This window comes from Lineus longissimus, chromosome 3 (assembly GCF_910592395.1).
Source record: "Lineus longissimus chromosome 3, tnLinLong1.2, whole genome shotgun sequence".
NCBI classification, from domain to species: domain Eukaryota; kingdom Metazoa; phylum Nemertea; class Pilidiophora; order Heteronemertea; family Lineidae; genus Lineus; species Lineus longissimus.
Genome location: NC_088310.1, coordinates 4,217,829 through 4,503,609, shown reverse-complemented (window position 1 = coordinate 4,503,609; position 285,781 = coordinate 4,217,829). Strand labels below are relative to the sequence as shown.

General features: G+C 42.0%; 22 protein-coding genes, 2 long non-coding RNA genes and 1 other non-coding gene across 30 annotated transcripts in view; 11 read left to right on the top strand and 14 right to left on the bottom strand.

Annotated features, from left to right (window-relative positions):
• LOC135485455 (uncharacterized) overlaps positions 1-28,575 on the bottom strand; it is a 56,362-nt gene extending 27,787 nt beyond the window's left edge. The window contains exons 1-11 of one of the 3 annotated variants that reach the window (XM_064767471.1): positions 28,492-28,575; positions 26,809-27,032; positions 24,582-24,686; positions 24,053-24,118; positions 23,301-23,396; positions 22,940-23,008; positions 19,506-19,588; positions 18,946-19,156; positions 17,318-17,430; positions 10,526-10,704; positions 1,620-1,730 (exon numbers count right to left, since the gene is read on the bottom strand). In XM_064767471.1, coding sequence (XP_064623541.1) covers positions 1,620-1,730; positions 10,526-10,704; positions 17,318-17,430; positions 18,946-19,156; positions 19,506-19,588; positions 22,940-23,008; positions 23,301-23,396; positions 24,053-24,118; positions 24,582-24,686; positions 26,809-26,913 — 1,138 coding nt within the window. In that variant the 5' untranslated portion in view covers positions 26,914-27,032; positions 28,492-28,575. Of the gene's footprint in view, positions 1-1,619; positions 1,731-10,525; positions 10,705-17,317; positions 17,431-18,945; positions 19,157-19,505; positions 19,589-22,939; positions 23,009-23,300; positions 23,397-24,052; positions 24,119-24,581; positions 24,687-26,808; positions 27,033-27,782; positions 27,846-28,491 lie in introns of those variants that run through there. The other 2 variants (XM_064767472.1, XM_064767473.1) reach the window with 2 other exon arrangements.
• Positions 28,576-28,918: 343 nt separating this feature from the next.
• Positions 28,919-44,042, top strand: LOC135485453 (ATP-binding cassette sub-family C member 10-like). Of its 2 annotated transcripts, none has more exons than XM_064767469.1 (19): positions 28,919-28,964; positions 29,828-31,385; positions 31,597-31,755; positions 32,046-32,273; positions 32,549-32,720; positions 33,099-33,268; positions 33,486-33,737; positions 33,973-34,071; positions 34,266-34,455; positions 38,640-38,900; positions 39,108-39,225; positions 39,477-39,690; positions 39,862-40,077; positions 40,239-40,366; positions 41,319-41,488; positions 41,775-41,935; positions 42,174-42,427; positions 42,622-42,865; positions 43,115-44,042. In XM_064767469.1, the coding sequence occupies exons 2-19, from the start codon at positions 29,970-29,972 to the stop codon at positions 43,361-43,363; spliced, it is 4,701 nt and encodes a 1,566-aa protein (XP_064623539.1). In that variant the 5' UTR covers positions 28,919-28,964; positions 29,828-29,969; the 3' UTR covers positions 43,364-44,042. The 2 variants fall into 2 exon arrangements, with proteins under 2 accessions (XP_064623539.1, XP_064623538.1); XM_064767468.1 differs by having other exon boundaries at positions 28,925-29,075.
• LOC135485454 (lysocardiolipin acyltransferase 1-like) lies at positions 34,456-38,006 on the bottom strand. Its single transcript, XM_064767470.1, has 5 exons — positions 37,298-38,006; positions 36,230-36,428; positions 35,919-36,031; positions 35,504-35,654; positions 34,456-35,211 (listed from the first exon to the last, which is right to left on the bottom strand). The coding sequence occupies exons 1-5, from the start codon at positions 37,544-37,546 to the stop codon at positions 34,733-34,735; spliced, it is 1,191 nt and encodes a 396-aa protein (XP_064623540.1). The 5' UTR covers positions 37,547-38,006; the 3' UTR covers positions 34,456-34,732.
• A 3,573-nt stretch (positions 44,043-47,615) lies between the features above and the next one.
• Positions 47,616-47,688, top strand: Trnaf-gaa (transfer RNA phenylalanine (anticodon GAA)). Its single transcript has one exon. It is a non-coding gene; the product is annotated as a tRNA-Phe (tRNA).
• A 5,995-nt stretch (positions 47,689-53,683) lies between these two features.
• LOC135485452 (uncharacterized protein Mb3657-like) lies at positions 53,684-59,062 on the bottom strand. The gene is made up of 2 exons (XM_064767465.1): positions 58,805-59,062; positions 53,684-58,442 (listed from the first exon to the last, which is right to left on the bottom strand). The coding sequence occupies exon 2, from the start codon at positions 58,424-58,426 to the stop codon at positions 57,326-57,328; it is 1,101 nt and encodes a 366-aa protein (XP_064623535.1). The 5' UTR covers positions 58,427-58,442; positions 58,805-59,062; the 3' UTR covers positions 53,684-57,325.
• Positions 59,063-59,182: 120 nt separating this feature from the next.
• On the bottom strand, positions 59,183-75,497 carry LOC135485450 (cyclic nucleotide-gated channel rod photoreceptor subunit alpha-like). Of its 2 annotated transcripts, XM_064767462.1 has the most exons (20): positions 75,239-75,497; positions 74,999-75,042; positions 74,524-74,722; positions 74,323-74,397; positions 73,790-73,867; positions 69,660-69,767; positions 68,402-68,507; positions 67,916-67,960; positions 66,868-67,049; positions 66,526-66,590; positions 65,675-65,753; positions 65,314-65,432; positions 63,277-63,369; positions 62,771-63,014; positions 62,465-62,577; positions 61,852-61,921; positions 61,508-61,563; positions 60,758-61,008; positions 60,361-60,455; positions 59,183-60,013 (listed from the first exon to the last, which is right to left on the bottom strand). In XM_064767462.1, the coding sequence occupies exons 1-20, from the start codon at positions 75,443-75,445 to the stop codon at positions 59,366-59,368; spliced, it is 2,877 nt and encodes a 958-aa protein (XP_064623532.1). In that variant the 5' UTR covers positions 75,446-75,497; the 3' UTR covers positions 59,183-59,365. The 2 variants fall into 2 exon arrangements, with proteins under 2 accessions (XP_064623532.1, XP_064623533.1); XM_064767463.1 differs by lacking the exon at positions 69,660-69,767.
• Positions 63,660-66,856, top strand: LOC135485451 (arylsulfatase B-like). Its single transcript, XM_064767464.1, has one exon. The coding sequence runs from the start codon at positions 63,736-63,738 to the stop codon at positions 65,227-65,229; it is 1,494 nt and encodes a 497-aa protein (XP_064623534.1). The 5' UTR covers positions 63,660-63,735; the 3' UTR covers positions 65,230-66,856.
• A 2,120-nt stretch (positions 75,498-77,617) lies between the features above and the next one.
• On the bottom strand, positions 77,618-79,466 carry LOC135485449 (uncharacterized). Its single transcript, XR_010446569.1, has 3 exons — positions 79,241-79,466; positions 78,171-78,229; positions 77,618-77,694 (listed from the first exon to the last, which is right to left on the bottom strand). It is a non-coding gene; the product is annotated as an uncharacterized LOC135485449 (long non-coding RNA).
• A 3,124-nt stretch (positions 79,467-82,590) lies between these two features.
• On the top strand, positions 82,591-84,059 carry LOC135484607 (growth hormone secretagogue receptor type 1-like). The gene has a single exon (XM_064766241.1). It carries the CDS (start codon positions 82,650-82,652, stop codon positions 84,057-84,059), a length of 1,410 nt encoding a protein of 469 aa, XP_064622311.1. The 5' UTR covers positions 82,591-82,649.
• LOC135485448 (ATP-binding cassette sub-family G member 8-like) lies at positions 83,450-96,395 on the bottom strand. Its single transcript, XM_064767461.1, has 11 exons — positions 96,258-96,395; positions 95,887-96,036; positions 95,127-95,362; positions 88,845-88,977; positions 88,484-88,607; positions 88,007-88,152; positions 87,497-87,710; positions 86,859-87,058; positions 86,425-86,501; positions 85,894-86,161; positions 83,450-85,637 (listed from the first exon to the last, which is right to left on the bottom strand). Exons 1-11 carry the CDS (start codon positions 96,343-96,345, stop codon positions 85,366-85,368), a joined length of 1,908 nt encoding a protein of 635 aa, XP_064623531.1. The 5' UTR covers positions 96,346-96,395; the 3' UTR covers positions 83,450-85,365.
• A 1,170-nt stretch (positions 96,396-97,565) lies between these two features.
• Positions 97,566-103,307, top strand: LOC135485446 (ATP-binding cassette sub-family G member 5-like). The gene is made up of 11 exons (XM_064767458.1): positions 97,566-97,645; positions 98,492-98,835; positions 99,017-99,255; positions 99,426-99,558; positions 99,833-100,102; positions 100,449-100,683; positions 100,836-101,035; positions 101,203-101,341; positions 101,733-101,918; positions 102,382-102,509; positions 102,749-103,307. Exons 2-11 carry the CDS (start codon positions 98,505-98,507, stop codon positions 102,913-102,915), a joined length of 2,028 nt encoding a protein of 675 aa, XP_064623528.1. The 5' UTR covers positions 97,566-97,645; positions 98,492-98,504; the 3' UTR covers positions 102,916-103,307.
• Positions 103,209-113,723, bottom strand: LOC135485447 (ribokinase-like). Its single transcript, XM_064767460.1, has 8 exons — positions 113,623-113,723; positions 113,062-113,194; positions 112,830-112,893; positions 105,393-105,455; positions 105,032-105,196; positions 104,616-104,707; positions 104,062-104,250; positions 103,209-103,812 (listed from the first exon to the last, which is right to left on the bottom strand). Exons 1-8 carry the CDS (start codon positions 113,664-113,666, stop codon positions 103,639-103,641), a joined length of 924 nt encoding a protein of 307 aa, XP_064623530.1. The 5' UTR covers positions 113,667-113,723; the 3' UTR covers positions 103,209-103,638.
• Positions 113,724-118,925: 5,202 nt separating this feature from the next.
• LOC135485534 (uncharacterized) lies at positions 118,926-125,572 on the top strand. Its single transcript, XR_010446586.1, has 3 exons — positions 118,926-120,504; positions 122,046-122,174; positions 123,683-125,572. It is a non-coding gene; the product is annotated as an uncharacterized LOC135485534 (long non-coding RNA).
• A 3,556-nt stretch (positions 125,573-129,128) lies between these two features.
• Positions 129,129-130,844, bottom strand: LOC135484976 (uncharacterized). Its single transcript, XM_064766696.1, has 4 exons — positions 130,705-130,844; positions 130,063-130,308; positions 129,726-129,877; positions 129,129-129,475 (listed from the first exon to the last, which is right to left on the bottom strand). The coding sequence occupies exons 1-3, from the start codon at positions 130,774-130,776 to the stop codon at positions 129,731-129,733; spliced, it is 465 nt and encodes a 154-aa protein (XP_064622766.1). The 5' UTR covers positions 130,777-130,844; the 3' UTR covers positions 129,129-129,475; positions 129,726-129,730.
• A 148-nt stretch (positions 130,845-130,992) lies between these two features.
• On the top strand, positions 130,993-139,499 carry LOC135485445 (coiled-coil domain-containing protein 170-like). The gene is made up of 12 exons (XM_064767457.1): positions 130,993-131,300; positions 133,076-133,146; positions 134,130-134,172; positions 134,522-134,620; positions 134,952-135,208; positions 135,535-135,676; positions 135,971-136,156; positions 136,315-136,632; positions 137,002-137,202; positions 137,325-137,741; positions 137,917-138,153; positions 138,307-139,499. Exons 1-12 carry the CDS (start codon positions 131,136-131,138, stop codon positions 138,625-138,627), a joined length of 2,457 nt encoding a protein of 818 aa, XP_064623527.1. The 5' UTR covers positions 130,993-131,135; the 3' UTR covers positions 138,628-139,499.
• Positions 139,500-142,023: 2,524 nt separating this feature from the next.
• Positions 142,024-143,593, bottom strand: LOC135485444 (uncharacterized). The gene is made up of 3 exons (XM_064767456.1): positions 143,484-143,593; positions 142,892-143,020; positions 142,024-142,634 (listed from the first exon to the last, which is right to left on the bottom strand). The coding sequence occupies exons 1-3, from the start codon at positions 143,544-143,546 to the stop codon at positions 142,512-142,514; spliced, it is 315 nt and encodes a 104-aa protein (XP_064623526.1). The 5' UTR covers positions 143,547-143,593; the 3' UTR covers positions 142,024-142,511.
• A 5-nt stretch (positions 143,594-143,598) lies between these two features.
• LOC135485443 (programmed cell death protein 2-like) lies at positions 143,599-145,600 on the top strand. The gene is made up of 4 exons (XM_064767455.1): positions 143,599-144,139; positions 144,338-144,600; positions 144,823-144,936; positions 145,222-145,600. Exons 1-4 carry the CDS (start codon positions 143,599-143,601, stop codon positions 145,381-145,383), a joined length of 1,080 nt encoding a protein of 359 aa, XP_064623525.1. The 3' UTR covers positions 145,384-145,600.
• Positions 145,601-146,196: 596 nt separating this feature from the next.
• LOC135485441 (RNA helicase aquarius-like) lies at positions 146,197-159,665 on the bottom strand. Its single transcript, XM_064767453.1, has 25 exons — positions 159,491-159,665; positions 158,705-158,802; positions 158,455-158,514; positions 158,068-158,108; positions 157,833-157,914; positions 157,560-157,634; positions 157,337-157,474; positions 155,885-156,131; positions 155,351-155,529; positions 154,950-155,167; positions 154,493-154,809; positions 154,104-154,231; positions 153,790-153,889; positions 153,401-153,568; positions 152,870-153,146; positions 152,367-152,627; positions 150,156-150,446; positions 149,733-149,922; positions 149,218-149,511; positions 148,746-149,005; positions 148,422-148,593; positions 148,040-148,210; positions 147,658-147,855; positions 147,194-147,370; positions 146,197-146,990 (listed from the first exon to the last, which is right to left on the bottom strand). Exons 2-25 carry the CDS (start codon positions 158,780-158,782, stop codon positions 146,646-146,648), a joined length of 4,467 nt encoding a protein of 1,488 aa, XP_064623523.1. The 5' UTR covers positions 158,783-158,802; positions 159,491-159,665; the 3' UTR covers positions 146,197-146,645.
• A 25-nt stretch (positions 159,666-159,690) lies between these two features.
• On the top strand, positions 159,691-180,401 carry LOC135485442 (uncharacterized). Its single transcript, XM_064767454.1, has 12 exons — positions 159,691-159,775; positions 171,081-172,051; positions 172,306-172,517; positions 172,848-173,067; positions 173,240-173,436; positions 173,702-173,931; positions 174,107-174,290; positions 174,576-174,776; positions 174,959-175,174; positions 175,525-175,625; positions 175,917-176,039; positions 176,200-180,401. The coding sequence occupies exons 2-12, from the start codon at positions 171,087-171,089 to the stop codon at positions 177,469-177,471; spliced, it is 3,921 nt and encodes a 1,306-aa protein (XP_064623524.1). The 5' UTR covers positions 159,691-159,775; positions 171,081-171,086; the 3' UTR covers positions 177,472-180,401.
• A 1,040-nt stretch (positions 180,402-181,441) lies between these two features.
• Positions 181,442-188,785, bottom strand: LOC135484699 (uncharacterized). Its single transcript, XM_064766340.1, has 15 exons — positions 188,721-188,785; positions 188,385-188,447; positions 188,030-188,192; positions 187,495-187,687; positions 186,929-187,101; positions 186,666-186,788; positions 186,229-186,496; positions 185,646-185,898; positions 185,218-185,388; positions 184,933-185,097; positions 184,527-184,816; positions 183,947-184,021; positions 183,484-183,610; positions 183,035-183,252; positions 181,442-182,728 (listed from the first exon to the last, which is right to left on the bottom strand). Exons 1-15 carry the CDS (start codon positions 188,783-188,785, stop codon positions 182,598-182,600), a joined length of 2,478 nt encoding a protein of 825 aa, XP_064622410.1. The 3' UTR covers positions 181,442-182,597.
• Positions 188,786-188,871: 86 nt separating this feature from the next.
• On the top strand, positions 188,872-197,200 carry LOC135485440 (acyl-coenzyme A oxidase-like protein). Of its 2 annotated transcripts, none has more exons than XM_064767450.1 (15): positions 188,872-188,990; positions 189,527-189,623; positions 189,884-189,967; positions 190,274-190,360; positions 190,559-190,657; positions 190,946-191,060; positions 191,327-191,486; positions 191,750-191,882; positions 192,117-192,151; positions 192,995-193,265; positions 193,582-193,781; positions 193,998-194,197; positions 194,553-194,623; positions 194,893-194,994; positions 195,176-197,200. In XM_064767450.1, the coding sequence occupies exons 1-15, from the start codon at positions 188,872-188,874 to the stop codon at positions 195,341-195,343; spliced, it is 1,941 nt and encodes a 646-aa protein (XP_064623520.1). In that variant the 3' UTR covers positions 195,344-197,200. The 2 variants fall into 2 exon arrangements, with proteins under 2 accessions (XP_064623520.1, XP_064623522.1); XM_064767452.1 differs by lacking the exon at positions 188,872-188,990 and adding an exon at positions 189,158-189,231.
• A 6,366-nt stretch (positions 197,201-203,566) lies between these two features.
• LOC135484996 (calmodulin-lysine N-methyltransferase-like) lies at positions 203,567-207,666 on the bottom strand. Its single transcript, XM_064766722.1, has 11 exons — positions 207,575-207,666; positions 206,905-207,101; positions 206,597-206,658; positions 206,364-206,424; positions 206,099-206,153; positions 205,907-205,970; positions 205,478-205,538; positions 205,203-205,271; positions 204,904-204,967; positions 204,489-204,617; positions 203,567-204,119 (listed from the first exon to the last, which is right to left on the bottom strand). The coding sequence occupies exons 1-11, from the start codon at positions 207,659-207,661 to the stop codon at positions 204,045-204,047; spliced, it is 924 nt and encodes a 307-aa protein (XP_064622792.1). The 5' UTR covers positions 207,662-207,666; the 3' UTR covers positions 203,567-204,044.
• Positions 207,667-207,883: 217 nt separating this feature from the next.
• Positions 207,884-218,270, top strand: LOC135485439 (probable 3-hydroxybutyryl-CoA dehydrogenase). Its single transcript, XM_064767449.1, has 8 exons — positions 207,884-208,030; positions 208,515-208,651; positions 209,272-209,377; positions 209,804-209,898; positions 210,350-210,446; positions 210,683-210,781; positions 211,208-211,321; positions 214,984-218,270. The coding sequence occupies exons 1-8, from the start codon at positions 207,979-207,981 to the stop codon at positions 215,169-215,171; spliced, it is 888 nt and encodes a 295-aa protein (XP_064623519.1). The 5' UTR covers positions 207,884-207,978; the 3' UTR covers positions 215,172-218,270.
• A 4,973-nt stretch (positions 218,271-223,243) lies between these two features.
• Positions 223,244-243,658, bottom strand: LOC135485438 (fibroin heavy chain-like). Its single transcript, XM_064767448.1, has one exon. The coding sequence runs from the start codon at positions 243,299-243,301 to the stop codon at positions 228,803-228,805; it is 14,499 nt and encodes a 4,832-aa protein (XP_064623518.1). The 5' UTR covers positions 243,302-243,658; the 3' UTR covers positions 223,244-228,802.
• Positions 243,659-246,953: 3,295 nt separating this feature from the next.
• On the bottom strand, positions 246,954-285,343 carry LOC135484606 (neuroblast differentiation-associated protein AHNAK-like). The gene is made up of 6 exons (XM_064766239.1): positions 285,313-285,343; positions 283,024-283,116; positions 282,616-282,656; positions 280,436-280,510; positions 269,032-269,176; positions 246,954-268,377 (listed from the first exon to the last, which is right to left on the bottom strand). The coding sequence occupies exons 1-6, from the start codon at positions 285,341-285,343 to the stop codon at positions 249,731-249,733; spliced, it is 19,032 nt and encodes a 6,343-aa protein (XP_064622309.1). The 3' UTR covers positions 246,954-249,730.
• Positions 285,344-285,781: the final 438 nt, after the last annotated feature.

Genomic DNA, 285,781 nt, shown 5'->3' with positions numbered 1-285,781 from the left:
ATAGACCTGTTGTATTGGTAAGCCAAGTCTTTATCAGTGGATAGAGGGATTTGCATCCAAAGCCTCACAATTAGAGGCTGTAAAAAGGCCTTCCAAACACAACTTGATAACTTTCAAAATGAGCAAGTTGCAAGATGTCCCAGAGGTTTCCAAACACATCCCAATATATTGATCCTTAAACCCAATAAATTGATTGATTTTCTATAATCTTATTCGTTGAAGACGTGGAAAATGTGCAAACAGAATTGGATGAGACGTAAAATGTAATTTATTGCTTATATTGAACCAAATTCCCATTCGAATCAGTGAAAGAAAGCATGGAAGGTTTGGTAGTATGGGCTGACTTTAGTCTTGAAACGCACAAAATATGAGACCCAAATTTTATACAGTAACTTGCTAACCAAGCCTTAGATAGCAGTACTTGCACAAGTACTTCCTAGGGCACGGAGGAAAAAATCAAACAGCTTCATCGTGCATTAATTAATGAAGAGGTTGGCTTTGTAACCAGAATATACAAGTGTGTGGGGGAGTGTGGAACTCTTTCAAGTCTTATTAATAGAACAAGACAGTGGAAGAACTTCCCTGCTCAGGAAATACATGTAACATGGAAGGATGCTTATGGATGTGGGAGTAGGGAGGATCATCACAGCCAGCAAAGTACTTCTACAAAGAGCTAGGAAAATATATATTCTGAAAGAGATTGTCTAAAATTGAAATAGAAAAACAATTTGAAAATCTTTTGAAGAGTTTGAACCCTTTGAAGTCATTTGTAGAATATTGTTTGACAATATGTCAGTGTACTGTATCCATGTCAGGTTGACCATGTCTAATCAGCATTCCCAGATCCAGCATCTAACAAATTTGGCAATAGATGGCATGTACACAAACCGTGTCACAGACTTAAAAATACCCACAAAAATTTACCGATTTTCAGAACCATTGTTTTAGAGAGAAATGTAATTTAAACATACGAGATGGATTTACATGTACAACAGCAACACTTCATATCCAACACATTAAACAAACATTCATAGAGTATAGCACATATCAAACACCTACATTTACGCTGATGAATGATGCACTACATATGCACAAGGACAACAGTGACACTATCATATGAAACGTTTATAGAAAGTAAACTGTACGACAAAAATATTTGGTATATACTACTAGCTTTGAAATGGTCATTTGCCAAAAACTAGATTATGTAGGTTGTGACATTGTCTCCATGTCAGCCTTACTTATTATGGTCTATTTCGCCAAGTGTCCTTTAGTGTACAACCTGTCTGAATGGCACTTAGGCGTGAGGGCTTGATTAATTCTGGAATCTGGATGTGATGCCACAAACACTTGATACTATTGGACTTCCTGGGCAGCATTCAAGTTCACAACATACATGGAGACAACAAAGCTACATATCTTTCCCCACACTCCAAAAGCAATTGCGACATACACACTATGCGTTGTCAAACAATGTTTTGCCCCAAAAGCATTCAAGCCAACAACAGCCACAGAGACAACATTCAGACAGAGACAGTGGCCAGTTTTGGCTAAGGTTTCGCCAGAGAGGGAATAAGATTTATCAGGCAGGACATTCAGAGAGTACTAAGATCATCTACCTCCGGCTGAGTCATTCATATATCTCGCTTCATCAGAATCGCGCCCTTGGCAGCAATTCAAACACTTCCACCAATGACGAATACGAACGTCCCGACAACTATTAGCCGTGTCTGAAATTGAATATCGGTTCGACCAATGAGAAACGGAATTTGAAAGTTAGCTGCAGGGGTTTATGACGGATTATTTCCTAAAACGTGATGCAGGGAATTTATTTAGCAAAAATTAATTGGGTTTAAAAGAAATGTTGTACTTAGCCTGTGGTTGCATGAAGAAAGCAGATTTTTTAAATTGCAAGAAAAAAGAAACAAACATCTGAAAGTTTTAGAAGTATAATACAGTCAATGCACAGTTTGAAATAACCAAAAGAACTTCAATAAAACAAATGTAATCAACTCCACAAAGGTGTTATACAGTACCTAGTATTTTGTGAAACTGCATGATCATGATATCATAATTCAAGAATTGGCATGATATGATAAACAAATACTCAAAATTCTTTAAAGAGTTCCTGCCTTGGTTTAGAATTTTTTGTTGTTTAATCACTTTTAAAACTCTGAAACAATAACTCTTTGCCTGCCGAACACTTTCTGAAACTGCTACAAATTCCCATCACTTTTTCTGAGAAGGCATTTTAGAAAGAAGCAGTATTTCACAAAACCACTTGTTACAATGAATTTTATGTACATTTTTAAATCAAAGATGTAGTGACTTATAACAGGTATGTTGCATTTTTGTCTAGCAATTAGCCAAAAACTGTCAATCTCTCTAGCCATAAAACACACATCAAAAGCAGAAAATGACACATTATATAAGGACCTTTTTGCTATTTAACACAAAATCACACAAAAATCAACTGCTGCCTTTTTCAGTCAAGACACATTCTATGCTGACCTCAGACAAGCCGGACTGGGCCAACTACGCACAGGGAGACAACTCCATTGCCTACGGCAACGTGCCCATGACAAGGCCAACTGGCCAAGACTCAAGTGAAGGACTGATTGTAGCCGCAGGATGACTACTACAGCCACAGCAAACAGTTATTATTATCATTGCATTCTATAATCTGGATTCTGTAGCCATTTTAGAACTATGTCCTGAAAAGTATCAATTTTCACCTGAAAGATACCAACACTCACTCACGTGATCCAAGAAAAGTTACCTGTGAATTCTTTTGATTTTAAAACAACACTTATGAACACCAAGACCATCACAAACAGCTCACAATAGTCAATCCTAAATGTAGGTAGGGGAACTTGGGAACAGATGGAAGGAATCACAAAGAACACTTCATATATATTTGGTAAAGGACCGCTTAAACCTCTGAAGTGTCAATTTAAGACATGGTAGAGGAGAGTGATAGAAAGAACAGACGGTTCTCAAATGCATAAAACAACAGGATGCAATGTTATTGGTCACTTATAGTGTATAACATCTCTGTTAAGGACACCCTTAGGACTGACAATGCTGTCCATAAGACACGAGAGAAGGAGGTGTCCTGAAGAGGAGGGGAAAGGGAAGCAAAGATGTAGATGAGCAAAGATCACTATCTATCAAAAGACGGCATTGTATTCTCAATGAATACCATTACTTGCCATGCTTAAATAGTAATTGGTATGCTGCCCATTTTATTTTCACCCAGTTGCCAAGATTGTCACACGTCGCGTTCATCTCAGCTTATAAATTTCCGGCAATCTACGTGCTTGAAATGTTTTCTTACAAGAGTGCAAAATGTGGTAATGCAAAAATGTTTCCAGCGCAACAAGCGATTAGGTGGGTGAACTGATGGACAGAAATTCGTTTTTCCGGTTACTGAATTGTTAGAAAAACTTTTGAACATCAAGAGGTAAACTTCTCTCCGTATATTGATAATCAATTATTATTTATTATTTGGCAAGTGGTATGATAGACTGAACATACTTAAAACATTCTGTCCCATTTCAAAAAGTATCTGTTAGCGGAGTGCCAAAACTGAGGTTCAATATTGCATGTCTGATATTGTTATCAGCAGAACCATTCCAATTTTTATCTGTAACTGTCATGCAATGTTGGTGATGGCTCACCTGATTTTTCAAAACATGATATACTTTCACGCCTAACCTAATTGATCATAGCATGATACCATGACATAGCTCTTGCTTTTTTCCTTTAAGACTCTGCTAAACTTTTGGTAAATGGATGAGAGAAACAATTGCTCGTGAAATCGTCAAGTTATTTTGAGCTTCTGAACGATATCATGATTTCAGTCTAAAAAAGAAACAATCTAGGATAAACTGGTCTCAGTAATTGTGTATTTCATGTGAAATCAAAGAGACGTTAGCATGGTCTGAACCCATATTAGTATCACGGCATTTGTACGATTCAAAGAAGAAGTTACATTATCTCGTGATATCTCTTGCCACGCTAACCTTTTCATCCTCACGTATGATAATGCCAGCACTCAAATCCCAACAGTCTCCTCATGGTCTTGAAAATGTCAGGCTCACTTTTAACATCATGTGAGACAACATCGTGTCATGTCATACTTTGATGTTAAGAGCAGAAACCAAAGTTTCAGCAACATGTGTAGGAGGCAAAATATTTAATCTCAAGCTTATTTACCTTGAAACATGTTGAAGTGGTCAGGCCTTTTTTGACAAATTATTGCTAGATGATCGGGCAATACGCACTATGCATTACAAAATGCTTGCGACATTCGATGTTACATGTACATCAGTGACCTGTGGTAAAGTGTAAACAACTGAAGACACTGTAAGCTAGCGCTATGGCTAGTCTATCTGGTTCGGTCCTGATAGACCTGGAACCATTTCTCACATTTATATTCCCCTACCACCTCGTCCCACAATTATAGTACCCTGTGGTTTCACCTCAATACTAAAGACATCATCATGGCACATGATCATGGCAAAATAATGTAGCTCTAACTTCAGTAGTTGTATAATAACAGCAACCATTTCTGAGATCACATTAATTTGTCATGACACCGCGAGCAGTGTCTGGTCTTGATTTTTTTCTGCTAGGCATCTTGAATGGAAATCTTTTGAACTGACATATCAAACTGTTCCAAAACTTTCAATGATCTAACAAAAATTGATTAATGGAGAATATTGCCGATAGTGCCACAAACACCCTTTAGTGTTTCTGTGCCTGCCTACTGTTGAGCTTTTGAACACACATCATCAGATATTAAACTTCAGGGAGCGGCACAGAGAAAGTATGAGCTAAGATGAAAGCGACAATTAGCTTTAATGTTTCAATCGCACTCAATATGCATAGTGTACGTACACAGAATACTGAGATGAACGGGAGGATCCGGGATTGGTACTCAGCTGACGCACTTGAGGTTAATAGATCTTCATGAACCAACAGCGCCATGAACACCCTTTGGTGTCTTTGGCACAGCTCTGAACACACGGCATTAGATATCAAAGTTCAGAGAGCACGCACCACACAGACGTATTAGCTGAGATGAAAGCAACAAAGGGCTTTATGTGCTGATATCACATCACGAATACTGAACATAGAATTGAGTTGAGAAGCTGGTGGAGACTGGTACTCAACTGACATCTTGCGACAAGAGGCTCTCGGGACAAGTACTCAGCTGACATACTTCAGATAACGAGAGGCTCATGGGACTGGTATTCCCCTGTCATCTTAAGATAACAAGAGGCTCATGCAACTGGTACTCAGCTCACATAATTGAGTGAAACAAGAGGCCCCTTGGACTGATACTCAGCTGATATAGCGGAGAGAAGAAGAGGTTCATGGATCTGATATTCAACTGCCACCTTGAAGTAATCAGAGGCTAATGAAAGTGGCTCTCAGCTGATATCCTTGAGGTCTTAGACAGTGAAGAGGCCAGGAGGCACGTGGGGATTGGCAGTTAAGGGCTGTGGGGCAGGGGGAAGGTAACATTATGCCCGTAGGGCTGTACTCAGCTGACATATTTGAAGTCTCGAATGTTTGTTGTAGAAGAAGAGGTATTTGAGGTGCGAAATTCAAATGAAAATATTATTATAAAATATAGATTATTTCTAAAAGTGTGAGGTTCAAACAAACAAGCATAGTGTGTGAATTAATGGAGCCATCGGTGCTTCAATGCATGGAATCAAAAAGACGCTTGTTCATAAATATATTTTATTTAACACCACAGGCAAAATATCATCCACCCATGTTAAACACTCAAAAAATATAAAGCATCTGTCACAAACAAGCCAAAAATGGTTAAGTACAACTTGAAATTTTATAGAGCAACATGGTAACATAAGCCATTATATTTGCTAAGAATGTACAACATAACATGTACATTGCTCACAAGATTGTCATATCATTCTCGGTAAGTCACTGCACTGATATTGCATTAGGAAACCAATTACTTGGATGTATTTGCTTGAGGGCACTATTGTGCTTCTTAGAAGATATGCGCAAGGAATTACATCTTAGGATTACGTTTGTGTTTTGCAAGCCCAAGATTGTCTCCGTTGCCTGCCCACGTACTGGCTATATTCCTCTGAGAGATTCAAATTTCAAGTTTCATTGAGAGTTGCAATTAAACCGCTCTACAAGTACATGTGTAATATTTACAAAGGAGATGAACAATTGAAAGACAAGTAATTACTGAGACCAAAACTTAGAAACATACAAACCAATGAATTTCTCTTACAATCGCAAGAAAGCTGAAAATCCATCACACCCTTGGTGTGAAATCGCTTGAAGCCCAAAAGACATGCAATCCAAATCAACCCAGACATTTATCTACAAGGCGAAATGAAAATGGTGATATGAGAAAATATATCAAGAGGTATCGTTGTCACCACCCAACCAATGAATTTCCTTTCCAACTGAAAGACAGTTGAAAACCACTGCTTGGTGTAAATTGGTTGAGAGCCAAACAACCTCCTGTTAAAATGAAGTTAGACATTTATTTAACAATGATTTAAAGTCTAATACAGGCAAGTGGATTGGAGGCATAGGGATAGAACTGACATGAAAGTAATAGGGTCAATTTGAAAGTTAGGAGTTGCCAGCGTGTCCCGAAAAGTGGATATCGCTCTTTGGGTTAAATGATGTGGTCTAAAATAGCAAGATGCGATCACCCACCTGACATTCTTAGAAATAAATTCGACCAACACAACGCACTCCTTAAAGGTGACGTGAGGGAATGCTGATGAGCTGAAGGGTGTTTCCACAGTCTAAAGATGAAATTTTGAAATGCGGTTTATGTGAAGCTGCATTCAGACTTGAAAGACGATTAGAATCGTATCCAATATTCTCCAATAACTGCAGACAAAACAGCTCCTACGCATCACAGACCTTAACAGTTCGTCCCGTCTCATGCGACAACCTACTGTATTCAGTCACTTTTTCTTTCCCGACAGGCGCCTACAGATGCAATCTCACCCACTGAACTGCTTAGAGAGTATCCCCTTCAAGAAACAACCAGAGAAAACAGTTTCCGCAACCCACTCGACTGCCGGTTATGATGAGAAAATTTTCACAACAACCTGAGGAGGAATGACAAGATAACTCTTCCAAAATATGTGTGGGAGTGATTTTTGTTTCAGGATAATAGTTCCAGGTAAAAGGACATTATACCATGCTTTTTGAACATTCTTTTCTTGTGGTCATTCTAGGAAGGCACCCGCCAATGATGTAATGTCACGGAAATGACAGGAATTTCCTAAGTCATTAGTTTCTGGTGCTAAATAAATGACAAAACTGTTAACCAATATCAGCCTAAATGAAGACAAGTTCACTACTAGATGTACTTGTCTTACTTCTGGCATAAGTCATCCAACATTGTCTTCTTCATCACTAAAAATGCACAATAACTGCTTAGTTCAGCTTGACTTACAACCTTTCTATCTCAGACAATATTAAACCAACATTCACATCCCGGAAGCGAGATTCATGGCTATAAGACTGTAAATCGAACCACATTGTGTGTACAAATCATATAGTAAACTGAGTTCTTGTAACGTGATGTAGTTTTCACTTAGATCTTGAGCCAATAAAGAGACTGTAATACAAATATGACAAAGTCTGCAATGAATCATCATTGTAGTCTTATTTCGTTTTCTTTCATGTTAAATTGATGTTTTTATCTGACGGGGTGAGAGTATGAAGTTAGCACTATGTAGAGATTATTGGAACATCAATGACTTATTGCGTTGTTGTCAATGTACGCAAATCAATGACGATATCCAAACTGCCATTGGCTATTGTTGATTTGGCAAAGGAGGTAGGTCATGTAGCTTTGGTCATCGCCCAAGAAAAGTTGGAAATCTAGAAGCTCTGAGATGTGATAACAGACCCATATAAAAAACCCACTGGTATCCCTTACGAAAAGGAATCCCAAATCACCATGGTGAAATCATGATTGACATGGTGAATTGAGATTTACCATGGTGAAATATGAATTCACCATGGTGAAGCTGACTTCACCATGGTACACCTTTTCTTTGGTCCAAAGAATTTTGGGATTGACATTGTTTCTTGATTTTGAGAAAAAAAAAACAAGAAAAAAAAATATTTGGACAAAGAAATTTTTTCATCTTTTCATTTCTGAAAATTTTCAAACTCAAAAAATGTTTGGGACTGATGATGTTTCTTCATTTTGAGCAGAAAAAAAACAAGTGAAAAAAATATTCGGACTTAGAAATTTTTTCATCTTTTCATAAAAGTTCCTCCAAATTCTGAAAATTTTCAACGTACAACAATTATTACAATACAACAACAATGCTTAGCTCAACTGTGACAGGCTAAGTTTTCCGGGAATTTTTAAACTGACAAAGTTTAGAGAAAATGTTGCTACTGTCTTGGTAGTGCAAGAGCTCCTTTTCACTGTCAACTGATGCCAGAGACCCCATATGGATCACAGGTGTATCCGGGGGTCATGACATCAAGTTTCAGGTTGGCCTTGTGGTGTCTATCAATTATTGAAGCAGTCTTAGATTGCGGAAACTAGAATATTTTAGGAAAAACCTGGAAAACGTAGTCCTCTAAGGTAAGCAATTAAAGCCGGACTGTCTTGGATCCTTTTCTGCAGCTTTTGAATCACAGAACCGATCAATGCAAAAAAGGTTTTCCTGTCAATAATTTCAAAGTGTTGGCAAATGCTTCAAAGGATTCAGTACAGTTTGGCTTTAATCATTGGAAAGTACACTGTACATGAAGTTATACATAAGCCATGCAGTTACAGCAGTTTGTCAACAGAAACGGTGACAATAGTTAACAGGATGGGGATGGTTTATAAAGAATGTTACATCATTTCGAATCACTTGCTTGTCAATTTTAATTTCTTTGTTTTGTTGTCATTTTTAAACACAAGACAAAATACATTTCCTAATCTAACTACACTTATCCTTAAAGGGAAAAACAATACAATGACACTGTAAAGTTTAAACACAAATATTCAAACCAACTGGTGAAAGGTTTAAACATTTTGCTTTTTTTAGAACAAGTAATTTCTTTAAAAACTTGTGCTAGAAAGGGCATTATTCAAAATTAACAGCCACTCTACACACAACATTTGCATATTTCATGAATAACTGAGTTTTGCAAAAAAGAAAATGACCAAAACATTTTACAAATTTTCACAAGTCTCAATAATAAAAAGGCACAAATATTTGGCTGGTTACAGTATTGGTATTGACTTTTCGCTCAATTCCTTAAGCCAATACTATCCCTGTGCTATGTTTATTGATTCGATGATCGCATTGGCACATCCCATAATGAGGATGGTCGTTTCTTACTGTCTGAATCTCCTGTCTGATCCGATAATGTCACATCTTAGACATTTATCTTTTGTACGAGGTGATATGAATAAATTTTCTCAGACAGGACCCGGTTACATTTCACAACCAATCTCTCTATCTTCAGTCTGCACACAATGCATATGCCAGTTTATTGAGCAATTCAACAAAAGTAACAAATATGGGCCATTTTCATGAGGAAATATGGGCTCCTCAGACTAAACAAATCATGAGAAACGTCCCAGCTTAACTCTATGCGCTATTGTATTCACTGAGCAATGAGCTATTATCATTACCAATGCCTTTTAGAGACCAATACTCTTCACCCACAGTAACTTGCAATAACATATTTCAATATCAAAACATCATCAGGCAAATGTACAAACTTCTCAATTCAATGCCCTACAATTTACATAATTACTTTTTTTCTGCAAAGATACTGATATTTATTCTCTTTAAGTTAGAACTCATCCCCAAACATGTATGTATAAGGCCCAATAAACTATCACTTGCTCTTCGATATGTTATGCCAAGAATTGATAAAAGACATGTGTCTTTATCAATTCAAGATTATACAGATGAAAAGGTTGTAAATTGGCTTAGGTTGGAGAGATCTGAGAAAGGATGATCAAGGTGATGAGAGGGATGAGACAGGAGGACATTAGAACTACATGTAATAGGATATCCTATAATGCAGGTCCTCAGTAATGAGGAACCCCTCCATGAATGACTTCAGTAATGAAGTATCCTACGATGGAGGATGTCAGTAATGAAGCACCACATTGAGGAAGACCTAAGAAATGAGGCAATCCATTATTGAAATGAGGCATCCAATCATGGAGGACCTCATTATTGAAATGTGATACCCCATCACGGAGGATGACCTCAGTAATGAGGTAATTCATTATTGAAACGTGGCACCCCATCATGGAGGACCTCAGTAATGAGGTAATCCATTAATGAAATGAGGTTCCCCATCATGGAGGACCTCAGTAATGAGGTAATCTATTAATGAAATGTGGCACCCCATCATGGAGGACCTCGGTAACAAGGTAATCCATTAATGAAATGAGGTTCCCCATCATGGAGACAGCAGGAACGACAGGAGCCGGGAATAGAGGTAGGGATCAGGAGGAGACATCATGCATCCCTACCGTGAGAGTAGCCGCTATGTGTTCGAGCCTTGGCACTATGACTGGTATTTTTTGACATGTTTGTTATCTTGTAAAAGTAAGGACTCGGCACCATCGGTCTCATGCCGGGAACGGTCTTAGGCCGTCCATCGCTGGGGAAGCATGCAATAATCTCGGCCTGGTTCGGATTCCTGTAACTTCTGAAACACACAATAGAGACAAATTGATAGATATATGACGAATACAAACACAGAGCATGCCGATACATTTCCTCACTCGAGACTAGACATTAGGAAGTGATGATTTATCTGGGTTCATTTCATGAGCTGTTTCCCTGGAATTGAAATGACTTTTATACGATTAAACGACAAGCAATAAATTTATCTATTAACAGATGCGCACCACAATTTAGAGAATTGTTTTCTGAATACGGCCAAAGAAAAAGAAAACAGACAAACAATGAGAGAAAGCTTCTTTAGAAACATTGATGATAAAAATGAAGCTAACTGGGAAAAGTATCTATCCACAACTACTTGTAGGTATCGGTGAATGAATTGCAATAAGGCCATTTTACATGATTTTATTATATATCAATGTCAGCAAGTCCTTTATTACGAATTCAAACAAATATCTGACAAGGGCACAGATGAGAAACAAGGAAAATGTCTGTTTTGGCCTAAAGAGATCTAATGACTGCAATCTACGAGCCACAATTGGAGACAAAATGGTAAAAGCGAGGAAATTTAGGTTCAACAATCTAGAAACACAGAACACCGTTATCTACCAAGAAAAAACCTACATCTATCATCAGTGATAGGAGGTATCTCCCGAACTGGAAAAATCCGAATATATCTACAATATTCAGCCAACGTTCAGCTTCCATGGTTACCAGAACGTGAGATAACACTCCTGTTTCCATGGTTACTGATTTAAACAAGTCAAGGAACAGACAGAATGAGGGGTTAAGGCAGAAAAATGAGGAGTACCTGCGACGGAGATGCGAGCTATTGACATGTGAGAGATAATGACAACTAAATGGCAAGCTCTTTTCGACGTGTCTATTCTTACAATTATCTCGTGTTCCCGTGATGCGATTGGCTGTGATACCTACTACAGTGTCAGGAAGTGTAGACAATTGAATCCTGGGAATTTTATTACAGTTACGAGTTAGAACAAGATTTCGCACGGGTGATGCTGTATCATCAACTCCTGGCACACTTTACTTGAGATGTTACCAAAGGTCCGAGGGGGGAAAATCACATCCAACGTGAATGTTCAAATGACATTAATACACAGCCTCAAGCTATAACTTATCATTTATTTTAAATCTTTTATTATTGTTTTATCTATTTGTCAAACATTGTCAAATAAGGACAGAGTGAGTCAGCTTGTAGCCGAGGCAAAACGCACGGCTAATAAGACACCCACTCAAATAGCCAAGAGTGGTTAGCGATGATTATTGCATTTTGTAGGAAAATGGAAACACCCACTCAATATCCAGGGTTTTCCTCACATCAGTTGAGACAGCATCCTAAGCTTCAGGGTAATTTGCTCAGCACTTATTGAGCTTACCCATAAGCTTCCAGTGGGCTTGCAGGCTTTTCTCTATGCAGTCGCAGTATTGTGCCTGTTGATGACAACCCCCCCCCCCCCCCCCGCAGCAGATACCCAGCATCCCGAAAAAGACCATTTTCCCCTCATTTATCATCAACAGTCTCAAATTAGACTTCTGAAAACAATCTGAAACACAAGAGGTATGCCAAATGTTCAATATCGGTGACATCACGAATAAATTAGCTTTACTACTGTTATCCTGAACCGATTTTTTTCATCCAAATGAACTCAGTCTTTATTGAGTCACAATGATTCTTACGAGTGTTTGGATAATCTTAAACGATTTCTCTGTATTTGACATCATGTGGATATTTCTCAGAGCGCTACGTTGCTCCCATTTGTTCAAATCCTCTGTTTGCGATATGCCTGAAGTACCAACACATGCATGAGTCATAACTTTCAGAAGACTACGGCTTCCGCTGGTGTTCGGTACAAATTCCAGGCATTTTAAGAGGTAGTCACATGCCAAGAACATTGGGTGTGTCACAAATATTGTGTTCAACTTAAGTTCACAATATATCTAGCAATTTGATGAGTAAAGCCACAGGCCGATACTTTCAAAGGAGACTCATAATTTCTTGGGGTTCTGTTGTCATGAACGTCTTGTACTACCAAAAGAGCAAATATTTTTTCATATTCAACTACCGTGTAGGTGAAATGTACTTCTTGTTTGGATTCTGCACTCTTTGGCAGTGGGAACACTGAAAACAAAATGTTGCAAAAATTTAGCAGTTAAAGTTATCGGAGATTGAACGTCTAGGTCTAGTCTGAGCTCAGACAGCTACCAAGAAGTAACAAGAGTTAATCAAAAGTTCTTTGTTTTTTCAGCAACTTCACCAGAGGCAAATTATGGTGCGCAATCTCCCAGGAACACGAGGCTTCTCTTAAAACATGGTATACGTAATTGACACAAGTTTCAACTCTAGTTTCTGCGATGTCCCTTTCACCTGAGCCCAACCTAATCGACGCCACAATAAACCCTTACAGCAGTCAACTCGGTAACTAGGCAACAGATTTTAATACACTGCATCATCGAGTTCAGAACAGTAATATAGAAATGTTGGAATCACAGAATTGCTCTATGTCACCTCAAGGTTGTCCGTGGCTGAGAAGATGGGAATGTGGAAACATGGCTTGGAAGAAGAGAATCTGTCAAAGGTTCTATTTTTCAGAGGAATTTGGCCGGTTAGAACGTTGACACTGTTAGAGACATCATCAGAACGTCACTTTGCAGCATGACAAACTAAGTTAAAAATAAGGAACGTAAACTGACTATGATTTGAACAAAGAAGTGTTTTTTTGAGTATCTGAAGAACTTTCAGGGGAATGGACTTTTTCGAGATGCGCTGATAGTCCCAATATCACTGTTGGGTTTTGGGAACAGCCGAACAGTAGGGATTGGGCTTAAATCGCTCATGGGGAATCAGGACTGGGCCTTTTTTATAAGAGAACACCAGGACAAATATTCCCTTATCCCTCTCCTTTTGTGCAAGCACAGCCTATGACACATCTACAATTTTCATCAAATTGTCAATATTCGCCTCAGGCAAATCAATTAATGCGAGGAACATGGCTAAAAATAATCCTCAGTATTTGGTGTCAATATCTGAGAAAACAGTGCAAAGAGCTATTGTGTTATGCTGGAGGAATTGCATATCTAAACGCTCGATCCAGACTCAGGGGAACAATATTGTGAACTGAGTGCCAGCAGAGTTCTGATAAAAATTATTATTTCAGGATTTGGAATCAATAAGATGGTAAAAATTCTGTCTCTGAAGTTCAAAGTGACAGTCTGGCAGCATAAATAGTTTTAGTAATGCGGTGAGCAACCTAGGTCAGGTCCATTTATCTACTTTGCTATTAGCATTGCTAATAATATGTGGGACATTGGAAGACGGTATCAAAATGACAGACAAATTGTCAACAACGGATTTATGATTAAAGAGGATATATATAATCTTATCTACAGATCATATCAGGGCTATGATGGGTGCTCTTCATTGACATTTACACCGACGGTTGTTCCAGCCTAGCATTGGAATATTAAGCTAAGCCTTCTTTGTGAAGGCATGACCATGGCGCTCAGATGAAACAAACACATTCCGGATATTGATATCTGTCTCATCAAAGACTGCAGTACCAACAATGACAGCTTCTCCCTGAAACCAGATGTCTCCTCTACCAGGTCAAATGACTGAGCACTAAGATGAAGTATACAGAGGAAAGGATAGTGCCCAGGGGGGGGGGGCACTCTGGATCAAATGTGTAGAGCATCCTTGTTCCCGAAGTTTTTGAGTTCTTCAAAGATAGCTGCATGAACAGGGACAGCTATGTGTTGTGGTAAATATTTGTTCAGCATCTCAGAAAGACCAATAGTCTACCCACCAGGTCAATATGACTGAATGTTTAAATGAATCACGTTTACTATAAGAATATTAGGCTGAGCCTTCTTTCTAAAGGATAAGACCATGCCCCTCAGACAGAACAAACACCTCTTGCTAATGATTTCTTTCCCAACAAAGACCGCTGCACCAACAGGGACAGCTCAAAGACCTATCCTGGCAAACATTGGTTCGGCCATCCAGTAAGACCAATAATAAGATCCAAGCAGGTCAATATGACTGCGAGTTCAGACAGAATCAATGACTTAAGCAGCTAAAGAGATACAATAGCAAGGTTAAGTTCACACCACACTGGAGAAAGTTTTTCTCAATTTTATCACTATGATTTTTCCATGGTTTAAGTTGTGAAATGAGATCGACCCCCATGAATCAAAGGTCTTCCCAAAGTATGCAAACTTCCCAAAAACGAAAAGGTGTTGAAACCGGATTGCCTACGCCAGGCAATTGCAATCATACGATGATCGGCTACACCTAATCTCACTATTGTCATATGATTCTGAATCTAATATCAAACTCACTGCTGAAGGACAACTCTGGTACCGCACCATTAGATAGAAACATAAAACTAACCGATCTGCTAATTAAACCATGAAGAACCCCTGATGCTGAAAGCAGGATAGACCATGCACCTGTTCCAGAGATAGGAATCTCCAATGCGTCAATGGTCTCCCCATTGTGTCCGCAACACCACTATGCACCTTTGACCTATCACTACTGCCATGTTCTTTGAGCTTTAATAACTCCCCGAACACAATGCGAGTGGCTAACAAGAGAAAGCAGCTTTTTACCAAATGGAGGAAAGAAATATGAGATGGAATGCAATTGTTGGTCTCAGAGTAAAGAAATGAAATCAACGTAATGTGATGGGATACATCATGCAAGAGAGAGTCTTGGAGATGGAAAGATGAGATTATTGAGCATATCTTTCAATGAGAAGTGAAAGGAAGCATTGCAGACTAATTTGAGATGCAGGAACTTCCTGAATCTGAAAATGCCGCAGCTGATTCCTGGGGCGTTTTGTGTTCATCAGCAGAATCGGACGAAAAAGTGTATGGTTGAACTTGACACCGTCTTCAATAATCTGGTCTTGCTTGAAACAGGATTTAAGAATGGATAGCTTTCACCTATATTGGTCATGGACAAATGACTGGAAGTATGACTTTTGGACTGAATAAATGTGTACCTTTGACAGCAATGATGTTGCGGATGGCTTCTTATCAGCCTCTTGATGCACAGGGTTTGATCCAACCCTTATCAAATTTGCCAGCATCTCTCGCTCAAGGGCAAACAAGTCAGTGGTCGTGTGTCCTTCCTGGAGACTTCAAAGAGCTTGCCAAAGGGATGATTGTGACACACAATCAGCCGCCAGATATATTATACATTGTTGTGATACATTAATACATATAATAGAAGATCTTGAAGTGATGGAAGCAAGCATACTGGCATGTTTTGAAAGTTGAACTAGCTAACAACAAATTTAGTAATGCAAAGGAAGACACATGATCGTGATTTATGATCAGAGAATATATACTCTGCCAGACACAGCCCCAAAGCCTTGAATTGTTTATGCAAATAAGATGGAGCCAACAATATTCTTAGTAGACAAACTATTAAAGTACCGGTACTGCATGGTAAGATTGAACACAACGACACTCAAAAAACAATTCTTGGCTAATTTTCTGACTTTTATCAATAACAACAAAATGAATACAATCATCGGACATTAGGCAAATATCTATTCGTTAAAAAATTTGAAAATAGATCATGAAAATTTCCAATTTTGTAAAAATACATAGAGAATTGTTGTTGAATCCCCATGCTGTTGTGCAGACTGATATACAAAGAATAAAAGTCAAGTTTCAGTAAGTATAAACTGCAATACGGCAATGTTTATTTCTATTTACCTGTGCCACAAGTATATACAATGAACACCAATAGTGCAGGCAAATAATTATGCACTTTCTTGCAAAGCCATCAGAGACGTCAGAACCGAAACAGACCAGGGTTTGTTGTTCATGCAAACATCACCAGAGACAACACACGAAGATGATGAGCGACCCTCGATATCAACACAAAGACATTAGCATCATACATGTACGTACCCTCAGTATATATTCCTAGCGAGAGATAACTAACGCTCTAGAATATACGCACAAAAACTCCAAAACTCCAATGATATTTCGAATCTAGTGTAATTCCAAATGAAATGCTGATGAAAAATCCGTATCAGCACTGATGCTGAAACTAATAAACAATCCGTGAAACCGCCCTAGAAGTTCTATAGCGTCAAGCGACGAACATAAATGGTACCTAAGAGATTAACAAGATCTGGGCGTGCAGCATCTTCGCTGAGCTACAGCATGATTCAGGTGCTGCTATGGCGACGCTGAAACCCCCATGATGCTTTGCTAGTGGTGCTAACGATGGCTCGTTTTCAAAGCTGCTATCATATGATAGGGTTCATCACTATGTCAATAGATGTTACACAATTATTGTGTAACATCATTATTATACTCCAGTAAAGAAGGAATAACATATATATTCACACGATGGGATTCCGGGTACTACTCTAAAGCAACATTTTCTTAGGTATGCTTTTAGGGCCATAATTATGCTTGCAAAAAAATTTTGCCGTAGATTTTTGCACCAAGATATGCCTGAAGTCTAATAAAAACTGAATGACCAAGTCTTTGCCATTCGGCGGCAATGGAAGCCAATTCAAGCAGGGATAGAATGACTTCATCAATAATTAGAGTTCTGGTCAAGCATGGAGGATGGAAAACAAATGACAACTTACTTTATCGTGAGTCCTGTGCATAATTTACTGGTGCTTTTGCTGGACTGCTGTCGATTTCTTTGCCGCAGAACACTTGGTTTTGGTAATAAACTATAGAGCGTTTCAGAATTACCCTGAAAAAATAATTTTCAAAAATCAATCAATTTTGATCAATGAAGCGATATTGTTACAAAATTATTGTTGACCGTGTGTTGTGAACAGTAAGGCCTGAAGCAGTAGCAAAAAAATTTAAATCCAATAATAAAATCATTACGACTTGTGAGGATCTTTTTAGGGATAAATGAAAAACAGTTTAGATTTTCAATCAAATCAATGGCTGGAAACACCGCCTCTGGCTTCAAATATGTTAAAGTACATTTCAATGAATATTTTACCCTATTTCACACCATGTTTATTGGAGAAAACACATTTATTGGCTTGGCCAAATATACTGGTTCAGGGCATACATTTTAGTAATATTTGACAAAGCAAAGTTGGTTAGTTTAAGCCAACAGGTTGGTTGGTCATTTTAAAGGAAAAGTGAATCCATGACCAATTCCTTGTCAACATGGACCACAATGCTGCATCATTCATATCATTCATATCAAACAGTTTGGTCATTATATAGACATAGCTATTCAGTGACTTTCGAAGGGTCTAAGTATTAACTTTAATATTGGGTTCCGAATATGAAGACTTTCAGAATATTGTTGTTACGCCTTGACGGCAAAATGGCAGCCATATTTCTGCAGCAGTTCAACACACTGACGTAGTTAACACCATGCAGTGCGTGGGAAACATAGGGCTTCGAACCGTACCAATTAACTCCAATAAAAGTTCCCTGCCGGCTTCAATCAGAGTAAAGATTGCCTTCCTGCGGCCAGAAATATTCAGAGATTAAAAGTCACAAATTTCATCACGAGAAAGACGGCAATGTTCATTTGCCAAAAGCGATATGCGGCAGCGGGACTGCGGGTAATGAGGTTAACTGCATGGCGGCAAGGCTGAATGATAATACAGGAACATGGATGCATGTTCTCTGAATAGGCCAAGGTGACGTATGCTGCAATAATGTCACCCGCAGAACTTTGCACCTCTTCGATTTTTGTGATTGCTTTTTTCCAATCAAAATTTAGATAATGCAATCTGCAAAAGTATCAAGGGAAGGATGCAGCCTCTTATTGATGTTTTAAACTGGAAAAGACAGTCTTTAAGCAGGGAGGGGAATCTAATCATGCTGAATGTAGTTTTTTTGCATCTGATTTATTCTTTGCCTTCAGTGGCAGTATCACCTTGCCTGACCAACTTAGCCACCCTTCAAACCCCCTGGGATGCAATCACATCTTGCCACAATGGCAATTACCTATTATCACCAGACATCATTTCTTCAGGTTGATTTCGCGCTTACCTCTCATTAGCAGAAAAATAATTCGCCTTAGCAACAGGACCAGAGGATATAGTCTTACAATTCAATGACACTCCCTTTCCAGTTAACCCCATTCACCTCTGATCTGATGAGTGTCCGTAAACATGTTCATTCCTGAATAGAATTTCTGTTCATCAGTGTCCAAAAATCTCTTGAACCCCTAACTCCAACTGACCCCAAACTCCAGCCTACCATAGACCCCTTTAAAGCTCATAGACATCACCTTGCAAATATTTTGATAAGCTTCCTCAACACCAATTAAATCCCGCTTGCTTCGCGCTATTCGTTGAAATTCTTCTGCCGCATGTTCAGAGATGTTATAATTGAAGACTTCTTCGTGTGGCAGGCAATTATCATATTTGTGGCCATTCTGTAGATATTCATAATGGCGGATACCGTTATTCAAGATCATAGTATAATTTCGTGGATTTTGCCTGAAATAAAGATGCCATAAAAACAATTTGGTTACAAACGTCAAGCTGTTTATTTCAGATTTATTAATTTTTGATTTATTAACTTCTAATTCAGCGATTGGGAAGGGTGCTGCAAAGTAAGACGTTAGAACTGCTAGTCGGCACCAAGCTTGCACACAACATAGGGTCTGATCAAATCCTGGGATTGGGAACACTGAGGATGTCTATCTTTAGCAGTACCCACAAGAAGCTGGAAGATTTAGCAGACACCTTGGCTCTTCAAAGTCCTTTGAATGAAGCATAGACTAAGAAGAAGAAGAAAGAGAAGAAGAATTAAGGCCGAAGAGAAAAAATATGTTGGTTCCCTTACTTGATAACATCAAGGCCGTACGACTCATAATTTCTTGGTGTAGACTGCGCAGTCGGAGGTGGTGAAGAATATCGTGGCTTTCTCTGCAAAGATACAAAAGAGACATCTAGTATCATGAAAAACGTTAAAAAAAACCTTTACATGTAAGGGTAGTGAGTGCATACTAATGTGGCCCAGATCAGGTCTCCGTGAGAATGGACATTTTCCAAGGACTTCGTTCAATTATTCATTTCAACCTTGGCCTTGTTGGTTATCCAAGACAAATAAGTGCACAAGATGAACAATTTGATATTCTCACCACGCACTTTGGTCACCCACACCTTATACTTGTGACAATGGGGAGCCAGATTGGCTTGGTGGGGAGCCAGATTGGCTTGGAAGGCAGAGCCAATACAGGAATATCAATCAGGGCGAAATCGTTTTCATAACAGTAATTGCTATTAGACAATTTTTCCAAATTTACTGAATTTTTTCTGAAATTCATGACATGTTTTGAGTTTTCAATATCTGATGTTTTTGGAAGGCCAACCATTTATTACCACAGCCTCCCCAACACCTTTGCTGCAGCAACAAGAGAAATGATGCCAATCTTTTAGACCACGATCACTAAACATTTTCAGATTAATGACAGACCTGGTCACTGTAACCTTCCCCACACATTGCCTTCATCCCTCTGCTCATGATGATCAGACTGTACCAAATTTGTCAGTCCCTCATTACCAACGGTCACTGACCCCACCATCGCTTAGCAATCTTTTGACAGCCTCACACACTCTGAGTTCCTTCTTTCCTCTGATCATTTATTACCACCATATTGAACTTTATTAACACTCCATGGTCAATAACCCCTACATCGCTCAAGGTAGTCTTCCACAGACTTTCCCATACATTTCCTTCTTTCCTCCATTATGACCACCACCACACTGCTAACAGTCCCTCACTGAAAACGGTCACTAAACCCATCACTTGCAATCTTTTGACAGCCTTCCCCACACAGTTCCTTCTTTCTTACGCTCAAGACCACCACTCGATTGTACCGACAGCCGCAAGAGAGATGAAGCAACGGCCATGGGGAAATATTAATACTGTTTGATTAGACGTCTCTAAAGGCTAATTCACCGGCAATCACGGCCGGTACATTACGATCAGTGTTATCAAGTCCCAATGGCTGCGAGACGGCTGCTCTAGTCGGGCAACGACGTCAATGTGATGAAGATAAGCAGTCACTTTCTCATTTGTATTTGTTAGCACATCATCAGTGGTAGGAAGAGTAAATAATGACTAATTCTTGCTGTTAGGCAAGCAGAGAAATGGATTTCAATTACGTCTTAACGACACTAGAGTACAAACTCATTTCGCCTGATCTCAATTCGGGATAGGTCACTGGTAATTGAAAATTCATGACCCTTCTTGACTTCAAATTTCTCAAATTTCTCACATTTCAATGATTTCTTTAAATTCCTGATAATGACAAGTAAATTGTGACAGGTCTTTACATCAGACAGTTGCAAAGATTTGATTTATTTATCATTAAACTTAAAGAATGCTGTTACACTTATCACAATGCCACCACAATTCATGATTGTTTTTCATCATCAAAGACACACGAGATAACAATAACAATCACGTTATCATTACAGAATATTCACAAAGTGACGATCAAATAAAAAGATGATTTTAATCTTGTTTTAATAACGCGAGTGGCACGTCAACTTCAAACATAAAAGATGTGTCTGAGTATGCTCATCATGCGACAACAAGTACGCAGAATAATTAGAACCTCGTTTTTAACGAAGACTAGGTTAATGCGAAGTAAACAAGATGACTCCGGCAGCCATCAAAGGCGTCTGCTGCCGCTAAACAGGAAAGAAACCAAAGCTGTTTGTACCGTTGCCATGGCAATGACCCAGCCCTATTCAACACGCATCATTACGAAGAACAGCAAGTTATCAAGGCCCCGAGTGGAAAGATTGGTGATTTAAGGTCTGACGATACGGGAAATGTTCAGTATAAAAAAATGTGTTGGGAACCGCAGTAAAGTAGATATCTCAAGGTATAGAAAATATCATTTTTTCACAGAGTTTTTGTCTTCTTGTCTCTGCCCAGGCGCGGATTACAATTTTTTTACAGGGATGGTCTCCAATTTGCAAGCGCAGGCAGTTGTTTCTGACTGGAGACGTCGATTGCCAAAAGATGCAATTTCCAAGCATCTCAGCATCAAACAGAAGTGCATGCACCGTTGGTGGTGGCATTTTGTCCAAACAGGATGGCCCCCTGCTCCTCTGCTGGTTGAGGTTGTATTTTTCAATGTTGGCACCCGATCATATACATTAAATGAAACAGCCCCCTTTGAGGGCATCCCCAAAACAGATGCTGAAAAATGACATCCGCAAGGTATACCAAATAACCACACACAAACATGCACATAATTTCAATCCCGCGATTCAAAAGACGTGCCACTGTCGCAACTAAAATTGAATTCTTTCCTCATCATCGGTGCGCTTTGATCACGAGCTATGAGCCGAGATATCAGGATATTACATCCTTGTGGTAAATTGATAACGTGCCGTCAATGCTATTTTTCCAATCTTGTCATTGTTGATGCAATATGATAAACAGGGATTATACAGTACTGTAAACTCAGATATATTCGCTACCATTTTATTTTGCATTTTTTTATTATGGCAACTTTGGCATAATCTGAAATTAGAAACCTGCTCAGTATGAAACAAGCCATGAAGTTACTTTAAGGAGTAGGCAGGTAATTAAGGGTATTCCTAATGGCTAGATTGCATCACCATGCAGATTCAATAGAAAATGGAAAAAAAAAACAGCCCATGGGTAGGTTTCCCCTACCAGGAGTTGTGCTCCCGTAGAATAACAAAAACATCTTTTTCTACTAACTAAGAGTTAAGACAAAAATTGGAAAAATGATAACACTGTAAAAAATTGTTTACTGATGAAACATGAGAAGAACTTATCATACTGAAGGAATAACTTGCCCCCGCCTTTAAGTCTGAGACTTGAATTTCATGAGAAACTGACTTTCTCATCAAATTATTCTTATCAGCCTCATCAAACAACTCCTTTATGCGAAAATTACGCAGATTGAAATCAGTGTGAAGAATTAAATTAATCTTGTTAACATTTCATCCGTTCTAACCAGCACAATTAACGCCACAGCCCTCGACCGTCACAGAAGATGTACAACTGGAGCAATGTAGGTGATGTCACCTGCCAATGAGATTATGAACTGAATTTTATCTTTCTGTGGTGAAAACCACACCCTTTGAGAATACTGGAGATTGGTCAATCGCTATCTGTTGTCCAATATCATCCCGTGCCTGTGACACTTCCGGGACATCACAGCATAATGGAGGCCAGTAGTGGCAGAGAGAGAATATCCTTCAACCTGCTTGGAGAATGATACTAACCTTGAGAGGGTTACCAGTAAAGCCGCGCCTGACACTTTCTTCTTTAGAACGCAATGACTCAACTTTGGCCTGGAAGTGTATATGAAGCCGTTTTGTAAATGACTTATAATGGGATGATAGACTAAATCAAAAACCTCTTCGCAGAACCCTTCCTGTTGATGACTTTTTTAACTGAATTTGATGAGTTCAATCAATGCCACATCATGAGCATTTTCGGCACCAAGTCATACACCTTGGTGGAGAATGTCATGATTTGCAAAGAGACCGGCCAAGAGTATAATACTGACAGTGGGGATCAAACCAGAGACCTCATGACTGCTAGTCACAGACCTGAGCCACTACACCAACTTAACTAACTTACATATCGTCTCTCCTCAGTCGGTGTTTTACACCGGTAGGCACAACCTCGTCCCCTTGGGAGTAACGCTGACTGAGCTTTCTTCATAGGTAAATCAGCCTGAAATTGAATTAAAATAAATTTGAAATAAACTCATTGATGAAAATGCACCCATATGAAGAGTTTAGCTTTTGCTGCATAAAATCCAATACAGTGAAACCCCGGTAACACAACCACTCCTGGGACCAAGGTTGAATGGTCGCGTTACCGGGGGGTTGCGTTAGTGAAGTTGAAAATCTGGGGACAAAATGTATGATAAGGTTTTCCTGCCAAAATTGTTGAACTTTTTCATAAGTTCAAAATTCTGAAAAATTTTCAAAGCCAAAAATCTTTTGGAACTGATGATGTTGCTCATTTTGAGCAGAAAAAAAAATAGTTAAAAAAAAATTAGGACTTTGAAATTTTTTCATCTTTCAGAGCCAGTTCAAAATTCTGAAAAATTTTCAAAGCCAAAAAAGTTTTGGGACAGATGATGTTGCTTCATTTTGAGCAGAAAAAACAAGTGAAAAAAATATTTGGACTTCAAGTGCTCACAATGCCACCTTGAGGGAAAGTAGAGTATTTAATTAATAAGCAAACTAATTTAAAAACACACATTATAAATCAACTATTCACCAAAGCATTCTACAGCAGAGCTACAAATCAAAAGCAAAACACAGGCAAACATAGGAAAAGCAATATACAGGTCAAGGTCAAGACCTAGGAGTCAAGGTCACCTGTTCAAGGTCATCCTGCTCTGCCTCAAGATCAGCTGGATACAGCACCGTGGAGACGGTTGGTTCCTGAAAGAAATACTCCTTAGTTACAACGACATGCTTTCAATATCACACCTATTGCTGAAAAGAAATCAACCAAAAGCTTTAGATTTTTCATAAGCAAAATAATGCAGACATTCTCTGTGACCAAAATAAGAAAATATGAAAAGAAGTGTCTACTAAGGTAAAAGTAAAGCTAAGCAAATTCCTGATCCTGAGAGTCCCAACTAAGTATAAGCTACTGAATGAACGGCTTTAAGCCTGCTGAGGTTAGTTTTACCTGTAAATAGCAGCTGTTTATCAATGAACTGCTGGCAATGGGCATTTATATTCATGGTAAAGATGCCTCTCAGCTGGCTCATAACCAGTTGACACAGTAACTACACCAAATACTGTGCAAAGTAAATTTCGGAAGCATGATCATGACATCTAAATAAGTAAAAGCACTATAATTACATTGCAAACTAATGCAAACGAAAGACAGATTCACCTTCTCAGTGGTATGTGATTTCACAGTAATAAGTTCTGGACTGCTGTTCACCTCTTCCAGTTTAAAGGTAGCGCTACTTGGCCTCATAACGGCTTGCATGAGGTCCTGAAAACATCAGAATTACACATGACCCGTCCTGTCATTATATGACCCATAGACAATGACACCAAATACGTGTTCCTTCAATATTTTATGCTGGCATTTTATGGCCATCTAGGTGCCAACAGTTAAAAAAAAGATGTTGCAGCCATGATCTAGCTGCAGACCTAAGCACATTTCAATGCAACTCGCAGCTTCATCAGTCTGAAGACCAACTGGAGGTCTCTTTTGATGTTTGGGAGACAGTTCAGCTTTAAGGAAAATCAAACTGCATCATAGTCTGCTTGTACTTGAGACATCTCGACCATGTTGAAAAAAGTTTAAAAAATCACTCCACAACCTAGTTACAATTTGTATTCAACTACAAACTAATAACGCTCGTAATCAATCGCTTTATTTGCGATCAACAAACGAATGTTTGGTCACCCCATTTTCCTGGCCAGACCACAATCCCAAACAAGCCTTAAAGCCCCTATGTCTATTTGCTTAAGAAAGAAGCATAAAAGTGGGAAATTTAACTATAAGAAAATAGCCTGGTAGTCTGGTAAAGTTGGTACTTTTCATACATAGGCATATAGGTTAAGAATACTGATTTTCGATATATAATGAGGTTTCTTTCTGTTTATATCATAAGAAGTTCTCTTAACCATTTCACTACATGGGCTGGTCTTTCAATGCTGTTTTGAGGTATGCTACAATGGCCCAAAATACTCGTCATGCCACTGAATGCAGGAATGCATGATGCCGAGAATTAATAAAGACTAGTCCTTATTAATTCTTGACGATGCTACTGAACGCTGCTATGTCCATGCCGCTGATGGCTCTTTTATTCCGCACCGAACCTAATAACACAGTTGACATCCTATCCGAAGTAATTGACCCTTTAAGAAGGGACGAGGTCCATAGTCACACCACCTTTTCATTACCAGAAACAGATGCTGTCATAGGACAAGGACCCATAAAACCATGCAAATGACCAAAAATGATAAATGTTCTTCTCCTGAAATGAATGACAGCTTCAGTCTTAGCTGAGCAGAACTTCTTTGCTTACCTTATTAAGTCTCCCCTTCCTCAAACGTTTGTCCATCGAAAATACATCCATGCTGACAACAAGCTAGCAGTCCTTTTATGTAGGCCTACTCGACAATAATGTGTAGTGTCAATTTTGATGATAGTTTCCCTGATTATCTGACACTTTAATCTTTTCTGTTCATTAAAGGATTATACAGTACTAGAAATATCTATTAGAATTAACCCTTAAAGAAAGTTTATCAAAAGTTCAACTCAATGCTGAGTCCTCTTTGAACAACAAATTTTTAAAGAGTTATTTGTACCAAATCATCACCAGGAAATCAGAATTAATCCCCTCAGACTTTTCGCCCATTGGTTGATATACAGTTGTACAAGTACCTCAGCCAATGAAGGGAAATGTCTCAGTGGCTTGTGTGAGGGCTGGAGAAGCAAACATGAACCCCAGATTTCCACAGGATAGTAACCAAACATTAGGCCTACCTGATATAAATGAGAGACAATCCTGTAACTCCTGCAGAAAACTTAAAAAAACCGATATGATATAATACTGCAGCTCCAAGTCCTAGCCAACCAGACCTGAGGAAATTCAGAATACTGAATCTTGGCCAAATATTGACAAGTTTGTGTTTATCACAAAAGGTTTATTATGACCTGCAGCAATAGTTTTTTCGATAACCATGATACAATGCGTAATGATCATAATTTAGTGACTGAATGGCCCTGCTATCTGTGACCAACACCAAAAAGCTGTGACCATCAATATTTTATTGCCAAAATTTTTTTTCATCTTTTCAATTCTGAAAATTTTCAAAGTCAAAAAAGGTTTGGTACTGATGATGTTCCTTCAATTTGAGCAGAAAAAAATATTTGGACTTGGCAATTTTTTCTTCTTTTCATAAAAGTTCAAAATTCTGAAAATTTTCAAAGTCAAAAATTTTTTTGGACTGATGATGTTTCTGCATTTTGAGCAGAAAAAAAGTGAAAACATTTTTTGGAATTTTTTCATCTTTAGAGTCAGTTCAAACACAGCTTGATTTGGCAATCTTCGCGTAACCTTACACCTGAAACCCAAGAAGGAAATTCAAAAGACACTTACCCTGCCAAGGTATAACCCTGTCATATTCCGTGGTGCCATTTTATGAGAAGAGCTCGATCGCAGTAAAGGCGGACTGCCAGATACTGGAAGGGGTGTTTTAATCATTGTCTTGATTGATGGCACTATAGGTTGAGGAAGTAAGCTACAATTTGTAGAAGACCATTTGGACGGAATGTTTAGGTGGGTCTTAGGTTGTGACTACATCTTGGATTGGGTTGAAGATCCTGAAAGAATAAAACAGGTGCCTTGGTGTCTTGTATCAGCTTATGAGAAACGACTTTAAAAAGTCTGAACAGTCTTGGAGCCTAGCCTAACGTGTAAAGGCCCTTTCCACTCAAGGTTGCTCATCTGGAATAATCCTAACAAGCTAGAGTACTTTTTCTAAGAGGGCAGAAGTACAAACCAAATATGGATATCAACACAGGCCTGTTTTTCCCATTTAAAGGGAGGCTACAGACAGGAGCCAGGTAGGTCAGATTAAGTTACACAAAGTCATTGATAGGGGTCTCTCCTATCTTATATCACATTAAAACAATACAGGCGATGAATAAAATCATCATGAATCAAACACAAACCATTGCCCCTAAACTTTTGACCCTGTAGCTCAGCAGGACTTGCATAGAGGATTTTAGGAGTAAGTTGCCTGATCAGTATGAATTAATGGATTAAACAGGGTAAATTCATATTTTCGTGTAAACAAGCCTGTATTTGACAACAACTATTCTAACCCTGTGGTTGTACAATTCAAGGCCAGATGAGATACAGCTCAGTTAAATCTCAGTTATTTAGCTAGTAGATAAAGGAGGTTTACGAATAAAAAAAGGTATGAAGTTCAAGAAAATAAGACGACTTAAAATATGGATGATTAACACTATTGTTCATATACTGCAATCAAGAATTTAAAAATGTTCCTCAGATCATGAAAGATATATTAATCTAAGGTTAGTTTTCACACAATCAACAAAAATATTCACCTTGTTTCCAAGAGATCAAGAATGTTCGTCACAAAATGTATTTTGATATCGTTCCCCAATACTTATGCCAATGACTACTTTACACTGTCTGAATAAACACAATATAAAGCCCCATGATGCCAAAGGATTTCACGCTTACCATTCAAGGATGATTGTCCAGGCTTGCAGAAGCGAAAACACTAAGATGTCCTAATATGAGTGACATAGGCCTAGTCCAGCGAAGCAATAGATATCATTGTCAGTGAGACATTTAATTTATACCTCATTTATTTCTAGTGGTAAATCTTTAAGCTTAATGTGTTTTCCTCCAAGAAGAAACTAATCAAGTGAACTGAAACAGCCAGGTCACCAATTTGGTGGGCAGTGTGTCAGCAATCTGTCTCCATCTCCTAGCAGTGAATGGCTAGTCTATAGGCCTTGCTCCCCAAAGTCAGAGACCTAAAGGGATGTGTGTGCACATTCCAATTTTCTGGTAAGGGGGGTCATTTTGAGTTCCAAATTTGAGTGTAAATCCCTGAGAAAATGAAAAAGGGGTACTTTTTGGAGGGGTGAGGGAGGGGTGGGTCTAGGCCTATCTACAATCATACAGGGTAGGCTAAGCTACATTAACCAGTCCCTGCAAGCCAAATGCTAGCTGCTAGCTAAAGTCAAAACGGCTGGTGAACAATTAGTACACTAACATGACTAAAGAAAATGAAAAATCACTTACACTACTAACGGATCAGTTTTCAATATCGACTCCTAGAAGTAAGTGGAGTCAATAACAGTCCGCTATATGACATGTGACAAGTAGAAAGACTAGCTACTAGCATACACTGTGCTAGCATGTATGAACACTAAAACGCCTAATCGGATCCCGAGCACATGTTGGCGTTTTTGCATAGCAACGCTTAGGCCTATCCGTTTTGGCGGGAAATTTGACTGACACCTGTCACGAGGCCAACTGGTGGTGCTGCTGAGTGGCCTGCACCACTGGCAGTGGCACATGGTGATAATTGGAAAGGCCCCGGGCCGGGCCCAGGATATGCCCGCAGGATATGCCGCATTTAGATGGACACTTAGTAGCTGGACACTTAAATTCATATTTCCCGCGCTCGAATCTTTGCTCTCGGCTCTAGAGAGTTAAAACATGGCGGCCAAAATCAATCGCAGACGCCAATTTTTTCCCGATTTAAATCCAATGTAATCATCATTGAAGTGATATTTATCCAGCTATTAGATATCGTTTATTACATGCTTATATCTCCCGACCAAAGGGGCTGTCCATTTTACCACGATCGGTCTTCTGTATTGGTAAATAATCGATATTTTAATACAACTATTTTCACTTGGAGTATACACAAACATTGGATGATATGAATATTAAAGGCCTAGCGTAAATGTGCATGGACATTAAGATAAAAGCTTTTGCTGGTCTTTATTCATATGACCCATACGTATACTGATAGTAATAACTATTCTTTCCTAATCCTGGTCAGTAGTGAGTAAGTTGGGCCTAAATGATCACCATTTAAAAAAAACTGGCTAAGCCTACTGACAAGGACACTATAGTGCGAGGGGTTATCCTTCTTGTTTCTAGTGGATGGCAGATTATTATTGGGGTTCATATCAAAATCCTCCCCCCCTTGACTTGTCCTCCCGGACACCCACCCCCGATTCAATCAAGGGTGGGGCCATGGCCATGGTAGGGGAGGGCTAGAGAGAGGACAGGAGGGCCTCTGTATCTGCTAGGCCCCAAAATAATAAAGGCCAACCGGTCAACTGTTTAAAAAAGAACTACATGTATATTGCCCTCAAAGTGAGAAATGAGAAAATTGAGTAAAAACACCTATAAAGACTTGTGATCTTCAGAGCCGATAAGTCTAACTAAGAGTTTGTGTTACGGCCAACTGTGACCATTAAGTTGACTGCCACTGACCCAAAGTCCCTAGGATACCCATCTGGTCTAAGACCCCCACTTGAAATATCATTAATGGCCATCCATCCATCTATTTAGCTTTTACCTCATTGCATAGTCTGATCGGCTTTTGCCTTTCCCATTGCAGGTCTTCGTGCCAATACTCAGTCTCAGATGTTAGACGTTCTCTATAAAGGACCACTAAGAGCTATGTACCCAGTGCATGAGCCGGAGACCAGCATTCAAGGAAACGGGTGACATAGCAGAGATAGACTTGAATAACATAAGCCATGGATAACATGAACAGTTGGAGCTGGTCGGAGTTCTGCGGAACAAAGGCGGACAATTTTACCGTGTGGAGCAATGACGATTTCAATCATTGCTTTGAGCTGCTTGTACTGATATCAGGGACCAACTTTCTTCTGGCTGTCATTAGCATTTACCACCTGGCAAAGTACACACAGCTCGAACAGATGATCCATTCAAATGTGGTCAAACCTGGTGTGATAACCTTCCGACTGATTGTGACGACAGCACTTGTCTTGGCTCCAGTAATGGAAATTATACTGTCCTACGTTGTGTTCAAAGTTGATATGAGTCTCGTGAGTCTAATAGCTTCTGGGGTCTCGATACTTACGTGGTTGTTTCATATAGGATATCTTTGGAAGTTAAGGACGGTGTACATACACCGAATCCCTCTGAGGGGTCCTACCCCTATCCTTGTCTCATACGCGCTTGTTCTTGCTGCAGTTGTGATCGAACTACAATCTAACATTCGTAAGGTATTGTACATTGAGAACCCAACCTATACTGCTGAGAACTATGTGAGCTATGTTGAAGCGGGGCTTCATTTCTTCTATTTATTGTCACTCATTCCAATTAAGGACCCAATGCATGGACACTATGATGGTCTTCAAGTTCAGTATCCTGGTGAAAGTGGAGAGAGCCAGTCGTTACTCGGAAGAGGGAGATTGCAGACTTATGGATCAATAACTCCACATGACGATTTTGGAGACGGTTATGATGGTGCTAATATTTTCAATCGGTTAACATTCTGTTGGGTGCGCCCCCTTTTGAGGAAAGGTGCTGCAGAAATGATTCATTCTGCCGATGATTTATACCAACTGCCAAAAGATCTACAGACCCGGACTGTTCAGATAGCTTTCCGCAAAGCTTTATCTAATGTAGCTCAGAATTCTGTTCAAGACGGTGACACACCTTCCACTGGTGATGGTCCCCATGTCCGGTTCGTCGACAACAACAGTTCTGCGTCTAGTCGAGGAAAAACTACTTTACTTCGGGCTATGAATAGAGCTTTTGGCTTGGAGTATTATTCAATTGGAATCTTAAAACTGATCGCCGACTTGTCTGCATTCGCTGGGCCGATTCTACTGAACTTACTCGTCTCGTACATTGAAAATAAAAACGAGCCTTCACAGCATGGATACTTCTATGCATGTGGGTTGTTTTTATCGACTTTAATCACTGCCGTGGCAAATAACCAGTTTGGTTATTTGTGCAACTTGGTCGGCTTGAAGATTCGGGCATCGATTATAACGACGGTGTATTACAAGACCGTGTCTGTCAGTATGGTCTCGCTGGGGAAATTCACCACTGGAGAAATTGTCAACTTCATGAGTACAGACACTGATAGGATCGTCAACTTTGCTCCCAGTTTTCACCAGTTCTGGAGTTTACCTTTTCAGGTAAAGACATTTTTAAGTAAATCAATGTTGCTTTTTGAATTTTGCTTCTATGTGTTGGTGTAAAAGGTTTTAGCGATTGTGTCACATGCGTCCGTACCCTACGACTAAAGACATACGTAGTCAGGGTAGGGACTCATGTGAGAAGAAGATTTCTCTAAAGGATTATTGGGTATGGTTAATGACATAGGTTTCTCTTCATTTGCTCTTCCAGGTTGCGATATCATTGTACTTATTGTATCGACAGATTGGCTTGGCATTCTTGGCTGGGCTTGGGTTCGCGGTGCTCCTCATACCTATCAATCGCTGGATAGCAGTCAAGATTGGGTCATTAAGTAAGGCCATGATGGAACAAAAAGACGGGAGAGTCAAGGTAAGAAACTACAAAGTGCATCTACTTCGTCATTGCATTTGAAAAAATTCTTTAAAGTCTTTCCTCCATTTTGCTCTGAGTTGGAAGAGAGGTTGGGTAAATATGTTCAAATATATTAATGTGTAAAGATATGTAAGATAATCTGACTTCTTACAAGACAGTAGGTACTGGCATGAACTCCTGTGACTTATATTGACGGGGTTGTACAATGATCTCTGGCTCAACTTGGAAAGTTTGAAATGTTGGACTTTTCCCCGACTCCAACCCTTCTTCTTGTCTTTACACACCAGGTGGTTAATGAAGTCCTGAATGGTATTCGAGTCATCAAGTTCTACGCTCTAGAGGAGACGTTTATGGAGAGGATCAATAGGATACGAATTGCTGAGCTCAGCAGTTTGAGGGGCCGGAAATACTTGGATGCGCTGTGTGTTTACTTCTGGGCAACCACTCCCGTGCTCATCTCTATCTTATCCTTCACAACGTACGCCTTGATGGGGAATACTCTGACTGCAGCCAAGGTAGGTTGCAAGTAGGGAATCAGGGTGAGGTCAGTGCCAACTACAAAAACCTTGGGGAGCCCTGTCTTAAACTCTGTCACTGCCATACACGGACGTTATCTTGGAAGTTTCCCCAGATGTTTAGATACCATTCATATAATGGTGTTAGTGAATTTTTTCGTTAATTTTTTCGTTACCTTTCTTGAAGGGGATCTCCGTAGTAGTAGGTTCTCCATCTTCTCACTGAGTATTTTTCCATCCTTATCTAAAAGGGTTGAATTTGTATCTGATTTCAGGTCTTCACTAGTCTAGCGTTGTTCAACATCCTGATCATGCCCCTCAATGCCTTCCCTTGGGTTATCAATGGCCTGATGGAGGCGTGGGTATCCCTTAAGAGACTCGAGAAGTTCATGAAGTTGGATGAGCTTGACCTTGCGGCATATTATTCCAAAGCTCCGACGATAGATAGTGAGTATTTCTTCTTCATACATGTATCTGTAATGTGTTGGTCAGTAAGACCACCATATCAGGGTTAGTTTACCTGAGGTTGAGTCCAGTATCTGATGAGTGTTTGGGGCCAGCTTGAGGATAGATGGGTGCCCTGATTAAAGACTGCTTATATACCAGTGATTTTAGTAATTTGCACTGGAATTCAGAAGGAACATGAGATAATAGTGATACTACACCACAGGTTGAATATCCAGATATTACCCTATTGCCACTTCAGCTTTTGCTTGTTGTCCATTTTGGTTGCTCAGACAGATTTTAAATGATTTTGAAGTCATATTTGTTTTTTTACCCAAGATAGGGAAATCTTGGCACCTACATTCCTCGGGTTTTTTTCAGATTCTTCAATGATAAGAATCAAACATGGTGCTTTTTCCTGGCATAGACAAGATAGTGATGAAGAAGAGTCCAGTCATCATCCAAGTGACAGTGAGACTGCAGGGAACGAGACACTGTCATCTGAATTCAGAACTCAGAAATTGGAAGATATAAATATCAGTGTAAAAAAGGTGAGCATGGTGAAGTGATAAATACAGCCTTTTTCTACTGACATAAACCTACGTAAGAAGAAGTGAGTGCCATTTTCTCTTGTATACATGTAGTAGGGACATTGCTGGGTTGTAGCTACTCCTAACAAACACCATGTTTCAAACATGGACGGACATTCCTAAGCTTATCGATATTGCTGTGGACTCTCTTTTTGAATTCTTCCTGTAAATCTTCCAGGGTCAATTGGTGGGCATTGTTGGTAAAGTAGGTTCTGGTAAAAGTTCCCTACTCGCTGCCATTCTTGCTGAGATGACTCACGAAGGAGGCTCAATCGAAGTGACATGCCTGGACCAAGGATTTGGGTACACGAGTCAGGAGGCATGGATTCAACATGCCACAATCAGGGAGAATATCATTGGTGGTGCACACTTTGATGTAACAAGATACCAAGCTGTGATTGAGGGCTGTGCATTAATTGAAGATCTGAAGGTTAGTTTTTCCTTTTGGATCGCCAAAAAGGTTTAAAAGACGAATGGGTTCAAGATAATGTGTGTAAACTCATATATAGAGGCCAGCACATTCTGTGATTTATCAGGTATATGCTAGCATTCTACTAATTATTTAAGAAGAATACCTTCCCTTTAGAGAATGGAGCATTTGTTGTGAAATTCTCAAGAATCCATCATCATCTCCACCCAAACTGAAGTCTTACTTTCTGTTTCAGATTTTGCCAGCTGGCGATCAAACTGAGGTTGGTGAAAATGGTGTGACGCTTAGTGGTGGCCAGAAAGCTAGAGTGGGACTTGCCAGGGCCATTTATCAGGTAAATATACCATGCAGTTTTTAGAGCTTTGGTCATGGCTGGTGCCAAAAAGGTTCTGACGTGGTCTATCTCTAACCTGTCTAGAACTGTCTACTGACGGACAACTGTCTTCTGTCAAACTGTCTACAATGTCTTTGTCGGATGATCTGAGGTGATTTTTATCTAATCCCGTTGTACTTATCTTTCTTTTCCAGGATAAAGAAATCTATCTTCTCGATGATCCATTTGCGGCTGTCGATATTCATGTTGCACAACACATATTCTCCAATTGCATCATGGGTATTTTACGTCATAAAACCCGATTGCTCTGCACGCATCAGACGCAGCTTCTCAAACATGCTGATCTCATCATTGTTCTGGAGGAAGGAAGAATCATAGAGGCTGGTAAGTGTATTCTTTTTCTTTGTCACAAATTTGAGACGGTGTCACAATATAAGTTATAGTTTGAAAGGAGGATGAAAGCTGGGATCATGATTGTGTTGGCGGTGGGGTGATGATACGCAGAAATACAAATATATATTCTATCCGAAAAGGAGTTGGATTTGTGAGGCTTAAGAACTATTGCATACTAATTACATACATGTAAGTATACAAACATGCAGTGATATAAAGAATGAGTCCTCTGGCAGGGTTGCAGTGATATACATGTGAAGTGTGAGTCCTATTCTGTCTTGAATCGATCGTTATAAAAGCAATTATAAAAGTCTATCAACATGAAGTCCAGGCCACCATGGCATCTCCGTGCATAAATGTAGATTATTATCATCAAAACTACACATAGCGTGGTATACCAAAACACAAGTTGGCTCCAACACATAAGCCATATCCAGCTACCGTTTAGCAAGATTTCGGCCAATAGCGCAAGGAAGGAGAGATACTTCGAGTCTCGACATGCAGCTAGCGGTCCATCAAATTGTTTAGTTTTGTAGAAAGATTCTAACTGTTTTTCCTTTTCCTGCCAGCGTTTCTGGCACCAGGTTTCCAAGCCTTCTGAGTCACTTGGTAAATCCTGTGCTGCGTAACGTTTGAAGTGGTAATGGACTTCTGTAGGAAATATTCCTTTTAGAATGTGGAGTTCGTGCTCTACCGTTTTATCTGGGTAGCCAATGGAGATGTCATAAACAGCATCGAATGAGTTGTCTGAAATGGAATGAATGTCTTTCAGTATTTCAAGTTGTGGTCAAGGTATTATCGTGATATCAACACATAGGCACATATGACTTTGACTTTCTTTGAATAAACAACCAGCTTTGTGATTCAAATTTTTAATATTTCTGCAACATCTTCCACAATGAATGAAGGTTTGGGTGCATTTTCCAACTAATGAGAAGACCATTAAGTTATACATTTTCGTGTCCCTTTTGTGAAATGCTTGTAAAACGAAAGGGGTTCACTTTATGAAGATAAACAAAAAAAACTCCAGTAATCTTACTGTTCTTCATGTGTTGTACTAGATATGTAAAGCCAGTCGTCCTTGGATGGAGGACATAGTTGTATTCTGGGAGGTTGTTTTTCTTGGCAAATTTATCACTCCGAGCCTTCATATCCTTAGAAAGGGAGGTTCCTTCTGGGAAGATGAGAAGCTGAAAGAATAGAAACACCAAGAACATTTAGGCTAGTACTTACATTTGGAGATCTGATAAGAGTCCAGGACATCCTACATCAAAAAAAGGAAAACCCGTGGGCAATACGGTGCTGATTCTGCACAGCGCTATACTATGCAAAGGGTTAACTGTAGTCTGTAGGCAGCCTTCGTGTTACAGTGCCAAGGGTACGCATGACTTCCAAGAAGTGTAGTTGTGACCAGTACTGTTTATAGGTTCCTCTTCACATTGATAAGACCTTACCTGTGTGGGCTTCTGCATATTTTTGAAGTAATCTAGTGTCTTCCTCAATATTTCCTTATCCGTCTCCCATCTTCTATGGATGAAGACGAAATTGACCATTTGCATACCCCAACCTACAAACAAAGGCAAAAATTATGTCAGCACCATGCAAGCAAGCTATAATATTCGCTGCGACCTGCAACAGAGCTTACATAACATGACGATTGTGGTTGAAATTTGGCTGCCAATTGGTTAAATTGAAATCATTTGTCATGTTGTCATGGCTCCATTGGCCTTGACCTTTTTCTGAAGGTCAGCAAGGTCAACCTTACCTGTTGGTGGTATCTCTTTTAGATCTGCTCTTAAGATTACTCTTGAATGAGTTAATGCTTTCATTCTGAGTAAAGGCACCCAGAAGTACAACCAGTCTAATCTGGTGCGATGGTTCATCAGGTAGAGACAGTTGTCGTGGGTGTTAATCGAATCGCCAAATATCTTGATTTTGATGCCGGCAACATGTTCAAGGAGGCCCTGAAATAAATACAGTGGAACCTCCTTTAAACGGACACCTCTCTATACACCGCATTTGGTCCCAAGTTGGTCATTTCCATTGACTGTGACCTCTGTAATCAGGACACCTCTCAATTTAAGGATAGGATTTGTTAGTCCCAAGGGTGTCCTTGATGGAGAGGTTCTAATGTATAGACTATTTTAAAGGAGAATTATAGCGAATTATAAATATTACACTGCTAAACTTTAGACAAGAAATAAATCTGATTTTTGTTTTTTCATAGGTTATGGACAGGAATCAACATGGAATGAATTATGCTATCAATGAATGCAAACTGGTAACCATTGATCATGTTGACCACTTAAAACATTTGTTGATATCTCTTGATCCAACTGTATAGCTATCGTAACTTTTATTCATGCAGTCAGATGTTTATACATGCTAGCAGGTGTTCTTGTATGATTTCACATGATTTAGTTATTGGATGTTTGCGGGCACTTAGACAGTTGTCATCAGTTATGTATGATAATGCAAATATCGCTGCGGGTACAGTTTTACAGTTAAACAGTACTGTTTTGTCGACAGATGTACAAGTGACTGACTTTGGTGATATTGCGTTGATAAAACAGAAGTGTTAATGGGCACAGGGCTGAAATCGTAAATGGAATGGGGTTGTTAAGAAAGTACAGTGGAACCTCCCTTAGTGAACACCCCTCTATTAAGGACAACCTCCCTATTAAGGACACTTGATTTGGTCCCAAATTGAATCTTTCCATTCAATTAGACCTCTCTAATCAGGACACCACCCTATTAAGGACAGCCCTTTTCAGTCCCGAGGGTGTCCTTAATAGAGAGGTTCTACTGTAGTAAACTTAAAAATTGTACTTACCACGACAAATGTTTCCCACAGAATGAGCACATTGCTGTGCATCTGGAATTGTAGTGGTACCTTAAAGAATGGGATGGTGAGTAATAGGAAGGGAAGAGTGGTGAACATGACACTGATTGGCACCGTTACTACGGAGACGAGTAGCAGGGTGGTGAAGGTGACAGCCCTGAGACCGTGTTGCAGTTTGGCCAACATCATCTGAGCCGTTCTGTAGGTGTTGAGTCTGCTGCCGATAGGCCTATAGGACATATGGTAGTCACTGCCAGGTGGTCGACTTTCCTGAAAAAAAATTCAGTGGGTCGTAAATCCAGAATGTATTTAATGTTAACACTGGATCAAGAAGCACAGTTATTTCCAGTTCCTTATGAGAAGAGTCAGAATTCCCTGAAAATGTCTTTGTACAATGCTCTTCAGGTCCGTTAACACAAAAGTCACGATAAATTCTGACAAAACAGCTGATCCTGATATTAGAAATGCATGGCCATACACAAGATCAAGGCACACAGGTTATTGAGTCGAGTTCCTGATGTTTTCAAAAGAGTCTTTCACACTCTCAGACTACAGTCACAGCTCAAGCACTTGTTGTTTCCACAAGATGAATCAAACAATCTGCATGGTCCCCCTGAATGAATTCTAATAAAACAGGTCACCTCTGAATGCCAGCTGGTTATGTTTCAGGATATCAGGGTGATCTCTTTATCTGAGTACTTTGGACATTTGACATTATTTCATTGAGTTAAATACGGCATAACTTTGGCCTAAAACAATGTACATCACATAAAGTGTTGTATGTAGAGAAATTCAGTCAAAGTTAGCCTGGACTGGACTATTAGTCTATTGTAACAACCTACAAATCAAATGAACTGTCCCATTCTATTGCATTGTTATGTCAGAATAGGCCTTTGCTCAGTTAAATGAGAGTACGCTAATTAGGTGAAAAACATGTTACAACTGCTTTAGATTTGTCAGGTCAGAGAGAATACTATATCATCAATGATATGATTTCAATGGAATGTACCAAATACATTTTAAAGTGTCTCTTCTTATGCCAAGTGCTCTTAAATGGGACTCTGTTTCAAACTTGACATCCTATATTACTACAAAGCACCTAAATAATCTAGGTCAGGACCCGAGATGTTTTTAACCTTAAAGGCTGACGTCGTCCTTTAAACATTTGAAATTTGTAAATGCATGCTGAATATTCAGCACTCTGATTGGGTGCAATTGCTTTTGAGCTAGAACTTCAGCAAAGTTGACCAGAGAATCAAACAGCAAACTCTGATTTCCTCAGGATGTTGACATAACGACTCACCATTGTTCTCTGCATTTTCTCTCAATCCAGGACCACCAAGTGACATCCTTGGAAGTTCCATCATAAAGCGTCTTCAGTCAGTTCAGTCAGCTCAGGATTCCATCACAGAGGATGCCGAGGGCGAAGACACGCTGGAACAATCTCACAATGATGACGACGCAGTGGACACCCTGGTGGAAGAGGAAGAACAGGAGACCGGTGTGGTACGGTTCCATGTGTACCAGTCGTACTGGAAGGCTGTGGGTGCTTGCTTGGCACCAGCTGTTCTCTTGTCTTTATTTCTCATGCAAGGTAAAAACTGTTTCAAGTTCTTTCGACAGCAGTACAAACGTTACCCCTAGTGCGCAAGAATAATGATCTGCATAAAGAATAACTCCATCAATTCGAACCTCAGTACCTATTGCGTTTGATAGAGCAGCATTTTCACCCCTTGAGCTGAGTGGCTCCTATTAGTTTAGCAGCGCTATGAAATATTTGATCATCAACCGTCTATTTCAGGCTCCAGAAATATAAACGACTGGTGGTTGTCATATTGGGTCTCTCATGCTCACCATCCCAAGGGAAATGAAAGTCTTGTGGGACCACACCAAGATTATGGCTTGTTACAATTCTACAGGTGAGTTGATTTACTTTGATTGCCCGAGCATCCTTTGAATGAGGAATGAACCCAATGGCAAGGTTCCTTGTATACTTGGTTGTTCTCAACTAGTTAGGTCATTGACGTGGTGTTATCTTTGACTTGTTGTAATCTCCCAAGTCAGCAACATGAGCCTTGATAGCTTTATCTACTGGTAGCAGCACAGTGACATGTGAACTTCAGCAATGCAGTTAAGATTGGATCACTATAACCATTTTGATTCTTTTCAGTTCTCATCATTTGACGTCCGAAAGCACCTCCAATCATACTGCATGGACCAACATCACTTCTGCAGACGACAACATCAAGTTCTACCTCACTGTCTATGGCTGTCTCGCTGCAGGGAACTCTCTCTTCACGCTGTTACGAGCATTCCTCTTTGCCTATGGTGGCATATGTGCAGCAAAGATTGTGCATTCGGACTTGCTAAAGAGTATTCTACAGGTTGGTTTGAAACAAATTTGATCATTTCGATGTCTATACTATAGAATTTTGTGCCCTCCCTCCTGACAATTGTACAAAACTTTCATGCAGACCGGTGACAACTTTGACAATGACATCACTATTGAGCATCAATGACTCTCAAATGCCTTAATATTGCCTTTTTACTTTCAGGCACCAATAACGTTTTTCGACACGACACCTATTGGTAGAATCCTGAACCGTTTCTCCTCAGACGTCTACGCCATTGATGACACCTTGCCGTTCGTCCTAAACATCTTCCTTGCTCAGTTCTACGGGTTGCTTGGTACCGTGGTCATCACATGCTATGGACTGCCCTGGTTCCTCATCCTGTTGGTACCGCTAGGAGCTGTTTACATTCGCATACAGGTAAATGTATAGCTGGCAAATATCTCTCGAGTTGTTTCATGTCAAAATCTATAGCGTGTTCCAAAAAAGTGGAAACACTGAGTAAACATTCCCTGGTATAGTACAAATGAAAATAAGATTTCAATGTGCGTGCTTATGATCTTGTTGGCTTTTCCTTTCAGAGTTATTACAGAAAAACCTCCAGAGAGCTCAAACGTATAACGAGTGTGACATTGTCTCCTATCTATGCTCACTTCTCTGAGTCAGTCACTGGCCTCATGACCATCAGGGCATTGAGGCAAAAGGAAAGGTGAGTGACACATGGTTATTCGACTCATAAATAATGTTATTTTTGTCGTGATTTACATGTAGGGACAATTCATTTTCATCGGCTGTCTCACAATCCTAACCTTTCACATGTCGGTCATGTCCAGCTCAAAAAACATGCTCGCATTATCAGCTGGTTTTCCCAAAACATTATAGATGGCAATACCTGTCTATACAGCCTATCTAAGGCAGTTGGTTGTCAGGTAAAACCTTAGTGCGATGTGAGCCTGCTAACCTATGAAAAGAGCAGCAAATGTTTCATTATGGTGCCCTGGCTATATGCCAAATTAGCATTATATAGTTGTCACAAACCTCATTAACAACCAAAGCATTTTATTATTTTAATCAACTGGATGGGGGATCGATGTTTGCTAAAAATAGTAACATGGCCCTCAGGAATGCTGGAAACTATAATCTGTTTCATATACAAATGCTCCACTAAAAATGCCAGTTGGAGTACGATAGTCATGGTTAAAGTTAGGGTGGCAATTCTCGGCTGTCTGTTGGTCTGTAGTCTTAGATAACTTAGAGGTACTTGAAGATTATGAAGGTTTTATTTTACCTTACACAGGGAAAACATTTGGGGTCATTATTGATTTGGCACATAATTGATCAGCCTGAACACTGTTCCCTAGCAAATTATTGCTTTTGTATATATAAATAGGCGTCATGCAGCATTTTGACAGATGCCTCAGGCCACATTTCAGCATATTTTATGCTTGTGACCTCGCCTCGTTGCCTCACTCACCTGACAAAACAAAACATGAAGCAGCTTCTTGCGACTAAAAAGGCCTCCCAAGAGGGGGAGGTGCCAAAATTTGGACAGAAATCCCCTGATATGGAAGGTATCAGCCTGAACTCTAAAAAAGGGGTAGATTTCAAATAGCCAGTACAAGTACTCAGTCGGTTTCACTAGTTTTCTCTTGTTTCTTTAGGTTTATAGATGAGAATGAACGACGTCTCGATCTGAATCAGCGAGCCCAGTTCTCCAGTACTGCGGCTGGACAGTGGTTTGATATAAGCCTACAATCTATTGGCGTCTCAATGGTGACTGGTGTAGCATTCATTGCTGTTCTGGAACATAACTTTCAGACAGTAGATCCAGGTAAGAGTTATAACCCCCCCCCCCCCCCGGTCCATGTAAAAGGGATATCAATTGGAGTCTCATTTCCTAGTGGTTTTGAACACTGCTGGCTACTATGCAATACGGACCAGTTTGATCCTTGGGAGAACCCAATGATGATGTCTTGTTCATTCCAACAGTTTTCTGGAGAAAATGAGCAACCTTATCCCATTTTTGAACAGACTTCTTCTACCATTTATTACTGGTAGATTTGAGAGTCATATTGTTCGCTCACCCATCGTTGTCATTATTCCAATTCCTTCTTCAGGTCTGGTTGGCCTTGCTATCTCATATGCCTTGATGATAACTGGTCTCCTGAACGGCGTGGTCACCTTCTTTTCCGAGACAGAGAAACAAATGGTCAGCATGGAGAGGGCGAAGCAATATACAGAGGATGTACCATGTGAAAAGCTGGAGGGCATGCTATATGTAAGTTGTTGGTTGGCGAGTATTACACTTTTTCATATCAAGCCAGATATCATAAGCCAGCCAGCTCTGACCATGGTACTGATGTCGGACATACCTGAACAGCCCAGTATTCCTGACATCAGGCCTGGGCCCTTATTTCAATCTGTCGTCAATTAAGCTGACTACATACTTACTTGGTAGCGCAGCCTTTCCCTGCTTGAAAGTTTCAAACATCAATGATGTCATTTCTGTATTCCAGGCTGCACCCTTCTGGCCACTACAAGGTGTGATCGAGTTCAACCACGTTGTCCTACAGTACAGACGTGGGCTTCCAAACGCTCTCAACAGCGTTACATTCGAGACCAAATCTGCTGAGAAGATTGGTATCGTTGGCAGGACGGGGTCAGGAAAGTCGAGTCTGTTTTTGTCGCTGTATCGTATGGTTGAGCTGACCAGTGGCTGGATAATGATCGATGGGTTGAACGTGTCACATCTTGGGCTCCATGATCTTAGGTAATTTTTTGGAATAGGAATCGGCCTGTATAAGAGTTCAACCTCTGTCACATTACAATTGTCCAATGCAAACAAATCGTGTGATGTGGACATCTTTTATTGAGCTTAATTTTACTCTACTTCTGGTACGAATTATAATAGCATTATAATCTTTTCTGTTGCATTGAAATCGAAACCTAAATTGTTCATTTCAGATCTCGTCTTGCAATCATTCCACAAGATCCATTCCTGTTTAGCGGTACCGTGAGGGAAAACTTGGACCCCTCTGAGATGTGCCAGGACATTGAGCTCTGGGAGGTGCTAGGGAAGTGTCACATGAAGAGGCCAGTTGAGCGGTTGGGAGGTCTAGATGCTGAAGTGGCAGAGAGGGGAAAGCATTTTTCTTTGGGGCAGAGGCAGTTGATTTGTCTTGCTCGAGCCCTTTTGACGAGAGCAAAGGTATGATAACACGCCTAAGGTATTTGGGTTGGATTAGTAGCATTTGTTAAAATGTGATGCAGAGTGATGCAGGGGGATGGATGCAAATATCGGTCTTTTACTTCAAGACTGTCATTGTGTTCAAGGGCTTAGAATGCCACTGGTCACTAGGTACTAGGACACTGCAAAGGATAACGCCAGGGATATGTGGTTAACTTACTTTAAATATATAATAATGAGTATTATCAAGTGACTTTGATCTATTTGCAGGTTTTATGCATGGATGAAGCAACCGCCAGCGTTGACCATGAGACAGACCAACTCATCCAGCGAACCATTAAAACGGAATTCTCCAACATGACGGTTCTAACCATAGCTCATAGGATAAACACTGTGTTGGAGAGTGATCGAGTTCTAGTCATGGACAATGGCAAAGTGGCAGAGTTTGGTCCCCCGCAGATGCTGCTTGATAACCCTAACTCTATGTTCTCAAGTCTGGTCAGAGAAAGTGCAATATGAGTGAATTGTATTGGCAAATATAGATGAGATTCTTTAATCCATACTTGGTACGTGATGCCAAAAATTCCCCTGATTTAGTTACATGATTATGTTTCTCTTGGCCTCACATGTACGTAATTTGGCTAGTCTCTTAGTGCCTTCTCAGAGGAGTATCTTTGCACTTGTGTAATTTCTGTCAGAGGCTGTTATGAGACCATTGGCATGGGTGACTTCTCCTTTCTTGGGTTTGTTGAGAGGGGATCAGGTTGGAAAGTTGGAAAGACATTCTTTTAATAAACCCCACTCAGTTAATCTCAGTCTGAGTGGACAATGCAGTGCTACATAACTAAGCAGCATCTATTTTTATTTGGAAGCTTTGTCAGTTCCAGATGTTTGTCATGCATCATGTAATTAGGAGGTCCGTGATTCAAAACGGAGCTTGTGTTTTATTTCCACTGGTGGACATGTATCACAAGTACCTTTTTTAGCTGTTACATGTGTATGTCTCTAACTGTGTTGTAGCAATATATGCAATGGAAATAAATATGATAACTTATTAACTTATATCTTGAATATTTATGTTTAGTTTGTTTGATTTCATATGGCAGGTTCCTTGCATATTGTGAAAATGGGTGAATATAACTGTTGATGGTACGCTCTAATATCAAATGTGTTGTGTTGTTAGTCTCTTTGAAATAATCATTGGGGAGGATGGGGTGGCTTTTTTACGCATTTTGTACATTTTCTTTTGACAATGAGGGATGTTATCCCTATAAAATAGATTTCACAATTAAGGACTTTACTGCTTTGTTAAATATTTGGATGATTGCTTGTCGAGTACTGTTCTGAGAGTAATCTCAAGTTCGATCTAACGTTTATCTTAGTCAACTAACTTTGTCAAGCAAAACCCTTCTATTTGCTCAGACTTTTCACACTAAGTTGACCACCTATGTTTATTTTAGTTATTTAGTCTATGAAGAGGAACCTAATGGGCCAAACAGAGCATTGACATTGGTTTGGTGTTTGTGTTATCTTGATAAAACGAAGAGTCGACTCTCTCTTTTACACCTAAGTGTATTTTGGTTATAAAGTATAAAAGAAAGAAAAAGAAAAATCTTGTCTACTTATGAAAGCATTGACACTGGTTTAATGTTGTGAGTTATCTCAACAAATGGAAGAACCTCATAGGAAATCTTTTGTGAGCTACATGTGTACTGAGGCACTGGCAATAACTTCATGTTCCAGTGTGTACACTCTAACTGACTTGACTGGACCTAACGTAAATATTATTCAACGGTTGCTTGTTTTTATATGGCTACAGTTAATAATTAGGCTAAGCAGGCTTTTGTCGGATCAGTCCTTCTTTGTATTGCTGTGATTCAGTTCTACATTCTTGACTAATTATAAGATCTGTTCAAGGCTGGCATCCATATCTCAATCAATATTGATCAGTTTTGATCAGTAAACACTATACAGGCACTTACTGTTATCAAGAATTAATTCTTGCTGTTCATGTCAGTACTGGGGTGAGTGCTTTCACTCTGTTCTGTCCTTGAAGTAGTCTACAGAATTGCAATAGCTGCTCAGGTGAAGTGGCTCTATTTGCAAAAGGAGCCTATATTTAAGGCTGGTATGCACATGGAGTATGCATGTATATAGAGTGCCCCCCCCCCCCCCCATCGGAATACTTCTTAACGAAAAAAATATGCATATACACAATATCAAAGGCAACATGTAAAGTCCTGTGAACAATGGTCTCTGATAACAGGTACGTAAACATTGTCAGAATCAATACGTTCTGTTATCACCAATGAACCAAAGCTCTTTTTGCACAAAATGCTATTGAGGAGAAAATGGAAAGGTTAATTGTGAAATATTTGTAGATAAAGAAAAATTGCAGTATCAATAGAAATGGATGACTGTTATGCGGAGCAAATAGAATGTCTGCCTTTCACCACAATGGCTGGGGCATTACCAAGACCAGGAAAAATGTAACAAGAAAGCCTGGCAACTCCCCCCTGGGGTTGGGGTTGTTTCGGACTAGTGACTTATTGACCCTGTCAACTATTTCCATAATGTTTGAGCATAAAGTCTTATTATCGTCTGGCTAGACTAACTGTGATAAACAATGGAAACTGGTATGAAACCATGAAGCATGTGGAAAAAAGTTGCACAGATTATCGACTTGGTCGGATTCCTCATTAGGAAAACACCATGTGCAAGGTTAGGACTGTTTTATTTTTGCAAGAAAATCGATGCCTGGGTGTTACCTCTAAGGTAGCGGGTTTGATTCCTACTTGGGCAAGGCCCATTTCGTCAAGATAGAAGTCACTTCAATGGGAGTTATTTTCTGTCTAGCTACCAGCTATAGTATGATACATGTGCCCCTGACCCTCTCCAGAGATTCATGTCCTATCTCATCTCCACTTCGAAGAATTGGTCGTAATCATGGGAGATAATTGAGTCTGCAGCCACACAATAAATATTAGAGGAGCCAATTTTGTGATCAGTTGTGTCGATATGAACACGAACTGGACATTGAGTTGGCCATGAATTAATGATAACTCCAATACAAAGCATGTTTACAAACATCGACATTGATTAAGTCATTGATTTAATGGTATCTGTACATTCTGGTCGGCCCATTGATTCAGATGGTGCCATTGTTGCTGATAAAGACTGCTGAAATAGACAGTATACAAGACCGAATCTAAAAAAAGGCAACAACAGTTCTTTTGATGGTCTTGTGTAGTTGAAGTCATTTAAGCATACCATTCGCTCTCTGTCTAAAAACAACCGACATAGCTGAAGCCATTGATTTAATGGTCCTCTGAAGTAACACTTCACCACAAGAGACCGCTTCTGTTCTATCTGCCCATTCCACTAGTGGCAGATCTCATGAAATGAACAAGGACAATACTGAGTAGCTCCCAGGTACCTCCCAAGTAGCACTTCTCAACCAGGTTATCTGAGACAGCTCCAGTATTGCCCTATCTGACCATTCCACAAGTGTCACATCTCATAAAGAGAGCAAGGACAATACGGTACAAGGTACATCCCAAGTAGTGATTCACAACCAAGGTACCTGAGACAGCTATCCCTATCTGCAGATCTGGTCATTCCAAAAGACACAGCAGTGTAACATAAGGAAAACACGAAGTAGCGCCAAGGTACCTCCCAGATAGCGCTTCACAACCACAACACGACAGCTTTTGCCCTATCAGATCATTGGTCAATTGTCACATCTCATAAGGTGAACGAGGACAATCTGAAGGACCTCCAAGGTAGCTGCCGAGTAGCCTTCACAACCAGAACATCAGCTATTCATGCATGTATTGCCCGATCTGACCATTCCACAAGTGTCGCATCTCATAAAGAGAACAAGGACAATACGCAATGGCATCAAGGTACCTCCCAAGTTGCGCTTCACAGCCAGAACACATGAGACAGCTCCCGTATTGCCCGATCTGACCATTTCACAAGAGTCACATCTCATACAGAGAGCAAGGACAATACGGAGTAGTGCCAAGACACCTCCCAGGTGGCGCTTCACAACCAGAACACATGAGATAGCTCCAGTATTGCCCGATCTGACCATTTCACAAGAGTCCCATCTCATACAGAGAGCAAGGACAATACGGAGTAGTGCCAAGACACCTCCCTGGTAGCGATTCACAACCAGAACACATGAGACAGCTCCAGCATTGCCCTATCTTACCATTCCACGTGTCACCAAGGACAATACGGAGTAGCGCCCAGGTACCTCCCAAATAGCGCTTCACAACCAGAACACCTGAGACAGCTATCGGGCTATTGGCCTATCTGAGCACTCCACAAGTGTCAGATTTCATAAAGAGAACAAGGACAGTACTCTGTAGCCCCTAGCCAACGTCTTATGAAGAGAACAAGGACGATCATGTAGCTCAGTCCCAGGTATATCTTCAACGACAAATTTGAATGTCCTGGGATTGTGTCTTTCGTCTCTCAAGAATGTGCCTCTGACTGTCTGAGACGTGTTTCTTTCGACACTGAAGTGGTGAAGGGACAGGGTTGTACCTTATACCTACCCTTGGGAGGGATGCGTACAACGCAATAGGTCCATAAATGGTCTGCTCATGCCGGGGTGGCCTGGTTGTTCCGTTGTCTATTTGTCAGCGATTCCTGGAGACACTCGGTGCCCACACGAAAAAAACATTGTGCGTGAATTCCAGATGCCGTTGAAGGTCCTGCACTGGTCCTTTATAGACCAATACCGTCTTCGACTAGCATGTCAGCCGAAATAGCTCAGTTGGGAGAGCGTTAGACTGAAGATCTAAAGGTCCCTGGTTCGATCCCGGGTTTCGGCAGTATATTTTTTTGCCGAAAGAAATATTTCCAAGGATTGGAATGAGTGGTTGAAATCAATGTTCACAAAAGGTGGTGTTGGTGCATATAAATCTACACTTATGATTGCACCAATTATGTTCTCCTATGATGCGCTGGTCAAGAAGAATCTTTATACTTTAGTTGAATGCCCGGCGCCAGAACCCCCGTTAGCTGGAGAGCGTAATCACCCAGACATATTACCCCCTCCCTCAATTGGAATGCTGCGGTCGGAAACTCTATTGGAAAAACTCCCAACTTAATAACGAGTAAGGTTAAACTGTCAACCCCAAGGGGTCGGAAAGCTAAGCCTTGGTCAAACTGGGACGATCTTCTCATAGCGGACACACTGCTGGGAAGGTATTCAACCTCCGTTGACCTTGGTTTAAGAAGTCAAACATTCGGATTTGGCAGCTTTGCCTCCAATCCATGATCTTTGTCCTCAGTTGATCTTTATCACACGTTTGAAGTTTATTTGAAAGACTCGGATATGCCCTATAGTGAAAATCAGGGTATATGTACCAATTCGGATGTCGATATATCCTATAAGGCAGATGTGAGGATAAAAAATTAATGCCGATCAGAAGTGATTGGCAACCAACCGATTAAATTTTGATTGAATACTCTAAAACCACGTATGGTTTCATTTTCCTAGAGCCTGCTAAACCTAAAAGCGTTTTACTCATTATACATTATAGCATTTTAATGATTAATAAACCTTTTTGATATGGTAATTTGCACAAATGGGAGTAAGTGCAAAACTAGGCGACTGGCTGGCCGCATTGGTTTAGGCCTACGGTTTACAGTAAACACCAGAAAGGCTTATACAGTAATAACCGTTAAGACTTTATGTGTCTCACAAACCTGATATACTTATTACACAATGTTCCATGTGGTGTATTTTTTGTTTGATTTCATACTAACGAATACGAGTAAATACCAGGTAAAGCTGATTTTCGGGGATTATAGACTCTTTAAATGTGCATTGATCACAGTTAGAATTCAATATTTTGATTTGCTGAAATTGTGAGTGACTTTCGGGGCGAACTTCTGCAGTCGCTCTCATGCTAGAAATACTCAGTCCAGCTCAGAGGTTTCGGGCGAGCAGACCTAAGTCCAAGCTTGTTAACGTGGGACATTCCGAACCCGTCCCAATTCGCGGATAATTGTTAACTAACAAAAGGAGGCCTTGTCTGCTTTTCAAATCGGGTAATTGCTCATATTGTTCCTGACACGCTTGTTATCGGTTTAATATCTAGGACGCTCATCGAATTCAGCAACAGTTTGAGGACATTTCTTTGGGCCGTTTTAGTCGATGTCGTTCACGCTATAACCGTCATGAACAGGTTTGGTGCTTGCACCTTGCTATTATCCAACAAGGAAGCTATAATTGGAAGTCATACCGAATTAGCTGAATAACCAACGTTAAATAGCGGTGTAGTTCTTTTGGAGATCACAGTTGAGACAGTTAAATAGAGACAAGACTGTCCCAATTGGTTTTGGAGAAGAAAAAACGTCCCAGAAGATTCGTGATTGACAACACTGAGAGAGTGAACCAAAGGTTGGCGGTTTCGGGAGAAAAGCCTCCGGCGACAAATTCGTCGTGACTACAGCAGCAACCTGAAGGTAAATGCGAACATTTCGGGACCAAGGATTATTGCTTTAAGTACATTCATCAAACAGCGTCATTTTCTGGACTTGCAGTCAGCCAATAACTCTTGACACTTTGTTCATATATTGGTTACGTTTGTTAAGGAAACTCTCCAACAAGACATTATCTCAAGTTATAGTATCTGTTTGTACGAACTAATATACACTTTGTGGAGGTCTAACAAGAGGTGTGGTTACGTCAGGCAATTCGATTTTCTCTCACCAGTCTCCAAGCGACCAATGTTTCGATACCGGTTTATTATTCATTGCTGTATTATCAGTGCAATAACGCCGGCGACCGCGGTCGGAAGTCTATCTAAATATCTGAAGTACATGCTGTATACTTCGGAATAATTCTCCACTGGAAACATCAGGAGATTCGATCGTCGTTGGTTCATCACCACCCGGCGCTTACCAGGCCGAAACGTATCAAGTTGCGATCGTCTGGAAATCCAGTGGAAAGTGATCAGCGGGTCTCTGGCCACCCTTTGGCAGATTCGTGACATATTCGCGACATAAAGAGACTAGAAGTGAGATCACGCAGCGGTTACCAATATCCAATTGAAACAAGTGTGCTTGAGTACCTAAAAACACACATTGGAGAACATTTCGGATAAGGTCCTTTGTTGGAATCTAATATTCAGCGTTTCAAACAATCAGGAAGTTTTCGTGAGATAGTCTGTGTTCACTCGACCACTTCAAGAATGTAGACTGAATATCCCTTCATTTTCTTTGATTTCGTTCAGGTACTTGGATCAGTCTAAAATCCCCGCTCTGTTTCTCATGATCATTATCATACAACTGTGATTCAAGATGGCTGTGGACCGAGCTGATGGTTATCCCGGGAACGAATCGGACGGCGGTCTTCTTCCGCCGATATCTTTGAGTAACAGCGTGGTAAGCAGGGCGAGTGACAGTACTTCCATGTCAAATAAGCGAAAGATGCGGAAGTCCGAGAGTTCTTCGGGGACAGATTCAGACTATACGTCAATGTCTAGCGGGAGCCCGACAAAGCTCCCAAGTCTGCGCGGTAAGTCGAACAGTATTATGAGTTTGACAAGCGTGCCTCGGTTATGTCGGACTCCCAGCTGCCCCAACCTGTTTGAGGTGGAGGATTACATGCGGTCACCGCCGCCTCGGAATAGAAAGCCTATGAAGCCGAAGGCTAAAGATGACAGTACGAACGATGTGAAACTGCCGAGTATTTTTGATAAATCTCCCGGTTATGTTATGGCGCAGACAAGCCGGGGACAGAATACGCCGCGGGCACTGCCAAGTCAGCAGAGCAACCGCTTGACCCCGAGTACGATTGTCGGGGAGAGTAGACAATGGTACAACCTAAAACATGAGAGAACTTTTTATGAGAAGCAGGATTACTCTAGTCCTACTGCTTACACCCCTAATCCTGCCCCTACCCCTGCGCTTCTCTTCCCAATCTCCACTTCGAAAGAGATGGAGGCGCGGAACCGCAAGAAGACGAAGCGCGAAAAGAAGAAACGTCGGCAAACTACGGAAGTACAGTATCACGAACTAGCGGAGGTGAGACCGAAACAAGTCGCGGATGCAATGTTTGAAGTCAAGGAAAAGAAGATTCAGAAAGACACTAAGCAAATGTCGGTTGAGAATAAGGAGAATACTTCACGGACTCAGCAGGAGGCGGGGAATATACGCGGGGCGGTTCTGGTTTACGCCGAGGGCAAGAAAGACACCACTGTAGTTGCTGTTGAGAGCGAACTGTCCATATCCCAGTCGGAGCGAAAGTGTCGGGAGTGGCTGACCGGCTTAGACCCGCCAACCACGGCCGAGATACGGGAAAAAGTGGCCACCACCAGTTGATAATTTGGTCAGGATTTTTACATAAACAATTTGTATGGTTTTTTGTATATACATTTTCGATGCCCACAAGGTATCTCTAAAAATATTTACATATATTCCGTCTAGAAAGACCGTACACGTCAGACTCATTGCAAACTTTTCTTCTTCAACTTTTCCGCTTTCAAAGGTCTCCGGTATTGTTGTTGCAAGCAATAAAATCGTCTGAGCACTGATCCCGGTCAGTTTGCTTCAATTTGATGGATGCACTTCAAAATTTCCGGGAATGACTTTTGGTGCCAAGTTCACGCTTAATTTGCGGAGTTTGGAGGAAAGGTTTGCAGATTCATTCATTTTCACAGTTTGACATGTCGTGTTTGTTTATAAGACGTAGGCCTTTTGAAAGGGTATTCAAAATACCATATCACGTATATATACTGTGACTTATAGTTTGGACACTTAGACTCGCAACTGAGACTACACCGGTGAAGTTTTTTAATGTGTCAATGAAATGATCTTGTGACTGTGATATATTCTGTGATAAAGTTTAAAGAGCAGTATTTTTTGGAACTTTGCTCCAAAGAGTATATGTATAGTCCTTTGCATAAAAAACATGTCGGACCAGACAGACGACGGTCATACAAACTTTAGGTTAAAACTTTCTTGATGGAAGGGAGGTCGGCGGCAAATGACGCAGGATTTTGGAAATGCAATGAAATGGCTTGAACGGTCTTCAACCCGTCCTTTGAGGATTCTTGTCTGACTGCTGACTGCTCTGTTCAGAAGTAACATCGCTCATCGCGAACATCATTAGACCAGATTTATTATTGCTATCAGTGACAATCATATCATATTACTGTACACTATTGTTTATGAGATCTAAAAAGTGAGACTGAGTCTTTGCGCAGTGATAGAAGTGTGATGAGACGGCCGGAATATTATCGCTGCTTTGGATCGACTGACTTCCTGCCTTCTCTCGCCGACCAAAAGGAAATCAGCCTGTGACTTTATTTTGACGTGATGGGCTTTTCCCTTTGGCGTATGTATCAATGTTGTACATTTTGATACGTAATGTAATCCACGACTTATACAATTTCCTACTTGTCCAACCATCCAAATGTTTGATTTTTAAATGTTTACAGGGCAAATGGTTTTCACTCAGACTGAATGGATTTATAATGGAAACATTCGCCATATAGAATTTTATTAGTCTAAAATGGAAATTATTCTTTCTACATTGGCCTTATATCGTCCATATTGGTCTGTGTTTGTTGTGCACTCAGGCCCCCAGAATTATAGTGTTTGTTGTCCTTTCGATTTATTCAAACAGCAAGAAGGTGCAGGGTCGTGCATTCCATTCAATCATTTTAGCCAAGTTAAACGTTTTCTCATGCTCATGTTTCTTCAAGAAGAGACTCGTTCTGCGGCTAATTTTGATATACTACCATAAAGTAATAACTGTAAAGGTCTCACTCGGGCTGAAGGGGTAGTCAGTGTTGTCTGGGGTACACCTAAACTATGCCATGCCGTAATAGGTGTCACTCACGTCTGTAGCAATAATTAAGAGGTTGACGGATAACATTGGTGTCCTCACTTGCTGGGACTTTCATTCGTGGTTGAAAAGTAAGCTGGCGATTAAAATTCGCTGTTTTTGGATATCAAACTTTAACTTGATTTTGGAAGTAATGCCTTGAATATCTTATTAATTTTTTTTAATAATATTACAATTTGTTACAAAATCTGAAACCACTGATTGACATGTAACGGTCCTGCGCACATTCTGAATAGACCGGTGTGATATTTTAGAACAATTTAAGACGGGATGGTTGGGTTCGTAACAAAAGTAAGTGGGCGATTAAAGCCGGAACTTGGGTTTTCATTCTAAATCAAAGTCAATTTGGAGAAAAATTAAATTTCAAGTCGAGGTTTACACAGAGTCACAATTTTCTCGCTCATATGCCAGCCTACATGTATGTACGATTTAGGGAATGACTTAAGGAATTAGGGCATAAACAGTAAGCGGTTGTGAAAACCGGTTTCAAAATATTTTCAATGCGCTTAAGGTCGAGCAGCTTCGCGTTGTGTTTCTTCAGAAGCGTGCACTATGTGAGTTTCTCAAGACCTTGAACTGTCAAACACTTATCCTTCAGTGTTCTGGCACAGCGCGTTTGAGTCCCGTCCTAAAATAATATTCTGCATGGTAGAACGCTCCTGATTGTGTCTATCAGTTGCCAACAAAAAAAATTAAGAACGTGAATGTCTCTAAAGTTTTCACTGTTACAACTGATTTGCACACGCATGACAGGAATTGTCTGGAAGGAACGCTTTTTTCCTGTATATGTATTTAAACAGGAAATAAACGGTCTTGCGGGCAACAAAACCGCGGGCAAAGAAACGAAACTTGAGGGCAACAACTGCCAGAACTGTAAGCTATGAAACATTCCGGAGCCTCCCTCATTCGTTGGTGTGATGAAGTTCGGGGCGGCATTACGAAGCCCATAACTTGAGGGTCACGATGTATACTTTCAAACGTCCTCCATGTTGTCTCCCGTTCTATCTACAAATCATGTAAATATGTCCGACAATAAAAGTCCGTGATGGTGGTAATAACATTTTATTCTCATCAGTTATACAAAAGAAAGACATTTGCCGGTGACATGAAAGTTGTCGCGAATTACATGTAAATGCCAGACGGAAATGGTTATGAATTTTATACAAAAGATATTTTGGGTTTATCATGTTAGCAACAATAGACATCCGCTATCAGGACTATATAAAATTATAACGATATGTCTTTTTCGGATCATTGTGCATGCCGTCTGGGTCTGATTAAGATTTGAACAGGCATTCCTTATGGAGGAACTGCCAATACTGGCGAAAACAGGTAAACATCGGGGCATGGACGAACAAAACATGGACGAACTCAATACTGCATGCCAATACATGCTGTACAGGGTATGTAAGAACTATCGAATCCATATCCATACTAATATGGAATTTGAATTTTTAATAATGTGAATATATCAAAGGTATTAGTCTTTCTCTGTGTTCAGACAATAAGCCTCTTTTAAGGCCTCACAATGATTTTTTTTAATTTCGCCCATTCACGTAATGGGAGAAGACAAAAGATGGGTGATATTTGCATGTTGTGTCCTAGTCTGATGATATTAGGTATCCGGTGAATCGTCTTACTTTTGTTAGGCATGTTAAGTATAAGCTTGCATTTTTTTATTGAGAGACGCCTGTTTAGCTCTCAATTCCAATGGTTTAAGGAATTGATACCAAGTGGAGGTATTTGTTGTCTCACTAAACACTGCCGCGAGGTAGATGTATAGGAGTTAAAATGTAGGCCAAAATCGACGGGGGCAACCAGTGTTTTGGTCGAAAGGACATCTCCACCTAGCGGTGATTGGCGAGACGACCAATACCTCCAGTTCGGTGTCAACTTCTATCTTAAAACACATCAAAGTTAATGATTTTTAGGAATAATCCGCCTACAAAGAGGCAAGCCAGGTTGTCTCACCAAAGCCTCAGTGATAGTCAGAATGAGGCTTGTACATAATTCATTATAAAAATGAATCATTGTAACCAAGGTGTTTTAGAATTATTGTCAAGCTACCTGTAGGAAAGATTAATAAGTCTCTATCCGGAAAGTACGGAAAAAAATGCGTGGCGTGCATAGTTATTTATGAAGGGTCGTGTACAAAAAACCCACAATTGTACAAATTTTAGAAACTTATGCCATATAAGTTGTACATGTACATGTTTGGCGAGGAAAAAAAGGAATTTGGTTAGAATCAATCAGGTTGTTTACTCAGATTGGCGACTGTTATATAATGTTTGGTTAATATTTGGTGTTTGTATTAGAATTGAAACATTATACAACAGTTTTTGGCGATTATTTTGTTTAACCAAATATGTAATGAAAACAAAAAGCAAAGAAAAAGTACAACTTTTTTCATGGTTGGAACGATCAAGGGAGCCTTGTACTACAATAAATTGTTGGCTTGTGATTTTTTACCAGTTTGTACCGGTTTTCGTTATGATGTCAAGGAGATTGGCCTACATTTTTTTCTAACTGGCCGGTTGGAACAGGAAAAGAACATAATATGAAAATGTCACATTGGCCTTCCCCACGTGGCTTTGCTTGATTGGTGTTCCAGCCACTGTGTCGTGTTCTGTCTTATACATGAAACAGATGTGACATTGCTCAGGGCAAGTTAAGGGGTTGATTGCCACTGAATGTACATGTATATATAGTACAAACTTCTCAACTAATCTGTGATCTTATTGTACGATTGTGATGATGTATAGTATATTCTAAATGTAGCCGATTTGGAAGAAAAAGCAGTATATATTTATTCTAAGAAATGTCACAATAAATTGTACATAAATTCATGTATTTGTTGTATTCCTTCTTCCTAAAATTTCCACCATTTGAAGGAATTGGGTACTCTGCATCTGCCGCCTTCCCCGGCGACACGTTCCGGTGAAGTTCCTGAATCCTACCGTATACGCATGCATACAACAGGAATGAAGAGACAAGTGGGAACGTTTTGGGAGCAAGTCCGTGGATCACCCAATATACTTGAAGGCAAATTTTGTTAAAGGGATGCAAGTTGTTTTTCCTTAAATTTACAAAAGCTTGGTCACTGGTAAAGGCTATGTACCCCTCATGATATGGTTTTCGTTGATCACAGTCAAAGTTCATCGAGGGGCCGGACAGACCTGGTCAGGGACCTCAACCTCTTCCTTTCGAGGGATAGAAAAAACCCTGTTTATCACACGTTGCCCCTTTCCACTCTGGTTCTGTTCTGAGTTATCATAACTTCAAAATAAGGTGTGAACAATGCCATGAAAACACGCAAAACTGAACAGGTCGAGTTGTTTTGCCCTACCAATTTCTTCCTTTTTGATATTTTTCCACTTAAAGCACACTCTTGAATAAAGGTGGAGTGGAAAGGTGACTGACTGGTCAGCCGGGAGTTGGGTAATATCAGCAGCCCTTAATAACTTCGTTGGTCCTTTGAGATGATTTCCTTTTCCATACACGTTCCCTCAATTGGCAGCATATCGTTTAACAAACCTTGCTTGCTTCACATGGCCGGCGCATTACTAGCATGGGCCGATTGCCAAGCATACATTTTCTCGAGCTCGCAACACTCATGGCATCAGCATGTCGCATGCGCCGACTGCCAATCTTTCAATCAGAACTTAATCATTCGAAAAAGTGTCCGGGGTGCGCCGTCTCAGCCCTTATACCAGATTATCAAAATATGAGAAGGTTAGGCTTAATCCCCTCAATAAATGCCTAAAACGTGCGACATTGGCCCCAAGTTAATATCATATACACCCACATTGCAAAGCACGGCACGAAAAATGGGCTCTTAAGATTTTAATAAACACTTTGGGTGTGGTTACATCTGAAGTATCACAGTAGCGGATGTCTGCGACAACGCTGTACCTCGTATCAAGTATGCGTTATGACCTAGCTTATGAAAAACCTGAAAGTGGCTGAGAACACCAGAGCGTCATATTTCTCCTTTGATTCAATTCCAACGTCACAAGACCAAACGGTTTAACTTCTTGAAATTCTTTGGTAGGCTTTTCATCCCTGTTGTTTTGACAAGTTAATCCTTCACCCATTTCATGTCGTGATAATCCTACATCCGACGCAGAATGTATAAAGCTTCACTTATACAACTTCACCGGTGGACTTCTGTGGTTTAAGTCACCGATGATTGACTTTTGCATTGGCAGTTGTAAAGGGATGCATGTCAAAATTATCTTGAAGCCCAAGAAATTGTTACCGGCCCTTTTCCAAAGCAGTGACGAAACCAACCCTGGCGACCGGTGACGAGGTGGAAAGGCAAGTTGTCAAACAAGTCGACAAGTGACGCCATCTGTTCAGGGGACGTCTAGTTATCTTTGATAATGGCGAAAGCATGGTAATGTTTGTTAAAAGAGTCAAGTGAATTTAGCACCAAATTACAGTTTTTTGGTCTACTTTTACCCACGAAAATGTACATTGAGTCCAAAAAGAATTCTAAACCAATGCTACGTGTATCTGGATGATTTGGATTTAAGGAAGACGTTCTTTCTAAATGGTTGATCTTGACAGAACAGGCTATTTGCATCCGCAGCAGAAACCACGGGCTGTCAGTATTTCCAGTCAAAGTCCGATTTCGATCCTTCCGAATTGATTGCCTCGACTTCATCCAAAATGGCCGGATAGGGATAATCAAGCAGGAGGAGCTTGCGCAGGCGCGGTGAGACACGTTTCAGAACGTCTGCGTCCAAAGCTCGTTTGATGTCCTCCATTGGTCGAATATATTTTGGGAGGTATTGCAATAGAAGTCCACATCTGGAGGAATCGCTCTTGTTGGGCATGGCACAATGTTGGATGAGGCCGGGGAAGATGACGACGTCACCAGCTTTGCCTGGCGTCTGCACGCAATGTTTATAAAACGCCGCCTGGTCATGTGGGTATTCGCACTTCCGCTGGGAGTAGGGAATGACAGCGGAAGCACCATTTTCTATCGTGAAGTCATCCAGCAAAACGGTAACCTGCATGTTCATATGGAATGGGACGTTCGCCACTTTTGGGTTTGCTGGCCAATGTTTCCGTTCATAGAAATCCCAATATGGATAGTCGATGTGCGGCTCTTGGCCAGAGGCGCCTGGGAAGAGAGTATTCGAGGCTATACTCCCGAGCTGAAGATCATCTCCCAAAATGCGTTCCACGATGGCCAAGATCTTCCGATGTTGCACCATCTTCTCAAAGATCATTCCCTTATTCAGCAAATTCCATGTCCGCGCTTGAAGGTCATGTCTCGACTCGTCACTTCCCTGAAAATGTGTCGCCCGTTGGCCTTCCGTTTTGATCAAGTAGTAAATGACATCTCTAGCATGCGCGATGTCTTCTGGTGAGAAAACCTGAGGGAGCAAGAGATACCCCTGGCCTTCTGTGACTTCCTTTACAATATCCTCAACATCGTTCATGTCCGTGGCCTGGAAATCATCAGGTTTGACGGTATATTGCAAGCGCGGATCTTGCGCAAGAGTTGCCTTGCATCGTTTCGGCAGACATCGAGGGCGCTGGACGCGGAGTAATCTGACGGAGGATGTCACCCCAGCAAGGTTTACAGATGAAGAAAAACGCCTTTCTGGTTCTATTACGATGGCCTTACAGTTCTGAAAGCATTTTACTATCGACGGTTTTGAGAATAAGCGACCACGTAGTGTAAGCAGCTGTGCCATTTCGTGACCTCAGGATCTGCAAGGGAGGTTGGAAATTGGTTCAAAATCCGCAGGGCGCAAAATTAACATATCTTGTGAGGTCTATAGTACATACAATACGCGGAGATATTCCGGCCTGGCATTTGTTTCGATTTCGTGGTAGAGGTGCCTATATTGCAAATGACCAACATGCCATTATATTATGTAGCTGCCATTCCCATGTGTCTGCCAGGAGGCAGATGTAAATGTCGACATGTAGACACCATCCTACCATCTGGAGCCATTCTGAACCATCAGAGGTACTCCATCCGTAGCCTCCCCTTTCCAGGTCGGCGGAGTGGATCCAAAACCTGATGGTCAAGATGTGTGGAGCTGGTGAGCGAATAACGAAAGACTTACCTTCAAACATTTCATCTACCAAGTCCTCTCTCGTTCCTCGATGTGGTCAACTTGAGATATTTTGACCTAGATTGACATGTAGACTACTGGACGCTATGTCTCTTACGACACTGATAATAGTTTATCGATATGACTATTTATAACAACCCATATGAATACAATCGTTCTGTAACGAGATTGATTAATGGCCTACATTATCATGTACGCCGCTCCTTGAATTGTTCAAATTTGTATTCGAATTCAGAAATTTTAGATTTTGTAAATACGTATTGAATGAAAATTCTTAAAATGCCGTTGTGTACACGCAGTTTGACAACCTGTATCTTCGGGATATCGCTAAATTACTTCAAATCATGTTAATTTGATCCAGAAGGTTACACTGAATCTTAAGAAACTAGTTTGATCTTTATCAGTTGTATTGAGATCTAATTGAGTTATTCCATCGTTATATTTTACTTCTACATGGATTGACATTTACCTATTCGTGTCAGAAAGTCTAAAACCGTCAAGAGGTTTACTCCGACCTATAGCAGCGTTTTTCGTCTTTTTGAATACTGATATCTAACCGCCGTCACTATCTTCGGACGAAGAGCCACTGGAACTTTCGCTATTATTCCTAGACGTGTCGGTCAAAATACTAGCAATGTTAGCACAGTCATAACCAAACATCCCCGAACTGCCCGGGGAGATCTCACTGTTCGAGTCTGGGTCAGTGTCCTCTGCCACGCCTTGCTCCAGCGTCACGTCCGCCGGCTCCTGCTCCAAGATCCCGTTGATCGAGATCCCAGGGACGGCAACATTGCGGGTCCGGCGCCCCTGCGAAGAGTCATTTGCAACGTTGATATCATTCAATTCGGAGTCGGAAAGCTCACCATTTGTCTGATTGATACTCGGAGGACCAAGGTACGTCAAAGAGTTATCCTGGTCAGTGTAGCTATTACCATTCTCCTCCACGTTGACAGTTCCGGTGCTGCTGCGTCGAGTGGAATCCACAGCAGCAGCAATCAAAAGGTCAACATGGCCGTTTGTCTTTCTGTTGTTGTTCCTTGGGTACCGGCGCGTTCTCACGGAGGCGAGACCGTTCAACTTGTTTGTGTATCTTGGGCCGTTTTCTGGGAGGAGCAAGAAGGTCTCCAGTTCGTTGATTCTTTGTATAGCGTCCCGCAGCTCTACGTTCCTTTGCTTTAACTTCTTCTTAAGATCGTCGCACTGAGAAAATGAAAATGAGGAACATTGTACATGTAATTCATTTGTAAACAGTAAACTGCCAATTTTCGAGGTTTTTTTGTATTATTTTTGCGAATAAATAGAGCTGGATTGCAAGGGTACTTGGTCGTGTTTGGTTCAGCACGAACTATAATCCTCGTACAAGTGCGAAAAGTTTCGGTGTACTTTGAGATGAAAGAGACTTCTATTGACGGCTTCCTACAACTTAATCTGATCAACCCGGCTCCTACCTATAGCCTCTCTTTAGTGGTATCGCGAGCTTGAGGTACGACAGAAACCTGATATAACCACGATACTTAAATATTCTTATCAATACAGCAGATCCATACCTTTTCCGATAGTTGTTGTACTCTTTCCTTTGTCATCTGGCTATCAAAGGACCGCATGTCTTTGACGACCTCCTTTAGTTGTGAAAGCTCTTTACCTACAAAAGAGGAGGCATGCAGCTGACAGTCGTTGAAACACAAGTCACCAAATTATAAAGCGCTACTCAGTTGTTGAACCGTTCAAGCACTGTCCCGTCATGTTCCTTGAAGAGGGATGTTTTAAGAACCGTTTTGAATGTCGGATCGATTATGATGATAGATTATGTTCATGGCATTCCTGTACACTCTCTATCACCTTACAATGTTTTCTAACTAATAAATCAATCTGGGAGTCAACTAAGTAATCCATCATTCTCAGGCCTGAAGTAAGGACAATGAATTATTCAATTTTTTTTCTCACCAAGTTGCCTCTCTGGCCCAGCAGCGCGCTGAAAGTCATCCGATTTCAGCAGTTGCCACAAGGTGTCCTTCTTGCCCTTCATGAGCGCCGGAAGTGGCGGCGGCGGTGGCGGCGGAACTGGCTTCTCCTCCGCGGGTTTTGGCGGTGGTTTTGGGGCTTCAGTTGTTGGAGATGTAGAGCTTGATGATGGCTTGTCACCCGATGTGGAATCTGCCGTACTGGTTCGACGCACCTCCTTGTTCTTCTGCATTCTTTTGGGAGAAACAAATTGATGAGACCAAGCAACCATTTTAACGATATTTTCGACACTGTGCAGACGAATTCACCACTTTTCTCAAGCAGCGATTTGGCACTGCTTCCAGTCAGTTATAAGCCAATCAGCAGACATCTATCATCCATGTTTCGGCGTAGCACGCATGGCCATGACTATTACTGGGCTTGTGATTGGTCAACAAGTGAAATGACCTGTCACCTGACAGGAAGTCCCACATAACACTGCTCGAAGAAAGTTGCGAATGGAGCAGAATTGCTAAAACTACGATGTACATGTACGTTGGATTGTCAGAATGGGGCATTCCAGTCAAGTAGCTATCGGTTTATGTATACACTGACGGACGACAATGAATGATTGTCAGCAACAGAAGGATGAGAGTCAAATAGTAATGGACGGTACATGATTGTTACTGACAAGGTCATATTTTTCCTGTTGACTAAACTAAGGTTTTATGTACTGCACGGGTATGAATTTACCTTTCTCTGGCCTGAGCTTCCAGAATATCTTTAGCATCTGGGTATTCGACAAGAGCCTGAAATTTTAAAAGTGTTAGATATCAATAATTGCCTTTAATTAATATATTGCTCTTTTTTAAGTTTTCAATAACCATATACTTTATGGTACCATCCCCCATATGGCCGGTGTAAACATTTGAAATATCCGAGGGTAGAGTTTTCGGCAGACAAAGGATTCTTTTGTGTGCTGTCGATCTCAGAGGTATTGACGACCATGGTCTCTATAGAACCATATACCTTAATCCCTCAAGATATATTTGTCTTCATCGGTATATAACACCGATTCATTAAATACCTAAACTTACCGACATCAATTCTTTCCTGGACAAACATAGCAACTCAGAGTAACCCACTGAGCGCACATCTGCGGTTCGCCTGAAATATAAAAATTCAAATGAACTTTGCTGTAACCACAAAAGAGTTATCTTGGTGTTTGATAAAAAAATATGATATACATGATGCAGGCAATACTAAACGCAACCAGTGTCTTTCAAATAATTATTTGAAAGACTTTGATCTAGATGTGTACTCACCCAACGTAGTGCACCATGTTTCTACAGGGTGGACCTTGTCTCCACCCAGGAAAAATGTGTCTCATTTTCACGTGGTGAATACCTGATCATTTTCATAAAGGGATTGCATGAAATCAGAACACCAGACCTGATAGACAGCAGATACTGCAACAACCATACCATAACATACTGCCACAACCAGACCTGATAATACAGCATATGCTGTCACAACCAGACGTGATAATACAGCATATGCTGTCGCAACCAGACCTGATCGACAGGAGATGCTGGCACAACCAGACCTGATTTTGCTGCTAAAGTTCAGAGTTTAATTGAAGATTGTTTCTTTGTACTAAACTTTGCGATATAACATACTAATTTTGGAGGTTGAGTTCAGAGCACTTACTTGTTTTGACCAGCGTCCAATTTCAATAAGCTGATCTCGCCAAAATAGTTCCCCTCCGAGAGAGTAGCAACCACCATTTTACCAGATGGTTGACTAGGACTGTTTACCAATATCTGGAAGTGACAGGAATATGGAAGGAGATGCAATGTACACATATTTCAGAGTATAATTTAGCTATACCTGTTTAATGATAATGGTGCTGTTCTGATTTTCGAACAAAAGTAAGTTTGGCCTTCGGCCCATTATCTCAATAACATTTACTAAATGGACCATTCTGTAGCTACGCTCTTCTAAGAAACTCCTCACCTCGACTTTCCCATGGTTTATGATGTACATCTCCCTGCCAATCTCGCCGGTCCTGCAGATATGGTCCCCGGGCGAATAGATCTGTGACCGCAACTTCAGCACCAATTCATGGAGAAGCCCCTCTTCGCATTCTTCAAAGATTTTCACCTTCTTGAGCGTCTCGAGGTGAACATGGATGGCGATCTCAGAGCGGAGACGCTCTGGCAACATCTCTAACATGCTGATTTCGTCTATTGCTTGAGTGCTGAAATAGTAAATTGGCACCTCGAGAAATCTCATAAGGAATGAAAATACAAATTGTCGTAGCGTTCAAAGATTTCAAAGCGATTGGCTGGATCGCCATGGATATTCGTTGTCTCGGTGTCAAAATGTGCGTGGGTTTAGATTTACTCTGACGAACGGAATTGTTTTGTTTTATAAATAGGGACGCTCGCGGATAAACTCTTAAGAATGATACATGTAGTTTGATTAGTCTATTGTCCAATTAAATTTCAGCCTTAACGCACCGAGTCCAGCTGTAGTCAGCCCATCGTTTAACTCTGTTTTGCAGGACTTCAGGAATTCTACGATGATCCATGTAGAACTTAATCTGGTCCATCCTACAAAGGGAAAATAAATATACATTGTATACATACGAGCAATTTAATGGGTCAGCATGGGATTTTCTTCTGCTTTTCTCACCTCTTGGACAAGTAATTGAAAACCAACATATCTGTGTTTTGGCCTATTCTATCATTTGAGATAAGTACATGTATATGTACTATCGGACGTAAATAACCTACGAGATTAAGTTGAAATAGCAACGACATTGAGTTGAAATAGCAAGGTCACAGATAAGATCATTGTTTTGATCATGGTTATATTTTGTCCTACCAATAGGACATGATTGTGCAAAGCGCCAGCACTGATTTTTCTTGTTGTGACTGTGTTTGGTCCTGAGAATCTAAGCAAGTATTCAACCAAAGATGCAACTGCGGCAATTTTCAAGGGCCTTTCCAGTGTTCCTGGTCATCCTTTCTCATGTGGTCGGAGCGAAAAGACCAAATATCCTCTTTATAGTCGCAGACGATCTCGGATGGAACGACGTCGGATGGCACAACCCGGACATGCTCACTCCAAACCTGGACACACTCGCAAAACAAGGCGTCATATTGGAGAATTCGTATGTGCAGCCACTTTGTTCCCCGTCGAGGACAGCGTTCATGACTGGGATGTACCCGTTCCGTTCTGGCATGCAGCATCGAGTCATCAGGCCTCTACAGCCAAAGGGTGTCCCGACCAATTTCACATTTCTTCCCGAGAAACTGAAAGAAGTTGGCTACGCTACTCACATCGTTGGGAAATGGCACTTGGGATTCTGTAACCTTTCCTACACGCCTCTGCATCGCGGGTTCAATTCTCATTATGGTTATTATAACGGAGCGGAAGACTACTTCCTTCACGACCGGCAGTATGGGTCGTCAATCGATGGTTACGATTTCCGGGACAATTCTGAACCAGACGACGGCGCTAGGGGGACCTACTCAACATTCCTATTTGCCAAACGAGCAAGGCAGATCATCACAAATCATGATACAGGGAAGCCTCTGTTCTTGTATCTACCATTCCAAGCAGTCCATTCCCCAGTGCAAGTACCGGAAAGATTTGAATATCCATATCACAAAATAAATGACAGGACACGACGAGCATTTTCTGGTATGGTGTCCGCGTTAGATGAAGCGATTGGGAATATCACGCACGCATTGGCCTTGAAAGGGATGTTGGATGACACGGTCATTGTCTTCACAACTGATAATGGTGGCCGGACGCTTTATGGAGGTAACAACTGGCCTTTGCGGGGACAGAAATACACACTTTGGGAAGGAGGGACCAGAGGTGCTGCGTTTGTCAGCGGAGGCATCTTCAAGAAAACGATTGGAAGGATTTTCCGTGGGCTCTTCCATGCGGTAGATTGGTTCCCAACTCTCCTAGCCGTCGCGGGTCACTCGCCTGAGAACCTGACCCTGGATGGAATGAACCAGCTCGAGAGTCTGACAACGCCTTACCATCCTGGTGCGAGGAAGGAATTCGTCTACAACATCGACGACATCGACGAGAACGCCGCCATCAGGGTGGGGAACTTGAAACTGATTGTCGGCAAACCTGGTCCGGCAGACCGTGATGGTTGGACACCCGCACCAACGCTAGCAGACGACAATGAGGTAAGGTTCGCCAGGGATGAAGACGCGGGAGAAATTCACCCTGAACCGAGCAAGCGTCAGCTGTTTGACCTTGGGCGTGATCCCACTGAACACCATGACCTCTCTGAGCAGCACCCCTTCACCGTGAACGTCATGTACAAGCGTCTTCTTGAGCTGACGGCAGACTATCACTACGCCTACTACCCAGACGACGACCCTAGCGGAAATCCTCTGTACTTCAATAGAAACTGGTCGCCGGGATGGTGCGACGCGATTTGACACTTTCAAAATTTCAAAACGAAGCTTAAAGCCCAAGTCCAACAGTTGAAAAACTGAGGGTCGAATGTTTTTCATGTTTCCTACCTCGCCATGAAATCCTGCCTGGCTGCGTTCATGTTACTGATGACGTCTCCGACATTTCCCACAACGGCAGCGAACACGAACACTCCGATGAGAAAGGTGACGCCGGTGAAAACGTATTCCTGGAAGAAAGGACAAGCGGAAAAGTCAGTGACTACGAAGCGCTGTGGCCAACTGATCAAGATCGACGACGGTTAGAGGATGGAGACCTTGGTTCATAGAATTTAACATCGTCTATCTTGACAAAGAGGACAACAGTTCTTCGTGCTGATTATCGGGAGTTCATACACCGGCGTACGGGGAACATCACATTTTGTAGTACACTATTCTGATGATGCTGTAAAGAGCAGAAAAAGTTACTCACAAGTGTTGTTTCTGGATTGGCTGTGCCTCCGATTGTTGTCAATGTCATTGTCGACCAGTAAAGTGAACGGATGTATTTACTGAAAGAAAATAACCAAAATCTTAGAGGCGGCAAGCAACCTTGGAAGGGAAAAAACAAAAAGAAACGCCATTGAATTGGAGAACTCCGGCACCAAAATCACGCATTTCATTGTCAGATCCAATACTCTAGCAGATAACATTTCCTCAAATTAGGCTATACACAAGCAGAAAATAATGATAATCGGTATTTTTCTTCATGATGCCATCTCCAAAATATTGCTTGCCGCCACCATTTTGGTTGTGCCCACGTGACCATAGTAACTTACGAGATCTGATCGTGGTACTGGAGTTTCTCCAATGGTTGTCAGTGTCATCATTGACCAGTACATGCATAACACGTACCTTCTGCAAAAGGTCAAAGGAGATAATGGCAAGGTTAACACCGGGGGTTGAAATAAGTCTCAACCTCAGAAAAAAAATGGTTGAAAAATTGAAGTGAAGCTAAAGTGACTCCATTTTGCCAATCTCAGGCACACCAAAACTCTATCAAACACCAAAAATCGGACTCTAACTGTTCGGAGGCCATGCAGACCAAAGATATCAATGTCTTCCGATTAATACTTTTACAATTTTGTGTGTTTTGGATGAGTTCTGGTGTTTCTTTGATTTGCAAAATGGAGTCACTACACATGTAGTTTCACCTTAAATAGTGTATCTTGAACTTGGTCTACTGTTATCTGAATGATTGTTGGATCAAAGCAGCTTGGAAAATACATTGTAGTTCTCTCAACAGGATTTACTCATACCTTCGAAAATAGGATTTACTCATACCTTCGAAAATGTTGATCTTCTGTTTTATTCGGAAATACCCAGTCATTGATACCAAGGCCTTCATACTGAAATCGAGAATCAGCCATAAGTTATCTCTACTCTCTTACTTCTTCTTTTTCTTCTCCATCGGAGGCCTACGCCAACGTCTTGAAGATTATTAGAACTGGTCATGTACCCATTTCATGGGTACTCTAACCATCGTACGAAATAGCATTTACATCTTATAGTGAGGTCGTGCATCACTCCATGGCAATACTGACTTACGACGTATTTTGAACACAAATTCTTCGTATTTGTGCATGTGGTATGTTCGATTACAAAATATTCTTAATCAACACTTACACTTGATACCATGTAGTAGAAACAGGCGATCCAATGTATAACCACGGACAGGTAGAGAGTGAGTTTGAAAGCTCTCACGGTATTGGGGTTGCTGGTTCGACTGTCCGTCACCTCGAAACACTTGGTCATAGTGTGGAACTTAATGAGGCGTGGGAGTCGGACGATGGGCACGTAGATGTCGGCTGCAACACAGTGATTGTTATTTAGACTTTAAAACAACAATTCTCTCGTGTCTAATGCTTTGTGCAATTGCTTTGGCAGTGGCCGTTGCAGTGGTAGTTTGTGACTAATGCTTTGTACAATTGCTTTGGCAGTGGTAGTTGCAGTGGTAGTTTGTGACTAATGCTTTGTGCAATTGCTTTGGCAGTGGAAGTTGCAGTGGTAGTTTGTGACTAATGCTTTGTACAATTGCTTTTGCAGTGGTAGTTTGTGACTAATGCTTTGTGCAATTGCTTTGGCAGTGGTAGTTGCAGTGGTAGTTTGTGACCAATGCTTTGTACAATTGCTTTGGCAGTGGTAGTTGCAGTGGTAGTTTGTGACTAATGCTTTGTGCAATTGCTTTGGCAGTGGAAGTTGCAGAGGTAGTTTGTGAGATTTTCGATCGTATCGCTGAACCGGAAAGGCAAAATTCTTAATCACAAGGACCGGTCCTGCAGATTTCACGAAGGTGCACTTTTACTAGGTGAGGCAACACGTATTAAATGGTCACTGTCTACAAAGTGAAAGCCGGTGTGAGGCAGTGTAGAGTGATTGGTCTCCCTTGCGATGATGATGTTCATTGGTCTCTCCTGTGCATGTAAACCCTTTGTTTCATAAACATACACATGTAGAACGTCACTACTGTGTTTTTGCTAGCATTTTCATCACTCACTGCCGTTCTGCCTCTCCTACCACGGCCGCTATTTAGATAGGAAATTGATAGTTTGTGGTGATATTATATTTACGGCTACTTCGATTCGGATATTGCTCTCATGATAAGGCTATGGCGTTGCCGATAAGAGTTTGCGCACACTCATAAAAATGTACACGAATTCAGCTTAATACTCACATTCGTCTATTTCACCGATGTCCACAATAGCGCTGTCTGTCAGTTCTGAAACGGAAATTGATTTGAAAAGATGGAAATTCGTCTTTCTCGTCGGCTATATTTGTCATCTTGACCCGCAATGTTTTGAGATCGCTAAATCACTTTGTAGAGCTCGAACGCATGAGAGTCAGGATGATAATTTGTATGAATATTCATCAACACGCTTCTATTGTACCGGATCTCGATTTGTACCATCACTGCTCAACTAGAGTGATAGGCATTTCATCAAATATATGCCTGTTGTAGATAATTTTTAGCTCCGTCTTATGCTTAAGAATGCACTTAGCATGACTACATTTACTTCAGTGTTTTGCACTTCAACACCATTTGTGCAATAAGGTATAGATGCATTGTCTATGTACATTTACCTGTAATGACTCGGAGTGGATGAAAAATTTCATAAATGTGACAAAAGAATTGAATACCCTTAAAGAACGAAAATCTCACCAGCTATGAATGTGGCTATAGTTCCAACTGGAGCAATCGAAATCATATCTTTAACAAATTCTGGCTTTCTTCTGTAATTGCGACTTAATTTCACTGGGTCTAACACCTACAAACGAAAGGCAAATAACATGATGTATCTTGCAAAGTCAAGGGACTTTGTAATGAAATTAAAATGCGTGGATACCGTGCAGTTGCATGCGTGGTTCTTTCTTCCAGCCTTCCGTCATCTTCAAAGTGAGTAATGATACGCCATCCGCGAACTTAAAAGGTCCGTGTCGGATTCATAAAGCTCAACCTGTTTTACAATCATGAATCCATTCGTGAGCTAATCTAGCCAAGTAGCGTACAGTATGTTTATTTGCCCTCGCGGGTTTAGGCCTAACGACCACCTTGAAAGGTGTTTCGTGGGATCGTCGTTTTCAAATTTGCGCAGATAATCCTTTGACGGTAGAACAATGGGAATTTCAGCTTAGGGTGAGCGGGCTTTGTTTGAAGACAGTGAACCGTGTAATGGGCTAGGCCTGAATACTTCAACTGCGTAGTACAATTTGTAAGGAGCAAAATAACGTAATAAGCTACTTGTATGACTCAGAATATTGAATTTCAATATCTAACGAATGTAGTACATAGGCAGCTGGGACAGGTCTAAAGTACAAATGCCCTACAGAACACGAGCATAATGTATTAAATCTGTTTGAGCTGCGAATGTATTCATCAACCTGTATAGGACAGGAATTTATAAATGCGAAACTGAAATGGCCGGTCCCCGCGGATACAGGTATAGATATTATACCAAGCAACTGGAGCTCAGCTCTCAGCTTTCGTCGAACTTGATGTGCGTTTTTGGGCACGCACTTGTCCTTTTCTTCAAACTTGACCGGGATTCAACACCTTTGTTGACACCAACCCAAAATCGACCGCATTCTAGATTCATAGATCGGGTGACTGTCAGCAAGAGCTGTTGACCTAGCTGGTCATTAGCATGAAATCAAACCATTCGGACGCTGACGTTCCTCCAGCCTTGGCATGACAAGTTAGGGCAAATGTTGAATTAAAAACGTTTCTATGACACCATAGCTACAAACTATATCAAGTGGTCGGAAAAACCGGAGTGCCATTCACAGTAATTCTACCCAAGCTACATCAACGAGCTCATAGACGATGTCACGGATACACCTTTGTTCCTTTCTTTTATGTGCTTTAGGTCCGTGTTGATTTTGATTTTGGTCTGTAGGAGCAAGCCGGTAAAAGGACCTACCAGAATACCGTTCTCGAGAAAAGCTGTTCGAAGTTGGACAGCAACGTCCAGGAGATATGCTATATCACATGCGTAGTCGAGGTAGAAGAAGATCCTCTGGTTGAGAGGCTGAAAGTATAATTAAGTCGGCGATCGATGCAATAAAGTTTATGAGATCTGCCTCCCAACCTGACTAACAAATGTAACTAAAATCAACTTGCCGAACCCGTGGTTCCAAGACTGGGCGCTATTCCCCAAGAAGCAAATACATGTAACTACGTCGAATTTAAGCCCGTTAGACGCATATATTTGGTACATTTACATGCACTTGAATGTCAAACTGTTTATGTTTTAGGGTCGATGCTTCTCCCACGTTTTCCAAGATCGCAGCAAAGTGGTTGCTGTGGCGGCACCCTTTTACCAAATTTCTGGATCCTTCACGACTTATGTGACAACAAACGGTTTTGCGTTAACAGACATTGGCCGTTACTGTGAACGGAGTGTTCATTCGGCGATTCCTGTCACAGAAAAACTAAAAAACTTCCCAATTCTTTTCCCAACGATGACGAAAACGTAAAATTTTGTGGAAGTATTTATCAAGGAGAAAACTAAGGTTGTCTTAACGATACAAACTACAGTTTCGGGTTCAACATAAAGGTAAGGTTCCACTTCCTTCATGTATCGAAAATCATCATAGGCGTAGAACAAAAAGGTAGGTACCCTCGAAACAATTGAAATAATTGCAATAACCATGATGCTTTTCGTCAATTCATTGGCGGCCATATTGTTCTTTCCATTTTGTTTGTCACGTGGTGCGTGCGCATTCTTTCCAGTGGCGTCGATAAGGAAACCAATAGTTGTTATTGGAACGATGTAAGAAAAGATATACACCGCCAACTTTCCATAAGCCATCTTGTACAGCCAATCATCGTCCATCCCCAAACCCGCCGGCAGCTCTTTGAACCTGTCGCCACAAGGGTCAAAGGGATAGGCGGGTTCGTTGAGGAACAAAGGAGGGCAATGGTAAATGAAACTGCTCAGGGCTAAAGCGGCCATGGCAATCCACGCTCTGTGGGTAGAGATTGGTTTCTGCTTGCATACGGAATAGTATCTCTCTGTTGTCAGAATCACCACCATGTAGACTGAAAATGTTGTCAGCCACCAGTTGAGGAGATCAATGCCGATGTAACACGTGACATACAACTGCATGTAATCATGAAACACACCAAAAGCATTGTACACTTCCCTGACAGTGTAACGCACGACGAATGCGAGAAGGTTTAAAGAGTCCGAAATACATACAGCTTGAGTCAGCAAGCGGGCCACAGGAAAGGGTGCCGCCCACCTTCGAATAAGGATGAAACATGATCCATTTCCCACCAGTCCTATAACTGTTAGAACAAGAGTCAAGGGAACAGCGGCGACGAATGTTGCAATGTCCTCATTGGATTTGAGGTACGTTGGCCTAAAAGTATAATTGTATGCTCCGCACCGAATCTCCGATGCAGTGGGGTGTCCCATTTTGACTTAATAAAAGCAACTCGCAAGAAACTTTACAGGAAGTCTTACTAAATCAGTGACGCCTTTTGATTGGTTCCTAGTCAATGACCACAGTGATGCAGAATAAGGATATCTGATTGGACCGACGACCCTACTTGCGGAAACCTCATGTAGCGTACAGATAGTTCTTCCTCCACATCTCAAAATGTTCAAACGTTTTCGCCGATCGACACACGTCGACAAAGAAACAGTTTGCACCTACAATCAAAGTGAACAGTCAGTATACATCAGTGTAAATGGAAGGTGGAGTCATAAAGAAACAAAATACACTTCATTTCATTTCTTTATGGCACGGCTTCTGAAAGGGGATGCACAGAACTCTTATCCCACATTTTCTGTTCAGCGGCAGGCTCCTGACAACCGCGTCATTTCAGTATCTGTTGTCATACGCCGCTTGCTTCAACTACTGGCTTCGCTCGCAACTGAAAACTGCACGGAGCTTCTGCCTGAATCGTTTCCCAGTTATGATGTAGATGTAAAAGTTGACAAAGGAGTTTAGGCTTGTGAAACAATACCAGGGAATCTTCAAACCATTTAGCATCTCCTCATTGAACAATGTCCCCGTTTCGTCGCGCGTGCGTTCGTTGATGTTCTGGCACATGTCGCTGAAGAAGGCTGGCATTTGAAATATCATGAACATGATGACGATTAGGACAACACGCCGTGTTATTTCAGTGGATTCTTTGTCCTGTTTTGAGCGGGACGCTCGCTTTGCAGATTTCTTTAAAGATGAGATCAAATGGGCGTTCAGGACAATCAGTAGTAACAGGGGGACTATGGATATGAATATGTAGTACATTGATATTTCAAATATCAAACTTTGGTACGCATTTGGCCAGAAGTCGGCGAACCATGTGTCGGAATAACTGTCAAAACAGGGTCCGTAATACATGCCAAACGTATTTGCGAAGGTCGTAGGATATTGAAGTGCGAAGTTAAAACAGGCTGCAAACGCGACAGACAGACGGGCATTTCGCATTGTGCAGACTGAAGGGGCGTGTAATGGCTTACAAATTGCGATATATCGTTCGATTGTGACGATAGTCACGATATGTACTGCCAAGCCGTTCACACACCAAGCAAATGCGTAAATGTATTTTCCGTAGTATTGGAAATACTCGACATAGGGTTCGATGGCCCAGAAAGCCATATACCTGTAGAGGGCTTCAAACGTGTAGAGAAAGGGGAACGCGAGGAGAACCAATGTATCGACCACTGCTAGTGTACGGAATAGGAGTCGAATCGAGGAAGCATCCATTTCCCGACCCAGAATCACAAAGGAGATGCCGTTGGTGAAGGTTCCCGAGACCGAGACGAATAGTTGCAACGGTACCATGATCATGAAGGCGGGCATTTGAGCCTTACTTTTCGGGTTGTCGATGATATTGTACCACCAACACTCGCGGGGGCCTGCTGTTCTCAAAGTTGATGTATCCAGACCGGTCTCATTGCTCAAAGGAACAGTCGCTGCCATGTTAAGATTCGTGCACAGAATGAAAAGCAGATCAAGAACGTTTGTGTTCCCTCTGGTCACAGGTGGAGATTTATTACCAGGGGACTGTATACTCCGCCCTTGATCCTCAGCATCGACCATGCAACGACTTGTTGATTTGAATGTTCCGGCTCAATATGACTCTATGTACTGACGATCATGTTCATAATTATATTCTGCTTGTTTTTTTCTCGATGTTGTGGCTTTGACATCTGAGTACATGCTGTTGGCGTGCTCTGTGATGTTACGTGTAAGGTGACACAACGCCTATATTATGATTTATTGGCCCCAAGAGATGGCCCCGAGTGCACATTCGTATGATTTGCCAGAATTTCCACAGATTATAGTTATTCTGTCAGGATTTTCTGCTAGGAGTTTGATGGTGTTATATACAACTAGCTTATTAAATATAGGGTCCAAACTGCCTTCTCGCCAGGTGCCTGGCATGAGAGATAGGAGTTTGGAAGTAAAGAGTGTCTCATAAGCCAAAGCTGGCTGGCCCTTTCATAAGAGGTAACACAATTCTTTACTTATACATGTATCTTATACAGATTACAATATTTAAAAGTATTGCGAGATATAATAGCAATCCGCGAAGATGACGTCACTGCAGCTGCTGCCCTCTATTTCCCCATCGCTGAATTACAGGCAATGTCGGACAAACATGCGGTTTCGTAATGGATTCAGGCTTTCTAACTGGGGCAGTCAGATTCAATCTGGCACATGTCCGAGTGTTGGAAATACTACATAATTGTTCTGAATATTTCTCTCTCTGACTCTATGGTATCATTCATGCTAAAAACAATGCAGGGTCAAAGATAATTGACTTTGAAATAAGCTCAAATGCGTAGAAATAAGTGTCGATGTCCGACTGTCACGTGACTAAAACGTCATCATTATCTTATTCAAATGACCTTGTGAGCTATAAATAGTAACGTCGCGGAATGCTATTGCATCCATTTTTGTTGACCACCATGTCTTCAGTAGCTCTGTCTACCAGCCAGGCGGCTTTGGAGGAGTGGTTCATGTCTGATATACACCCGATGAAGTGTCACGATATAAATGGGATTTAAACGAAATAAGATTTTATGTCACTTACATCTTCTCGCATCTCTGTGAATCCTATCCGGAGAATGATAATCCAGCAGTTATAGATGACTGCTACTGTTATGATGCACTGCAGTGATAAGACATCGGTGAATTGATGTAGAATTAGTTTTTCAAAACACCGTCTATTCCTCAGAATCTTGCTTAAATCTTTTTGGAAATTATGAGATTACTATAATATTCAAGAATTCAGTAGGTCTTTTTTCAATTGTTGCTAAAATATACCGTATATTCATTGAAAAGATAGAGGCGCATAACGAAATCTCATTTAAAATCATCTTATAGCTCGAAACGCGGTCAGGCACAGTACCATTCAAGATTCAAGATAGCTTATAAGCAAACAGTTCACTATGACGTATTCACTGTCTTACAAAAGTGTTTAGGCTACTTGTAACTTAACCAAGGCGCCGTACCAGAGGACAGGAGAAATGTACAACTATAGTTGTGGTAGAAGAAGAAAAAGAAGAAGAAGAAGAAGAAGAAGAAGAAGAAGAAGAAGGAGAAGCAAAACCCTACGTTACTTACCAGCCAGTAATAAGCAACATCACCATCCGGGTCGAATACAAAATCGCTGGAGTGCAGAGTAGTGTCTTCTTCTTCCTTGAAAAGCGATAAATTATAATTGTTATTTTTGCGGTAGGCATAAGAACAACAAATAAGCATAATAAGACACTTCTTGGTGATACCATTACATTGTTTGATATATAGGTTGTTCATCAAACTCACCCTCTTAGCACTGAGCATGAGTTCATCGTCTTCTTCATCGTCTTCCGATTCTGCCTTGTCAATAGACGGCGCAACCGGCATCACCGATTTCGCTGAGTCATCTGTCGCTTGCGCCGGTTCTTTCTCAGCCTCCTTGCTCTTCTCTCCATCTTCTGATTCCGACTTCACTATGGCTGCTCTCTTCAATTGGCCCATCCGACTAGCAAAACAAAAATTTTGAATTTTACCTTTGAAAGTCGCCAAATGCTCGATGAGTAGTAGAAATAATATGCAAGACTCCTACGTAAAGTGAAGTCCTGATAACAACACATTGTTCAAGACTATCATGCATATCATATGCCAAGATTTCGAAAAACAAATTCAAGGTTTCATGACATCTTAAGAAATTTCTTGATCCATTTCAACAATGCCGCTTAAAGGGTATTTGTCGCCCCCCGATCCCCAGCCTACGCCCATAAAAAAATAATTTACTTACGCCACAGCACTGACCATCATTTTGCTTGTAGCAGCCCCTTTTGCCTGAAGAAGGAAAAGAAGTATTCTTGAAAGCGAGCTACGCCCTTATATAATCGGTATTCAAATGAACCATCGTTCCTATACAAGGGAAGGAATGCTTAAAGTCTTCGTCAGTGGTTGTACCTTGGGGTTTTGCTTTGGGGAAACTAAAGAATGGAATGCTCATGATACTACATGTATTGGTAGATTTGTCACTCACCGGAGTTACCACTTCTTTCTCCTTTTCCGTTTTATCCTCATCTTCCTCAAGTATGGTATCTATACTGTCGCTTCGTTCACCAACACGGGCAGATTTCATCAGTCCTCGTCTGAACCTCGAAGTACTTTGAGAAGAACCGGAGAAACTCGCAGCTGTGGTAGCGCAGTCCGGCCTTATCGCGGGCGCATCACTCGCACTATGGTACATTCCGCGCGTACTCCTTGTCGTCTTTTAATCACATCAATGTTGAGACAGAGCAGAAATCTTTGGCAATCCGTTATCATTGGTGCCTAACCCAAGCAGAGCTTTAAACTCAATATTTTGAACCCATTGATCGGCCTCTGTATTGATTTTGCGTTATCATAGGGCGCCAGCACCCTGCATCAACGATTGGCGGCATTTTATCCATCGGACTTAATCACACCAAGTAGTTCTCAATACCAATCGATTACTGGATTTATTCAAGTCAATTGCAAAAAAATTACCTGATTGTTGATAACAGCTTGAAGATTTCTGCGACATCCGCCACGTGAAAGGAAATCCATTTCGCGCGACCATCTCTTTCGATTGGCTCATTAGGGTTAGTTGTCCTCGCCGCCTAAGGCTTATCGACCGCCATGAAAGCTGTTTCACTGGGTAGATGTTATCAAGATTTGCCCTGATAACTCTTTGTTATAAGACAGTTTACTGTACTACAGCGGGAATTTATAGGGGAATTTGAGACAATAGATTTTGTAACCTGGTTTCACTTTCGTGATCGAGCCATTTAAGGCATTTATGAAAGGGGTCTAACTTCAAATATCAGTTATACTCCAGATGTATTTGCTGTACAGAAATTGCGAGTGCTCATTTCCCATAACGTTTACATGATGTTCAGAGAGGGATCGTGTTCAACTGAAAACGTGGAACGTTGAGTAACCTTGGAGCCGTAAATTCGTCCGTGGAATTCATTGTTCGTATTAAGGACTATACACAAATGAAATAAACTATATTTTGTTTTGGCTGTGCCCGTTTTATTTTTGCTTAGAAAAGTGGACTTGGTAGTATACCCTGTATAGACAAGTACATAAACATACAAACTGTGTAAAGACAAGATCAGTTCCATATCTATTTTTTTTTCTCTTGGGCAAAACGGGACATTGTCTTTCATGATTACAAAGTACATGTAGCTGGATTATTGACAAAATCCTATTATTAAATTTTTTCCGACTGCTAGATTCGAAAACGATTTCTGCAGATCCGAGTTGGCTAAAAGTGGCTATCGACCTGCATGATATTCACAAACCATGTCCAAAACTGCCTCGCAACACTGGCGACAATCGTTATTAGAGATCAGCATTAGTCAATACTGCAGGTGGTGGCGCATTGTGGTAGGCAGAGGTATCCTCCTGGTCTGGTAAATCCAATACAAAGCCCAAGTTGTCCCTTTAAGTCTTTAACACTACAGATATTTAGTCCCATTCGATACTTGGTCAACTGTGCTATATGCTTTCGATATCGAGTCAAGTGAGAAGAATACGAGGGCGAGATTCCAATTGCTGTGACGTGAGAAAATTGCAATATTCTACGCCAACGCCGGACGAAATTGCACTATTCAACCTAGTTACAGTTCTCTCAACACTGTGAATATATTCCAATGTTCACTCAGTCCTCAGCGAAGGAGGTTGGTCTCGCAGGTTTGTAAAGCTTCCTCAGTGAAAGTGGAGCGCCGTATTTAACATTCCGATCCGAAGGTCTCACTTTTTCGTTTCTCTGCTTCATGTCCTTTATCATCGTCTTCAGCGCTCTCTCTCGGGAACTGATGGTTGTCTTTATACTGGTCGCTTCCGGCTTAAGTTCCGGGGTGGGGTTCCTAACTCTGCCCTCCAAGAGCCGAGCTCGGGGCGAGAGATTTTTATCAGCGTCCAACTCTCTGAAACTGTTGTAAGTCTCGGGGATACAGCAGGGAAAATGTTTACAAGACCCTTCGAATGCTCCAAATCTACATCCGTCGATGGTTTCGGACTTTCCGAGGGCAGCCTGTAATTCTAACTCCAAGTCCACTCCGCTCATGTAGGTGTCAGGACGTGATGGCATATCCATACTGAACTCACTTAAACCGGAGCTGAATCCTGAATACGGTCTACTGTCGGCAGTAAACCCGTCTGAAGTAGGCCTCGTTGCTGGTGTAGCACTGCAATCATCTAAAGCTATGCCGTACACTTGTATCTGCATATTCTTGATATCGTTGTCAAGAATTCCTGCCCTTTTCAGCCTGTCATAATCAATGCATTCTAACTTGTGGTCAAGCAGTTTCTGTTCCTGCCTGTTCTTATGACGCACGCGCACTGTGGACTTTTTATTCTTCTCGGCCAAAACCTCGTCCCTATTAGTCATCTTACTTCACTTTTTTTGATTTGTCAACAATTTAATTTGTTTTTATTTGCGGCAAGCCTTGTTTCCCTCTCACCAAATCCCTAGAAAGAAAATATAAGATCATTCTGACATTTTTCATAACTTATTTGCTCTTCGCGATGACATATATCTGGCACATGCATATCCAAAACAAGCAGTTATCGCCGTTAACCAAACAATTTTAAATTGAATAATCCCGTGTCTATGGTTTAGACAGCTTAATAGCTTAATAGCCTCTTGGGGTCATATTTCTTTCGGCCAATATTGTAACACTAAATACAATATTCGCATTAGTATTAGTTCTTTCTTCACATGATACTATGCTGACAAGCCTTGGCTTTTTAAGTACCCCTTAAGCTAATATAGCCTTAACCTCAACAACAGCAGACAAAACATTCTCCCATGAAAAAGAATACGACCATTAATTTCAAAAGAACAAAAGCGTTCAAGGCAAATGAATATGACAGTTTCTAATTTGAATTAAAAACGTTTTCAGTTATGTGAGGTGGCTAAATTCGGGCAAAAATCTTGATCATACCTGGTGTTTGCGTGTACTACTTAGATCGAGAACATCGGCTGTCTACTCTCATATCACAACTGCAATTAGAATACAGTGTATATGAGAAAGCTTGTCACACTAGCAGGTATACTAACCAACCAACTCATTTAAAATTAATGACTATTGACTTAACTTACGTCAGTGAGATCAACAAATTGAACGTGTCAGTTCAACTGTAGAACCTTAGAAACACAGACATCATCGATATTGGTAACAGTACGTTGCTATTAGGAAAGGATATTATCAATATTGACAGAGCGTTTTGAAAAGCAGACAGACATGCCTCAAGGGCAAGACATGGACAAGTCTGCGAAATTAGAAAATGATAAATCATCAACACTGACAGAAGGTGTTGGAAAGAAGACAGATGATTCCAGCTGTCGCCCGCTGAATGATTCTCTCGATATATTCCCACTATTACCAGTCATGGAGGCCCGTTTTGCGAGTTGTCGCCAACTCGGGCGACAACCCCTGGAAAATTTCGATTCGACTTTATGCACGGCGAAAATCTGCACGTAAAAAAGTGCGATATCTCACTAAATCTTACCGCCCCGCCCCGATTGGCAAGTACATGTATACCAAAATAGTCGTCATTTAGCTGATTGTGATAAAAACTGAGGCGTGGGTAGGAAAATACAATGTATGTGAGGCAATGAACTGATGGCACCGGTCACTGAACTGATTAAACTCTTGGCTTAAAGAATAGTGTCCATTTTCTAATTGAAATCTCACCCATCATACGGGAGTGTGCCAAATTACGGTAAATGACATTACGAGTATTCGACCTACTTTTTTTAGACGATGGGCTAAATTTCTGAAATATTGGTCGGAGTTAATTAAACGCAAATGAAAAACTGACAGAATTCGTTGGAGTATTGATGCTGTTATCAGAGCACCTTAGAGCGTGGAGGAGGACGGGCATAAGGGGACTACTCCACTTTTGTCAGATGAGAAACAAAGGTCAATGGTAATATAGAGTAAAACACATTCAGCACCACAAGTTAGTCTTGGAAAAGAAAATCTTGGTGTATCATAAAAGGTTTACTTACGATGACCCGAAGTCCAACAACACGACAGACAAGACGTCCAATATACTGTTAAACAAACTTGACGGTAAAAGAAGGTATAACCTATATACTGTTTACATACTCTTAATACTATTAAGCCAAACAGTATGATAGGCCTAAGGCAATGATGGGTCTCTTCGGCAAGTATTGAATTGTCTACTGCTCGGTGAGCCGATAGGAACATAAAAAGCGCTTCCTGTCAAAAATGCCAAAACAACTGTACAAAATTGTCGAAAATGTGCTATTGCGGTGTTCCTTGTTGGATTAAAACACACCACGTTTTATTTCATGCTGAATATTTGCAGATGGTCTGCATTTTCATTACAAATGCATGGCTTACTACGTCCTAGCTATTTGGAGGACACCAACAAAACTGTTTAGATATTTCAGGTCAACCTGAATTATCTAATAAAGAAGTATATACCATGCGTAGCGGCCCCCGACGGATACAATGCCGATTGGTAGATGTGATTCTTAAAGGCCAACGCCGTTCGTAGTTATCATCGCACGCAAATTTGCCGAAACCTTGCATTTGTAGTATTTGAACTTTGTTAAACATTGTTTAACATTTTAAACATTGTTTATTTTATTGTTTATTCTATTTTACACATTGTTTGAATTCATATTCAGTACGTACTTACAAAACAAGACATCTTCAAATTCAAGTTAAATTTTCAAATTCTTAGACGTACGAAGTAGACCTTAAGCCAGGACTGCCATCATAACCATAAACGGGATGGTTTCCTATTGGTAATGGGTTGATTGCTCGAAATAATGAGCTTATAACGGGGGAGGTCTCTTCGTCTTTTCACTCGAACATGAATTGATTGTTCAGTAACGAAAGTAGTCTTATAATTGTCAACCTGTGCACGTAAAATGGACCGTTTGCGGGCCTGTTTTCTTGCCATACTGATGTATAACCGTTTTCGGCTGTTCCCAATATTTCAGTGTGGCTTAGAAATTTTTTCATCTTTCAGTTCGAAATTCTGAAAAATTTTCAAAGTCAAAAAAATTTATGAGTGATGATTGAGCAGAAAAAACAACTGAAAAAAATATTTGGACTTAGAGATTTTTTCATCTTTCAGAGTTGAATATTTTCATCAGTTCGAAATTCTTTGGACTTACAAACTTTTCATAAGTTCAAAATTCTGAAAAATTTTCAAAGTCCAAAAATGATGGGGGGGGGGAGCGGAATCCTCATGAGAGAATGGGAGAAATAGGTATTAGTAATTATTGTATTTGTTAATTCAGTCATATGGTTGATCGGAATGATCTTTGAAGCATCAAATTAACTAAAGGCTACAACCATCTCTCGGTTTCACCATCATCATTAGGAAATACGATGTCATTATGTTGACTAGATGAGTCTTACTTAAATGGCACGCCGTTCGTAACTAATCGTGGGTAGAATAAAAATGCAATAAATGCCGTAAAAGTGCAGCTGGGCCGGGCTAAGGTAAAGTGCGTTTTCGTGTCTCAATCAATCTTAGAGAGTAGTAAACATTTTCGCAATGATGCAATTAGTCCTACCCCCACAAGAAATACAACGCGGCGGAACCGATGTGAGTGTATTTGAGTTTCATTCTCCAAAGCAGCGATAATATTCAAGCATCGATATGAATAGTTCCGGTCATGCATAAGGAGGTCGTTATGAGCTACTGAGCACGGCATTTGTCCTTCGATCTTGTTGGAGACAGTTTTGTAATCCTATTGCAACAGGAAATTAGTATGCCCTGCTAATAAACATCGCAAACATCTTTTAATTGCTATGGAAACTGGACGTGACTTTTAAGGAACAGCTATACGGACGTCTGCAGCGTGGGAAACATTAGTGTCACGGGAAAATTATAATGTTCTACACTTTGGTCAATCTCCCAAGCCGACATAAGGAAATTACGAATTGACCCGCTGCGTGTAGAATCAACAGACGGACAGTGACTAAGACTAGGGATGACGGGAGGGATTATCGCTCGGATATCGCTGTAAGTACATGGATACTTCATTCAAAGTGTTGTTGATAGTTTTCATGTATAAAAGCATATTTTTAACTTCACACATTTTCATTAATTGCGACGGGAGATTCGATTGCATTACGGTCCGTGGCTAATTTTCATGAGTGGATATGGCGCATTTTTGCGTGCTGTTTTATTTTATATATCAAACAAAAACTACGAAAGCTAGATGCATGATTTTTGCATCAACACATTTCCCTGTCATAAAAAAGGTGAATAGTCGTCATTGACCTCAGAAGATTTCGATCCTTTGCACGAATCACATTTTAAGCATGTACTCTCGTTCTACATATCTAAGACGGTTTCATTAATTGCGAATATTGATGCAAAGGCTGCTGGAATATGATGTCTGACCATTGGACAACATGGTGTGGCCAACTCATTGTTTGTCCAATTTAAACAGTTCGAATGGGATCTTACGACCAAGCGAATAATTACGCCCGTTTCTTAAAACAATATACAAAAACGGTCTCAGATCGATGCAACTATAATACACATATTTACAGACGAAAATAATGAGGACATGAAATTGATTGAAGCCATTGAAACAATAAGGTAAAGATGCAGAAGTTAATGAGTACTGCAAGTGTCATAATAGTTGTCGAAAAGAAACCGTGCAATTAGTAGGGATGAGAGAGTGTGATAAGAGAAAAAGTTTTTTTAATCTGAGTCTGTGTCCATCATGCCAAACCAAATCAATAGCTTTATGGAAATCGATGTCAACATCAGTTCCATAGACCCTTCTCTTCTTTATCCTCTCCTTCATCTTCTTACAACACCATCATCTGCATTTTGATAACCCAGCGCACTTCTCTGCGATGTCCTATATGATAGTGACAGTAGCTGTAAACAGCGATTTGACAGACACTTATCAGTAAAAAAACGTTGAGGATTCAGGTCAGCCCATATGACAGATATCTGGACAGACCTGAGGCAGGTTGACCACTCATTTATCAACGTTGATTGTTTCTTATGAATGGGTGTTCGATGGATTAAGCAGTGACACGCCCGTACAAGATATTGCACCCACGTCCTTTTAGTGTCATTGTTCTCATATCAGCCTTCATCTGCTTCCAGGGTTGCCGCTTACCAATGAGGTGTTGTTGACACTGCCATTCATTCTTGACTTCCCGCTTATCTTGACTAAACATCGCGGACTGTGGACAGTGATAGATTTCGCGCGGGACATTCCCAACGGGTGTGACGAGCCCTTCCCAACTTCGACTCAGTTTCCTGGATTGAAAGAATGAGTATTCGCCGCTGTTACGTCATGCAGACGGATATCATCCATCATGCAGATTAGAAATTGCGTTTTATTTGCATTCGAGGCAATCTTTCACGTCGTCTTTACCAAAGGGATCCAAGCGTCAGCCGAAACAATGACTCAAACTGCGATTACATTCAATCAGTTCAACCCTGGTACACCAACAACTTTGGTTGATTACAAATACACTTCCGGTGATGGCGGAATGCTAAATACGACGTCATCTTTGTCTGTGCGTCCTATCCTGTCGTCTGCCAATGGTAGTGATGACACACCTGGACACGTTTGGATACCGAATTATTGGTACCAAGTAATGGAGAGTAAGATTATCTTGTTTAATCACGATTGGGGGAAATGGATTCGTCTGATAGTTTTGCCGATTTGTGTCCTTTTCGGATTGATTGGGAATATTCTATCAATATTTGTCATGAATTCTGCAAAGATGAGGCTCACGTCCTACAGTATCTTTCTGGCTGTTCTGGCCTTCTACGACAGCATGGCCTTGGTTGTCAGGTCAATATCTTACATAAATTTAGTATCCAAGTTATATGGTAAGGACACCCCAATTACGTTCACGACAGATCTGGAATGTATTTTCTGTGAATTGTTGACGACGGTTGTTCACATTTGCAGTGGTTGGCTGGTTGTCTTGGTAACCCTGGAAAGGTTCATAATCGTCTGTTTTCCACTGACGGGAAGGAACTTCTGTACAAGGAACGCAGCAAAAGTACAAATAATTCTCATCACCGTTATGGCATTTTGTGCGCAGTCTTACCACATCTGGGAGACGAAATACATCGAGGGAACAGGCTGCGCCATGACGCAGGAAGCACAACACGTACATTATTACGTGGCAACATTTTTTGTTATCGCGGTGCCTTTATTTCTTATTTTCTTATTTAACATGACCATAGTGTGTCTGCTCTTTCGCCCCAAAGTCCGGAGGGTCTCCGGAAAGGATCATCACATAAAACGCGTAACGAATATGCTCGTGACACTTTCCTTCACCGTGTTCGGCCTGTGCTTCCCTAACACACTTCTGGCCAACATTATATACTTTCGGCCGAGTTATTACCACGCATCTCAGTCTTATCTCAACATATTCGACCTTCTCTGGACAGTTAACTTCAGCGTGAACTTTGTTGTGTATGTTCTGAGTGGTTACGAGGTTCGAAGGGAGTTCTACCGAATGATCGGCTGTAGGAGAGCCATGATGTTTGGTACAAGTGACTCCGGCAGCGGTAGCCAAAGGGAAAATTCTTCTGCTAACGTTACGGCTAGCAATAATCACTCGGGACCTCATTCCCGCACGGCTGCTACTCAAAGCGTCAGGGAGAACAATTCTAGTAATCACATTCGTTGCACCACGTGTTTTCGCCATTTTAGGACCACTTCCAAATCATCACGTGTTTATGAAGTTCAGAATGCCGTTTTTAACGAATCAAGTTTCAGCTCTGGAGAAAAACTTGCTAAATTTGAAAGAGGAGCCAACACAAAATTTTCCGAGAATGACTTTAGGTACTGAAAGTGGGAAAGATGAGAAGTCAGTACCTTTGTTATGTTCTAACCAATGATCGACGGATTAAGGTGTGGCATGGAAAGATATTGAAGACACCGAGGAACAAGTTAGTCTTTTTTCTAACGTGCTCCTCAAACATTGAGGAAAAGTGCCGAGAAAGGGGACACTCGGAAGACACAAACATTGCCGTGTAATGATTTTGAGTGAATCATGTTGGAGCACTAATGACTGTCTATATTCTGGGACGCAGTATGGTCAAAAGAAATTTGACCCGTCTCTTTAAAAAGAAATCATGATATGACTATAATGAGTTTGTTTAGAAAAAAGAAGCGGAGATATATTGTCAACACGATCGTGGATGCATGTAATAATGATCGCAAGTTATTTTGGAACACGCTTGAGCAGCTTGTAATATGAGAGGATAAAATGTATCGTTCCTCCTAAGTGGTTTAATCACTGAAAGGTAACCTATAGCGAAACTTTTATAAAAATGGGGAATTTAGAACGGCCTGGTTAAAACCTAAGGCGGGAATGAGCTTCCATTGATAAATGATAGCAGTTTCGAGTTCCCCACAGGTAGTTGATTTATGTAGCCAATAAGCTGCATAAGAGGTAAACACCAATTTAGTTAGTTTTACCATGTTCAGCTGGTCTATAAAATAAAGACTTGTGCAACGACTGGATCTCTTAAAGGCAGCTTAATGGTATTTGTCAAGCTCGAGTCGTATTTTGCAATCTGCTGACCTTTAATCAATTTGACTTTCCTTTAACATTTTAGGAACTAACAAAGGCGATCAAGTTGTTTAAGCGGGACAAATAAGCGGCTGGTTGGTATTGTATCTCCTCGAAATAGGAGGATAGCCGGATAAAGAACGAAGAAGCCCCAAATAAGATATGAAAGCTTCAGCCCTCGTAAGAACTCGCGCCCTGCAGGGACAGAGCGTTCTCGTTTCGGGCGTTGACCCAAGGCATTAGGGAGTTTTCGCAAAGCTCTTGAAACGCTCACGTGAACGCCTATCCCATTGTTGAACGATGTCGAACAACATGACAGGCGTTCGCGTTGGCGTTTCGGGGCTGCGAAAACCCCATACAAGTTCTTAACATTGCCATAACATACGTTCTGTTCCAAAATCTTACCCAGTCAACTGAACGTAAATGCATACTGTACATTTTCGCATTACACTTTATACATGTACATTACGATAATGGAAGTTGACCAAACTATACTAATATTCCATACCACTCCAATATCCTGCCTGAAATAAAGGTCCCCTTATTCAGGTGAAAGTTCAAATATTTGATGAGACCTCTATCATGATTCGTGGGGCTTCTGGTTAAAACATCGCAAACAAATATAAAAGAGTGCAAGCAAGACAAAGATAAATGCTATTAGAATCAGACAGGCCTCCTCCACGGAGAAATCATTGACTGAGTAGGCTGTTAGTGCTTGTTCGCCTGTCTTGATGCAGGGGATGACCCCTGGGATGGTCTCTTCACACGTGAAGTTCAGGCCCTTGAACTGGGTCTGGGCAAGTGCGAGGTATCCCCATCGGAGGTACGACACATTTGTGGACCACTTCATCCCTGAAAAAGATCGAATGTCGATGTAAAATGGATCAAATGTCCAATTTGATGGCACGTGTGGGTTACTGTTGATTGATACGGCGGCAATCACGACAGAAAGCTATCGATTATACTCTTAAAAGATGTGTGTGCGGGGGAGGGGGTGCTTACTACTTTAGTGACGTCGATAAGCAACCAAAGGAAGTTTTGTATAGGCCTACCGGTATTTTTCAAGTGAGAATTTCTTAACAGAACTGTTTACGAAAAGTAACTTTACCTTCCCAGATACTGGTGAGGTTAATTACGTATCCTGCGGAGAGAAAACTGAATGTGAAGAAGAACTGTGCGACCAGGACAGACATGTGATAGGTTGGCAACAGGGCTGCCCCAACGTAGGCCATACTCCGGCTGCAGTAGACCAGGATGTAGGTGATCCCGTACGTTCGGAGGAAGAGGATCGGGTCGGGCTGGAGGTTGGCCAGCCAGTAGACGGGGATCACGTAGAGCATGACGAAGACGCTGTGCTCGGGAAGCTCGCTTAGGACCTGCAACAAGATATGCATTTAGATGTGGTTGCGGTCATTCCGGTCCGTCAGGCCTGGTTTTACAAATGCGCTGCACAGCGCGGTCGTGACCGCAGCAAAACTACTTTCGGCTCCGGCATTCTCATTGAAAAGATCTCGCATTGCCACCTTATAAAACAGATTGAAAGATATAAACCCTCTGGTACATATTTCACAGGGGAATTCAAGCAAAGACTCCTATCGGGTGAACTTATTTATTACAATATAAAGTATCAAGTTATAACCTTCGAGAAGAAATATGGACCAACTGTGTAGAGTCCATCATTCGTTTCTCTGAACAGGATTCGCCGTTCTTTGTGATCTGAAAGAGATGGAACCATCGGATTAGGGTAACGCTAATCGCCCAAGTAGGCGTACAGGATGATCTTTTTATGACTCCTTTCCTTTCCTTTGTTTCCAACAACATCAAGGACCAGGTAATCCTAGTCATAAACATATATGCCTCTGGCGCACGTTCAACTGCATTCAATACTTCATTAGAACGAAATGTATTGTGGGCGAACCTGAAATTCCTCGCAAACCATGTCCATATATGAACTAAAATCGTCATAAGCGATCGTCATCAGTGTGACGTTAAACGTAGCGCCGTATGATGACGAGAAAACACATTATCATCTAGCCCACCTAAATCCCATGAAATCAAGTCCCTTTAACTTACATTCTCCAACAACATCGAGCACCACATTATAAGGATAAAGCGCACCAATTAAGAACATGAGGGCAAATCTATCCCGCAGGTCAAACTGATTGTTTGTCAGCTGGAAGTAGATGAGACCGATGAGGAAGGACATAGCCAGGGCGATCACGGCCTGCACCGCGAGGAAGCCATAGTCCTCGATGTGATTGCGGAAGGCCCGTCTGAAATTTGGAACAGATGGTTGTGTCACTAAAATGAGACCTGTGAGGAAGACTTTTACTTCAGTTGAGTTTATCTAAATGTGTATGCAAAAGGTATAGTGTCAGTTCTCCCGCCATTGTCTTGAAATCGATAATTTCCGAAGCCATCGCGTTCATCAGAAAGTGGTGTCACTCTTCTTAATGCACATGTACGTTTCTTTTTTCATAGATGTTACTTAGCATCCGATATCAATGAAGTTGAGTAAAGTGGGGGAAATGATGAACTAATTGACATTTCTTTCTGTGTGACCCTACAAGCGCTGGAACATCTTGATACATACTTTTTGTAAGAGTTACAAGAAGGAAGGATGTGACTTTGTTAAAAGATTAAGTTCTAGTGCCAAGTGTAGATGTCCATGTAGATTAGCTATGCATAATCTAGTCAATGCTTGGTCATACCTGCATAGGATAGAAAACTGTTTCACTGGCCCAGCGTGAACAGTACCCGCTGACGTTTCGTTGCTTGCTTCCTCACTAACGGAAACGCTAGGCGGCGTATCATTCTTGATGACACGTGATCGATATTTCCCATAAGCATCTACCAACATATCCATCCGTCGCCGAGTCTCGCTCTCGGTTTTCGGGGATGTCATGTCAACTGTAGCCAGATCGACTGAAAGTACAAATGAGTCCAGCGCTTCATTTATGTGCTGCCATTTAATTATACACGTACATGGTTTTGCTGAAGCGAAAAAAGGGTGAAGTCCTTCGTGTCAAAACTGTCATAATCCATCAGATCATGACTGTCACTTAGACCACTGGACCATTACCAAGGGCTTACTCCAATGCAAAATCATGTTGAGTTCGTTGCGGAAAGAATCACGACCACTGAACGGATGTTCCGATGAAAGAACTCAACTGGTTAGTTATGTTGTGGATTATGTGTTTGAAATCCGTTAGACAACTTACCGAAAAAGTCACACGGATTTGTGAGCTCGGGGCAAGGGTAGCCGAGCCTATGGAAGTATCCTTCCATTTCCTTGGCCAGGCCGTGGTAGACCATATTGCCCTGAGATAGGACCATCACCTGGTCGAACAACTCAAAGATATTGGACCTGGGATAAAATAGATTCTAGACTTTTAGGGGAAAATTCTTTTCATTTTGGGCTCGGACTTACATCTACATGTATCGTCTGCATCTAACATTAATGTATTTCTTATCGGTTGACTTAATTGCTAATGGATAGATTTTGGAACATTTATGTTATCTTTGGCAGACGATTCGTATATATCGTTAATTTTAATACATATAAGCTTATACATATGAATTGATGGCATTCGTCAGTGAAGGTAAAAAATAACTTTTCAAAGCTTCATGACGTCAATGACCAGAGTTTGTCATAGAATGGGATATGCAAAGAAAAGAATAATGGTCCTTCTTCATACCTGGGCTGATGGATTGTTAGAATGACTAGTTTGCCTCTCTGCGCTAGACTGCTGAGCAAGGCGACGATGTTGTAAGCTGTGAACGAATCGAGGCCAGACGTGGGCTCATCAAGGAAGAGGATGTCTGAAAAAAGAGCTTGAGGAATTTCATCGAACTGAAAAAAGACATGGTTTTAAATGGCGACACCAAGATGATTAAGCGCCAAATTAGACTGGCATGAGATGAGATGTAAAAACCATGGTGGTCAAGATCTATCTCCCAATGAGAGTTAGTTACATTTGCTCGTAGAGTAAAAGTGCGCTAGCAATGGCGTGGCTTGGAGGTTGGGTCAAGATGCGAACAAGCCAGCCCTGAACGAACCTGGATCCAAAAGCATCTGCATGGCAATGCTGACCCTGCGCCTTTCTCCTCCCGATACACCACGGACCTTCTCCCCGCCGACCTTGACACTGGACACGTGACTTAGACCGAGCTCGGCCATCAAATGCTCAACCTGAAGATATGTCGACACTGATGATAAATAGCCTCAAGTTATGATTGATGCTATTCGATTTAAACGAAGAAAAAAACTATAAAGAACGACCCCTGAGTTGCAGAATGATGATAATTTTCAAAAAAGATATACGGTTATTGGTATTTAACCTGTCAACTTGGGGAAGGCGGTGCATTTAGGTATAAAAAGTAATCTTACGATAAATATGATTTCTGAACCTTTCAGGACAATAGTGCATATAAAGTTCAAGAAGCAAACAGTTTAAACCGTACCGCGACAATGTTGGGCGGGTTCCTTGTACAAGGATGTTTGAAAATCACATAATCACCACCCCTTTCCATGTCCAATGAGGTCATGGCAAGGGCGGGGGGGGGGGGGTGTAGTGTATTCAATTTATCAAAATTTGTTCTTCCAAATTGCCTATGACCTGCTGATATCAATTTTTTATTCCACTTTCCGAAATTTGGTAATGAATGTGAAATTCGTAGTTGTCATGAATCAAGGAAAAAATAGCCATTAGTCGAGGGCTACATGAAATTTTCTGGCCCAAGGAATGTAGTGATATCACCCTCAGCCTGCGGCCTCGGGCGTGGAAAATCAATATTGCCCTCGACATGAGGGCTATTTGATGAGTGCCAACATTTCAAATGAAAAGAAAAATGCAGCAGAAATGGATTTTATGTTTTATTCGAACCAAGTAGAGAAATTCGATGATGTGACGCTGTTTGCTCTGTGTTTAAGTGGCGTCGGTTGCTCTTTTGTCATTGTGGAGTTTTCTGGTGTCGCGATACGGGACTTGACTGTGTGGTTGGTAATGATGCTGGTCCGATTCTGTACAACAGTTGTTGACTCCCCTGGCGCAACTCTAAGACCGCGGAACGATTAGGCGTGCCGTGAAGTCGAGGCCGTTACTTGTTGCGGTGCGGACATGGCCACCATCAGACAATGTGAATTGGTGGGATCCGGAGGGAAAAGTCGGGATAAGACCGTCTGGGGTGGGTTCAGTATTCGAAAAGAGATGTGGTGGCAATTGTCATTGTTTGCTTTTCATGTACTAAAAAATGGATTTCTCTCGCAACAGGCTTATTTGCCAGCTGACTGGTGACTGAGGCTCACAAGGGTGGCTAACCAGGTGGCCCCATCACCAGCCGACCACAACGTATGGGAGAAATCAAGAGGCTGAGCTGACCCGCGAGTGCGGTTAACCAAGTGGAATCAGACAACAGCCTCTGCTTTTAAAATTAAATTTTGTTATTTGTGTTCAAATCAAATTTCATTATTTGTGTTAATCTAAAGTAAAATTCCGTTATCTGTGTTAATTTAAAATTAAAGAAATGAAATTGCAGATTCCAACTTCTCTTCTTTAATTTTACCGCTGCCACGCCTCAGTTCTCCTACGTCCACCACCCCCCGTATCTCCATCCCAGTCATTCCGACCTCATCACCACATGCACACCCACGGCTGCTCGCGGCACAGTTTAAGCTCGTAGAGGCGGTGCAGCAAGAGCAAGCCGAGGGTTAGGGTGCCGTAGATGGTGAACCAGCCCACACCTCGAAGGGGACCTCAGACTTACCACAGTCTACGAACCTGCCACAGCATCTTAGAGCCGTTAAGGAGTCGGGGGAAATCTACTCACTAGACTTCGGGCGGAGGCAGCTCGTGAATGCCCCCTTGAACCGTAACCAGGCTCGGCGAGCCTTTCCTGGCTGTTCAAGAAATTCAAAAAAGAGAATGAATTGAAATATTTAAATTCGTGAAAAATTCATCAGTCTGTTATTTTATCGGTAGTTCTAATCATCACCGATCCGGGCACTGTTCTGCCTCTCCGACAACGAATACTAGCTTGTTATCATATTTAGCCTTAAAGGGAGACTAAGACAAGAGCCAATAGGGCAATATCAAGTTTTACTAGTCAAGTTCCCTCTCACTGCATCGACAATTCGACGAGGGTTTTTTGTCGCAAAGCCAAAGTTTGTTCCCTACTAACTGTGCATGTAAAGTAATCTGGAGGCATCCAATGAATTAAATCATGCCAGCGACTTCATATAATCTTACCTTATCCTTGCTGGCTAAAGCTTCGAAATCAACCACCTGACAGTCCTCATCGAGTTCAATGTCTTCGAAAGTCTCCTCGACTGTCGAAAGTCTCCTCCGAGGCCTCCCCTGCGCCAGACTGGCGGCAATCGCGAGGGCAATATCCCGTTCCTCCTTCTCCCCGACAGTTTGGCAACTGATGTTGTGGCTCCTCTTATACAGAAGCTCTGCATCATCATCGCAACTTTGATAAGTTATATCACGTCTAGAAGCAGTGAACGTTCTCTTTATACGCCGCCAGATTCTCCGAGCCTTTCCAGGCTTTTTCTGAAAAGAAGAGAGTTGTTTTGTTGTTTCGAAGTCAAAAAGTGTTTTTAAAAAGTTCAAAAATTGTTTTTCACAATAAAATGAAGATATCTATAAGATGTTTATTGGACATCCAACAAGTTAAAGAGACATGCGAGTCTATCAAACGTCTTACAGACATCACCATGTTATAATTAGATAAATCAATTCTGCATCTTACCGGTACATATCTGGCAGCCGGTGTAGGCTTTTCGACCGTGGCATCGTCCTGAGAAATCTGATAGATTGTCTCGTCTACGAATGCTGCAGCTACGCTGTTCTTGGTAGGAGCATGTTGGAGTGCTTCGACTACGAGTACGGCTGGTTCAGCTACCACTTCTTCAGTACGAACCTGTTCGACTGCTTCATCGTCGACAGTATCAGCTACGTCAATCTGTTGGTGTCATTTCTGAGTTAATTCATGGGCATAACAGTTTTCAAGACAAATACTGATCATATTTACCTGTACCATTTCTGAATCAATCTATGCATAATGCATCATCTTAGTTGATAGACATTGTTGCAAACAGTTATAAATGTTTCTCTCCTCCATTCTTTCAAAGTCTGAGAGTTATCTTTCCACAGGGGAGTCGCTAGAGAATCTAACTGTTGATCTTGGCTGTGTCTCTAGACATACCACTGATTTGTATTCTTGCGTATGTTGCGATCGCCTTCTAGACCAACCTAGTGTGAAACTTACCTTATCCGTAACACTGTTAGCAACTTCTTCAGCTTCTTCCGCTTCTTCAGCGTCTTCAGCCTCTTCCTCTACGACCGGCAAATATCTAGCAGCCCGAGTAGGAGGTCCATACAAGGCATAAATGATGTCGGCATCATTTATTACTTCTGCTTCAACAGTTTGAGCTTCTTCCGCTTCTTCAGCGTCTTCAGCCTCTTCCTCTACGACCGGCAAATATCTAGCAGCCCGAGTAGGAGGTCCATACGAGGCATAAATGATGTCGGCATCATTTAGAACTTCTGCTTCAACAGTTGGAGCTCCGCTGTCCACCGCGATAGGTGGGTCTGCAGCATTCTCGGTCGGAGTATCATTGTGTACTTCCTCTACGACAGCTAGGTCTGCAGCATTCTCGGTCGGAGTATCATCGTGTACTTCCTCTACGACAGCTGGGTCTGCAGTGTTCTCGGTCGGAGTGTCATTGCGTACTTCCTCTTCGACAGCTAGGTCTGCAGCATTCTCGGTCGGAGTATCATCGAGTACCTCTACGACAGCTAGGTCTCCAGCATTCTCGGTCGGAGTGTCATCGAGTACTTCTTCAACGACAGCTGCGTCTGCAGCATTCTCGGTCGGAGTATCATCGAGTACTTCCTCTACGACAGCTGGGTCTGCAGCATTCTCGGTCGGAGTGTCATTTTGTACTTCCTCTACGACAGCTGGGTCTGCAGCATTCTCAGTCGGAGTGTCATTTTGTACTTCCTCTACGACAGCTGGGTCTGCAGCATTCTCGGTCGGAGGGTCATTGCGTACTTCCTCTACGACAGCTAGGTCTGCAACGTTCTCGGTCGGAGTATCATCGAGTACTTCTTGAACGACAGCTAGGTCTGCAGCATTCTCTGTCGGAGTGTCATTGCGTACTTCCTCTACGACAGTTGGGTCTGCAGCGTTCTCGGTCGGAGTATCATTGAGTACCTTCTGCAAAACTTCAGGTTGATCTGCAATGCCTTCAAACGGAGCATGTAGCAGTACTTCCAAGACGATGGGTTCGTTCACAAATTGAATTGTATCATCACTTGGAACGTTTTCGGGTTCCACCTCTAGCTGAACTGCCCAGTCGTCATTGTTGTTCACATCAGGTTTGGGGATCTCGGACTCACTTGGTTCCTTGTCATCAAGTTCAAAGGAACTGCCGAAGAATTGCCTGACAAACAGTTTCGACCTGATTTTCTTTGGAACCTTGAAATTCCTTGGCTTTTTCTGCAATGGATAATTTGGTGCAAGGGGTTTCAGAAGCAATGACCAACTTGTTAAAAATCTGTAACACCCCAATGGTTATACGAAGTACCTCCTTCAAGTACCTCCTTCAAGATACATTGAGCTGTTGGTCATTTGTTTTCCTTTTTACAATTGTTAACGTGGACTTTTCTCTTCAAAACCAGTTTCATTCCCTTTTCGGATATATCGGGCTATACGTCTTTTGAATTTGATTTCGTGTTGCTCACCTTTTTAGCCCATGGCTCCTTCAAGATGTCATCCAGACTTCGAGCAACATCGGTGCCGGCGAAGTACTCAGATGTTGGGTCAGACTCTGGAAAGGATGCATTGAAGCAATGATCAAGCAGAAAATTTTACACCGAAATGATATGGGGATACAAAAATTGTAACTGCATGCAATATAACCGTAATTTCGCAAAAGTGAATCATATGAAGTTTAAGCATAAATCAGCCTATTGGGCCATGTAATTTTAATTTTTTTTTAAGCGCCGCGAAATGATATGCATTGTATTGTATTTACCTATGTCAAACGTAGCGTCTCCACCAAGCATTCTCCTGAGTCTGCAAGGATAATAAAACAAACTTATACAGTCAAAACATCAGCAGCTATCACCTCTGAGGTCTCAGGTTCGATTCCTGGCCGGTCCCGGTACACTCATGAAATAGAGTGGGCGACACTCTTCGAGAGCGTGGGTTTCTTCGTCGTCGCCTGTTTCCCACTACATTACATTCCCCAAATAGTGTTTCTACATGACTAATAATGTTGTGGTTGACGCTCTCAATTCAACGATTTGATAGAAAAAACATTACTTACTGCAAGTTAATGATCCTTGGGTCGAGCGCGGCAGGATGGACGTGTTCATCACTGCGGGCGCGGACGCTTTTGCGACCAGTCAATCTCATTTCATTCATCTCAAGCTTCATATCACACAAAGATGTCATGATTACCCTAAAAAAGAAAACCTTGATCCATTAAAAGATAGTCTTTCACTTCGAAATATTATGCAACAGTCCTCTTTCCTCTTCGGTACCAGCAGCTGGGATGATTTTGACCAGCGCGAAATTTACCTTCTAAGGGGTCCAAAATTGTGGCAAAATCAATATATTTTGCAGCAACAACAAGAGGTAACCTTGTTATCAAAGTCAAGTCAGTCAGATCAAACTTACTCATCAATATTTGACAGATTTGTGGCAGATATTAAGAGCACGATCCGTACGGGTTGCGAGGGGCAAAGCGTTGTGGCGTTGCCATGCGTCGCGCAAAGCATGGTGGGATATTACGACGTCGGGACATTGCCATTGGTCGGCCTGCGTCTTGACGTCATAGCGGAAAGTCGTGAGATCAGGGAAAAATCGAGCTGGCTAAAATTTTTCAAACAAATCGGTCCTATTCTTGTTTTAGCTCGGTGTTAGTCTAAATATATTTTTGAGGCTATGCTCTTGAATTATATGTACCAAAATAGTATGATATTGGGATAAATTATACTGTTCTCACCTGGTAAATCCGACTTTTGCAGGAGGAAAATCGTTGGCAACTTCTCCGAAAAAAATTACGAAGACGTTATGATGTTGCTATGGGACGCGCAAGGAATTATGGGAGAATAGCGTCACGACGTCGGAGAAAAACGGGATAGCCCGGATGGGGCCAATGACAATCAGAAAAAAATCAATCGTTTGAACAGTCCGCTCCTCACTAATACATGAGACCTCGCTTTTTCCGGCGTAAAACGAACGGCAAAAATCGAGTTTCCGTGAATCAATTTTAACAAGTAAAAGTGGACAGGCTTTAAATAAAATGAAACAAAATAAATGTTATACCTGTTCTTCTATTTTGTCAGACGGGCAGTTGGCTGGAAGCTTCAGATGCGCCACGAAAGTGAGTGTCTCTCTGACCGTAAGGTGTTCAAGGAGGCAGTCATCTTGCTTGACGTAGGCAGAGCAGTCACGCATCGTGGCTTGGTCGACCGGCTGGCCGTTGAGTGCGATCTGGCCTCTGATTAGGCCACCGGTGTTCCGACAGGCAAGAACATCCAGCAGTGAAGTTTTTCCACTTCCTTTTGGGGGAGAAGAGATTTAAAACCAACTGTAGAAACAAAGCTAAGCTATTCCCTGAAAGATTTACCTGGTTATACATATACTCTCTAGCACAATCAGGCCGTACGCATGCTGTTAACGATGTGACAGATCGAAAGTATCCGAATCGACGAGCATTCGATCAAGTCTCTCCCCTTCTGGGCATTTTCGTTCCAGTAATTTGAGTTTAGTTTGACCTGTAATACTCATTATATATTTCTAAGTGCATCCTCCTTTTCCTTCTACGTTCCCCTCTTGTTACTCATCTTCCGTGAATTCAAGATGACCGCCGGTTCGAAGTGTGAAACCAATCATCTTCTTACTCACTTGAAAAACATAACACAGTGTTGTAGGAAGTGCTGGTCATCGGTGTCTAATTACGAATTATCTGTATCTGGGAAGATTTTACCTGTGGACAGTGACATTGGGCATAAAAAAGTATGATAAATGACTTTTAGTCATTGACTAGTAGGGCGGGTACAAACAGAAAGTATGCTGGACTGACCTGAACTGCCTAGGATAGCCAACATGTGACCACCAGTGGCTGTGAATGAGACATCATTGAGCACCCTGACACGTGACGTGGACCCCTGACACCACTCCCAGGGCATCTGGAAGGCAGCCAGGCGGTGGATGATCGAAACGGACGTTTCATCTGAGGAAGTATGGCAAAATATGAGAACCAAATTGAGCAAATTTAACAAACGGTTGGTTGGCTTTTGGATTTACCGCAGGCTCTCGAGGGCAAAGAAGGAGAGGAGACTCTATCGGATGAGTCTGGGTCCTTTATACTCGAGTGTCCATACGCAAGTAACAACACTCGATAACTTGGTGAAGGATGAAATGGAACAGAAATTGTTCATGAAAACTACTCACCGACTTCGTAGATTAAATTGTCCACCCTGAGAACAGTTTCATGATGCGGCTGTTCCATGTTTGTGCTTCTCAGTCCATCGGTAACCATCTCAAAGATCTCTACCGGAAATCGTCTGCCTTCTCAATCAGTTATCAATCTCGCGCAACAATGTCAACTTCCGTTAACAAATTTGAAGGTGGTCATCTATCGATGTCACGAGTGCAGTGCGCGTGGCAGCGTTGGCCATCAAACAAAAATAAACGATTTCGGTGCAACCGCACTCTAAATGGGCAAATATGCCGTTAATCAACTCCGTCAAGTGTGTTCAACTTCTAGCAAGCACGCGACCTCGTGAGAATTGTCAAGAACTGGGTCCACAAAGATCTGCAAATGTGTACTATATATAGTATTGGTGTTCAATGAATAAGTGCAATGATGATGACGAGTCTGGTTATTGCTGGTGTCCCTATCTCGTTAGCAGTCCTCAAAAATCAAAGACATCCACAACAATTGAACATGCTGAATAGCATTGATCAAACACGTGCTACATATCTCGCTTGAATTTTGAATTAGATATTATTCAGAACCGGCCTAAGCTCGGTGAAACTAGCGAATCTTCGTTATTTTTTTAATTCTGTTATCAATGTCGGCAACATACATGTACCAGTCGGTTCGAGGTGCAAAGACTGTAAAAATGAAAGTCATACAGTGTTTGATATCGAGTAATACAAGGTACTAATCTCAAGACTTCATAATCTTGATTATAATATATTTATGTTTGAGTCATTTCGAACTGTCATGAGTTTGTCAGTCCGGTCGATAAATGAATGGAGTGTCAACAAACTTGATGCAATGTTTCGAACGATTTACAACAAAATAGGCAAACTGTCTGAGAATCTTGGTAAAAAATCTTAATGCGGTTCACTAATTTCTCCAAGGATGAGGTGAAACCGCCGAGGACGAATGACTACGTTGGCTCTTCTACCGCCACGCGTTACCATAAGAAACAATAGGCCTACATCCAACAAGGGACTTGGACGCACGGTCTTTAGTACTTGGTCCAATTTTTGATAGTATGGGGACTCAAAAATGTATTACGAATCTATCCTTCTCGTCCGCGGCCTCCCTTGGGTGTATACATGATTGTTCAGTACAAGAGAACTTATTACACGCACTTCTCAGATTTAACAAAATCCTTTTAGTTTCTGTCTGTCGATAACTTGAGATTAACCGAATTTTCTAGTGCAGATGTCCTAAGAAAGCGATCTCATTTTTGACAAATTGCCATTCCTGTGACAACATAGTCATACAGGACGAGATCTCCGGCTCGATCGCCAAGTATAAAGAGCGGCCCGATTTTCAATTGGTTTGGTTCATGAACTTCAGAAAGGAGAAAGAAGCATCTTTAGTAAGTTAGTTAACCTTTCTATCTTGTACCTTAGCAGAATCTAGTTTTTTGATAGTTTGCCCGATCATACTCAGCTCTCCTATGACAGACAAAAAGGACCAGGCCGAATCAGTCCTGGCTGCTCCACCGTGTTGACAACATGATGAGAGTGATGAGACAGTCACAGCCAGGCCGCATCAATCTTCGCCGCACTGCCTAGTTGTTAATATGGCGAGAGAGAGGAGACAATCACAGCCAGGCCAAATCAGTCTCGGCTGCTCTGCCAAGTTGTCTACATGGTGAGAGAGATGAGAGACAGTCACAGCCAGGCCAAATCAGTCTTGGCTGCTCTGCCAAGTTGTCTATATGGTGAGAGAGATGAGACAGTCACAGCCAGGCCGAATCAGTTCTGGCTGCGCCACCGTGTTGACAATAATTATGGTGAGAGAGATGAGACAGTCACAGCCAGGCCAAATCAGTCTTGGCTGCTCTGCCAAGTTGTCAACATGGTGAGAGAGATGAGGAAGTCACAGCCAGGCCGAATCAGTCCTGGCTGCTCCACCGTGTTGACAACATGATGAGAGAGATGAGGAAGTCACAACTGCGAGGACAGCAGATGATTTTGCTTAGTCTCTTCCATTGCCAACAAACAGATGGACATCTCTACAAGGTATTATGTAATATCACATCATTATGCGATGATATAACACCATGATCTCAACAATTTACATCCGATGATGCACCATATTATATTAACGTCATCACGAGACTATGCATATATAGCTGTTTCGTTGCTCCCGTCACCGAACGGTGTCATTTAAACTGTGTAAAGTTTTCCTTTTAATAAAATGTCTTGTGGTCTTGTAGGAAATATACCAATATGGCGGTAGCGAGAGAGACAACTCCTCTCATCGAAGATTTTAATCGCCAAAGTTATGGCGATTTTCGAAGTCGGAGTCCCATCGTCACAACGCCTTTCGCCGGCGAAGGCCGCAACCACGCCTCGACCCAAACCTCAGACACCACCATCTCAATTCATCCAGACACCAACACCCTCAATGTGAGGAATCTTACCTGTTCCGTCAAAGAGACACCAACTGGCTGGTGGAAGCGAAAGTGTGCGTGTATGAGCAGGTCTCGACGCGTGATCTTGGATAACGTCTCGATGAGGTTGAGAAGCGGGCAGTTGACGGCAGTTTTAGGAACTTCAGGTAAAACTCGAATCCCGTTTAAAGTAGCCAAGTCCTTCATCTTGGGTATCATTGTATCATGTCCTATATGCGTTGTGTTTTGGTCGTTACCGGTGACATCGGCAAACGAATGGGTGAGACAGACAACTCAACACCAACACGGAAAATCTATCTTGACACAATATTTCCTATTCTGCTCTAGGAAGTGGCAAGACGTCCCTCCTGGATATCATATCATGTCGCACTCCCGGGAAAGCCAAAGTAACCGGGGACGTCCTCCTCCGGAATACACGGATGACTCAGACAATGGTGAAGGAGCACATTAGTTACGTCATGCAGGCAGATCGTCTGCTTCCAAACCTGACAGTCAAAGAGACGCTCACCTACATCGCTATGCTGAAATTCGCGGCTGGGATCCCTGGTTTCAATATTGAACTGCAAGTAAGAAACCAAATCTTCATTTAGTGACTTTTCCTTGCCGTAGTCAGAATCGGTTGACCATAATCGTTTCCTAATACCAACTTCAATTGTACCACATATATGGGAATGTCTCAACGTAGCAAACCCAAGTCAAGGGGTCATGAAAACTTCACATTTGGATCTTTTACCAGGTGATGCGTGTAATCAACGAGATGGGCCTCCGTCATGTCGCAGACAGTCGCATTGGGGGTGTCATCTCGAGAGGTATATCGGGAGGTGAGAAGAGAAGGGTAACCATTGCTGCACAGTTACTTCAGGATCCAAGTAAGTGGGAGAAGCTCCCATAAAAGTTTTGAAGCGTCCTGAGTAACAAGTCCGACAACCAAACACGCATGGACCTTATAATTGCCGCAAGTACTTGCTTTTGAAACCAACATGGCTTTTCTTTGTCGCTATAACCGTCCACTGGACCAGAGTACAAGATATTCCTGAACTTTCGATTAAGAACTGAATCATTTAGCTGGATGTGACAAGAAAAAGCTGTCGTATACTTGGCGTTTTAGATATAATTTTATGGCATTCTTTCATCCTCAATCAGGGATTCTCCTGCTGGATGAGCCAACATCGGGCCTGGACAGCTTCACTGCTCACCACCTCGTCCATAGGTTGTCCTCGCTAGCTAAGAAGAACAAGATTGTGCTGATGACCATCCACCAGCCGAGGTCGGACATATTCAAGCTGATCGACCAGGTGGTCATACTGTCCATGGGGAAGGTGGTCTACTGCGGCGCGGCTTCGGAGATGGTGGGGTACTTCAAGTCGTTTGGCTACCCCTGTCCAAGGAGGGCAAACCCTCTTGACCATTACGGTAAGTAACACTAGGCAAGTTGGATTGCATCGTCTCATCAAGACTTTTTCCCCCAAGTTTGAGTATCGTTTTGTTACGAATAGCAATCAGGATCCAACACCCTTTTGACTCCGATCGCGTGAGCATTACACCAAACGCGTTCACTGGTCGCGCTGACCAAGCTCTGGTAGCGAAGTTACTTTTAGTACGGCAAACGAGATTTTACCTTTTTTCCGGAAGGATGAGACAGAGGCCTTTGATTGTCCAACTACAAGTTTAACATAATCACAATGCTAATTGTTCTTCTGTCCGATTCTTCTGCTTTTGATATTTACAATTTACATTCACATATTTGCTATGTTGGCAGTTGATCTTGCGAGCATAGATCGACGGACCGGACACAGGGAGACCGAAACGATGCAGACGTTGGAAATCCTGGTGCAGACGTTCTCAAAATCTAGCATCGACAAGGAAACCACTGATCAAATTGAAGAGGAAGTGACCCAGACTTCGGATGAGGAGGGTCTGGCGACAGGTGGTTACTCATTAACTTTTAGTCGACGGACGCCCGATTGGTTCTCCACTATGCTCACTTTACTAAGGTAAGCGAATGATGGTTTGGGTGGCTTTTATGGCGAACAGTGTTAGAAATAAAAATTCATCTATGAGCCTATTGTCATTCAACAGCTTTCATGGAGTCGATAGGCCTAAATCAGCGAAAGCAAATTAACGTAATGTCACTTTTCTTTTGAAGGAGGATGACGTTAAACCTGACAAGAGACCGCACTTCATTCGCCATGAGGAATGGACAGTTGGCAATCTTCAGTCTATTCATATTCCTGTTCATTGGGCACTTGAAGGACACACAGGAGAGCATCCAAGACAGGACTGGCATCTTTTACGAGACCGTCCAAGTCCCTCCATACGCTGCATTGCTCAATGCGGTCTCATTGTGTAAGTCGATGGCAAAGTATCCTATGGCTGATGGATGACGAGAGACTTGGCCCTCTCAGACACTTTCCATAGAATTTGTTCACACCAGCAACCGGAGAGGCAAGTCATGAAATCGAAATCTTTGCTTTGATTTCCATCAACACCTCACCCATGCTTCTCTTCTTCAGTCACACAGCTTCGTGATCTTTACTACCGTGAATCTCGAGATGGTCTCTACACCAGCAGTCCATTCCTGGTCGCTTACTTCATTCACATCCTACCATTCAGCTTGATTGTCTCCGTTCTCTTCTCTACAATTACGTACTGGTAAGAGCATACCAAAAATGGTTTAAGACTTAAAAGGCGAAGACGAAGACGAAGCTACAGCTTTCAGTTTTTAGTCTTAGAGAGGGCGGGAGGATTTCAAGGAGATGCCAAACACATTCGATCATCTTCTTCGGCTTCAAGCAATTGGAAATTGGAAACCAAGAGGAACTGGTCTAATAGCCTTGTTTTTATGAAGTAGAGTAAAGGTTGTACAGCCGCATGTTAACCACTTTAAGGCAACCTTAAAGAACTACATGAACATGGCTCCTGTCTTTAGTTTCCCGCTCAGGGAGTGCGGGCAAGGGGAAGGGGGGCATTTTTCAGTGAAAGTGGGCCATGACATCACTGGCAAAACAACCTGCTGTTTGTTCTAAACAATTTCATCTTTCAGGTCGATAGGGCTCTACCCAAGCCTGAACAGATTCGGCATCTACTTGGCCGTGGTCTTTATCTTACACTATGCTTCCGAACTGCTGGCAGTGACAATACTGGCCATCTTCCACAATGAGCAGATTGTGGCTTCGATTGTGTCCCTGATCTTCGTCGCCTCTGGTCTTATTGCATCTGGATACCTCAGGTAAGCAATATCCCTCTTAGTCAACATTTCGTCAGTTCGTTCATTTGGTTGTGGCTTTGGTTAGGGATGGGGACAAATGCTGCGCCTTTTACTAGCCCTACACTCTTCAAGCTGGTTGATGGCTCCAAGGATTTTGTTCGCTCCTAAATCTCGACTCTTCTAGCTGGCTGTTCTTCACAGTATTTAGTTGGCTCTTTACTGGTTATTGATTTCCACAATAATTGGCGACTCGGCTGGTTACCAATTTCGGGAAGTATTACCTCTTCCAATTGGTCATCAATTCTCTTGGACTGTGGAGTCCTCCGTTAGTTAATATCCATGCAATGGTCTGCCATGATCCGAGTCTTTTGTTCAAGCTGTTTTCCCAGAATGTATCGACTCTTCTAGCCGGTTATAAATTCCTTGAAATCAGTTGCTCAATCACTTGCTCACAAATAGCTCTTTCTCTCATGTATCCTTCTAGGAGCACGGAGTCAATGCTGCAGATATTTCGGTGGATGAGCTGGGGAACTCTACACAAGTATTCCAGTGAGATTGTTGTAGCGAATGAATACCATGGGTTAAATCTAACATGTGACAAGTTGGACAAGGGTAGGATGCAAAATATTGTCAGCATTGTTTGCAGTCCTAGAGTAGAGTAGAACCTTCATAATATGAATAAGGATTCCTTACATAAGGGGTGAAAAATGCAAGTTGCAAGTTGCAAGCGCGAGTCAAAAACGCAAATTCGGAGTTGAAAATGCAAGCTGCATCATCCAGCCAGCAAGGTCATTGATGCTATTCCAAGCTAATAGTAGGAGAATGAATTAACTTTGGATTTTCTTTTTCAGCATTGCCCTGCATTTTCACCAATGGAGACATCTACCTGGACATGTTCTATCCAGAATCAGTGGACCACATCAATGTTGACTTCTACGCACTTGGACTCTTTACAATAGGCCTGGGATTACTAGCAATGATAGCTTTCAAGATCAGGCAAACACCAGACCTTAACTGAACAGAAGTCTTCATCTCTACCACCCAGTAGTAGACACAAATAGTTACAAAGCATGGTAGACAACACTTGGTGCTGATTCTTATCAAGAACTGTTTATTAGTTCTTGTTGTTAAAGGAATTGATATGGAACCGTCATTTCGGCCAAAACCTTGGCTGCCGCCTCATTTTGGCAACATATTAGCTCCATCAAACCAATACCTCCAGTTTGGGATCAATTCCCTAATCATACTGGTGCCCTCATGCAAACATGAAACATGTAAAAAGCACTGATTTTAATGTGTAAATAGTCCCTTTATTTATGTACAAAACATGCACCTATACAGATATAATGTGGGAATGGAAATTAGCAAATGTAATAGGCTTAATAATACTGTACGTCACATGATTGCAATTTGTTCTCACAATAAATGCATCATTTTCAAATTCTTTCACAAATTCTTCGTTGCATGGAATTCCTGAAAAGGATTCCTAGCAATTTAAGATGACCCCTCACCATAACCCTTCTGCCCCCTTTATCACTTCATGAACTCCAGAGTTAATTATTTCTTGACATATTCATATAAAATCATCCTAACTCATATCACAGCAGCACCAATCTCTAGCACATCTCAGAGGACACTTCTACGTCCTGAGCAGACGAATTTAATCCATCTCGAAATTTAATCCAACACTTTAATCTCGAAATTTAATCCAACCATACCATTACTCACAGCAAACTGCATGCTAAAACAGTTCACTTGGCAAGTCTTTCTTCCATGGATAACTGGTCTGAGTGCCCGGAGCCTGGACGCTGATCGTAGCTATTTCACATGAACGTCTTATTGTCTCCTCCATACCAAGGTCGGGATACTTGGCAAGGTAGCTGGCTAGTGCACCAACAAATGCATCTCCTGCCCCCTGGAATAAGAATTTGAACAGCTGTAGTAAGCAACAGCAGAGTGTCAGGGGGAAGAACGTGACATTTCAGTAACAAGAAGGAGAAGTTTCCGTCTTCAGTTTATTGATCTTTTCATTGCATACTTGAGACAGGTAGCAGTTGACATTGGCCTGCATGGAGCTGTAGTGCCCGGCCAATAGCTACACCAGGTGAGCAAAACACCTCTTTCGTCCTCAGTCAGCTGAGCTAAAAGTTCAATGCAAACTTACAGTTGTGTCCACTGGTGTGACAGACCTAGCCAGGATATGAACTGCTTCAGGCTTGTCCTTTGATGCAAGCACACATCCCTGGCTCCCTAGGGTGATTATAACCATCTTACAGCCTCTATCAAGTAAGGCTTTAGTAGCCGTCTTGGCATCATCCACTGATGAGACAGGGAGGCCAGTCAGGATTTCAGTCTGAAACCAAAGAGACAGCTTACTCTAAAGGAGATAAAGAAAGAATTTTTCTGCCTCCACTGACTTTAAATTGTTACATTTTATAATGAAAGTGGGATTACTCAAAAAAAATGCACTCTGTTGGACTGTAAGTAAGGTAAGTCAGTGCAAATCACTTAGAGTGGATTTACTGCAGAATTACTTGAGTGGATTTACTGCAAAATCACTTGATTTTATACACGATATTCTTATTTGCTTATACTTCAATATACAAACCATATCCTCTTTTTGCTGAGGAGTGTCTAAACAAAAACGTTCTCATGTAGATTATTGCCTTGATTTTGTTCAGTTGACCTGTACCTTTGACTATTTATTCTTCAACCCACCTCTGTTTCATTTGGACAAAATATATCACAGGTTTGGAACATTTCTGGATCAAGACTAGGTTGGCTAGGGGCAGGATTTAGAATGGAAGTCACTGAAATAACAATACTGTCCATCAAAAGGTGTGTACATCTACATGCAAAAATATTTGATGACAGTGCAATTCCATAATTTTGATACAGTAAAACCTCTCTATTAATGACACACTTGGGATGGACAAATGCTCTCCATGATAGAGTGGTGTCCAGATTATGGGTCAGATATATTGAATGGAAATGCTTTACTCTGGACCAAAGTGGAGAGGGTGTCCTGCCTGCTAACAGAGGTATCCGCTAACCCAGTTGTCTGCTAACCGAGGTTCCATATCACCCATTATTCCAAGTGAAGAAGCCATTTCTAAAATAGCTGCAAGTCTCACCTCCATGTTTCTTTGCCATTCTAAGCGCGGCTAGTGTGATTTCTGGCCGCACCTCCAGCTGACAAACCATCACTTTAGACGACTTGATAATATTCTCAGCCTTGTTCAGGTCTTCCTCTGACAATTTCAAATTAGCACCACTTACAATGACTATTGCATTTTGTCCTGCAAAGAAAAGATCAAAAATGTTCAATTATGGAAGTCCACATGGATAGTTATTCTTTTCATCAAGTATGGATTCAATAGAATGCGCATTGGCCGAAGTAAAACCTCAGATTAGGGTCCACCTCAGATTAGGGTCAACCTCAGATCTGCAATTTAACTATGCATGACATCTTAACTATGAATTCCTCTCGCTTACCATCATCATTGACTGCAATAGGTGCCACTCCTGACGACGCTTCTTTGGTCACACTGACATGGTCTGTAAAGACAAGATCATGGGACCTTTTAGAACAAAAAACAATGAAACTTACACTTGCCTATTTCTCTTCCATCTAGTTAGTATTATTGCTGAGTTTGAATGACCAATCAACTTACTGACATTGCAGAAAATACATTTTGTGTCATTCAAACTTACCTATGGAACACTTTTGCATGTTACTCCATTTGGGCTCAAACACAAGAGTATCCCTTTAATTTTCTAAAGGGAGAACTGAGTTAACAGCTCGGCCGCCAGGCGGCGCCCTGACCGATCCCGCGAGATCGCGCCGATCTCATGCCGCCATATTCAGTCTTTACTCTTGTGCTTCTACGAAGCACATCGTTTTTTCAAAGCTGCCGTGAATACTACAATCAAGATGTACAGACCGGGGGAGCTGGCTGGACGTACCCATAAGTCTTTGCGGTAGTCTCGCGCGTACCGGATATAACCCATCAAGCTTTTCTCCTTCAGAGAAATACTGCGTTGCGCTCAAGTGCCTTATAAGGCTGTGAACAAAATTAACGTTCGACCAATGAGAAAGCCACATTACCCTGCATACGAGGTTGGACGCGTGATCACTAAATGACAAGTAAAAATAGAATCAGACCACATGTTTCTTTTTGTCAGAATGCTGCCGTTTGCTGTAGTACACGTGTGTTGTCCAAATTTTCGATTTCAAGCAAGTTTAAGGCCAACCTCGTGTCCACCAGACTAATGCATAATTGGCAGTTGAGCGCAACGCAGTATTTCTCTGAAGGAGAAAAGCTTGATAGGTTATATCCGGTACGCGCGAGACTACCGCAAAGACTTATGGGTACGTCCAGCCAGCTCCCCCGGTCTGTACATCTTGATTGTCGTATTCGATTTAAAACCAAATTCAACCAGCCAAGTCTAGACGATTTTTGGGTTCATTCACCAACGGAGTAGACCGCCAAACTAATCTTGGCATTAGTATTGTCCAGTCTATTTAATTATAGACATTTTCTTAGCTAGCTTAGTCGACCCGGCTCCATTATTTTGATCTTGGTAGGGTAGAGTTAAGTAGGCTATTCTCCGCTCTATTGTAATAAACAAGACTCAGATCGATTGCAATAGTGTTTAATTCAAGTAGGCATGTTTTCCTTTCCATTAATTATTGCGTCCTTTCTGGCCTACTTGGGGTTCCCAGTGTTTTTATTGTCATTGGTACCATTTTTTATATGGCGTACCCCTCCGACGGCATCCTTTGTCTCACCACAAAGGAATGCGTCTGGTGGCGGGAAACGGGCCGCGAAGACGCCTAAACCCTCTTCCGGTTCCGTTTCCGGGCATATAACCCGGAGGTCTAGCAAACCTCCCGCCACCAACCCTTCCGTCAGCCGAGTTCCGGTTCCGGCCGCGGCTGCGAAGGATGCGGGATCTGACATTATTAATGTATGTGGTCCCAAGGGAGACTTACATCCAATAAGTCTCCAAGGGTTTAATATACCCCGGACCTCAGGGAACCTTCCGGTTCCCCTGTCGTCCGCTCCCCCGAGTACAAGCCCTTTGTACCCGCGGGAGCACCCTGCTTCCGGTCCGCCGATTGCAGTTCCGGTTACTGACGCGGGTTCCCGTTTTTCAGTAACCGAAGACTCTACTGGGGGTTTTTCTCAGTCTTTACTGCGAAATAACCCCAGTCCTCACGGACACAGTAGAGTAGGGCCGGACCTTATAACGCCACCTCCGAAACGCCATGCGTCTTCGGTAACAGCGTTTCCGCCCTCCGTACCTCCTTCTAAAAGGGCTTCCGGTAGCTCCATACCGGCGAAGGAGTTACGGGCATTTCCGGTTTCGGACTTCGTCCTACCGGAAATGCAGGCACCTTCCTACGTTGGCCAACCTCTTGGGTGGAACCAACCGGAAGTGCCACCCCCTCCTCGTAGCAGAGGCGTCGTTCCCATGGAACGAGCTACGCAGAGAGGACATCTGAACTCTGGTTCAGAATATGGGCAACTTCCGCTTCCGGAAGACCCATTCGCCCGCACATACGGCTTCCAGGGTTCGCTTATGCGCTCACCCTCGCCTCAACCGCCCGTCGTTGAGAGAAGCCGCACGTCGGGTCCGGAACCCGAGTCGGGACAGCAACTGTCCCAGCTCATCCAGATGGTAGCAGGTCTTTCTGATAGACTCAGCCATCTGGAGCAGGGTTCCGGTTCCTCTGGTGCGCCTGGTCCCATCGGATACCCACCATCCGACTCCTCTATTTTAGAGGAATTTTCTGAGAACGAGAGTTCTCAGCCAGGCTACCGCTCCCCCAATCAGGAGGAGCTGTCACCAGAGGAGGCCAGTATCCTGTCGGATATGAGGACACTCAGATCCTTGATCAGAGCGTACCTCCCGCAGGATCTGTGCCCTACCCCGCCGGAACTGCCAGCCTTGTCAACACCGACCTTTTCACTCTGGGGACAGGAAGTGGATCCCAATCCACAGGTTTCTCAAGGCTCCACTCGGGCACTTGAATTCCTTCCTCCCTCCCCGTCGGTGTTAGCAGTCTCTGAACTTTTGGAGCGTACAATCAGAGACTCACAAGGCGCCCACCAACGTACTTCCATCCCTGTCCTTCCGGCAGTCGGACCGGAAGCTTGGTGTAAACCGGGGAAGTTGTTCACGGCACAACTTCCTCCCGTTAGGCAGTACCGCGCTGACTATTATCGAGTCAGCTCGGCCGGCTGTCCAGCTGCAGCATCGACTTCCATATTAAAGGACGATGTACAGCTGGACCAACTCGTGCCTAGGGTGACCTCCTCCTCGGCTTACCGAGACCTTAGAGCACAAGAGGGTCTGGCCAAAAACACGTTAGCGGTGCTCTCCTACGCAGAGCACACTAACCTGGCCCTAGCCAGATCCCTAAAAGATAATGAGTCACTATCTGATGACACAAAATCGCTTGTGACATCCTTGTCACATTCGATTAGGCACGCTATTGCGCTGTCCGCCAAGACCGCAGCAAATAGCGTCCTACTCCGTAGAGACGCCGCACTGGGCTCTCTCAATGGCATCAGATCCCTCCAGCTGGAAGGGGCCTTAAGAACCGCTCCTATGGACGGTTCTTTCCTGTTCGCAGATTCTGTACAAGAGGCGGCTCAAGCACAGAAAGATTGGGACAAATTATATGCCCCCACTGCGACACAGAGGGCCAAGACCTCTCTACCTAACGCTAGAAAGATAGAGAGGCCCCAGCAGGCATCGGGTTCAATCCCGTACGCCAGGCAGGTCCTGCCTAGGCCTACCCCGCCTAGTCAGCCTGCTCCTGCTGGATCCTTCCGACGGGAAGCGGAGGGTCGCCGGACTGGAAAGAGGAAAAATACTTCCTCTAACCAGGGTGGATCCGGTCCGACTAAGCACTCCTTTCGCCCAAGGGGTGCTGGCCGGAAGAGGTGACTCCCCCCTCCTTTCTCCTCCCGGACGCAAAAAGGAGCCGACTCCGGTAGTCGGGGGCCGTCTGCAAAAATTTGCAGACATTTGGGACGATTGGTGCCCAAAGGGGTCCCCAGTCCCAAACATGTTGAGGTACGGAGTGAAACTAGATTTCAACCGTACCCCCCCGACTACCATATATCCAACCCCAGTTCAGCCACCGAAGGACCCAGTCAAGGCCTCTGCCCTCCAAGCAGAGGTCGCGACATTACTGGAGAAGCAAGCTATCCAGGTCCTTCAAGATCCATGCTCCCCCGGCTTTTACAGCCACGTTTTCTTGGTTCCCAAGAAAGCAGGGACATGGAGGCTGATCATAGACCTTTCCAGGTTAAACACCTTCTTGAATGTTCCTCATTTCAAGATGGAAACCACCAGGTCTATAGCAACGGCGATACAGCCCAACGATTGGGCGGTATCGATGGATTTAATGGATGCGTACTTACATGTACCGATCCATCCAGACTATCAACACTTCCTTCGATTCCATTACGAAGGAAAGACGTATCAATTCAGGGCCCTGCCGTTCGGTCTGGCATCGGCACCCCTAATTTTTACGATGATAGTCACAGCCTTCGTCGCTCCCTTTCACGTGATGGGGTTCAAGCTCCATCACTACCTAGACGATTGGCTACTCCGTTGCAAATCGCGGGAACTACTACTGCAACAACTTCAGGTTCTAAAGCAAAAAGTAGTTTCCGCAGGTTGGATTATCAACGAAACAAAGTCAGAATTCATACCATCCCAAGACTTCGTTTACGTTGGAGTTCGGTTCCTTACGGCCATAGGGAAAATGCTGCCCCCCCTAGACAGGATAAAGAAAATTCTTCATCTCGTCGCAGAATTCAGAGGAAGGACTCAAGCTCCCGCAAGGCGATGCTTGAGCCTTTTGGGACTTCTGAATTCGGCAGCAGACCAAATCCCCCTTGGCCGTCTATATATGCGTCCCATCCAGATGTTTCTAATGTCTCTATGGAAACCCCACAGGGACCCATTAGACAAGTTGGTATTGATACCTCAATACCTACTCAAGAACGTCTGGAACTTCTGGGAGTCGGAGACTCGTCTCCAAAGCGGTGTAGATCTTGCTCCACCGCCCCCAGAAGTGTCCCTGTTCACAGATGCTTCCCTACTAGGGTGGGGAGCACATCTGAACAACGGGGACATGTCCATAAGAGGTCTATGGACAAGGGAGGAGACCATTCTTCCAATAAATATATTGGAAATGAAGGCTGTCCTTCTTGCCGTGAGGGCTCTTTCCCTTCGCCTGAAGAATCGGAGAGTAACCCTGTTCTCCGACAATTCTACAGTAGTAGCATATGTCAGGAGACAGGGAGGCACAAAGTCCGGCATTCTTTGCCAGCTAACTTGGGAGCTTTACCATCTTTGTGCCGACCTTGGAGTATCGATATGTGCCAGACACATACCGGGCAATCGCAACATCCTTGCCGACGCCCTGTCCCGTCAGAACAAGCTAGTTCAGACAGAGTGGACACTCCATCAGGAGATTGTAGACGACCTTTGTCGCCTTTGGCAATCTCCGAAGGTAGATCTGTTCGCCACCAGGCTGAACAATCGCCTTCCCATCTATTACTCTCCACTTCCGGACGAAGAGGCCCTGGAAGTCGACAGCCTTACAGCCTCTTGGGTCGGGCTGAACGCATATGCGTTTCCACCCCTCCCTCTCATCCAACCAGTCCTGAACAAGATCTTGACCAGCCATCCGGTGAGAATAACTCTCATCGCACCTTGCTGGCCAAATCAGGCCTGGTTCCCAGCCTTGCTGGAGCTCCTGATAGATCACCCCAGGAGTCTTCCTACTTGGAAGCACCTCCTGTGGCACCCCCTGGGGAGATGCTACCACCAGAACCCTGGATTTTTCAAGTTTCACGCCTGGAACTTATCCAGTTGCATCTCCACCAGAGAGGCTTTTCGGACATCGCTGTCAAGCGCATGTCCGCACCTCAAAGGGGGTCTACCCTTGATGTGTATCAAGGAAAGTGGTCTACCTTCACTTCCTGGTGCAGGGAGAACGGAGTTAATCCGATCTCTCCCTCTATATACAGATTAGTTGATTTCCTTATTGAATTATTCATGGAAAGACAACTATCTGTCACGGCTATAAAAGGGTACAAGTCCGCCATCGCTTCTACCCTCCGTGTTTTAAGCACCTGGGATCTTCGTTGGGAGGACCAAATAACCCCTCTTTTTAGAGGAATGTTATTAGAGCGTCCTAGACCGGTTCACAACACCCCTAAATGGGACCTCTCTGTTGTCCTTAAGGTGCTCATGAGGCATCCTTTTGAACCCATGTCTATTTCATCCATGAAATATCTGACACTCAAAACGGTCTTTCTAGTAGCCTTGGCTACCGCCCAACGGAGATCAGAGCTCCATGCACTTTCTTTTAAGAAGCTGGCTTTTAGAGAGGGAGGGGAGGTTATCCTGGCTTTTATACCAGGATTTCTGGCGAAGAACCAGGGACCGGCCGCCTCTCGGCCCCCGGTTACTATTCCCTCTCTGTCAGGAACGATCTCTTATGATCTTCCTGACAGAACTTTATGTCCCGTCAGGGCCCTAAAGTTCTACTTAAATAGGACAAAACCTCCCGGTATCCGCCAGGGGAGAGAGCGTTTGTTTTTGTCCTATAAGGAGGGAAATAAACGAGAGATAGCGGCCGCCACTATTTCAAGGTGGATTGTGGAGACTATTCGTCTTTCCTACAACACCTTGAAGACTTCCTCTGATCTTCGTGCGCTAGCTAACATCTCAGCGCACGAAGTTAGAGCACTAGCCACCTCCTGGGCTAACTACCGAGGAGTTGCTCTTCAAGAAGTCGTTTCCGCTGCATGTTGGAGTAATCACTCCACATTCTCTCGTTTCTACCTACGAGACGTTTCTTCCCTCGTAGATGGCATGCACACAATCGGCCCGATTGTGTCTGCGGGGCATGTTGTTTGATCCTGGCTAGATCAAAAAAGGGGGGGGAAGCCCGATTGAAGAGTCAAACGCGCATCTTGCGCCATTTTTGATATGCCCTATCTTCAACATCCAGGCAACCCCTAGTAGACTAGAAAGGACGCAATTTCTTATTGTTGTTTAGCAATAACTCATTCTACACCCTTCAACATGCCTTACTTGCTCTAAGCTCTGTTGCCGGAAAGAAGATGGTTTTATTACGCAATTCTAGCGCTTTCCGGAGAATGGGTCTATTACTCTCTATAATATGATTGTAATACCGAGATCAAAATACCGGTCCTCCGGTTCTCCCCATTTCTTTCCCCTGGCGGTCCTCCTTAGCTAATATGCCGGTGGTGCCTCCTGGATGGAACAACAGCTCAGCCTTAGGTAAGTCCTCGTTTCCCACCTCCAATAGGTTGCTGGGATTCGATGCAAAAGTGTTCCATAGGTAAGTTTGAATGACACAAAATGCCCATTTCCTTACAAGAAATGGCCATTTTGTTAGTTCATACTTACCTATGGAACACGGCCCTCCCGCCGTCCCCACAAACGGGACATACTCTTTATTAACGCTCAAGAGTAAAGACTAAATATGGCGGCATGAGATCGGCGCGATCTCGCGGGATCGGTCAGGGCGCCGCCTGGCGGCCGAGCTGTTAACTCAGTTCTCCCTTTAGAAAATTAAAGGGATACTCTTGTGTTTGAGCCCAAATGGAGTAACATGCAAAAGTGTTCCATAGGTAAGTATGAACTAACAAAATGGCCATTTCTTGTAAGGAAATGGGCACTTTCTTATTTTAGATTTTATTAATATTGTAAAACCCTGGGAAATATGGCCAGGTTCAATGTCTAAGTAAGGGAGTGTCTGAGTAACCATGCAGTCTGCATTCCTGATAGTATTGTTAAGCATTCCCCCCACATCTGTCTTCTACAGCTGGAGTTCATTTATCAATCTAAGTTTATGAAAACTGGACCTACCTATGTTAACACTGTTGTCTTTGAAATTTTGGATATAATCATGTCCGAAGGTGTCATCACCCAGCTGAAAAAGAAGACCCTGATAATAAGTAATTTATGTTATGTTCACGACGCCAAAAACTAAAGCAAATGATTTTTTAAGGTTACATTGCTCTCAGTCTCAGTACATGTAGTACTGTTCACCACACCAGAAAGTAAAAGTTTTATAAACGATGAAAAAAGGTTACTTCACCTTGGCAACCATAGCAGTAGTCGTGCCCAATCTTGATGCCACCACACACTGGTTAGCTCCCTTGCCTCCAAACCCAATGGCAAACTTGTGTCCGTGAAGTGTCTCACCAGCCTTGGGGAGTCTTGGGACATAGCTGAAATAGCGGTAAATACAGGGTCTATGGTGAAGTGAAGATCATGGATTGATATGAGGGGTTCACCAGTGCAATTAGGTATAAATATTTCTTGCTTTTCATTAATCTTAATGTATTGACATTGTTGATCTCCAAGATCCCTGAAGATGTTATCAATAAAATAGGATTGCTGAACACTGCCGCAAAATTCCCTGTGGCATCACCAAGAATGTTGTCTTGATTTGTATCAGGTATTGACCAGTTCAACCAGTTGACCATCCTGAAGCTCATCATATGCATATCAGGATACAAAATCCTTGGTGGTCAAGATGAGATGCCATCAGTATTGCAAAGCAAGTACCCTACTAAAGTCCCGACTGAAGTAGACGCGCCTGTAGCGGTTTCTCATCCAACTTATTCACAAAAACAGAATTTGTGTGACCACACACCTTATCAAATCAATATTGCAACTCCCAACAACGACCACATCCATATTATTGGTGAAAAAAAGGATCGGAAAAGACAAAATCCACACACAATGTCGGGGGAACCCCTCAATTTATTTTTAGGTCAAGGGAAATCTCAACCTCGATTCTATTCGACCTGAAACCGAGGATAGTCAAATTGGCGCCAAGTTTAAACTTGTTTGATACCCGTTTATCATCCCGACAGTTTTCTTCACTCCTTCGTCATCGAGATCGGAGTAGGCCTATTGTTTGTAGCCTATGTACATACATGTATATATAAAGAAGTTATAGAGTAGTTTATACGAAGAAGATGTCAGATAATAATTTAGAGAGAGTTGGCATTATTTCTGCATTCAAGTTCACCGCGCGTGTCAACTGATCGAGTTATTGCATTGGTCCAACAAGAAACATGACAGGTTGCTAAATTGCTGACAGAGTGTACTTCAGGGCAACCATTCCAACGAGATGAAAAGGCCGTTGTGAAATGAATAGCCTGAACTAACTTTGACATCGCACTCTCAGATAATGCAACTTTCCATGATCTTCATGTAACACAACGCATGCAGCGCATTCCTAGGCGACAAAGCGATCGCATCCTGAACTTCAGTGCAACACTCGGCACTAGGCCTAATGACCGGGCAACGACTGACTCTGGTATTTGAGGATGCAGCAACCGGGATGTCCGACAGTTCCAGTTTTGATTAGTGTTATTTGGTCAAACCACCGTTTCAGGTCAATACGATTAGTTTGATATCGCTGCCCAGTGCTGCGCCGTTTACCATCTTGAAAACCAAGAGCTCACTGACTCTGATGCCATCACTGTTGCGTGGGCCAACGAATTTTCATTGGCAGCTCAGACTGCAGCATGAAGCTGTCTTGCAAAGCCGGTGTGATGTTTTTTCTTCAGGTTGATTCACTCAAAGTAAAGGTTCGTATGAATGGATTGCTGCCACAAGCTTATGGTTATTCGTTGCTCTCACCACTTTGAGAAGGTAGCCCGTTATATCACTCACATGAAAAAAAGGCTGCCATCGTCCATCTCTGGGACGCGGAGTCAAAGAAACGGCTATATGTTCAAAAGCAACACCATCCATAGAAAGTACCGACCGAATCGCAGAGCTTACTTATTGTCACTAAATATCGAAGCTTGTAAGTGCTATCTTCGTCATTTTGAATATATATACCAAATGACATATCAGTTTGGGCGGGGGTCGTAAATTTCACGATGCGCTTTTCTCGAAAAGCGATATGGATTGCCTCATCTTGCCCAAGGTGAATCATTGGGACAATTTTGTATCGTTTGTGAAAATGATAAGTGATGATCGACGTCTTTTCCTGACAAAAAGGATATTTTTCAGTTTGAATCTAAGAAGACAGCATATCCTTTAAGGCCTCTGATATGATACTTAACATACTTAGTATACCATATACTTGGGTCCATTAACCGGGAAAAAAGTAACATTGGTTCTTTCTCATTACTTTTCGGATAACACCATCTGGGCTTTGGAACAATCCATTGGAGTTTATTATAGACGTTGGCGTATAAACTCGTTTAGTAACCAGCGTCCTTTATCACGATGGTTATATCAATCCGATACCGGTTACGGGCCACATAGACTCGCCTGAATCCTTTGTGACTGGTGAAATTGGCCGATAGACTGTGCATTCTACATCGACAACGACTTTCATCCTAAAGCATAGAGAAGGTCAAAGGCAGACAATACCATGTGTGACACTTTTAAACACAATGATGGGAGTTTTTTCGTTCCATTGAGAGTCATACCCAATGGTGCCAGACATTTTCTACGGTGGCATATTGTTCGGGAAGTTCACCATCACATTCGTATATCGTTAGCCTCATAGCATAATTGCCTAAGTCTTACAGTATAAAATATCTAAAAAAATATCGTGAAAATATAAAAAATAAGAGATGAAATTGTCGAGGTACGAAAACTACTAAGTGCATGAATTGTGACTTTACTGACAGTGATACATTTATGTGATTATTCTTTTATGGTAGTATTATCGCCTGCCAATGTCTAGTTTAACCCTTGCCCTGTAGATGGCCTCGTTGCAGCGCAGGCGTCATTCAGATCATCCTCATCCCGACGTAATCAGTGGTTTTAAATATACTTCGCCTCTCGATATTTCAAACATCTATAGTATTATTTTTGACAAATTAGGGGGTGCTACCTTCGACCTACATTTTGGATCCGCTATACTCCACAATTCGTGTAGTAGACAAGGGTGTGTGAGGATAACAGAATTGTAGCGAATGATCGCCAATGATTAATTGATGCAATGTGAATCTGTGTTTTCAGAGAGAAGATCCTTCGATCTTCTTTGAGGATGCCTTTCTTATTGTCTGGGACGAATTAAGGCACGTTTCTATAGAGACTCATGACCTGCAATACAGTAGATATCAAAAGCGAATGATAGAACGTTTTGTTCCCTTAGCACGCCTTATACCAGAGGGCAAATTTTACCGATTATAGGCCTATGATAAAAGTGTATTAAGATGCCATTCGGACGGCTCTATAAACGAGTAACTACAGTATCATTAGCGACAGGGTGTCTCAAAGATGCCAGCATAAGCGGCTGGATCAACATAAACTAGTTTTACGCGGCAATAAGCCCAAGTACCTTTTACTTAAAGGGCGCCAGGTGAACTATATAAACCATTGACTACTTTTTCCGACGCCTTCTACAGGGTACAACAAACCTGCCGATCTTCGCGGCATCGGCCGCAGCTATACATCAAAGGAACCTCGGTTTTACGTCTGATTCAAAGGACAAAGCAATGTTTTGTAGGCCTAATTTGCGTACTGAACCAGCGGTATTGCCTACGTAGCCTCCGTCGTAAGCTGCAATGTCAATACATGACTGAGAGTCAAGATGGGTAATCTGTCGGTGTCTCGCTCAAGGACACTGAGGTGAAATGTTATGGCATTACGTTATGTTCCGTCCCGGTCTCCGTATCGATTGTGTATGATGCGGTCTTACATGTAGCTCGTTGAAACTAGACCATGTAAGTATATTTAGTGAAATTGTGAATTAATGTTATTATCAATATGACCGATAGACTGTGCATTATACACCGACAACGACTTTCATCCTAAAGCATAGAGAAGGTCAAAGGCAGACAATACCATGTGTGACATGTTTGCAAACAGCGGCCCCAAACCCTCCCTGAGAATAAATTTCCTTGTCTAGATTACACGGATCGTTACCCCTGCCTTTCTCAAATTTATCTCTCGTGACCGACTTGGCTTTGTTGAACCAACATTAATGGTTCATGTTGCAAAATTGATCTTCAAAGTAAACACTCCTTTGTTGCGGACAATAGAAGGGGGCCAGTTAATTTAATGTTTGCTGATATGTATCAAGATCATATCATGGAGGAAATGAAAAGTCAAGTTCTGTACGGAAATGAGCGGTTTTCACTGGCATAATAACCCGAACATATATTCCGCCAAAACTATCTTTTGACACCATCAGCCCGCTTTGAAAGTTTTATTTAATTCACTAAAACTGACTCTTGATAATAAAGTTTTATGGCTTTTTTCAGACTATGGTCTCATTCTGCCTTTCAACAGTTATTTATATCATCAATGGCGCTTTTTCCTTATCGTTTCAATTCACTCGTAAACAGGACTATATACCACGCAGGCAGATTGCGATTTCGATGCTTTTTAAAGAGCAATCAAAAAAGGCTAGCTGCGGGCCTGTAACTCTGAATTTGTAGATCAGGAGTCTGATTATTCGTATAAATTGGCCTAATACATGTAGCTAGGATTCGGAGAAAGTACAAAAAAACACTCGAATTCATTCGGCAGAATAGGCTGCCCGGCATGAGCGTATTCAGAGGTCCTATACTAGTATACGTGGCCAGAATACTTTCGTTTTATTTTATGCCGACGTTTCAAAGTATCATATACAGCTTTCAGGTACTATATCAGTACCGACGACCATACACAACTCTTTTATTAGCCAGCAATCGGTTTTTTTCATGTCACTAATACTGACAAATAGGCATTATGGTTACGCTTCTTCAGCTTACTATAGTCGTGTCCGAAGATCTTATCGCAATTAATCACACTAACCTGTATCATGGCAAGGAATGAACGATATGCTGAGTTATGGTTGTAGTAACTGGCAATTACACTCAGCCCGGCGCAGGTATTATTACTAACTATACTGCTCGGAGGGCTAATTTTTTCTACGATAAAAAGCTTGTACCTGGAGTAACAGGAATACACCACGGATTATTGGTGGTCCTTTTTCAAACATCTTTGGAAACCGCCTCTCCACCGAAACTCGAAACACCAATTTCATTCGGCTAACAGTAACAAAGCTTTGATCAACTGCAGTTACCCCATTATTAGTAACATGATATATTGTACCAAAAGTACTTTTGGTGATTCTAACTTTAAATTAAGGCCTGTACATCCAGTGAGCTTATTGAAGTACAATGCAAAGAAAACCTAAATGGCCGAAAAACAAACAGCTAACGCAAATGTTGACAAAGCATCGTTTCTTTGCCAGATTTGCTACCGGAAGTGACAACGCGATAACTTCCGGTACATCGAAAGCAAAACGCGACGAAACCGCTAAGCAATATAGACAAATATTGGCCTATCCAATTAAGTTCGTACATATTAGTGACTATTTTTCACATGATTTTGTGTGCATAGTGGATTTGTTTTCTATTTGTTCGTCATCATGGCACCACACCACGTCAAAGTATTGTATCCAAAACCCTTCATTACCAAATAATGGCTTTCATAAACAATTATTTCATTCTTGATATGTTTACACTTAATTCCACTGGAGACGTAAGTCTGGTCTTTATCATGACTGCTCCTGAACGTTCTCGCCGCGAGAAATAACATTTTATAGCCCATAAAGTCCAGCTAACTGAATTGAACATGCTCAAACGACAGGCTTCCAAGCCCAGCCCACCAGGCGCCCTTTACCCTTTTTTCTAAGCAACGCACATAAAGGGTAATTTTATTTGCTAAATTGGTCTGCTCGGTTTTGGCAAAAGCAAATTTATAAAACTTGTTAAAGTTCGCGTGGAAGTTGCTGCTTACATTTATTGGTCAGTTGAAGAAAATGTCATGCGAGTTTAGTCAGGCTTCCGTATCAAAAAAGTTCCTCGAAAAGACTAATCGACAGACTATTCGATGTTAAGGTTGATCAGCGTATGAACACAGAGATAACCAAGCGCACTCTAAACGATATGCACCGCTGCACCATGCAGATACTTTCTGAGTTACCATTGAAAAGTCAAACAAATGGATGGTATAGGGAGATGTTGGTTTGGCCAGTAATTTGCATTTAAAGCAATCGCACGACAGCTAAGGTCCTTCAGTACGTATAGGAAATTTTGACAGGTTTGAAAAGAACCCAGTGATTTGTTGAAGGGTTGCACTCGACGATACCTGAACCAGAATTAGCGCACTCTGTGAATCGGACTATCAAATTTATCATCATTTACCTCAAATTAGCGGCAGGATGAAAACAGGATCCAGATTGTTCGCACCGAAAAGGCATCCTTCCTCTCTCACCTCTCTATAATTCTCGACCACGTGCCGGCAAGGCTTTTGTAAAGAGAGCACACACCAAGTCCCAGGCACAGTAATTAGGCCTGAACCAGGCCTAGCTCCGCTATTGGATTTCTACGTTGACATTACTTATTTCCAACCGGAACTTTGTAGCAATCATTTAGAAAGTGGACAAGGATTGGAGCTAACCTATGAACTAGCACGCTAATGGTTCTTTTGGTTAAGGGTGATTTCTCGCATAGCTTGAAGACTGAAATTACGGTCACGAAAGGAAAGAAGTTTAAGGTTGTATTGCGTATGATTCGTTGGCGGTGAAGTAACGTGTGCCCTGAAGGATAAAACCGTAAACAAAGTCTGTTCATATGGAAGTGTGAAGTAATTTTCATCTGTTCTTCGTTTGGATATACTTTTTAGGCCATGTTTGAGAATAGCAACATTCACCAGCATTATAGATAGGCTAATTAGTTCTTGGTGCATGTTTTGACATGACAAATCCACAGGGAGAATTCGACTATAAATGCAGGGAGCTCAAGGACGGCAAGGTTAGTTATGAGGTCTGGATAGCCGCGCAAACACTTATATTGCCGCAGCGAACTTCTTAAGCAGTGACATCAAGTATACCCTCAAGTATATAGGGCATACCGTACCGGGTATGTCATCCCGGGGCTAAATTATCATTAATACTGAGATAGGGGAGGGACATCTACCTGTCAATTAAGAAAATTGACTGATATGCCGTAAAACTTAGTGATAATCGATGAAATCGTACAACTATTAATAGTGCTGATTCGGGGTTTTCCTAGCAGAATTCGGAGTAATGCGGAGACGCAAACAATTCATAATGCTCATATTCGATGTTGATAGTTTTGGCGGCGGTTTCGAAATATCAGCAAACCAAGTGTAGCCTGCCGGTAACAATAATGATGAAATATCTTTGGATTTATCTAATTGTGATAGCATTCAGTGAAGCATTCCCACGGAGTAAGATAGGTCTTGAGGACGGAGACTGGACCGAGGTGACTGATATCAGCAGTGCTGAAGCATATCCCAGGAAAGAAATGGTGAAAGATTCTATTCGGATGAGACTGAAGCGAAATGTTGACGCTATGGCTAGTATGAGGGAATTAGCGTTAACTCTCAAAGAAAGGCGGCATCGTCACCGGCATCGGCATGGCGAAAGATCTCATCGGAGACGCGAGGCAACCATGCTGGAACACTGTGCGGCAGAAAACGCCGACTTTTGCCTGAATGGTGGGACTTGTTTTAGAGCAATGACAATAGGAACATTGATATGCCGGTAAGTGGAGCTTTTATCCTTATGTCTTTCCTTTTAATATTGATAATTCCGGTGGTATTTTCAGGAAAGCTAAAATATTCTTTCATCATTTCTTACCAGTGTTCCAACTCTCCCATATTTCGGTAAAAAAACAAAAATAACGATTGCGTAACAACTTGAAACGGTGAGGAAATCTTTGGCCGAAATCCCGTGTGTGATCTGCTATCTCGGAGGTTCTGCTTGGGTGGTTTTACTATACCATATCCTGGGTTCCCTGAAGCACTGGAGATCAGCTACAATGTGACAGCAACATATCTAAATAGAAGCAAGTTTGCAATTTAGAAAGTAGCTTGGTCATGTATCAGTCTGTGCATACATGTATATTATTGATGTTTATCAAAGTTTATCGGAAAATTATCCTTAGCAGTGATCTATGTCATGTATAGATGGTCATTATTGAGGACTGATGCCCCCGATGGGAAAACCCGTCTGTCCATAGTCCAGGCACGCGGTCACTTCAACAACATTTTAATCTTGCCATTACACGTTTAATTGTCTAAAACGAAACACCGATCTAATGAGTAATCATCGCATTATTACAATAATTACTACACATACCGAGAAATCGTTGATATTCCATTAACCCACATTCATCCCAATGCATTCCTTCACAGGAAAAACACTCAAAACAATGTTGCTTTGTTCAAAGGGGAGACCAAACATGCCATCAAAGACCCTCACTTTCTAAACTGCGTGATGCAATGCCCTGCAATATTTTAAGAAAACGCCCTTTCATTGTTGCATGGTACTTCTCAATGACACTCAACAAAAATTGAGAGTGTCAATAGTTTCATTCAAACAGATCGTCCCATATAATTTTCGTTTATTTGCCTTCCTTTCTTTCTCCTTTCATATCACTGTCATTTAATCATATCACGAGACCATTAACACGAATTTTCTGTCCTATTCCGTGGTCTTTCCTCGTCTTCTCTGAGTGTCATTGCCCTTAACCCAAGATATGATGTACTGCCATTCATTGACAATTGCTCTTCCTTATGGTCAATAATCCTTACCAAACGTATCTTTTTTCTAAATCGTAGTCTACCACTCTTCCTCTCTTCCACTCTTCCTTGGTTCCATGAGAGGCAACCACGCTTTTCCAACCAAGCTTTCGATGTCAGTCAGCCAAACTTTTCTTGCAGTCGTTTGACCTGACAAAGGCAACCACTCTTCCTCTACTGATACTCCACCACCTTCCCATATCCACATTTTGAGCCTATAGTAATTTTTCCCCCACATCACGGCCACTTCAGATTACACTCCTTAACTGAGGACTCTTTTTGCTTTTATAAACCTCCGGCTGCATCAACAGGCTGCACGGACGTGCAGCAAAGCTTTGATCTCATAATCATCATGATTTTCTCTCCGGCAACACAGAAATGAGTCAGTGCTTTCCAACTTCAGTCTTGTTTTCTTGTCCACCATCCCTTACGCCGACCTCTCGCAGCCAACCTCGAACACGGAAACTTAATTTGCTTTTAAATATTGCTTTTTTCCTTCAGGTGCACGGCCCTTTTCGCTGGGGCAAGATGTCAGGAGGCCAACCTGATGGGAATACTTGAGGTGGATCACTCAGCTTCACGGGAGGTGCTACATTATCTCGAAACACATTCAATCGCTCCACCAACTTGGTGAGTACGTGAATAGTTCAGATCGAAGAGCAATGGATTTAAGGGTCACCTTGGATTGGACATTTCCCCTTTCCAACCATGATGTTCAACGAACTTTGTTTTGGTTTGGTCGCTTGCATACGTCCCTTTATAATGTCAAATAGGGGAGTTTCGAGGTGGCTGTCACACGAATTGGCGTTCGGGGATCCTTGCTCTTCTGGTATAAATGGAATTTACTTTTTTACTTTACGCCTATAAATAAGCCAAATCGTAGATAATTTGATTCTAAATAGTGGGCAAGTTGTTGTTGTTAGGTCAGACTGCTCAAGATTGCCGCGCAAAACCTCTTATTAAGACTTCTTTTAAGATCTGATCGACCTAACCTTTGCAAGGGAGGTTTTTTCGGTTCGAAGTGCAGGTTGCACCATCATCATCCTGAACTCAGACTTTATTAAAGACATCTGGCTAAACGTCAAAATGCAATCGAACGAGGAGTTATTAGCCCTGGAAACATGTTCCAATAAAGTACACTTTGGAAGACTTCTCCAGGGGCTGTTTAAAGTCTTAACTGGCCCACTACATGTTTTATCCACCGCCAACTTAACAGGTAATTACCGCTGTAAGATTTGACAATATCTTCTCCAAGATCTCACAAGCCATGACCCCAGACAACATATACAAGCCAATTTTTGACAGGGCTTGAATAGACTGCTTGTTTCTTTAGCGAGAACGTGTGCACTCAGAAAGGTAGTTTGGAATTGCGGCCGACTTTCTTGATACACCTCCAAACCGCAATCCACGATTCGGTAGCGCCAGACAAAACACCAGTTATTCTGATATATTGCCTACCGTTTTGATGACATGATCCATTGAGTCGTTCGAGAAAGTCATTCATAAAAACTGCCACCAAATCTCCAAATCAGGCTAATTCTGCACTGTATCTATTATGTCCTGCAAGGGAACGTACTCTATTTCTCGACAACATCTATTGTTTGATACGTTTTACCCCGAAGAAGGAAACTTATCACGTTCTGTCGGGTTAGAAAGCTACATATATCATCAGGAATGAGTTGTTTCGGGAAGGATAGATATGCATGTTGTTCAATGGTATAGTTGAAACGCTATTTGCATGTTAATCTGTCATTAGCTATGCAGTTGATTTACGATATACATGTAGATTGTTACTTGAATTCCACCGAGGTAATTTTCGACTGAGGCAACACGTATAGAGCTACCAAACTGCTTTATTGTCAAGTGACATCAATATTGTACATCATGTAGACCGGCAAAACAACGTTGCAATTATTTTCATCCTTTCACTGGCATTGAGCAACATGGATGAAGAATACTACTTTGCAGTATTCAAGTTACTGACATCAGCATTGTAGATGGACCAACAGCATTGTAGACCTACAGTCATTAGTAGTATGCTGTTGGTCCATGTATAATGATCACGTTGGTTAAATGGAATATGGGACAGATATCGTGCATCGATGCTAATATCGATTTGACTTTGTTTCTCGTTGCAGAAGTGCTTGAAAGTTGCCTCGCCGAGAGGGCTGGTCGCTTTCTGTCTGAAGGTTTTGAGGACGGGCACACGTTTTACTCCGGGTTGGAAGTCGGCAGCGGGCGGTCAAGGATTAACTTGTCGAAAGAGGTGATTGCGGGAATGTCGATACGGAGACCGTTTCCGAAACTAGTAAAGTTTTCCTGGGATGAGTTTGTTTAACGCCGTGACGCAGAAGCCATGCAAGCGGATGTGGAGCTGCTGATTTGTTTGGACTGTGATTGCTATTTATGATGCTGCTGATCCTACGCCAACGATATTCAATGTTTCTGGTCTTAAAGAGCGACGTTGCGGACGTGTTACTATATCGTCACCATCTTTGCGCTGCAGTGCCTCTTTCGATGTTTCAGAGTGTTTTCGCAATGACCAAATCGCTCAGTGTCGTCCTGCGTGGTATCAATAAATGTTTCATCGTTTGTTAGGTGTTAGATGAAGAGGCAGACTAAACAAATTTGAATGATGTCCACCTGCGATTAGTTGAAGGAAGCGTTGAAGATTGTTCAAGCAAAGTCGAAAGACTCTGGTATAAGACAGTAACGGTTGCCCTCTCCATTTAAGAATATTCAGTCGGAATACTATAAGAGTCTTAACATGGTTCAGAACTTCATTTTATTTGCCCAATCAATGCAATAGTACATGTATGTCTGTCTCAAACCCAAAGCAAATCCAACCTATTGCATTTACGGCCCAGATAGTGCATTTATTATCGAAAGATTTGTGTTTTTGGTGAATGAATGTTGTAAAAGTGTAAGAATTTGAAATTACATGTCCTTGGGTAAGATAACATTGAAGTAGGCCTGTGTGTTAGAGTCAACAGGAAAGAGTAGGGCTTCTCCTTGCAATTCATGAATTGTCAGTGTATAAGTAAGTAATTAGGTATTTTAGATGCCATGCATTTACTGCAACCTTTAAATTTTGGAAACATCGTCTTTCCGCTGAGAAAGTAGTATGCCTTTAGAGGCGCTTTACATATTTTTGTAAATTGTTCGTGCCTGGACTGAGCCGAGGAATGACTAATTACCATTATGATACTAAAAGAGCTGAATTACACATACATGACATTATCGCTGCAAACTACAGTAAAGTTCAGAAGTATGTGGACCCAACTCACAGTTCACTCAATATGCACCCCGTAGAATTTTTTCAGCGAAATGAAAAACCCTTAGAGGTCTTGAGAGTCTCAAAAACCCCTTCACGACGTTGGGTGTGTTTCATTTATATTTTTCACCGAAAAACTTTTACGGCCCATATTTGTGTTCGCCAGAAGCTCATTACCCGTAAAAACGGCTCTCCCCCGACATACTGGCGTTTGCTTATACAAAGCTGGTGTTGGCATTTTGGATCTTGAAATACTGGGCCTGCTGAAGTGGACAGCGTTCAATAAGCCCGAATAGCTCATGTACTAACATAAGTGCGAGACCTTGAAATAAGCTTTCCAATCAAAGGTTTTTTACTTGCAGCGTATACTGCATGGATGGAGGTTTAAGGGTGAAACTTCTACCATACTGTGTCCCCTAAGAGCGCAATATCAGAATGCCCAAGTAAAAGTAAAACTGAATTGAGTAGCAAGGAGCAGGTTTTTGCCAAGACACGGTCATCGGATTTCACGAAACTGAGGAACACGAGATCTGCTCCGCCGGCGGAACCGCGTATCGTGTAGGGCTCAGGGTTTGAGTTTTTGATTCTCCGGGCTGCATGGTGTGGTGATCTGAATAGAGTTCACTATCCGTTAATGATTTCCAGTTCTACCTAAGAGGTGTAAACGGATTCAAGTTTTATTTGGCGTTGTATGTTGTATCATAAATTGTTGTACAGAAAGATGGTGAAATATTTATTTATTTATATTTGCAAATTTTAACTTTCTTGTCTTCTTCATTATTGCAACTGCCCCACAGTCACTGGTATTTCTACTTTTCGCGTGCTTTTTCGACCAGACATATCCCGTTCATCCGCATTCCAAAATTCTCCAACTCGAACCTGACCTAATTGGTTTAACAAGCCGAAAGTACAAAGGCGAAGTCAAACAATCGAGCTAATATTTAAATGGTCAGTGCAAACGAACTTGAATGTTCATACTATCAAGTTACCCTGCTATGCCTTTTCAATGTTTTGGCCTAATAACTGATTTGACGTTCGTCCAAAAATGGTTCTTTTTCTCTCAATTCCCACTGCTTCGGCAAATACCTGTTATTCGCGTCTCTCCAAAAAATGTAGGTTACTGTGTGAAATACCCGGCACTGGGTCACGGAACTCTCATAAATGATGGAAGTTTGCTCTCTCACAGTTAAAAAATCCAAACAGAACGTAAGGTTGTTTGAAGGTTACAGCAATGACTGCTCTAGCCTAAACACATGTAACCAAATAACTCTAAACTAATAAGCGGGCTTAACTCATTATTCCCTCAAGCTTTTTTATAATTTAAATCATTTTTACCATTCCTTAGGCTTAGATTAATATATTTAATCGCATCAATTAAAAATCAGTAACACCCCCGTTAACATTATCATTATCGACAGCCATCCCACGTCTGTTCTAACTACCTTCGGCTTCCTCTTCAGCGCCCATTGACGTTGTGGGTGTGGCGTAGTGGATGAATGAGTTGAATTCTGTGGTGGACCACCCACTCGATATTTATCATTCAGACAGTTTGGACTTTTTACAGGTGCATCCATATGTCCTCGAAAAACTGCAGACAGCCAAGTGCCTGGCTGGATCTCAGACGGAGTTCTGGGACTTCTGGTAACAGTTTTCACATTACGAACGTCTGAAGGGAAGCTCGTAAGTCAACTTCGAACAAGTTAAAAGACACGGTACGTCATGTCGAACAGCAAGATAACAACTTTGCAGTAAATCATTCGTGCAGCGTGTGCAATATTCATGAATATAGCCTAGCCTGGGGCGGGTAGACTACGTATCATTGTCTTGTAGTTTTTTGCTTCCCCAAATGTGAAATGTACTTAACGGGAGACTATAGGCAGGACCCAAGACGGACACATGAAGTTACACAAAATCGCTGATAGGTGACGCTCCGAGATCACAGAACATAGGCTTATCGGCCTATCCGTTTAAGTTCAGCTAGTGACCGAAAGGGACTCTACAGGAGGCGCCAAGGAGAGTTTTATTCACGTCAATTGGTGACTCACTTGCTAAAAAAGTTAATATGATATATGTGTGAGGAAGCCTAGGAAAACAACTATTGGCCTGATGATTCTTGCAGAAAAGTGGTTTCTTCCAGAAAGGTAGACCTAAATGAATGTACCTTTCACTTCTTGGAGTATAAAACCAACTTTTCAAAAGATAACGAGCGGTGTAACAAGTATCTCTCTCATCAATTCTGACTGATGACTGCAATATTTCATTTAATCTCCTTAGTAAAGTTCATATAAGAAATCCCTGGAGCTCTTTTCTTATCTTTAAATTATCGGGGAAAATCATGTTACGCTAGTGTTTTCTGCGTTTATTCGCCATGTTTCGTAATTTTGCCGCGCCAAGAGATTGCATTCAACCTTCATCTCTCCTTCAGGCTATGTTGTCAGGATTTCAACCTTCAACCACGCCCGTCCGTTGCCTGCTTGGTTCCCAAGTCATTGTCTTGATAATGAGGGCAGGATGCCACACCACGCCCGTATTATCTATATTAACCGTCCTATAAGCTCTTCGGAGAATCATCGACCTCTCTGAAAGTCACCACGCAGGACTCCCTTTACATGATTTCATATCGCCCATGGTTCGAACTCCGACTGAGCTAAAGTGTCGTACCAAGCACCGTATATCGAGGCGCTTGTCGGACCAACTGGTGCACATGTTCATTTGGCGGAGTCCCAAAATACCTTGTTGATAATATGAATTGATATATTTAGCTCCAAAAAAAACCTCATGGTGCTCATGTGGTATCTCCAAAGTCTGGAAAAGAAGTTTGTCACATCTCTTGCTTGCAAAGAATGCATTTTGCGGCCCATCCCCACCCACTCACATCTTTGTATCGATCAGTTGTGATAGGGACCTAGATTACTGACTGAGTGTTACACAGCCCCACCCATCACTCACCCCATCCCACCCATCATTCACCCCATCACCACACATCTGCATCTTTTAAAGGAACCTAAATAACTGAGTGATGACAGTACGGCCCCGTACTCAACACGCGCGTTGGACACAAAATTGAATGAAAAGCATTGAAAAACCATTCCTAAGTGCGTAGCGTTATAATAGAAAATGGCATGATGAATATTGACTGACGTTTTTCGCGAAAGGATTATCATCATTTCATTCACAAAAAATATTATTAATATGTTCCTTCATAAGGCAATCGGAGCCGTCGCGGACAAATTTTGGTGTTTTCGATATGTCGCCATCTATACACTACAACTGACAACTCAAACGTGCAAGCGGTGTCGCTTTGGGATGTTCCATCGGAAAGACAAGCCTTGCCGGTCGCAACTAAGTGTGGCTGACGGTTAGAGCAAGGGCTGTGCTATTCAACTATTCAGTAAGTATGTACAATCAGAATCTTTCAAAGGACAGGACGTGTATAGTCGCATCAGTGAAAATGTCTTAAGTCCCTGTACTATTGGCAGTTTATTTCCGATTGGCATGATATCCCGGCTCAGACTAATGGACACCAGGAAGATCACACCTGCATCAGGCAAGTCAGGACAATATGGCCTATCCTATGTCTTCAGCCTTATGACTCTCAACATGACATACAATCAAAAACACATTTCTGATAGGCACACACATCCTTCATGCCAAAAGAATCAAGGTCATACTTGTGTCAGGCAATTCAAGACAATGGCACATTCTATCTTCACCTTTATGACTGTCGCTTGAGACATACATGTACAATGAAGTGCATTTCAGACGGACATCTAGGTCACCATCATCAGCCAAGTCAGGCAATGGCACATCCTATCTTCAGCCTGATGACTCTCAACAGAGACATGTAATGCAAGCATCTCTGATTGGCACATCCCTCATGCCAAGAGAACCAAGGTCATACTGGTGTCAGGCAAGTCAGGACAAAGGCACATCCTTTCTTCACCTTGATGAATGTCGACAGAGACAAAAATTGAAATGAATTTCGGATTGGCGCACCCTTTTATCTAAGGGAGCCAAGGTGACACCTACATCAAGTACGTCAGGACAATGACACATCCCATCTTTACCTTTATGGCCGTCAGCAGAGACATAACATGAAATTCATTTCTAATGGACAGACCACTCATCAGACTGATGGACACCAAAGTCACACCTACATCAGGCAAGTCAGGACAATGGTACCCAGGTAAACCCAGGATACACAACAAAAGGCACAACAGGCATTCAACTACACAAGAACCACATAAGTTCTTGTCAGAAATTGCACAAACTTGTGCAAAGGATTGAGGAAGCATAATAATATGTTAATTGAAATTTTATTTACAGAAATACACCAGTCACATTTCCATTGACAAAAAGCATTTTAATGTTCATGTTGTAACTTTCACTACAAATTCACACAATACCTACGTCTTTGTCACATCCTGCTTTCACTTGTCTCCTCCAACTCATCGGCGTATAATTGATGTCCAGTTCTACACAACAATTTATGAAAAGAACAATCTCATGCTTTATGAAGAAAACAATCCAATGTTTGTTCCACTCTTTTCATCTATTATGTGTAGAAATCTCAGATGATCAGACAACGTTGAAGGTTAAACTGCTTGTCTTTTAATGTTCCTTGTCCTCATTTTATAAATAACAAACTAATCAGCAACTGAAAAATATAAGGTGAAATCTTTTTGTTTAGTAAATTAATTAATCTACCTATTGTTCAACTCCGTTTTTTCATTTCATCACATCCTCCCACAGCAAGCCTTTGTATCACTCCTAAAAGATACCCAATGTTATCCCAATGATGTTGTTTTTTAATTCAGAACAAATTTGGCGGTGATGCGAAGAGAGTCTGCAGTCGTTTCAGAACGTGTCTTGCAGTGAAAGAGTTAAAAAATATTTCAGTCACATACCTTCATCAATCTGCATTCTTTTTTGGAAAAGACATAGCTATAAGATTCTTCACAGCCAATCCCATGCCAATGGCACAGAGACCTAACGTGAGATAATATGGTCCCATGTCCCGGGACCCCCTCTTCATCCAAACAAGGAGATGATCGTCTTTCTGAAAAGAATCAAGTAAGAAGTCACTTCTGATGGGGAGCCAAATTTTTTTTTTTCTTCAGCATTCTTTTAAAAGCAGTTCTGCTTCTCACACTGTAATTCCTAGTTGCCACCATCTTTAGGCTAGGTTCAATCTGAAAGCATTTAACTTTTGAGTATACTTCACTTCAGGTTACTTGCACTTACTGTAAATAGTTTTTGCAACTCCATGAACCGAAAGTATCCTGGGTGGTTTGGTACATAACCAAGGGCCTTGCCACTGGCAGTAGGACCAAGAGCTGATACCACTGATGCCTCCATAGCACCCAATGCCTTGGCAGGCTGGCCTGCAACACGACCTCCTGTTGCAGTCCCAGTTTCATGGATAGGTTTCACTCTGCTACTTTCGAACATAATTTCTGCACTGGGTGGTTCACTGTGTGGTGCAATGCCCTGAAAAAATTGAAAAGTTATAAGTATCTGGGTTAATCCTCAATGCTGACATCTTGATCTTGTACTGTTGGTTTTCGTCTCTTAAGTTCCTAACCCATACCCCGTACTCAGTCATAGTTGTAGTTACCCTCCTGGATGGTGGAATGTGGGTGGATTAAGGGTTGGCAATAATAGGGACCATCATTTTGGCTAGAACCTGAAATTCCTACCGGAAATAGCCCTACACAAGCAGACCAGCTGCCCAAAATATAACTTTAAACGCTGTCCGAATTTAGAAACAACACCCTTCATTTTACACATCCGGCAAACAAAACCGGATTTATGACCTATGACAGGATGTCCTAGCTCATAAACGCCGACTTTTAGGCCAATGAAACATTTTTAAATGACTCTTACACGTGGATTGTATGCTGAGCTTTGAGAAGATTGTGTTACCCGCCCCGAAAAGGGGTTAAATTTAAAGAACATGTTGAAATGTGGCAGCGAAATGCAGAAAATTAGATGAAGTGTGACGGTTTTGTCCTTCAGATGGCGCAATCTTGACACTAGAGGCGCTGATTTCGTTCCTGAAATTTTTTAATTTCAGCACTGGGGCGAGTTTGCAGATGGCGCTGTGCAAGGACGATTGAAAACGAGGCAACGGCCTTGACCGGGCACCTGTTGACCTGTTTGTTTGGAGTTGCCAAGCAATGCAAAAGTGTCTCATTCATACTTGTGTTTAGCAGTGTATTTTCACGCAGAGACTGGCCTGATCGGCTCTAAGTTAATCACAGTATATCTTTAATACCTCAAGATTCCGATTTTGTTACATTGAAACAAAAATAACCATGGCTTACCGAGAAAATGGTCATTCAAATGGGCTCCCAGATATCCACAGAAATGTGGGTGCCAGCACCAGATACACTGTCACTGAACTGCGATCATCGGGCAGTAGCACTCCTCTGAACAGACCAGGATCTCCCAATCCTGGTTCACGTAAAATGTTGCTTGAGGTGAGTTGTGTGTAGATGCTCCTACGTCCCATTCAATTTTCAGTCCTCATTTGTTTTGACGAGAAGAGGATGACCAGATAGACAAGCCTATCGGCGTCTGATTCACAATGTGGTTTGTGAGGAGTGTCATAGTCGTCAACAGTGTAGCTTACGTATTTCGAAGACCAGTGGAATTGGCGGCGTCAAATTATTAGTGAAATTTATAATTTACAAATTACAAATTACAAATCGTTTATTGAAACCGTGTAAAAAGTTACATTTTACATAAGATGAAAGTACAATGACCGTAAGTGCAGTGTGGACACATTCGGTAAGAAGAAAGAGTGGGAGAAGATTGGTGATCATAAATGAGGTATGTAGTATTCAGCAGTGTTGACCTACAAGGTTCTAATATGAAATATGCCACACGTTGGGAGCATGCAAGGCCTAGTACAATACACCATCATCACAATCAAATATTTCAATAATACACTGTCAACGAGAGTGAATGTTCAACCATCATCACGTGCATTGTAGTGTACATCCCCCATGACGGCTTGCGCCCCGCTGTTATCGAAACACCGTCACCCCTTCGAACGGATTACGAAGAGGAAGAAGCAGGTCCGCATTTATCGAAATATTGCTAAATATAATTGTCAAAATTTTACAATTAGAACGGATTGCGAAAAGAGGAAGAAGCAGGTCCGCATTTATCGAAATATTGCTAAATATAATTGTCAAAATTTTACAAATCACCTATCACAAAAAGAAATAATGATGCAATTACCCAAAATAGATGAGATTTGACCACTGGTATAATTCCGCCATCTTGGATATCGGCATCGTCACCACCACTTCAAATTCTAAAGTCTTATTCAGGCCTAATATGTGTCACCTGCTGTGGTAAAATGGCTTGTTTTATCAATAAATAACAAAATATGATCTTTGTAAATAAAATCGGAGATCTTCTGGTGTGTTTTTATGTGAATTTATTACGAACTATCAATGCAGCGCAGGGCAGCCATCGTTCTCAGGCGTAGTGGCGATGCGATAACCTTTTTACATATCCACATCCGCGGCACTGCTTTTCAAGATGGTGGCAATTTACCAGTGCTAGAGGCGTTGAAAAAATTGAGAGTAGGCCCCTAATGAATAAATTCTCAACGATATCGATATATTTTCGTAATTCCAGCACTACAATTCAACAATGAACGTCCACCGACAATCCCACTTGACGAATATTAATATCAATTCATATCGTATATCTTAAAACGCTTTTATTTCATTTTAAAAAGAGTTATCGAGTGAACGATGACCTCCTACCGTACCCTCGAAATAAACAGCCAAAATGACCACAAAAACACCTTTTTAGAAAAAAACAGCGATTTTTACGAAATAAATGTCATCAGAGACGAAACTAGACACTAATTTAGCTAGGTATGCACAGTAATAGTACCTGAAGTGATCGATTTCAAGGAGAAAATACACTGAAAACAACTTTTCAGGAACAGAAATAAGATCACATTGTGAATAATATTTATTTGTGAGTCTCAAAGTGTGATGTCCGAGTCGGTGAGTGACAAGAGATCATGCTTAGCTGCTGAGTGGTGTTGCTGGGGGTGGCGTTGACAACATTTTGCATGTTCAGTCGATTTTATAGATTGTAACAGTAGAACAATAGGCCTACATTGATCCCTTCGGAGCTTTGAAAACTTGCAGCAGGATGACAGTGACAGTTGAAACTTGCTCGAATTTTGAGTTCTGTTTAGTAATACTAATCCCCATCTCTCTTCCAGCTTCAAGAACAAGTAAAGATACTGAAAGAGGACTTGAGAAAGAAAGACTCCCTTATCACCCAAATATCAAGGTATACTATAAAACCACTTCTGATACTTTGACTGCATGCGGATGCCACATGGAGATAGAAATCTAAACATACTCCTGCTTTGGTGCTTGATGGTGCAGGGGTAGACATCCTGAAACTTACTGCTTTGTAATTGGTTGAAAATGTTCAGTAAACATTCCTATTTCTAGGTCTTATTTTATTGCAGTTCTCCAGGTGTTAACTCAGGCCCTATCAATGCTTGGTCTGATAAACATGAGAGACATGTTACATTGTGAGTAGGGTGAAAACTTGATGTTGTCTTCTGAGCATTTTGAAACATCAAGTGTAAACATCTATCACTTATTCTTAGATATCTAGTTCAAAGTAAGAATGCCAGAGCAATGTGATGTTAACCCTTGATAGGTCAAGAATGTGCTAAGTTAGTGCTACTGTCACCTTTCATATCTTTGTTCATTGTCACCTTACTAACAATGTACCATGTTTGTCCTGTCACTAATTCCCTGAATACTTCCGGTTATGCTGGGCTCCTGCATCTGCAGGTACCTTGTTTTGACCCCAATGTAGTTTCAACCCTTTCTAAAAAGAGTTCCTTGCTGAACCTATCCCTCACATTTAAGTAGGATAAGTTACCTACATCTAGACCAGTTGACAGTTCCAGTGCTATCTTGTTGGTAGAGAATGACACTGATTATGTTACAAAACACTTTAGTTGAAACTATTTCTCTTGATTAGTCAGACAATCATCTTTCCACATGATTTTGGAAGCTGAAATATATGTGGGTTATCTTTGTGCATTTCACATACCAAGTAAAGGCTGATAGAAAAGAGTCGCTAAAGTTGTTGGATATATGCTATTGCTATTTTGCCATATGTACCAGTATCACATTTCCAAACTCACTTCAAAGTCAGACTGTTCCAATCAGGAATATCGCTCTGAAGTCTGATACCTGTATTCCTTTCAATGTAACTTCAGTGTATTCATGCCTCATCTTGACTTGTTTCAGTGCTGAGCCAGCCTACACATCCAAGGTTTCTGACACATCAGCGGTAAGTCATCACTAAAGTATGGGAATGAGGCTTTCATTGTCAGCCAGCCATTGTGTGGATAATGGAATGATTAAGTCAGAAAAGCTTGAACTTTCTCTCCTGAAAAGGAATAAATTGTTGTGGTAATATTTGCTTGGTAAATAGTGTTAGAAGTTATGCATTTGGTCATGTTTGTTATTTGCATACCTTTTTCATTAAATCCACTGTTTAATGCACTGGGTTGCCTGCTGTACATTGAATTTTTTGGTAGTTCTGAGTTTACTAAGGCAACCAGTTCTGTTCCTACTTAAAATGATATTATGCCGATTAGACTAGTTAGTAATTGAAAGGGGACAATATTTTATTTCAGTTTGAAGCTTTGCTGTCATCTGCCCTCCAACCACAAGCTCCAAACCGAGCATCTGAGATTGCTGGATTACAAGTGAAAATAGACAACCTTGAAGGACGGGTAAGACACTCTTAGTGATTGATTGCTATGTCTGGTGACTAGGTATGTCGATCAAAATCAAAGCAAGTTTCATTGGGTGATGTCTCCATTATATTGGTCTCCCTTGGCAACGAATATATATTGATGCAATCGTTTGGTCGTCACTGCACACTGCTTTTCCTAATCAGTTTTTGTGATGGTTATGATAGCGTCCGATGATGTTGACATGGCAACCATAATAACCCTAATCAAAACAGGCAACTTGAGTTGAATGAAAGAATGCCTTAGCTGATTGCCTTAAGCAGCATATACATGAATATTAAATATATGTCCCTTCTTTCAATATTTGCAGTTGCGGGAATGCCAAGCTCAGGCAGACTGTAAGGACATCCGAATAAAAGAACTCAAGACTGAAAATGAATCATTCAAAGAAAATGAGGCCAGGTTACAATCTGTTTTGGAGACGATGCGAAGACAGATTGAGGAGTTGGAACATACGGCCGGATCTGTCCATTCGGTCAAAAGCAAGTCCGAAATGGTCATCTCATCACTACAGATGGACAATTCTGAATCTCGTGAAAGGATTATTGAATTGGAAAGCAGAGTTAGGTAAGAAGGCAGATTTTATAAATTTCATAGAATTACCAAAACCACAAAATAGGTTTGCTGATGATGACACAACTTGTGTGTAGCATATCTATCATCAGTTCATAAATGATACAAGAAACTGATGCTTTTTATATACAACGACTCCATCATGGAATCTTTCCATTAAACTTTCCATTAAATTATTCCTACAAAAAGCAACTGTTATTTTCTTTTGGTCTCTGGTCCCTGCTGTAGTCAGTGATTAGTTCAATGACTGTCATGGCCATGTTTAATCAGCCACAGGTAGAAAAAAATAGTTGTAAAAACTACTTTCCTTTGACCTTCAGGACCCTGTTGTCTGAGAAAGAGGAACTAGAGCAATGCCGTGTGTCTTTTGAGAGGAAGTTTCACGATCTCATGTCACAAACCTCCAGTGTGCTGCGGATAGAGGACTACAGCAGCAGTTCCATGGAAAACGTCATTGCCAAGGTAAGAATGGAGAGAAGAAGACACACTGCAGTGTGTGCAGCTGAGTAGAATCTCTCTAAACAAGAGGACACCCTTGGTATTTTCAAGTGCTGTCTCATGTACATGTCATTGAGAGGTACTTGCTTATGAGGATTGAATTGAAGTTACCAGTTGGGACCAAAATCAGTGTACTTGACAGGGACAAATCTGATGTGAATCTTATGTTGTATTCACTGTTTTGCTTATGCTTCAACCAAAAATATAGGAAGCTTTGAATATTTTTGCTTTAACCGTTGTCAACATTCATTATTGTAGATTGCTGATACGATGCAGGAAAATGCGATTCTGAAAGGGAAGCTGGTAACACTCAATGAGACATTGGCCAATACCGAACTTGAGACCAAAGCTAGCAGGGAAACCATCATGAGATTAGTGTCTGAGGTTGGAAGGGAACAGAAAGCCAGCACTGCTACTTCAACGGAAATTCAAAACCTTAGATTGGTAGGTATACTGTAATGTTTAGATGTTGTGAGAGCGCAAACCTTTGAAATGAATGACAGAAAAATTTCTGCCGAAGAGGGAAAATCAGACTTGAAACTGTTACTGCATAAGGTTTTTAAAAACCTGAAAATAATGCAAGATGTTAAAATCTGTTTTAGGAAAGAGACAATGCCATGTCAGAGAGGCATGAACTCCTTCGGGAAAATGACCTCCTGAAGGAACGTTTGGAGCAGACTACAAAGGCTTGGACTGCCACCCGCAACGAGTTGGAACAAAGGGAGGGCCGACTCAATAAAATTGACAGGGAACACAGAGAACGCAACTACTTGGCTAAAAATATGGAGAGCAGTCTTCACTCGTTTAAGGAGAGTCTGGCCCACTTGCTTGGCGATCCCTACACCAATGTTCAACCAACTGAAGACGCCATCAAAGAAAAAGTGAGGGAACTTATTGGCGCTGCTCTTGAGAGGAAACAGGTATGTACATGTAGCCAAAGGGCCCTCTCATCTTTCTCAGTGTTCAGAATGGTGACACCGTGTCTTAACTTTATCTTTGCAACCCCATGGCCGATTTTGACTAGGTGAATTCTTAATTGGAGGCCATTTCAGCTGAAAAGTAGTTTTCTGAGTTTTGCTAATTCATCCAATAAACCATGTTTCGAGTCTAAACCTGAAATCTGTTTTGTGTCGTCAGCTCTAGAGTACACTCAGGAGCACAGCAAGCTAGTCTCCAAAAGCTCTAAAAAACTTCATCCCAGATCTCTTCAATTTTGGCGTGGCAAGCCCGAAAGATCAGTCATAAGTTGAGAGTGCTTTATCCAAGCTTCTACTTTCTTTCCCTTGTAGGTGATTGAGGCTATGGAGCAGAAACTTCGCCGTGTCACGGAACAGTACGACGCCCTGAGAGAAAAGAGTGATATCAACGAACGTAGGGCAAGGCGAGCTGAGGCCGACTTGGAGGACATCCAGAGCAGGTTGCATAACATGGAATCAGACTTTTCTTCCAGTGACATCTTAAAGGACGGTCTCCGACGAGACAAGGACCATGTAAGTCGTGTGACTTGTGTACGATGGGCGAGACGGCCTTATACTTCGGTGTCTACTTTTGTTTTCTTCCTTGCCACTAAAGTCGTTTACCTATCATTAATCTATCCTTTTCCTCATTCCAGTTCCTCAAGTTCATGGAGAAATTATCTTCCATCATGAAAGTTGACCGCATGAATTCAGACATTGGATTTGACATGTCGGGAGAGGCCCTGCTTGCCCGTGCATCGCAGTTGATAAAATTGGAAACGGAAGCACTAGCTGACCGCAGCACGCACATTTACAACCTCCAACGCAAGATCAAGGCTATGAAGCAGCAATTGGAGAGCAAGGATCTTCACTTGGATCTCATGCGGAAGAAGGTTGCCGGAATGGAAGAGAAATTGCACGGTAGGACAGACTTGGAACGGGAGAAGGACGGTGAATCTATGAAGGTCCGAAAGCTGGCCAAGGAGCTGGACAGATGTCGAGAAAACCTGCGACTGTCTAGAAATGAAATTGTGGAATTAAAGGCAGAGTTTTTGGAGTGCAGTAATCTGAAGGTAAGAAATCTTTAAATGATGTTTACTCGTGGAGCTCCTGAATTGAACCAAGTACGCACCGGTGCCATTTGTAATCGATGGACAGTTTTCCAGAAATGAACCAACATTCATAGCAGACGTCTCCTATGTAGCCTTGTTTTGGCTACATTATCATGTGATGTTTTTTTTACTCCAGCTCACCTGCATCGAACAAGACAAAGAAATCTCCGGCCTTGAGAAGACATTGGAGAAACTTGAGCGTGTGCGCCAAGTCCAGGCAAAGAAGATTCAAGCGATGAGGAAGAATATCGACGAGGGTGATCGAGATTCTGGAGAGAAGCGGATCATCGCGGAAGATACTGTCCAGGCATTGTCAAGTGAGCTGAGGACGACGAAGAGGCTGATGGAGGAGGCGACAGACAGGGAACGAGAGGTAGGAGCGATTTCTTATCACTTCAGACTTTGTTCCTTTCTCATTGAGTTCATTCTAAATCTTTCAATTGAGAGGTTTGGAACCTATTAGAATGTTTACTAAAAACTACATGTTGCCTGGAAATCAACTGACTGTTTTCCTTTTCGATTTCAGCTTCTCGAACTGCGCCAGGTTACTGCAAGAATGCTTGGATTAGACATCAATACTCTCGCAGTTCCAAACTACGAAGTCATTGCACGTCTCGAAAAACTTATTCAGGCATACCAGTCTGCGGGCTTGACGGGTTTCGCGATTGACCACACAATGGGAGATATGGAAGACGGGTTCAGAGCAGGGTACGAAGACGCCAAACGATTTTTAGGCCCACGTGGAAGAAGTCCCAAGCGGCCGCATCATCACAAAGGGAGTTCAAACAAACAACAACAACGACCAAGGTCTACGTCACCAGTCCGACGGGATCCACGACAGTACTAAAAACTGATTCTCCATCACGCTTTTTCGATGACAGTTTTCTCCGCGGGGTGTTTTAGTGTGGTTGTGTTGAAACCCTGACTTCCACCGTTACTCAAAAAATGAGAGATTATAGTTCTGTAATATTCAGCATGTTAGCTCAGCTTAGTAATCCTGTGGTAACATCGATAATGTGGCAAAACCAAAATGGCTGCCTCCCCTGCTAGAACAACCTGTGGAGAATGCTGGATGTTTATATTTCGCTTGCATGATGGTGCTCTTTCAGTGACACGTTGAACATTGTACAAAACTGTCACCATCAGAATTATGATATCCCTTCAAGTGCCTTAGAGTTCCTGGAGAAATCTCTAGATTATAAATCTCCATAGGGGACACAGTCACTTACAGGTAATTCCTTTTAAGGGTTATCCTTTAAGTTTTGATATAGGTGTTGGTCGACATCGTCAACACAGCAATTGCCAAGTCCAACAGGAAATCAATAAACTCTGCAAAGTGATGATCTGTACATTTTTGTGTGCAGGGAGCGTGAAATTGATGTGGACTCTCAACGAGTTTTGGGCCAACACGAACCTTTACATGTGATCATGTTAATTAATTGCAAGACTGCCAATGCCATTGCTCCTAAAACCATCCATGTAGATAGAGCTCTTTCAGATTGGTAATTGGTTTACCAATTAATTGATCAACTCACAGAGAAAAGATATCATAATCTATCACCCAATTCATACCTTAGGTAGGTAGATATTACACTATCAAAAGTATCATTCTATACAGCCTCCAACTGTAATATTGTTCGAAATGTTTAACAATTGCTTGTAAAATTATTTTGATATGACCCTGGAACGTTGCCAAATAATATATAATTTTCATTTCATCATTCCATTTCTACTCATTTTATTCCGGCCATTGTTATTTTCATTACTAATATTTTTCATTTTATGACAATTTTGATTACGTATATACCATACCTCTCTTGCTCAGATTGAGTTTCGTTGAGGTTAATTTAAGCCATTCAGTGGCTTTACACTTATCACATTCCATTGTAGTGAAAGTGAATCATAAATTCGTCTGCACAAGTCCGTCTGCACTTCACAGTTTTCATTTTACGTAGCTTGATCTGACTCAACACTGCATTATGTATTGAGGTAGTAGCCATCATTCAAATTCACAAGCTGGCACAGTCTTTTGGTTCCTTTTCAAGGCTCTTCAAGGTAGTTGTTCTATACAACAAGGTAAAACGATGGCGACAAAACGTTGTGTACGAAGTCATTTTAATTACGGCTGAAGTTGTCATTACAGTGTTCTTATGGGACTTGAACATGCACCTTACAGCCCCATCTCACAAGATTGCTCAAAAGTCTGCTACCTCATTACATTTAGCTTTGTTGCTGAAGTATAATGTTTCCAGTTAGATTGAAATTTGAAGAATCATGACAATAGGTTTCAGAACCTAGAGATATTACCCACCACATCATGTCAAAGACTTAGCACTACTCAGGGTATTTTAAACTGATTTTGGCCTAACGTACTCTCTTCAATTGGCTCGGTACAGTACGCTAGATGTTTGATCTACTAGTGCCTGATGGCTATAAATTCTAGCATAAGTCTGTTGCCAAAAGATGTATCTAATGAGTCATTATCTGTTAAGAAATGTTTGAAATGGTCATGGAGGATATAGGTTATTTTTTCATATATATTGAGCATCTTCATATTTTTGTTGTAAATAATGATATTTATATGTACAGTACAGTCTTTCTATGCTATTTTACTTTTAAACAAGAAATTCCGTAAAACCATAAACCGATTTGGTAATTGGTATTTAATCAAACATATATGTCTTAGAATTGTCCATATTTAAATCTGTCCAATTCTTGAATATATTTTTACTTCAGCTTTGTACATGTAGGTAGATCTTCATCTAATTTAAATTCTGTCTCTAAGTTCAAGAATGGACCATGAGGCATTCAAACCAGTGTTATCTATTTTTTGGGTTGATATAACTTGCCTTTGGGATTGGTCATCAGATGGCTGTGTATAATTTCCTGTTACAGTATTAAAAAGACCAAACATATTTGATAGTGTTGCCAAAACAGGTGTCTCTGAATCATAAAACTAGATATGACTGGTCTTTCTATAAAGGAAAATTATCATTCCTTCCCATTTACAAATACTTTTAGTTATAGAGTACTTGTAGGTATTACATGTATGTTGTCATATGATGGTTCTGTTGATATAAATGTTAGAAAAATATCATGACTATTGTATCAGATGTGTAATTTTCTATCAAAAATAAAGCAGCAATAGGAGTAAAAGAAAAAGCATAATACTTCATTTCTTTCAATTAAAGCTACAAGTACACATCTGATTTGTCTGGCAATTGTGATGTTGTCTTTAGGTGGAATACACAAGGATGCTCAATGGAAAACAAACAAAACATCGCTTGGAGACAATATCAGATGATCTCCGACATGACCCACCTGAAAAGCAGCTGTCCTGTATAAACAGTTCATGTTAAAAAGACTTGATCTGTTGCCCTATGTCACATGACCGCCCTGAAGACACAGTTGAATAGCAGCTGTCCTGTGTATACCAGTTCATCTCAAAGAGGACACTTTGAACAGCTGTCCTCTATCACAGGACCTCCCTGTGATGATATGCTTTAACTGCAACTGCCCTGCATTTATAACCAGTTCATTCAAGGGAGGAAACCCTTATACAGGGTCTATAGAACACAGCCGCCCAATGAAGACACTCTTGAGCAGCAGTCCTCACTGTTTGACGGTTTATCCAGATGAGAACCTTAATCACAGGACCCCCCAATGACACCATCTGAAATCCTGTCCTGAACCATGAGCATATCAACCCTTTGAAGACCTGTCCCTTACGAAAGGACATTCGGTCAACCCCAATGGCTTAACGGTTAAAACATCCACCTCGTGACAGGCAGGTTGAAGGTTTGAGAGACACGAGACAGTACAGACCGGTCTGGGAAAAACTAGCTCTGTTGTACAGACTGCCTTCTGTAGGAGTTGGGAAATAAATTGTCCCGTAATAGCTTATTCTGGCTAGCCCTTTCAGTAAGGGCAACACTGAATATGTGGACTGTGTGGTGTATCATTGCTGGCAACACTCAACAACAATGAGCATTTGGAAAGGAAAGAATTGACACTAAATTTCACCATGAAAATATATTTATTGATCATGGAGAATTACAAACATACGATTGCTTACATCAATGACATCATGATACAATAACTGTAGAAAAATGCTGTCATGCCATTGCCAGCCAATGCCCAGAGACTAAACATTTATTAGACACCCTGCCTCTCAAAATACCGAAAAATGAACAAAATCTCTTTTTAGATTCTTCTCAGAGGCAAAGCTCTCAGCATATCAATGCAGTTACATGTAAATGAAAATAAACAAAATAGAATGAAACATTTGGCCAACTTAATTTCCCCATTTGGAAAAAAGATAGTCCCATAACAAGCGAATATAGAAAACTAAGTTAGACATCATTAGTTAGCTTCCGCAGCATCAGCACATTTGCTTCAACGCTCTTATCTTAGAATACCAATGGTTCAACACATGTAGTCAATACATCCCATATGACATGTGACTGAAACCATCGTTGTAATTTACTTTAAGTTGAATAACTGAAAATAGAACAGTGTACACTACTTAGTTGACAAAACCATCTTTCATTGTCCAAGAACCTACCAGAGGTCCTTCAACAGAAAGGTCACAAGGAAAGACAATGTTCTCCACAGGTGGACAATTTTCATTCCGCTAGCCTCATGAAAAACGGAACTGTTTCCTCTTTGCCATGATTACATCAGAATGGAGAACACCGAGTGGTTGGTCAGTCATGAGTCATTGGTTGAAGATCACAAAGCAGAGACACGGGCAGCGAATAACTGGATCTGTTTTGTCACCTCGGCCTGGGTTTCTTTTTCCGAAGCCCTGGGATGGTCCTTGATATATTTTGTAATACCGAGTATGCATTCTTTCTGTAAAATAAAAGAAAGAGGATGGTGAGGATTACATCATCATTTTCGATCCATTGTACTAGGTAACATATGTACCTCTAAACCGCCTACCTATGCTGTGGAGAAACATTTTTTGCCAAAATTATACCAAGCATTTTCAAGTAATGACAACAAAGAACAGATGGTCACTCTAATCATTTTGGAGGCTCTTCATGACTTCTTAGTGACATACTGGGCATTGGGCCAATCAGGATTGGCACTGAATACACTAAACTCACCCTATACTGTTCTATAAGAGCCTCCCCTGTGAGTCTGTTGTAGATCTCTCGGCCAACCCTCAAAGTAGTTACAGACTCCATGAGTTGTTTTCCATTATCACCGCCTTTAACCCAGGCCAGTAAGGCAATCTGAAAAGAGACAACATTCTTTTTAGAGGAGAAGCTTGTGGACTGTCACTTATTTAAGATGGCCTTTGATTTAAGATAGCTTGATTTCTGCATGCCCGTGTTGCAAATGCAAGGCCAGTCCAAGTATGCCTACCCTGTGCCTACCGTCACGCACGGTTATGATTGACAGGGAGACTCTTGGAGGTAGATCACGGCTAGCTAGTATAAACTCACTGATACACCTGAATCTGTGAATCCTTGAAATCTATTCCATTTATTCTGCCATTGTGACAAATCATGTACAGTGACAGTGCATTTGTACAGGACATGTACTGCAAGAGAGGAGGGGCCAGTCAATCGAGATCAGCCAGTCCCACAAAAACTTCAAATTTCACCCAAAATAATTCGGGTCCAACACCCAGCTACGGTTCTAACAATGCCCAGCAATTTCAGAAAATGGATATCACAAGCGAAATTGGTTTACCTGCTGTAAAAGATCACCATTACTGAGTTGATTTCCACCGAAAAGGGCATCAAGCTGATCCATTTCTGTTTTGTTTACGTCGAATACCCGCCGCCAGATGTCACTTATTTCCAAGATGGCAGCGACTATGAAAGAAAATGTGGATCTAGGTTTTCTCGAAAAAACTACCCCTAACTTCCTTCTAAGTCATCAGTTTCCAAGTAAAGTGGGATCTAAGCCTGCATGGCTATCCCTATCACCACTTCCAACTCCTGAAGAACTGACCTGCAGCATATGTGGGAAGCCATGTGTGTTTTTGTTGCAAATTTATGCTCCAGATTCTGAAAATTACTCCTGTTTCCACAGAACAGTATTTGTATTCATTTGTAAGGATCCTCTATGTAGTCAGAAGAATGATAGAAAGAGTTTTAGGGTGTTAAGATCACAATTGCCAAAAGTGAATGACTTCTACAGCCAGGAACCCCCTCTAGAAGACGAAGCGGCAGACGACGATTGTGCTGCCTATCCAAATGCTGCAGGACATCAAAATCTCTGCATTATTTGTGGATGCCATGGACCAAAGACTTGTGCAAAATGTAGGAAAGTTCATTACTGTGGAAAAGATCACCAGACAGTGCATTGGAAGTCGGGACACAAGACAACATGTGGACAAGAAGGTAATGGCGCTATTTAAAATGAAGTCACAGTAGTGGCCGGATGGAAGATGAATGAAATTGAAATGACTGCTAATATTATAATGTATTGTTTTGGTTTCAATTAGTTTGTTGAAGAATCAGAATGTATCAATTTTATATCATTTAAGATTGAGTGTGATGGTAAGTCTCATTGATTTATTTCTAATTCATTACTTTCAGGTCAAACTGTCGTGGCATCCTATCTTTTCCCAGAATTCGAGGTGGTGATGGAAACTGAACAGTATAAAGAAGTGGCAATAAAAGAAAAGTCTGAAGAGGAGAAGATGAAGGAATATGAAAAGTTTATGGCAGGCCAAGTGGGCAAAAGTACAATGACCGGGAAAGAGGTTGATAGTGACCTGATGAAGATGGCATTTAATGAGGAACAAGAAGACAAGGCTTTCAAGAGGTTCAAGAAGAGAATTGAACCAGAGCCAGAGCAGGTATGATAGGTGTGGTTGGTGACATGGGAAAATGTTCTCCCAACCTTGGGGACCAGAGAACATTCATGTCACATTAGTTCATGTGGAAGTTTCTTTGAGGACAGTTGGAGCTGGTACATGTATTTGTGACCCATCACACCAAATTGGGGAGTCTGTAAGTTTGCCAGGCCTTGTTTTCAGCAATCACTAACAATGGCATTCATAATAAATATTTACTTTTAGGTCTTGAGGTATAACCGAGGTGGTGATCCACTCTGGGTTTCAAATGAGAATATACCCAGCCAAGAAGATATACCAAAGTGTGATTGTGGTGCTACAAGGACATTTGAGTTCCAGGTAAAGTAACAGTGGTACACAATTTTTATCATCATGTCATTCAATGTACAGAAAGTTCTTGTTTCACATAACCACCATGGTTTGTTTCATTGTTTGAGTGAAACACAAAGTTGAGATTCTGTGTACCTGGTGTCTGTGTTAGCAAGAGGTCCCATGGCCTGGCTGATGGATTCCTCCTCCAAGGCTAAAGACAGACTCACGAGGTAAAGAAACTGGCACCTAGCTAGCATAGTGGAGGATGTCCTTTAGCAGTTATAAGATTCATGATTCTTATTTTCATTTCAGGTACTCCCGCAACTTTTGAACCATCTGGATGTGACGTCTGTAGGAGACAGTATAGACTGGGGGACGCTGCTGATTTACACATGCTCTGCAAACTGTGACATAAAAAATGATTATCACCCAGAATTTTTGTGGAAGCAAGACTTTTCAGCAGATGAAGCATAAGGCATTATATTCTAAGATAGTGATGTGACCACTATATCTGTGAGAACATTTTCTTCAACAATAATCATCAGATTCCTAAATGGTATAGGATCTTTGTGGACACTTATTCTTGATGTCAAGCCTTCCCTTGGTTGAAGAATATCAATGAACTCTTTCTTTTAAGTAGCTGTTTGATTGGTTCGAAGACGTTGTTTGAAGATGGATGTTGATATGTGCAACTGACATATGTACTTTTGAATGAAATAAATCTCAAGTTTCAAAACATGCCAACATTTTTGTTGCATATTGACGTACCAAGACATTACGGAAGACCAATGTGATATCCCCATTCAATGATGCCAGAAAGGCTCATACGGGGCTTCAAATATCAAATTGACCATGTAGAGTGTGAACGTGGTTGGCGCCACAAAGTCGTACCACTTTGCTACCTGTGTGGCCAACCCGAGGAACAGCGAGGGCTAGTGGGGTCTAGTAGTACCATGCCAAACCTGCTTGCAGAGTAGATGATGCTTGAGGGACTCGCATTCCACTCCAGTTCCACTCGAATTCAGCCCGGTTGAACAACCAGGAGGGTGCGGCAACTAAACTGACCAACCTTGCAAAGGTCCTCAAATACAGGAATCGTCTCAATAGGAAACAGGACTGAACCCATCTGACTTTTGAATCTGGTTGACCAGACATAAAAGGGCTCTTCCTGACAGCAGTAAATGCAGAAGGATACTGTATCTGGTCGGCCACAGACTCATCCAGAATAGAATGGCTTTCTCGAGGGAAGCTAATGCAAAAATAAAGAAGAAACTTCAAGAAAAAATAATCCCAAGTTCAGGTTGGCAGTGATGATGATTTATTTCTTAGTAGAAACTTCGTATTTACAGAGAAAAACATTATCAAATTACATGTACCTAGAGTAGATGTATAGTTTTGTTTGCTGTGAATCTATCTGAATTTTCTGGGAAATTCTCAAATGCATTTATGGAACGAGCTGTCCCTCCCCCATGATTCTACTACAGGATGTCTCACAGAGAAATAATCATTACATTTGACCAAACCCTGAGTCGTCTTGCTGATCAAATCTGACAAGAAGTTCTTTGTGGACACTCCGTAGAATAGTGATACAATTACAAACATCAGTGAAGGCATGTGTACATGTATCAAGTTGTTTGACCAAATATCTTCTGCCGAAATTGGAAAAAACAACAAACATGATCTTGCAGACATTTGTAGGAAACAAATTAAACAAAGTCATTTGCACATAAAGTTTCTTATGACGTATCCATGACCTCTTCATCTGATGAATTCCTTGCACCGTCGTCTGCTTCCTCTGTTTTCACAGGCGAGTCCGGAGCAGACGTCTCGTCACTGGCTTCTTTCGTCTTCACGGAGCCTGCATTGGCCTCTTTCTCCACCGCAGTTTCTTCAATGATTTTTGTTGGCGTGGTAGTTTCGTTGTTTTTGTTCTCCTCTTTTTCCTCAGTGAGTTTTGTCACAGGAGTTTCCTCCATTGCAGATGTTTTGTCGTCTGCTGCTGCTGTTGACTGGGACGCAACTGGTTTATTCTCGGAGCCTTGTCTCACTTGTGGTGGCTGCTTGAGTCTTTTGGACTCAAACTGGAAATTTAAATTGACTTAGATTAAAATCACACTTCAAGGAATTGTTCAGACATGGGATGTTATGGACGGATCTAAGCCAGCCACAGAGTAAATCTCAGGCCTATAAGCCAGGGTGTAAGAGTGTAATGCCCACTGACAGTGTAATATGGCTCTTGAATAAAAATATACGAATATACGAATATCAATCAGAAGATATTTACCCTCCTCTGCCTCTGAAATGAGTCACACTGCTGAGAGTAGAAGTCATAAACAAAGCCTGTCATGTGTGGCATATCCTCCATCACCATGACCTGGCCTCGTGGGCGCTCCTCCACACTTCTCTGTGGAGGGTACGTCTCTGCTGGGCAGATGTGAAGTTTAAGGGGCCGCTGCATCAACTGAAAAAAGACAACACAGGAAATGAAGAGTGAAACTATATATGTACATGCAATTTACTATATCATATCCTTCTTTGTTCCTCAAAACAGTTATTTTGGTAGATTTTTTCATACGTAGTCGACTTTGGCGTGCAACTTTATGCTCGTTTGGCCAAGGCAGTTTGTGCTTCGCCCTAGGCTATACAACCCTCTGCACAGAGCAACCGTGGGCCTAACATTTTTGACTTTCTGTCACACTGTGGATGCCATAACCACATGCCCATATGGATTGTTGGCCTTACAATTACCTGGTTGAATGCTGGTGTCAGCTCAAAGCAGTTCTGGAACAGGCCAACTCTCGCAAAGACATACAGGCCAAGCCTTGCTCGGGACATTGCCACAATTAATCGCCGGACATCGCGTAGGTGACCCACGGTTCGTGATCTGACCAGTGACAGGAGGATGTAGTCATTCTGTTGTCCCTGGAATCTGTCAACAGTTGTCACCTGAAAACACAAATATGAGATAAAGAAATTACTGATACTCACTGTGAATGGATTGTTATCAATATTCTTGAAACCAGAACCGCCAGTTTGCTCAAGTTCAAAACCAGGATGTATTGGCAGAGGATTCAGGAACACTAAACAAAGATTTGGGTCACCCAGACTTCAATTATTGTACTTTTCTCACCTTGTGTGGTCTTCCAATGAGTGGATTATTCCCACATCTCTGGTTGATGACATCTCTGATCAGATGCTTCTGCCCGTTATAAGTGGTCAAGATGGAGATTTTCTCAGCGGGATAACCGATCAACCTCATGTACATGAAGAGGGCAACTACATACTCCGCTTCTGCAAGATTCTGGAAGTGAAAATTACGAAAGTTGTATGGAGATGAGATAACTATGACTGCTCTAGATCGCCTTAGGGTGTTGGTATTAAAAGCTCTCACTTGTCACTGCAGGGATGTCCTCAAAAAGTGTTCCTGCTGTATCCCCTGGTCTTTTTCACTTGAAACTTTGTCATCTCTATCAATGACAATATGACATTTTCGAAAAATACTCTAAATTTACCTGGTAGAAGTAAGGATTAGGTTCCGATTCACCAACTCCATTGAAGTCTCCAACATCAATCAGCTGGAAGTCAAACACAAGGCCAGGGTTTGCCATCCGGTATTCTGGCCAGGTGCTGATGTGAGGGAGATTTCCCAGCTTCTTGTATCTCCAGTTGTACAGGTTACTGATGCTGAAAATAAGGAGAGACCAAGGATACAGATATTTATGCATCTGTGAGGATAAAAGCCAAATTGATTTTCTCATGCAGCCATCAGCCATGTACTTGTTAGAAATTTTTATTGCCAATTGGAAAATTCTTTAAAATGCGCATGCATGGCTTACCTTCCTCTTGCACGACCCTGAGCATCCAGGTCAACAGTCGGCACACCCAGCCGCACAAACCTCGTAAACAACGACTGCTCCATGTTGGAGAATTTCTGGAAGGCCATGTTTTTGATGACGGGCGGCAGCTGATGGTGATCACCAATCATGATCCACCGTTTCAATCTGTTGAAGTTATCCTCAGGATTCTGTAGAAGTAGCGGGATGAAGGTCTCGATTTCGAGAATCTGTGCGGATTCCTCCATCAAGATGTTGTCATACTGGAATGGAATGGTGAAGATTAGGACCTTACAGCGAGGAAACGACCACACTCAATGACAAAGAAGCTGGTTGATAAAACTCTTTCGTCCTGTAAAACAAGAAGTACCCCTCAGGGTTCATGGCACCTGAAGTAAAGAGAATAGCCCAAAATCAACTTCAAATGATTCAACACGGACTTGCTAGGATTTGAATGTAATCAAAACAACCTTACCTTAAATCCCACACTGACAAGGTCACTCCTCTTCAATGCAGCATGAGTACATGTCATAGCAATGATCCTGGCTTCCTTGACCAGTAAGTACTTGGAACGATCAGAGCCACTCCGCAACAACTCAAATGCTCTGAACTCCTCCAACTGTTGGAATATCCTTGCAATGTGTCTGAAGCAGCCTTCAACAATGTCGAAATCCTCTTCATAGGAGTTTCCTTTGAAGATAGGCTGGGGGGCGTTCTCGAAGAACTTCGTGAACGGGAAGAGATCCTTGATTTTGGTAACATCACCTGACTGGAAAGCAAAAGCGGCAGAGATGAGGATATTTCCACAATTCAATTTAGTCAAGTCCTCCCCTGCAGCAGTTGAATTTGAACTATTCACTGGCCTGCATATACACCAACTCATAAATGGAGTTGCTTTTTGTCACAATTGCGAGTTCTATTTTGCCACCGGGCAGCGATTCTCTGTCTTTAAGTCGTCAAAACACTAATTTTATTTTTCATGACTCTTACCATTCCAGCAGGTGCTTTGATTTTACTCATGTACTCCTCCCATCTTGAGAGCACATGGTAGAGGTAGAAGTGACCAGCAGTCTCACAGGTGTACGACACATCTCCCGATACGCCCAAACTCTCCTGGAATCGTGCCACTTCTTCCAGAAGCTCTAACCTCTGAGCAAGCACGAAATTCACACGTCCATATCTGTAATGAGGAGACTCATGTTTCAGAACTTGATTTTTTAATCAGGCGATTCCAAACTTATGATATTCCAGCCAGAATGTACAGCAACTTGCAGTGCTTGAAGGTGCAGACATCTGCAGATACAAAACCTCATCTTATCTTTGTTAGCCATGTTTCAGAGCCAATCAACAACGCCTCCAGAAAACTAAGATATGCAAGCACTGTTCTGCAACTGATAATGCATATGATCATACCTGCTGAAATCTTTCTCTGTTTCCAAAGCCTCCTCACCATGACCAAGGCGAAGCAGATGCCTCTCATCAATATCTAGTGCCATAATCTTCTCAAACAGTTGATTCAGAGCCTGGTTGGAATGTGTCACAATCAGCGTCCTCTGATCTGGGAAGTTGTGATACAGGTTGGAGATGATCTGTACAGCAACGTCGGTCTTTCCTGTGCCGGGTGGACCCACGACCATTGTGAGGCCAGGCTGCATGCCAGCCCTGATGGCTTCTATCTGAGTGCCAGTGAAAGGAACAGCATTCCTGCAGGAAAGAAAACCACGACAAAATAAAATCATGCTATTGATTTAGTCGGACAGAGAATACCTGTCACTGTCAGCCTCCTCGCAGTCTTTCCTGTGTGAGGCTGCTTGCCAGCTCTAATGGCTTCAGAGAGCCAGGGAAGGGAACAAAATACATGTACCTGGGGGAGAATCAACAGAGATTGAACAAAAGAAAGATTTTATTGAAATATCTGTATTATATTTTTCACACTAACAAACCTTATACAAAGTCAATGAAGAAGAACCACAGGATACTTTGCAATTGGTCCTCGTAATTCCAGTGTAAAATCCTCATAACGATTACATCCACATTTTCTACCCTCATCTCTGATCCTCTAAAGATCCACAGAAGCCGTGCATGATTCCTCAGAAGATATGTCATCTGGATGGGGCAACCACGCATGTATTGGTGGTTTCGGATAATCTCTGAGTTCCAAGGGTAAAACATCAGTTTCTGCAGAAGCAAACACAGCAGCATTTTCTGTATCGTGTGAAACCTTAGCTACATTTACTTCATCAGGCATCATGGGAGACACCCTGTTTGAATTCCAGGGAAATCTAGGCTTCCGAGAAGAACACCCTCGCTTGCTTTCATTAATATCAACGGTGTTGTCAGTCTTTATCCTTGGTGACTGTTTGTTTAAATCAGACAGACCTATCTTTCCTGGCCTCACAAATTCCTTCAGAACGGTAGAAAATTCAACAATATCATCCTTTACTGAGACATCATTCTTTTCAAAGAGACTGTCCCTAAAGATTCCCGTACGTTGCAGTGTTGAGGAATGCTGGGTCTCAACTAAGGCATTATCCAATGTGGTAAAAGTCAATTCAAGGTCATCCAAAAAGTTATCTTTCACTGTTGTGCCCATATCCTTTTGGCATAAACTGTCACGAAAAGATCCTGTACGGTCCTTTCTTAAGAAAGCCTGGGTCTCAACTATAGCATCATTGATTGCGGAAAAAGTCACTGTGCCCTTATTCTTTTTGCATAGACTCTCCCTGAAGATTCCTGAACAGCGCTTTCTTGAGGAGCACTGGGTCTCAACTTCAGCATTATCGATTGCAGAGAAAGTCACCTCGAGGTCATCTTTAACTGGAGTGCCCTTATCCTTTTCACACAGACTCTCCCTGAAGATTCCTGTCCAACGCAGTACCTGTAGAAGCCCTTCCTCTGATGCGTACTTGGCAATCTTTGCCCCCGAATCCGGCAGGTCCATTTTATCGTCACTCCAACCACGTTTTCTCCTAACCTTTCTATCAAGATATCTTTTGACTTTTTCATTTGCAGTGATAGTCGCGAGTACTCCGTCTGAAGACACGTTGTTGTTAGGATCCACAAACCAGGCATATTTCGGCTTATCAAGATCCATCGGAGAGGACTCCTGTCTCTTACCTCCTTCATCCATAGATCCTGATAGAACTGCATCATTGGAAGAGGATTCCACAGTATCCAAGAATTTGGGATTTATCTGCTCCACTTTATCTTTTTTGGAAGATGTCCGTTTTAACCAACTGATCATTTTGAATAAGTGGTTCAGTAGTATTGTTGTAGATTCAATATACCAAAGAATTGTGATATCGGTTCAAGTGTCAATGGCCTTTTAGACCGTTTAGCTAATTATGACACAAGTTGACATGTGATGAGTTGACAAGTTATCTAATTAAGAAATTAACTAATTGATTACCTTCAAGCTGACCAATCAGTCTGCTTATTTCTGTTCAGATGATTGATAAGTCTGTCATCATAGCTTGGTTAAAGCAAAGGCAAAACCCAGTCCCTAATTAACACAACTGACACTAATTAAATCATGCTGACTACATGTCAGTTATGAGAGAATAACTTTCTGTTCTGCAGGACTTTGATGTTAATCTGATGATTGTGATCCTGATCTTTACTTACTTTTTAGGCTGGTTATAAGGATAAGGTCCTCTGTTTTGTATAGTGTGTGGCTTCACCACCAGGGTGTCCTCATCCTGCTTCGAGCCCTCATCATCTGCCTTCCTCTTCTTAGAGTGCACCGGGAAGGTGATCTTGAACGGGGGAACCTGCATATCCTTGTCTCCTTCCACTTGGATCTTGTAATCGGGGAAGCTGGCCTTGAGATGGTCAATGTTCAGGAAGGTGTCATTCCAGTCTAGGGTGGCTATTTGGTCATTCATCCTGGAAAATTTATCGATGGAGTTATAATATGTTATCTTGTCCTTTACCATCCCAGTTTATAAAACGACTGTTGAGGTCAACTGCTAAATGATATAGGGATTGGTTATCAAAAGGTTTTGTTAACCAAGTTTTTCCTTCATTTGTTTTATAAAAATTGGATTTCTTGACCAGTCCTGCCTATTGAGATGCCGATACATTGTTACTCAAATTGTAGAATCATACAAATATAACTTATAACTTACTTCGAATAATGTGCAGCTCCAGGATCACCATAACCCAAAATGATATCATGTAGCCAGTCAGGGACAACACAGTCAGTATTCATCAATTCTCGGATAGTCTCCAGTACCGCCTTGAAGTTGTTCTCCTTGGGTTTCCTCCGCATGATAATATTGAATGAGACATACACGTCTTCTCCCCCGTCAACTGTGCTTGCCATGTCCTTCTGATACTGGTTGGGGTCAAGCCATACCCTGTATGTCCTGTTTTCACCCTTCAGTTCAGGTTTTGGGTCTGGTCCTGAAAAATGAAAAGAAATTACAATGAGATCTGAATCCTTCTGAGGGCTACACTTGACATGATATGAATTCCCATTCTTTCAGTTAAAGTTTAAACCTTTTGTAGACTTAAACCCTCAAAACCGGCCAAGACAAAGACATAAGATGGCAATTTTCCCAAAAGCTAGTCAGTCAATCACTGTACTTGAAACATAAGCATTGAAACATCTCCATTATCATGCATTTTCACAGAAAACAAGCCCGATTTCTACCTACCCTCTTCAATAACTTTTCCATCTGCGTCCAGCATTCCCTCAATTTCACATCCTCGAACATATGCCAGGCCAACTTGAGGGATGAATAGTTCATTATGCTTGTAGCGATAACCAATCGGAACATCGGGACGAACAGTTATAAGGAAGGCTACATCATGTTTTCTCAAGGCTAGAATAAGAATGTAAGAACTTAGGGCATGTATGAGGGTCTGTCAGCCATCCGAAGGAGAAATCTACCCATTGCGGTTCAAGCCACCATCGCAGATAAAATCGCTTTTCTACATGATCAGTTAGTCTTACATCACAACCAGCAGTTCGGATATCAAAACGACACATACCAAAAATGATCTCTCAACCTGAACAATCACTAACAGTATACACTGTAGTTACCTTCCCATTCGGCCTTGATTTCATGTCTAAGATTCAGGGTCATTGTGACATCAGCTCTCACTCTAGCAGGGTGGTTCTCACCGATGTGTGGCTTAGCAACCTGAAGACAGACAAAAAGTGAGGGAAATGATTCAAGAACAAAATGAGTTGCTGTTAGTGAAAGGACCAACCACGCTTGTTTCGTTATTTGGTTTTTGCAAAGTCCTCTCATAGTCATGGACTATAACTAAAAACTGCACACCTCACTACTGCACAGTAGCAGGTGCCTTGATGAACTATAAAATCAACATCATGGTCCTCTGACCTTGACATACCTCAACTACATTGAAGGCTGAAATGGGCTGGGCCATCCTAGCCCATCCTCCAAAGGTACAGCTTCCATCTTCTGCCTTCCATGGCTTCATGCGGCTCACAGCATCCTCTATATCTTGTCTGATTTCATCTAAAATATAGGATCAGGAACAGTCACAACAAAAGTAGCAAAGTACAAAGCTATACTGAATCTGCTAGCTTTATTTCATCAGTGTTTTTCTCTTTGAGGTACCTGATGAAGTTTTCTGGTCTTCGGGTGAATTTTCATGCATTTTGAAGTCCTACGTTTTCCCTCTTAGGCAAAGGTAGTTCAAAGGATGAATAGTATTTCTGAATAGGGAACACGAAACATGAAGGAAGAAAAGCCAAAAGCGACAGTGTTGTCACTTACATGTTGATTCTAATCTGAACAAGTTAAAATTTCTCAGCAAGTAGTCGTGCAGGGTGAGGAACTGGAGGTTGAGCTTCGGCAAGGCTAGACATCCTTCTCCAGAGAAATACTCCATCGGTACAATGTTCTCATCCCAGATTATCTCCTCGGTCGGGTAGAGAGGCATCTCGTTCAGCTGCTGAAGCTGGGAGCGCCGCCTCTCGTGGCGGGATACTAGGAGTGCTAGCAAGAACTCGGTGTTATAGACGTCTTCCTTGTCGTCTTCGGGCTCAGGGACCAACTTGAGATAGGCGGCTATCTGATGGAGCATCTTGTTGCTGTGGAGGGAATAATAACAAATCATTCTAGAAACCTTCAGCATCAATAACTCAGAAGATGGAATCAATGAGCCATAATCAGTACCAAATAGCAATCACAGTGATACAAAAAACTACAAAAGCCAAAGAGAGAAACTTACCTCAGTGGTTCAAAATGTTTTAATAACGTACTCCTGGTATCGATACTGGCAACATTAGCCAGGGCAAACCGGTGGAGTTCAGGGAAGTATTTGAATGCTGCTTTCTGTAGTGATGTTATCCGGTTGTAGTGGATGTCGGTCATGTCGTCGTCCGTCAAGGCTTTACCCGATGACTCGTTTATCTCGAAGCCAGCGTAGAACTTCAGCATCTCAAGTAGCTACAACCAATAGAAACATTGATTACACATTTTTGTTAATTAATATTTATTCAAGCGGAAGTAGTCCTTCTCTCATAATGGTTGGACATGTTCTTGTCCAATACCATAGGAAATTTGCTTTTTTATCCTTATAAATGTATCAAAACTCAAAAGTCCTGCTGTAGCCCCTGCCTCATAACTTACCTGGCTAAACAGTTTGCCATCCTCTCTCTTGCCCAGGTTTGACATGGTGCACTTGACCACAACATGAGCATCATCCATCAGGACATTGAAGAATCTCCGCGTGGGTAACAATGCTTCAAGATCAATCAGGAGCTCGACGAGTCTCTCGCAGTAGTGGATTCTGTCGGTGGAGCAGTCACCTAAAACACACAATGCAACAACGTGATTTTTCGATCCGATTTCAATTAATTCTGCGAATGATTCCACTTTCCAAACAAAGTTGGATTTGTAGTCCTAGGTAAATTGGCTTCGAATCCGGACTACAGAATAAATGCTACCCGTATATATATATATACATATACATAGACTGAGCATTGATCACCAGGTTTGGGTGAGTTGGACCCAAACTGGTGGTTACAATTCATTTGACCACTCTAATCAGGACACCTCTGCATTGAGGACAGCACTTGTCAATTCCGAGGGTGCCCTTAATGGAGAGGCTCTACTGTAGTTTCCTAGGCCTCTTCGCCATGCTTACATTGTATCTTCAATTACCTTTTTCGGGAATGCCGTCTAGTATACCAAAGAACTTCTGAGTTATCCGTGACAAGAAACGCCGCTCAAAATCCAATTGTTCCAACGTGGCTTCATCAGATTTTTGGTCCTTTTTTTTCAAGATGTTCCAGAACTTCTTATACTTGGGGTTTTCTTTGAATATTTCGTCTCTGCGGCCTGGGAGTATTGATATCCAGATCGGCAATGACACCAATCGTTGGACTTGTTCGCGGATGAGATCAACTTCCTGTAAAATAACCAAAGGGATGTATGGTAAGGTGATGTGGTACAATTATAGACTCAGTACAATTATAGTCCCTACAATGTAGAAAACAGCTGGTAGTACACATCAATAACTTGAAAGTAAGCTGATTTTTCTGGCAACCAGGAATACAGTGGAACCCCGGTCGGCGACCACCTCAGTAACGCGACCACCCCGCGAACACGACCAAAATTCTCCGGTCCCGAATGGTTTTCTCTCTAATTCTCATTAACTGGCCCTCGCTAACACGACCACCCCGGTACCCAGACCGCGACCACCAGCTTGGTCGGTCCCAAACTGCAAATTAACCCCGCTAACGCGACCATGAGGCCTAATTGCCGTAATCAACCATGACCGCATCGTATCAATTGGCACCTTCTCGCAAATCCGTGTTGATAGTTAGCACCTCGAACACAATGACCATGGGAATCCATATGAAAATAAATGATGTGTAAGTGAGTTTGATCAAATGTAAGCGCAAATAAAATGAAGAATAAACTTTCTTTTCGACTCACGGTTTGTTTTTCATCATTTAGTATTAAATGATGTCAAGAGGCATGCACACGTAGTTTTTAGGACAAATAAATTATGTTGATTAGTAAGAGTACCGATACTCAAAGTAAAGAATGCTTACTACGTCGTAATATTGATAAAATACGTTTTTAAAAAGATGATTTAATCAGTACCAGTTCAAATTGGCTGAAGTTAAAGCAGGAAGACATCAGGAATAATTCTCAACATCTTCTCACATCACCTCTCTCAATGTTAGCGGGTATATTTGCTTGACATCAAGAAGGGCAGCTGCCGATGGTGTGAATGACATGCTTGCTCTAATTAGCATGCTCAAGTTTTAATGTAATGTTTGGTCTAATTAGCTCTCGTCAGTTTATTTACTCATTTACATAAGTTGTAAATTAAACGCAAAACACTCAAAAAAATGATTTTTTATTCGTGATATACACACAAATTATCGAATCACCCGGTGGCGTAGTCATTAATGCATGTCAATGTACACACAGCATATCTGCTAGGACGATGTTTTGGCGGGAAAACCTACTTATGATTCTTAAATTCACTAACGCGACCACCCCGGTAACACGACCACTTCGGCTTAGTCCCTTGGGAGGTCGTGTTACCGGGGTTCCACTGTACTTATTTAATCAATGACAATTTTAGTCTGAAATACTCACCAGACTGTTGAAACAGTGAATGACAAATATGAGAAGGATCCTCTGCTGCCTCAACGACACAGCCGTCTCATCTTCCAGTAAGGCTTTCAGGACCCGCTTGAAGAAGCCAGGGAAGTTCCCGGGATTGTTTTTGAATGGCTGAAAACAACAAGAGTAACGATAATTTGGAAACTAAGTGCCTGTCGTTCAGTGTTTCTGGGTCTAAAGTGGTTCCGACACTTACCTCCCAAGCAGGAACTCTTTCTCTGAATTTCTCGTTGACCATAGTGACCATTGTCATGATGTGGGCCAGGGAACTCTGGAACGAAGTAGAAATTACATTATACTGGGTCTGGATCTGATCCCATCCAGGGGCAATGTGCTCCTAACTAATAAATCTAGGATCCACCCTGATGAGCCACATGGGTTTAGGTTGTAGCCCAGCAAATTATAGCTATCACACTGTGGTTGTCCACCACAAGTCTATGACAATCAAAAAATAATTCACACAACTTACTTTTTCTGGATCAAAATTTGGCCAAAGGTAATTTTCCAAGTATTGGCTGAATTCCAGCAACATAACTCTGCGTATGGAAAACCTGAAGAATAGAGGGATAAGTTAGGCAGAACTCACGTTTTGTCTATTTGCAAGGCCACTCTGTCTCTATTAAATCAAGATTACACGTGCAATCTTAGCCCAGATAACTCACATGCATCATGGCATGGCCTGTAAACAATGAACAATTACTTACTTTGTTCCCAATAGTTCTTTAGTATAGATGTCCTCAACTATCTGCAAGGGTAAATAACATGGGTATAAAATTATTTCTTCAAACTTTCAACACTGCCATGGAACAAATAATATTGTATGAGGAAGTAGACCCGGAATACTTTCAGGCAGAACATGCAGGATGCCAGGTTAAAACTCTACAATTGAATTATCATATTATTAGGCCTACTGGTCAGCAAAAAAGGGGTTTAAAGATTTCTATTAAGGGGTTAGGGTAGGCCCAGTTTTTTAAAATGAAAGCAGAAGGCAGGGTGCTGTCTGCTACTATCACACAGTGTATAATATGATATATTTTTCATGCTGCCACCAACAACAAGATAAACCTTCCATCATAAAACTCCATTCCTACCTTTGGATTGTAATCCAGTCTTGGAACTTTACTGTGAGGAGCCCAATACTGATTTGCCAACTGGAACAAATAAGAGAAGAGGTCAAGCAAGAAAATTGGTAGTTTTCGTTTTCAGTTTAAATGTATTTTTTAGATCCTAAAAGTGAAATCCCCTTCAAGAAATTTTACCACAAGTTCACCATTGTTTGATGAAATATATTGATTAAAACATGTCCTTGTTTGCAATGCATCTGTGTGTGATTTTACTTACTTTGGTGATGATATCAGACTGAATCTGTTGCACAGTCGGGGCAACTCCTCCTCCCTTCTTAACATTCTTGGCTGCCATTTCACTTCTTTGGTGGCTTTCTGTAAAGAAAAAATGTGGTAATGTTAAGAGAAGTTAGAAGCCTTGGCCTATTGGTTGACACTGCTGGCTTCCACACAATAGGCCCAGGGTTGATCTCGGCCAAGATCACATTTCCGGATGAACCGGCATGGCTTTCAAGAAGTAAAATTACTTCACTGTGCTCTTCACAGTCCTAATGAGACAACGGGTCCGGGGTTTCTCACTGCTAAAATCCCTGCCAGGAAGAACAAAAGATGCAACCTTGTGAGAAACATGAGTAGCTTACAATGGCCTCTACCTCTTGCTAAAGTTGGAGAGACTAAGCCAATCAAATCCAACAAGTGCCTGATTGAAGTGGCACCTAAAAACCCTCATCCCAACTTGGAGTTGGAGGAGGAATAGACGTCCGCCCTGGAGGCTTTTAAGTTTTATGAATGAGCGTCCCCTCAACTTATTGTCATGATTGATAACGAACATACCACTGCCATATCAGGTCAGTTGGTCAGGTCTCAGGTCAAACAAGATGCACAGACCGAATAAACATCATAGATTTAATGCAGTTGTGTGAATAAAACACTTCTTGAAACTTGATCAATACATTTCTTTCGGCTACACCCTGTATAACTTGTGTACATAAATGCACTATGCGTACTGTACAATTTCCATACAAACAACACAGTCCAAAACTAGCTAAGAATATGATCTTACATGCAAATAAAAGCATAAATTCAAATTGCTGGTGATGTATCTTCAATCTCAATAATTTGACGCTGTCGACAGTTTACAAACACGCTAGAATAACGCAAAATACGAGGGGAAACGTTCAAAAATCGTCAGAGTATGGAGGCAGCCATCTTGAAATCCTGGAAAGTGGTCTGCAGCCGAACTTCATCTGTCAAAAATGGCAGAAAGCTGATTAGTTTTTTCAATGAAACACTCAGAAAAAGCACCGATTTCTTGCGATTGCAGTGTTTGATTACGAATACAGTTGCAGTAGGTGATTATGTTTTATGTGGACATTCATTATTGATTATTTTGGTACTATTTTTCGATTTTTATTAATGAATAGCTGAATGTTTTTGATGTTTTGATGATTTCTGTACACCTAATTGCACTGCCACTGCACTGCCACTGCACACTCTTCTCTGTATATCCATGTTCACTGCAAATTATAGGCCTCCACTCGCTTCTATTATACACTTGATTGGGAACATCTTCTACTAGAAGGTGACCATGCTTAGATGCTTATCTTTATCAAACTATAATGCATAATTGAATTACTGAACTCCTGACCTGGACAATACCCTTATTCACAAAATATGCTCAAGATTCATTCTTTTGTTGTCGAATGAATGCCTCCTGAAATGTAGTTCAAGTTGGCCTACTTATCACTGGAGTAGCGACAGAAGAGAAATATTTGATAATAGCAAAATCTTGTATTGTACTTGTTATACTTCTATCTACTACCATTACCATAATGCAAATGAATTGCCTAAGGTGATGGAATATTATTTGTTCTGAGATTTTGATATCTTATTCGCGTTTCATGTTTCATATGCCCAATGGTAAATTTCTTATGTGGGGGTTATATCTAGGCTGTGTATCCAATCCTGAACATAAGCCTATGTGGTGAAGACAGAAAAACTAGAAATCTATGATTGCTGGTAATATATTCTTTGTGCCAAAATTTTGGTAAGTTTTCTACGACTTTAGTCTAGTGCAGCTTCATGCATTTTGTACCCAATCTGTCTACCATGTTAAAAAGTGATTTACTGCAATTGAGCTGGTTCTGCAACGATTACCATAATGCTCGTTCCAAACATGCCCATGCAGTTATGGCTATGACAGGCAGGATTTTCATAACGTTCACTGACCATCAATTTTTCTCAGTCCAATTTGAACACTGTCATTAGGCCTTTAATAACGGGTCAAAGGCACTCTTTTCACAATCAGTTTCAGCATCTTGACACACAAAACAGAACGTGGAAGCATTGGAATATAACCAACAGAGTGAGACAAACCTCATTTTTCGGCATGCTCATGAAGAATATTTTTAATGGTTCTAGGTATTGGACTTGGAGTCAAATTGTTGTATAGTAATTGTAAAACCTTTCTTATGAGTAGCACTGTAATGTGTAATTCTTGGAATTAAGTGTGCGGGATTATTGGAATTGGGTTCAGATAAGATACCTGTGAAAATTCCCACGGTCTACTTTTAATCCTCCATTCTCCCCAGCGTGATCAATTACGTCAGCATTGATGCGGCTCCTCATTGGATGGAGACGCATCAACGTTGCCCCCTGATTGGTGCAGACAAAGCTGCGCGTGAATACAAAACAGCTGTCCGCACGCTCTCGGCAGAGAGAGAGAGAGAGAGAGAGAAGAGAGCGATAGAGAGTTATTCCAGTCTCCCGAGTATTTTATAATCACGTGCACGAATCGTCATCCCGACGAACTATTTTATCAATTATGACTTTGGTGTGTATAATTTTGTGAAGCAGTGTTAGAATAAAGGATCCGGACGTTAGAAGGCAAATTCAGGACTTATTACGTTTGTAACCTGTGCAAATACAACATGGCGACCTTCCCAGGATCTTCAATTCGTGACAGTGAGTCCGGATGCGTTTCAGTCTTGGAGCAGATTCTATTAACCGAGGACTCCGTTTTTCACGCCACGTGCTAGTGCTACTGCAGTCCATTATGTACATTACGTGTACACCTACGTGATTTCTAACTCGTTCATTTCATCGGGAGGCAGAATAGTGACGTTCGTTTGTCAATATAATATTTATAAAATCGTGAATTTTTTCTAAACTGTTCGTGACGTAAGTGCGAATTTCATTATATTTATATATCGTCACTTTTGTTATAAATCACTGTGATCGCCATGAATCACTGTGAGTGTGAGCGCAGCATTTTTTAATCGATTGACGGACACCGTCTTCGTCAGTACGCATAGTACACGTCTATCTCTGTGTGTACCGAACTATTCAACTTCTACATCATGACATGTGCTATAACGTTCACGGATGATGTGCCCAGCAGCCAGAATACTCTTCAATTCGCCCTGATGTCTACTCGAGATCCGATACCGTTCCAGGCTCCAGCTGATCCAGCGTTGCAGTTTTAAAAGAGACATTTTATCAACTTTTTGAAAGACATTTTATAAACTTTTGAGAGACATTTGTAAACTTTTTGATAGTCATTTATATTAACTGTTTTGAAAGACATTTTATAAACTAATTAGTAATAGGACAATATTTTTGTGCATCATTTCAATTTTGGCAGAGTATAGTACAATACTTTGCAATATCAGTCGATTCATAGCATTTAATGCATTTAATCTTAAATTTTCACTCGTTATTGCAAACTGACTGGAACCGGACCCCGAGGATTTTGACAACTGTATATCTATAATATGAACTTTGTTTAGCTTTGCCCTGTTACAGCAAGATAGACAACAGACCAACCCAACCTTTAATGTTGCATTTCCTTTTCAGAAGAAATTAACTTTTGCTTCCCAAATACCTGACTTTTTATTCCTTCATAACTAACTTTTACCCCTTTACAGTAATAATGGAAGGGCCAGCAGATCCAGCACCACCTGCTTTCAGGGGCACCGATTTTCTACCTCCTTTGTTTGATGGTGAAGTGATCGACCATGACATTTGTCATGCACATATCTTATCGTTTATGGACTACCTTCACTTCCACAATCTCCACGAGCCAGCAAATGCTGCAGAGATGATTCATATCATAACATTGTTCAAGGCTAGACTTCGTGGCAAAGCACGTCTGTGGGCAGAGGGAAAAGTTTTCCCCACTATCGCTAATCTCAGAGCACAGTTTATGCAGCGGTTCAGTCCAACCCATTCAAATTTTGCCAATGTCAAGCATTTTCATTCTCTTTCCCATACCCCAGGCGATTCAGCCGAAATGACTCTCAATAAGATACGCTTGGCAGCCCAGCGTATTCATTATAATGAGGTCCAGGTTCGAGACAAATTCTTACAGGTTTTGCCTACCAATTGTCAGGCAGCAGTCATCATGGCTGCCCCTGCAGATGCAGACGTGGCAGTTCTCGTTGAACGTGCTCAACAATATTTAGATTTTTCTGAGCCAGACAGGCCAACTACTGCTAATAAGCAGGTATCATTTATCACTGATCAGGTCCATGTGACCACTGCTAGTGCATCCACTAACAGTAGTGCTTGCGCAGTTGACAGGCTCACTGAGCAACTTGCTGCTCTTCGCACAGAAGTGCAAGATTTGTCTATAGAGGTCAGGACTCAACCTCAGGTTCATTTTAGTCAACCACAGTCCAACTCTGATACTGGTGCTCGTACATATAGCTCGAACTACCGTTCAAGTTCGCCATCTCCTGTGAGTCATCAGTCTAGACGTCCTAGTCGTAGTCCGGCTAGAGACCGTTATCGTTATAGTCATCGTGTATCCAGTAGATCCCCATGTAGGGACAGTCGTCGTTCTCAGGGTTCCTATGGTATTTCTCGTTCTGGTAACTCTCCCCGTCGTGCCACCTCCAACATTGTCTGTTATTTCTGCCACAAACCCAATCATGTGTGGAGAAACTGTTATACTTACCAGAACATGGTCAGTCGTGGGATGAACCCTACTTTCATGCCCGTAAGGCCTCCAGCGCCACCCTTTTCTCCGTCCCATTATCAGCCATCAGATAATGGTCAACAGTTTCGTCAGGACACTCGATGTCCTCAACCCTACCCGTTCCAATCCTATAAGCCAGATAACAGGTCTAGGTTTGATCAGTACTCTGGACCACAACAGCAAAATTTTTAGATAGGAGAAGCACTAACTGCCACTTAGATGCCTCTCCGACTCTATTTTCTGCTCAGCATTCTGGTGATCAACATTCTAGTGATCATTTGTCTTCATCGTATAATCCACATTCTGAATATCTTGGTGAATCCTCTGCTGACATTCAGCTCACTTCTAGGAATTATGCCAAAGGTTATTTACCCACAGGCCAAGGTTTGGTCATTTTATTTGATTCAGGAGCCACTGAGACTCTGATTGGTTTGGAAACTGTAAGGGACTCCCCTTATTTGTCCAAATTGCCCAAGGTTGATATTAAACCAATCAAATTTCGTATTGGTAATGGAGAATTTTTGTTTGCAAAACAGGCCATTAAGCCTAAACTTACTATTCAAGGGAACCATTTCAATGTATACTGTGTCATAGCTGAAAATTTCATTGGTCCTGATATTCTTTTGGGTACATCTACCATGAAGGAACTCAAAGGTTCTTTGGATTTCATTACAAATTCGTTCAAGGTCAGGTCAAAGAAGGCTTGGTTACGTCCTACTGTCAATACTGTCATTAGACCAGGTCAGGTTAGGGTCATTCATGTTAAAGGCAAATTGCCCCATCACATGAAAAACTCGGCACTCATATTGAATTCATCGTCTCATTTGTCTAGGTTTTGTCCTTCAACCATGATGGTCAAATTGAAACACGGTTTAGCTCCTATTCGTATTTATAACCATTCTCGTAAACCCGTCAATATTCGGTCTGACAAGCCTATTGTCTTCACCAACTTGGATGATTTTATTCATGTAACTCAAAGTTTGTCTCCAAGCTGCCTCAAGCAAAATCAACCCTGTGCTCCGTCACAACCACCTGTTGATGATCAAGACTCGCATTTGTCAGCTAGGGACATTTTAAGGCGAGATGTTAAATTAGACCATAGTATTCTGTCTACGCCAGAACAGGCCAGTGTGTATGATATTTTGGAAAACCATGCTCCAGCATTTAGTCTTCGAGGTGAGGTTGGGACTTGTCCCAATTTTGAGGTGGACATCCATCTCAAGGATGAAACCCCTTTCTATATCCGACCATATCCGGTCGCTGAGGAAAACAAACCTCTCATTGATAAGGAACTTGATAAATTAGTCAAGTTGGGCATTTTGCATCAAGGACATACATCATATTCCAGTCCAATTTTGCTTGTCAAGAAGAAGGATTCTACTGAGAAGCGCGTTGTAACAGATTTTCGGTTTTTAAATAGTCGAGTTCATTGTGCAAATCAAGATTTCACTCCTTTGAAAACCATCTTAGCTAGAATCGGTCAGTCAAATTGTAAAGTCTTGAGTGTCATAGATTTGAAAAGTGCTTTTCATTGTCTACCTTTGTCTCGTAGGGCACAGGCCTACACCGGCATATCTGCCTACAACGGTGGTCGAACTTTTTACTATCGTAGACTTCCAATGGGTTTGTCCATTTCTCCGTCCATTTTCTCTCAGAAAATCAATGATATCCTTTCTAATATTCCCAACTCTAATCTCTTTTGCTGTGCAGTACATGATGACATTCTCATCTTCAGTAAAGATAAGAAAGATCATACTGTACATCTGCAACAAATTTTCCAGGCTTTGATTGCCAATGGCTTGAAGATTTCTCCTAAGAAATGTCGCTTGTTTCAGACTAGAGTTGTTTACTTGGGTCATGTTCTGTCCATTTCTCCTGATGGTTTTGTTCAAATTTCGGCTATGAATGACAAGTGTTTGTCTATTAGGAATATGAAGACCCCTACATGTCAGAAAGCGGTCCGAAGGTTTGTCGGTGCTGTGTCATATTTGAGTCAATATTTACCTAGATTGCAGGAATTGCTTACACCTTTACATGAGCTCACACGCAAATCTAAGCATTTCCATTGGCAACCCCATCATGAGATAGCTTTTCATACTATCAAAGACTTGCTCATCAAGCCACCTGTCTTGAATGCACCCACTACTAGAGGTGAATTCAGATTGTATAGTGATACTTCACGTATTGCTACAGGTTCATATCTTGCTCAATACTCTGATGGGCAAGAACGCATCATCGCATACTATTCCAAGCGCTTGCCAAAGGCGGCAAAGAACTATTCTGTTAGTGAGCTTGAATTACTTGGACTCCTCATCAATGTAACAGCTTTTCAGTATTTGTTACAAGACAGGACTTTCCAGGCTTTTGTTGATCATTCTTCTTTGGTTCAGATTGTAAAGTCAAAGAAGCAGCCACCGACCACTAGGTTGCAAAAGCTGCTTGAGCGACTGTCTCCCTATAGTTTTCAGTTGTCGTACATGCCAGGCAAAGAGCTTGTGTTAGCTGATTTCTTGTCACGTGCTCCTCTAGATGATGATACTGAGTTAGATAGGATTATGCCAATCGCGTTCCAGGCACAATCACCTGTTATTTATGAATTAGAGTCTCTTTCAACCCCTGTTCAGGAGCATGCATTTTATACACTGCCACTTCCTGAAAAGATTGTTACCAGGTCATATGCAAAGAAAATGAACATTCCTGTGCCTCTTCTGCATAGGCCAAAACCAATTCCCAAACCACGAACACATGTTCCTTGTCAGCAGACAGTGTCTGTTGCACCTACACACACTCCTCTTGTTAATGGCATTCAAAACAATGTGCCACCAGTATCTATACTTCCAAAAGCTCCACGTGTGCCCATTGTTACATCAACAGTGGCACCACCAGTGTCAGTGATTCCATTTGTTCTCCAACAGAATGACAAATCTCAATCATCAACCAAGGTTGCTGATGAACCTAGGCTCATTGATTCCGCTCTTCCTCCATCTTCTGTCGTTGAAGAGTATTCAGATGATATTTTAGATCTCCTGGTTAGACCCACACCATTGGTTCCAAGGATTGATAGCATGCATACCAAGCATGTCCCTGATCAGGCATCTCTGAATAAGGTATTGAAGATCATCAGACGCAAGGTGATTCGGGATTACAATCTCCCTATTGAGGCACAACAGCTTAGTACCGCACAACAGACATCTCCGTATTTTAAACCCATCTATGATTACTTAGTCCATGATATCTTGCCAGCAGATAAGAAAGCTGCTAGGGTCGTTAGCATCAAATCTGAGCAGTATCTGACTTTCAATGGCATTCTGTTCAGGATTTTCTTTCCCACCAATTCTGAGAATTTCTGTTTTCAATTAGCAGTTCCGGAAAAGTATATAGATACCATCATAGGCCAACATCATGGCTCAGGTTTGCTTCTGGGACACGGAGGATGTACCAGAACTTATCTCACCATTAGGAAAAATTTCTATTTTCCATCTATGTTCCAACGCATTGTCTCGTATATTCAATCATGTGATAGGTGTCAACAACTTAAGGGAAAGTCTGATACTATGCGGACATTTCATGAACGCATTCCAGCCAGTTTTGAACCATTCCAGACCATTAGTATGGATTTCAAATCCATGCCCACATCTCCATCAGGTTACCGTCATATGCTAGTGGTGACATGTGCCATGACCAGGTTTGTTGTGGCCGTCCCGCTAAAGACAATTGACGCCCCCACTGTTTGTGAAGCCCTTCTCCAGAAGGTGATTACTCTGTTTGGCGTCCCATCTGTAATTGTGTCAGATGCAGCAGCATCTCTCACCGGTCATCTTGTTGAATTACTGTGTGCGACACTTGGCATTCAACAGAAGCTTGTCTCTGTAGAAAACCATGGTAGTCTTATGGCTGAACGGCAAATCAAATCCATTGCCGACCTCATCAAAGCAAATCTCCTTGAGTATGGTGTTTCTTGGACTCAATTCGTGTCCACAGCAGTGTACACATACAATTCATTTTCAAGTGCTCACTTGGGAGGTTACTCTCCTTTCTATTTGCTCTTCTTGCGTGAACCAGCTGATTTGTCCACTTTGAATTTCAAACCATGTCTAGGTCTCTCACGGTCACATGCTGAGTATGTCCAACATCTGCGACAGAAATTTCAGAATGTGTCCAAATGTATGCTGCAGCTCCAAGAGCACCAGCAACTGTCTCAAAATGCCAAGATTGCTAACAAACTTCAGAAATCTCCCATCTATGCTGAAGGTCAGTTGGTTTATCTACATAAACCCAACACTACAGGGATGACGGCCAACACAAGAAAGTTTAAGACTCTTTGGGTTGGCCCATTTGTTATACACCAGGTTTTGGATAGGACACACTATATTATAGCAGATTTGAAGGGAAACATCATTCCTGATATCTTCAATTTTGCAAGGTTGAAACCAGCATTTTTGAGGGCCACAGGTCAGAAAAATGTAGCCCATCTCCAGCAGTTGCAAAACTTGCTTCATAAGGCAGACAAGGCACAGGATGAGAAAGCTGTGCATGCTGCTTATGCTTTGGATTTCACTGATGAGACAGGTTCCGCTCATGAATCCACCACCTATAGAGGCGACATCTATGCCTCACAGGCTGAACTTTGTGATTTCAATATTCATTTGTCTCATGCCGAGGGTAACCATGGCATGATTGCTCCCTCTGTGTTGTCCACCAAGCAACAGGATGATTTGTCTCGGCTCACTTGGCAATCTCCCTCAGAGTTTGATTACACCACTTTGAAACGGGCGCGTTTCAAAAATGGATGCCTAGAACTCTTGCTCTCTGTGCCTTTTGGGCAGAAACAGTTTAGCTATTGGTGGTCACCTCAATTTGAACCACATGTTGCCAGCATTGTCCAGTTTGTGTTAAGTGCCAAGGATATAAGATGTACAGGGTGTCCCAACCCGTTAAAAATGTTCAAAGATAAGACCATTCATGATAAGTCACATATTTTGGCGAAAAGCCAAGAGAAAAGTGATTAGACGACAATTTATTGAGAATATGGTTTGTATTTAAAACATCTCAAGTGGTTTCTTGTTGTCGTTGTTATGGTAATAATGTCATTTGGTGTTTCCAACAAGACGTTGCTATATTACTTATCAAAACAAATCTTTACGAGAATAATTATTTCACCCTCATTGCTATTTTTCTAAAAGCTAGTGAGTTGTTAGTTGGATAATTGTAGAAACATCTATTAGCTATAGATGTGATATTTTTTTCTACTTGTCTTCAATGAAGCTTTGTGCAACAGTAATCTGTCTATTGAACAGTTTTCCAGTTTGAGTATTTTATTATCAATACTCTATTTTATTGGATGTTTGTACGGCTACATGTTAGCAAAGCCAACTCTCATCAGTCTTGGGACTGATTTATTTTCGTGATGGGTTTCTGTCTCCAAGCAGTGCTTGTGGCAATTGCTGTTTCGAGACAGCTCACACAATAGTGTATGATTTAAGCAATTTGGATACTTTTGTGACAACAACATTTTTTTTCGTTGAGGTTTTGTAAATATGCGTGTCATCCAGAAGTTCTTCGAGTTAAACTTTATTTTCCACAGTTTTCAGATGCCTCGTCGACCGGTCCAGTCAGTTTCGCAATATTCCCAGCAGAGGTTTTGACACTTCATTGTATCATTGCATATTTTAACATGCTGTTTAGCATGAGATTAATGATTCAATGTATAATTATATTGTAACCTTATGCTCATACTTTGTCATGAATGAAGTGGTCATTCATTAGTAAGTGGAACAAAATACATATATTGTAACTAAGTTCGGCCGCTGGCTGAACACTGTTGGGAACCCCGAACCATATGATGTAATTTAAGTTCATTCGCTGCATGAACACCTCGTTTAAAGCCTTATTATCATTGATTGTACCCCATTCAACAATACTATGTGTTAAGCCAAAGTCATATTCCTCTAATTGTTTTTAAAAAAAAAAATATTTTAACTTCGTAAAATATTTTACCAGTTCCGCGGGATGTTGTATAGTAATTGTAAAACCTTTCTTATGAGTAGCACTGTAATGTGTAATTCTTGGAATTAAGTGTGCGGGATTATTGGAATTGGGTTCAGATAAGATACCTGTGAAAATTCCCACGGTCTACTTTTAATCCTCCATTCTCCCCAGCGTGATCAATTACGTCAGCATTGATGCGGCTCCTCATTGGATGGAGACGCATCAACGTTGCCCCCTGATTGGTGCAGACAAAGCTGCGCGTGAATACAAAACAGCTGTCCGCACGCTCTCGGCAGAGAGAGAGAGAGAGAGAGAGAAGAGAGCGATAGAGAGTTATTCCAGTCTCCCGAGTATTTTATAATCACGTGCACGAATCGTCATCCCGACGAACTATTTTATCAATTATGACTTTGGTGTGTATAATTTTGTGAAGCAGTGTTAGAATAAAGGATCCGGACGTTAGAAGGCAAATTCAGGACTTATTACGTTTGTAACCTGTGCAAATACAACAAAATGATCTTTCATTTCCTTTTGTCCTTCACTTTCACCAGCAGCAAGTCTATTGTGGCCTCTAAACTGGTATAATTTGAATGACCAGTTCGAATGTTGATGCCTCAGGCATGTTGAGTTTTTTAATAATGCTATTCAAAATTACACAATCACTGCATGTGAACTGGTATCCCTGTGACAAATCAATAGTTTTGTATTCTAAAATGAAGTGGCTGATGTAGTCTTAATCAGGTCTGCAACAATTTGCACCTCTTTTGAGAATTGCCATGTTAATGAAATAACAATATTAGAATAGGTGACCGATTTGTAGACAGTGAGTTAGAAGCTTATGGCAAAAAAATTCGAACCCCAATTACCGACTCTTAAAAAAGATAACCAAACTTCATTGTTAAAATTTTCTTTTTCGCTACTGATATACAAGCAATAGTCTGTCCTTCAAAATCTCCAACTGACATGTTCAAAACAAAGGCTGAGATACCCATTTTGTTTTGTTGGCAAGACATACTGCAGTGAGCAACCATGAATGTCAGTGCATTATGATTATCTGCATACCATTCCTTCGGAAGGTTATGGATACGATCAATCGATACTCCATTTGCCCTGCAGGGTATAAAATGGATGAGTAGGTAATTGTTTGCGTACATTTTCAGGATGTATTGACTTAACTTGCAGCTCTTTGTCACAGACAGTATCAAGCTCTATTACTAATTTATTACTGATACAGGTACTTGTCTGTGTTTAGCATGTTTTTAAGGGGAAGAGATACTGGGTGAATTTTTACATGTTTGAAATCCAGTTCATGAAATAAAATAAAAACTGTTGTTTGCTAACTTATATCTATGTGGACTCTCTTTCACCACAAAAAAATTATGCCACAATGGTACTGATTGCTGCATATGTAGCCAAGCTAGCTCCTCTTCTTATGATGCGGACAAATTGATGAATCACTTGCTATAATTAGCACTCAGTATTGATTATGGCCATTATAGATACAATTTGCGATTTAGGTATTCAGGTTGTCTGGAACCAATAATTTTCATGTTCCTCTGGATTTATAGCTGTAGCACTTTAGCAGCTGCCTGAAAATACAATGTCATGAAATATGACTGATGGGGAAAATAACTACTGCATGAGTCGGCATTCATATCTGACCAATTCTTTATATTCATCTTTTCAGGCTAAAATGAGGTATTTCTTCGTCAAGATGCAGCGAATTAGAGTAGTGATAATCCTCGTGATCGTTGGGCTGATTGTTGCCGCGTATTGGCTCATGACGTCCTCACCGAAACATGTCAGTGTACACCGGTTAAAGAATACCCCTGATAAAACACTAGGCAATAAAAAGAATAATGCATTTGGCGACCTAAGGATTGACACAGGACATTTTGCTGGTCGTTTAGGCAGGAATTCATTCCCAAAGTCGCCTGATGGTAGACTTAGTAAGGACACACAATGGAAAGCTGGGTTTGATAGTAAGACAGGGGGCAAGTTGGGGCAGATGAGGCATCAATTAAAAGATCCAAAAGATAATAAGCCAGGAGTCCAACAAAACCCCATATCAGACTTGAAAATAAGTCCATTGAATCCTAGGTACAGTACATCTAAAGTGAATGATGTCGATTTACAGCGAAATTGGAATGTAAACGGTAATCCTGCTGAAAAGAAAAATCCATCCGATTGGAAAAAGATTCCATCCAATGCTAAAACTGGTGCGTTAGGTGTGAAGGATACAAATAAATTTGGCATGAATGCAATGGACAATAATAAATTTGGTGGTATTGGTGGGAGGGATCAGGGGAGGAGTCGGGTTACAGATACCATACAGAGCAATGTCGTCGTGGACAAAGTCCATAGTGAGGATAATATCAAGAAACCAGGAGATCAGATGACTCAAAATTTGCTGAATCGGAACACCATGCTAGATAACAGATTTGCTTTGGAGCGTAAACAGCTGAAGGAAGCGTTACAAAAAGATCGCACAAATTTCAAGCACTTGGATGGGAAAGTTGAGGCGTATGCTAGACGGTTAGGGATCGCTGATTCTGTGTTTCATCGTAATAAAAAGTACGAGAACAAGCCAAGGACGAATGTGTCACCTGTTCCGAACAGGATGGGTCCACCTGAGGCTTACCTGATTACCACTGATAGGTAAGTTGGGCAGTAAAATTGACTGACTCCTTCAAAATAAGAAAAAGAAAAAATCCTCAGAAAGTGACCTCTCTGAGTAATTTAAACCGTCATACATTGCTTACAAATGAATCAAAAATCCTTTAAAATGCATTTAAATTCCTTAAAACTGTTACCTTAATAGACTGGACATGCTGGAGTGCAGCACAATTTGTTCACATTCACCAGGTTTTGAAAATAGTACAAATATATATTTTCATTTCAACGCATTTCAGACGCCCCAAAGGAAAATTTATGCCAAGTGTCGGGAATGGTCACATTGCAACTGTAGTGGACAGCGACACAGTCTTAATGAATGGCTTATACAGTGGCACAGGGAATGCCTCGACGCGCGCCAGAATCCCACCAATGATTGCATTTGAAATTTCGGACTTCCATCCGACGGGCTTGCCGCATAAAAGAAACTTCACGATGAATATGCTTGAAGGTGGGTGCTTGTAAATGTTGTAATCGTAGTGATCTACAATCATAATCAAATCCTGCGATTACCTGTCTTGCACACAGACAGAGATATTTGTGTCACCTTCCTCTCAGTCAAGGTGTCTTGCTTGGACAGTAAGACAAAACAGTGTTCATTCTTCCCAGAGTCGAACCCATAACCTCCTGTTTATGAGCCCAGCAGTCTAACCACTCTGCCACTGATCTCCCTGAGTAGGATACTAAATTCAGGGATATTCAGAATTTTCGACAGTGTAACTCACGAACAGAATTTCAGAAGCTCACCTTGCGATTAATACCACCATCTTTATGATCCCAGGCATCTACACTGAAACCATATCTGGTGACGACTTCATTATCGAGAAGCGAACCTACGCCCATCGTTCAGTTCCCAATCTTCTGATCTCCGAATTGGATGTGTTCCGCTGGTACAAACCGGACCAAACGCTTCTCAAACTACTGATGAAGAATCTGCGAGGTTCTGCCAGTCAACATATTACCATCCTGGAGGGGAAGTGTACCATTGACAACGAATGCATGTAAGTCTTCTTTCTATGAAGTATGAAATCTGACCTGTTCGAAGCCTATTAAAAGATTACAAAATGGAACATTTAGATTTTAAAAAACAAGAAAATAGAAATGTTATCTTGCATCTTGTTTTACTTCCAGATCAAAATTTATCAAACTTGTGTTTTCTTGTATCTGTTTTAGTTATATCCACGGTGAAGCGAATGCATATGAAACACCATCATCCTCTAGACCCCAGTTCCATGCTTACTACGACCCAGTGCCTCCTCGACTAGACATACCTGTCGTTCCTGCTCGACAGAAGGGGATGCGTATGAGATGGATATACACAGCATCCATAGCTGGAAACCGACAAGAAGCAGAAACCAACTTTAGACTAGGTAAGGTCCTGCTTCATGAGTGTTTGGCCTTGACGTTGTGCTTGTCACGGTGTCAGTTAAGGGACCAGTAAACAACCAATTTTAGTAGCCGTGACCTGCAATCATGATTGCATGCAGCAAAAATCGCAGGTTTGTGGTGGTCATCGCAGGGGCCAGTGAAATGAATGGGTGATGGGAATAAACTATGATCAATACCTTTGAAGTTCTTCGGGAGCAACAAACTTGATACAAGCCTGAACAATTCGCTTACTTTATTTCGCTTCAGCCGAGGATCTGATTGCCAAGAATGAATTGATATCTCAACACCGATCCTCTTGGATGAATATTTGGAGCGAAGGCGCCCTGACCATGGACGGCAATCTGGCTCTTAGTCGAGCTGTGTTCAGTGCCATGTACAACACCCTCAGCAGCTTGCCTACTGGGACTCTTGATGATCCGGCTCGACCGTTCTTTGGGCTGAGCCCGACTGATCTGGCTCATGGAAATAAAGCAGAGGTGAGTCTTAGTCCCTTTACTCAAAACCTTCTGAATTGATTATTCGGTGATGATCATGAAATCGTACTCTAATGAGACTCGAATATCTTTGTATCTTTATATATTATCTGCAATGTACTTGACTTATCCTCGTTGGCTCGATTAGGTTTAAATCTTGTATCTTTTCCACTTCCAGGACTACTCCGGTCATATCACAAGTGATCAAGAGATTTGGATGTTTCCAAACATCCTACTGTTCCATGTTGATCTGGCCAAACTTCTCATGAAGTCCAGGGAGAGGAACCAGAGAATGGCGCAACAAAATGCAAAAGAAAATGGATTCACTGGGGCGCAGTTCCCTGCAGAAACAGCTTTTTCAGGTAATGCAGCTCAGTATTCGAGGTATCATCTGGCTCTGTGACCAAATAGTCATGTATTAGAACTGATCACTCAATTTGTCAATCACCCTGAAATTGACTCATTCATAGTCTGTAGTGTCGTAAGTGTTGGTTAAAAGCTTCTGTAAACTTGTCATCTGATGGCAGAATATGTTCTGGCATTGAGTGCACCATTCTCCACCCAATATCCAAAAGAGGGTGTCCTCAGAGGGGTCTCCGCTCTTGGAGGTTCCACTGTATGTTCAATTTGTCTCATTTGTGTTTCAGGAATAGAGGTTGGACCACCAGAGTCTAAATACGAGATACATACAAGTGGTGATATCTCACATGCCATAATGCAGTATATCTACATGACTAAGGACGTCCATTTCTATGCAGAGACAGCAAAGAATTTGCTCATAGATATCAGTAACTTCTATCAGAACCGGCTCTCTTTCAACATGACCAGACACAAGTATGGTTATAAAGGTAAAGTACAGTACACACCATACTTTCCTGGCCTTTCTTACATTGGTACGCTTAAATAAACAGCGTTATTCTGAAATATTTAGAGGAGAGTATGGTATAAACTAGGCTATCATCAGCTCTGTGACTTAGTGAAAATTGTAATCTTGAATTCATGTATTTCATCTTCCGTTCATTTTGTACAGATGTGCTCTCACTTGACAGACAACGTGGCAAGGTCTCCAATTCTATTTACACAAACACCATTGCCAAGATAGCTCTCTCAGCCCCATATGTCATGAGCTCCTACCTAGGACTCAAGTCGGACCACTTCAAGAATTGGCTCGCTGTTTCCAATAAGACATACATTCCCTATGACGAGGTCATGAAGTACCACCCTGAGGACGAGAGCTATAAAGTTGGTAAGTCAATATGTGTGGCATATTTCACTCAGACCTGGAAATTTAGTTGTTGTTATTGATTTGCCACCATACAAGTGCATCAGTTCACCTGTTGAACCTGTTTGGTAAGATTTGACTTTGTCGGGGCAAGTTTATGATTACTCGTGGGGAACTGTGTTATCTGTTGGCTCCTTCTAGAAACCATCGGCCCTTGTTACCAAGCTCAAGGCCCAAGCTAGAAACCATTGGCCCTAGTTACAATTAGCCAAAGCGAGAACCTGCATTTATGTGCATATTATGTATGTAAGATCAAAGCGTTCTGAACTAGTAGTCACACATGGTAGATAATGAATGACGTCTTCCATTTACAGGAAATAAGGTGAATATTCCCGAGGCCCTGCTTTTACGCTATCCACTAATGCAGCACATCACTCTCGATCGTCTGAGGAAGGATGTTTCGATATATGAACGGGTAAGTGAGTTAATAGATAATTGAAAGGAACCGCCCATAAATATCAATGTACAGTATTGACAATCTGAAAAGTGACGGTCAGACTCTTTCACCTCCTGGCCTACCCCTCCCAAGGTATTTCAAAGTTTAGTAGAGTAATCAGGACAACTCTCTAATTCTTGACAATATTTGTCTGAATTTCCAAGGGTATCTTTTAGAGGGATGTAGTGTGATTAAAATTTACCAAATGCCCTTATCAGTGTAGCTGATCCTACATTGATGACCTTAACCATCTTTCTAATCTGTTTCTAGGAGATTGTCGGCCCTGCTACGGCATGGACCACCCTTGCCCTCAGTTGGATGCAGCTCAAAGACTATGAAACAGCATGGTCTAAACTTAAGGGAACCATGATGAATATTCAACAGCCCTTCCAGGTAAGCGGAAAAACAGATTTTCTTTGTTGGTGCTACAACTGTCCTTGGACAATGAAGTGGAATACCTTTTACCTTATACTGTAAACCCGGCAGTTTTCAGGACCATTTTATTTACTATGTACATATCAATATGTAACATATTTTCTTTTTATGGTTCTAGGTGTGGACAGAGGCCAGCACTGGAGGGGGTGCCAAGGGTTACTTGACCCATATGGGAAGTTTCCTCCAAGCAATCATCAACGGGTATGGTGGTATTAGAATATTACCAGACAGACTGGAATTCGACCCAACACTCCCGCCAAAAGTGAAAACTATGAATTTTACCAGCGTTGACTATATGGGATCAGCTTTTGATTTCAAGATTAATGAAAACAGCATCATAATCACCATGACGATGACGAAGTATTCGGCCCCACAGTTCAAGGTCACTGTTTATGCTACCGGTTCCATGCATTTCATCAAGATGAACCAACCTGTCCTGATTGCAAGACAGCGAGCAGCACTTTTCCCAATTGGATCACCCAAAGTGGCTAAACCATTAAATGATGTTAAAGTTGAGCAAATGGCATTGCCTAGGAATAGGGATCAGTTGAATCAGCCTAAGATGGACACGCAGTCTCGTCAAAACCTCCCTGGGCAGGTACCAAGACCTGTTGTGCCTCAGCAAGGACAACCTCCTCAGCAAGGCCAAGAGATGCAGATACCCCTCAATACAGACCAGGTTGTTCCTATTCCTAATCAAAATTCAAATCAAAGGAGATTTGACCGACAGAGTAATTTGCAAGGGCTGTCAAATCAGGGACTTCTTGGCAAAGGCGGTGTGCGTCGGGCTCCCATTGACAGAGCTGTTGTGGGTCAGGCTCCTCCAGGAACCGGTAAAGTACGTCCGAATCCTCTGCTAGCAGGTGGTGTACAAGAGGCCCCTCCAGGTGTTGTACCACAAGCAGACGGTATACGTCGGGCTCCAAGTGCGGACAGCGCTCTTCAGGCTCCAAGGGCGGAGAGCGTTCTTCAGGTTCCAAGGGCGGACAGCGTTCTTCAGGCTCCAAGAGCCGACAATGTAAAGCAGGATCCAGCCATCAAACACGGTGAAGTCGGTGGGGATCCTGTATACAACAATCTTCCTGAAGCCAAAATGATTACCAGCAGAGAAAGTCGAGATACTGCGAGCAAATTCAAAAACTTACAAGACAGGGTCCAACAGAAGAAATTACGGTTACAGCAAGAAAAACTAGATCAGCAGGATGTTTTTAAAAACAAAGGACCAAAAGGTAGATTTGATCCAGTGAATTTTGATACAAGTATTCTGCAGCCAGAGTCAGCATTGCAATATGATAAGAAAAAGAAAAGTCGCTCATTTAATAATGATGAACAACAAAAGAGGGAGCGTGTGAAGATGAGATTACGCAAGCGAGGAGAAAGGGGATTGTAATAGGACTAGAAGAGTGCCATAGGAATGTGGAATTACTATTGTCATTTTCCACTGAGCAAGACATTATTGAAAAAGATCCATGATGTGCTTATCAAGCTTTGATAACTTAACTGGCCCGTCAAGGATCTTTGCTTGATTATTTTGAAGGGTTAAAACCCTCTCATGCCATGATCAACTTTTGTCACATAATTGATGCATTTTAAGCAATCAGGCATGATTGATATTTGTTCGATCCAACAAACTTTCGGGTCAACTATGGACTATCTTATGATAGCATCCCTGTAACTGATTATGAATCGGCATAACAAAGACACATAGCACCAGTAATTTGCAGTGATCTGCAATTGGTTGATTGCTGTATAACTCAACCATGCAACAAACAAAATTGAAAGGCTATTCCCTGCTTAGTTGCACTTTTGTTGTGGGCAGCACTATAGTGGTCAACTCGAGGGTGGATTCCCCACTTTAGTTGCACTATTGTTGTGGGCAGCACTATAGTGGTCAACTCGAGGGTGGATTCCCCACTTTAGTTGCACTATTGTTGTGGGCAGCACTATAGTGGTCAACTCGAGGGTGGATTCCCCACTTTAGTTGCACTATTGCTGTGGGCAGCACTATAGTGGTCAATTGTAGTTGCCCTGTAAAGCACATTAATTGCACAAACTAAATGAAATGATGCCATTGTCAATGGCTACTTGACATTCTGCTGGGGCTTTCAAATTTGAAAGCTATCAAGGCGTCAAGTTTTTCATGTTCCAAGAAAGTTTGCCCACCATTTGCTCTTTGTACAGAGCCAGACATTGTTTCATAATTTTCAAACTTGTGTCATTTATATCATAAGCCAAGTTTGCTTTCTTCTTTGTGTTGTGAATGATATAACACTTAACACTTAGACACTTAAAAACTGCTGGCATACATGTACATGTATTTATTATGTAGGAAAGTGCTAGATATTATTGTGAATACTTCTGCCTCGTTTCAATGCTTACAAAATTATGAAAAAACTAATTGTACAGATACCCATGCATATAAATCGGTATCAAAATGGATTTACGAACAAAATTGGTCATTGTAATATGTCTTGGCTTTTCATTTGATTACCTGCTTGTAGATTAGACGTAAGAATTTTTTAAGGATCTCTGCAAAAAGGGGTCAGGTGGAGGAGAAAAAGTAAGATGAGAGTAGTACATATATATTATTGTTGTCCACACGATAGCTTATTAAAACCTGCCATATCTATTGTATGTAACTGTCATACATGTTCGTATCTCTGTCACACTTTACATGTACTTGAATTGGAACTTTTGATGAAGGATTTGTACTAGTCTGTCTGTCTACAAACAGATTTTTTATTTGAAAGTTCAGATATAGTGACAATGATTTTTTTTCTCTGTCTTGTTCTTCAGCATGTTATCACAAACTTGAAATATCCATTCATTTTGTAAATTTGAGAAAAATGTGGCCGAAGTTTGGAATTTATTTGAAAATGCATTGGAATCACATAAGTGTCACGGTACTGATGATAGCCTGGTTGATTACAATATGAAGGACAAGTGAGTCTGTATAACAGCAATGCTATAGTATGGTACAGAATGGTTCAAAGTATTGTTTATGGAGTTAATAGACATGTATATCGCATCAAATTGAAACGACAATCGAATTTTGTTGAAGTACATTGTGAAGTGTGATTGACCAGTACATGCAGAATGCTACAGTTTTGCTTGCACAAGAGTCAACTTAAACATGTTTGTATAGTTGTTTAAGATGTCTTTTATATAAATGTGGTAACTGTACATATCGTGGCTTTTAAAGCTTGTCAGAATTTATAGGATTATTTGTTGATGTTTTATTGTTAAGCCGTCTGTTCAAAAACCACTGTCATGGGCATCTGGTCTCTTGTCTGGATGGTATAAAAAAAACCTGCATTCTGTTAGTGGAATACTGGTAATTCTGCCCCTGGGGAAGTCTTGGTGAGGCAACTTTTAAACCTCCAGATTGCTGTCACTTCAAGTGGAAAAACCATACCATTTTTAGGCCAGCATAGGGTAGCATGTCGAGATGTTAGTGCCAGTGATATTTGGATGACGGAGCACCTACATGTATTGCCATATCTGTTGTCTACTTAATGTAATCAGCATTTGATACTGTGCATAGACACAATAGTTGCATGCCTTTAGCAATATCACCATAGGTAAACACATTCCATCATTTGTTTTCAGACCTTTCTATGTTTATTTTTGTTTATTGCATACCTGTAGTCATTAACTGTCCGGTTTTTTGAACCACCTAGAGAGGTCATGCATATGACGTCGCATCAGCAAAAGATGCCATTCTGAACATGAAATTTATGTCATTCACCCACAGAAGGTCGAGGCCATGGATTGACAACCAAAATGGCTGCCCAAATGACGTCGCTACACAGCATTGTATTTTGATTGACTGCTGTCAAAAAAGTTTGCTGATGAAATAATCCTTGTGGAAAGTAAGCTTTCTTTTAATATTGTGACCTGGTGAACTCGTCATAAGGAAAAATTTGCACCTTGGGTGCTGGATTTGAGTTAAAAAATAATTATTTAATAAAATTGCTCTTTTTTAATTTGGTTACTGCTCATGTACCACTTAGATCAAACATTTAAATAAAAAACTTATCGGTATCTTTTCATGTTTTACGTTTTTCATTTACACTTTTTTATCGTATGTTCATCTATGAATTTATTTACCCTAACATTCCATTTACAATATCACTATCTTGTTTTTGTTTTCTCAATAAAAAAGTTCAAATTGCGATCTGTTGTGTATGTATTTTGTTAAGAGAGCGACACAAGTGAAAGTGATGCTTATTATTTCACTGGTAACGTTGTCGAATATGTGTACATTCAAGTGTCATTTTTCAGTTCAGCTGTAATCATCAATAAACATTTTTAACATAACTTACTGTCTAGTTTTCTTTTTGTGTCTCTGAAAAGTTGTCCAGGCACAAGGGCATCTCATTGGAATGTAATGGCCATAGCATTGCTAGTTACATCACATTTGACCACCCCCTCAAAAGGATCAGGCATCCTTATGGATTTCAGTGCCAAAACTTTGTCCCCTGTATTCATCACCCTGAAGGTTGATGTGAAGGATAAGATGCTTTCTCTATCTCTGGATTGTTTTCCGTCTTTGGTTGATCTAGAACAATTGCACTCCACCCTGAAGGGTGATCCCTTCTGTCTCAGTTGCTAGATTCATGAATATCTCGGCCAAAATGTGTTCAAGCTGTTGTATTGATAGCCAAGTGTGCTTATCTATTATCTTGCTCCTTTTGTCCTTAGCAAGAGCAAGAGCCACCAATAGTATTATTCACCAAACCGGACGCATGCCATCCTGAGATAGAGGTTTTTGATACTCCTACATCGTTTGAAATATCGAGATGCGTAGCCTTCATAGCCAACATAGCCTTCAGTAATCCACCTAGGGGCACTCAGACTTGGGCCTCTATCCTTCCTATTGACCTGGTCACATTACAGGTTCAGTATGTTTCAAAAAATGAATGGTTGAGTATTGCTCCGAAGTAATCTTTGCTGTGGAGCTCGTTCATTGGTCTGCTTTGAGATGGATTATCAGGTGTGGATCTGCTCGTGCTGCCCTTGGCTCTGGGTGTAACAGCATTTGTTATCTCGCCAGGTCTCTCTTTGACAGCATATGCTGTATTATCAGGTCTGGTTGAGGCAGCATGTTATGGTATGGTTGTAGCAATATCTGCTGTCTCTTCAGGTCTATGCATTCCCTTTTTCATTCTTATACCCCTCAAACTAAACAATGAAATGCGATTTTGTCTGCTTTTCACTGCTCAATCTTTGCGCTAACCCTTGAAGTAAAGGTCGCGTAACCATAATCACAGGTAAAAAAGCTGTTTAAACATGAAACTACAGATGAAAACAACAAATCAGTTTGATACAAAAAATACATTTATTCATATTACATGTAATAAATATTTGTGCAATTTCACAACCATTTCATAACAGTGTCTTCCATCAAATTCACATGGCCTTTATAATAAGGTGTGTTATACTGGAATGCGTACAAGAATTCAATAACGATAATTTCGGATCAAAACAACACTTGGCTACAACCACAAATGGTTGAGAAATTGTGCTAAACCGAATAGTATTGGCAATACAACCTTGCTGAGATCTGATCTGATATTTGTCAGCAACTTATACACAATGATATCAAATATTCTTAGAGCACTGTTTTGAGGGTGGAGCTTATCATGTGAATTTTCTGTTTTTAAAGCCAATTTCAAAATTGGTTTGAATATGATTGGTGGAATGAACATACAGACACTTTGAACAGGAAAGCATGCCAGCATGCTCTGGTATCAAAAGCTCTTGATCATACTCGTATCACGCCAATGAAACAACTGGATCTACAAACACAGCACACCTGGTGCACTCGATCTAATCTACATTCTTTTACCTAACTACTGTGCTTTCTCAGTTAGGGAGCCAGAGGCCTTATCACTATTGATTCATCACCACAGCGATCAGAGAAAATGGTATGAAATCGGTAATTTCTTCTGATTTCATAGAAGGAGTTGTTGAATTTAGCTGATAGGCAGATGCACAGATCCTATGTCATCAATCAGCAGACTTTCTGATACAAGTGATACTGGTAATTCTCATTACCCTTTTAACTGACCAAGCACATTACTAAAACAATTATCCTACAAGCTAAAGTCATCCATATTACTAGCTAATTTCTACAGCAGATAAATCCTGTTCTCCTAAACTGATTTTGATATAAATATCGATAAAGCTTTGTTTTCTCAAGAAAATTTGATAAAATCTGAAGCAAATCTAATGGCTCATAATGGCAAGTTCAACATTAAAAATGCAAGATGTAAAGTAAATCAAAATACTGACATAAAAGTAATAGTCACCAACAAGCTTGACAAAGGACGAAGTTTCTGCAGACTCACACAAATACATAAAGGAGTGAAACTTTCACAGCCGGGCTTATGATACTTCCAAACTCCCAACGATAATGAGATGAGTTGGCATTTGACAGTGCAAACTTCTTAGTTTACAACCAGACAATGCCCAAATCCTGTGATTCTTTGATAAGACATCCTTCCCTTGCGTCTACCCATAGAAATCAAAGTCATCATCCAAACTATCCTGCTTTTGTCCTTTGGCTCCTGGCGGCCCAGCTGTACTAGATGGGAGGTCTATCTCAGTGTCTGTATCGACATCTGAACCAGTGCGGAAGGCAGCTGCAAATAAAACACCCATACCAATAGAATCATTACTCCTTGACTTGACATACTGTACCCTCAGACAAGAGCCAGTGTTCTTTCTGAGTGGCACTTCTGAACAGAACTCAATTCTGAATCACATACAAACACAAAGTGAGCACTAGGAGCTCCCTAAAACAAATGACAGTGACTTTGTTTAGTCAAGAAGTACTTCTCTTGAATACATAATGACAAGATGCAAGGGAGGGATACTTACTAACTGTCAAAAACATTATCATTTTTACGTCACTTCAACAAGATCAGCTCATAATAATCAGAACCTACCACTCATTTTTTTCTGCCCGCCTGAACTTCCCAGACCAACTGACCCAGTCATGCCGGTCGACCGCCCTGTGCCACTTTTGTCCATAGCTGTAGGAATGTAAATGGGTGCCGCACCGGACAGAGAACTCACGACGGAATCATCATCATCTTTGGACGGAGGCTTGCCCATTCCAGCACTGACGGAACCACCACCAATGCCAACACCAGCCAGCTTCTGCCTGAAGTAAGAATACACAAGATGATAGCGTGTACATAATGGACATCTTTATTACTTGGTGGCCATCTCTTCAACAACCCCACCTTTTGACAAAACTCTTCCTGAGGCAACTTCCAAATATGTTAAAGGTAGGGTAAACAAGTTGGAGCAAGACCAACTTCTACCTTGTCACTATAATGCATGCCAAGGAACACAATGAAAAAATACAAGAACACTATTCTACTGCTCATACCTTTCTGAACTGGGCTGTGGTGAGACAGCCAGTTGATTCTCTATATCATCTTCACTGTCATAATCATCGTTAATCGACGCTGTCTTGTTCATCGTACCCGTCAACAGGTTACGATAGGCAGCAGTTTCTGTTACATGTAAGTAAAATATACATGTACAAAAGTCATAAAAAAGCATCAGGACTAGCACCAGTAACTTAGTTACTACAAAACAGAAAGAAAACTCAGAAGGAAAAATTTGAATTTGAATTCAATGTTCTCAAAACCACTTTAAAGTATCTATATAAAGAGTATATGTTTCTTCAATATATTCGAGAAAAATGCCAATGATTTAAAAATATTTGAAAGTTATCTAAACGATATTCATTCTGTAAATGAAGGAATCGCTTCAGTCATTAGGCAGGTCCCAAGGTATAGCAAGCCAGTTACAGAACAATACAACATATCGTAATCCCACAGACTTACGGGTGAGATCTTCCTGAGGAGGTTTGATGCTAAAGAAATTGTCTTCTTCAATGCTAGCAAGCGGTGGAGGAGAGGCTGTAAAAAACATAGGGATGCGATCTAAATCTAAGCTACTTTGAAATAAGAAACCTATGGAAGTCGAGGACCGCAGAAAAAAGTATAAAGGGATAGTAAAATGGTGTGTTATAGACACCCCTGTCCCATCCAGGAGTCCTGACTCTGGGATATAGGTTGTCCCTTCGTGGAAGGAACTTGCTCATGATATCCTCTAGTTCAAGCAAAATCATTTCTTAAATTTCCAGATTTCAGTTTATACAACCTGTCCAAAGGCATAGTCGGTGCAATTCACTGTGAATAAGAAGCTGTTAACACACATAGATTCATCTGGACGCCACCAAAAGGACATGGCATCCTTTAGTTCAAGCAAAATGGCAAATTATCTGGGCTGTGCAGCTTTTTCATAATCAAAATACTGGACACTGATTTCAATGTTATTTCAACTCTTAAACAGAGATTTGTGTAAATACATGTATCTATTGTAGCAGCTATAAGCACTTCAATAAAAATGAACACAACTTACATGCTTTATGTAATGGGGAGGTAGTCTGTGGTACTCTGATGGGACTGGCAGGAGGCGTGGAGACATGGCTTAAACTGGAACCAGGCCGCTCAGTTGTGGCCGCCTGGAGAAAGTTTTCTACAAGCTCCAAAGCCCTATCTATCACCGATGACAGGGCAGTCCGACTCACAAGACAGGGCACGAATTCCTCCGCTATTTCCTTTGCGCTCATGATATTATGCTGTACAGCCAATGTCATGTGTTGAAAGAGCCTGTCCCAAAGAATGGCAGCATCACCCGAAAACCGAGCTCTGAAATACACAACACCAACAGTTAACAAAACAAATACATGGCACTCTGACTAATATTCATAACCCCGCAATGCAGGCAAGGCGATTACGAAAGACGACTAGGAACAATTATTTACCGTAATTCTGATTCTTTAGTAAATGCAGATGTTGTTTTGATGGTCTCATCAGAAAGGAGGCACTCTCCAGGCAGTGTTTGTGCAAGAAGGGGCAGTTCATCCAAGATCACCATACTAACTACGCCTGGATCGTGATGGTCCAAGTTGTCGCCTTGGTTTGAATTGCTGCAATGAATCATATAGTTGGGTCAGACAACAGAAACAATACAGGAAACTGGTTTCAGACTTGCAAGGCCAACAGCATACATGTACAAGCCCTTGCTAACAAGCTTGCACTCAACTTACTAAATGATATCTTTCCTGGCAGCCAGAGTGGGAGGGTGGCTCCTGTAGAATGTCTCTGGGCTGAATGTATCAGGAAACTCCTCCTGTATAAACTTGAGGAGCCTATACAACACCTGAAGTGTCAGCTCAGATCTCATGCTGGATTCAGCAGACGGCAGTGATCCCTCTTGACTGAAAGTAAACGAAAATGAACAATTGTATTGCAACAAAAGGTAATCTTCATGGGTCAAAATAAGTATTTCAGAGTGCCAAGTATTACAATTTCACATACGGCTGATCCTGGCTGCTGATGCCAGGGTACCTAATGACTGTCAATTTTAATCTGTGTCAACTACCTTAAAACAAATTGGAAAAAATCATCAGTCAAAGTCATGGTTATTACCAGATGTCCATTACCCTCTTAGAACACTTGAAAGAGCTGAACATACCTGAGGCCAAGTCTAGCAAGAGCGGGCTGAGGTGTCTCTTCTCTAGGTGTGTCCGGGATTATGATTCGAGGAGTAGGCACGTCACTCTTCCCAGAGTCCTTCAACTGTGGTTCTACCTCCACACCAATACTGAGAGGCAGGCTCATATCGCTTTCAAAGTTTGCGTCCTCTTCCTGATTGACCCGTTCCTGCCTGTCAAAGGAGCGTCTGCCAGTGGAGCTACCGGTTGATCTCAGAGAAGCCGACTGGACATCTGAAGTGGAAGGTGATTTTGTGGATATAGCAAATGTCAGCCAACATCTGTAAGTTGTAACTTCCAATGATTATCAACCCATTCAGAACATATGGGTCTCGTTCAATGAAAGAATGTAACCAAAATTTTCAGATCGCAATTAAAATTGTTCCCAGGGCAAGTCTGTTTTCTTAAGTGAGTTTTTAAACAGGCAGAAATGCTTTATAACATTTGAGAAATAATTCAGGGAAGAAACCCGGCCAATCTGGCTGTGGGCAGCAAATCAAGAACAAAGTCTTGATTGCACTGGATGAAGGGGTCAGAGATTTGTTCATTCAATCTTTGATTTACCTTCTCCCAAACTCTCTGTCTGTTCAGGCGAAAATCCATCATCAGATCTCGGCGACAACATCCCATCTGACTGAGTCAAGACAACACCATCAGAATATCCAGACTGTAAAGATTCCTTTGCTGACACTTCCACAGATCTTGCGGAGATTCCATGTTCTGTGCCGCCTGTCACTTGCTCTGATAGTGATCCTGTCTGTCTCCCGTCAAGAATATCAGAGCCTTGGCTGGACCCTGTGGTGTGGAGCTTACCAAGCGTGGGAATGAGTATCTGCAAAAATTAGTCGGTGCACATAAAATAAAAAAATCTTTTAATCAGGCCAAAGGAAATATACACGTATAGAGACTGAGATTGAAAAAGCATTGACAATCAAGGCAAAATTAAATGCAAACAATAAATAATGGAGAGTGAGAAAATATTGAGATAAAAAGTAACTGACTGGTCGATGGCCTGATGATTGTCGTTCCAGGGAAGCTGGCCGTTGTACTACTTTTGTACCATCTTTAATGTCCCCATTTTGTAAACCAGTTTGCCGAGGCGTTGAAAGAGGCAGATCTGTTACCTGAAAAAGAAAGCCGGGTACAGAAATGACTGAAGAAAGTATGAGAGAAAGCCTGAAAAATTTAATTGTGGGTCTGCAAACAATCCTGACACAGTAAGCTGTAAATATTTAGTTGTGATTTTTGGCAAAGTAAGACATACTTGACTGAGGCTCTCATATCCATTCTGTGACGTTGAGTCAGGAGTGGCAAACTTTGCCTCTGGCTGTTGAGGGAAATGCTGAACTTGATTCATGGTGTTGTCCTTTGTGCCCACGACACTATGCGTGTGAGTACGGGGGTATGGTGACTGGCTACTGTATCCACCAGTCTGGCCTGTAGATAGAAAATAAGACGTTTACAACTTACAGTTCTGCAAAGAGGATACTACCGGTATTTGATGGATGAAATCAGGGATTGCGAATTTCTCATGTGCTCCGTGCCTTGAAAACAGGATCCCTGGTCTGACCACAGAAGGAAAACGTATCCTCTCTTAAAGGCCTTGATATAATTATTCTCTACTTCAGTAATTTCACTCCAACAGACTGAAATGCCTGCAGAGTGAATATAGATTGGAAACGTTGTCCTCATTTTACAGGAGCAGTGTCCTGGTTAGTTGAAATAGATGGAAACACCACCCTAGGACCGTAATTTTAGTTCTCAATGGAGGGGTTGTCCTCCTGGCAGAGTTTGCTTATGCGGCTTCTTCAAGCATCCAATGAAACTAACCTGGTGTCACATCAAACTGGACTTGTGGGCTTTTCTGAACCAGGAATCTCTCTGTAAATGATGGGGCTTGTTGAGCTTTCAGGTTTGCCATTTGTTTTTGTTGTTCTTGTGCCTGCTCTTGCTTATGTTGCCACTGCTGGACCTTCTCTTTCCAGTGGGGATACATCCTTTCGATGTATTCCTCATATTGTTTCTGCAATAGATAATTAAAAGACCAATTCAAAATTAGCAGCTTCTCATGTATAAGCAGATCTGTCCAACTCAAAAAGTCAAAACTGCTGCAGGACCACACAAATTTTGCATAATGCATGGCTAAATAACTAGTTGTGTGGAAAATGTAGTAGGTTGATGACCCAAAATTTAACTTTTAACAAATTTCACCCATATGCATCCTTGGTGTTTTTCTTACAAATGTTTCCTACTTCAAATATCCAGTAGAAACACCCCAGGGGCCCCCAATTGTTCGGTGTTATTGCAACTGGGCAAACATTTCCTCATCTTGGGAAGATCAGGAATTCATATGTAAGCATCTCACCTTCATGACAGCGTAATTTTCTGTCTTTGTATGGAGTGCCCTCACATGTTTCTCAACTCGGTCAAATTCTTTCAAAGTCTGTTCATTTCTCCTGCGGCTTCTCTTCTCGTCCTCACAAAGTTTCTTCCAGTATGCTTGTAACTTGGCTGCTCTCAGTCTGCCGCTGCAAAGGACATTTAAACATTGGAACAAAATATCCAAAAATGACAATCATGAAGACTTCGACTCCATAAAGTATCTGCAAAAGTACATTTATTCAATTTCATGCCTTTCAAAAGCTGAGAACATTGTTGTATATGTAGGCAGAGCAAACTTTCTAATGGTTCTGAATGAAGAGGCAATTTATATATCTTACAATCTAGCATCTGACTTGGAATAGGAATTCAGTTGCTGTTCAAGGACCATCCTTTCTTGTTCACTGCAATGAAGACAGAGACCAATCAGAGTTTGCCCATCTGTATGTATATTGAAATTAAAGATTTACAGCATGAAGAGTATTTTTTCTTCATAATTACAGTGGCAGTGCATTGCATCCCATGATGCATTGCATCATAATGCATTTGGATTTAGCTTTTACACAACTGGGCTTATTTTATTTGGAAAAACGATTACAATCATCAGTAAATGAGTCTAAATCAAAAGAGCAACTAAATATCTTTATTTCAATGTCAATATCGAGAAAATAACTTACCACCTGTGCTGGGAATCTTGCAAAATTTGTTGTTTTTCATAAAATTCCACATTACTGGAAGCCATTTTTAAACAAACCAAAGAATAATTTGCAGACCAAAATCTACCCTGGGGGCTACAACAAGCTCGAAGTCACATGACCTGTCATCAAGATGTCAGCCTCCAGCAAGAATGTTTGTCCCAGTTTGGGTCAGTATTTAGATGGTCATTACTGGGAATTGATAGGAAAACTCCGCAAATATTATGATGACAATGAATTGTTTAAGCTACGGTTAGTATTTTTGCCAAATTTTACCCAATAATTTTCAGTCTTTGTTCGGTTTAGTCCTATTTTGTGTTTACCTCTTACTTGCATAACAAACAATACATGCATTCTACACTACAGTACACTACACAGTATGTACACCATGTATATGTACATGCATGTACGTCTTCTGTATAGCATGTTATTGTTATTGGTTGTAGCCTGGAGTGGAACGAGTTTACAATCCCCGATCACACCCCAAAAAAAGGTCATCGGTTGACAAACAAAGCACCACTGTTCAATGGATTTATAGTTGAATGCGATCAAACTACGTCATTTCCGATCGGGATTGTAAATTTTAACCCCTGGAGTTTCTAGGCCTACTGTTTGAGAAAGTTCATTCTGCGCGTCGTTCTCTCTTGAGTCGAATGCGATGTTTATTCCATTGAACCGCGGATACGTAGGCTGCAGATTGTACTGGCTTTTTAGCTTTTGCAGTCTTAATATTGCAATCAACTCTTTGGGACGCCCTGTGTCAACGTTTCTTATATAATTTTTTCCAGGTTTGACTTATCACTGGATGAACACCGTCAAGTTACTTTTGAAAGAGCAAAATATCTTTTCAAAGTTCCTGAGGTCCAGCAGCAGTTCAGGGATCAGGTAAGAAATACTGTGAATGTGACTAGATGTTCACAGGAATAAGGGATGAATTCTGACTGCTCCACCCCCTGCAAAAAACCCCGCATAGCTAATATCTATGCTAATTTTGGTGCCAAAAGTGAACAAAAACTTGTATCAAGTCTGCAAATGCAGTAATATTTGCAGCTGTTGTAATTAGTACCGGTACTTTAATCTTGTTCTGTGTGTATGACTCTTACATTTGTTTTTTTGATCCACTGCATATCTATTATTCTTTTCAGCGAGCAAATAGAGAGGGTTTTATCAAAAAAGGCCTTGCCATTGGTGAAGCTTTTGCCATCACTGATATGTCTGTTGGTATAAAGGTGTGTATTTCAGAGTTTCTTCAGATCATCTTGAATTGAAACACAAGGCTCCGAGATCGTGCAGTCTCTTTAACCAGCCTGCCTGTTAGTGTTATAATGGTGGGGATTGGACTTATTGGGGTAAGATAATTCAGATTGAAGTAATGAATGGATTTTGAAATGTCCAACCTCTGTACCAGTAATTATTAGGCTTGAAAAATCATCTAATAGCATAGCTTCACTAAATCATAATTCCAGGTACCATTTTTTAACTTGAAAATCGTATCTTACTTGATTTTTTTTATTGAAAGAATTCTGTTTCTTTAGATGGGTGTCATGGCATGGTTGTTTGGTGGTGCTGTGATGAATCTTGGTTCAGAAAGACACGCAGCTGAATGGTTCACACCTCTTTCAGTAAGTTTCTTATCAATTTCAACCTGTTGGGTGCCCCCCCCCCCCATTTGTTCCAAGTTCAGTTCATTTTAATGTATTGAAATAAAGCAAAAAAGCCAACTATAGTGCTGAAAAAATGAAATTTTGTCATGCTACTCTTGATGTAGGTCTTAAAATCTAATTCTGCACCCTTTTAATCTCAGATTTTTTTAATCGTAGGAATTACAGTTTACTGGGATGTTTGCCATGTCCGAGAGAGGTCATGGGAGTAATGTGAGAGGGATACAGACAGAGGCCCATTATGACTGTAAAACTGAGGTAAGTTGTAAATCTGAGAGTATTACCAGTGGGAACCATGGATACTTCAAGCACGTAACTTTGCTTCTACGTGTATTTCTTAACAGATAATGCTGGACTAGTAATGATAATAATAAAGGGGTATTGGTGGAGACAACTGTATAAATATACCAAAAAGTTAAATTATAGATAATACAATGATAGAAATGCTTTGTAGCTTTAATAAACATGTTTGTTCTGCAAATCAACATCAAAGTAGGAGGAGGAAAAGCCAGACAGATGCATAGTTACTTTTTTTATCCATTTCAGGAATTCATCATAAACACTCCCTGCCTAGATGCATGTAAAATCTACATTGGAAATGCCCTGCAGGGAAATTATGCAGCTGTCTTTGCTCAATTATATATTGATGATATATGTAGAGGTAGGATTTTATATCTAACCCTTTGACACTTGTTGGGCACCATCTGTAGGAATGGCACCATCTGTAGGAATACAAGTAAGCTACTGTTCAATCATAAGCCAAGCTATGACCCAATGCACTAAGTATGAAAATCACTGGTGCAGCATGTGTTAATACCCTGCGTGTTCACCCATGGCCGTAAGGTTCAGTCATGTGTTGTGAACATCACTATTAACATATTTTTTATAGAGTGTTTGTAATCAGATTTTTACGTCATCACATTTTAGGTCCCCATTGTTTTATTGTCCCTGTGCGGGATTTGAATGGTGTGATGAATCCTGGGGTGAAGGTTGAAGATCAGGGATTGAAGGAAGGTTTGAATGGCATCGACAATGGCATGTTATCCTTCGACCATGTGCGGATACCAAGAGCAAATTTCCTTAATAAGTAAGATTTCCTTGTTTTTTTCCCAGAGACGGAATCACTGCCACTGTTACTCATGCAGGTAGATTTCTTTTTCAAAGCACCATGATGTTTTGATTGATGCATTATGATAACCTCTACCTGTGGTGTTCATGGAGGGAATGATAGGGTGATGTGTTCAGCTACCTTTTGAAGGAAGGAAATACATAAAAGCCAGTGATGCAAGTTGGTTTAGCAGTAACTCCTTATTTGTTTATCTCTGTCTTATAATTCCTGGTTTCTTATAGATTTGCAGACGTCAGTCCTGATGGTAAATACACAACTACGATAGAACGAGCTGGTGCTAGATTCAACGCCATGTTAGCTGCTTTAGTTGGGACCAGAATGGCACTCTGCTTCCAATCTTTAGGTGCTATGAAGGTAATTCTGATTTTTCTACAACTTACAAGGCATAAGTCATAGAAAATGGGTAACTGAGGAAATCCAATTAATCTATTATTTCAAAGCACACCTTGGTGAACTTGCTACTATGCATGGTCACTTATGCAAGGCATGCACCTGTCTATCATTGACACAGCAAGGGTAGAGCCATCCTTTTGTCATTTCACCATTTCAATATTAAAACACCATGTGCAAATCATTCACTTCTTTCAGGTTGGGCTGGAGATTGCCATCAAATATGCTCTTCGGTAAGTTTTATGTGTAGACCCTATTAGGACATGTCATCTACTGATTGGCTTTGATTATCATGGTGTCATGAAGTAGAGGTAATTTTCAACAATACTTCATTCTGCCTTAATCTAGTTTGGGCCGCATTTTTAATAAAGTGTAAGTACGTAGGCCTACTTAGGGGTCACTTCAGGTCAATGATTGTTGTTGTTGATTTAACAGATTTTATAACTGGTCTATTCTTGATGGGAACTGACCTCTATTGTTCTTCTTAACATGCTTTTTTCTTTTAAAATGCTTTAATGGTCTTAGACAATTATAGGCATTTAGGCATGACTTAATTGACAAAAAAAATGTTTACATAAAATTGATAGAACTAAGGTTCGCAAGACCTACATACGCAATATTTGGATCGTCCTGTCTTCCCTGACCCCTGGCATATCATAATGTATCTGGAACAAGGTCAAGAACAGTTCCATGAAGTATCGTTTGTTGATTTGACCTGTCAGCGATTTAACCCGATATTTACTGAATATAGAAACTCGGTTGCCTCTTATCAATGTAGACTGTTTGGCAGTTTCTGGCCTTGACATGTGTTCAGGTGTCACAGTGCAGTCATTGTGGGTCTGTTACCCAGCATGTATTCATCACTTATGGCCTTGTGCAAGTCTTTTCACTGCCTTGAACAGGGTGCAAGACTGATATTCCTTGATACTATTCTGGGAGAGGTGACAAACAAAAGTTGCTCATCATAGATTCTTTTCTCTGGCTGAGATGGAGCTCCTTGACCAAATAACTCTGATAGGCCCAAAACAAAAGTGCCACACCATGAGCACTCATTGAAGTGAATTCAATGTTTTCAGGAGGAGGCAGTTTGGCCCTGCTCCTGACAAGGAAGTGCTCATCATGGAGTACCAGACTCACCAGATGAGACTGATGCCCTACCTAGCTAGTTCACTCGCCCTCACGTACGCCTCGAGGTATGCTGGTTCCATCCTCGATGAAGACGTCACTAATCACAGACCGATTGTTGAGGACCGAGCTCTACAAGCCCTGGCATCTGGTTTGAAGGCATATTGCACCTGGGAGGCTGTGCATGCTCTGCAGGCATGCCGGGAATGCACAGGGGGAATGGTGAGGAAAAAGTTTCTTTTGTAAATCTGTAAAAACTTTCTTTGTCTTTGTTGGTGTTAAATACATGTATAGATCAGATGGAGGCATTTTGATAAGAAGGAAAAGTAAGGGGAAGAGGTTTCATCAGTAACCTAGGTGACAAGGCAAGTGCTAAGGTTGCAAGTTTGTATCAATACAGAATAAGACAATGACAACAACTTATTACTATTCGTTGCTGCAGACGTGTAGTCCTGTCTCATCTTTTGAAGTTTGATTCCAAAGTAAATTGGATAATGCTAGGATTACATACATTTTGCGCTTTACCATTTCATTTCAGGGGTACATGGAAGAGAATCGAATCGCAAGCCTCAGGAGGGACTGTGATGTCTTTGTTACTTTTGAAGGGGACAACATGGTGATGTTACAGCAGGTGGTGAAGGAACTCCTTGCACAGTATAGCCTTCAGTTTGAGGGGAGCAAGGTCAGAGGGCTCTTGACCCTGTACACAGCTAATACTCTTGCTGCTTTAAAAACCAGGTCAGTCTCATCATCTGAGTTTGGACAAATTTCGCAGCATCCAGTTTTCAAGAAGGCCTCAAAAATATTCAAAAATTAAAAATCTGTCAGACTGAACAATTTATAAATGATTGTGTCTCTCTACTTTTATAGCCTGTATTCTAGCAGACGCTGTGATATTACATTATAATTCTCATATCTTTACGCATACATTTCCATATCTCTTTTCCTCTGCAGCAAATTCGCAATCAACACCAAAGCTGCCAACACAGTTTCATTCGTCTACAAAGCCATGTGCTTCAAAGAGGACAAACTTCTTAGGACTCTTGCTGCCAGATTACTCAAGAAAGTCAAAAGTGACGGGGAACCGCCATTTTCTGCTTGGAATTCCTGCCTCGACCACATCATAACGTTAGCTTGGAGCCATATACAGAGAGGTAAGGTTAATGCTGTTTGTGATTGAATATGAAATAAACTAGTACTTGACACAGCGTATCCTGTGTTTCAGTAAGTTCAGGGCCTTTCACTCTGTGAGCAGGCAAAGTTAATGCAACAGACCCTTGTCTGCGAGGATAAACATCATACATTACCAAGACTCTATAACTTTCTGTATCTGGTAAATCCTGGTGTCTCATGATCACCACTGTTACATGTAACTCATCAATAGAAGTTTCTCTGGAAATTCAGTTAATGGCAAAATGAGTTAGATATGCTTGTGGTCATTAGAAATGTTTCCTGGCTTTAAATGATAAAGATGTGTCTATTTGACCATTGTTATTTCTTCTGTTTCAGTAACTCTTGAGCAGTTCTCCAAGAATGTACGGAAATGTCCCAATGCTGAACACAAAAGTATCCTACTGAAGGTGAGGATTAAACATGATATGTCTAGTACCAGTCTCATGTATCAAAGTAATTGCTCAGTTTGGCTTCTTGTCTGAAGCAGAGATCATGATCACTGTACCTCAAAATTGAGTCGTGAGGACCAGTTACACTCACAGCCTGCTAGGTGGTTTGGGTACCAGACTTACGTCCACAAAGGTGGTGGAGTGCATCTCTTGGTAGGACTGGTAGGACCTTTTCCTTGTGATCACCTAAACAGGTTCTGATTTGTCAAACTCTTTATTTCCTCCAGTTCCTCAAGCTGTTTGCCATGGACATCATGAACAAAGACAGTGCCTGGTTCCTGGAGAATGGCTACATCACTGGGCAGATGGCCAAAGATGTGCGAAACAAGGTAAATGACGGGGTTCCATTATTTATAAGTTTCCTTAAACGAATCACAGTAGATTTTCTGATAACTGCAGATTTTTGTTGTGGAGCAACAAGTGTAATTCATTTCATGTGGAGTGTATATTACATGTCGAGTCGAGGGCCTAGAGCCAAAACCCTTATGTTCATATCATTCTCTCCTTCAGTTCATCCAAATGTGCAAGGAGACCACAGTGCATGCCCTGGAAGTCGTCAATGCATTCCAGACGAATGAGTGCTGCGTGCATGCCCCAATTGCTGGAGTCCCCTCAACAAAAACACCATGGGCTTACTACCCTGACTCAGAGATGGCGGCCCCAAAATCTAAGCTTTAGCGATGGTCATTCTTAACGCTAAACTGACTTTGGTACATGTAGTGTAGATGATTATGAGTAACAGATTCAAGACCTCACACTGCACTACCAATTTGTCAAATTCAAAGTTTCCACATACAGATTTTCAAAACATTGACACATTCAAAGCATAGCCAAAAAGATACTTATTTATCCATCTTTTGCTGGAGACAGTGCACTTTGAGCAAGGATATGACACCAATGGTGTTACGATTTGAATGCATCGAATTTTACATGTGAACAGTGTGGCAAACTGGCTTTGCGTATGAAAATTTAATGTTGTGCCGTCCATTTGGCCATATAGTTGTAGCCAATTTTTAAAATATTGTCTAGGGTATTTTTGTGGCTCTCTTCAATTATAAATGTGCATAAATTCCTTATTCTTCGGACCAAAATAAACTGTTCATTGTCATGTTTTTTCTCCTGAGAAGTGAATTTAAATTTGAAGTGACGCGTATTTTTGTGTGATAAAACAATTCTAGATTACCTGATTATATTCTTGTAAAGATAAATTTTATAGATATGTACTTCTATGAATTCCTGAATACCATAAACGATAGAAATAGTTGACCAGCATTCCTGATGATTCCAGCAGTTTTTGGAACTGTAGACATAGAGTTTTTTCTTACTTACCTGGTGATTTGAGCACACTTTCTTCTTTGTGATGATGTGTTGGGTCTTTCTTCGTACTTCTGTTGTTTAGTCATGATATATATTCCTGGTACCAGTAAGTTTATACTGGTACTGGTACTGGTACTGGTACTCATAGTTCGGCTGTACATGTAGGCATAGGATAATTTTTTCATAGTGTTTTTTCTGAAAATATCTCTTGTTGTGATGCCTTTGGTCTTCCTTTGTACATTTGTTGTTTAGTCATGATGTACATGTTTATTCCTTGTAAGTTAATACCAGTGACTGGAGCTTGGACAATCGCGATTTGCAGAAGCAATATCAAGTATTCTGCAAATGCCATTTACTGCCAAGAGAATAAGGAACTTCAACAAAGTATCTTGAATACAGTGAATATAATTGTTGTCACTGTGAAGGCTTCCGATTTTAGAAAATTTGCATCATACTGAATCACCGACTTGAGTTTCAGTTACATTTTCATTCCCCAGAGACCATATTTTTTTGTATAGACTGAGCTGCTGTACATGTATATCGATTTGTTCTTCCAAGAGGGAAAAAGTTTTTTAATGAAAAAATATACTCCACACCCCACTTCAAAACTTTTTCTTTTTAGTACCATATATACCATTAAAAGTTATTCTGTTTTCAGTGATGTCAGTTTGTGCCAAATTTAACTTATGTATTGTTTCGTTTGTTTTGTGTATGTTCTTTATAAAGGTTATTTGAAACAACTGATGCCAGATTTAAGGGTGTCCCTATTAGGGAATGCTGTCCGTTCACAGATCTTTTCGAGAGACGGAGCAAAAACCATAAAGAAGCTAATGGAAAAAGCATTAAAACAGCCAGTACTTCACGCTATCCTTTTCACACTGTCAACCTTTGATTTATTAACACCAAACCTAAAGTAATTAGAACCTCCCCTATTAAGGACACCCTCAGGATTGACAAATGCTGTCCTCGGAGAGGTGTCCTACTGTACATAGTTGTCAAATATCAGTTTTCACGTAGACGGCACTGGACCCTCTTCCTGCATTGCAATCCTCTAGTGTTGCAAAGACTGTTGAAGCATAATGTATGATGTATTTTCTTTGGATTGATGTGTGCAAAAAGTCTTGATCTATTTTGTCATCCATGTTGTGATCCAGTTTAATGAGATGTATGAGATTATGAACAAGCATGACAACTGTGAATAAACTGTGCAATATTTCAGTTTTATTATGTTTAGTAGTTTTGTGTTTAGTTCCATTCAAGTTCATGACCTCAAAGGATGTGTCTGCAGTGCAATCAAGGAAATTATGGTAATTTTGATAACCAGCTGGAGGAGTCAAAACGCACTCATTTTCCCCTAATTGGATTACATCCATACATCCATGGGAATTGAAAATGAAGAGATCAAAACATCCAAAATTATGATAAGCAGCAGGAAGAGTGAGAAAAAGACGCCCTGTGGAGAATCCAATTTCAACTGAAACTTAAGTCAGTTCAGAAGCACGTGAGAGCATATGTCACAACCTCGGGAGATATGTCTCATCCTCGGCAGACATGCCACAACCCTGAGAGGCATGTCACATCCTTGGCACAACCATGCAACATTTGTCACAATCTCTGCCGACATGTTGAAACCTCAAGAGATGTGTCTCAACTGCCAAAGATTTGCCACAAGAGGTCTGGAAGTATGTCACAACCACATTAGATATGTCCCAACTTCTGTGATTGCATTGCTTTCCTCTGCCAAATAAGCGTAGCAACGGACAGGTGCAACGATTTAATAATAACAGCATATCAATAACTGAGGTCTTTTATTGTAACAAAACGCTTGTTTATTTATGTTGTGCAACCTTTAATATGACTTGCATGGACCTACTTTATATATCAAAATATTTTACAATTTCCCCCTAAATGATCACTAATCCTATAATTTCCCATGGCTTTGTATAAGGGTCGCTATCCTTCATATTTTATCAAGTGTTTCCCAGTTACCCCCAGGGCAGGATGTGGACCCTATTCGTTTGTCTTTAGTCTCAACAGTTGGGAACAGTTTGTGCTATTTCGTGTTTATCCCAGATCTATGAAGTATGCTGAGTGGAATTAGGAAGGGAAAGACGCATTAGAAGGTAAGACCTGGCATTTCTGAATCGTTTCGTAGGGATGTGGGCTGGATAAGAACAAGAGGAATACGACACGTATTCACTCATAGCATTTTGTTCATTATCTTCCCACCTGGTATCAATTTTTTGAACACATCTCCATTTTCATCTGTCATAATTTTCCACAACCGTGAGATCAAGGACATCGATTATTCTATCTCTGATAATGTCAACCGGCGTTCGTCGAAAGATTTTTTGTCACAGAACTAGACCATGAGCGCTCAATGCCGCACACCACGAGCCTTTAGTTGCACCGATGACTTTAGTATAGGTATTTGCTGATAAATCGGACCTGAACCGGCCATACTGTACTGTCGCGTCATCCCTCGGATCAGCTGCATCATGCTTTGGATTAGCCGCATCATGCTTTGGATTAGCTGCAGCATGTTGGATTAGCCAAAAACACCCAAAGACACAATATGTATTTGGTAAAGAGGAGCGACCATTCAAGCGCAGGGACTTGGTCTTTAGGACAAAAATTCGCCGTGCGGACATAGGTTGCTATGGGTACCGCTGGCCAGACGTATGATATCAACATGGCATATAAATTTAATCTGTTAATATCATATTGATATTATTTGAGGGGATATTTTACCTGCATGGTACAAAAAAACTCCCATGAAATCTTGTGTACGAAACTCAAACAGTAGCTAAACTCTTGGAACAACATCCATTAAATTCCTATTCCATTTAATCGTAGCTCAAAACCGACCCGTAGTATTACTATTAGTGAAAAGTTTTCATAAATTTATGGACAACAGAACTCTGCAAGGTTGTGCTATAAAAGAAAAAAGAATAACATTTCACCCTTTGCCATTGGACGCATTGATATTCACTAAGCACATGCAGAGGTCTTCAAGACTCTGGCAGAGGGTAGTTTGAGTTTCGTACGTCTTGGGGTAATCCATTGCATCTCTAAACCTCTCTACTAGATTAGATATCTATATTAATTCTTGGTTTTGCAATTAAGGTATCTCTTAAAGTCGGCGAGCGTCCAAATATCAAGCAAAATGTCGTCCTCAGAAGAAGAAGGGGATGAGCCTATGTTCCCCAAGCCTGAACCAGGCGCAATCAAGTCCGACATGACCCTCCTGTGCAAGTCCACCGCCGACCAGAAGAACCGGGTAGCAGAGATACGCCTACTGAAGAAGGAGCGCCAAATAGGCATAGCTAGACACATCACGGATTCCATCATGTCGAAAGACTTCAGGTCGATGGAACGAAAGATGCAGACGCTTGAGAGGCGAAGGGAGGAGTGTCGGCTGAGACAGGAAGAACAGATGAAGGAGGTGAGGTGGTTGCGTCATCGTCTTCTTTATCTTCTTCTTCGTCTTCACGTTTACAGAGAATTGATAAAAATCGCCCACATTTTCGCTTGAAGGAAAGTTTCTGTTCTGATTGAACCTTGGTCCAGGATATGTTACAAGCATGAGACCATCTACAGTCACTGCAGCAGCTGAGGGATAGGTGTCGCTCTCGTCCCGAATTCGAGCCGTGGTGTTTCTATCTTGAATGAATACTTTATCAATTCATTTATTCATTCATTTACCCATCCTTTTGCTATATAATGTAGGCTGTGGCTGGCTTTTTCAGGTGACCGAAGATCTTGAGAAAAGAGACAGAAAAGCGTCCGTGGGCAGACGACAGTCACGCCGTGTCTCAGTCAAAATGGACTATCCGCATTACGTGGTCGCAGACGAAAAGGACAAAGTTATCGTTGTCCATGACAATCCGGAGTCAATCAGCTCGATTCGGAGGTGCACCAGGGCCCAGTCTCTGGATCTGCACTCACAGACCCGCCTGATTAAGGAGCTCTCGAACCTCGACCTTCTGGCTGAGAAGCACCGGCGTGAGGAGCAGGAAAGCGCGGCCAAGATGGTTGCGTTGGAGATCCAGACCGGGATGGCGCTGGAGCCGCCCAAGGTCAGGAGAATGACCATCCATACCGTGCCACAGAAGGAGGAACTGCCCAGCACGACAAGGTATGGCAGGGCCAGTAGACGTTATTCAGACATATCAGGCATGCCACTTAATTGAGGCGCCGATTTCATATAAGAATCCACGCTATGAGTTAGTCTCGACGGAGAATGTCACAACTAGGACAAAGTTAGCACAACTGAAAACTGTTTTCGTTTTCCCTCAAACAATACGTCGTCTCCACAATTCGAAACAAGTTTATTTCGCGTTGTATAGTTTATCTCCCTTAAACGCATGGTAGCGTTCATTTCTCTGCCGTCATTAGTGACTGGGTTGTACTGAAACTGTACCGAATGTTTTCTTCGTGATCAAAATCTGTATTAAACATACTCATTCCATTAAAAAGTGTTGAAATAACTTGTATCTAATTTGTCATCTTTCACTTGACGAGACAGCTGGACTGAGTGCATGATTGATTTGTGCTCACATATGCGTAAAACATATCCAATCAGCGTCTATCGTGTGCTAGCAAGGGCCTGGAGTGGGTTGTCACATCAACATTGCAAAGACACAACTAGCACTAGAATGTGCCAAGACAGTGCAGTTCGCATTGAGACGTCTTCTTCGAAAGCGACAGCTTATTTTGCATTCGTCGCGGGTAGATTGCTACAAGCTGATCGATGATTGAACGGCGTTTCTCTCTCTGTAACCATTCTCTGCAACTAACTAACGACCTTCTCACTTGGTTGCAGAGACGCCCGACCAGCCACCCAGGGAGACGCTGATGGTATCTTACGACAACCAAGCTCGCGGAGCAGCAGCCGATGGGGGGCTAGGAGTATACCCAATCTTTACAGGGCATCTCCCAGGGCAATGCAGAAGTTCTATTCCTTCTCAACACAAAACACCCCGAGACCGAATCCGGGCAAGGGCAAGGGCATGTTCCCAATTATCCCGCCATTTAGCCAAAGGTCCCCTCGTGTACAATTTGATCGGTCGTCAGGACGCAGGTCCAGTCGGGGTTCCCCAAGAAGGCGCCGGGACACTGGCTCGCCAAGGTCTCTCTCTCGGAGCATCAGCCGCGCGAATTCCAAAATAGCTGAAGACAGAGCCATGACACCTCTGTTGAACCATTTGAGAAAATTCCAAATAGAACTCCGGAACGAGGACCTGAAACTCAGAATACAGGCATTTCTTGCATCGTTTGACCAGCCCGAGATCAAGGTAGAGCATTCCGACTCCGATGAAGAGGAGGAGTGCCGGGGCTCGAAGAGGTTCTCGTACGCGACACTCCCTTCGTTACCTCCGAATAAATTCGTCATAGAATCGGCGCGGAGTGTGATTAACAAGTTTCCGTTGACGAAGACGCCGGAGATTCTTCGCGGACGACAGCTGTTGGATTCGAACCGGGTGGACTCTCTTGGGATGTGGACGGGAATCCAGTCGCCCTCTGACCTCCGCCAGATTTTAGATGAGTACGAGCGGCGCGTCTTGGACGGGTCGGACACCTCGTCAACAGAAAGCGAAGAGAGCGAAGAGGAGGACCTAGAAGCAGACGACTTGACGACTGTTTTCAAGAAACGGAAGAAAAAGTCCACGAAAGAAGGCTTGGAAAGGCTTCAGGAGGAAAGGCAGAAGCTGACAGGCCTGATGCGGAAGAAGTTCAAGCAGGTCGCCAAGGCAGCGTTGGCGGTGAAAAAGTTCAACTTCAATCCACCTGGGAATGTCCTGCGGAGCGCAAAAGTGAAATGAACGATGTTGACCTTTGAGTATATGGGCCTGTGGTTGTGACCCTTCAAGGTACTGACGAAGGTATGACAATATACGATTCGTCCGAAGAACTTGGCCTGGGGCCAGATGAGTGGTAGAGAGACGCGATGGTAGCTTTCCGTCTTCACAGCTTTTACAATCCCGTGCTACGTGGATAGTCTGTGCATAAACGTCACTTCGAAACCTCTCTATTTTCGACGTTGTGTGATTCTGATTGTTCATGCAGCAAGTGACGAAGATGTCCCCAGGGAAAGACCAGGAGTTATGATTGAATGATTTGACATGTTTAAGACGCCGCTATACTTTTTAAGTGTTTTTTCAGAACCTGAAAGATTGTTGCCAGACAAAGATGAAGAGTTTAATGTGCTAATTGTATAGATAAGATTTGTTAAAAGAATATTAAATGATGTGATCAGAATACCGGCACCCAGCTTTGCTTCATTCATTTCATCCATATTGTACATAAGAACTACATAAGAACAGACAGACCTGCGATCTTCTAGTCTATGTCTTAGAGTAACCATTAGGTTGTCACAACCATGTTCTAACTTCTCAGTCTTCTCTTTTGTGGCAACATCATCACAACCTTGTCTTGAGGAGGAAACAACATATTGGTCTTCTATTGAATGGAGCTGTGTCTCAACATTAGTTCATATACCAAAACTGTGTCACAACCTTGTCTTGAGGCGAATCTTCATATTGGTCTTCTATTGAATGGAGCTGTGTCTCAACATTAGTTCATATACCAAAACTGTGTCACAACCTTGTCTTGAGGCGAATCTTCATATCGGTCTTCTATTGAATGGAGCTGTGTCTCAACATTAGTTCATATACCAAAACTGTGTCACAACCTTGTCTTGAGGCGAATCTTCATATCGGTCTTCTATTGAATGGAGCTGTGTCTCAACATTAGTTCATATACCAAAACTGTGTCACAACCTTGTCTTGAGGAGGAAACAACATATTGGTCTTCTATTGAATGGAGCTGTGTCACAACATTAGTTCATATACCAAAACTGTGTCACAACCTTGTCTTGAGGAGGAAACAACATATTGGTCTTCTATTGAATGGAGCTGTGTCACAACATTAGTTCATATACCAAAACTGTGTCACAACCTTGTCTTGAGGAGGAAACAACATATTGGTCTTCTATTGAATGGAGCTGTGTCTCAACATTCGTTCATATGCCAAAACTGTGTCACAACCTTGTCTTGAGGCGAATCTTCATATTGGTCTTCTATTGAATGGAGCTGTGTCACAACATTAGTTCCAATACCAAAACTGTGTCACAACCTTGTCTTGAGGCGAATCTTCATATTGGTCTTCTATTGAATGGAGCTGTGTCTCAACATTAGTTCCAATACCAAAACTGTGTCACAACCTTGTCTTGAGGCGAATCTTCATATCGGTCTTCTATTGAATGGAGCTGTGTCTCAACATTAGTTCCAATACCAAAACTGTGTCACAACCTTGTCTTGAGGCGAATCTTCATATTGGTCTTCTATTGAATGGAGCTGTGTCACAACATTAGTTCCAATACCAAAACTGTGTCACAACCTTGTCTTGAGGCGAATCTTCATATCGGTCTTCTATTGAATGGAGCTGTGTCTCAACATTACTTCATATACCAAAACTGTGTCACAACCTTGTCTTGAAACAGAACCTTCACATCACAACTGCTCAAACAACAGACAATAACAGTACATTTTTTGTGTAAAATTTATCGTATTTATTTTTGCAATGTGATAATATAAATAAACACAGATTTCTATAAATATGTAAATAATGTATTTCTTCCTTGAAACATAGTCTTCTTTGCTTTGAAAAAATGAGTTAAATAGGTTTACGTAATCAGTATCAAATATTTTACAATAGATGAAGATTTTTGGTACAAAATGACATCATTTCCAACAACAAAATTTATAACGAGTCCATTTGTGATGCAAGCCATGGATTGTTTTTGAGCAAACTTATTATGAATAGATGATGAGCAGATCAGACGTGAATACATTTACTGCATAATTTCCGTGAATTGGTAGACCTTGTACATGCGATGATAAAGACAATTACCGGTAAATGCTCATGAAAATTTCACAGTTTGCAGGCTAGCTTGATTGAGATATCAGTTCCTCTACTCGGACTTATTTCAGTGAACATGAAAAACAGATACACAGAAGTAAACCGGTCCTGAGATTGGGAAACAGGGGTCCACACTTTCTCATGGTTTGCTCATCTTCAACATGACTGGATAGTGAATATCAGGATCATATACATCCTCACTAGTTTTCAACAGCTGTAAGGAGAGAAAAAATGTACCTGTAGTTATCTCACAGAGCAGGAATTAACAGAGAGTATTTGTCATGTCAACAGAAAACAAATCCCTCGGGGACATTCGATTGCCTTCAAATAGGACAAAGGTATCTTCTTACCACAACTTGCAGGTCCAATGATGGCCAACCTATCACATTTAGATTTCTATCCACACTCCATGCAAACCACAGTGTAAAAGCAGGACAAATGATGGGGCACAGCGACTTATTTTACATCAAGTCAAAAGGAAAGAGGGGCATGTCCTACTCTGCGGATCAGCGGTGCTTTATAGATGCCAATTTATGTACCACTCTGCGAGTCAAGGGTTACGAAATGGGCTAGGGTTCCTTACTTGTAGATGCTTCTCCCAAATCACATCATCATACTGTTCCACTTTCTCAATCTTGAAAAGACCAGACGCAAGATCAACAAACTTTTGGAATGTTGAGCCACGAGCTGGAGCAAATATTATGGCCTCTCCCTGTAAAAGAAGAAGTGGGTACAATCATCATCATCTATATAGGCATTGAGGCACTAGACAGGGATTTCTCAATGAATGATACAATAGGATCTCTTTATGAAGGACATCCTAAAAACTGACCATCAGAGTCATTACTAGAGAGGTGCCCTAGTAACAGAGGTCAATCTGAATGGAAATGACAGGTTTGGGACCTTAACTTACATCCTTAAAAGAAAGAGAGATGTATGCATTGGTTTTCCACATATTCTGCTCTGCAGCACTTATTTATGGATGAATTTTCACTCACCTCAGCTTTAAGAATACTGTGAATGGTCTTCGCCAAATCCTCCCGGAAGTCATCAAAGAATAAACTGGAACATGAGAATCACGTCTCAGTCAAAATGTGTACAGCTATGTCAAACAAATCTTACCAAGTCAAACTCGATCAACATAGGTCCAAATCACAATCACACCTAGGCTATACATGCACTTCCACCAAGCTCAAGATTATTTCAGAATGATATGCACTATATATATATATATCAAGATTTCAGAAAAGGGGCCAAACAACACACCAAATAACTCTGTAGGTTTTGGTTCACTCACCAGTCTGCACATATCACAATATCAAAGTGGTCCTCATACGCGGAGTATTTTTCATCCCAGCGAAGAGAACTGAAAAAATAAGAAAAGTGTCTATTATGCCTTGAAAGTCATGATGTTCAGTGCTTAATTACTGAGGACATGGTTTCAAAGACCTGGAAAGTCTGGGGAAGTGTCGAAAGGATTTTTGTAGACTTATTACATCTACAGTAATGAAGCAATGGCTCAATCGTACGGCTTAGATAAAGCAACTTCCAACGAATGATGATAATGCTCACCAAGTTTTTACTTCAGTCTGGTCAAATTTGGACTGATTTCTATCAACAATGCGTTGTATATCTGAAACAGAATAAGAAACATGAGTATTGACATCTATTGAAGTAGTCTTCATGTGAACTGGGGGTGTTGACACTTTAGTTAAAATGACCAGTAATTTTAGACTAAGCTTGCCATTTGCGCCCTATTAGAATTGAACAGATAATCTTCAAGTTCTGTGTGAAGCTGATTATTTCAGATGGATAAGCTACTTGATGTCTTCTTACTCATTCTTTAGCCAGTACTAGACAGAGACATTCAGCGAAAGTGGCTAAAGGCTGGAATAGAGGCATAAAACGACTGTAAACTTATGTCCTGTCCAGGATGAAGATGTCTCAACAAACTAGGTAAGTTAGTCCTCTTATACTCTTCTCTTCTGTATGGTAACTTACTGCGTATAGACTTCTCATTGCCATCTGTTAGAATGACTTCATTTGCCTCGGTACCAACTGCAACCTACAAATACAAAGACAAATAATTGTCAAGTTAGACTCTGCACTTTCAATACAACTTTTGCCGATCCTCATAAAATAATGCATTAATTTGAATGACAGGCTGAAAGGACAGTGAAAAGAAAAACTTACTGCAACTCCTGCTAAGCATGTCATGCCACCCCCTAATTCACATACATTTTTCTTCCTGCAAGACAAATGCAACAAATGAAATTAAGAATTTTTGGAACATCCTGAGGTTTCGTCCTTGGAATGTACAAATTGTTTCCAGTATTTTACAAGTGAAACTTCTATAAAGGCATGAGTGAATAACCTACTGTTGACTCCCCAACCCTTCTTCAGCAATAGATGCACATGAAAAATGGCAAAAGATGAATCAATGTTTCACTATACTTACTTAAATTTGGCTGGATCCCCTAAACAATAATATGTCAGCACTTCTTCTGATGGCCAGATACCTGAAACATACATGTTGAAATTTTTTAGGGTGTCTTGTACAAAGAGAACTGATCTCTACACAGTGTAGGCTGCCTTTAGTATACTGCCAACATGAAAGGACAAGTCCTTGTCAGTGCTAACATGGTTTTGAACCCCTCTTATTTGAATTAGAGCACAGGAAAAACAACTTACAGACATTTCCAGTATTGTTGAAGCCAAGGAAATCTCCAAGTTTGAGGGTCCCAGTCAACTGACTGAAAAGAGAATACATGATTTACAATGCTATCATACATACAATAAGAGTAGCTAACGCTGGCTCATATAAAGAATGATGATATTTTGTAGGTCAGTATTAAATTCCTTGCATACCCACACTGGACTCAAGTCATGAAACATTCAGTGGTAGATGATCAGATACTAGTAAAATAGTGACCTCGTCTTATCTTAGTTAATAACTCAGTCGCCACACAAACCATAACTATCTGGGTGAAGAGACTTACCATATATCAGCTTCAAACTGCTGACATTGCTTGCACGTAAAATGAAACCAAAGATATTCTTCATCTTGCTCAGGATGACTTGTTTCATTTGCTGCATCTGTATTCGGGATGACCTTGGTTGACAGGAGGTCGAAGCTTAGAAATCTTCTGACTGAAACTGCCGTCCTCCTGTCATCAATCTTTTGTTCTGCAAGTGCCTGTGGAAAAAACCAGTTTAGAGAACTGAATCTTACTTTTTTTATGCCTTTCTAAGCAAATTGCAAATCCAATGTAGCGTAAGCGGTGGTTACCGGTAGTTTTTTAAAGAAAAAATAAAGACCTATGGGGGGGGGGGGGTTAAGATGAAACCATGTGTATTCTACTATACTTCCACAACATTTTCACATATTTCTCACTAATTGGAAAACCCTGGACCCACGTCATCTCATAAAGCCAAACGAACTTTGCCTCTGGTGTTCTGCAGTAGTGACTATCAGCTGAGAGCCAGATCAATGGACCTCTTGTAATATTAGTTCCAAAATTATCTGATAGGTGGCGTGGCCTCGCAAATCATTTATGAATGACATTTTTAGCAGGTTAATTGCAATATAATCGAAGCTTCTGGACCACCAAATTCAATCAAGTATACATCACGATGATCTCTAAAATATAGGCTATTATAAGATTATACCTTTCCCAACATTTTCCACCGAAGGCGAGCAGTAGCTGACCTATTCTGTGGCTTTTTTACCCCTCGAAAATTCGCACTTTCCGCCATCTTCAACTTTTTCGATTTGAAGAAGAAGGCATCGATACAGCGAAACATTCTTCAATAGTCACAAATTGAAAAAATAACATATGATTGGCAATTAGTTCAAAGGTCCGGGTTATCACTCTCGTTGTAGTAAAGTGAGTTAAACATTGGTAATTTACTTTTTCTGGTATAAACGCATCGGCTTTGAATTCTAGTGGCTAGCTCTGTATCTGAGTTGTGATGGAAGCAAAATGGTGATAATGTTTTGAATTTGTGGTGATGACACTCACTGAAATCACCCCCCGTCGCTTTATTTCTGCTGGGTTGCGAAATAATTCATCATGGTGAAGATTGCTGTTCTTGGTTGTGGCCTCATGGGCATAAAGATTGCTGGTAAGATCTTTGAAATGATCCCTAAAAGGTCTGGTTTGGAAAAGAGAAAAGTGTCCGACACCATCATACCATAACCATGCAGTATGCACACTCACACGTACTGTACTCACCCTGACACTCAGATCTAGATGCTCAGTTCACTGACACTGTCACTGATGTGGGTGATGACTGAGGCGTCTGAGAGCATGAGACTGAGAGAGTGAGACAGAGTGAGAGTCGGACTGGCAGCTAACATGACTATAAGAACAACCTACTGTAGTATTGAACAGACAGTGAGACACTGAGACAGTACAGCTACAGGGTGTCACAGTCATGCAGAGAAATGGAACACAATTTGCCCTAACAGGATTACGCCCCCCCCCCCTCCCTCATGCACAGTTCTTTTCGAATTGCTATAAAAAATCCAACTTGCTATAGGTTATAGGTACACTAGTATTCATGGCAAAGAATGAAACTTCTTTATGTTTTGATTCATACTTTTCAGGGGAACTAGCATATCATGGCCATCGGGTCAAAATATATGATCACAACATCAATAGTCTCAACAGTACATATGAGAGAATTGAAGAAGACAAAAAAGCACTGAGGGAGGGCGGTCTCATGACACATAAAAACTTTGTGGTAAGTACTTCGTTCTTGAGTTGCTTGGCCACAGAACTAAAACGAAATTTGTGAAATGCCTAGTACAGTGGAACATCCTGTAGCACTAGCAGACTCCTCTCTAATAAGGACATTCTCTCTATTAAGGAAATTAGTATTGATCCCAAACTGGTTGTCTCCATTCAATTCCACCTCTGTTATCGAACACCTCTCCTTTAAAAAGGACAGCACTTAGAACGGTTCAGCTGTATTGTGAAGTTAACAAGTAAAGATGATGAGTTTAAAGGCGGCAGCCAGCGTAGGTCAGAATAAGTTGCACGAAGTCACCAATATCCCAATGTTACAGTGACAGTTCATCAAAACTATTCAGGCTGGTAGAAGGAATGCTGTTAATCAGATACAACACAGACCCCTAACTGTGCCTATAAGTGCTTGAAGATGATATGAATGAGCCCCTTGCTACTGCCTATTGTTCCCCTTTAACATTCTTTTATGTCTTTCATCTTGTGACTCAAGTATTATGGCTTATTCTTTCAAACAAAAATGGGAATGCAGATATTCCTTCCAAGACCAACAATGGGTTGTAATTTCTGGTCTTTCAAGTTCAATTCTATGACTGCTTATTTCTATCCCAATTTCAGGGTCAGATACTATGTATGAGTCGACTTGAGGAGACTGTCAATGATGCTGAGTTTATACTTGAGGCTGTGATAGATGATATGGAAGTCAAGAAAGCATTATTTGAAAGTAAGAGACACTCACCTTTCTCCTTGGCAATTGTTTTGATCAATCCTTGTAGACCCCATGCTTTCTTCATTCCACTTGTAGGTTGTCAAGGACCTTCTCTGTACGGGTTTCTGGTGTCATGTATGTTGGCCTCTATAGTTGCCAGTCAAAGCGTTCTCAGGTTGCGGGAGTCAAAATGTCCCTCTTAAGATTCTGTCTGAAGAACAGTCGACCTCTGTCGAGTGAGATATTATTGTTTATCTTCATGTGTTCATCTTGACTTACACATTTGTATGTTTCTAAATGCACTGGAGAGATCAAATGTATGATGTTTAAATTTACTTCTTCTGTGTAAAATGGGTCGAATCTCAACATATCTATTCAGGAGCTTCACAAATTTCACGATAGTTTTATGCAATTTCTTATTTCGATGTGGTTTTTTTGCAGAGGTTGCCCAGTGCTGCCCACCAGAAGCTATCATCACAACCAACTCACTCAGGTTAGATGTTTCAGCTATTGCTGAAAAGTCTAGAAAACCCAGTGTAAGTTATCTTTGCTGACAGTTCTCCTGAAACATTCTTTATTCACCTGCAGACTAACACTAGAAATAGCTATGGCTTATTGTAGAGAAGACAAATACAGAAGAACCTTTCTGTTAAAGACACCCTGACCTTGGGGACTGACTAGCTGTCCTTCATAGAACAGTTTGAATGGAAATGACCAATTTAGGACCAGAATGGGTGTCCTCTTAATATAAAAATGATGTCTAGTAAAGGTTGTCTATGGCCAGGAAGGAGAAGTCTGCAACAACTTTCTGTCCAAATGGATGAGGTCTTTGCTTGCCCTAGCGTAGGCATAAGTTACAAGGAATCTTGGTTTGACATCTCATTCAGAGGTCGAGGCAATCTACATGTATGTAAAGTGACCTGTCACAAGATTGCAGGGGATCTGTCTGCATCAATTCCATAATTTTGACTGATCTTTTCTTTTCAGAGAACTATGGGTCTTCGCTTTCTTTACCCTGTCTACTATATTCCTGAAGTTGAAATCACACCAAATAAATATACCTCTGCTGTTGCAATAGAAAAAGGTAGGTGTTCCCTATGTATGTTTGTAGCCTATGGGTCAGAGGGACCTGTTTTGGCTCTTCATCAATGTCCATTGATTGCCTTCTGACATGGTGGCTATTTTTGACGTGGGTCCTCTCTTGTCTGACGTCATGGAAATGCTCACCCACCTGGCAGAAAGTACTGTACCTGACCTGACATTGTTCCACTCACGTCCCTGAAAACAATCTATTAACAGTGTTGCACTTTGTATTTTCAGTGCGTGTACTCCTTGAGCAGATGGGTAAAACACTGTTTTTTAGATCTGGCGATGAACCTCTCATTCTTACAGAAGAGCAAAGAGAAGAAAGAAAGAAAGGTAATGAAAATTTTTGTGACATTTTGCTCATGTTCTGAATCTGTCTTCACCTGGGGCTGGGCTGCTACCCCACTGAGTGGGCAAGGAAACTAAGTGTGATCTTTGAGACAATTGAGGCTCGGGGGCCCTCCCATAGAAGAATCAAAATTCAAAATATGCATTTCCTGGACATCTAGATTGCTGAAAGCAGAAAAAGAGGCAAGCCACCCAAGATTTGTTAAATGCAGAGTAGCCATAAACAGAGATGGTGTCTGTAACTCTGATGGGAATGTGAGAAGAAGTCACAATCATGATCCACCGAAATGTGAAGTCACCTGAACATCAGCGTACTTAGTCAAAAGTGCCATGGACAAAATAATCAGCAGGAAGATTTTCCAGCTTGTGAATAGATAAAACCAATTTGAAAGTTCCTTTTCATTACTTCAGCAAGGTTTGACCAAATCAAAAACACTTCAGGCCTTGGGCTGATGTTACAAGGAATGATTCCTGCTCTCCATCACAAAGGCAATGTTCAGCCCGTCCAAGATGATGAAGACTATGGTAAGACTCATACACTTTTATTCGATTTACTTGTTTTATTTACACATTCACCCTGGAGAATCAGTTCCCCAAGAAGAATAGTTGTGTACTTTTTAAACCTTTCAGGTCCGATTGTCACTCTAGCAACAATCAACATTCGTGCTTGTACTATAAGTTGTGTTCCATTTACACCAGGTGGAGACACTTGATATCAAAGGACAACATTCTTGCTTTAAATCCCTGTTTATGGTCTGGAGGGCAATCTCAATGGCTTAGGGGCCAAAGCTAATTACTGTGCCCGAAAGAATTTGTGGCCCCCTCTGAATTTTATACCCCTTAATGTTCAGAAGTATGTGAAGCTTGTAATTCCTGGTCAAATTGGGTAACCACCTCTGCATGGTTGAGTATTAGTAATAGTTCTTGGAGTGTAGGCCCTGTGCATGTGTAGGCCTAGCGGGATTCCAAGCCGTGGGTGTACTGACTACTGTAAAAAGAAGACATAAAAATTCCTTATGAAATGAAATAAACTGGCAGTGAAAACTGGCCTAGTTGAAGACGAAGTGAATGAATTCCCTGTTGAGTTGTACATGCCTCAGCTGGAACATTATTCAGCATAATAAAACACAATATAACTTTTTTCGTACTAATGAAATCTAATAATGTCAGAAATTGCAGAAGAATATGCTTTACAATAAGATCTTATTCTTATTACAATTCTTGTGCTATGTGTATGATGATAGCAAATATTGTCTTGTTTCCATTCTGGTCAAAGACGATGCCTGGCATGGCCATGATCTGGGGATTCTCTGTGTCCGGGGAAAGGAACTTAAGAGGATATTGTAACTTACAAGAACCCCCATTGAAGGTTTTTATACCCCAGGAAAAGGGTGTGCCCATAATTATATGACATGTACAAAGCCTACACAAGCCTCAACACATGACAATCCAACACTATAATTTACCAACTTTGTGGTCTGGAACCAATTGAGCAAATGGGTTTCTCCTCGGTGTTTTGGGAGATTTGTTTCTTAGTTACCTCCTGGGGTCAAAGTGACTTTTTGATGTTCATGGGATAGTGGCATAGTAGTTGGAGCGGTGCGGGGAGTCATGACAGTGATTGTCCATTGGGCCATTATCCTATCTGTGGAATGTCACTAAACCATTAGGTGGCAGACTGATCAAGCCGTTCATGTCACTGTGGTCAAAGACTGCAACTGTGTGTTTTATTTTACTTTGACTTCAATTTCAGAATACATGTGCAGCGATTGATTCAGATAGATAGAATATTGTCCTTGAACTTGACTGGCTACTATTTGGTCATACATTGACTGAAAATATGTATATCTATTATAGCCAGTGTTTGACTCAATGTTATCAAATATCATGAGTGAGACAGCACCACATTTTATGTCCTGGCTACTTGTTGTAAAAAAGGGCCTCCAAAACAGTTCAGTCCTCATGTCCAAAAATTTGGTTACTTGATCAAAACTTGGCTAACAAAGTGTAGATTGTTCTGAATTGGCTCGACTAAATTCTGGATCGCATGGATGGGCATGAGGCATACACACCATTCAGTTCCAAGGTCTTTTTAGACATATGGCCCCACCATTCTTTAGGAAAAATGAGTGCAATGCAAAATCCAATACCTATAGATATTTAATCTTTGGCAATACAAAATAATGAGGGGCCTAGAATTATTGAGATAAAAAAACATCTTTCCTATATATGGCCTGATATTATAGTGATAATAGTCAGGTAGCAAGACTATGTCACAATTAACCTTGAAATTTGCATAATTCTGGTTAAAACCTCAGTGGTGTTTTCTGATATGAGTTAAACTTTGACTTGCTGAGATTGTACTTTTCAGGTCGAACGATCACTTGCTATTGAGGTGGCACTGACTGTGTTAGGGACCTTATCAAAATAAACTTTGAGCCTAGAAAATGAATATTTCTAGCTTCTCTATAACCCCCCCCCCCCCTTAGACTAAAAATGGATAGGACAGTTTCAACAAACTTGGAATGATGAAGCCAGATGGGTATGAAAACGAAATTTCGGTTATGAAAATAAAATTGTTTCGTTTGTTATAGGCTTCAGCTTGTCACTAGCTTGCCTTAACTTTGGCTAAGAGGGTTAAAAACCGTTTACATGATACATGTACATGCTATGTGTCAACGAGGCCCAGGGCGTGGGCTGTCCTATTGATGACTTCCCTGCACATGTTACTAATTGACTGTGTTGTAGGCCTAATATGCTGTTTGCTTCTCGGTATTTAAGTATTTATTATTGACCTATCACCTCTATAAAACATCCTAAGAGGCTTAGTGAAATGCCATAAACCTTTGTTTCTATTTGTTATAACTTGATTAAGTATAGGAGAATCAATAGAGTGTGTGTGTCCTCTTAACAGAATATGTCCACTTGGGGAGGATCCATTTTTGAAGGAACACCCAATACATTACTATGATGCTGCACATTAAGTCTATTCTAGAAAATTCCTACTAAACATTATGTCACACACAATTGTCACGTGGAGTCAACAGAATTTTTCAATATGATGAGAAAGCCCTAAACTTGACCAACCTGTTACTGTTAATCTTCATATGGGAAGATACTCTAAACCACCTCCTACTTGAAACCTACTTGAAAGCTGGGTGAAATAATCAGGGCAGGTTCTAGAATTTGTTGAGCAGACAAATTATTTCACTTTCAGACCAAGTTTTTATACTATGAAGTCTCTCCGGTGACAGCCTTTGGCAGAGAGGAGTAAATGCATAGTCTGTGTACCATATTAAACTGATCACGGCAAGCATCAGGCACCCAGTTTCTCATCACTGGTCTATCTTTTTTACTTTTTCAACAAAACTTACCATGCTCTCTGTTTACCAAAGATTTTGAAGAGAGAATGTGGTCTTTGAAGGAGACTTTTAAATGCTCTTGAATCAGAACTAGTTCTCAAGTACAACAATTTCCATTCAGTTTCAGTGCATTTGTCAAGTATCCGAAGTGCCTGCAAGTCCTAGGGCAAGTTATTTGCCTTTAGTGTACTGGTGATACAAGTGTCTGACCATTTTTTAAGGATCTCTGTGCATACTGATTGTGTCAAGAAATGTGTATCACTTATATTGATACGCTCTGTAGTACGAGACCGCCATACCTTTCTGAAGATATTAAGCTGTTGTAATAACGCTAAAAGTTCCTCTAAGGCCTATCAGGTCTGTGGAGTTATTGAGTCGAAAGGTTTGTCAATCTTAGAGCCTATCTGCCTTGACGGCATTGGCATTGTAAGCGAACCTTGATCCTGGGCCTTTATGGCTCGTGGCAAGAAAATAAAAGGTGCATACCTTTGTCAGAAATCAATGAATGCCCTGCCTGACCCAAGTCTATCAAATACAGTCTTTACTGAATGATATAATATCGGCACCTCTAGTATTTCACTGTCACTATCGTAAACTTTCCAGAGCTTTTGTTCAAAATACCCATATTTAACTCTTGCAGTATTGGCACTATAAAACATTCAATGGCTTCCATGCCTGTCGCCTGTTTAAAGGGAGGTTCGGCATCGCAAGTCCTCATGTTTCTGAAAAACCTCCAGAAGCCCCTCCCCCACTCACATCTCTGTCTCCCTACTTGTGAAAACAGTATCAAAATCTCTCATGTTCTTTTTCGTTGTATCGTTTCAGTTCCCTCGATGAATGACTCAGAACGGGATTGTGCAATCTGTATGGATCACAAGCGTGACTCGCTACTGTGTCCGTGCCATCACATGGTCACGTGTAACGACTGTGCCAAGCTGCTGCTGAATCGGAGAGATGGATGTCCAATATGTCGAAAAGAGATCGCAGAAATAATCAAAGTGTATCACTCTTAGCTTTAAAAATTGTGTAAAATAGGACACGTAGGGTGTGAAATATGTTGGTTTTTCATTCAAAATTGACTTCAGCAGGACTGTGGCTTATCCAAAGATAATGAGCGAAGAACTATAAACTACAATCACACTTGATCAGATCAGAATGTAACCAGTTGGGAACTATTGCCACTGCTGCAAGTTTGAGGAGGGTGATTTCCTTCAGGGTTCATAAGACGGTGAGGATAGGCTGAATAATGTACCAAGTATATTTTTAATTAAGTTTGAAATGACATGTAGAGAAGAGCCTCTCTATCATGGACACTCTAGGGACTGACAAGTGCTGTCCATAATGGAGAGCAGTCCTGATTACAGAGGTGAAATTCAATGAAAATGCTCATCTCCCGACAAAAACAGTGTCCTTAATAGAGAGGGTGTCCTGCTAAGAGAGGTGTCCACTAAGAGAGGTTCCACTTTACTTGAGCAGGGGACATAGTTCTCAGCCCCTTGACCCAGTTTGTTTTCAAAACATTTTCTTTGCACCACTTTTCATGTAGGAAATTCAAGTAAATCTGGTCAAGATGCACTTGAGGTAAGTATTGTGCAGGTCTGCATCGTGGCAGGGTATAGTGGACGATTGTTATTGTCGAAAAGTGATAAAAATGTTTGCAAATCCTTGCAGTGTTTTCACTGGAGAAGATTGTAATGCCACTAAACACACAGCAAGATGTTGAAGTGGTCTTCGTGTTATATTGTTTCACTTATCCGTCCACACATTTCTGGTCATTGTACTAAAGGCATCTTTTAAATTCTAGTTATCCTTTTATGCTTTATTTTATAGTATGTGATGTACATTTTACTTTGAATAGAAATGAGACTTTTTGTCTCTCTTTAAGATTGGGTGATATGAATAAAGACTAGCAATTGCTTTTACTGAAAACCCCATGTACATTTACACTAGGCCTTTCTGTACAAAACTGAAGTAAAATCATTTACTAGTCTTTATTCATATCACCCATTGTGTTAATCTGTCCTTATAAATCTTTGATAATATTATCTACATGTATTTGATAAAGTTACTGTTCCTGTAAGCTATTACATTTAGACATTGGTAATCAAGCTTAAGTTCGGGTCTCAGATGTCCTTTCTGAACAATCAAATAGTTAATCTCTAAAACACAACTTAAAGGGAGCTCCTTTGGAACTGTTTAGTGCAGATAGCCATGTATATCATCTAAGATCACAAAACCCAGTAATTATACAACTAGAAGAAGTGAGAACGTTTATAAACATTTGATGCTTTGCAGTATTTCACCGCAGATCCTGAACTGGAAACCTGGAAGTTTTCCAGATTTCAAGAATACTTAACACACAAGGCATGGGCCTTGGACACTCTGCCAAATATGAAGGTTTTGGGGGCTAATTCTCACTCACTCATGCATATATGTAAAGTAAATTACATCACTGATGCACTGTGTGTTCTTCCTACAAAGACCAATTGACATTCCTGAAGGGAATGATGTAACATTGTTCCAATTCCAACAGAATTCTTTGAGGAGTTCCTGTATGCACTGCTGGCCATCACTAATCACGTTACAGATATTAGGGGCAGATCCAAGACTCAGAGTTAAAGTGGGAACTCCACCCTCACTTTTCTACATTTCAAGTTCAAACAAAGAATTCTAAGATAACTAGGTGCCACAATATGCCAACCAAGGGAGGAGCATGCATGTTTATGACGCAGGTAAACATGTTTGGTGAGACATTCAGTACAGATAGTGAGGTATCAATTTCTAATCTAAAACACCTCAAAATATATAAAAAGAGATTTTGACTTCTTCCATACAGCCAAGGCAGTTATGTACATGTATGCTCAAACTATAACCGTTGCCATGCAAAATCAGCCAAAGTGCTTAGTAAATAGTAAACAACACTTTTCTGCAACCAAGGTGTTTAGGAATTCAAGACCACAACATGCCCAGAATGTCTGCATGATGTGAGCACTCACTTGAAAATGAGATATTGAAAGTGGAGTGATACAAAAAGTATGATGAATGAACAATAGATTCACCAAGCATGCATCACACAGGTGCTTTAAGTTTCAGCTGAGTGCATTAGAAGTGCATTTATATACATCAGAAGGAATTTCCATCGACTTTTGAAGAATTCAACCCCTATTCCTCTTGTACACACCCACACCAATAGGTTCACTAAACGATTTAAGGATGAGCCAAATAAGGCCATACCTTTCTAATTGTGCGTTCGTTATAACCTATTATGTGCCTGCCCCCTGGGTGTTGGCACAAAAAGGAAATGGTGCCAAATAACATCAAAATGACTTACTTTAGCATTAATGCTTATGGTTGTATTCAATTCTGTATGTATAGTAAAGGATTTGTCTAACATTACAACCAAGGATCTATGCATGCAATTAATAGCATTAAAGTGGTGACCACGACATGAAGATATACTGCACTCTGTCAAGGACCGATGGATTTTGATTCAATCCAACATTAGTGTCCCTGGATATAAAGTTTTTTCCGATCTGATCTTCACCCAACCAATCCAAACATGTTCCTATACCCAGTGCTAAAATTATAGTCCTGGTGGCACCAATACAACATTTCTGTAAAATTGCCCAGCAAATTTTTATTCTACGTTATTTAGATAACTGTCATTAATCCAAAAAAGACTCATTGAGACATTAATGTCATCAAGCGATGGATAAACAACATAACCAAATATAAAATGACCCAGAAATATGATTTGATTGATAAAATGTTCATTATGGAATCCTGAAATATTTCAAGTCACATTATAGCTAATCGCTCAGAAAAAAAGTCACTATAAGCAATATTGCCCCAAAATTCATCAATGCAGATCCAAAAACAGATAGAACAGGAATGGACTAATTATCAAAAGGGTTATCTGGACAAAGGGCAGAGAACATACATTTCGTCCATACATGCTTTTAGCACTCTACATGTGAGTCTATGTATAGTAAGTGTTAAATCTTTGAAAATAAATGTATGTATCAAAGTTATGTATGTAATGTAGCAAAAAATATTTTATTTGTGTGTATTTGTTTTGTAAACATCCACCAATGTGATATCAATAAACTGTATAAAACGTCATATCCTGGGTTTTCCTTCACTGTAAGTCTTGTGTACTTCTCATGTCCAAAGTCAGGCCAATAGATAGATCACTTGCAAGATGTCAGCATCGGGGAAATGCAGCAGGGCCATGTCGCTTGTGACATCTGAAATTCTACCAGACTTTACAACTGATGTGGCTCTGTTGAGGTTTCTGATGCCGTCTGCCATAGCATCATGCAAGTCATTTCCTAATGGCTGATACAGGACAACTGATTGGGTTGTAAATCCTCCAATGCCTTCAAGTACTACCTGAAGTACGACTTGGGTGGTACCTGATACCACACAACCAGCTACCGGTTGTGAAAGACAGGGGACTATTCCTCTTACACCAGCCACAGATTATGAAAGACCGGGGACTGCACTTCCTGCTAAACCAGCTACTGGTAGTGAAAGACAGGGGGATTATACCTCCTGCTTCACCAGCCACAGGTTGTGAGAGGCAGCAGACCAAGTTGTGAAGGCATGGGTCTATTCTTCTTACTACACCAGCCACAGATTCTGAAAGACTGGGGCCGTACCTCCTGCTTCACCAGCTACTGGTAGTGAAAGACCAGAATCTATACCTCTTGTTTCAACAGCCACAGGTTGTGAGAGACAAAGGACCAAGTTGTGAAACACAGGTGGCTATTCATCCTGCTACACCATCCGCAGATTGTGAAAGACTGGGACCGTACCTCCTGCTACACCAGCTACTGGTAGTGAAAGACCAGAGACTGTACCTCCTGCTTCAACAGCCACAGGTTGTGAGAGACAGCAGACCAAGTTGTGAAGGCAGGGGTCTATTCTTCTTACCACATCAGCCACAGATTCTGAAAGACTGGGACCGCACTTCCTGCTTAACCAGCTACTGGTAGTGAAAGACAGGGGGACTATACCTCCTGCTTCACCAGCCACAGGTTGTGAGAGACAGCAGACCAAGTTGTGAAGGCAGGGGTCTATTCTTCTTACTACACCAGCCACAGATTCTGAAAGATTGGGACCGTACCTCCTGCTACACCAGCTACTGGTAGTGAAAGACCAGAGACTATACCTCCTGCTTCAACAGCCACAGGTTGTAAGAGACAGCAGACCAAGTTGTGAAGGCAGGGGTCTATTCTTCTTACTACACCAGCCACAGATTCTGAAAGACTGGTACCGTACCTCCTGCTTCACCAGCTACTGGTAGTGAAAGACCAGAATCCATACATCTTGTTTCAACAGCCACAGGTTGTGAGAGACAAAGGACCAAGTTGTGAAACACAGGTGACTATTCCTCCTGCTACACCATCCGCAGATTGTGAAACACCGGAGACTGCACCCCCTGCTTGACCAGCTACTGGTAGTGAAATACCATAGACTATAACTCCTGCTTCACCAGCCACAGATTGTGAGAGACAGCGGACCAAGTGGAGAAGGCAGGGGTCTACTCCTCCTGCTTCATCAGCTGCAGATTGTGAAAAGGCAGGGGACTGTTCCTCCTGCTACACCAGCTACTGGTAGTGAAAGACCATAGATTATACCTCCTGCTTCAACAGCCACAGGTTGCGCGAGACAGCGGACCAAGTTGTAAAGGCAGGGGTCTATTCCTCCTGCTACACCAGCCACAGATCGTGAAAATGCAGAGAACTGTACCTCCTGCTACACCAGCTACTGGTAATGAAAGACCATAGATTATACCTCTTGCTTCAACAGCCAGAGGTTGTGAGAGACAGCGGACGAAGTTGTGAAGGCAGGGGTCTCTCCTCCTGCTACACCAGCCACATATTGTGAAAAGGCAAGGGACTGCACCTCCTGCTACACCAGCTGCCGGTAGTGAAAGACCATAGACTATACCTCCTGCTTCAACAGCCACAGGTTGTGAGAGACAGCCGACCAAGTTGTGAAAGCAGGGGCCTATTCCTCCTGCTGCACCAGCTGCAGATTGTGAAAAGGCAGGGGACTGTACCTCCTGCTACACCAGCTACCGGTTGTGAAAGACCACAGACTATACCTCTGGCTTCACCAGCCACAGGTTGTGAGAGACAGCGGACCAAGTTAAGAAGGCTTGGAACTCTTCCTTCTGCTACATCAGCTGCAGATTGTGAAAAGGCAGAGGACTGTACCTCCTGCTACACCAGCTACCGGTTGTGAAAGACCACAGACTATACCTCTGGCTTCACCAGCCACAGGTTGTGAGAGACAGCGGACCAAGTTAAGAAGGCTTGGAACTCTTCCTTCTGCTACATCAGCTGCAGATTGTGAAAAGGCAGGGGACTGTACCTCCTGCTACACCAGCTACCGGTTGTGAAAGACCATAGACTTTACCTCTGGCTTCACCAGCCACAGGTTGTGAGAGACAGTGGACCAAGTTGTGAAGGCAGGGGTCTATTCCTCCTGCTACATCAGCTGCAGATTGTGAAAAGGCAGGAGACGGCACCTCCTGCTACACCAGCTGCCGGTAGTGAAAAGGCAGGGGACTGAACCTCCTGCTACACCAGCCACAGGTTGTGAGAGACAGTGGACCAAGTTGTGAAGGCAGGGGTCTATTCCTCCTGCTACACCACCTGCCGGTAGTGAAAAGGCAGGGGACTGCACCTCCTGCTTCACCAGCTGCCGTTAAAGGTGGTCTCGCGCAGGAGAGCCTGGCTTGTGGGATGAAGTGACAGGAAGAAATTAAGTATCCTGTCTTTCAGAACCTGCGACTTGGATAGCAGGAAGAATAGTCCCCTGTCGTTCGTAATTTAGCTCGCTGTATCTCAGCCTGTGGCTGGTAAAGCAGGAGATTATAGTCCCTGCTTGTGTAGCAGGAGGTAGAGTCCCTGTCTTTCACAACATGCGACTGGTGTAGCAGGAGTAATTGTCCCCTGTCCTTCATTACCTTGGTCACCTGTAGCTCACAACCTGTGGCTGGTGAAGCCGGATGTATGGTCTCAGGCCTTTCACGGCCGGTAATTGGTGGTCCCCTGTCTTCCACAACCTGCTGGGGCTGGTGTAGCAGATGTATATTCTCCTGCTTTTACAACTTGCGTCTGGTGTAGCAAGAGAAATAGTCACCTGTCTTTCATAAGTTGTGGGTGGTGTAGCAGAAGAGCGACAGGACTAGTCTTCGTTGTTTTACAACCTTTGGCTGGTGAAAAAGTAGGAATAGTCCCGGTCTTTCACAACTTAGGGGATGATGTGACAAGAGACAAAGTCCACAGTCTGTCACAACCAGCGCTGCTGAACAAGGAAGAAACTTTGGCGATTATGTTACAGGATAAATTGTCCCCTGTCATTCATAACTTAGTCATCTGTCTCTCACAACTTGTGGCTGGTGAAGCAGGAGGTACTTAGCATAATCTCTGGTCTTTCCCAACCGGTGGCTGGTGTTGCAGGGGGTATAGTCCCCTGTATATCGCAACTCATGGTTGGTTTAGCAGGAGTTATAGTCCCCTATCCAGGCATAACTTGGTCACATATACTTCACAACCTGTCGGTGGTGAAGCAGGATGTACAATCTCCGGTATGTGGTGAGGTAGGAGGTATAATCCCCTGTCGTTCGCAACTAGGTTGCCGGTCTTTGACGACTTGTGACTGATGCAGCAGGATGAATGGCCCCTGTTGTTCTTTCATAGCTTGGTCTCTTGTGTCTCGGCTGGTGAAGCAGGAGGTATACTCCCCTGTCTTTCACAACCTCCGACAGTTGTGGTGTGAGGAATAGTCCCCTGTCGTTCATAATTTGCCACATGTATCCCACAAACTGTGGATGGTGAAGCCAGAGGTATAGTCTCTGGTCTTTCACAACCGGTAGCTGATGCAGTAGGAGAAATAGTCCCTGTCCGTCACAGCCTGCGACAGGTGTAGCAGGAGGAATGGTCCCATGCATGTCGTTCATTACTTGATCGCCTGTCTCTCACAACCTGTGACTAGTGTAACAGGAGGTATGGTCCCTTTTCGTTCACAATATGCGGCTTGTGAAGCAGGAGGTTTTGTTTCTGTTCTTCACAACCGGTAACTGGTATAGCGGGTGTTGAAAGTCCCCTGTCTTTCACACTTTGTTGCTGGGGAAACAGGAGGTTTGGTCTCTGTTCTTTTACATCCTGCGACTGTGTAGCAGAGGGTACAGTTCACTGTCTTTCATTAGCACACGAGACGTCACCGGTCTTTTGTAACCTGTAGGAGGAATACTTCCCGGACTTTGCAACTCGGGGGATGATGTTGCAAGAGAAATAGTCCGCGGTCTTTCACAACCTGAGCCTTAAAACCCGGAGGCAACATCGCTTGTCTTTCACAACTTGTGGGATGATGTGACAGGAGGAATAGTTCCCGGTCTTTACAACCTGCGACCGGTGTAGCAGGAGAAATAGCCGATGTCGTTCATAACTTGGTCATCCGTCTTACAACCTGTCGCTGTCCGCCGTCCTCGGTTTTAGACGTCGCAGGAGGAATAGTTTACTGTATTTATCAACTTGCGACCGTTGCAACAGGAGGAATAAAGTCACCTGTTTTTCACAAATTGAGGGTGGTGTAGCATTAGTCCTCGGTCTTTTACAACTTGTTGCTGGTGAAGCAAGAGGAATATTTCCGGTCTTTTTCAACTTGGGGTATAGGGAGGGTATAGGGGGAACAGTCCCCACCCTTTAGCAACTTCGTAACCACAGGTTGAGAAAGACGGGTCTCTGCCTGCTGCTTCCACAAGCCAAAGGTTGTGAAAGACAGGAGACTTTCCCTCTTGCTACACCAGCTGCAGGTTAGCCGCAGGTTGTTAACAAGGGACTAATCCGCGTGCCACACCAGCCGGGATGTCCATTGTAGAAGTGCCTGCCTCTATTGTGTTCTGGCGGATTATGGCATAAGGTTCTATTGTGGCCATGACCGTCAATACCGCCTTTTGTTCCCCGGACATCCTATCCTGTAGGACACTTCAAACTTCTACACCGGGGTGACGAATTTACACTGCATGTATATGCATCTTCCCCAAACAGAAAGCGAAGCAACTTATTGATTATATTTAACATTGTATACTTTATTTTCGCAGGACGAAGCATGCGACAATTAGAACATGTGTTATAGGGACGTCTTAATTGGAATACTTTCACTGCCGTCCAAGTGTTCTCCACTGCGGCCCACGCCCAATCAGCCAATACAAAATGAAATATATATACATCTAGACTTTGGTACAAAAATATTATACAACATAGGAAGATACGGTAATACTGTTTAAGGCATTAAGTATATAAGTAGACGAGTTGAAAATCTTAACCTTTTAGAACGAGTTAACTTGAAAAACGCATTAAACCGAACTCAACAGTCAGGCTCTCCGAGCCCAGGGTTTGCCATTGGTCAAATGGGGAGAGGACAAGAGGCGAACCTTGGGATCAGATAGGACACATTACCAAGACGGACTTATCTGATATCAATCAAGCCCCAGGAGGCGACTCTCTCTCACATAATATTGGGGAGATAGGATGTAGAGTGAATTGACCTCTTGAGGTGATCTTAATCTAAAGTCTCTCATGCTTGCGTTTACATCATTCAGTAATTTAAAAGAAAAAAGTGACTCTCTCGTCTGCTTAAAGGTGATAGTCTCTGCATAAATGTGACATTTTCTATTTGATTGTGACATTCTCATGTAACATTCTCTGCTAAAATGTGACATTTTTGACACCAAAATGTTAAGGTGCTCTTTCTTATCTACAGCGTACGAATTTCGCAGCAAATCTAAGATCAAATTATAGCCTCCTTATTTATGTACAGACACACTCTGATATTGCACTGAAAATGCATTTGTACTTAACACGGCCAAACATAAATATATACATCAAAATAACGCAGAAAATCATCCATTCTACAATTGTTACATCGGCCAGGAGCCGTCCCTAAGATCGAGAAGGCAGCATCATTCCTGTAACCTTGAAATGTCGCGACGGCTCTTGGCCGATTTTGACTGACGCAACGCGTTACCACATTCTTAAAGACCTACTAATATCAACCATGGATTCATGCCATGGGTTATGCCATCTTGGCAACATCTGATGACCTTTGCATCATACCCTGGCGTTTGTTTTTTAGTCCGTAATAACCCCAAAAAAACCACTTGCATGACATGTAGCATCTGACGTTGTATCAACAAACTCGCATCATTTAAACTATTGTTTTGATTCGATAAGAAGGAAATAACATTCGTTAAAGAAATATCAAATGGACCTTAGGACACAGTTTAACCAGTCCGGAACGGTCGCGACCTCCAGCGAGTAACACTATTAAAAATCACGACTGTTTCTGACGAGTTTACGGCATAACTCTTGGCACTAATGTTAGCAGTGTCGCTGTGCCCTTTCAAAAGGATCATTCTTCACCTCAACCTGGCTTGACCCTTTAGTGAGAATGTCCACAACTTATTCATATCAGACGTTGCCGAAATTGTGCAAATAATGTCGAGAACGACAACAGATTCAAAGGCCTACTCCTGTTTGTCAAGTGTGTAAATCCGAACTGAATAGTGCCGTTGTGCAGTTGTGTTCATACACGATACTATGAATGCCAAGTTTCAGCAAATTTGCTTGCACAGTAACTGTGCTACAGGGATGTTTACTTTTATTTACTTTCGATCGTATATGTCAAACATTCCAATGGTCATTAACTGTCTTTGCACATGATCTCAACAAGAGTAGGATGTAGTTACCACTGCTGACAAGGACATCACAAGCATACATTGCTATACTGACAAGAAAAGTCCAATGGCAATACAAGTGCATTCTTTGTTATTTAGGGTGGTGGGGTATAGCTACGTAGGCTACTGACATACTAAAAACTCATCGAGTTTTTGGACATACCCAGTATAACAAAAGAAGGTTATCAATGGACTCTTTTTCCGGCATGTATAGCACTGTGCGATCCTTCAACATCTGGAAGGAGTTCTCACTTGAACAATTATTAGGACCTTATTGTCATACATGTAAAAGATCACATTAAGTCATTTTCGAAATAACTTTAAATGCAATGTTGTATGGAGTTACATGAAGCGTGTAGGCCTATTGACAGGGCATTCCTTCGGTCAAATGCCTGAATACTCCAAGCCTATCGTAGGTGCGCCATAATGACCACAATGCCTGTATTGGCCATGCCTAAAATACCACAGAGAAACCACAAAATTTGGTCAAATGATCTTGAAGGTATCATGGCTCGAACCGGGGCGGGAAGGGCATTCGGTGAAATCGAGCCTAATGTAGTTACAAGTGATATGAAAAGAGGTGCCCTTTCAGCTTTAAAGAGGAACATTTTCAAATGATTCGATACTTCCCAAAGGCCTACCGAAAGTACTTCCTACATTGTTTTTTTAATTGTCATATTATTATATTGATTGACTGAACATTTGAAAGGTCAACGACATTCGTGTTCCCTTAATAAGCATAATTGTCGTGGAGCAATTATTGTGCACGCAAATTCTCTGAAATTTGGCATTAATAGTATAAACATCCTCTTTTAATGCATACGGAGAGAATGCAATTGATTACTGCAGAATCTTTCACAAAAAGTAACTCCTTTCGACTTGGTCAGATAATGTATTAAGGATATGAATTGTTTCAGGTACATGTACAAGGCTAGACTCCTGGCACAACCTGATCATTTGCATGATCTATCCACTCATTCAAATGGTTTATAAAATATTCACTCCTATATTCTAATCGGTTTCGGATATATATGCACTTTAAGTCCACATCTTTGACTTGAATTCCTGACTTTGACGAGCTCTTAACAGATTGGCCTATAAACTCAACCCGCTTTTTGTCCTAAAAGTACTTGAAATACCTCTCAGCATAAAGGACCCATACCTGACATTTCAGGTCATGAGTATATCATATCGATTAGTTCGACGAGCATGAGTTATTATAATCATGAAAAAAATTTAGTCCTTGGTGTTTGCAATGCTATAGTAAACCTGTTATAGTACGCATTTACCTTGTACTCTTTCAAGTTCTTTGTTCATTTTGAGAGATTGTGATCACATACATGTTCTCTAATAATTGACCGAAAAGTTTGATTGAAATGTTTGATTTTCATTGAAAATGCTTTAGGTTTATTTGCATTTTTTCAATCTGAAAAAGAAATCACATTCTGAAGATAGGGGACTGTCCACTGAACATCCTCAGTGGCCCGCAACTCAAAGTGTAAATGTTGGCAATTGGAATAATTACGAATCGAAACAAGCGGGTCAAGGATTGATATAAAGATCTACATCTGTTATCAACCTGACTATACACAATATCCTTCTTATTTGTATTATGTCTTAAGAACATACATAGGCCCAGGACAGTTTTTGTACTGGTGAGAATCCCTGGAGACGTTTCTTCAAGGACTTATGTTAGATAACACCCAAACCATTGTACTTTGACACATGTATGATCAAGAGTGACAACTCCTTTTAAGGGGTTAACCATAGGCATAAGAACTTTAAATCCTAAAGCAATATGAACTCTTTCAAAACGAACCCAATGCCATTTTCAAGGGTGGGTCTTTGTTTTCAATAGAACAGCCTCCCAGGTTTTAAATGAGCATTCAATTCATTTTGAAGGTGTTCTAATTGCTTTAGGAATCCAAGTTCTTACCAAAATGGTGGTACGGTCAGCCCTTTAAAGAAATGCTTATGTGAATGTCGAATGTGTTGTTGACACATCGTCGAACAGGGTGTGCTGAGTTTTCAGACTGCGAAACAAAGACATGGTGACATTACTTTTGACCAGTATTGTACATCGATTGACGGCTTAGAGAAGACACACCCTGTCTGCTACACTGCATGTAAGGACAGAGAGGCGTTTTGATTAGAATTAACCGAAACTCACACAATTGTTTTAAAATCTACCTTTTTGAAATAATACCCGTATATACTTATTTTGACTCAATCCCATTGATCGGCTAAACCGGATTTACTAATCACATTTTCAAAAAGGGGTAGGCCGTTATGACATACCAAGCACTTAAATACAGTTACCATTCTTATAAAAGCCTTTAAAGTTGCAATGATCTACAGGACGTCACAAAAATAACATGCTTATCATGAAAATGCAGATTTCTGGGGAAAGAAACTGCCGAAAAACATTATTGAAAAGAGCGTTTTGTTGACCCATTTCATTGTGACACACTGTAGATCTGCAAAAATGACACGAAGCTGACATCTCAAAGTTTCCAAGTTGACACAGACTGTGCAAATTCCTGGGGAGACTGAACAGCAGACAAAAACGAATTTACAACAAAAATAATCGGAGAGCGTTCATTTGGAGCCAAATTGTATGATTATCTTGATCCGCTTTGTATTCAAACGAACACTCCGAAGAGACGGTGGTAAATCTTTCAGCGTTCTTGTGAATCGATGTTCCCAGATAGTTTGATCTCGTTAAAAAATATATGGTAGTATTAAGCTAAACGGGATAAGTCTAACATTGGTGATGAAGATGAAAACGTGCAGATGCTTCCCATAACAACAGAAAACAGAAAACACCAATGGAACACTAAGCAAGGAGGAACACTGCAACATGTGGAACACTGAAAGATGTAACAACGATTATGTAACAAGTTGAATAACAGAAAAAGACAACTTACGCCTCCATTTTTCTGACGTTTTCCAGACGGCATCACTACAATCCATGCATTGACAACTTTCAGCAAGAATTGATAAAGACTAATATAATTCTAGTCTTTATTGATTCTTGGTATCAGCAATCATGAGTTCATTCGAAGTCCCATCGTGATTTTATGTTCCCTGCAGCAACATCGACAGTCTATATTCCTCAGACTACACTCTCTTCACAAGACCCAGACCCAGTGACTTTGGATACAGATGTCAAAACTTAAGTAACGGTTATTTGAGAAAACTAATGGCAGTAAATGAAGGATACTTTGTGAGACAATTGGGGACAAATGCCAAACAATTTCATCACCTGTAACCAAAAGCAATCATTATCAAAGCAGTGATATCACTTTTTGCTTTAAATGATGATCAAGGATGTCAGAATCTATTACGTAACATCATTGAACCAACAATCACCTGGGTTTAGGTCTTTGAATAAAGCATAATTATGAATCACTGAATATCCACTTAATGTTTTTGCGTCTTATCCACAGATTGTCATTATTATTCCTATCGATAGTTCATCACAGTGAGTCTTAAATGTTCGATACCTGATGCATCTTCAAATCGATCACCAGTCATCTGCTAACATGATCAGCTACCTGCTAACATCACCAGCCATTCCCCTGACATCACCACTCGTCTGCTAACCTCACCATGACACCATTCTGTAGAGCAAGTGCCGCGAGTATGCGTCACCACACCCTGCGTCCTCACTATCATCTGCTGCTACTGGGATGGGGTCATATGCAACCATTTCCCTCTCAATTCAGCGTCCCGACCATTTCTTCCAAATCGTACTCTTTCAACAAGGGCGTCAATTTCACTGCAACTGGCACCAAACAACTTCTACTACATCCCAGACTAAAGAGTATCAACTTCCACTTAACCTCAACTGCTTGGCGCATCGCTCCAATATTTAACTTGTACCACTGTTTACTTTTTACTTTTCTTCTTTGATTTCTTTGACTTCTTACTCTTTTTCTTCTCTTTCTTCTCATCATCTGAGTCGCTATCACTACTACTGCTGCTGCTGCTACTGCTGGAACTACTGCTGCTACTGCTGGAACTACTGCTGCTGCTGCTGCTGGAACTACCACTTGATCGAGATTTCTTCTTGTCCTTTTTCGATTTCTTCTTTTTGCCGAAGAATGAGAAGCCTTTCTTCTCATTATCGCTGTCGCTATCAGCTTCCACGCTGGCTTCTCCACTGCCTTTGAGCGCAGCGCCAGCAGCTCCACCGGCCCCTACACTAAGACTGGCATCATGCTTGCTGCCTCCACTTAATCGGGCATCAGATCCATGTTTACCGCTTCCCCCGACTTCTAAAACGGCACTTCCACCACTTCCACCACTTCCTCCGATATCAGCATCACCACTGCCTCCTAGACTTGCACCTTTCTGTCCACTGCCCCCAAGCCCTAGACTGACAATCCCACTGCCTGGAAGACCTCCTTTGATACCAAGAGATGATTGGCGAGACAATCTCCCTTCATCCTCACTCGATGTGGCGTCCAAGTCCGTCGTCAGCCGTTTTGAACCATGTAATCCCAAGCCCATTTTGCCTTTCTCACCGATTGAAGGTGCACCATCTAGATTCCCACCAGTGGAAAGGCCAACCTCTGGTTTTTCTGCAGATATGTTACCAGACGGCATACCGAAACCACCGTTACCGCCAGACACTTTACCCGCCGGTAAACCTCCGGAGACCTGAGCAGACGGCAGGTTTAAACCTAAGTCTATACCACCTAGGCCTGAGCCACCTGCATCAGCACTTCCTCCAAAACCAGCCTCGACTCCGGTGTCAAGTTCAGGGACGACAACTTCGTCTTCAGAACACGAAGCATTTAATTCAACCTCGGGAACATGAATACTACCTTCCTCTTTCTTCTTTTTTCCTCCACCCATTTTGAAACTTGGCATTTTGAATCCCTTCTTTGACTTCCCAGCATCGACATCTGGCTTGGCATCCGCATCTAAACTGACATCAATCTTTCCTTTTGGCTTTGACCCCTTTAACTTTCCGAGAGAAAATCTATTTTTCTTTTTGTCATCTGGCAAATCAAGCTCCGCCTCTCCAACGCTGGCATCAGGAGTTGGAAGAGTAGTTAGCTGAGGCAGTGTTAAGTCGGCATCAATATCGCCACCGACATCACCCTTCCCTCCAAAGCCACCAGAGACACTTGGCAGTCCAAACGATGATCGTCCACCAGTACTGGCATCAGCATCAACCCCGCCCTTGATTCCAACACCACCAGATAACCCAGGAGTTCCTAAATTTACACCATCATCATCTGAGTTATCATGACTAGCTTTACCACTGAACCCAATGCTTGGGCCCCCGAAGCCAAACCCGCCACTGGCCTTTTTCTTCTCATCATCTGAAGAACCTGATGACCGCCTCTTTGTGTGTTTCTTTTTCTTGCCGAATCCGATTCCGAAACCGCCGCCACCAGATTCTGAACTCTCAGAGTCTCCTGCATCTCCTCCAAGTCCCCCTGAGATCTTTGCTGAGGGTAGATCTACATCGATTCCGGCATCACCACCAGCCTTTCCTTTCGGGGATTTCACACCGCCACCGAGACCAAACCCAACTTCAGCATCAGGAACGTTGACGTCACCACCAATTTTAACCGATGGCGCATCTGCTTTCAGATCTATCTCAGGGGACTCGCCTCTCAGGCCGAGTCGTCCTTTTGGTGTGTCAAAATCTCCACCAGCTTTTAGGCCAATTCCACCCTTTGGTGCGTCAAAATCTCCGCCAGCTTTAAGGCCAATTCCACCCTTTGGTGCGTCAAAATCTCCGCCAGTTTTCAGGCCAATTCCGCCCTTTGGTGCACCACCAACAACATTAACGTCACCTCCAACGTTAGAGGAGAAACTTCCTTTCCCATCAAGGCTACTCGCCGGCAGTTCACTATGTCCATCACCAAACTCATAGTGACCCTTCTTATTCCCACCAAACTTCGGAAATTTAAACTTGGACTTCTTCTTGTGATCGTCGTCATCGTCAGATTCGCTGCCGGAGCCCTTGCCCTTACCAAACCCAAATTTGAAGCCACCTTTGCCTTTGCCTTTCTTATGACCATCTGGTTTATCTACATCGACATCTGTCTTTGGTCCTTTAACACCCCCATCGATTCCAATGTTACCACCAACATCTCGGAGATCACCTCGGACATCAATTTTAGCATCTGGTGCATCGGCCTTGATATCAGCTCCTCCATGGCCATGACCACCACCTCCAAACTTGGGAAATTTAAGTTTAAAGCCGCTTTTCTTGTGATCATCGGAGTCGGAGTCGCTGCCAGATTCTTTGCCCTTACCACCGAAACCAAATTTGAGGCCACCTTTGCCTTTATTGTGGCCATGGTCATGGTCATGATCTCCTTTTCCGTCAATTCCAAACCTTGGTCCTTTAACATCAGCATCGATTCCAACTTTAACATCTGCATCAGGAAGGCCACCGCCTATACCACCTCCGATATTGACATCAGTATCAGGTTTGTCAGCCTTCCCTCCGAAGTCAATACTGGGACCCTTAAAGTCACCACCAATGCCACCTCCAAGGCCTCCTCCAAGTCCGCCTCCAAATCCAATGCTTCCACCGGGTGGGGCTGTATTCAAATCAACTTCAGGGGCATCAGCTTCAATTTGTAGGTCCTGGTCGAGATCTGGAATGTCTGCGTCTCCTCCTATCCCAATACTCGGGCCTTTTATGCTACCACCAATGCCAATGTTGCCATCACCACCTGCATCACCGTGACCACCTCCCCCAAACTTAGGAAGGCCAAATTTGAGGCCACCTTTGCCTTTCTTGTGATGATCGTCGTCATCACCAGATCCGCTATCAGAACCTTTGCCTTTACCACCGAAACCAAATTTGAAGCCACCTTTGCCTTTCTTGTGGCCATGGTCATGATCAAGATCTACCTTTCCACCGATTCCAGAATTGGGTCCTTCAACATCAGCATCTATTCCAACATTACCAACAGCATCAGGGAGGCCACCTCCAATTCCACCTCCAATTTTAAAATCAGCATCTGGTTTGTCAGCCCTTCCGCCAAAACCAATCTTTGGTCCTGTAACTTCAGCATCGATTCCAACATTACCACTAGCATCAGGAAGGCCACCACCGATTTTGGCATCTGGTACGTCGGCCTTGATATCAGCTCCACCATGACCACCTCCTCCAAACTTTGGCAAACCGATTTTAAAGCCACCTTTGCCTTTCTTGTGATGACCATCATCGTCAGAATCGCTGTCAGAGCCTTTGCCCTTACCAAACCCAAATTTGAAGCCACCTTTGCCTTTCTTGCGGCCATGGTCATGGTCATGATCTCCTTTACCACCGATTCCAAAACTGGGTCCTTTTACATCAGCGTCGATTCCAACATCACCACCGGCATCAGGGAGGCCACCTCCAATTCCACCTCCAATTTTAACATCAGCATCTGGTTTGTCAGCCCTTCCGCCAAAACCAATCTTTGGTCCTGTAACTTCAGCGTCGATTCCAACATTACCACTAGCATCAGGAAGGCCACCACCGATTTTGGCATCTGGTACGTCGGCCTTGATATCAGCTCCACCATGACCACCTCCTCCAAACTTTGGCAAACCGATTTTAAAGCCACCTTTGCCTTTCTTGTGATGACCATCATCGTCAGAATCGCTGTCAGAGCCTTTGCCCTTACCAAACCCAAATTTGAAGCCACCTTTGCCTTTCTTGCGGCCATGGTCATGGTCATGATCTCCTTTTCCACCGATTCCAAAACTGGGTCCTTTTACATCAGCGTCGATTCCAACATCACCACCGGCATCAGGGAGGCCACCTCCAATTCCGCCTCCAATGTTAACATCAACATCTGGTTTGTCAGCCCTTCCGCCATAACCAATCTTTGGTCCTGTAACATCAGCGTCGATACCAACATTACCACTAGCATCAGGAAGGCCAGCATCAATTCCACCTCCTATTTTGGCATCTGGTACGTCGGCCTTGATATCAGCTCCACCATGACCACCTCCTCCAAACTTTGGCAAACCGAATTTAAAGCCACCTTTGCCTTTCTTGTGATGACCATCATCATCAGAATCGCTGTCAGAGCCCTTGCCCTTACCAAACCCAAATTTGAAGCCACCTTTGCCTTTCTTGCGGCCATGGTCATGGTCATGATCTCCTTTACCTCCGATTCCAAAACTGGGTCCTTTTACATCAGCGTCAATTCCAACATCACCACCGGCATCAGGGAGGCCACCTCCAATTCCGCCTCCAATGTTAACATCAACATCTGGTTTGTCAGCCCTTCCGCCAAGACCAATGTTTGGTCCTTTAACGTCAGCGTCGATTCCAACATCACCACTAGCATCAGGAAGGCCAGCATCGATTCCACTTCCTATTTTGGCATCTGGTAGGTCGGCCTTGATATCAGCTCCACCATGACCACCTCCTCCAAACTTTGGCAAACCGAATTTAAAGCCACCTTTGCCTTTCTTCTGATGACCATCATCATCAGAATCGCTGTCAGAGCCCTTGCCCTTACCAAATCCAAATTTAAAGCCACCTTTGCCTTTCTTGTGATGACTATCATCGTCAGAATCGCTGTCAGAGCCCTTGCCCTTACCAAATCCAAATTTGAAGCCACCTTTGCCTTTCTTGCGGCCATGGTCATGGTCATGATCTCCTTTACCTCCGATTCCAAAACTGGGTCCTTTTACATCAGCGTCAATTCCAACATCACCACCGGCATCAGGGAGGCCACCTCCAATTCCGCCTCCAATGTTAACATCAACATCTGGTTTGTCAGCCCTTCCGCCAAGACCAATGTTTGGTCCTTTAACGTCAGCGTCGATTCCAACATCACCACTAGCATCAGGAAGGCCAGCATCGATTCCACCACCGATTTTGGCATCTGGTACGTCGGCCTTGATATCAGCTCCACCATGACCACCTCCTCCAAACTTTGGCAAACCAAATTTAAAGCCACCTTTGCCTTTCTTGTGATGACCATCATCGTCAGAATCGCTGTCAGAGCCTTTGCCCTTACCAAAACCAAATTTGAAACCACCTTTGCCTTTCTTGCGGCCATGGTCATGGTCATGATCTCCTTTACCACCGATTCCAAAGCTGGGGCCTTTTACATCAGCGTCAATTCCAACATCACCACCGGCATCAGGGAGACCACCTTCAATTCCGCCTCCAATTTTTAGATCAGCATCTGGTTTATCAGCCCTTCCGCCAAAACCAATCTTTGGTCCTTTGACGTCAGCGTCGATACCAACATTACCACTAGCATCAGGAAGGCCAGCATCGATTCCACCACCGATTTTGGCATCTGGTACGTCGGCCTTGATATCAGCTCCACCATGACCACCCCCTCCAAACTTTGGAAATCCGATTTTAAAGCCACCTTTGCCTTTCTTGTGATGGTCGTCATCGTCAGAATCGCTGTCAGAGCCCTTGCCCTTACCAAAACCAAATTTGAAGCCACCTTTGCCTTTCTTGCGGCCATGGTCATGATCATGATCTCCTTTTCCACCGATTCCAAAGCTGGGGCCTTTAACATCAGCATCAATTCCAACTTTACCATCTGCATCAGGAAGGCCACCAGCTATACCACCTCCGATCTTAACATCAGCATCTGGTTTGTCAGCCTTTCCTCCGAAGTCAATACTGGGACCCTTCAAATCACCACCAATGCCACCTCCAAGGCCTCCTCCAAGTCCGCCTCCAAATCCAATGCTTCCACCGGGTGGGGCTGATTTCAAATCAGCTTCAGGGACATCAGCTTCAATTTTTAGGTCCTGGTCGAGATCTGGAATGTCTGCGTCTCCTCCTATCCCAATACTCGGGCCTTTTATGTTACCACCAATGCCAATATTGCTATCACCATGTGCACCACCGTGACCACCTCCCCCAAACTTAGGAAGGCCAAATTTGAAGCCACCCTTGCCTTTCTTTTTGTGATCATCGTCAGATTCGCTGTCAGAATGGGACCCTTTGCCTTTACCAAAGCCAAATTTGAAGCCACCCTTGCCTTTCTTATGACCATGATCGACATCGATGTCTGGTTTGTCTACCTTAGTACCGAATTTCGGTCCTTTTAGGCCAGCATCAATTCCAACGCCACCATCGGCATCAGGAAGACCACCACCGTCTCCGATGTTAACATCCATGTTCGGTTCATCTGCCTTTCCTCCAAACCCAATACTGGGTCCTTTCAGGTCACCACCAATACCAATGCTACCACCAGCATCAGGAAGACCTCCGTCTCCTGAGGCTAGGACCTTCACATCTTTATCTTTCTTTTTCCCAAAGCTAAATTTCTTTTTCAGACTTCCACCAGGTTTCTTCACATTAACATCGGCATCTGGTAATTCAGCTTTGCCAGAAATATCAACGTCTGGTAGGTCAGTTTTTCCACCGGCGTCCACTTGACCGTGGCCATGACCGCCTCCTCCAAATTTGGGCAAGCCAAACTTAAAGCCACCTTTTCCTTTCTTATCGTCATCATCATCAGAATCGCTGTCAGAGCCTTTGCCCTTGCCAAAACCAAACTTGAAGCCACCTTTGCCTTTCTTGTGGTCATGGTCATGATCATGATCTCCTTTTCCGCCGATTCCAAAGCTGGGTCCTTTTACATCAGCGTCGATTCCAATATTTCCACCCACATCAGGTAAACCACCACCGACGCCACCTCCGATGTTAACATCCGCATCTGGTTTGTCAGCCTTCCCGCCAAAGCCAATTTTTGGCCCTCTCACATCGCCGCCAATGCCAACATTACTACCAGCGTCTGGGAGACTACCGCTGACGCCACCTCCAATGTTAACATCAGCATCTGGTATGTCTGCTCCACCGTGGTCGTGGCCATGACCACCTCCTCCAAACTTGGGCAGACCAATCTTAAAGCCACCCTTGCCTTTTTTGTGGTGATCATCATCGTCAGACTCACTGTCGGAGTGGGAGCCTTTGCTTTTACCAAAACCAAATTTAAATGAACTTTTCTTCTTTGGTTTCTTGTGGTCATGGTCTGCATCTCCTTTGACACCAAAACCAATGCTCGGTCCTTTTAATCCACCGCCAATGTCAGCATCACCACCGACATCAGGAAGATCTCCTCCGATTCCGCCACCAATTTTGACATCGGCATCTGGAACCTTGGTTTCTGGTCCATCCAATGATACATCAGCTCCACCATGACCATGCTTTCCATGACCACCACCTCCAAACTTGGGCAGACCGATTTTGAAGCCACCTTTGCCTTTCTTGTGATGACCGTCGTCATCATCAGATTCGCTATCAGAGCCTTTGCCCTTACCACCAAAACCAAATTTGAAGCCACCTTTGCCTTTTTTGTGGCCATGATCTTGATCTCCCTTTCCACCGATTCCAAAACTGGGTCCTTTTACATCAGCATCGATTCCAACATCACCACCGGCATCAGGGAGTCCTCCCTCTATTCCACCACCAATGCCTCCACCAATATTTGGTCCTTTTACTCCTGCATCAACATTTGGTCCATCAAAGCTGCCTCCGATGCCTCCCCCAACATTTGGTCCATCAAATCCGCCTCCAATACCTCCACCAATCGTTGGTCCTTTCCCGCCACCACCAATGCCAAAATCACCACCAGCATCCGGTAGATCTCCCCCAATTCTGCCACCAATTTTAACATCGGCATCTGGAACGTCAACGTTGGCATCAGGTCCCTCAAGTGATAGGTCTGTTCCACCATGACCATGCTTTCCATGACCACCTCCTCCAAACTTGGGCAGACCAATTTTAAAGCCACCCTTGCCTTTTTTGTGGTGATCATCATCGTCAGACTCACTGTCGGAGTGGGAGCCTTTGCCTTTACCAAAACCAAATTTAAATGAGCTTTTCTTCTTTGGCTTCTTGTGGTCATGGTCAGCTTCTCCTTTGACACCAAAACCAATAGTTGGTCCTTTTATTCCAACACCAATGTCGGCATCACCACCAGCATCAGGAAGATCTCCTCCGATTCCGCCACCAATTTTGACATCGGCATCTGGAACCTTGGCGTCTGGTCCCTCCAATGATACATCTGCTCCACCATGACCATGCTTTCCATGACCACCTCCTCCAAACTTGGGCAGACCAAACTTAAAACCACCTTTGCCTTTCTTGTGATGATCGTCGTCATCATCAGATTCGCTGTCAGAGCCTTTGCCCTTACCACCAAAACCAAATTTGAAGCCACCTTTGCCTTTTTTGTGGCCATGATCATGATCTCCTTTTCCACCGATTCCAAAACTGGGTCCTTTTACATCAGCATCGATTCCAACATCACCACCGGCATCAGGGAGTCCTCCCTCTATTCCACCACCAATGCCGCCACCAATCTTTGGTCCTTTTACTCCTGCATCAACATTTGGTCCGTCAAAGCCGCCTCCGATGCCTCCCCCAATATTTGGCCCGTCAAATCCGCCTCCAATACCTCCGCCAATCGTTGGTCCTTTCCCGCCACCACCAATGCCAAAATCACCACCAGCATCCGGTAGATCTCCCCCAATTCTGCCACCAATATTAACATCGGCATCTGGAACGTCAACGTTGGCATCAGGTCCCTCAAGTGATAGGTCTGTTCCACCATGACCATGCTTTCCATGACCACCTCCTCCAAACTTGGGCAGACCAATTTTAAAGCCACCCTTGCCTTTTTTGTGGTGATCATCATCGTCAGACTCACTGTCGGAGTGGGAGCCTTTGCCTTTACCAAAACCAAATTTAAATGAGCTTTTCTTCTTTGGCTTCTTGTGGTCATGGTCAGCTTCTCCTTTGGCACCAAAACCAATAGTTGGTCCTTTTATTCCAACACCAATGTCGGCATCACCACCAGCATCAGGAAGATCTCCTCCGATTCCGCCACCAATTTTGACATCGGCATCTGGAACCTTGGCGTCTGGTCCCTCCAATGACATATCTGCTCCACCGTGACCATGCTTTCCATGACCACCACCTCCAAACTTGGGCAGACCAAACTTAAAGCCACCTTTGCCTTTCTTGTGATGATCGTCGTCATCATCAGATTCGCTGTCAGAGCCTTTGCCCTTACCACCAAAACCAAATTTGAAGCCACCTTTGCCTTTTTTGTGGCCATGATCATGATCTCCCTTTCCGCCGATTCCAAAACTGGGTCCTTTTACATCAGCATCGATTCCAACATTACCACCGGCATCAGGAAGACCCCCTTCAATTCCACCATCAATGCCTCCACCAATCGTTGGTCCTTTTACTCCAGCATCAATATTTGGTCCGTCAAATCCGCCTCCAATGCCTCCCCCAATCTCTGGTCCTTTCACTCCAGCACCAACGTTTGGCCCGTCAAATCCGCCTCCAATACCTCCCCCAATCTCTGGTCCTTTCACTCCAGCACCAACGTTTGGCTTGTCAAATCCGCCTCCAATGCCTCCACCAATTTTTGGTCCTTTTACTCCAGCATCGACGTCTGGTCCATCCAGTGATACGTCGGCTCCACTGTGACCATGCTTCCCATGACCACCTCCTCCAAACTTTGGCAGACCAATCTTAAAGCCACCCTTGCCTTTCTTGTGATGATCACCGTCGTCATCAGATTCGCTGTCAGAGCCTTTGCCCTTACCGCCAAAACCAAATTTGAAGCCACCTTTGCCTTTCTTGTGGCCGTGGTCATGGTCATGATCTCCTTTTCCGCCAATTCCAAAGCTGGGTCCTTTGACATCAGCGTCGATTCCAACTTTTCCACCCGCATCAGGTAAACCACCGCCAATTCCACCACCGATATTAACATCAGCATCTGGTTTGTCAGCCTTCCCGCCAAAGCCAATTTTTGGCCCTCTCACATCACCGCCAATGCCAACATTACTACCAGTGTCTGGGAGACTACCACTGACGCCACCTCCAATGCTAACATCAGCATCTGGTATGTCTGCTCCATCATGGCCGTGGCTATGACCACCTCCTCCAAATTTGGGCAGACCAATCTTAAAGCCACCCTTGCCTTTTTTGTGGTGATCATCATCGTCAGACTCACTGTCGGAGTGGGAGCCTTTGCTTTTACCAAAACCAAATTTAAATGAGCTTTTCTTCTTGGGCTTCTTGTGGTCATGGTCTGCATCTCCTTTGGCACCAAAACCAATAGTTGGTCCTTTTATTCCACCGCTGACGCCAGCATCGGGCAGATCGCCTCCGATTTTAATATCAGCATCAGGTTGTTCTGGCTTACCTCCAAAACCAATCTTTGGTCCTTTCACGCCACCACCAAGTCCGACATTTCCACCAGCATCAGGAATATCACCACCAACTCCAACACCAATTTTGACATCAGCGTCTGGACTACCATGGTCATGCTTCCCATGACCACCAAACGAGGGCATCTTTATTTTCGGCATATTAAAATGTAGTCCGCCTTTACCTTTCTTGTGGTCATCATCATCATCTGATTCACTGTCGGAATGGGAGCCTTTGCCTTTTCCAAATCCAAATTTGAATCCCCCTTTGCCTTTCTTATGCCCGTCACCATGCCCTGCTTTTCCATCAACATCAATCTCGGGTCCTTTAACGTCACCACCAATGCCTCCAAGACCACCAAATCCTCCTCCAATTCCAACTTTGCCCCCAGGTGACGCTGAATTCAAATCTATATCTGGTGCCTCAGCTTCTATTTTATAATCTCCACTAACATCTGGGTCATCAAATCCGCCTCCAATGCCTCCGCCAATCTTTGGTCCTTTCACTCCAGTATCAACATTTGGCCCGTCAAATCCACCTCCAATGCCTCCATCAATCTTTGGTCCTTCTACTCCAGCATCGACATTTGGTCCATCCAGTGATAGATCGGCCCCACCGTGACCATGTTTGCCAGGACCACCTCCTCCAAACTTTGGCAGACCAATCTTGAAGCCACCTTTGCCTTTCTTGTGATGGTCGTCGTCATCATCAGAATCACTGTCAGAGCCTTTGCCTTTACCACCAAAACCAAATTTGAAACCACCTTTGCCTTTCTTATGGCCATGGTCATGATCATGATCACCCTTCCCACCGATTCCAAAACTGGGTCCTTTAACATCAGCATCAATTCCAACATTACCACCAGCATCAGGTGAACTGCCACCAATTCCGCCGCCAAGACCCCCGCCAACATTTGGCCCGTCAAATCCGCCTCCAATGCCTCCACCAATCGTTGATCCTTTTACGCCTGCATCAACATTTGGCCCGTCGAATCCACCTCCAATGCCTCCTCCTACTTTTGGCCCATCAAATCCACCTCCAATGCCTCCTCCAATCTTTGGTCCTTTTCCTCCAGCATCAATATTTGGTCCGTCAAACCCGCCTCCAATGCCTCCACCAATCGTTGGTCCTTTCACCCTAGCATCAACGTTTGGCCCGTCAAATCCTCCTCCAATACCTCCACCAATCGTTGGTCCTTTCACTTCTCCATGCCCATTAGCATCGCCATCACCAGAGAACTTAAACTTAGGGAACTTCAGGTTGAACCCTTTTTTCTTGTTAGGACTCTTGGCTTTTCCTTTGGCATTGAGGTCGACATCCAAGTCTACGTCGGCACCACCCCTGATTTTGCCACCATTTGGCGATACATTAGCATCAACATCTGGGCTGGAACCTTTTGAGCCTCCGCCAAATTTGGGCATTTTGACCTTAGGGAGGCCAAAGTGAAATCTTCCCTTACCTTTCTTCTTGCCGTCATCTGAATCGTCGTCGGAATGGGAGCCTCCCCCCTTGGCTCCAAAACCAAAACTTGGTCCTTTTACGTCACCTCCAACATTACCTCCAACTCCAATACCTCCACCGAAGCCACCTCCAACGTCAAAATCACCGCCATGAGGTGCTGAATTTAACTCTAATTCAGGCACCTCAGCTTCAATTTCCATATCCTGATCAAGGTTTGGACCATCAAGTCCACCTCCTACGCCGATACCGCTGCCAAATCCGCCATCTATGCCTCCACCGATCTTTGGTCCTTTCACTCCCATATCAACATTCGGCCTGTCAAATCCGCCTCCAATCCCTCCACCAATATTTGGTCCTTCTATTCCTGCATCGACATTTGGCCCGTCGAATCCGCCGCCGCTGCCTCCACCAATCTTTGGTCCTTTCACTCCAGCATCAACGTTTGGCCCGCCGAATCCGCCTCCAATACCTCCACCAATGTTTGGTCCCTTAATTCCAGCATCACCATCTCCATTAAATCCGCCTCCTAAGCCGATGCCGCCACTGGTACCTCCAATCTTCGGACCTTTACCGCCGGCAGAAACATTAACATCAAAATCTGTCGTGTCCATCTTTGCATCTGGACCACTCACTGATACGCCTGCCTTGGCACCTTTACCTCCAAACTTTGGAAACTTAAAACCACCAATGCCCTTTTTACCAAAGCTAGATTTCTTTCCGGACTTACCCTTTGCTTTGACGTTACCATCCGGAGTATCCACTTGCAATCCAGCGTCAGGCCGTCCGTCGACACCTCCCCCAACGCTTATATCCTGGGCGGAACCTCCCAATGAACCACGGGCGTCTGCGCTCTTTTTGCGACCAAACTTTGGCAGTTTAGGCACACTAAAATTAAATCCACTGCTGCGTTTTTTACCGCCGTCGTCGGAATCGGAATCTGAGTCACTGTCGTTGCGAGAGCGTCGTCCTTTTACTCCGAAATTAGCTTTAGGTCCTTTAGCTCCGACACCAGCACCGCCGCTGCCTTTCATTCCTAAATTGACATCCGGACCACTGATGTTTGTATCAGCTTTCAGTCCACCTATACTGGCGCCCCCGCTTGGTCCACCTCTAAAACCAGCATCTGGGGCATCCACGTCCATGTTCACATCAGCGTCGCCACCAGCCTTTCCACCGAAACCTATTCCAAAGCTTGGACCTTTGATATTATGATCAACATCGCCCTTCATTTCAACATCAGTATTTAGTCCAACTCCCCCTCGAGGACCGCTAAGTCCCATTCCTCCTTCCATACCAGCGCTAGGTAGATCTCCCCTTCCACCTTTGATATGAGCACCAGGTTGTTTTCCTTTAGGCGAGGCATTCAAGTCAACATTTGAAGCATCTGCTTTGACTTTGAGACCAGCGTCTGAATCAAAGCCCGGGAGCGCCGCCTGCCCACCAATGTCAGCATCGCCACCAAGACCACCGCTGCCTCCTCCGCCAGTGTCGAAATTCAGGCCTGAAAACTTGGGCATGTTGTAGTTGAATCCACCATCAGAGTCGCTGCCAGAATGGGAATGGGGATCGTGTCCCTTGCCAAACTTGGGTCCCTTAACATCAGTATCACCCTTCAAGCCAATGGCGCCGCCAAGACCAAGACCAACACCCCCACCTCTGTCCCCGCCTGTCTTCAGCTCTCCCTTCGGCGCCTTAGATTTGATGCCAGCATTTGGAGCATTCACACCGGCGCTTCCTTTAGGCGCTTTAGGCGCTTTAGGTGCTTTAGCACCACCTTTCACGTTAACGCCAGCATCAATGTCAGCACTGACATCCCTTTTACTCCCAAACTTTTTCGGAAGATTTCTGAAAAAGTCTAGAAACCCGCCACTTTTTCGTTTGCTATGGTGGTCGTCGTCTGCTGCTAGAGACCCTCGCGACCCTTTCACCCCTAAGCCGGCCTTGGGTCCCTTTGCCTTTCCCCTCACGGGCAGAGTCCCACCGCCGCCAATATCAATACCACCCCCAACATCAATACTGTTGTCGTCGGAATCACCATGACTACGTGATCTCTTCTTTCCCTTTACACCTGCGCCAACCTTTGGAGTCTTCACCTTTCCTTTCATACCGATGTCACCACTGACACCTGCACTGGCGCTTCGTTTCTTCTTGTCCCCATCAGACCCGCTACTGGAACTGCTTGAACTGCTAGAACTGCTGGAACTACTGGAACTTGAACTGCTGCTAGAACTGCGAGACCGAGATTTCTTACCAGATTTCTTGGATCCTTTAACTTTTGCTCCGCCGCCAACTTTTAAGTTGATACCGCCTTTGCCCGTGTGTCCTTCGTCGCTGTTGTCGCTTCCGCTATCACGACGTGATTTTCTTCCGTTTGCACTAACCTTCGGGCCTTTAGCGTTACCTTTAAAACCAGCATCTCCACCAAAACCAGCATCTCCGCCGAAACCAGCACTGCCTTGAGGGCCCTTCCCCGAAAGTCCAACACCAGCATTTGGTCCAGCTACATCAACGTCACCACCAAGTTCACCGTCACCTCGAAGACCAGCATCACCGCCGTGAGAGCTTCTCCCCAAAAGCCCCACACCGACATTCGGTCCTGATGCGTCAACCTCACCTCCGAAACCGGCACCGACATTATTTCCATGAGAGCCTCTCCCCGAAAGCCCCACATCAACTTCGGGTGCCTTGACATCTGCCTTCAAACCGATACCCGCGTCAACACCGAAGCTACCTCCAAAACTCATTTTTTTTATATTGTCCTGTCGTTCAAATAAACATCGGTACCAAACTTACTTTCTCCTCTGCGAATGTTTTATATAAATCGAAATATCCTTTGAGAAAATCGGAGTATCCTTTGACTAAATCCACGACAGTATATCCATGCAAAATTCGGCAGTCCGGGACACTTCCATTCAGTACGACACCTGGCAGGCTTACTGATTGGGCAGTTGCAAGTCTAATCACTGACCCTGCCCACAACACATTATTTCCCGATTGCCTGTTTATGTCACTGGATTACATGTACGGACTTGTGCATAGGCAAACACCCACCTTACTTTAGAAGTGTCCTGAGCTGGAACCACGAATTACCACAGGCATAGGATCCGTATTGGCTGACTGCCCTTAGTTAAGCCATATGTCACAGTAATATCTTGACCCATTCAAAAAGGATTTAGTACCATTATTCATAGAACCAACATAGGCCTAGTGCCATCTATTCCTATATCAATACATTAAACAACCATTGAAAAATCTATTGCTTTTTATAGCTTTCCGTCAAAGGTCGTCTCCATTGTCATGAAGAAAAGGGACCCGCTGAGCCCATTCAAGATGAGGGGTCCAAACGGCTACCTGTAGCAGGTTTACATGTTTTGTCAGAATGTCCCATTGTGCGAGAAGTAGATCACATTGAAAAGGGTTGACATCCTGGGCGACCAGCCGTGACCCGTCGGTGCCCGTCACCGATACGTCAACAACTCGAGATATCGAAAAACTCCCGACTTGGGTTTTTGAGCTTAGTATCCAGGAGAGAAGACGATCAGAGAAAACTAAACGCTTTCACGAGCTGCGTTCTTGCGGCAAATGCTGACGCGCTCCTACGTTCGACAGTTAAGTGGTGTCATGGAGTTGAGGCACTGTCAAAGCGAAGTACACCCCGGACGCAGTGGACCGGCCTCGTCCTGTCCCCACAGAGAAAGGACGATCGGAATGACGAAATGGACTGCACGGACGAAAAAGACAGCCACCGGATGTGACATTGTCTCATTCGTACGTATTCTCATTTAAGGACATCCTTGGGACACATGTTGTCAGTCCTTTATAGAGAGGTGTCCTGATTACAGAGGTCAAATTGACAAAGTGCTTTAAGCAAGGTTGATTTTGAAAAGTACTTCATTAAAGAGAGAACATTTTAACCTCAACGCTGAACATCCAGAATAACGTAGTCATCGGACGGAGACCATGAGAGTAGAGCTTAGATTCCACTAGAACAAAAACCTCATGATTGGCATCAAATTGTGATGTGTTCTTTTGTCGGTAACTATTAACAAAATACCAAGAGACAACGCAATATGTCCCAGAAACCTGCTTTTAATAATCTAATCCAGCAATTATATCATCAATGCATATTTGAGTGATAAACTGTTTATTTTGTATCGGACATGTATTCGTCGCTTTTTACAATTAATTTTCTGTCTCCTAAGCGCATAATGATGAACTAAGGTGGTGCAATAGCCCAGATACAGTTGTAGCGTTATTGCAAGTTGTTTTACACTGCAGTGGCTCTCCCGGGGCTATGATTGTACCACTTTACCTTACATGTACTAGGTGTCAAAATAAACACGATACACTTTTAAAATTAGATTGCATCAAAACTATCATTCATATCCTCATCGAATTCGAGTACATGTTGGACTCCTGGGGCAGTCAACTGCGTCATCCTTATTGGATCTCCTTTGGGTGAGGGACAAGGCAGGTCCACTGCGTCCGGAGTGTAGTGATATGTAGCTGAGGCATGTCCATCTCACCTTATATCACCCCTCAGCGACCAGTTTATTTCATGACTTAGGTATATGTTTATGTATCAATGATCTCCCTGAGATGAGCTTGTCCATCAACATCATATGATCTCTTCTTACTATTGTAAATAAACATATACTCTTTCCACATCGGTGGTTTATCATAGGCCTATGACAAAGTTCACAGGCGGGGTTCACGGACATTCCACGCACCACTAAATCACCCCTGCCCACGAAGCGGGCCTAAACATGTGGCATTAGCGTGTTTATATTACTAGTAATTACCATTCTCTTCTCTTCACACGATGCAACTTTGCTAGCTCCTGAATTCATCTTGCCTCTGAATCCAATGTAGAAATGACAAAATTAGTTGCCAACTAGTGACTTAGAGGTACCCCAGAGCACCTCTAAAGTTAGCAGACAACTTAGCACCAAACTGAGCTTAGCGGGGTTTTATGAATGACACTTAGTATCCAACTGCGCTGAGTTGGCAGCCAGGGTCAAAAATAGGTGCCAACCAGGCTAAGCAGGCTTTTATGAATATGGGCCCTCGGTTTGAAGGATGCCCCTGCTTAGGAGGTGGGGTCAAGTGAAAAAAAAACCACCCTGGTCAAACGAGGATGCAACCCAAGTGATAGCAGCTCATGTGCTAATCTTGACTTTAATCTAGTCTGACATCGCAATAGACACCCTATAACATGACCAAAACTTGTCCAAACGCTATGGTTCATGAACAGGCGAGACAGAGACAATGTCACAACCATTCGGGACATGTCGATCTTACTCTAAAATCTGTAAAGCCTCAGATATGGCTTTTAGTCTTGTCAAAGATGTCTAAAATGTTGTCACAACGGCTCGGATGTTGGTATCAATTGTCTTGTCAAAGACACCGGACACATTGTCACAACCAACAGACTGTTTAGTCTTGCTAAAGATATCACATAATTATGGTATGAGAGTTTGGTCTGCGTGGACAGGTTGTGGGTAAAGAGGGCTATAACGAATGTCTGGTCATGGATTGGTTAGTGGAGGTTGTGACTTTGTCTTCATATTGAGTGGGCTTATTGAATTAAGCCTTGTTTGTTTACTGGAGTAGGCGATGCTGGTTAGCTTTGCAAGTTCTTGTCCTGTCCTTTGAAGAGTGTTGTTGACTCTGTGGAGTGGGGAAGCAGCTCTGTCTATGTCCATATGGATTGGGCTTGTAATCTGTGGCAGTAATAGGAGTTGGGGTCGGTTTCATGATCCGATTAAAACCGTCCTTGGGAGTGGGGTGCCTCGAACGCAAGGAATCAGTCACAATGTACTTCAGGTTCAAGGGACAACACGTAAACTCTCTAACATTTAGATTGCCTCACTTGTGCACTTATCTTTTGGAATGAGATGATTCTGGCAAGGTCTCAGAATACTTCACAAACCGAGCAAAAGACTGATAAGATAGAACAACACATCAGTCCATCAAATTTTGGCTCAATGTCTCAGGAACTGCACCCGTACATCAGCGACAGGCGTCTTTAGTTCGGCCAGGTTTTGTCCGTGAAGTCAACATCCATTTTGTGTTGCCCAGGCATAGGTTTTTGTCGACAGCCCAATAAATCAGTGGAAGCAGAAAATTGTGTACAATTATCCAGAGAAACGTTCATACTACAGAAAAATCCAGACAGATAATAATTTGATGAATTACAGCATGATTAGCGGCAAATATTCATAATTACAGCCCTACAGGCTGTTCCTTGTCCACAGTTTTTTTGTGTCTGTTTCAGTTGTGTTCTACAGATTTTAAAGGGGAATGCCAGAACAGACTGTAGCTGATTTGCACCAACTGGGTCATTTTATGATTAGTCCATTGTTTTCCAAACAAAAACTGACCCAAATCATAAAATTATATTTTATATTGCATATTTTTATTCTCATGATGACGTATGACAATTAGAACATGTGTTAATATATAGATGCCTTAATTGGTATTATTTGAAAAGCATGAGTGCCCTGTATTGCCCTTGGCCAATCTCCCATACAAAATATATACATCTAGACTAAGTATTACAAAATATTACCAACATTAATGATGAGATAATACTGTCAATTGATAATTGGAAACCTTTTTAACCCCTTTGCAATCAGATCATCCGAATTGAAAATCAGAAACTTAACCAACGGGTAACTCATAAAACAGGCACAACAGTTAAAGGCCCAGTCAACGAAACAAATAAAGTTACTTGTATCACATCTCTATATCATAATTACCAAAGTTTGAAATACATTTTGTCGATGCTGAATGCAAAGGGGTTAATAATGAGTTGAGCATCTTATAGGCAAGTTTGTGACAATACAAAAGATAATTCATCGAAGAAATGTTTAAGAAATTTTCCAGAAAATTATAGAAACCAGTGTGCACCATACCCTGTCAATCCATCTGAAGTTAAGTTCAATATTAGAAGAAATCACATAATTCTCGTAAAAATCTGATTTTGAGCTCAATATTCACAAATAACAACAATATAGAATAGAGTATATCACAAAGCCAGCAGCATATCAGATGTTATATTCAAATGCTGTAAAAAATGCCAAGCTTGCCAAAACTGAGAAAAATTAGCCTTGAACATTTTTTGCCAAGTCCACAATGGCCTGGTATCAGAAAAAAACCCATTAACATTAAGTTTGCATAACATTTTACATTCTGCCCAGTGCAAAAAAGGTTGGCAACAGCAAATGTCAGTAGAATTGACGTCTGCATAAAAAGTTTTGCACTACTCTCTTCTAAAATCATACAATGATGAACAGGGTAGATAAGTACATTACAGGCCTAAAAAAAGTGTATGGCATTTTTTTCCATTTTGTACCCGCCAACAAATTACTAGTTATGTGCAGTACCTGTAATACTATGAAAGAACTCGGTAGTGAAATGCCCGAGGCTGCTGTAAAACAAGAGCCAAGTGGATTTTACAAAATGTTAAAGAACTGCAAAAATATATCATTTAATAGAAAACATTTCCATTCAAACTAACATTATTGACTGAATTATGTCAAATATTGAAAAAGACATTTGAAGAGCAAAATTGATAAATAGGCTGACAGATTGCTAAAAAAGATTCCATACACTTTCTTTGGGCATAGACAATGTCAGCTCACAGGGATTACCATTACAATCATTTTTTATGATAAAGAAATGAAAACAGGAGGTTAATGGCAGTTTTAAGTAAGTTAAACACCCAAGCCAAAATGGAATTCTTTGGAAAAGTTAAAAACTTAAGTCACCTTGAATTATCTACAAAATGTTGAAAAATGAAAAGCATGTTTGACGGTAGGGTGAAGAATAGAAGAAGGACAAAGGCCCACTTAAATAACATGTGCAAGAATTTGAATTAAAAAGTCTCAAATATATACACGACTCCTTTAAAAGATTAATTAACACTATTTCAATGGAATGCACATCTTAAACTATTTTGGTAAATTTTTTTGAATCATTTTTGTAGTAAAACAATTTTAACCTGAAGGTAACAGGCTTTTTATTGAGAAAATTAAAATGTTTTGTCGGGTCTTAAATTTTGGATGGTACGCATGTTTAAGGATCAGTTATTTTGACAATATTGGTATTGATGTCCATGAAGAGTAGAGAAAATTGACATAAGATAATACATTCACACACTTTTTATACAAAGTCTAGCACAAGGGATGCCCCATATAACCTAATAGCAATTCAGACAGTATGCTCTTAATCATAGAATGAAATTAATCATCATAAGTATGACAAACAATTCCAAACATTTGACATCAATAATATTGTAATATACAAAATAAACTAGGGAACTTTCCATGTTACATATTTTTAGAAGCTTCCAAAATATTTCTCTCCAAGGTGCTTTCCATTTGTATTTACAATAAAAAAAACATAACATGTAAAAATAACCACCTTGCAGAAGACACCTTACATATCTTAGAAGCCCTATTCTAGTCTTACTCAGATTATCAGTTACATACATATTATTCGGGACAGATCCCTGACTTACAAAAACTTCCAGTTTTAACATGCCCTGCGGCCACAAATCATGAACATGCTTTTATTACGACCCCCATCGCATTAAAGAACCACCTTCTGACAAATCCACCCCAATGACCCTTCAAGAAGTACGACCCCCATCAGTAATTCAAGAAGATTCAATGGTTCAATTGAACATGCAAGAATGCGTAACTCTATTATTTAAGTGCACATTTTGTGGCCTCGTGTACGGGATATTTTTAAAGAAAAAAACATGGTGATATTGACAAGCTTGAAATAAATCGTTGGATTCCAAATTGACAAATTTCCTAAAATTGAGTACTACATTGCAAACGATATTGATATTTGTAGCGTTTATGTAACAACAATTGAGTTGCTTTCTGGCAGATGTAACAGGCACATTAATTTCATGTCAAGATTTTGTTTGTCCCTGTACATTCATGTACAGAAATGCACAGCAATGTACAGAAACTACCAGTCAACTGAGATGAAACAGACCTGAACAGTAAACTCCTGACCTTTGATTATTCCACGCCAGAAGACATGAATGTATCCACACAGAGCCAACCATATTGTACAGAGGTATCTCTCAGCAAAATAATGATATTTACAATGAAGTTGCATGGCTCTGATTAAAGTTCAGTCTTTTCGACATGTCGTTACTTTCCTTTCTTCTTTTTATTATTACTCTTTTTGTTGTTCCCTTTTATGGAAAGCCCCGCTCCGTTTGCAGATCCAGCAACATCAGTTTTTACTTCCATTTTGGTCGACTCACTCTGTGCGGATGAACTTTCTTCTGCCTTCTTGCTCATGAGCACAGTACCAGGTTTTCCTTCTTCAGTGACTAGTTCGGCCGTCTGCTCCATCCGCGCTGACTGTTCCATTGCTTCTGCCTCTTTCGTCATGGTAACCGTTTTAGCAGGCTCACCATCAGCACTGGATGTTGTAACAGACCTCTGCTGTTTCAGAGATTGTAAGGACGACGATTCTTCAGACACCGACCGCATGACTGTAGCGCCAGGAACACCCATCGCAAAATCACCAGAAACCTCCATGCCAGGCTTGCTTCCTTCGATCATTCCACTAAAATCGGATGCCGAACCTTCACCAGATATCGTAAAAGATTTTTGCGTTGACATCGTCTGTCTGGAGGATGAAGATGACGAAAAAGAGGAAGATGTTGTTGTTGATGCTGATCCATCACCATCTGTCACACTCATGACGCGCGTAAATGACTTTTTAGATTCAGATTTCATTGAAGTTGAACTGGATATGGATGTCGTTGAGCTGAATCCACTCGGCATCGCTCCTTCAGGAAAGCTCCCACTCATCACAACCTTTTCGCTCATCGAGGACTGCTGGGATGACGTTTCCATCGACTGTGTTGTTGTAGCTGAATCGAAGGATGGGAATTTATCGTTTATTTCCGGGAAACCTGGAACCCTCGCTTCGACATCAAGATGAGGGTCACTCTGAACATCGACTGATACATCTGCAGACAGCTGACCTTCAGGCAAATCACCACCAAGCATGGCAAGTAGTGCGGGGTTACCGGATTCAACATCAGCTTTAAATTCTGGCATGATAGATTCTTCATCTGCGACATCTTGATCAGAGTGGTGTAGTGAAAGGTCTGGGGATTCACCAGCAGCTAAGATATCAGGAAGCTGACTCAAAAGTGCTTCCTTCTCCTGTGGTGTCGCAGCTGGTTTCTTAGAACTCTTTTTTAAACTATGTTCGGGTACAACAACTTCTTCCTCAACATCAGGTGTCACTCCTGCACTGAACTCAACCCCACTGTCAGGTGATTTCAAGTCAAGGCCAAGTTCAGGCGATATCGATTTTTTTTTTTTAGGAATCTTTGGTGCTTTGATTCCAAACCTGGCAAGTTTTTTCTTGGAGTCATCATCAGAGTCGCTGCTGTCACTGCTGCTACTGTTGCTGTCACTGCTGTCACTTGAATCGGAATCAGAGTCTTTCCTCTTGATTAAGAAACCACCCCGCAGTTTACGTTTCTTCTTCGTTGGCTTTGGCGACTCAGCTTTAACATCAAGTTCAGCGCTTGGAACATCTCCTTTCAGACCAAATTTACCAAGGCCTTTTTTCTCATCATCGTCAGAGTCACTACTACTACTACTGCTGCTGCTGCCTGAGTGGGATTTCTTCTTCTTGAAAGAAGGAATACGGATTTCACTTGGAATTTCTGCCTTTCCTTTCAAGCCGAATTTAAGGCCACCCTTTTTATCATCGTCGGAGTCACTGCTGCTGCTGCTTGAATTGTCTTTCTTCTTTTTACCAAGTGAAAAAGATGGTAATCTCAAGCCTCCTTCAGCCTGTGGTGCTTCAAGTCCAGCATCTACATCGGCCTTGATATCATCATCACTGCTGCTGCTGCCTGAGTGAGACTTCTTCTTCTTGAAAGAAGGAATGCGGATTTCAGCTTCTGGAGCACCGATACTAGCATCAATACCTCCTCCAATACTTGGACCTTCAGCAGAAACATCAGCATTGACCTCAGGGACATGGACTTCGGCACTTGGGACATCAACTTTTCCTTTCAAACCAAAACCTCCTAGGCTTCCCTTCTTGTCATCATCATCACTACTACTGCTGCTGCTGCTGCCCGAGTGAGACTTCTTCTTCTTGAAGGATGGAACCCGAATTTCAGCATCTGGAGCACCAATACCAGCGTCAATATCAGCACTTGGGACATCAACTTTTCCTTTCAAACCAAAACCTCCTAGGCTTCCCTTCTTGTCATCATCATCACTGCTACTGCTGCTACTGCTGCCCGAGTGAGACTTCTTCTTCTTGAAGGATGGAACCCGAATTTCAGCATCTGGAGCACCAATACCAGTGTCAATATCAGCACTTGGGACATCAACTTTTCCTTTCAAACCAAAACCTCCTAGGCTTCCCTTCTTGTCATCATCATCACTGCTACTGCTGCTACTGCTGCCCGAGTGAGACTTCTTCTTCTTGAAGGATGGAACCCGAATTTCAGCATCTGGAGCACCAATACCAGCGTCAATATCAGCACTTGGGACATCAACTTTTCCTTTCAAACCAAAACCTCCTAGGCTTCCCTTCTTGTCATCATCATCACTGCTACTGCTGCTGCTGCTGCTGCCAGAGTGAGACTTCTTCTTCTTGAAGGATGGAACCCGAATTTCAGCATCTGGAGCACCAATACCAGCGTCAATATCGGCACTTGGGACATCAACTTTTCCTTTCAAACCAAAACCTCCAAGGCCTCCCTTCTTGTCATCATCATCACTGCTACTGCTGCTGCTGCTGCCAGAGTGAGACTTCTTCTTCTTGAAGGATGGAACCCGAATTTCAGCATCTGGAGCACCAATACCAGCGTCAATATCAGCACTTGGGACATCAACTTTTCCTTTCAAACCAAAACCTCCTAGGCCTCCCTTCTTGTCATCATCATCACTGCTACTGCTGCTGCTGCTGCCAGAGTGAGACTTCTTCTTCTTGAAAGATGGAACCCGAATTTCAGCATCTGGAGCACCAATACCAGCGTCAATATCAGCACTTGGGACATCAACTTTTCCTTTCAAACCAAAACCTCCTAGGCCTCCCTTCTTGTCATCATCATCACTGCTACTGCTGCTGCTGCTGCCAGAGTGAGACTTCTTCTTCTTGAAGGATGGAACCCGAATTTCAGCATCTGGAGCACCAATACCAGCGTCAATATCAGCACTTGGGACATCAACTTTTCCTTTCAAACCAAAACCTCCTAGGCTTCCCTTCTTGTCATCATCATCACTGCTACTGCTGCTACTGCTGCCCGAGTGAGACTTCTTCTTCTTGAAGGATGGAACCCGAATTTCAGCATCTGGAGCACCAATACCAGTGTCAATATCAGCACTTGGGACATCAACTTTTCCTTTCAAACCAAAACCTCCTAGGCTTCCCTTCTTGTCATCATCATCACTGCTACTGCTGCTACTGCTGCCCGAGTGAGACTTCTTCTTCTTGAAGGATGGAACCCGAATTTCAGCATCTGGAGCACCAATACCAGCGTCAATATCAGCACTTGGGACATCAACTTTTCCTTTCAAACCAAAACCTCCTAGGCTTCCCTTCTTGTCATCATCATCACTGCTACTGCTGCTGCTGCTGCTGCCAGAGTGAGACTTCTTCTTCTTGAAGGATGGAACCCGAATTTCAGCATCTGGAGCACCAATACCAGCGTCAATATCGGCACTTGGGACATCAACTTTTCCTTTCAAACCAAAACCTCCAAGGCCTCCCTTCTTGTCATCATCATCACTGCTACTGCTGCTGCTGCTGCCAGAGTGAGACTTCTTCTTCTTGAAGGATGGAACCCGAATTTCAGCATCTGGAGCACCAATACCAGCGTCAATATCAGCACTAGGGACATCAACTTTTCCTTTCAAACCAAAACCTCCTAGGCCTCCCTTCTTGTCATCATCATCACTGCTACTGCTGCTGCTGCTGCCAGAGTGAGACTTCTTCTTCTTGAAAGATGGAACCCGAATTTCAGCATCTGGAGCACCAATACCAGCGTCAATATCAGCACTTGGGACATCAACTTTTCCTTTCAAACCAAAACCTCCTAGGCCTCCCTTCTTGTCATCATCATCACTGCTACTGCTGCTGCTGCTGCCAGAGTGAGACTTCTTCTTCTTGAAGGATGGAACCCGAATTTCAGCATCTGGAGCACCAATACCAGCGTCAATATCAGCACTTGGGACATCAACTTTTCCTTTCAAACCAAAACCTCCTAGGCTTCCCTTCTTGTCATCATCATCACTGCTACTGCTGCTACTGCTGCCCGAGTGAGACTTCTTCTTCTTGAAAGATGGAACCCGAATTTCAGCATCTGGAGCACCAATACCAGCATCAATATCAACACTTGGGACATCAACTTTTCCTTTCAAACCAAAACCTCCAAGGCCTCCCTTCTTCTTGTCGTCATCGGAGTCACTACTGCTGCTGCTGCTACCAGAGTGAGACTTCTTCTTCTTGAAAGATGGAATACGGATTTCAGCTTCTGGAGCACCGATACTAGCATCAACGCCTCCTCCAATACTTGGACCTTCAGCAGAAACATCAGCATCGACCTCAGGGACATGGACATCAGCACTTGGAATTTCTACCTTTCCTTTCAAGCCGAATTTAAGGCCACCCTTTTTATCATCGTCGGAGTCACTGCTGCTGCTGCTTGAATTGTCTTTCTTCTTTTTACCAAGTGAAAAAGATGGTAATCTCAAGCCTCCTTCAGCCTGTGGTGCTTCAAGTCCAGCATCTACATCAGCCTTGATATCAGCATCTGCACTCGCATCAACATCACCAGTGGGGATTTCAACCTCTCCTTTCAAACCAAAACCTCCAAGGCCTCCCTTCTTGTCATCATCAGAGTCACTGCTGCTGCCTGAGTGAGATTTCTTCTTCTTGAAAGAAGGAATACGGATTTCAGCTTCTGGAGCACCGACACTAGCATCAACACCTCCCACAATGCTGGGACCTTCAGCAGAAACATCAGCATTGACCTCAGGGACATGGACATCAGCACTTGGAATTTCTACCTTTCCTTTCAAGCCGAATTTAAGGCCACCCTTTTTATCATCGTCGGAGTCACTGCTGCTGCTGCTTGAATTGTCTTTCTTCTTTTTACCAAGTGAAAAAGATGGTAATCTCAAGCCTCCTTCAGCCTGTGGTGCTTCAAGTCCAGCATCTACATCAGCCTTGATATCAGCATCTGCACTCGCATCAACATCACCAGTGGGGATTTCAACCTCTCCTTTCAAACCAAAACCTCCAAGGCCTCCCTTCTTGTCATCATCAGAGTCACTGCTGCTGCCTGAGTGAGATTTCTTCTTCTTGAAAGAAGGAATACGGATTTCAGCTTCTGGAGCACCAATACTAGCATCAACACCTCCCACAATGCTGGGACCTTCAGCAGAAACATCAGCATCAACCTCAGGGACATGGACATCGGCACTTGGGACATCAACTTTTCCGTTCAAACCAAAACCTCCTAGGCCTCCCTTCTTGTCATCATCATCACTGCTGCTGCTGCTGCTGCTGCCAGAGTGAGACTTCTTCTTCTTGAAAGATGGAATGTGGATTCCACCTTCTGGAGCACCAATACTAGCATCAACTCCACCTCCAATGCTTGGACCTTCAACAGAAACATCAGCATCGACCTCTGGGACATGGACATCGGCACTTGGGACATCAACTTTTCCTTTCAAACCAAAACCTCCTAGGCCTCCCTTCTTGTCATCATCATCACTGCTACTGCTGCTGCTGCCTGAGAGAGACTTCTTCTTCTTGAAAGATGGAATGTGGATTCCACCTTCTGGAGCATTGATACTAGCATCAACTCCACCTCCAATGCTTGGACCTTCAACAGAAACATCAGCATCGACCTCTGGGACATGGACATCCGCACTTGGAATTTCTACGTTTCCTTTCAAGCTGAAACCTCCTAGGCCTCCCTTCTTGTCATCGTCAGAATCGCTGCTGCTGCTGCTTTTATCATCCTTCTTTGTACCAAGTTTGAAAGATGGCATCTTCATGCCAAGTTTAGGTTTCTTGACATCAGCATCAACATCAACTTCTCCCTTCAATCCTAACTTTCCGCGTCCAGCATTAAGTTTATCATGACCACCATCATCTGAGTCGCTGCTCGTGTCTGAACCAGACTTCTTCTTATTCTTTTTGAAGGAAGGAAGTTTTATACCCAAACCACCTTTGACATTTGGCTTTTCAACATCGACCTTTGGTTTACCAATGTCGATGCCAGCTTTTAGACCGAGTCTTCCCTCACCATCAGAAGCACTGGATGGAGCATCCAAGTCAGTGGTCAATTGCTTCTTCAGGCCTGGTGCAGAAAATCCAATTCCAACATCAACACCTGGGGCAGCACTCTCCAATTCACCACCAGCAGATGCAGCAATCACTGGCTCCTCGACATCAATTCCAATAGAAGCAGATGGCAAGCCAATGTCAAGCTTGGCTCCACCACTTACATCAAGGTTTGACCCAGACGACTCCGCACTGGCATCGATATATGGTACTTTCATGTCTTTGTGTAGGCTGGTGTCTGGGCTCTGCCTTCCACCGAAACCATCAATTTCAATGCCAGCTTCCACACCACCAGCAACCTCTGGTACCACCACATCAGTATCTGGAGTAGTGATGTCTAAACTACCCTTCTTCTTCTTACCAAATTTGAAACTTGGCATTCGGAACTTTTTCTTGCCTTTATGGTCTTTGTCCAAATCAATGTCAACTTTAGCGTCTGCATCAACATCAACTTTACCCTTTGGCTTGCCACCCATAAACTTTCCGATGGAAAACCGGTTCTTTTTCTTATCTTTAAGATCAGGTCCTTCCATTTCACTTGCATCAGGGGTAGGAGGAATGGACAACTGTGGTAGGGCAAGCTCGATGTCGATATCTTTCTCTTTGTCATCACTAGAGATGCTGCCATCGCCTTTCACACCGATCCCACCTGAGATACCAGGCAAACCAAGAGATGCATCTCCACCAGCCTTTGCATCAGCATCAACGCCACCCTTGACTCCAAAGTCTGGTCCAGACAACTTCAATTTTGCACTTCCATCGTCAGAGTGATCTGCTTTGGCATCAACATCCAAACTTGGTCCGTTGAAACCAATGCCACCACCAATCTTAAAGCCCTTCTTCTCGTCATCGGATGATGACCCAGATGATTTCCTCTTACGAAACTTCTTCTTCCTTCCCTTACCACTGCTACCAGAATCAGAACTCTCTGAATCTCCATCAACTCCAAGCGAAATCTTTGGTCCTGATAGACTAATTCCAAATCCAGCATCAGCATCAACATCTCCTTTGGGTCCCTTCACATCACTATCAAGACCGAGGTTGAGACTAGCATCTCCGTTTGGACCGTTGACATCACCACCAATATCGACAGATGGGAGGTCACCTTTAACATCAATACTTCCTTTGGGTGTGTCAATATCAGCTCCAACCTTTACCTCGGCCTTTGGTAGCTTGCCTGAGAAAGTACCTTGCCCATCAAGATCACCCTTTGCACCACCATCAATATCATAGTGGCCCTTCTTTCCAGAGAAGCTAGGGAACTTGAAACCAAAGCCTTTCTTCTTGTGTCCATCATCAGAATCACTGTCATCATCATGCTTCTTTGACCTATCCTTCTTCTTCTTGTCCTTCTTACCAAAGCTGAATCTCTTTCCTAATCCACCTTTTCCTTTGACTTTTACATCCGGAGTGTCAACTTTTCCACCAATCTCAAGATCTCCTTTTGGGAGATCAACATCAGCACTGACCCCTCCACCTATTCCTCCACCAATACTGATATCAGCATCTGGTGAGGCATGCACATCAACATCTGGAACATCAGCCTTGATCTTAACATCAGCATCAACATCTGGAAGGTCTGCTCCTCCACCAAGGGAAACATCAGCATCTACTCCAGGTTTGCCCTTGCCCTTTCCACCAAATCCGAAATGTGGCTTTTTGAAGTGCGGCATATTGATGTGAGGCATATTGAAATTGAAGCCTCCTTTGCCTTTGGCCTTGTGGTCATCATCGTCAGAGTCACTGCCAGAATGCGAGCCTTTTCTGCCTTTCAGCCCAAAACCTATCTTAGGTCCTTTTAGGTCAGCATCACCTTTCAATCCAACATCTGGAAGATCTGCATCAACACCTCCTCCAACTTTGACATCTGGTAGATCTGCATCGACACTTCCTCCAACCTTGACATCGGGAAGATCTGCATCAACACCTCCACCAAGCTTAACATCTACATCTGGCAGACCTCCCCCAATACCCCCACCAATATTGATACCTCCTGGAGCTGTGTTCAAATCAATATCTGGTGCATCAGCCTTGATCTCTACATCAGTATCCACACTCGGACCATTCAGAGAAACATCTCCACCTACACCAAGATCTCCCTTTCCATCACCTTTGTCGCCAAATTTCAAGCTTGGCAAACCAAAACCAAATCCACCTTTAGCTTTCTTCTTATCATCATCGTCATCACTGGAGCTGCCAGATTTGGAGCCACGCCTGCCAAAACCAAAACTAATCTTTGGTCCTTTAAGGTCGACATCTGCATCAATTCCTGCATTGCCTTTCACATCTGGCAGATCACCATCGATGCTACCACCGATCTTGACATCGCCATCAGGCAAACCTCCTCCAATACCACCTCCGATACTGACATCGCCTCCTGGTACAGCTGGGGCATCAGCCTTGACATCCAACTCACCATCAACACAAAGTTCTGGACCATTAAGAGACAAGCCTCCTCTTTCTCCGAGATCGCCCTTTCCGTCACCTCCTGCCCCAAATTTCAGGCTCGGCAGATGGAAACCACCCTTTGTCTTGTCCTCATCAGAGCAGGAGCTAGATGCAGATGAGACAGAACCTCTCCTTCCAAAACCAAAACCAATCTTTGGACCACTTATGTCAGCATCACCTTTAACACCAAAGTCAGCATCCATTCCTTTCACATCGACATCTGGAAGGTCACCATCAAGAGATAGTCCAGCTTTACCATCAACATGAGGGAGACCACAACCAATTCCACCTCCAAAACTGATACCTCCACCAGGTGCAGCATTGACATCTATTTCTGGGGCATCAGCCTTGATCTCTACATCACCATCAACATCTGGAAGTCCACCTTCAACAGAAAGCCCAACTTTGCCATCAGCATCAGGGAGACCACCACCAATTCCTCCTCCTATACCAAAACCACCTCCAATCTTGGCATCACCATCAACTCCTGCATCAAGGTCAACATCTGGAGCATCAGCCTTGATCTTCACATCACCATCTCCACCACCTCTGCCACCAAAACTAAATCCAAATTTGGGCTTTTTCAATCCAAAACTAAAACCACCTTTGCCCTTTTTGTGGCCATCATCTGAGTCACTGTCATCATCTTGCTTCTTTGACCTATCTTTCTTCTTCTTGTCCTTCTTACCAAAGCTGAATCTCTTTCCTAATCCACCTTTTCCTTTGACTTTGCCTCCTAATTTAACATCAGGAGTATCAACTTCGCCACCAATCTTGAGGTCAACATCGCCTTTAGGCAGGTCGGCATCAGCATCAACCTCTCCACCTATTCCTCCTCCAATACTTATGTCAGCATCTGGTGAGGCATTCACTTCAACATCTGGAATATCAGCCTTGATCTTAACATCAGCATCAACATCTGGAAGGTCTGCTCCTCCACCAAGGGAAACATCAGCATCTACACCATGTTTGCCCTTGCCCTTTCCTCCAAATCCGAAATTGGGCATTTTGAAATGGGGCATTTTGAAATCAAATCCTCCTTTTCCTTTCGGCGACTTGAGGTCTGCATCAGCCTTCAAATCAAGATCAGCATCTACACCACCCTTTGCACTGACATCTGGTAGATCCGCATCAACTCCACCACCAATTTCGATATCTGCATCTGGCAGCTTACCACTGAGGCCACCGCCGATACTGATATCACCTCCAGGTGCTGCATTGACATCAATTTCCGGGGCATCAGCCTTGATTTCCACATCACCATCAACATCTGGCACGTCGACTTTGCCACCAATTTCTCCATCAGCTCCAATTTCAACTCCTCCATGCCCTCTGCCTTTAAACTTAGGCAGGTTAAACTTAGGCAAATTTATATTGAAGCCTCCTTTTCCCTTGTGGTGATGGTCATCATCGGAGTCACTTTCAGAGTGGGAGCCTTTTCTCCCCTTCAGGCCAAAGCCAATTTTCGGACCCTTCAGGTCAATATCACCATCAACATCAGCACCGCCCTTGACATCAACATCTGGTAGATCTCCATCAATACCGACTTTGACATCTGCATCTGGTAGACTTCCACCCATATCGATGCCACCTCCACTGTTGGCATCACCACCAATACCTCCTCCAAGACTGACATCAGCATCTGGCAGCTCACCCTTGGCATTCACATCAACATCTGGGCCATCAAGTGAAAGGTCAGCACCTGCACCATGTTTACCCTTGCCCTTTCCACCAAATGAAGGCAGTTTGAAGTTAGGCATATTGATGTTGAAGCCACCTTTGCCCTTGTGCTTGTGGTGATGGTCATCATCCGAGTCGCTATCTGAATGAGAACCTCGACGGCCTTTAAGTCCCAAACCAAACTTTGGTCCTTTCAAACCAGCACCACCCTTCAGGTCAAGATCAGCATCAAGGTCTCCATCTCCCTTTACGCTGACATCTGGTAGATCTCCATCAATACCGACTTTGACATCTGCATCTGGTAGACTTCCATCAATATCAACGCCACCTCCAATCTTGGCATCGCCACCAATACCTCCTCCAAGACTGACATCAGCATCTGGCAGCTCACCCTTGGCATTCACATCAACATCTGGGCCATCAAGTGAAAGGTCAGCACCTGCACCATGTTTACCCTTGCCCTTTCCACCAAATGACGGCATCTTTATATGAGGCATATGGAGATGAGGCATGTTTATGTTAAAGCCTCCTTTTCCCTTGTGATGATGGTCATCATCAGAGTCACTATCAGAGTCGGAGCCTTTTCTTCCCTTCATGCCAAAACCAACTTTAGGTCCCTTCAGCTTGGCATCAGCATCAAGTCCTGCGTCTCCATTTACATCAACATCTGGTAGATTACCATCAACCTTGGCGTCAATATCGGGCAATCCGGCATCAACAGATAGTCCAACTTTGCCATCCGCGTCAGGAAGACCACCACCAATTCCTCCTCCTATACCAAAGCCACCTCCAATCTTGGCGTCACCATCAACTCCTGCGTTGAGATCTACATCTGGAGCATCTGCCTTGATTTTTACATTGTCATCAACATCTGGAGCATTCAGGGACACCTTTCCATCACCACGGCCATGACCTTTGCCACCAAACCCAAAACTAGGCATTTTAAAGCCCAAACTTCCTCTCTTATGACCCTCATCGTCAGAGTCACTATCGCTGTGGTCTCCAGATGATTTTCTTGGCTTCTTTTTCTTGTCTTTTTGGCCAAAGCTAAACCTGCCTTTAGCTTTGCCTCCAACCTTTGGTTTGCCTAGCTTACCACCAATGCTGAGGTCTGCATCAGGTGAACCAACATCAGCCTTTAGATCTCCTTTAGGCATGTCAATATTAGCATCTAAGCCTCCACCTATTCCTCCTCCGAGATTGATATCAGCATCTGGTGAGGCATGTACTTCCACATCTGGAACATCAGCCTTGATCTTAACATCAGCATCAACATCTCTAAGGTCGGCTCCTCCATCAAGGGAAACATCAGCATCTACACCAGGTTTGCCCTTCCCCTTTCCACCAAATCCGAAATGTGGCTTTTTGAAATGAGGCATATTGAGGTGAGGCATATTAATATTGAAACCTCCTTTGCCTTTGGCCTTGTGGTCATGGTCATCATCAGAGTCACTATCTGAATGAGAACCCTTTCTACCTTTGAGGCCAAAACCAATCTTTGGCCCTTTCAGATTAACATCAGCATCAAGGTCTGCATCTCCTTTCACATTGACATCTGGTAGATCAGCATCAACACCTCCACCGAGCTTCACATCAGCATCTGGCATTCCTGCCCCAAAACTGATACCTCCACCAGGTGCAGCATTGACATCTATTTCTGGGGCATCAGCCTTCACCTCCACATCACCATCAACATCTGGTAGTCCACCTCCAACAGATAGCCCAACTTTGCCATCAGCGTCAGGGAGACCACCACCAATTCCTCCTCCTATTCCAAAGCCACCTCCAATCTTGGCATCACCATCAACTCCTGCATTGAGGTCAACATCTGGAGCATCAGCCTTGATCTTCACATCACCATCTCCGCCACCTCTGCCACCAAATCCAAATCCAAATTTGGGCTTTTTCAAGCCAAAACTGAAACCACCTTTGCCCTTTTTGTGGCCATCATCAGAGTCACTGTCATCATCATGCTTCTTTGACCTATCTTTCTTCTTCTTGTCCTTCTTACCAAAGCTGAATCTCTTTCCTAATCCACCTTTTCCTTTGACTTTGCCTCCTAATTTAACATCAGGAGTATCAACTTCTCCACCAATCTTGAGGTCAACATCGCCTTTAGGCAGGTCGGCATCAGCGTTGACTCCTCCGCCTATTCCTCCTCCAATACTTATATCTGCATCTGGTGAGGCATTCACTTCAACATCTGGAGCATCAGCTTGGATCTTAACATCAGCATCAACATCAATACCTCCTCCAAGACTGACATCAGCATCTGGCAGCTCACCCTTGGCATTCACATCAACCTCTGGGCCATCAAGTGAAAGGTCAGCACCTGCACCGTGTTTACCCTTGCCCTTTCCACCAAATGATGGCAGTTTGAAGTTAGGCATATTGATGTTGAAGCCACCTTTGCCCTTGTGCTTGTGGTGATGGTCATCATCGGAATCGCTATCTGAATGAGAACCTCGACGGCCTTTAAGTCCCAAACCAAACTTTGGTCCTTTCAAATCAGCACCACCCTTCAGGTCAATATCACCATCAACATCAGCACCGCCCTTGACATCAACATCTGGTAGATCTCCATCAATACCGACTTTGACATCTGTATCTGGTAGACTTCCATCAATATCAACGCCACCTCCAATCTTGGCATCGCCACCAATACCTCCTCCAAGACTGACATCAGCATCTGGCAGCTCACCCTTGGCATTCACATCAACATCTGGGCCATCGAGTGAAAGGTCAGCACCTGCACCGTGTTTACCCTTGCCCTTTCCACCAAATGACGGCATCTTTATATGAGGCATATGGAGATGAGGCATGTTTATGTTAAAGCCTCCTTTTCCCTTGTGATGATGGTCATCATCAGAGTCACTATCAGAGTCGGAGCCTTTTCTTCCCTTCATGCCAAAACCAACTTTAGGTCCCTTCAGCTTGGCACTAGCATCAACACCAGCATCACCCTCAATATCAGGAATATTAGCACCTGCACCAACTTTGACCTCTGTATCTGGTAGACTTCCATCAATATCGACACCACCTCCAATCTTGGCATCGCCACCAATACCTCCTCCAAGACTGACATCAGCATCTGGCAGCTCACCCTTGGCATTCACATCAACATCTGGGCCATCAAGTGAAAGGTCAGCACCTGCACCGTGTTTACCCTTGCCCTTTCCACCAAATGAAGGCAGTTTGAAGTTCGGCATATTGATGTTAAAGCCACCTTTGCCCTTGTGTTTGTGGTGATGGTCATCATCCGAGTCGCTGTCGGAATCAGAACCCTTCCTGCCTTTAAGTCCCAATCCAAACTTTGGTCCTTTCAAACCAGCACCGCCCTTCAGGTCAAGATCAGCATCAGGGTCTCCATCTCCCTTTACACTGACATCTGGTAGATCTCCATCAATACCGACTTTGACATCTGCATCTGGTAGACTTCCATCAATATCGATGCCACCTCCAATGTTGGCATCGCCACCAATACCTCCTCCAAGACTGACATCAGCATCTGGCAGCTCACCCTTGGCATTCACATCAACATCTGGACCATCAAGAGAAAGGTCAGCACCTGCACCGTGTTTACCCTTGCCCTTTCCACCAAATGATGGTAGTTTAAAGTTCGGGATATTGATGTTAAAGCCACCTTTGCCCTTGTGCTTGTGGTGATGGTCATCATCAGAGTCGCTATCGGAATCAGAACCCTTCCTGCCTTTAAGTCCCAAACCAAACTTTGGTCCTTTCAAACCAGCACCGCCCTTCAGGTCAAGATCAGTATCAAGGTCAGCATCTCCTTTCACATTGACATCTGGTAGATCAGCATCAACACCTCCACCGAGCTTCACATCAGCATCTGGCATTCCTGCCCCAAAACTGATACCTCCACCAGGTGCAGCATTGACATCTATTTCTGGGGCATCCGCCTTGATCTCTACATCACCATTAACATCTGGAAGTCCACCTTCAACAGATAGCCCAACTTTGCCATCAGCCTCAGGGAGACCACCACCAATTCCTCCTCCTATACCGAAGCCACCACCAATCTTGGCATCACCATCTACTCCTGCATTGAGGTCAACATCTGGAGCATCAGCCTTGATCTTCACATCACCATCTCCGCCACCTCTGCCACCAAATCCAAATCCAAATTTGGGCTTTTTCAAGCCAAAACTAAAACCACCTTTGCCCTTTTTGTGGCCATCATCAGAGTCACTGTCATCATCATGCTTCTTTGACCTATCTTTCTTCTTCTTGTCCTTCTTACCAAAGCTGAATCTCTTTCCTAATCCACCTTTTCCTTTGACTTTGCCTCCCAATTTAACATCAGGAGTATCAACTTCTCCACCGATCTTGAGGTCAACATCACCTTTCGGCAGGTCGGCATCAGTGTTGACACCTCCACCTATTCCTCCTCCAATGCTTATATCAGCATTTGGTGAGGCATGCACATCAACATCTGGAATATCAGCCTTGATCTTAACATCAGCATCAACATCTGGAAGGTCTGCTCCTCCACCAAGGGAAACATCAGCATCACCATGTTTGCCCTTGCCCTTTCCACCAAATCCGAAATGTGGCTTTTTGAAATGAGGCATATTGAGGTGAGGCATATTGATATTGAAACCTCCCTTGCCTTTGGCCTTGTGGTCATGGTCATCATCAGAGTCACTATCTGAATGTGAGTGGTCACCCTTGCCTTTAAGCCCAAATCCTATCTTTGGTCCTTCTAGGTCAGCATCACCTTTCAGACCAAGATCCGTGTCAACACCACCACCAATCTTGACATCTGCATCTGGAAGACCACTACCAATATTGATATCACCTCCTGCACCAGCATTCAAATCAATATCTGGAGCATTGCCATTGATCTTGATATCACCATCTACATCAGGTAAGTTCGCCTTTCCATCAATACTGACATCTCCACCAAGGTCAGCCTTTCCATCACCTCCTGCCCCAAACTTCAAGCTTGGCAAACCAAAACCGAATCCACCTTTAGCTTTCTTCTTATCATCATCGTCATCATCACTGGAGCTGCTAGATTTGGAGCCACGCCTGCCAAAACCAAAACCAATCTTTGGTCCTTTAAGGTTCACATCGGCATCAATGTCTGCATCAATACCTCCATCTACTTTTACATCTGGCATATCACCTCCAATACCGCCTCCAATATTCACATCAGCGCCTGGGAGTTCAGCCTTGCCGTCAAGATCTGGAGTGTCAACTTTGCCACCGAATCCAACGCCACCTCCAATATTGACATCAGCATCGGGAAGTTTAGCCTTGGCATCTACATCAACATCTGGAGTATCAACCTTTCCACCGAATCCAAGGCCACCTCCTATCTTAGCATCACCATCAACATCAGGCAACCCGCCATCCACAGAAAGCCCAACTTTGCCATCAGCATCAGGGAGACCACCATCAATTCCTCCTCCTATACCAAAGCCACCTCCAATCTTGGCATCACCATCAACTCCTGCATTGAGGTCAACATCTGGAGCATCAGCTTTGATCTTCACATCACCATCTCCGTCACCTCTGCCACCAAAACTAAATCCAAATTTGGGCTTTTTCAAGCCAAAACTGAAACCACCTTTGCCCTTTTTGTGGCCATCATCCGAGTCACTGTCATCATCTTGCTTCTTTGACCTATCTTTCTTCTTCTTGTCCTTCTTACCAAAGCTGAATCTCTTTCCTAATCCACCTTTTCCTTTGACTTTGCCTCCTAATTTAACATCAGGAGTATCAACTTCTCCACCAATCTTGAGGTCAACATCGCCTTTAGGCAGGTCAGCATCAGCATTGCCTCCTCCACCTATTCCTCCACCAATACTGATATCAGCATCTGGTGAGGCATGTACATCCACATCTGGAACATCAGCATCAACATCTGGAAGGTCTGCTCCTCCACCAAGGGAAACATCAGCATCTACACCATGTTTGCCCTTGCCCTTTCCACCAAATCCGAAATGTGGCTTTTTGAAATGAGGCATATTGAGGTGAGGCATATTGATATTGAAACCTCCTTTGCCTTTGCCCTTGTGGTCATGGTCATCATCAGAGTCGCTATCTGAATGTGAGTGATCACCCTTGCCCTTGAGCCCAAAGCCGATCTTAGGTGCCTTCACATCAACATCAGTGTCACCCTTCAATCCAATCCCGCCTCCGAAATTGATGTCTCCTTTTACATTAGCATCTGGTAAGTCTGCTTTCCCACCTAGACTTGGCCCATCAACATCAACTCCTCCTCCAAACTCGAAACTGCCCTTTGGAGTATTTACATCTATTTCTGGAGCATCAACCTTGATCTCACCATCAACATCTGGAACATCAGCCTTGCCTCCGAAACCGAAACTACCTAAGCCGCCACCGATATTCACATCAGCATCTGGGAGTTTAGCATCAACATCTATATCAACATCAGGAGTGTCAACCTTGCCACCAAATCCAAGGTCGCCTCCTAAGCCACCTCCAATCTTCACATCTGCATCAGGCAATTCAGCCTTGGCATCTACATCAACATCAGGGGTGTCAAGCTTGCCACCAAATCCAAGACCACCACCGATATTTGCATCTGCATCAGGTAGCTTAGCATTGGCATCTACATCAACATCTGGAGTGTCAATCTTCCCACCAAGACCAAAACCACCTCCAAAGCCACCTCCAATCTTCACATCTGCATCAGGCAATTCAGCCTTGGCATCTACATCAACATCAGGAGAATCAACTTTGCCACCAAATCCAAGACCACCACCGATATTTGCATCTGCATCAGGTAGCTTAGCATTGGCATCTACATCAACATCTGGAGTGTCAATCTTCCCACCAAGACCAAAACCACCTCCAAAGCCACCTCCAATCTTCACATCTGCATCAGGCAATTCAGCCTTGGCATCTACATCAACATCAGGGGTGTCAAGCTTGCCACCAAATCCAAGACCACCACCGATATTTGCATCTGCATCTGGGAGTTCAGCTTTGGCATCTACATCAACATCAGGAGTATCGATCTTGCCACCCACTTGGACATCACCATCCAGATTAGCATCTGGACCGCTCACGCCAAAGCCAAGTGTTCCTGTAGGCGATTTGATTTTTCCTTTTCCTTTCTTCTTTTTGCCAGGCCATGTGCCACGCAGGTCAACATCAGCATCATCATCATCATGATCATGATGATGCTTATGCTTCCCACCGAAACTAGGGAATTTGGGCAGTTTGAAGTTGAAGTTGAAACCACCCTTACCTTTGTGCTTGGGATGATCGTGTGAGCCATCACTTTTCAGACTGGGCAGACTATCATCATAGGCCGCAGAGAGACTTCCAGATGGAGGAGAAGCACCACCATCGATATCAGCACCAGCAGTGAATGTGTTAGGACGTCCTTTCACTTTTCCATCAGCCTTTGGCGATTTCTTTCCAAATTTGGGGATTTTCATTCCTCCTTTTGCTTTTGGACCTTTTGCTCTTAATTCCACATCAGGGGTATCTACATCTATTCCGCCCTTGAGATCCACATCAGGAGAGGAGATGTCGCCACCTACACCAATGTCACCACCTAATCCACCTTTCACATCCAAACCAGCATCTACATCTGGACCAGACACATTTCCACCAAACCCAAGTCCACCACCTAGTCCTGCTTTGCCACCAAAGTCAACATCTGGAGTGGATGTCTTTCCACCGAAACCGAGGCCACCTCCAATACCACCTTTGCCATCCAAGTCTACATCTGGAGGAGATACCTTTCCACCGAAACCGAGGCCACCTCCAATACCTCCTTTGCCGTCCAAGTCTACATCTGGGCCATTCACGTTCATATCAACATCACCAACATCAACATCTACATTTAAATCTGTGTCTGCTTTACCATTTAATCCAAGCGCATCACCAACACCACCAAGATCTAATCCTAGATTTAAATCAAGTCCCCCGCCAATGCCAGACTCAACAGCTGGGGCTTCTACTGCACCAATTTCAGGTTCATCAAGATCACCATCAATGCCAGAGTTCATATCACCATTTAATCCTAGTCCTCCTTTAGGAGTGTCAATATCACCATGTAACTTGCCGCCTAAACTCGGGGGTCTGAGTTTTAAGTCCATGCCTGCGGTAGGGCCATCCAAAGATGGAGATTCGAATGATGGATGTTTTATCGTAGAGCCTGCACCCACTCCTGCTTTTATGGGGGTCAAATTCAGTTGTGAGGCTGGCGTTGCTTTCTCTACTTGAAGAACGATTGGGTATGGCGCCGCGTGCCCAAGGATCGTCAAGGCATCTTCTAACGGGATGTTCTTTGTTGAAACTGTCACAGAAAGTATTCTGTCATCTGAAGGGAGATGGAGAAAGGTCTTAAAGCATGATCAAAACACAAGGTTATGATGCAAGGGAGAAGGCATGTGTGGCAATGGCTGTCAGAAGTAATTTGCCGCTCACTGCTCAATGAGGAAAGGGCCAGAACAAATGCAGACGAGTCCTTGTGCACGGGAAAAGAGTTCCAAATCATTGGTTGAATGTTTGTGTACTTTTTCTGATACTTAAAGCTCTCTTCTAACTGCATTAGTGCTGGTCCAAAATTCACACAAGCAGGTGCTGCCATCTTGGTACAAGCTGTAAAACTAATGGAGCCAACGCCCGAGTGGACAGTACTTGGGAGCATTGAGTCTTCGGGACAGACTGCTTTTCGCCCTTAAATACTATAAATCAGGGCTTTATTTGACCAATCTTAAGCGATTGCTCGTAAAATGGGTACAGTGCTCCTGGAGGCGGATGTGGCTACACAGACCAACATCCATTATGAAGGTGGTGAACAGAGTATGCATGGAGGACAACTGGTCAATAAGGCATCACAACGTGCAACTATAGGGGCAGTGGTTTAATCATTTGGGGTTTAGTTTCAAACTTATTCCGCTAGGGGAAATCATGGAATTCCCGTCCCAGTTGATTCAACTTGAATCAGTGCAAACAATCTTCAGACACTTACCAGGTTTAATCTGTCCACAGTCATGTGCTGGGCCACTGCTGTCTACGTTGTTGACAAAAATGCCATCGTTCTCATTGCCGCAGATACCGAAGCCGAGTCCTGCGCTGCCCGCTCCTTGCAGAGGGACGGAAACGGTTGGGGGGTCCTGCAAGTATAAATTGAGTTGCAACATGAGATAAAAATGAATTGAGCTGTTCATCAAAGTGAAACCTTCAACCTGGAGTTAAAAGGATTGTAAAAAGAAAAGGATTGTATTGCAGGAAGAGTTTTACTCGACATTTTGTTAAAGGTCACCTATTAAACTGAGCTAAACAGGCCTGAGACTGCTATATGCATGAGACTCTGGTGAGTTTGGCTCAGATCATTCAGGCTTGTAAACCTGATTCAGACGATGTTTTTATCAAGCTTGTACCGGAACTGGTCTCAATCAATATTTAACAAGCACGTGGTAGAGTAATCAGGGAATCATAAAAGAGTTAACTAACTTGAACCATCATTGATTCTATATTCTATATATTCATACATTCATTGATCAATCCAAATAGGGTCAATGATCTTTATCTTCAGTAAACATGTACCCCAGACAGAGCTTTGAAATACTCAAGTGGGAACAAACAGCAGAAAGGACACATCATGAGAGGCCGCCATTATTCCTCAAATTAATTTCTAAACAGGGAATGTTTGATCAACTAGGCCGGTGTGCAGTTCTGGGACCACACCATATGTATAATTTAAAACACACACTGACTCTTCTTTTGGTCTGCTCTGCCATCATTTTAAAGGAAGACTATAGGCAGGAGTCAGGTGGGCCACATTAAGTTTCACTTAATTGGCCAATAGGTGTCTCTACTGTCTCAGTCCATCAGCACTATTCATGCAAGATTACCATGCCCTAAGATATTCATCACTACCAGTTCGTAAAACCAGATCCAAAAATCCACCTTGCCTGAAGCCACCAACTGGATCACCTGGATCACCTACATGGAAGTTTCTATCAATATTTTTCAATACATTTTATCATAAAAGTCTAACAATATCAAGATAAGATATGGCTGAATAACAGCTTTAAGTATTTGTGCAAAGTACATTTACCCCAATTAAGAGACACCGCACACGGGCCTGGTGATAAATATGATCCCAAGCTGAATGGCAGAGGTGCATTTCAAGTGTTAGAACTTCTGTGAAGCAGGAGACCACTCTCCATATTGTGGCAACCACAGTCTAATTGCTGCTTAAGGGCACCAGCAAAAAAACACCCCCTTTCCTGAACCTATAAACCCACACCAGCACACATCTAAATCAGCTTTCCTATAATGCAATAGCTTTCCATACATTTTCAAAAGCTCTGTTCTACACCCAGAATGTACACGTATTATTATACAAACTTGTTTCAAACAAGTATTCAAGAATATGATTTAAGAAGTTACGCATACTTAAGAAATCCTATGCCACATACTAGCCAGTCTGGTCAACAAACGGCCAGCAGACAGCCACGAGTTTGTCCATGAGTAACCGGCAGACCTCTCATAAACAACTCACTATTCAACTTATTTGGTAAGGACTTGTTAAAGTTACATTCTTGTTCATAAGAAATGTTTCTTTTAATTAGACAGACTTGATACAATATTAGCTGACAGGTATACACAGTTGTAACATGTGCATTGTAAATTTGTTTGGAACCCTTTGGCAATAGGTAAAAGTATTTCTCAGAAGTTTTAAAACATGTGCAAGTAGTAGCCAACAGAACTGCCACATATACAGTTTTTCTTCCCTGGAATCAGATGGTAAGGACATTCTGATTTGAAGCATTTCATTTAGGGCCTCATTACACCCAATACAGGCTAATGCCTCATGAGTTTGTGTTGAAGCCTGGATGAGCAATCATTACCTCCTTATTTCTTCAGGATGAATTTCTACACAACATGTCCAACAACAAGGCTATTTATAATCTGCATAGTACCAGCAGTTACAGCTTGTGGGCCTATTCATGAACCCAATAATACTTTTTTCAATATGTCCAATTATGCAATAAGACACAATAGCTGAATAATGACAACGATAATGTGTTAATTGGCGCAGATGATGAGCCAGAAATAAACAATTTATATCATTAAGAGCTTATTGAATATCATGTGTTGAAATATGTACCAGCTTTCATCAATGACAGGCCAGCATGTGACATGACATGCCATGTGGGCATGATCATTCAGCTGGGAACCTCAGCTGCACTGGACAATTGGAGATGCCAATTTATACCCAAAAACTTTCTCATGAATGGAAAGCCAAAAGCCATTCAAAAATGTTCTCCGTGAACATTGGCTAACCCAATCTATCCTGTCCACCCAATTATGTTATTCACCACAAAAGTCTTTTTTTTACCATCAGAACATTGAAACAACTTCAAAGCCATTCTTTACTGCTATACATGTATATGACTGTGGCCATACGTACAGGCTAAACCTTGGAAGGGCACGTACAATTCCAGTGATAGTTTGTTTTGTTCAACAGGCATGAAACAACAGGAATATAGCCAGTACGTTTGCTGTACACAGCTAAGGAAACACCTGTCAACTCTTGAAGCCTGATTTATTCTGTCTGCATGTTTCACAAATATGTTAATTCAATCAATGATGAGTTTCTGTTCATGAGAATCTGTTAAGCACAGAGCTCATCACTTGTTTTCCTCTTCCCATATTTAAGGGATTTGATCATAAAACAATCACACAAGGCAACATTTCATTGATCATGATTTACCCCAAAATATGATAAAACTTATCTTTTAATCCAAAGACAATCCCCGAGACATCAAAATCAAAACAGTTGGACAACCTTTCCTCCAACAAGTTGAGTTTAACAACAAAAGTCTTAATCAAACCATCAAAATCCTCCCAAGAAAATATTACCTTTGGTATGGACCCTTTTAGGCCAATGCGTGCCTGTGTTGTAGACCACACTATTCCAAGGCCATGGTCTCCATTCTCAACACTACATACTTCCTTAATTCCTAAACTAAACACTGACCAAAGTGAGTTGTTGAAAGGTGGGACTCCTTGATAAGAAATTAAACATAGAATAATGGAATGCACCACAATCCAAATACTGATAAACCAACATGAAATTCCTAAGAAATAGCAGGTATCCTGCTAATTGAATGGAAACTTACTTTACAACGTTTTTAGCCTCTAAACATCCTTGAGAAAGAGACAGACAAAGGACAACCAAATGCTACATGTAAAGAAGGACAAACGACAAAGATACGAGTTGCCTTGGAGTTCTTTTGAGAAGCTGCATAAAAGCAGAATAAATAGTGAACAGCTACTTGGTGAAATTAATTATCTGCTTTTTTTGCCCTTGAATAAAACACCAACGAAATTAAAAGGACACTCATCACTTTGTGACCCGAGATGTGATCTTCCTCGTAAAGATAACATGGATAATTAGTCGACATTGAAATGCACTGCCATTAATTGAAACTTGCTCTTAATTACTCCATTTTAACTTATTATGCCAGTCAAAGTTATGCCAATCCACACCCTAAGAAATATGTAACATCTGGAATATTACCATAGATGGGAAAAGCCAAGCAGCCAAGGCGGAATTGGACAATGATCCAAAGTGTGGGATGCAGTATTTTTTGAAACTGCACAAACTAAGAACCAGCGAAACTGATCATGTTGCCTTTGACATCTTGGTCTAGAATCATCATCATCATCATCATCATCATCATCAAAGCTGGTGTCTTGCACTAAGGCTCATACAGAAAACTGCTTTTGTTTATTTCCACAAACCATGAAATTTTCTTATTAAGAAGAATGGAAAACCAGTAATTACCGTCACAGCTCCACCTACACTTGCAAATAAATCCATGAAGCCAACGAAATGGTTATTAGTACGAAAGATTGAGTAGTCCCAATATGCTTGCAAGCGAAAGGCAAGATGTTCGAAATGATCTTTCCACAGGTCAAGTGGCACTAACTTGTAGCAATTCTAAATAACATTCCATGTCAATGAAGAGTCAATTCGGGCCTACATCACATCTACGCTGAGCACCATGGCCAAGCCCAGTCAAATAAAGAAATATTTGACCTCTGTGACACTGATATGCAAATCAACTACCGGTACAAGTTGGAAGTCAAAAGAATCTCAACCCCTGACAAGTGCTCGAACTACATTAGAGATATCCAAAAGAATTTTACAATAACTTTTATATTTAGGCTAGGTCTCTACAAGAAGCCTGCCAAAATAACATAATCTTTAGGCCTAATGTGAACAGAAAATCAATCAGACTATAACAAGTGATACTAGTACTCAATTCATAAAGTATAAGGGCACTCATAACTTGCATTACATTGGTGGTTTGTACACATACCAATAATCATGTACATGTACCACATTGCCTTTACTCACTAATTTGTATACTGCAAATTATTGAATGAAGTCAATTTTATGAATGTTGGACAAAGTTTTTATGAAAGTTGGACAATTTGAACATATTTCGACCCCAGATGTGCTTGCCATGTGCTGGCTCATTGCATCATGCTGTCTGTGTCAAAGGCAGGACCAACTTATTAGTTTTAAGGGCCTCCACAAACCCTGCTGCTTATTTAGGCCTAACCAACATGAAGAGTATGTAAATGAAAGAAATTACCCCAGATGTGCAGAAAAATATAATCTGACTTGAATCATTAGATTACATACTTTAACACGGTAAAACAACAGATGCTGGGAGGTTAAATTTCGTTATCCATAATTCTGGCAATCACATAGTGCTTGTTTTGTCCCCATATCTCACAGGCATAAATCAAACAACAAGAAGATGTTTTCTCATCGAAAGTTGTGCAATAGCAATGCCAATTTGATTTGATTTGAATCATTTCCAAGTGACTTGTGCTTGATAATGATACTGACTTATGTGGAGGCAGACCTCTACACATTGATTCATTGTAATGCGTTGACAATCCCCGATCTTGGCCCAAAACAGTGCCAAAGATCTATCATTTCAGATCGGGGATTGAAAATTCATTTCTGTAAAGACTTGTATACTAAACTACCTTGAGCAGAAACAAAATACAATCCACAAACATTCAAATTTCAAACAATGTCACTTCAAACAAACTTTGAACAAAAATCAAAATCAAAATGATAATATACATTTGAATGTGCAGATAGTGGTAGTGTACCCTATTCCAATACCCTAACATGGCCACAGACACACCTCAATCGACAGATCACAACTCTTTTAGAACTCCCTGAAAACTGTAGATTTTATCAGTGTAAATCAATAAAAAGTTTATCAAAAGTTTCAAAACTCACCAAAAAGCCCCGTACTTCCATTTTGAAAAGTTGAAATTAGCAAGAAAGTTGTTATATTCCTTTAGTAAGCTTCCATAATGTGCAGCTGGGAACCGTGAACATGTAAAAGGGAACCCCTTACAGACAAGCCTCTGCTTGAACTAATACTCCACACTGTGTGGCCTTCCTGATCTTGCATGCACTGCCAGTCAACAATAGCCAGTCTATTGTGAGCCAGGGTTTTTGGGAGCTGAGCTGAATCAGTGAATAACAGGGCTGCCCACGGAATACCATAGGCCTGTTGCAAAACAACCTATTGTGCCAGTGAACAGGCCGTGAATAGAGGGTGTTATGTAACCGCGACCAACACCGGGTTTAACTCCAAGGTTGAGTGGCTTGGGACAATTCACGTGTCGGCACTGGGAGTACAGCAACAAGTGCTTGTGTGCACTTGTGTGTCTCTCTCTCTGTGCGCAGACAGAGCCATTCCACAGGGAACTTTGGCACTTCCTTCCAAACACTGATTGCTCAAGGTCACTGACCAGCAGACTGAATGAAAGATACCTGTTTTTCACTTCACAGAACACTTTTGTCACAATCTGAATAGAGCTCAAAGAAAAAGACACCTTCTCAAATATGCAAACTGTCCAAGTGAGATTTTTAGTGTCTAGGCAAGAGATGTTCTTTGACGAATGTAGTACTAAGTTGTGTATATTAGGAAGAAACAAGAGTTTTAAAACCGAGTTTAAGGAACTTTGAGAGGTAGACAATGCTTTGAATGGTTGCATAAGGATTTTCACAATGCACAAGGAAGAAATTGGGTCCACTAATTATTATACCATTTCGTGCTATGTAATTCAATTACAATCTTTGAACGAACGCCATAGGGCTTTAAAACATAAGTTGCAAAAGATAGGCCTAAGGATTAGATAGAAACAAAGCGACGGAGAGCCATCACAAATACAAACCTGTTTCAATTTCATTCTCTTCACTGACAAATGGTGAAATTTTAACAGAGGCTGATTCTAATGTTCAGTAATTCTTCAAGAATGAGATCGACACAGATAGTTCTTGGTGAAAAGGCTACTTATCACTGATTTGTGGACTATTCATGACTAGAAAATACCAGATTTACATCAATGGAAACAGATGTATGACTCGGATATTGACATCAAAAGCCAGGAGATGGACTCAAAGTACAATATAATTTTTATCTGACGTAGATTAAAACTTGTTAAAATGTGATGTCCTCAAATTAGAGCCAGACACTAGGTATTAGTTGAGTGATTAATCTAAGCTTCATATTGTCATCTTGACAATGCTTGACCCGTCAACACACACCATAGAGGTGATATATAGCACATCCCAAAGTTTGCTCAACAATTTTCACGGGAATGTCAAGTACATGAAGATTAATCATGCAAACATGCCAAATATGTAGGCCCACGATAAATGATACATCTCTTGAGCTACTTTACCTCTCTTAAAGGCTTTTTTGATAATTTATGTATATTTATATTTCAGTATCATTATCACTTCATGTCATTTTATGTCTAGACAAAGTACCATGAATAGAATAACAAAGTGCTACACGAAAATGAACTGATGGACCATTGCATCAACAATATTTCAAGCTGATTTCTTGACAACTATCAGGTTTCTATCAAAGTGGTACAACATTCAATACAGGCAATGTGATTTATCTTAGCAGGATTGCCCCCGCCTGCACACTAGGGCTTCAAATACTGGAACAGAAGTTAAGAAGGGAAAGCTGGTTCCAAGCTTCAAGAGGTTAGAAGATTCTTACCATGGTCTGCAGTTTCGGAAGCTCAAAATAACCAAATGAATGTGAATCGAGACAAAGATGACAAAGTCAAGTCAAGAGGGTTTTCTTCGACAGCAAGTTTAAGCCTGCCTGACTTAGGATACACAAATCTTTCTGACCTAGAACATGCAGAATGTGGATCCCAGAGAGCCCACAACAAGTCAAATTGACCATGACAGAGTGATTATCAAGATTAAGACTAAAATTGGCCGCTTCCTCTGACCGACCACTGCAAGACTAGTACGGGACGTCATTGAATAAAAACTGACTTACCAAAGTTAACCTGACAGGCATTTTTTAAAGGCCTAATAATCAGTACCACTCTTGGGTTTTATTTGAAGTCTGTCCATGAGTGAACGAAATGATTCAAGCAACAAAATTTGATGGAGAACATTGCAACCAGATCAGTTCCCCAAACAATCCTACTTTCAGGAAAGAAGTAATCCAAAGGTATTTTGAAACTTCAGCTTATCCTGTGTTGTTGTGTCATCAGCACTTCCGAACAACTTCTGATGCGACCTTGAGATCTTTAGCACTGCCACCGCCCTGCTCTCCTGCTGGTGTGCGAGATCTGCCTCAGGGTGTGAGGGGTGAAACGGTCACCATCGAAACAGCATTCAGGAGAATCAGGGTCTATTCCTGTCTGGGTTTTGGAACTATTCTCAATTGGAAGCTATTAATAACCATAGAAGCTATTGAAATATCAAATTGTATGGTTGTGGTGTCTAGAGATCTTGAGACATTCCATGACTAGGGGTAGAAGGTTGACGTCTTCAAGAAGGGCCTTTCACATTCCCTTCACTTCAAAATATTGATACAGAGTCAACCATTTTGAAAATAATGTTGTCATTCTTTTCAAATATTTGTGACCAACCACGGCCAAATGAGTCGCATGTCGCACAGAAGATGAGCCTAAAATGACACCTGGACATAATAGAAGAAATTGATATACTCAGATTTCACAAAAGGCAGACAATAGTGAAATGAACAACCAGTCCGTCTCAACCTGTCAAGCTAGGAGCGACATGCGACTCATTTTGCCATGGCGGGTCACATTTTGCAATTTGGAATGGGTTAATAGCAAAAGGTCAAGTAATTCATCATTGGCCCAACATGATGCCATGCTAGAAACCACAGTGAATTAGTGTGATGAGCTTTGAGCTTGACAAAACTTGCTTTGAGCTCGGCAAACAGCAAGAACCCTTAAGACAACTTTGGCTCCTAATCCTTGTCCAAACACATCAGTATTTGACACGTCACCGACTGAGGCAGAGTGTTGGTTCTCTGGATCATCCACTGATGCCTCCCCATTGTCATCTTGGATTTGATCAAGACGCAAACCCTTCTTCATAGTTACTCTCTGCCTTGGAGCCTTTGCATTACTTGTTGAGAAATTTTCCTTGGTTTTGAGACGTGAAGAAACTCGTTCGTCGTAGACACAAGGCTTTGAGATTACAGTCCTACTATCAAAGAAGTCCTGCCTTTAAGCATCTCGACACACAAGGCTTTGAGAAGGCAAAAGTCTGTTCAACAAGCAAAGGGACGGGATTGGACTAATTCGGGTAAAATGATCTGTAAGGTGGGGCTTTTGGACTAGATGCATTCATCCTTTCCTTGGGTCTCCCTGCATCACATGTGACTGGCTGAGAAATGCTCATCGAATGCAATAAACGGTTTGCTATGTGACCGGTCAAGTACATCGAGAAGGGCCTTATGGCAAAATAGCTTCCAAATCCAGTAGTATGCATATGCCTACTAAGTTTAGTAATATCAGGACTATGTACTGGCACTTTTTTATAACATTTAACAAAACCAAACTGCACCAGGCAGTAAAGCAGAAAGCACTGAGAAAGCCTGAATGCATAAAAACAATAAGTTGCTTAAAATCATCATAAGTGTAGTTCAAATATGCTTAAACCTGACCAAACACTAGGCAATTATGTTACGTTTCGCCAAAAAAAGGAGGTCCATGCATATTATGTACACATACACTTATATGTGAAAAAAGAAATTCATTGGTTCAAGTTGACTGTGACAGACCTCATTTATCTCCCAAACTATGCAACCCCATTACCCATGAAGACTCTATTAACCCCCTAGTTCCAACCCTTCTTTAAGGGAACAGAAGACAAGAATTTGGTTAGAGAGAATGTTAGCACTCCAATCAGCCTTATGCTTGAAAAGCTATCTGATATGCTGTAGGATAACAAAATTATAAAACAGGCATTTCTATTGCATCATTTGGTTTGTAACAGGTTGCTTACACAGCTGAGTCATCGCTGCTAGGCCATTTGAAATTATTCACTTTCTTCAGCTTTTAGCCAGAGGTACAGCTTCTTTCTTTACAAGGGCCTGACTTGTCTGACCACCAGGGTTGGACTCATAAGTTTCCTGCCCACAGTGTGCAAAGGGTTAAGGACAACCCCACATAGTCTACACACAAAGAAAAATGGCTCAGACGAAAAAGTGAAAAGACTTGGCAAGGCACAGGGGCCTAGATTTGAGGTCAACATTTTGGGAGCAGCAGCCAATCTGAATGCCAAAGAATTTGACCAAATGACCCCAGTGACCCATTGACAGCCAACTCAACTTGTGATAAGAGATGACTCTCCTCAGTTGCCTATACTATGACAGTGACTATGACCAAGGATACAACCGACCCTACTCACAAAATGAAGTTCAAAGATAATTGACATTTTCATAAAACATTCAACACTTAGAATACAATCAAAACTGGCATGACTCTGGTCGTTGCCAGAAACTTTGATCAAGTATTCGACTTAAGTGTTTACGTCTAATCTGTAATCATTGACTGTTGCCCAACTGGGACAGGTTGCAGCAGACCTCACGTCACAATTGTATATGACTAATCGATTATTTATTGATTACTATGCATATTTGGCACTTGACCAATGAGAAGTGTGCCTGTTAGTCAATTAAAAGCCCTTGAGTCAAGGTAAGTATAAAATCTGGGAGTCTCGTAAACATGATTTTCAGATAGTGATGCAACCTGCTCTCTGCACAGGATACCTCTTTTTGGCCATAAAAGGGACTATTTTTCTCCACCTTACTATTCTGTATGTAGAACTAGGCAATTTTTAAGAAAGATGGCACAATTGCAATCAAAATGCTTCATTGCAGTCACGTGTTATGTAATAAAATTGCCTCTTGTGCTATGATTTTCTTTCATGACCTATGTCTGGGACAAGGTCATCATTTGAGGTCTGTCTGTCAATACGAGAGTCAATCCACATGTTAGACTTTAGACCTACTAACAGCATTGGGTCTGGTGTAAAAGTTTCAATTTTCTAATATATCACTAATCACTTGTCAGACATACATTTCATTTCAATGTCATTAATCAGCTAATCCGGTTGTCTTATCTTTCAGACTTGACACCAAGGACCTTTCAATAAAGTCTGGCATCTGATTCAGTGCTTTAATGCCTGCTGTCCCGGAATGACCGGGTACTTTTCACAAATGTTATATTTTCACAATTTGAGAGGCAAAGATTTCAATTCTAATAATAAGATTCTTGGTCAGCAACATGAAATTTTGTTGATAAGCTGTCAACTGAAAATGAGTAAATTTGCCTAGTTTTGATGTTGCAAACCCTTCCTAGTTTCCATTAGTTTGTGCCTCAATTAATCTTTGAAACAAATGCTGAAAGAAGAAAGCAATGAAGAAGATATTTGAACCCATGAATGAATCTAGCACTCTTAACATATGATTTATGCATGGTTATGGTCATTTTTTGGACTGGTTCAAATTTTTGAAATCTGACTTTACTCAAAAGGTCAAAAAACATATACTTCATTTAACTTCCCATGAATAGCTCGCATGATAAGAGGGTATAATAATGGAAATAGATTAAACTGTTTGGTGCAAATGTCCTTGAACCATTCACTTGAAGTTCAACCTACGTAAATTCTTTAGAATGGCTACCTTCGATTGCATAATCACATATACGCGCCATTAGGCCATCTGCCCACACACCGGTAAAGCCAGCAGGCACTACAAAAACCAATCCGGCTTGCAGACAGAAAATAATTTTTTTCTCATTCAAAGTAATCTCAAAGGAACTAAATCTATTTTGAACTGGTCAATAAGTTGACCTCCCACCAGTTTTTCTTAACAACATACAACTCTTATATTGATGCAATCAAGATAAAGTCATACTTGCCCATGTCTGTTGGACAGACAAACTTACAACGTCACCAATCGAGTTGGCTAGATCTAAATCAGCATCAGAGATGCACGTAAGGAGACCATCAACAGATCACTTACCAATAGTCCGAAAGAGTCACTAGCTGAGCCCCCGACTCCAAGGTTTGCTGAGCCTGCACCCTGAAGTAGATCAGTCTGCAAAATGCAAAAAAATTGATAAATTGATAAAGAAATTGATAAATAAGTGATATTCTGTGGGAACCAGATCATCCAGTTGGAGGACATAAAGGTGCTGGCAGCGAAAATTTTCCCAATTGAGCAAGTAAAATCCATGAGAAATACTGCGATAAGTTACTCAATTTTAGAAAGTTGTGGAAAACAAGCATTGCACCAACAAACCTTTTTTGAAAAAGAGTACTTGTCTCCCAGTTTCAAGTCAAGCAATGACAAAATTCTCACAGATGAAAATCTCCAGTATACTGATATGGCCAAGACTTCACTGATAAGTGATACAATAAAAGGCCATAGACATGCTCAGATACCCCATTTAGTGCCTGCGCACTCCACTCGAAATTTTTTATAACACCAAAAGTTTAATATTTAAAGGACGAGTAGTTTGAGTTGCTGCCACAGACCAGAGCTCATGTGTAGTGCATAGTTCAAGTTCCTGTGCAGATGGCGCGCTAGCGATACATTCAAAAGTGGAATGTTTGTACATTTCCTGATGCATCCAAGGAGCACCCTCTGTTAGTTGCATAACTGTTGCAGGGTTGACAGAGGAGGGCACATTGGGTACAAGGAACCCCCACTTTAGTCTCAATCAAAGGACACACACCAACAGTCCAGTCATGTTGGTATCCCGATATCAACACCAACAAGTATATCCTTGTCTGCGGTCATGATAAATTGACTTTTTGAAATTTTTTATGTACATTAGGTCAGGTTCAGTTTGATAATCTTTGGAGTATCAAACATAAATCTATTTCAAGGGCCATTTGAACTTTTTCAAAGGAAATCTAAACTAGTCTTTTTTACCCTTGAGAAGTTGGATGACTCACTGACATCAAAAATATGTTTGGTCGAGACTGGCTGCACAGACATTCGGACATTTGGCAGTACCCTTTTTTCACAGGCCGTCTGACCACTGTGACTTTTGCTGGCCCTTTGCACATGCAGGAGCAGGAAGGGTTGGTAGTTCGTCTCATGTCCTGACCCCAACCCTTCTCAGAGATTCCTTGCATGCATGCACATAACTCGTGACCAATGGAGACGAGAACTGGACAACGGATTATAGAGAGTGTCTCAATTAGGCAATTGGTGTACAAGGGCCGCTAGGCCCATGGTGAGCTACAGAATTGCCTGGCCTTTTATTACTGTTCAGTCGATCGCTTTGACATAATACAGGAAGTACGAGTAATTGCTTAGGAAACCAAACAAGTAGAGTTTGTCCCCAAAGTGCCAGATATTTATTTGGAAGAAAAGCACGGATAGTAGGATGTGATTGGGCGTGGCAATATCTTGACACTAGGTGGCAGTATGTGACAGTAAGTGTTGATCCCTTACTTGACAAACCAAGGGGTCTCAAGTAATAGTAAAAAGTGTCCAGCGAACACGAACTGCCTTGCGAATGTATGCTACATGAAACTGCTTTACACAAGGATAATTTATTGTTATTGCACTGACATCTGCCCCTCCCTCTTAACCCAGATCTGCTGTTTGTTGGCAAATTACTGATCTCGTCTCAGAAGGTTTTGGAATGGGTTTTTGAAGGGTTTTTTAAAGAGCTATCACGTTTTTTAATTACATGTATTGAATTCTGAACTTCACCAGGCCCTCTAAGAAAATGGCACCGCCAATGAGGGATTCTCACATTCTGAACATTGAGGATATGCAATAGAAGTTTCAAATGTTTGGGATATCCCCCATTTGACATGTCCAAGGACAATTGCCCAGTCATTAAGGGCCATTTACCAAAGGGAACAATAGACCCTTCCCCATTAACAACTACTTCAAAACCAATAAAGCTCCGTCAGGTTTGCAAATACTAAAACAAGTACTATTGTCCGTTCTCTGATGCAATGTGCTTGGAAGAGCAACCCTACGTAATATCAATTAGGAAGGTTCACATTCTACTGGCCTACTCATGAAATGAGAAGAACTTTGTGGAAGTCTGCTCAAAACTACTTTGATTGCTGGTCAATACCACATAAAAGCACTTTTGGGCTTGGTGAAGCAAGAAGTAGTAAATAAAGGAGGCTGTTGAACTTTCGTACTTCCTTATCACTGCTTTGACCACTTACCCCCGAGACTGTCCCTCTGCTTCCAATTTGTGCTGCTGTGCCTGTCAGAAGAAAAGAATGAAGATAGTTATAGTTGATTTCTCATAATGTACAATTTCGAGGGTTTGTCAACAAGAAAGAACAACACAAGTTCTCTTTCACTTTGAAGTATTGAGTACTCACTTTTATGAAATCTGAAACAGACTTCCTATGGATTGTGAGAGACATCCCAAAATGTTTGGGTCCTGGATGCCAACGTCTAACAGATACGCCCCCTGCAGCAAACTATCTTTGTGTCAGTCCAGCACAATCTCGGATGCCACACCACTCACCCTCCTCCTTGGACAGCAGCCTACCATGTAGACAACTGAAGTCAAAGCATGTGGTGATGATGACAATCACCAAAAGATCTCTAAAAGGTTCTCTTACCATTTTCTACTTCTCCTCTAATGCCAATTTTTGCACTTGTGTCCTCTGAGTAGGCGTTGTTCTCTAAGCCTACATTGGCTTCTAGTTTGACTCCTGCAAAGACACAATTATCACCAGAAGTTAGTTGAATATCTAATATTTATTAACATTATTTCCAATTCTAATCATTTTAAGTTAGACAAAGAGTTCAAACTGACTGCAGCTTCAGCAACACTTGTTTTGTTCATGGAGACCAAAAGTTCAAATGAGTGCAGCTTCAGCAACACTTGTTTTATTCATGGAGACCAAGAGGTCAGCTTGAGTGCAGCTTCAGCAACACTTGCTTTATTCATGGAGACCAAGAGGTCAGCTTGAGTGCAGCTTCAGCAACACTTGCTTTATTCATGGAGACCAAGAGGTCAGCTTGAGTGCAGCTTCAGCAACACTTGTTTTGCTCCTGAAGGCCAAGAGGTCATATTGAATACAGTTTCAGCAACATTGTTTTGATGGATAGAACCATCTCCTGGTTATTTCAAGTATCTCCCTGACCTATGCTATCACTGATGATTGCCAAAACTATCAATAAAGCAGTTCAAGACACTTGAAAGGTACACAAGCCCTTCAAAGTTATTACAGGTGAATATAGGGCCTACCAGTCCAGACCTACACCTGCCAGGAAGCTATCACTTTGTTGGTGTATCAGGCTCTTGACATTTGGTTATTGCCATGCTGGATATATTATAATAAATAAGTCTTGGTTCCACTACAGGGTTTAGATCCGTTTCTATCGCATCCGCATCAGGTCCGAACTTAGCTTAGTCCTGACTAACGAATGTGGTGCAGTTCGACTACAGGATTGGTAAGTTAACAGGTACGGCTACAGGCGGCGCCACTCTATGCGTGTTAGGTGTTGTTTTGACAGAACCAACACTTCCGCTCATGCGCAATACGTTCACATTGACACGCCACCTGTAGCCGTACTTAGTAACTTGATCTTAATCCGGACTAATGCGGTTCCATTACAGGTAATTTCTGCTTTAGATCCGGGTCTATTCTAAGTTCGGCTTAAATCCGCTTGTCCTATCCGCACTTAATAAGACCGCTCTTAGTGAGAGCCGGACTTGTTTAGTCCGGACTAGCTGTAATGGAATCACAACTAATTCGGATGTAGTCCGCACTTTCCTGTAGTGGAACCGCAACTGTAGTGTATTATGGCAATAGCTTACTAATGATTATTACTCATCATCACCAGAAAAACCCCGTATCTGAAAACCATTAAAACAGGCAAATGACCGAAGAGATGCGGGTATGCATGACTTTGTTCTTGGCCTGGTACATAGTCATAGGACACTTTTTTGTCCCCTCAAAGACCTCGGTCTATAATGTTTGTACAGGCTGGTCATTATTGGTTCACTTCATAACACAAGTAAAAAAAGATAATGTTAGCCTATCACTTTTTCATCTTCCTGACACTGTAACAGGAGTTTTGATCCAAAAATGTTCTTTTCCTGAGAAAATTTAAGTCCACAATCCAACAGGCCTGTGATGACAGACCTGAATATCCTGGTGCCTTCTCATTCTACCGAATCATTTTTTGCTTTTTCTCGACCAAAAAACTTATTCACAATTTTCAAAAACAATGTTGTTACACAGTTCATGTGCTCCCATCGATTTTCTCACATCAATACTGATTTACCTGGAAATGAGTTACATAATCCAAGGTGAGTGGTTCTCTAAGAATAGTACACCAATCAACAACAAGGTCATGAATTATATAGTCCAGGTTGTTCAAGGTTAATAAGTCAGCCAACGTGCAAGTCAGCCAAGAAGCGTTAATTTTTGTATAATTTGGTGAAATGAACATGATATTTTTGAATAATTCAAAAGAAAATGTTAAATGTATTCAAAACGTCATTGTGAGCCGTGGCTTTATTATGTAGCAGGTTCTGGGCAAATTGAACCAATCTGACCATTCTAATTGGCTTTTTCGTTGTTGCTGCCTCTTTTAAGTGGACAATTGGCAGCATCTCACATAGAATTGGGAGTGCTCAGCGGTGGTGTAAGGAGAGACGAAATGACTGACCCCCCCCCGAATCCTACAACCACCACCGGGATTTCAACATGGATTCAGATTTGAACACAGAATATTGGCCTGGTTTTTATGAGTAGTGTGGCCTAACCAGAATGAAGCAAACTGAAGGCAACAGCAGCAAAGGACACCTTCGAAGAAATCCAGTCCACCACGGCGCTACTGACCCTAGTGTCTAAAATCAGTCCGTTACTCTGTATGAGAAATTTACCCTGACTTACCTTCGTCCATGCCAATGTTCAATTTATCCATACTAGTATTGCCTAACTCTTACAAAACCAGAAGATGATCTAGGAGGAGTCGGAAAGTTGCGAAAAACCTCCTTGACACTTTTCTCGAAAATGTAAATGTTCTAGTATCTCCACTGAACTTTATCGTTACAGGATATAGAAAACGCACAGCAAAAAATTGGTATATCATAGTACTAGGGAATTACAATGAAAAGTAACTGCCCCCAGTACTAAGTCACTTTTGGCTCATTAGTGAAAATCTGCAGGGTTCAGTCTATGGTCAGCATGGTGGAGCCTCGGTGTGGAAGCCAGTTGAAGCACACAGATTACAAACCACCCAATATAAAGCCTGAAACAACAGCCTTGTGGTAGTTGTAACTCCTTTTGAGAAGGCACCAAGATATCTGATATGTTTCTGAAGAAGGGCCAAATATTTTGTGCATGATCTGACTTACCTAGG

Excerpts from the sequence above, each read along its gene's own strand:
- LOC135485444 (XM_064767456.1), bottom strand. The coding sequence starts at position 143,546 with ATGGATCAGCTTGATGCCCTTTTCGGTGGAAATCAACTCAGTAATGGT. Across the intron at positions 143,021-143,483 it reads ATGGTGATCTTTTACAGCAG|ATTGCCTTACTGGCCTGGGT; the intron begins GTAAACCAATTT and ends GTCTCTTTTCAG. Across the intron at positions 142,635-142,891 it reads CTCTTATAGAACAGTATAGG|AAAGAATGCATACTCGGTAT; the intron begins GTGAGTTTAGTG and ends TTTATTTTACAG.
- LOC135484607 (XM_064766241.1), top strand. The coding sequence starts at position 82,650 with ATGACTCAAACTGCGATTACATTCAATCAGTTCAACCCTGGTACACCA.
- LOC135485454 (XM_064767470.1), bottom strand. The coding sequence starts at position 37,546 with ATGTCCTATAGGCCTATCGGCAGCAGACTCAACACCTACAGAACGGCT. Across the intron at positions 36,429-37,297 it reads TGTGGGAAACATTTGTCGTG|GGCCTCCTTGAACATGTTGC; the intron begins GTAAGTACAATT and ends TATTTATTTCAG. Across the intron at positions 35,655-35,918 it reads ATATGCAGAAGCCCACACAG|CTTCTCATCTTCCCAGAAGG; the intron begins GTAAGGTCTTAT and ends CTATTCTTTCAG.
- LOC135484996 (XM_064766722.1), bottom strand. The coding sequence starts at position 207,661 with ATGGCGGAAAGTGCGAATTTTCGAGGGGTAAAAAAGCCACAGAATAGG. Across the intron at positions 206,659-206,904 it reads CAGTTTGAAGCTGATATATG|TCAGTTGACTGGGACCCTCA; the intron begins GTAAGTCTCTTC and ends TTCTCTTTTCAG. Across the intron at positions 205,539-205,906 it reads CAATGAGAAGTCTATACGCA|ATATACAACGCATTGTTGAT; the intron begins GTAAGTTACCAT and ends ATTCTGTTTCAG.
- LOC135484606 (XM_064766239.1), bottom strand. The coding sequence starts at position 285,343 with ATGGATAAATTGAACATTGGCATGGACGAAG. Across the intron at positions 283,117-285,312 it reads GAACATTGGCATGGACGAAG|GAGTCAAACTAGAAGCCAAT; the intron begins GTAAGTCAGGGT and ends GTGTCTTTGCAG. Across the intron at positions 282,657-283,023 it reads TAGAGGAGAAGTAGAAAATG|GCACAGCAGCACAAATTGGA; the intron begins GTAAGAGAACCT and ends TTCTTCTGACAG.
- LOC135485451 (XM_064767464.1), top strand. The coding sequence starts at position 63,736 with ATGCAACTGCGGCAATTTTCAAGGGCCTTTCCAGTGTTCCTGGTCATC.
- LOC135485450 (XM_064767462.1), bottom strand. The coding sequence starts at position 75,445 with ATGTACCATAGTGCGAGTGATGCGCCCGCGATAAGGCCGGACTGCGCT. Across the intron at positions 67,961-68,401 it reads TATAGCCACATTCATAGCTG|AACTGACAGACAGCGCTATT; the intron begins GTGAGATTTTCG and ends TTTCCGTTTCAG. Across the intron at positions 61,922-62,464 it reads TTGGACGCTGGTCAAAACAA|GCGAACCGCAGATGTGCGCT; the intron begins GTAAGTGCTCTG and ends TTTATATTTCAG.
- LOC135485453 (XM_064767469.1), top strand. The coding sequence starts at position 29,970 with ATGGATAACATGAACAGTTGGAGCTGGTCGGAGTTCTGCGGAACAAAG. Across the intron at positions 41,489-41,774 it reads CTTTCAGACAGTAGATCCAG|GTCTGGTTGGCCTTGCTATC; the intron begins GTAAGAGTTATA and ends TTCCTTCTTCAG. Across the intron at positions 41,936-42,173 it reads AGCTGGAGGGCATGCTATAT|GCTGCACCCTTCTGGCCACT; the intron begins GTAAGTTGTTGG and ends TCTGTATTCCAG.
- LOC135485448 (XM_064767461.1), bottom strand. The coding sequence starts at position 96,345 with ATGGTTACCGATGGACTGAGAAGCACAAACATGGAACAGCCGCATCAT. Across the intron at positions 88,608-88,844 it reads GCAGATGCTTTTGGATCCAG|ACATCCTCTTCCTTGATGAG; the intron begins GTTCGTTCAGGG and ends CTCTTTTTTCAG. Across the intron at positions 86,502-86,858 it reads GCTCGATGTTGTTGGAGAAT|ATCACAAAGAACGGCGAATC; the intron begins GTAAGTTAAAGG and ends CATCTCTTTCAG.
- LOC135485445 (XM_064767457.1), top strand. The coding sequence starts at position 131,136 with ATGGCTTACCGAGAAAATGGTCATTCAAATGGGCTCCCAGATATCCAC. Across the intron at positions 131,301-133,075 it reads CACGTAAAATGTTGCTTGAG|CTTCAAGAACAAGTAAAGAT; the intron begins GTGAGTTGTGTG and ends TCTCTCTTCCAG. Across the intron at positions 136,157-136,314 it reads AAATTCAAAACCTTAGATTG|GAAAGAGACAATGCCATGTC; the intron begins GTAGGTATACTG and ends AATCTGTTTTAG.
- LOC135485438 (XM_064767448.1), bottom strand. The coding sequence starts at position 243,301 with ATGAGTTTTGGAGGTAGCTTCGGTGTTGACGCGGGTATCGGTTTGAAG.
- LOC135485441 (XM_064767453.1), bottom strand. The coding sequence starts at position 158,782 with ATGGCAGCCAAGAATGTTAAGAAGGGAGGAGGAGTTGCCCCGACTGTG. Across the intron at positions 158,515-158,704 it reads AGTCTGATATCATCACCAAA|TTGGCAAATCAGTATTGGGC; the intron begins GTAAGTAAAATC and ends TATTTGTTCCAG. Across the intron at positions 157,635-157,832 it reads CAAATTTTGATCCAGAAAAA|AGTTCCCTGGCCCACATCAT; the intron begins GTAAGTTGTGTG and ends ACTTCGTTCCAG.
- LOC135485447 (XM_064767460.1), bottom strand. The coding sequence starts at position 113,666 with ATGGATGTGGTCGTTGTTGGGAGTTGCAATATTGATTTGATAAG. Across the intron at positions 113,195-113,622 it reads TGCAATATTGATTTGATAAG|CTATGTCCCAAGACTCCCCA; the intron begins GTGTGTGGTCAC and ends CCGCTATTTCAG. Across the intron at positions 104,251-104,615 it reads TTTGTCCAAATGAAACAGAG|ACTGAAATCCTGACTGGCCT; the intron begins GTGGGTTGAAGA and ends CTTTGGTTTCAG.
- LOC135485443 (XM_064767455.1), top strand. The coding sequence starts at position 143,599 with ATGGCAGCGACTATGAAAGAAAATGTGGATCTAGGTTTTCTCGAAAAA. Across the intron at positions 144,140-144,337 it reads GACAACATGTGGACAAGAAG|GTCAAACTGTCGTGGCATCC; the intron begins GTAATGGCGCTA and ends CATTACTTTCAG. Across the intron at positions 144,601-144,822 it reads TTGAACCAGAGCCAGAGCAG|GTCTTGAGGTATAACCGAGG; the intron begins GTATGATAGGTG and ends ATTTACTTTTAG.
- LOC135485442 (XM_064767454.1), top strand. The coding sequence starts at position 171,087 with ATGAGGTATTTCTTCGTCAAGATGCAGCGAATTAGAGTAGTGATAATC. Across the intron at positions 172,518-172,847 it reads CACGATGAATATGCTTGAAG|GCATCTACACTGAAACCATA; the intron begins GTGGGTGCTTGT and ends TTATGATCCCAG. Across the intron at positions 173,068-173,239 it reads ACCATTGACAACGAATGCAT|TTATATCCACGGTGAAGCGA; the intron begins GTAAGTCTTCTT and ends TATCTGTTTTAG.
- LOC135484699 (XM_064766340.1), bottom strand. The coding sequence starts at position 188,785 with ATGGCTTCCAGTAATGTGGAATTTTATGAAAAACAACAAATTTTGCAA. Across the intron at positions 185,389-185,645 it reads CTTGCTAGACTTGGCCTCAG|TCAAGAGGGATCACTGCCGT; the intron begins GTATGTTCAGCT and ends GTTTACTTTCAG. Across the intron at positions 183,253-183,483 it reads CCACAGCCCAGTTCAGAAAG|GCAGAAGCTGGCTGGTGTTG; the intron begins GTATGAGCAGTA and ends TTCTTACTTCAG.
- LOC135485439 (XM_064767449.1), top strand. The coding sequence starts at position 207,979 with ATGGTGAAGATTGCTGTTCTTGGTTGTGGCCTCATGGGCATAAAGATT. Across the intron at positions 208,652-209,271 it reads TGACACATAAAAACTTTGTG|GGTCAGATACTATGTATGAG; the intron begins GTAAGTACTTCG and ends TCCCAATTTCAG. Across the intron at positions 210,447-210,682 it reads TGCTGTTGCAATAGAAAAAG|TGCGTGTACTCCTTGAGCAG; the intron begins GTAGGTGTTCCC and ends TTGTATTTTCAG.
- LOC135484976 (XM_064766696.1), bottom strand. The coding sequence starts at position 130,776 with ATGTTCTTTAAATTTAACCCCTTTTCGGGGCGGGTAACACAATCTTCT. Across the intron at positions 130,309-130,704 it reads GCTCAGCATACAATCCACGT|GGCATTGCACCACACAGTGA; the intron begins GTAAGAGTCATT and ends CAATTTTTTCAG. Across the intron at positions 129,878-130,062 it reads AGTTGCAAAAACTATTTACA|AAAGACGATCATCTCCTTGT; the intron begins GTAAGTGCAAGT and ends GATTCTTTTCAG.
- LOC135485440 (XM_064767450.1), top strand. The coding sequence starts at position 188,872 with ATGTCAGCCTCCAGCAAGAATGTTTGTCCCAGTTTGGGTCAGTATTTA. Across the intron at positions 190,658-190,945 it reads ATTATGACTGTAAAACTGAG|GAATTCATCATAAACACTCC; the intron begins GTAAGTTGTAAA and ends TATCCATTTCAG. Across the intron at positions 193,782-193,997 it reads CTTGCTGCTTTAAAAACCAG|CAAATTCGCAATCAACACCA; the intron begins GTCAGTCTCATC and ends TTTCCTCTGCAG.
- LOC135485446 (XM_064767458.1), top strand. The coding sequence starts at position 98,505 with ATGGCGGTAGCGAGAGAGACAACTCCTCTCATCGAAGATTTTAATCGC. Across the intron at positions 98,836-99,016 it reads GGCAGTTTTAGGAACTTCAG|GAAGTGGCAAGACGTCCCTC; the intron begins GTAAAACTCGAA and ends ATTCTGCTCTAG. Across the intron at positions 101,919-102,381 it reads ATTGCATCTGGATACCTCAG|GAGCACGGAGTCAATGCTGC; the intron begins GTAAGCAATATC and ends GTATCCTTCTAG.
- LOC135485452 (XM_064767465.1), bottom strand. The coding sequence starts at position 58,426 with ATGGCACAGCTGCTTACACTACGTGGTCGCTTATTCTCAAAACCGTCG.